The following is a 288,358-nucleotide window of genomic DNA, read 5'->3' as shown; positions in this document are numbered from 1 at the left end:
AAAAGCTGATAGGGACAGAACAAAAAAGGAAAACTACAGACCAATATCTCTGATGAACATAGATGCCAAAATATTAAACAAGATCTTGGCCAACCGGATACAGCAACACATCAAAAAGATTGTTCATCATGACCAAGTGGGATTCATCCCAGGAATGCAAGGCTGGTTCAACATCCATAAGTCAATCAATGTCATTCACCACATCAATAAAAGCAAAGCCAAAAACCACATGATTATCTAAATAGATGCAGAGAAAGTCTTTGACAAAATCCAACACCCATTCATGCTCAAAACTCTACAAAAAATGGGAATAGATGGGAAATTCCTCAAGATAGTGGAGTCTATATATAGCAAACCTACAGCCAACATCATACTCAATGGACAGAAGCTGAAAGCATTCCCCCTCAGATCAGGGACTAGACAGGGCTGTCCACTGTCACCGCTACTCTTCAACATAGTATTGGAAGTTCTTACCATAGCAATCAGGCAAGAGAAAGAAATCAAAGGAATACAGATTGGAAGGGAAGAAGTCAAGCTCTCACTATTTGCAGATGATATGAAAGTGTAGAAAGACCTAAAGAATCCAGTAGAAAATTACTGGAAGTTATTAGGCAATATAGCAAGGTATCAGGCTACAAAATCAATGTACAAAAATCAGTGGCATTTCTTTATGCAAACACTAAATCTGAAGAAGAAGACATCCAGAAATCACTCCCATTTACTGTTTCAGCAAAATCAATCAAATACCTAGGAATAAAGTTGACCAAAGAAGTGAAAGACTTGTATGCTGAAAACTATGAGTCGCTACTCAAGGAATAGAAACTGATACCAAGAAAAGGAAAGATATCCCATGCTCATGGATTGGAAGAATAAATATCATCAAAATGAATATTCTCTCCAGAGCCATATACAAATTTAATGCACTACCCATCAAAGTTCCACCAAGCTTCTTTAAGAGAATAGAACAAACACTACAATCACTTATCTGGAACCGGAAAACACCTAGAATTGCCAAAACCATCTTGAGGAAAAGAAACAGAAATGGAGGCATCACACTCCCAGACCTTAAACTATATTATAAAGCCATCATCATCAAAACAGCATGGTACTGGAACAAAAATAGGCACACAGACCAGTGGAACAGAATTGAAAGCCCAGAAGTAAATCCCAATACCTATGGGCATCTAATCTTTTATAAGGGGGCTCAAAGGATTAAATGGAAAAAGGACGCTCTCTTCAATAAATGGTGCTGGGAAAACTGGGTTGAAACATGCAGAAGAATGAAATTGAACCACTTTATCTCACCAGAAAAAAAAATCAACTCCAAATGAATTAAAGACCTAGATGTCAGACCAGAAACAATCAAATACTTATAGGAAAACATTGGTAAAACACTTTCCCACATACACCTCAAGGACATCTTTGATGAATCAAACCCAATTGCAAGGAAGACTAAAGCAGAAACAAACCAATGGGACTACATCAAATTGAAAAGCTTCTGCACAGCCAAAGACACTATTAAACAAACAGAGAGACCCCTCACAGAATGGGAGAAGATCTTCACATGCCATACATCAGACAAGAAACTAATCACCAAAATATATAAAGAGCTCAGCAAACTTAGCAACAAAAAAGCAAATGACCCCATCCAAAAATGGGCAGAGGATATGAACAAAACATGCACCTCAGAGGAGATCCAAAAGGCTAACAAACAGATGAAAAACTGCTCCAGGTCACTGATTGTCAGAGAAATGCAAATGAAGACAACACTAAGATACCACCTCACTCCTGTAAGAATGGCATACATCAAAAAGGACAGCAGCAACAAATGCTGGAGAGGATGTGGGGACAGAGGAACCCTTTTACATTGCTGGTGGGAATGTAAATTGGTACAGCCTCTGTGGAGAGTAGTCTGGAAAACTCTCAGAAGGCTAGACATGGACCTTCCATATGATCCAGTAATTCCTCTCCTGGGCTTATACCCCAAGGACTCCATAACACCCAACCAAAAAGAGGTGTGTACTCCTATGTTCATAGCAACACAATTCATAATAGCTAAAACCTGGAAGCAACCCAGGTGCCCAACACCAGATGAGTGGCTGAGAAAGCTGTGGTATATATACACAATGGAATACTATGCAGCTATCAAAAACAATGAACCCACCTTCTCTGACCCATCTTGGACAGAGCTAGAAGGAATTATGTTAAGTGAACTAAGTCAGAAAGATAAAGATGAGTATGGGATGATCCCACTCATCAACAGAAGTTGAGTAAGAAGATCTGAAAGGGAAACTAAAAGCAGGACCTGATCAAATTGTAAGTAGGGCACCAAAGTAAAAACCCTGTGGTGAGGGGTAGACATGCAGCTTCCTGGGACAGTGGGGGGTGGGAGTGGGTGGGAGGGATGGGTCACAGTCTTTTGGTGGTGGGATTGGTGTTTATGTACACTCCTAGCAAAATGTAGACATATAAATCAGTAGTTAATTAATATGAGGGGGAAAATCAATTGTATGTCTCAAAGTTTCTCAAAACACAAACTGAATCCTTTTAATATATAGGCTGTATATTTGATATGCGGACTCTCTCAAAAGCCTAGACCAAGTAGATTAGAAGCAGCCAATAGCACAGCTATATACAAGATACTGGATACTGTACAGCAAACCATAACAAAAGGACTTTTCAAAGTTAACCCAATTACCAAATAATGTGATGATAACATTAACTATCGATTGTCTTTTTGAACCCTAAGACAGCAGGAACCTCACATCTCCACTATAGAGCCCCTACTTCCCCTAGTCCTGGAACCCTTGGATAGGGCCCACTTTCCCGTATGCATCTCCCAATCCAAACCAAATAATATTGCATCTGCCGATCACAACCTAACCAACGTAACGATTGCCACCTCAACATGCTTCACCTCAGACTGTGTCCAGAGACTTCACGTGTGGAATGACAACCCTTCAGCTTCATTACTCGGGTGAGACCTTTCCTTTTATTGTACACTCTAATTTCATCTCAGGTAGTTCACTTTCTAACAAAGTCCCATAACCTAGATATACACCAGTTTCTGTGAGAGAGAGCTTATGTGCACACGTATCCATAAACTACTGCAAAATATATACCTGAAAGCAGTAGTACACTAGAGTTTGCAGTGAGTACCTCCCTAACACTTCCTCTCCACTATTCCAAGCTTGGGATCCATGATTGCTCAACAAATTGTTTGGCTTCGTATGTTAACTCTCTTTTCAATCACCAGGTTCCAGATGCCACCAGGATGCTGGTCAGGCTTCCCTGGATTGAAGACCCCACCAATGTGTCCTGGAGCTTAGCTTCCCCAGAGACACACCTTACTAGGGAAAGAGAGAGGCAGACTGGGAGTATGGACCGACCAGTCAACGCCCATGTTCAGTGGGGAAGCAATTACAGAAGCCAGACCTTCTACCTTCTGCAACCCTCAATGACCCTGGGTCCATGCTCCCAGAGGGCTAGAGAATGGGAAAGCTATCATGGGAGGGGGTGGGTTATGGAGATTGGGTGGTGGGAATTGTGTGGAGTTGTACCCCTCCTACCTTATGTTTTTGTTCATTAATCCTTTCTTAAATAAAAAAATTTTAAAAAAAGAATTAAATGAAACAAGTCTCTATCTCTTCTTATCTTAAAAGTGCAAGATATGACCAAGAAGGTCATGGCTTATTTGGATTCTCCCAGAATATCAAAATCAAGTTATAGTAGAATGGATCTAGGAAAACAGACTTACAAAGCATCACACCTGTGGTTCCCAACTGGATCCTCCATGCTTCCTGTACCAGGATGGTGATCTAGTTTCTCTCTCTCTCTCTCTCCCTCTCTGTCTGATGTGAAACTCTGTTATATAATAAGTAAATTAAATCTTCAGATGCCATAGATTGAATTTATTACTTTTGAGTTTTGCACAATTTTTAAAAGAATCCATTTCGCCACTGTTTCCATAGATTTATGTCATAATGACCTACCATTATACCTTGTGCCTTATAAATTGACCTTTTTACCTCTGAAAAAAATTGACCTCACAATTATCGGTATTTTGGTATTGACTGTCAAACCAAAGGACTAGCTCAGCTGACCAGCAGTATTTGGTAGCATAGAACTCCTGGAGTGAGTAGAAATTGCAGATCTGAACACCAGCTCTACTGAAGCCAACATTGGACACCAGACAATCAAATTCTCTGTGTCTATTTCCATTGCTCTTGGTGTGAGAAATAAATAGTATAATCCAGAGTCTATTGACTGGCAGCATATTTTGCCACTTCTGGAGTGATTTAAGAGCTCTCAGAGCTCGAAAGGGAGGTGAAATGTCAGTATTTATAAGAATGGAATTGCTCACCTTATTTTGCAGGCTATAAATATATTACAGCATTTTAAATATTATATACAGGGTGGTGGAAGCAGGGATTCCAGGAGCAATTTCCTCTACAAGTTCTTTTAGTTCTAGTCCACTCCATTCCACCTGAATACATATATAATTATTAAAACAGCTATTTGCACTTCTCTGAGGTTATATTCAAAAGATTTTTGTAGGCAAATTATGACCATAGAAGAATAACTCTAATTTATGCCACTAGAAATAAAAAGCTTCCTACATGACACATGGCACTTTCATCTTTATATGCTAGAGCTGTTATTAAATTCACAATGCTGATCAAAACTTAAAATTCTGTCTTCAATGGAAATGGCATCTCTGATTCCAAAATATCCATGATGATTGTATTAATCACCAGGATGAGTAAGTAAGGATTAATTGAATTCTGATTAGATTTAAAATCATGTCCTAGAACTGATGTCATATTTCTTGGGGAAAAATAGTCAAGACATAATTTCCATATTCAAGAATATTTCAAATAGATTCTATCTGTCCTATTTTTAAAAATGTAATTGACATATCAAATTACCCTACAAAATAGAATGCAGACCTAAGTAATGCTTTTTAATGTTCATTTCCTTTGCTAAATTGCAAAGGAGAAGCACTTTCTGTTGCAGGAACTGTTAGGTTATTTCTTGATTTTATTGAGTCACATTTAATTTAGGAAGGACATAGACATCTTTGATTCTTTAGTGGTGCTGGTGTTTGTTATATGTGAACATACATAAGATTTTGAAAGCTACCACTTGTTTATCCTCTTCAAGAGCTTGCCAAGAAAAAAAAATCAGAATAGAGATGATGGCAACTCAAAGACAACACATGGCCTGAGCTCTGCAAGGAGTCTCCTTCAAAAGTGGGAAGTTCAACTGAAGGTAAGAATTCTGGACACCAGGTTCCAGATGCTATCATGATACCAACTGGACTTCCCTGGGCAGACGACTCCACCAATGTGTCCTGGAGCCCTGTTTCCCAGAGCTCTACCCCACTAGGAAAAGAGAGAGACAGGCTAGGAGTATGGATCGACCTGCCAAGACCCATTTTCAACGGGGAAGCAATTACAGAAGCCAGACCTTCCACCTTCTGTACCCCATAGTAACCCTTGGTCCATACCCCCAGAGGGATAAAGAATAGGAAAGCTATCAGGGGAGGGGATGGGATACGGAGTTCTCGTGGTGGGAATTATACCGCTCTTATCCTATGGTTATGTCAGTGTTTCCATTTTATAAACAAAAACTAAAAAATAATTCAGTTTCACTCTCTTATGGTTAGTGAATAAACCACAGTAGCACATGCACCTCTAGGAGAAGCTTGGCTAGAGCTTTGAGATTCTATACCCAGTGTTGATTGGCACTGAGTTAATAAGCCTTCTCCCAGTAGAGCTTTTAATTTGTTTGTTTGTTTATATTTTTAACCATAAGACATCTAAACTGTCTTATGGAGTTGCTAGGGATTGATCTAGGAGGGCTTCTGAGCTTCAGGCATACAAGTCTTTGGCATAACTATCACACACTATCTCCCTGACTCCAGTGACTTCTATGTCGTATGCTTTACATTGGTTTGTTCTAGCCTTCCCCCCGCCAAGAGAATTGGATCAGTCCAATTAATTTCACGGGCCTGCTTGGCCCTGCCCCAAGGAATCCAGAGAGAGGGTTCCTGAGTCCGAGAGTTCCTGAGTTCCGGAGTTGGAGTGTTTCAGAGTTACAGAGTAAGAGAGAGTTCCACAGTGGAAGAGTTTCAGATGGCTCTCAAGTACGAGAGTTCCAGAGTGCCAGAGTTTCAGAGGGTTCCCCAGTAAGAGAGTTCCAGAGTTCCAGAGTTCGAGAGTAAGAGAGGGTGTTTGTGCCGCCGCAAAGAGGCAGCCGAGTTCTGTTTGGTGATTAGTTTGTCTTAGTTTGTGAATCGTTGTTCCTGAATAAAGAAATATAGCTTCCCTGCCCAGCCGTTGTCTCCGCGTCCCTGTTACCCGCCCGTGAAGCAAGCCAGCCCGACCAGAGCCTCCCGAAATTTTAACAACAAATGGCGCCCACGTGGACCTGACCTGCGCATCTCTCAGATAAGTAAAGACAATTTGGCTACCTATGTACTATGGCCTTCTCTTCTGCTTGTGAAGAGATCTCCAAAGGCCTCTGCTCTTTCTTCACGAGACTGTTTTGCTGTTTCTGGAACATTTATCTCTGGACCACTCTGTGGTTTCCACTCGCTCGGGCGAACTCAGAACAGCCAGCAGGAATAGCCAGCGGGCTGGAGGCGAGGCGCGGAGCTGCTGTTTCCACCTGGTTAAACAGCCAGCCAGCCGGCTGCGCCCAGACAACCCCGCGCACTGTGCCCGCAGCCCCGCAGCCCGCAGGAGGCCTATGCCAGCACACAAAAGCCCCAGGAGCCCAATGCCAACATGCTGGAGCCCTATACCAACACGCAAGAGCCCGAGGCCAACATGCAAGAGCCCGAGGCCAGCCCACAGGAGCCGGCTCTCCACCGCGTGGCGCAGAGCACTGGACGCGTGATCCCTCCACGCTGCTCGGCCACTGCGAACAGGGCAGCAGACATGGCAGGGCCATGGGGCAGGGCCGCGGTGGCCTATCATGGCCACCACCCCTGGGCACCTAGGCCCACGCCTTCTACAAAGATGGCCTGCCTGCCCTCTTTCTATGAATTCTGGAACCATCCCGGGCCTCCCGGACCCCCAGGCTCCCTGCCGAAACTGGGCACACGAGATCTCCAGCTGCCGGTCCTGTCTGAAGACAGACAAGCTGGAGTATGCAGAGATTTGTGCAGAGATCGCAACCTGCAATTCCTAAAAGTGAAGCTGCGCGGGAAGCCACCTCCAGATGGTGAACCCCCCCCAACAACTAAGACAGTACAGACTTAAATTTGTGTTTAAAATGACATGTCTTCGTAACAAAGGTTTCTCTCCTTGTGTATTAATGACCATGTTTATGTGTATGTTTAAAGTTTGGTAAACAGTAGCTTTAAGGCTAAATTCTTACTAGTCAAAGTTAAATAAAAAAGGTTATCAATGTAATTCTCATAAAGATAAAATTAACTTACATTTTAAGTCTAAGGTAAAAATTAGTTAACAATCAATATATTTTAACTAAGTTAGTCTAAACAAAAGGTTAAATAGACTTGTTGATTTGTAAAACTCTCCATTACCCTCTCTATTAGAAATGGTAGATCGCGGGAGTCGGGCTGTAGCGCAGCAGGCTAAGAGCAGGTGGCGCAAAGCACAAGGACCGGCATAAGGATCCCGGTTCGAACCCCGGCTCCCCACCTGCCGGGGAGTCGCTTCACAGGCGGTGAAGCAGGTCTGCAGGTGTCTGTCTTTCTCTCCTCCTCTCTGTCTTCCCCTCCCTCTCTCCATTTCTCTCTGTCCTATCCAACAACGACAACAACAATAATAACTCCAACAATAAAACAACAAGGGCAACAAAAGGGAAAAAATAAATTAAATAAATATAAAAAAAATTAAAAAAAAAAAAAAAAAAAAGAAATGGTAGATCGCACAATGGCTATGCTAATTATTCTCATGCCTGAGGTTTCCTCTCCGGCCCACACCTAGGGTGTGTCTCCATCTTGAATGGGTGTAACAAAAGGTTAAAAGACGTTGTTGATATGTAAAAGTCTCAAATTCCTTCTCTATTAGAAATGTTAGATCGTACAGTAGATATGCTAATAACAAGTTTTGTTTCATAGTAAGTAAGTTGCAGCCAGCTGCCTGTGGGACCCTAGGCCGTTCCCCGCCCCCATGCAATTGCCCGTCGAGGCAAGTAGCCCCCCAGAGGCAAGAAATGTTTTTTTTTTTTCAGATATGGCCCCCTCAGGCCTTCCCTTGGCAACACGCTGGTTTTTGTTATATATGTTTCTGTTCACCCCACACCCTTGATACTATAGTCATTTAGTTAAAAAGAAAAGGGGGAATTGTCGTATGCTTTACATTGGTTTGTTCTAGCCCTCCCCCCGCCAAGAGAATTGGATCAGTCCAATTAATTTTGTGGGCCTGCTTGGCCCCGCCCCAAGGAACCCAGAGAGAGGGTTCCTGAGTCCGAGAGTTCCTGAGTTCCGGAGTTGGAGTGTTTCAGAGTTACAGAGTAAGAGAGAGTTCCACAGTGGAAGAGTTTCAGGGGGCTCTCAAGTATGAGAGTTCCAGAGTGCCAGAGTTTCAGAGGGTTCCCCAGTAAGAGAGTTCCAGAGTTCCAGAGTTCGAGAGTAAGAGAGGGTGTTTGTGCCGCCGCAAAGAGGCAGCCGAGTTCTGTTTGGTGATTAGTTTGTCTTAGTTTGTGAATCGTTGTTCCTGAATAAAGAAATACAGCTTCCCTGCCCAGCCGTTGTCTCCGCGTCCCTGTTACCCGCCCGTGAAGCAAGCCAGCCCGACCAGAGCCTCCCGAAATTTTTAACAACACTTCTACAAATCTTTGACATAACATTCATGTACTTGCTACTGAGTTGGTTTGTTTTTGAGAACCATACTTATTTTCATTCTACTTATGTGATGAAAAGAACCTTTTAAAAACTGGACTAGACAATGAGCAAACTGCTAAGTAATGAAACTTCTCAGATTGGCTAGCTTACACATAAATAGTCAGGTATAGGAAGAATGGAGTCTCTCTGTCTACATTTCACCTAATAAATTTTGTTTGTCAAATAAGCTGCTCAAACATAAATGACTAGATAAAGAAATGAGGAAAACCTAAAGCAAACTTGATGAAAACTATGATAATATGAGGAAATAAGGAAGGGGTGAGGAACAGGTAAAGGGATCTTTCCGCTAGGGTAGCACTTGAACTGTGGTGGTGAGTGTGGTAAATCTTACGTGTGTTATAGAGGCATAAAACTACACACTTGAATTTTTACATTATTGTAAAGCAGTGTCAAATCATCTTTAAAAAATAAAAACAAATTAAATTTTAAAAATTGCTTTGATTCAGCTTGACTCATAGCTTATTGTCCAATACCTCAAGGTATTTAATGACTCTCACCTGTACTTTTTACCTATTATTAAATTTTATGTTAAACTACCTTCAAGAAAGAAGTCTTAGGGAGTCGGACAGTGGCCCAGTGGGTTAAGTGCACATGGTGAAACGCACAAGGACCAATGTAAGGATCCTGGTTTGAGCCCCCGGCTCCCCTCCTGCAGGGGAGTCACTTCCCAAGTGGTGAAGCAGGTCTACAGGTGTCTATCTTTCTCTCCCCCTCTCTGTCTTTCCCTCGTCTCTCCATTTCTCTCTGTCCTATCCAACAATGACGACATTAGTAACAACAACAATAAGAATTACAATAATGAAACAACAAGGGCAACAAAAGGGAATAAATAAATAATTTTTAAAAGAAAGAAGTATTTTACTCTCACATTTAACTAATCAAAAGTCTGTTTACCAAAATCTGTGACCCCATATGCAGAATAATCTCCAGAGTGGGAAGAACTTGGTATCTTTGTTACTGTTTATGGTTCTGCTTTTCCTGTTAACATCAGGATCTTCTATCACTACCTCCTCCTTCTATGTAGAATTTCTAGTACAAAAAACTTTTAAGCACACATAAACTAAGAAAAATAAGTTGGTTCTTCCAAAATAACGAGGTCAATTGCTAGGTTTCAACGTTTCTGGCATGAACCCCGGATCAAGTGAATTATTTCCAACCTCATTGGTGGTGGGAGAGGAGTTAGGAGGGGTCAGACCCTGGTATATGGCCCACTATGGGATTTCACCAAGTCCCATGTGTGCAGACCTCCCTTTATCTTTTTTTATTGACCTTATGTGCACACATCAAAGTAGCTATGTCAAGTATTGTTGTGACACAGCACTGACTTTGGGACATAATTAGCATACCCATAGTGCTGGTGAGTGTAATTAACATACAGCCTAAGAGCATAGTAGAATTTACCAAACCCACAACGGATTGTGGGTGAGTCCTGATTTATGCACTCGCGCAGGCTGGAAGTCTGGCTCTCTTTCTTTCCAGTGTGCTTTTCTTCCCCTTTGGCCCTTGGTGCCGGTTCTCCCAGGAGACTGAACATGTGTAGCCTTCTGCAGTTCTCTCTTCCTTTTCCTGTGCTCCTCCCTTCTGGTTCCCTGCTTTCCTCTCAGTGCCTGCCATGGCAGCTTCTCCTGGAACTTGTACACTTGTAGCTGAAATCTGGTAACTAATTTAGGGATTCATGGGAGGGCCCTGCCAAGTCTTATCTCTGCCAATTCTTCTTCTAGCATTTGCCCTTCTTCCGTAGCCAGTCAACAGCGTCAGGTTGAGCCTGATGTAAAGTTTCAAGACCTCCTTTGAATCTGGAGAGGTGGCAGTCGTTGACTATGTGGGTCATAGTCTGTCTGTAGCCGCAGGGGCAGTTCGGGTCGTCTCTGGCTCCCCAGCGATGGAACATAGTGGCGCACCGGACATGGCCTGTTCGATAGTGATTGAGGAGGGCCCAATCATAACGTGCTAGGTCAAAGCCGGGTTGACGCTTGCAGGGGTCTGTGATGAGGTGTTTGTTCTTTACCTCAGCTGACTGTCAACTCTGTTTCCAAGAGTCTGGAACAGAGAAGTTCAGTGTAGGCGTAGGGGACCAGATTGGGTGATGAGACGTCAAGCATTGGACAGGGTGGGCCAAGATATCCGAGTATATTGGCAGGTCCGGTCGAGGGTAGACTTGGGAAATGAACTTAGTTAGATGATGCCGCATCCCAATGAATATCTGGCGGGGTGATGTTGCTAAGAACTGGCAGCCATGGAACCGGGGTGGAATGGATGGTTCCAGAAATTATCCTCATGGAGGAATATAATTTGGAATCTCTGCCAATAATGGCCTATCTTGCCTATCTAAATAGTACCACTCAGCACTTCCATGTCATAAACCTTTGTTTTAAACCAGCTGTACCCTGTGCAGCGCCTCTTTTGTTTTTGAACTACTATAAGTTTAAACATTTAAAGGGAGTAGATACTCGAATGATTTCTCTCCTAGTAGACAAACCATTGTATATCAGACTTGTTATCTTGAATTCTAGAGACATGAAATTCTATGTTTACCCCTCAACTTCTGACTTACCCCAAGGATTTAGTAATAGTTCAGAGGTATCAGATAAGGCTCTTTTGCCTGAAGAGTCTTTTGACCCATTATATGTGTTTACCTATATGTTGGCCAAACATCCCGGGGGGGGGGGGGGGCTGGAAACAGACATAGCAAGAGGAGACAAAGAATTTCTTACATGACTAAGCGGGCATTTTATAATTCTAATACTTAGTTCTTAATAGAGAAATGAGTCAGCAGAAAAACAGTAATGTAAACACATATCCTTAAGTAGCAGACATTATAAATCACAGGGTCCCCAACAGTCAATGTCATCATTTCACCCACTTCTGACAAAACACACTCTACTTCAGTCCTTAGGGAAAAAAAATTTTTTTTTTAATCAGATCAAGAGGAAGTACACATAGAGTAGGAGGAGAAAGAGAAGGAAGAGGAGGAGGAGGAAGAAGTAATAGAGGAGGTGGAGGAGGAGACCCTACTTTTTAATGGATGGGAGGTAAAAGGACCAAAGCACTTTCTGACAACTGCTTTTAAGGAACAGTCACCAAGTACCCAGTCAGACAGAAAAGCAAGGCACTTCTTCCTGTAACTGAACATAATAATGTGATAATTTATAGGTAGTTAAAAAGATAGGGAGAGGGCCAGAGACATAGCTTCCCTGGGATGGTACATGTCTTGCCATAAACAGGGTCCATGCTCAAGTCCCAGTACCACATGGAAGATGATATCACATCAAGGGAAGCTCCAGTATAAGGTTTCTCTCCCTCTCTTTCTACCTGTCGATCTGAATAAAAAAGCAGCCAGGAATAGTGAAATCTTGGCAAGTGCAAGACCCCAGTGCCACAATAAATAAATAAAATGAAAAAAGCCCAGATAGCTTCTAAGAGCTTATTTCTTTCTAGGCCTCTGAAAAACCCCAAACTATCAGCAGTCTGCAGCATATTTTAGTTGTTTGTTTGTCTGTTTGGGGAAGAAGTGCAACACATGGCATTTTTGCTACACAAAGTTGGGCTTTTGTAACTTATACAGGGACATAGCATAAACTTGTTTGACCTGTGAGACTGCAGGTCAGAGCTGGTATCTGGAAAAATCTTTAAACGGGGGATATAGAAATGGACATTAGGGGGTGGGGGGGGCAGAGGTGTGAATATTTCCACACCCAGAAGGTAAAATTGTCTGTTTCTTTTTTATTTTTTGTTTTGATTTAGTAAAAAAAAATTCCTAGCACAAATGAGATTATGGAAATTGCCTAGCCAGGTGAGAAAAATGAAGAAGGAGTGGAAGAGAGATCCCTGTCCATAAATGATGGTGGAGAGTGAGAAAGGGTGGTAGAGAGAGCCCCAGGGGGATAAAATGAGGGTGCACACACTAAAATAGAATCAACTGATAGTAGGGGAGAAGAGAAACAGACACTCAGACACACACGCACACGCATGCACACACGCACGCACGCGCACACACACACATCCTAACAGATTAAAGTCAACTTTGTGGGTGAATTTGGTCGTTTCATTTAGAAAAGAAAATATGAATTCATTTTAAGACTTTTTAAAATTTGTTTTATATTGACTAGGGGATGAAAAAGCAGCCATGTATGTATTGTTATTGCTATGTCAAAAGTCTATGAAATCCTTGAGTCAGGATGCTGTATTTTAATATAATTATTAATATTATTACTATTCTTAGGTGTACTATTTCTTAGCAGCAAGACACATTTCAGAGTTTCCTGAACAGAGATAGGCAGCTCGGCCCTTAACAGATCTACACACCTGAATATCTAGAGCTATGGTACATACATGTGTGCAAAAACGAGAGTTATCAAGATGCATGTATACCTTGCATGAAGTAACAAATGGCTTTCCCTGTCAGTGTGTCAGAATAACCTGCAAGTAAAACATGGTAAGATTTGTATGTATTTTTTTTTTGCTTTTCATAGATTTTTCTCTTTGTCTTTAACAAAGAGAAGGCAGCTGTGGCTTTCTGTTTTTCCCTGCAGCTATAAATGTGACTTCCCTAGGAAAAGCCAAAAGGACAATTCTTTTATGAGGAGGAAGTAGAGTTTGACAGCTCCTGAAAAATAAAAGCTTGAATTCTGTTTTCCAGCAGACTGTTGTGGTCCATCTTCTGTGTGGAAACTGTATACAAACGTCAGTAAATACTCCAAAGGTCAGAATTTCAGAACTGCTGCCACAACTGTATTGACACCAAGTATTAATGACTCTCTCACTTGTTCTCTCTTTTTTTTTTTAAGAGGCCTGGTCATGTCCGGGGGAATGCCAGGTACATTTTTCTTAATGTATGAGCACAAGTTACATATAACAACCTAACAACACAATACTGCCTCTTTAATGCTAATCTATTCCTTGCAATCTACTAGATACATGTAGAGGCATTGGTGTGTATCAAGAGAGCAAAATCAGATTCTGAAAATATCTGAAAGGATGCACTAGAGTGTACATAATAATGTATTTTAATCTGCCAGGCCTTAAAATTAATCATGAATTCCCACAGAGATTTTAATAATTTTGAGATGATGTTTTTTTTTTTTTCTTTATAGAGAGTAATATTCTTGGACGGAGTTTTCTAAATGCTGCATGGGGGGGCATAGGTGGGGGAAGGGAAAGGATGACAATTTCTCACTTACCCTGGTACAGGGGATGTGTTTACTGTGGGCACATGTTTTCTTTTGCTCCTAACTAAAAGGCAAGGTGGGTGTTTCAGTGAAAGACTTTATCACTCCATAAAAACTGGCCAGTCACAGGAAGTTTATTAGAGGCGATAGCTGGAGCACGAGGCTGAAGAGAAGAGGGCCTCTCTGGTGAGGGGGTGGATGCCTTGTCAACACCAGGGAACTTGGTTGTCAGCAGTTTTCAGAGTCACACCAGAGGAAATCCTTGGTCATCAAACTGAAATAGGCTCTAGAAAGGGTGACCCTATTATTTATTATCCAAACTGGGCCTTCTGAAAGGAAAAATAAAAGTAAATAATCACACTAGGACACATGCTTAGTGGGAAGGCACACAGCAGTGGTGGACTTAAGCTTCTACTTTTAGCATCAATACCATTCTTACCTGGCTGCCCTACAGGAGCCCAGAGGGGTGGAGGGGAAAAGGGTAGGTGAGGGGAGATAGTTCTGGTAGAGAGCAGGATTTGAATGCCTGAGCCTCCTAGTTTAATTCCCAGTGCTGCATGTACTGGAGTTCTGCTTTGCTTTCTCTCTCCATTCCATCTCTGTATCATATGAAATAAATAAAAATAAGTCTTAAACTATAAAACTAAAGAGGGAAAAACAGTGAATTCACCTTCTTCACCTCATCTTGGACACACCTTGTAGGAATTGTGTGGAGTGATAGCAGCCAGAAAGAGAGGGATGAGTATGGGATGACTTCACTCATAGACAAAAGTTGAAAAAACTCTGGGGTGGGGATGAGGGTTCAGGTCCTGGAACATGATGGCAGAGGAGGACCTACTGGGGGTTGAGTTGTCATGTGGAAAACTGAGAAATGTTACACAAGTACAAACTACTGTATTTTACTATTGACTGTGAACCATTGGTGCCCCAATAAAGAAAAAAAGTAAAAAAAAAAAAAACCTACAAAAATAAAAAGAATAAAACAGTGAATTTGGGGTCAGGCGATGGTGCAGTGGGTTAAGCGCATGTGGCGCAAAGTGCAGGGATGGGTGTAAAGATCCCGGTTCGAGACCCCGGATCCCCACCTGCAGGGGAGTCGCTTCACAGGTGGTGAAGCAGGTGTCTGTCTTTCTCTCCCCCTCTCTGTCTTCCCCACCTCTCTCCATTTCTCTCTGTCCTATCCAACAACGAACAACATCAACAATGGCAACAGTAATAACCACAATGAGGCTACAACAACAAGGGCAACAAAAAGGGGGGAAAATGGCCTCCAGGAGCGGTGGATTCCTGGTGCAGGCACTGAGTCCAGCAATAACCCTGGAGGGAAAAAAAAACAGTGAATTCACCTTCTTCACCTCATCTTGGATGGAACTTGACAGAATCATGTTAAGTGAGAGAAACCAGAAAGAGAAGGGTGAATATGGAATGATCTCACTCATGAAAAAAAAAAAGAAAAACAGAAGAGAAAACACAAAGCAGAACTTGGACCGAAGTTGTAAATTAATACTAAAAAGTAATAAATAGTAATACTAAATAAATAGCAATACTAAAAAGTAAGTACTCCAAAGGCCAGAATTTCACAACTGCTGCCACAACTATATTGTCACCAAGTATTCATGACTCATTTGTTCTCTTGTATTAAGAGGCCTGGTCCTGTCTGGGGGAATGCCAGGTACATTTTTATTAATGTATGAGCACAAGTTACATATAAAACCCTAACAACACAATACTAAAAGGGCTCTGGGGCAGGTTGGGGGAGTGTTCAGATCCTGGAACATGATGCCAGAGAAAGACCTGGGGGTGGGGATTAGAGTGTTAAATGGGATACCGAGAAATGTAACACATGTACAAACTACTATATTTTACTGCTGACTGCAAACCATTAATCCCCCAATAAAGAAAAATAATAATCAATGGGGTTGGTCATCTGTGTTTCCTTCACCTCACCAACATGCAATGGCTATAAAGTGTTTAGGCTTTTCCAACTTTGTGTAGCAAAAATGCCATGTGCTGCACTTCTTCCCCAAACAGACAAACAAACAACTAAAATATGCTGCAGACTGCTGATAGTTTGGGGTTTTTCAGAGGCCTAGAAAGAAATAAGCTCTTAGAAGCTATCTGGGCTTTTGGAGATCTGACTTAGACACCTTTGTTTATTTATTTTCAAATGTCCATTTCCATGCCTGCTGGTTCTTTAGTTTTTTTCTTGCAAGGCCCCATTTCTCAAGGCATTTTGCCAATCTGGCTCATCTCATGTAAATTACATTTCATTGTTTTTTAGATGTGGTGGTTGGTAATGTCAGTTTACAGATCTAGAGACCTGTTCTCTTTACTACAAGAGAAATAACAAAAAAAAGTTATATCTGCAGGTAAGAAGGAGCAAACACTGGATAAACCCTGCTTGTCTTTTTAAATTTTTTAAATTATCTTTATTTATTGGATAGAGATAGTCAGAAATTGAGAGGAAGGAGGAAATAGAGTGGGAGAGAGATAGAGACACCTGCAGCACTGCTTTACCACTTTTGAAAATCTTCCCCTGCACGTGGTGGTTAGAGGTCTTGAACCCTGGTCCTTGCACCACATTGTAATAATAATAGATGTGCTACCACCTATCCCTCCACTGCTTGTATTATGATACTCTCATCACTGGTTTGTTGCTGTTGTTTGTTTGTTTTTCAACTTTATTGACCTTTCAAAAAGACTACAGAACAAGTGAACATATTCTAAACTATTGCAGCCTGTCATTAGCATTCTACTTCTGAATGTCTCCAATATAAGTTTACGTGTCTTCTTTACAAATGCACATACTCATTCATTAAGCCACTTTTCCCATTATTCTGTGTCCCATTTCAGGAGGTTATGTGCTCATTCTAGACTTTTGGGAAAGCTGTAGTCTGGAAGAAGATTCAGCAATGATGACAATGACCCCAGCTAACTGCCAAGTATCAAATTGTACTCTCCTTAGGACACTAGGTCACCTTCGCAAATCCACACTGTCTCCTGTGTTTTAATCCTGTTCTCTGATCTCTCATGCTCATGGAAAATCCTTCCAAATAGCATAGTAATGTAGCTTCCATGTAGGTTTCTAAATAATTTTAGCTATATTCTTCAAGGTGTTTTTTTTATTGAGATAATGTTGGTTTCCAAGGCTCTATATGCTTCTGGTGAACAACTTCATTTCTCTTCGAATTGTCTGTTATCACATCATGCCCACCACCAAGATGTCACTTTTCCTCCTCCAATAACATTGAAAGACACAACCTTAATCAGATAAATAAATGGCATCAATAGAGGGAATGGGACCATGGAAGATATATGACCAGTTTCTTTGGATAGGTGGGTCTTTAGTAGGTAACTCAATACCTTTTTTTTTGGAGTGTGGGACAGCAGACAGTTTTATTTTAAGGAAGTCAAACAGCTCAAATTTTTCTGTTGTTGATGGTCTTGCCTAGCTCCCATCCAAGGGATTTTTTTCTCATCTCCCTCAAGATCATGAAAGTTTTCTTCTAGAAGATTTATAGTTATAGGCTTTACTGTTAAGTCTCTGAACTATCTCAAATTGTGTGTGTGTGTGTGTGTGTGTGTGTGTGTGTGTGTGTGTTTTCATGGAAGGAAAGTATCAAGATTCTTCTTATATCCCCAGATAGATATCCAGTTGTTTCAGCATCATATTTTTAAAATACAGTTTATTTGTCCATTTATTTGTTTATATAACTGGGGCCTCACAATTTTATTGCCCCAGGCCACATTTTTTCACATAGATAGATAGATAGATAGATAGATAGATAGATAGATAACAGTATGACACTTTTTATGTTGCCATAGCACCTCCCACGTGCTACTTGGGTTTGAATCATGGTCTCCCACATAGCAGTGCAGGCACGCTACCTGCTGAGCTGAAACTCTAGTCCTTCTTCCACTATTTTAAAAAAGAGATTGCTTTAGAGCCATGTTGTTCCATGCTGTAGTCACTAGCTACATGTGTCTAACTTTTAATTAATTTTAAATATAAGAAAAATAAAATTTTGTTATTGGATATAGTAGCATAGAGAATTTATTTTAGGGTTGGAAATAGGAAGGTAAGTTTGGACATTGTGTTAGAAACACTGGCAACTACTCCACTAGGGAAAGACAGAAACAAGCTGGGGGTATGGATCGACCTGTCAACATCCATGTCCAGTGGAAACATAATTACAGAAGCCAGACCTTCCACCTTCTTCACCCCACAAATAACATTGAGCCATACTTCCAGAAGAATGAAAACTAGGAAAGTTTCCAATGGAGAGGATGGGAACTCTAGTGGTGGGAGCTATACGGAATAGTACCCCTGTTATCTTACAATCTTGTTAAATTATTAAATCACTAATAAAAAAATTTAAAAAAAGAAACACTGGCAAATTTTTTGTGAGCTAATAGTAATGGAAATTAAGAGCAATCAGTATCTCAATATTTAACCAATGAGAAAGTTGGCAGAAATTACCAAAATCAGGGAAGAGGACTTTAGTTTTCATCAGCTTATCTCAGTATTACAAATCAGTTGTGATTGTAGTCATCTCTCAAATCTAAAACAGGAACTCAATTGAGATGGTCCCAGGAGTGCTTGCACTGCTGAGGATGTAAATGTTCTTCCTTAACTAACCTTTTCAGGAGTATTGGTTAATGTACAACAGCTCTAGCAGCAGATAATACCCACCACCCAGTCTGGGACCCAGCCTGAACCCAGAAAGCAAATGTGAAAACAAGCCTTTGTCAAATGCTTAGAGCTGGTCACAGACTATTCCAAGACAGGAGAAAACTTCAGGCAAAGAATCACACTACATATTATATGCTACCTAGTATGCATACCTGCACACAACTGTAGATAGAAATATAGAACACAGTGTGAGTCTATGAGAGAGAACAAAGCAGAAGCACTCAGTACTTGATAGTTATCAGTCCGTTCTATTCCACTCACTTTACCTCCAGGAAAAGAGTATACAAATTACATAAAATTAAAATATAAACATCCAATTAAGATTTATGTAAGGCAGCATTCTAAAAACAATGGAACAACTTGATATAATTGAAGAAAAAGCACAGATCTTGAAAGTTAAACAGACTAAACTTTAAATATTATACTACTACTTACTGTGTGACTTTGGGCCAGTCACAACCTCTCTGAGGCAAGGTTTCCATATCTATTAACGTAAATAAAGTTTGTTTACAAGGTTAATGCCATATTCAAATGTATATAAAGTACCTGGCACAATGGGACTTCAAAAAAAATTGTGTCTTCAATGTTGATAACTTAAACATGAAAGAATGGCCTTTGAATTCAGATGGGGGAAATAGCTTGAGGAGAAAAAAGAACAGTGGCAAGACCCACTTCCTGGGCTGAAATAAAGCTCAGAGCCAGAGAGCTAATCTTGGTGTTCACAGGCAAAATAAAATAAAATAAAGAGAAACCATTTTGGAAACCAACTCTGTATTCATCCAGAGTCCCATTAGTTAGAAGAGTAGAGGTAAGAAACAGACCTGGATGAGCCCAAGAATGAACAGGCATTGTGCACTGGATATGGAGAGAGAGACAGTCAGCAGGCTGCTGATATGTATCAATATTTGGATAAGATATTATATTGAATCAAGTTGTCTCGAGAGAAAATTGAAGTATAAAGTATTTTCAACAGTGACTGAGTATCGAGAGGAATTTTTTTTATTTAATTGCTTGATGGAGTTTCTTTTCTCTTTAGTGCAAAGGAGAAGATTGGGAGGGTTAGGCTATTTAAGTACTCACAGGTGTGAAGGGGAAGTCTCAAGGACTGACGTGGCCTGAGGGTGGGAAGGATATTTAGAACTCTTAAAGGGAACTTGAGGGCAACTGTCTTCTCTGTGAGTTTTATAGTTGGAGAGTTTCTCCAGGATATTCTATGCCTTTAGGTGTGGATGTCTTCTCTCATTCCAGAGGGACCTCAGTGCTACCTGTTATATAATATGAATATTATATGTTTTCTCAGTATACTATTCTAAAGATTTTTTTTTCTTTTTTCCTCCAGTGCACTGCTTGCTCTGGTTTATGGTAGTACTGGGGATTGAACCTGACACCTTTAGTGCCTCGGGCATGAAAGTCTTTTACATAACCATTATGCCATCTCTCCAGCCCTCAGTATAATATTCTAAACTCATTAACTAAACTAAGCCTCACCACATAGCAAGGAAACAGAAGCTGCCGTCCCTTCTGTTTTATAGATGAGGAGACTGAAGCACAAAGATGCTAAACAACTTGCCCTCCTACTAAAATCCAAACCCAAGTAGCCTGGCTTCAGAATAAATGGCTTTGAGCTCTGGAATCTGACACTCCTTTATATTCAATAAAACAACAGATGAGAAAAGAGAAACATAATAAATATTTTCTTTGAAAAAGGTTTATTCTAACCAGGGAACTAATAGTCATAGTTTTTTTCTCAAGTGTCAGTTACTCGTGTGAAGCTCTAGACCCAAAATCTTTCTCAATGATTCATGTAGTCAGCAGTTGCTAAGACTGATCAATCACTTTCAGTGAGAAAATTGAAGTTATAAAGGTTGAATAACATGAGGAGTTGGGACTTCCCTGGATTGAAGACACCACCAATGTGTCCTGGAGCTCAGCTTCCCCAGAGACCCATCCTACCAGGGAAAGAGAGAGGCAGACTGGGAGTATGGACCGACCAGTCAACGCCCATGTTCAGCGAGGAAGCAATTACAGAAGCCAGACCTTCTACCTTCTGCAACCCTCAATGACCCTGGGTCCATGCTCCCAGAGGGATAGAGAATGGGAAAGCTATCGGGGGAGGGGGTGGGATATGGAGATTGGGCGGTGGGAATTGTGTGGAGTTGTACCCCTCCTACCCTATGGTTTTGTTAATTAATCCTTTCTTTAATAAAAAAAATAAAAATAAAATAAAAAGAAAAAAAAAAAAAACATGAGGAGTTGGGTGGTAGTGCAGCAGGTTAAATGTATGTGGTGTGAAGCACAACAACCGGCATAAGGATACTGGTTCGAGCCCCTGGCGCCCCACCTGCAGGGGAGTCGATTCAAAAGCAGTGAAGCAGGTCTGCAGGTGTCTATCTTTCTCTCCTCCTCTCTGTCTTCCCCTCCTCTCTCCATTTCTCTCTGTCCTATCCAACAATGATGACATCAATAACAACAACAATAATAACTACAACAATAAAAAATAGAAATAACAAGAGCAACAAAAGGGAAAATAAATATTTTAAAAAATTTAAAAAAGGTTAAATAACATCTTGTATGAATACTAAGTGACATGTATCTGTGCCTTTATAGTTCCCGATTCTGAGTTGGTTTAGCTTCTGTTTGTTTTGTTTTATATCAGAACACTGCTCAGTTCTACTTTATGGTGGTGGTGGTGGTGAGGGGGGTGTCTATCCCCACCCCATTTCAGCTTCTGGTCCAATACAAAGGATGTGCTGGGATGGGGAAGGTAGCATAGTGGTTATGTAAAATAACTCTTCTACCCAGAGGCTCCTATCTCCCAGGTTCAATTCCTCCACACCACTGTAAGACAGAATTGAGCAGTGCTCTGGTGAAAGAGAGAAAGAAAGCAAGGAAGAAAGAAAGGAAGGAAGGAAAAAAGGAAGAAAGAAAGAGTGGTAGCACAGCGGGTTAAAGTGCAGGTAGTGCACAGCACAAGGACCTGCATAAGGATCCCAGTTGGAACCCCCGGCTGGCTCCCCACCTGCAGAGGAGTCGCTTCACAGGTGGTGAAGCAGGTCTGCAGGTGTCTATCTTTCTCTCCCCCTCTCTGTCTTCCCCTCCCCTCTCCATTTCTCTCTGTCCTATCCAACAAGGATGATATCAACAACAACGATATAACTGGAACAATACAACAAGGGCAACAAAGGGCATAAATAAATATTTAAAAAGAAAGAAAGAAATAGAGGAAGAAAGACAAGAAAGAGAGAAACGAAGAAAAGGAAAGAGAGAAAGGTAAAAAACTAAAGCCCTACTAAAAAAAAATTTAAAAAGATGCAATAGTGGCAAAGCCCATTATCTAGGGAGCCAAGAGAGGGCTGGGTAGGGGATATGCAGTGACGTACACACATTACCGTGTGCAAGGACCCAGGTTCAAGCCCTGGCTTCCCACTTGCAGGGAGATAATTCAGGACTTGTGAAACAGTGTGTCTCTATTTCCTTCTTCCTCTTTATCCCCCTTTCCCTCTGTCCTATAAGGTTAAAAACCAAGGGAGTCGGGCGGTAGCGCAACGGGTTAACCACAGGTGGCGCAAAGCACAAGGACCAGCGTAAGGATCCTGGTTCAAGCCCTGGTTCCCCACCTGCAGGGGTGTCGCTTCACAGGTAGTGAAGCAGGTCTGTAGGTGTCTATCTTTCTCTCCTCCTCTCTGACTTCCCCTCCTCTTTCCATTTCTCTCTGTCCTACCCAACAATGACGACAACAGTTGTAGTTATTATTAACTACAACAATAGAACAACAAGGGCAACAAAAGGGAATAAATAAATAAGTAAATATTAAAAATAATAAAAGAAAACAAAATTAAAAAAATAAAAATCAATTAATAGACAAATTGAGGCGTGTGGGACTGGTGATACTGAGAGGGGCAGCCTCCACTGAACTGGACTCTGCCTGCACCCCAGCATCCTCTCCTCTCCTTGGCCTACAGACTTGGAAATCATCCCTTGCAAGAAAGAATTAAAAGAACCTGCAGGCCCAGGAACTGGGATTTTTCAGCTTCTACACCTGAAAAACATGATTCGTACGATGTGCTGCCCGTCTGTGGACATGGAAACCAAGCACCTGGATGATTTACATCAAGGAGCCAGCCTGTAGGGACATGCCCAGCCTCACACCTGAAAACAGTGAGAATTTATTTGCACAGGGACAGGTGCTCTATACAGGTGGCAACTGGGAGCTTGAACCAGGTCCTTGTGCACTGTAATGTGTGCACTCAGCCAGGTATGCCATGGCCCAGCCCCTAATGTATGCTTTTTTAAAAAAATCAGTTTTAGGGCTGGGGAAATAGCATAATGGTTATGAAAAAAGACTGTCATGCCTGAGGCACCAAATGTCCCAGGTTCAATCCCCTGCACTACCGTAAACCAGAGCTGAGCAGTGCTCTGGTAAATATATATATATATGCTTGAGTTCAGCAAATCCACAGCTGACAATATTTGATTCTGTTTCATTTCTTTTAGTAAATACATTCACTCACATCCCCTCAAATCTTATAATTAAGTGCTTATGAGATGGGTTAAGTCACTCGCCTAACAAAGGCATTCCAGAACCAATAGTTTTCATAATTTATGGTTTCAGTTACTCAGGGTCAACTCACCTTTAACCCTATTATAGAGAATAAAATGCTTTGAGAGAGAAGCATCACACTCATACACCTTTCACTGAGCACATAGCTATCCTGTTATTAGTTATTTTTTCATCTCACATTGTGCCTAATTTGTAAGTTAGACTTTACTATACATGTGTACTACCCTAGGTTTTATACATTAACTAGATCTTGGTATGTATCCCCCGAAGATAATAGAGGACCGCTATACTTGCTTTTACACACACACACACACACACACACACACACACACACACACACACACACACTCCCCTCAGTGTTGGGCCCTCTTGACTTAAACCTAGTTTTATAGTGTACAGCTGAAGTGGAAGATAAAAAAATCTAATGAAGCTCCGTATTTACTCTAGAGTTCCAATTTTCACAGCAGTATTAGATAATAGATCACTAAATAGGCTCTGACCATGATGTTTAAGTCCAAACATATTAAGATTTCCACCTACGATTAGGGTTAAAGCCCTGCCTTGATGGTCTAAAATATTACAGTGGAGTGGGCACTGAATTCCAAATGTCCTACAGTATTAATTCCCCCTTTGTATTTATTTGAGGCAGCTTAGCTAGCAGTTCTAGCAAACCTGTGAGTAGGAAAAAAGAAGATGCAAGAGGAAGGAGTGGGGTAATCACTGGTGCTTGACTTGAGGGAACTCAGCCATTTACAAAAGGATTTCATAGTCAACATATAAAAGGAGCTCTTTGTGAATTTTCCACTCGCTTTTTCTTCCCTTGTCACAAGATGTGTGTGTGTGTTGTGTGTGTGTGTGTTTGTGTGGTGTGATGTGTGTGTTGTGTATGTTTGTGTGGTGTGGTGTGGTGTGGTGTGGTGTATGGGGGTGTGTGTGTTTGTGAGGTGTGATGTATGTGTGTTTATGTGGCGTGGTGTGTGTGTGGTGTAGTGTGTGTGTTTGTGTGGTGTGATGTGTGTGTTGTGTATGTTTGTGTGATGTGTGTGTTTGTGTGGCGTGGTGTGTGTGTAGTGTGATGTGTGTGGTGTGTGTGTTTGTGTGGTGTGGTGTGTATGTGGTGTGGTGTGTGTGTGTGTGTGTGGTGTTGTGTTTGTGGTGTGGTGTGTGTGTGTGTGTGTGTGTGTGTATGTTGAACTGTGGGAAGCAGGTGACAAAGAATCATCAAGATCCAAAATGAAGTAAATCTGGATGAAAGCACCAAATTGGTTCATTATCTAAAAATTGTCAGTAAAGTATGTATAACGCCAATATCCTCTGTTCAAGAATGCAATAATTAATTAATTTTGCTATTAAATAAATACCAATCAGATAAAAAGTTAGGAATGGAGAGAAGAATAAACAAAGGATGTGTTTGACCTTACAAGGTTTATATGCTACTGACAGAAACTCAGAGCACATGTTCAAAAAAGCTTCTGTTCATTAATGTTTTGAAAGGAAAAGAGAGAGGTGGGAATAACAGAAATGGAAATAATACCTTGGGACTGTATTAAATCGTGTATCCGGAGTAGATAACAGATAGAAAAATATACTATAAAACAGAAATTCTCTTTCAATTAAACAGGTTTAGCTTTTGTTTTGCTGTTTTTAAAGGCATCCAACACTGTACTAGGCATGAGTGCTTTCTTGGTTTTGTCTACCACATGGTCTGGATGGATAAATAGAAGGAAAAATGGACACATCATTACAAGACCTTGAGATACTTATTCCAGTAGAGGTATCCATGTTGTAGAAGATAGGCATGTTCCATGATTATTGAGAAATGGAAATCTCTTTCCAGACGGGGGGGGGGGGGGTTTAAATCTGAGCCTTGAAGGAAGAGCAAAACTCAACAATTGGTATCGAGTCTGGAAAGAAACTGAGAATAATTTCATAACGAAGGGACTGTGTCTGCTGAAGGAAATCACATTCTACCATATGGATGGACCGCAGTGGTGACTGGTCAGCAGGGGAAAGAGTCCATCTAACTAGTGATTGAGAAGAGTACCTCTTCATCAGGAACAGAGTCTCGGAGTTGGTTTAAGAAGCAGTCGGATCACACCCAGGCAAAAGGATCTTCTGTCATGTGCTCTACTACTTGTGGCTCCGATAGAGTTATGGAAGGAAATGAGCTGGACAAGAGACCATAGTATTTTAATGCCCTTATTCAGAGGTGAGTTAACCTCTGGTCCCTTATGTTGAGCCATCTGTTGGGGAATTGGCATATGCTTTTAAGCTGGCAGGTGTGAAAACAGTGCAAAGGAGCATGAGAGGTGGGGGCAGTCCCTTCCCTGAAAGACTAAGCTTACATCCCCAAATTGCTATGTGTCTCCACCCTGTGCAAAAACAAACCCGAACAAGAAGTACTTTGATTGCAGCTCTCAATGTATTTTGGTGTTTATTGAATAAAACAAACTAAAGAGACCTCAACTTGTAATGTTTCAGAAAGACACCTACCTATCTTATTAAGAATCAAAAAAGATAATGTCCTCACACAAGAACTTAACCCTCCAAAAGCTGAATAATGACTGAAGCAAAGAATTCTGAACTGCGGATGTCTGAGTAGAAAAGTATACACGACATTGGCATATAGAACAAATTGTCTTTAGCATTATTTTGTAGCCATGATCTCAATTATAATACACTTACTTCCAATAATTATTTTTAAAGACTGTATTCAAAAGAAGTACTGTTCTTAAACCTGCAGCTGTGCTCGGTCTGGTTTGGTATCATTTCCTATTTGAAAAGTTCAGGCGGTGCTTTTAACTCTTGCTGTTCTTGTCTATCACTAACCATTTATCATACTGACATGTCAGGCAAGATCTCATAAACCAGAGACCAATTACACAAGTATCAAAGAGGAGAAAGACATTCTCTTAACATGCAAAGAATACATGGAGTATAAGACAAGGCTGTGCAAATGAAATGGTAGAATCAAACCCACATCCATTTCTTCATTGTAGTGCCAGACATTTCTGTTTATTCTAAGAGGTATTTCCTTCATAGCTCATCCTCCTGCCCCTTAATATCACTCAAGATTCAGAGTATATTAGTTCTGAGGTAGCATTTTAGTCTTATTATGCAGAGAAAAATCAAAACACATATCACAAATCCAGGAACCACAATAATCTTATTTTCTTTGGTTTTCTGAAAGGAGCTTCCTTAGAAGCTTAGGAAATGTTTTCATCATATAAAATCAGATATGCACAACCTCCTTAAAAACCCCAAAGCTAGGCATACTTCCTTGGAGTATCCTTTGCTTTGATACTTTCATACTTACCCCTGAAACATGAGTTATATTTTCCCTCATGTAATTATTTTTCTATAATAGTTTTTCTGCTTTCTAGTTCTCTTCTTGGATCCTTCCTCTACTTCATAGAAGATGCACCCAGATCGGGCTCACAGGTGTGAGAAACAGTCACCTCAGCCTCTAAACTCCACTCAGACAGAGAGGAGAGTAACTGACATGAAATGGACTTTTGTCTCTTGTTTTTGATGGAGAACTATTATTGATAGCACCAGGTTTGGGATACAATGACCCCATTCTCGCTTCTCCCGTTTACCCATTCTCAGAAGTGATCAACCCAAGGGCAAGGAAGAACAAGTAATAAGATGTTCTTGTCATGCAGCTCAAGATTTTTAAAACACATTAACTGTAATTTTTAGATAGTCAGAATTTAGTGAACCATTAAAAGTGACCCAGTTCACTGAACCAAACTGAACTGAACAGATGGAATTCCACCCTTACTATGCTTGAATGACTCCAAGAACAATGCAGAGTCCTCTTGTAAATCCCTCCTCAGAGCTGCTTACCTCATCTATGCAAACATGTGGGGGATTCTCCAGTCATTTTTACACTTGTCTATTCTCTATTGCAACTGGAAACTGGTACACAGCATGTGTCAAGTTATGGGACTGAGTATTGTGCTTTTCAGAATGTTCATAGGTTGTTTTGTTTTTTTTCCTGAATTTGACTGTGAGTCTTGACAAAGTCCCGGTTTTTCATAACATGCATCAGATCCCTCTTTCTTAATATTATTGTTCTCTTCCTCCCTTCACAGTCTCTCTTCCTTTCCATTAACGTAAAGAACACTCTGGAGGTGATCCCTCCATGTCCTTCCTCTGCTGCTCACAGCCTCACATATACAGTGATCATGGATACTTTGCAAATGAAATGGACATTCCTCCACCTCTCATGTTAGAAAGTGAAGCCCATTTAAACTTCCTCAGGTGAACTGCAGGATGGCATCTGTAGGTGTCAGAAACCTCCAGTGACAATAAAAATATATCTTCTGCTATTAAAAAAATCTACGATATTACAAAGAACAATGTCATAACAACTGTTGGAAAATGGAAATGAGAGGTCTCCCTGAGCCTCTAGGCAGTGAGGAAACAGAGAAAATATCTCACAGAAAAAGATACATAAAAGGTTAAAATTGTGGCAAAATAAGAATAAAACCCAGAGACCAAAACAGAGCCATCTGTATCGACACAGACTTTAGAAAAATAGAGATTAGAGAGGTTTCATTATACTGGCTCTCACGTGACAGAGAAGCTGTAAAACAAACTGTGTTACGGTCTCGGGATGAGGTCTCAGAAGTGGAACCAGAATGGGTGCACATTTGTTTATTTTCGTCTGTATCAGCTTTAAGTGTTAATTAACATAATGCACTGTATTATCCCTATGTCTGAGGAGCAGAGAGAGGACCCACATCGTCCCTACCCCAGTCTCCAAATAGCTTCTATAGGATGGTTTGGTTTGACTTTCTGATCCTGGGCAGAGAGATGCAAACTTCATAGGCAGATCAGAGCTCAGATCTGAATTTGGTAACAACTGGTCAATTAACTTCCCCATCTCATCTCTGTCCTTCTTCAGGGAGGAAATGTTAGCTCATTAACGTGACAGAGGCAGCTCATCGCTCAATCCTGAATAGAATCTAGGTGAGCAGCAACCAAATCAAAGGTTGGCATCTAAGCTTTCACGTCTTTTACTCAAATCTCGTGCTCTCTAGTCTCTCCAGTTATGTCCACCACTTGCCCTCCATCAGACAGATAACAATGGAAAGTGATCATGAATACCTGTCCTATCTGATTCCATCTTCCTCTGTGAGACCATTATGACAAAAGAGGTAAGAGAACCCAAGACAGTATAGCAACACTGTTGCTTATCTATGTGTTAAATACCATAGGCAAGCAATTAGTCTTACTGTTGGGAATACCCAAGTAATTTAATTCATTTATTGTACATCTATCAAGCAGAAAACAGAAAGATAAGTATGACAATCACTAATTTGAAAAAATAACATTTCTTAAAAGGGAACATATGACCATATGTTTCAGAACAATCTCAAAATAATAATATACCAGTAATGCATTGGGCATCTGGAATGACTTCCATTGTTTGATGTTACTGCAAATCAAACTTACCAAAACAGAGAGAAAAATAATACCCTTATAAACAAGTAAAGTTAAATAATTACTTTCATGTATACATTGCCTTTCTGAAAGCAGTTTGGACACCCTCAGCAAGAATTTGCCCGAGAAAGAAGAGTGGGGGTGTTCTTTTCTGCAATTCTCTTTGTGTCCTTGCCTGAAAATGGTCACAAGTGCAGCATCACTGATGTCATCTGGAATTTCTTCATCATTCTCAAGCTTCGAGATGAGAGCGAGGAGCCATAGTGTGCATTTTCCTCAGCTGATTTGAAGATTTCAGCAGGGATTCCATCAGCTCCAGATGCCTTGTTGTTTTTCATCTGCTTGATGGCTTTTCTCACCTCATAAAGAGTTGGAGAGATTTTGAGATTGCCACTGATTGGGAGTTGTGGGATGGGTTGAAAACACTCCCACTGATAAAATAATTTCCACTTAAGACCTTGAAATGCTCTTTTCAATGTGTGTTGATACTTTCTCTTTCACTGAGTGGTTTTCCAGCGCCCTTATCTTCCAGATAGCTCATATGGAACGTCAACGGCATCAAACCTAATCCATGTGGTTGCTGAATGGACTTCACTAGGGCATCTCACTATCTGCCCTGCAAGCTGGAGGGCTTCTTCATTCTCCAACTTGTCTAAGCATTAAGAACAAGAGACTCATGGTAGACTTAGTTTTGTGGTTGCTATAAAATCACAATGTGCACCTACTCATAATACTTACAGAGAGATGGGCCTGAGAGGAGGAAAACTAAAACGTGGGCCTTGGATTATGAAGACTATCTGATATTCTTCATTCATTCACAAGGAAATTTTGGATTGATTTCTCTAGGAGAGAATTGAATTCATGGTGTTCCAATATTACCGGGATTACTTTTTTGAGGAAAATATTTTTCATCGTTCTTTATTTACAGGGATTTATTTTTTATATTTTCATTTTATTAGTGATCTAATATTGATTTACAAAATTACAGGATAACAGGGGTATAATTCTGTACCGGTCCTATCACCAGAGTTCGGTATCTCCATTCCATTCATTGGAAGCTACAGCAGTTCTCCCAAGGTTGCAGATATGGGTTAACACTAATTTCTACAACTATTTGCCTATATTTGTATATATAGGCATTTTGTCCAATGGTCCCTTCCTTTCCAAGTCACACCTACACCTATGACTACTTATGAATGGCCTTCCTTTTTTTCCTGTTCTTTCTCCGGGTCCTGATGGAGTTGGCACACAACACAGCCTTCTGATCATCTTCTCCTTATCATTCTCCCCCCCACACTGAGAGTATGGGCCAAAATTCTTTTTGGGGTTCAGAAAGTGGGTGGCCTGGCTTCTGTAATTACTTCTCCTTGGGACATGGGTATTGGCAAGTTGATTCATACCCCCAACCTTTACAGGGATTTATTTGAGATCATAGTTAAAAAAAAATTTTTTTTAATATAGTGATAGAGGGAAAGTGAAAAAGACCATGGTACTAAAGATTCTCTCAGACTGGTGGGAGCCAGGCTTGAACCAGGGTCTGGGGCGTGGCAAAGAAGCACACTATTCAAGTGAGTTATTTCCTGGCCTGATGACTTTGATTTTTAATATGAGATTGAAACAACCATAGTACTGGTCTAGGACTAATATATTAGGATCATCTCTTCAAAGTATACTAGCAGGTGTAGCAACCTAATACATATTTTAAAAAATTTTTATTATCTTTATTTATTTATTTGATAGAGACAGCCAGAAATTGAGAGGGAAGAAAGTGGTAAAGTGGGAGAGAGACAGAGAAACACATGTAGCCCTGCTTCACCACTCGCAAAGCTTCCCCTCTGCAGGTGGGGCCCGGGGGCTCAAACCCAGGTCCTTGCACACTGTAATGTGTGCGCTCAACCAGGTACACCACCACCTGACCCCCTCCTAATACATATTTTTTGCACATTCATTTTTTTATGTGAGGAAAGTTTATTTATGATTCAATCTCTTCCAGAATAAATTTTTAAGTCTCTACCTGGGACAAGACTTCAACAAGCTGAGGTTGTAGCTGCAAAGAAGGGGTATTTGAGACATGCAATGGACGGAAAGTTCATTGACTATTAGTATCTGTGTCACCAAAACCTTGCGCTTCATGCCATGTGTGCTTAACCTGCTGCACTACCACTCAACCTTCACTAAAACCTAATAGCGTTTTTTGGCACATTTAACTGTTTAATACCTGTTTTGCAATTCAATTACTTCTGTCTACTAGATCAATTAAACAAAGCACTGTGTTTTGAACTATTTATATCATGATATACAATGATGACAGTGGGTTTCAAATCCTGTTGTTTGGTTCCCATAATGTACACTAAAGTATAACAAAAGTAACTAAATTAGCTTTGCTTTCATAATAAAAATCTTTTGGGCAATCTTAGTTAAGGTTTTTCAAGTTTCTCATGTTGCTTTTCTTTGTTAAAAATTCAAAGAATGGGTAGGGGAGATAGCATAATGTTCATGTAAAATGACTCTCATGCCTGAGTCTCAGAGGGCCCAGGTTCATTCCCCCACACCGAGGATAAGCCAGAGCTGAGCAGTGCTCTGGTAAACAAACAAACAAAACCAAAAAACTAAAAACTAAAGGGAAAATATTCACCTCTGACTATTTTAACAATAGCTGAAAAGCTGAATAACCATTAATTTAGATAGTGGACTCAAAGAATAACACCAATCTACCAAGATACGTGACAGCTATCATTTGCTGATTTTTAGTACAATCCTTGCTTTTTGAAGTACGTCCAAAGATTTCAGGGAAAGAAAGTTAAAAATTATGTTTCCCAGAGTCCCCTGTCAACTGGGAAGTAGAAAGAAGAGGAGAGAGGAATATTCCGTGGATGCTCCAAACAGACACTCTGTCTATTTCAGAGTTCTACACATTTACTATTATTGGTAGAAGACGGCCAAGGCTTTCAAGAATGGTTTCTCACTGCCCCGCACCTTTTTGTTTTTTTAAAGTTAGAGACAGAGAAATAGAGAGTAAAAGAGATCACAACACCAAAGCCTCCTTCAGTGTGGTAGGGGCCAGGCTCAAGAATGGTCTTTTTTTTTTAACTTTTACTTTATTTATTTATTTATTTATTTATTTATTTATTTATGGGATTAATGGTTTATAGTCAACAATAAAATACAGTAGTTTATACATGTTTAACATTTCTCAGTTTTCTACAGAACAATTCAACCCCCTCTAGGTCATCTTCTGCCACCATGTTCCAGGACCTGAACCTTCCCTCCAACCCCAGTCCTTCATTTTGATGCAATACACCAACTCCAGTTCAAGTTCTACTTTGTAATTTTTATTTTTCAACTTATTATTATTATTAGTGATTCAATAAAGATCAGCAAGATTGTGGGATCCGAGGGGTACAATTCATACAATTCCCACCACCAGCGTGTCATATCTTATCCCCTCCACTGGAAGCTTCCCTACTCTTTATCCCTCTGGGAGTATGGATCAAAGATCTCTGTGGGGTGCAGAAGGTAGGAGGTCTGACTTTTGTAATTGCTTCTCCACTGGGCATGAACACTGACAGGCCGATCAATCCCACAGCTAGCATTACCTTTCCCTAGTGGGGTAGTGGTCAGGGGAGGTGGGGTGCCAGGACACACTGATGAGATCATCTGCCCAGGGAAATCAGGTTGGCATCATGGTAGAATTTCTCAACTTTTGTCTATGAGTGAGGTCATCCCATATTCGCCCTTCTCTTTCTGGCTTATCTCACTTAACATGATTCCTTCCACTTCCATCCAAGATGAGGTGAAGAAAGTGAAATCACTATTTTTTAATAGCTCAGTGTATTCTATTGTTTATACATATCACAACTTTCTCAGCCACTCATCTGTTGTTGGACACCTGGGTTGAAGAATGGGACCTTTTAAAAATAGGACGAGAGTTACACATACTGATTTACAGCTATCTTCACAATATGTCAAAAAAAAAAAAACAACCCAAAACTGCAATTGGCTCAGTACTCTGGTTTTACTAGTGATGAAACTGAAGTCAAGAGGAATTCAGTGATAGTTATCCAGACTGAAAAACTGAATTATGATAGAAACTCTTGTAGAATCAGCTATTCTAGGTCAGAGTGCTTCAACCATTACACGATTTCTCTATTGATAGTATTCCTTGTAATAAGATATACAATCCAAATCCTTTATCATCTTTCATTTTTCTTGTAAATGATTCCCAGAGGCATGTATTAGCTATTATCAGTCTTCATATAATTTGCCAGAACTCTCAATCTGTATCATCTTAATATAATCAAACTAGGAATATTTTGTATATTTAGACACTCAGAATTATAAAACACTCTAGTCACTACATACTACAGCACTGATGTTAAAAAAAAAGATTGCAAAACCTTGAAAATCTCAATATTTGGGGTACCAGTAAAATCTAAAGACTACTTTATTTTAAAAGGAAATTGATGTTTGTTGATATTTCTCTCTAATAATGAAAAAAAGAATAAGGTTTCTGTGGCTTTAAGCCAGACCTATAAGATGAGGTCAAAGTGCAGAGAAGTTTCACATATGACAGTCTCAAAGCAGCATGGAGTTTACGAAGGGGATCTCAACTGGTGATGTTCCAAAGTGCAAGAGTTAGTTTAAGGGTGTTTACTTGGCCTTCTATGCATCAGTAATGAGCTCCGTTGCATATACTGAGTTACCAAGTCACTGAAGTAAAATTTGAAGTCTTCTAAAGAAAGTATAAACCATAAATAGTTGTCTTGAGTCACTTAGTGGATAGTAGGGGAAAGAAGATACACATGAAATGGAAGCATGTACATTAGGTTGAAATTTTTACAGTGAAGAATAACAAAATAGTTCATCTATAGGCAAAGTCTTAATCTTTATGCAAAGCATGGAGTCATCTTAGAAACCTAGCTAGTCCTGATTTCTCCCCTTCCTTCTTTCCTATCTTCCTCTCTTCCTTCCTTCTTGAATATGTTTTAAATTATGTTTTGCTAGTGAAATAATGATTAACAAGACACTTGCTGCCATGTGGATATAATTTATCTTCCTTCTGTGACAAATGTCTACACATAAATTCCACCACTGACTTGGTCCTCCAGTACCATTGTGCATTGGGTCCCCAGTACGCTCTCAGCTGCCCCACTGCCACCACCACCACCACCATGTCCTTGATTTTGTTGCAACAGATTATATCTAGACTTCATCTCATCCTCTTTTTTGCCTTTTCCTACTTGCTTTTTTTTTTTCCTACTTGCTTTTTTAAAGTTTCACCTATAAGAGAAATCATCTGTTATTCATCCTTCTGCTGGCTCATCTTACTCAACATATTTCCTTTAAGTTCCATCCATGATAAGGAAAATGAGCTGATGTGTCATTTAAAATACCTGAGTAGTATTACACTGCGCATATACTAGGTTGTCATGATGCATTTTTGCACAGAAGAACATTGAAAAATGTATCATGACTTTTCCAACAACCTGATAGAATATAACTTTCTTAAGAAGGCTCACAGCAGCATTATTAGTAATAGCCCCAAAATGGAAGCAACCCAGATGCCCAACAACAACTGATGGCTATTTCTGCTTTCTTACCTCTCATTGTTTAGAAATTTAGTAAATTTTCTCTCATTCTTTTTCTTTTATAGGTATGTTCTTTTTTTATTTATTTAAGAAAGGATAAATTAACAAAACCATAGGGTAGGAGGGGTACAGTTCCACACAATTCCCACCACCCAATCTCCATATCCCACCCCCTCCCCTGGTAGTTTTCCCATTCTCTATCCCTCTGGGAGCATGGACCCAGGGTCATTGTGGGTTGCAGAAGGTAGAAGGTCTGGCTTCTGTAATTGCTTCCCCGCTGAACATGGGCGTTGACTGGTTGGTCCATACTCCCAGTCTGCCTCTCTCTTTGCCTAGTAGGGTGGGACTCTGGGGAAGCGGAACTCCAGGACACATTGGTGAGGTCTTCAGTCCAGGGAAACTTGGCCGGCATCCTGATGACATCTGGAACCTGGTGACCGAGTAATGAAGCTGAAGGGTTGTCATTCCACACATGAAGTCTCTGGACACAGTCTGAAGTGAAGCATGTTGAGGTGGCAATCATTGTGTTGATTAGGTTGCGATCGTCAGATGCAATATTATTTGATATGGATTGGGAGAGGCATGCGGGAAAGTGGGCCCTATCCAAGGGTTCCAGGACTGGGGGAAGTAGAGGCTCTATAGTGGAGATGTGAGGTTCCTGCTGTCTTAGGGTTCAAAAAGACAATGGATAGTTAATGTTATCATCACATTAATTGGTAATTGGGTTAACTTTGAAAAGTCCTTTTGTTAGGGTTTGCTGTACAGTACCCAGTATCTTGTATATAGCTGTGCTATTGGTTGCTTCTGATCTACTTCGTCTAGGCTTTTGAGAGAGTCCGCACATCAAATACACATCCTACATATTAAAAAGACTCCGTCTGTGTTTTAAAAACTTAGAGACATACAATTAATTTCCCCCTCTCATATTAATTATCTAGTGATTTATATGACTACACTTTACTAGGAGTGTACATAAATACCATTCCCACCACCAAAAGACAATGACCCATCCCTCCCACCCACTCCCACCCCCCACTGTCCCAGGAAGCTGCATGTCTACCCCTCACCACAGGGTTTTTACTTTGGTGCCCTACTTACAATTTAGTCAGGTCCTGTTTTTAGTTTTCTTTCAGATCTTCTTACTCACCTTCTGTTGATGAGTGGGATCATCTCATACTCATCTTTATCTTTCTGACTTAGCTCACTTAACATAATTCCTTCTAGCTCTGTCCAAGATGGGTCAGAGAAGGTGGGTTCATTGTTCTTGATAGCTGCATAGTATTCCATTGTGTATATATACCACAGCTTTCTCAGCCACTCATCTGTTGTTGGGCACCTGGGTTGCTTCCAGGTTTTAGCTATTATGAATTGTGCTGCTATGAACATAGGAGTACACACCTCTTTTTGGTTGGGTGTTATGGAGTCCTTAGGGTATAAGCCCAGGAGAGGAATTACTGGATCATATGGAAGGTCCATGTCTAGCCTTCTGAGAGTTTTATAGAGGTCACTTTATGCTGCTAAACAGGATAGAAGCCAAACTTGGGCATTAGAAGTCATGGTGTTCAATCTGAAATTGTGGAATGGAAAGAATTGTACATTTGATATTTTTTGAGAAAAAATAATAGTAGTGTGGTGATAGAATAACAGAGTGAAATCAGAAGTCATATAAGAAAAAGCCTTACATGTTTAGTTTATAAGGTTATATTTGGAGAGGGAGAAATTAGGCAATGTTCCCCTTACTATTCTTCACTTCATTAAAGAGAGAGAGAGAATGAAGCTTAAAAATTCCTTTGTCCTACTGTTATCAGTTTCATTCAAGTTAACAGAAAAAATATTTCAGGCTCTGATGTTAATTTACATAGTCACATAAGCTTCCTCATCTATTAATTTCCCATACCAGCTTTGAAGATATTCAAGGACTAGCCTTCCCATTATCTTTCATTTTTTCCCTTTGCCAAATGAAACAAGATCATTCTATTGTTGAAACCCATACAGAAACAAAACTGAAGACTTAGTAGAGAAAGAATTTAGAAGTGCCATCATAAGGATGCTAAAAGAAATTAGGCAAGATAAGAAAAGGAGATCAGTTAGTGTACTGCATCAAAGTAAAAGACTCTGGGGTCAGTGGAGAGGAGGGGGTTCAGGTCCTAGAACATGACGGCAGAGGGCCTAGTGAGGAGTATATTGGTATGTGGAAAACTGGGAAATGTTATGCATGTACAAACTACTATATTTACTGTTGACTGTAAAACATTAATCCCCCAAAAAAATTATTTTAAAAAAAGGGAGATCCAGGAGTCTAAGGGTCATTTACTGAAGAAATTGAAGATTTGAAGGAAAAAAAAATTTCCAGAGATAGAGAGTGTGAAGAGCTTGTTGAACAAAGTTCAAGCTAGCTTGGAAAACTTGCAAAGTATTCTACTTCTTGTTTTATGTGTTTCTTTCCAGCAGGTGAAATAGTTCTATATTTTTATTTCTTGTGAATCCCTGTGGTATCTCTTGCAGGTCTAGTTTAGTGACTATGAATTCCCGCAATTGTTACTTATCTGGCTCATTCAAACATGACTGATAGTTTGATAGGATAAAGTATTCTTGGGTAGAGTTCATTTTTATTCAGAAATTGGATTCAATCCTACCAGTCCTTTCTAGTTTTTAGAGTTTCTGTGGAGAAGTCAGCTGGTAGTCTTATGAGATTTTCTTTACAAGTTACTCCTCATTTCTGTCTAGATCTCCTGGTCATACCACTACTTGGACACCAACTGACATGTTCTCCATGGCTTTTATATTCTTTCACCCTTCTCTTCCACTTCATGGATGAAAGAGGTGAATCACGTTATTCTCAAGTAGCTGTGCTTAAGCAATGTACAAAGACTGACATTTAACTTCTTCCTGGAAGATATCATGGCCTGAGTTCCTCTACTCTTTTTTGTTTGTTTGTTTGTTTGCAGTTACTTCAAGAAAAGAACCATGACTGGATTTATGTTTTAGAACTTCTTCTGGATTTTCTATGGAAAAAAGGCTGGAAGGGAGCATAACTAGAGAAAAGAAAAGCAGGTGAGGCCTGTGTTCATTCTCTGTTTCGTTTTGCTGAAACATATTTTATAAAACAATATAAATTTATTTTCTTAATTTTCTAAAAATTAGAAGCCTAAAAGTCTCAAAGATACATTTATTTTTGAGGTGAAGGAGCCATTGGTTTTTCTTTTCTGGCTTCTAAAGAGTTCATGGTTTGATTCACCATTACTCTTGCCTGCCTCTGCTTCTGTCATGACATCTCTTCTCTCTAATTTTACTGTCTCTCTTTTATAAAAATATAGGGTTATGTTCAACCTATCGAGATATTCTAGAATAAGCTGTTTTATAGTACTTAATTTAATCATTTGTTATCTAAGTACAGTTGCCACATAAGTTAACAAATTCATGGGTTCTAGGAATTATGTTATAGCCATCTCTCTGAGTAGGCATCATTTAGCCTCACACAAGACCTTTGAAATGTCCAGCCAAAAAAGATTAGAGAAAATGTATACAATCTAAGCAATATTTAAGAGTAAAATCAAAATTTTCTTATTGTCTAGACAAAGCTCTTCTGATATAGACAAAACTCCCATATGCAAGAGGTGAATAAGCTTACCAAGGTGCATGTTTGTTCTGCAAATTTGAAATGCCAGCACATTGTCCTCCCAGTTGAGTTTCTGAGAATCTAACGATGTCAGTTGGAGAATCTTGGGACCCAGGACACATAAGGCATGGTTGGTGCCTGTGAGTGCAGTGCCTCTGAAGCAATAAATGAGAAGACAGAATAAATTCTATTGTTTCAGTGCACACTGGAAGATCAGAAATCAGATTCAGGTCATGGCTGAGACTCACATCTAGTGTGTTGCACTGCTGTCTTTATTATATGTTCAACAACAAATCACAATTGAATCAGCAACAGGTTCCCCAAAGCACCACAGCATGAGAGGGGAAAAACAAATACTTCAGTGTTTAATCAGTAGATGTGCTCTGTCCAGACCATCTCAACAGAGATTGCTGAGCAGAGTGGAAAACTATTCATGGTAGTGACTTCTTAATGAAAACAAGTTTGGGAGCCATCAGAAAGATTTCTTTATTAAGCGAAAATTCCTTTGTGATTGTCCTTTAAATTTTCATGGTCTCTCAGTTGTCAAAATAATAAATAAATAAATAAACAGACAAACACAAAAGCAGATGCTATGCCATTTTATAGTCCAACTAAATCAGGATCCCTGGGATTTTACTGTACAGGTAGGTTGAAAACCACTTATAACCTTAAGAGCAAATTATATGGGGGCAGGCAGGTTAAGCACACATAGTGCCAAGAGAAAGGATCCCAGTTTGAGCCCCTGGCTCCCCACCTGTAGGGAGGTTGATTCACAAGCCGTGAAGCAGGTCTGCAGGTGTCTGTCTCTCCTCCTCTCTGTCTTAACCTCCTCTCTCCATTTCTCTCTGATCTATCCAACAACAACAACAACAGCAGCAACAACAATAACATTAACAACAACAATGGAAAAAAGATGACTGCCGGGAGCAGTGGATTTGTAATGCAGGCACTGAGCCCCAGTGATAACTCCGGAGGTAAAAATAAAAACAAATTGTGTGACGTAACTGCTGATGAGTGAGGCAACTCTGGAACAAACTCATGTCCACTTATGAAGCAACTGAAAATACTGGCTCCCTCTCCTCTCACCAGATGATAAACTCCAAAGAATAGCTAGGGATGCCTATTGGAATATTTGTACCTAGGCATCTATCTCCAGAGAAAGCAAAAGGCAGAGCCCCTGCAACAGAGATGTTTATATCACTCTGAAACAAAAGAATGAACATACTCCTGAAACCTAGGAATACATTTCTTAGCTCCTGTCTACCATGTACTGTCTAAATATTCTATTGTCAAGTCAGGTTTCAGATCTTGGCTTTGTCATTTACTCTGTGACTCAGCATAAAAACAACCTCTCAGAGTGGATTTCCTCTCTAAAAAGAAGTCCCGGGACATCTATTGATAGCTATTTGCAGAGGTAGCTAAGTGTCTGGCACAAATCAGGCAACATTCCCTAATTGCAATAAAGAAACAGAAAGATAAAGTGTTTGAATCAAGAAAAACTCCAATTTATGTAGATAATGATAGCAGAATTTCATGTTTGAACCTACTAAAGTAATTCTGTCAAGTTGAAAGCAGCATCTGATGATGGTTAATTGTCTAAACGGTTGCAGAAGCAAAACTTTGTGAGCTCAAACACAACATGTCACTTATTCAGGACTCATAGCAATGAGAGAGTCTTTATGAAGAAGGACTAGTTTGCTCTGAGTTTAAAATAATGGGCGGGGTTTTGATTAACTGAGGAAGGAAGGCTTAACTAACAAAGGAATCCTGAGAATCAGTACAGAAAGTTATTATTAAAGTAAAAGTGTATTTGTCCTGTTACACTGTGATATACCATTTGAGAACAGTTTCCTATTAGCCACCAAGTCCCTCTCCTCAGTGAGATCAGATGTGTTGCCATACTTCTTTTCTCTCCATCATGATTTTCACTGGGCTTACATAGGGCACTCTTAAAGGGAGGGGCCAGGCAGATGCTTTAGTGTGTGGTAGAGGTTAGTCTGGGGAATCACCCAGTCTTGTTATTCTTTGACCCTGCAATGCAGTTGAAGGCACTTCTTTGTGGGAGAGAGTGTCATGTCAATGTCTTTGGGACTCCAGACTGAGCCTTTAGCACAGAGGATTTCAGCAATTTGAGATTCCCTATGTGGTCTCAGCAGGGGAAGCATGCTGCTTCACAAAACAGTGATGCTGATCCATCTCTTGAATTTGTAATCCCTCTGTATTTTGTCACTGATTGTGAAGAGCTTTGTGATGCAAAATATACAACAAAAAATGATTTGGGGAAGAACACAGTTTCCATACTCACCTGAGGGTTTTCAAGCTTCTCTCCCGTATGATATATAGTAGATGAGAAACTGAAAACCTAGGCAGACGTTTTCTTTGTGTACTCTACCATGTCAGAAATTGGCAGACAAAATAAAACCCACCTCTTGAGCCAATCCTAGGAATACTCTTCCCAAGGTTTGGAAGGACTGGAACTCAAGGTATGCCTTGCAGAGCCTAGGGCTTTTTCTCCTTGAGCTGCCAACCCCTGTGAACAGCAAGGGAATTTTACTCCATTATATTTCTGATCCATTTACACTTAATTCATCAAGATATTGTTTTGTATGAGTTATTTGATGTCCAAAGCACCTTATGAGCCTTTTTATGTCCCTTTTATCTGAGAAGCTGGGAATTATGCTTAGCCAAGAATAAACAGTACTCAAAGAATGTTCCAACTTGGTTCAAAATGTAGAACCTCTGTATTTAATCAGAAAGAGATTCAAGAATACAAGACAAGGGGAAAAAATCAGCTGTGTTTCAAAATGCTTTACTTCAGTCCTGGAGTTGGTTAGCATTAATTAGGAGGGGGAAATACGTATCATGTTTTATATTCAGTTTATTTTTGAAGTGCGGTATAGTGATAAGCAGATTTCACTTTGTTTTTCTCTGAGCAGCAGTTTTTAATCAGATGAATGAACTTGTTTGTACTAGTTAACTTTGCTGGAGTTTAGGAGTTGTATTTAAAACAGATTTTATCCTACAGTGATATTAATTTGATAGGATCCCTGATCTGTAAACCATTGGTTATCTTGGTCTCTCCTGATAAGGAAAAAAGTGCCGAGGATTTCCAGTTGGTGAGCACATTTGGGCAGAATCTTTCACACGTCACAAATTGCAGATGGGAGGCAGTGATCTCGAACATGCAGTCACATTGCGTGACCATCTGACACCTTCCATTTAGAAAAATAATACTTTCCTCCCAGCATACGCTCCCTGCTGCAACCAGCACCAAAAATTATGCCTAGGAGAGCCGTTCCTCCTCGATCAGGGTCTTAAATATTTCTTAGGCGGCTTTTAAAAGATTCATACTGCACCAGCACCTAGCCCACACCCTAGTCACCCTTAGGAAAGCCTCCAAAAGGGGACCCCTCAAAAATGCAGCTGATAACAAAAACACCCACAAAGAACAAAAGGGATGGGGGTGGGGAAAGTGGAAGGAGATGAGAAAATTACAGCAGACACATTTGTAAGGTGATTTATTCCTGTCTTCTGTGTGATTCAAGCATATTCACGTTAAAGTCAATGGACTTCTTTGTTGGCTCATTTCTAAGCCGCTTCACAGTGGCATAGAATTTTTGCAGTCCCCAGGAGGGGGACTGGAGTCACTGGGATTGTATATAACTTGCTCATCTACCAGTGTTCTGCACTAACCCTTGCTCATTTAAGACGAGGAAGAGCATCTCTGCCTGATCTCCTTCCCTATACATTTAAGGACCCCTGCCTGGCAATAGCAACACAATGGTTTCCCACAGACATTTTCAGGCAGAAAGATTTTTAACCAGAAATCTAGAATTCTGATAGAATGTCCAAATGGCACAGCTTATTTGATGATTAACAACAGTTGTGACAAATATCTACACACCCACACACACACGCACACACGCACACATGCACACACAAGTCACCTTGCATGACTCTGTCAATATACATCCACAAAGAGTATACATGTCTGCTCCCCTTTTTGCTCCAGAATGGAAACACAATTTTACAACCAATACAAAATATTAGCTGTCCCTAATAGCCACTTTATAAAAATGAAGAGAGTTTGAATAACCACTGGCCCACAAAAAATAGGCCCCTAACTATTTTCTAAGAAGTATTTAGGGAGGTGAGATGGAGGGAAGAGATATTATTGAAGTGATCACAGAACAAAGGTGACCACAGCTATCAAACACCTGCTTTAAAAAAAAAACTACTACTCTCTTCCCATTTTCACACCGCCCTAGGTTTCGGGGGATTTCCCAGCACCAAACAGCAAATTTATGGTTTTATGTGTATGTCAGGAGCTATCAAATTGTCTTTTAAAAAAGAAAATTTTCTTTATATTAAAGTCAAAATGGTACTTTCCAGATAAATAACATGCTTTTGTAGAAAAAAAAAAAAAGCAGATAGCCTGATTATTTTGTATAATAATAACACCTTCAGTCTTATCAGAGAAAGTGCCTGAGAAGTTACTGCATCGGAGAGCTAGACAGCTAGGTGTGTCCTCAAGAAAGCTCTAGTGTCAATTACAAACGATTGGACTGTTTTTCCTACAGCTTTATAAACAAGCAAATATGGGAATAATACTCATTTGTAAAAATCAGTTCCAAGAGACAAGAATGGCAAGTGAAAAAATTTAAAAAGAAAATGAACACAAGAGCATTGCTTTAACTATGACTGCCTTAAAAAAAAAATTCATGAAGCCCTAGATATTTTGACCAGTATAATTGCCTCCAGAACTTCAGTGGAGGTAAAAATCTGTGTTGTCAGAAGCCTTTAGTGACAATACTCTGCCTTACAACATCTCATTTTCTTTCTCCTTATTCTTAAATGTACATGAATAGACAGATACATACATGTTTGCAGCCATGTAAAAAAATTGTTCAGATGCTGTGTGAGATTATATATATATATATATATATATATATATATATATATATATATATATATATAACTTCCTCTTATAATGATTTGTCCATAGGATCTATATTTATCATGGGCTGTTAATAAACTTGAGCAGTACTTGGATGCCTCATAGTTTCATTAGGTGTTACTTTAAGATCTAGCTCAAATTCTTATATCTACTAGATACCTCGCAATCTTTACACCATAGTTTTAACTTCATGACTAACTCAATGGCAATATGGCCTGCATTACCCAGGTCAAATAAACAAACACTTTATTCCTAGCTGATACAGATAATCGAAGTTAATGATTTTTACCCTAAATTGTTGTCTGTATTGTCCATATATCAGTCAGTTTTGGTGTGACTGTTGGGAGATTTATCATACCTGGGAGACAGCCAGGAGAGCTCACATCTAAAGAGTACCCACTAGATTCCTGGCATAGTTTTACATATTTTAAATATATATTTGAGTAAGGTAAATTTATCTTCCTTTACAAATAGAAAACCTGAGACACAGGAAATTATTCAAAATAACATAATTAGTAAAAAATAAATAAATAAATAAATAAAAATAAAGGGAGTCAGGCTGTAGTGCAGCGGGCTAAGCGCAGGTGGCGCAAAGCACAAGGACCGGCATAAGGATCCCGGTTCGAACCCCGGCTCCCCACCTGCAGGGGAGTCGCTTCACAGGCGGTGAAGCAGGTCTGCAGGTGTCTATCTTTCTCTCCTCCTCTCTGTCTTCCCCTCCCTCTCTCCATTTCTCTCTGTCCTATCCAACAACGACAACAACAATAATAACTACAACAATAAAACAACAAGGGCAACAAAAGGGAATAAATAAATAAAATAAAAAAATAACATAATTAGTGAGTTACAGTAGATACAGTATCTGAAGACTGACATAATAAGCCTATCTCTTATTTCCCCACTTCTCTGTAACCTGCTTTCTAAGGATACTTACCTAATATTAGCAGCTCTGTCTCTCCAGTACAACTCTCATCAAAAGCCAACTACATGAGATGAAAGAAATTTCTTACACTGGCTTAAAGGAGGAAGCGGTTAGATTTTTAAGCTGGATATGTATTTATCCTCTGAATGAGAAAATATTTTTTGTGCTGAGAATGATAAAGAAAGAAGATGCGGGGATGGCTAGGCAGGTGGTAGGTAGCACACTGGTTAAGCACACACAGTGTAAAGCTCAAGGATCCCAGTTTGAAACCCTGGCTCCCCGTGTGTGTGTGTGTGTGTGTGTGTGTGTGGCTTCACGAATGGTGAAGCAGATCTGCAGGTGTCTTTCTCTCCTCCTCTTTATTTTCTCTTCTTTTATTAATTTTTCTCTGTCCTATCCAACAATAACAATAACAAAAATGGAAAAGATGGCTGCCAAGAGCAGTGGATTCATAGTGCAGGCACTGAGCTCTAGAAATAATCCTGGAGGAAAAAAAAAAAAAGGAGGAGGAGGAGGAGGAGAAGGGAAAGGAGGAAGAGGAAGAGGAAGAAGGAGAAAGATATGGGAAAGATCTAAGTTTCAAGGATTTCATTGACACAAACCTAAAGATTCTTTCCAATCTCGGAACTCCTCTGTATGAAGTATAATCATTGCCCTTATCAATTTCTTCACATTTTGTTGTATTATACTATTAAACTTGAAGTAATATAGCCCACTGAGTACTAGAAAACCCACATTAGCACCATCAATTTGATATTTGTTAACTCTCCATAAAGGTATTTATTATTTTACCCAATATTTATTAAAACATCACAATATGAATGATAAAAATTTTAAATGCCCGAGATATGAAATATAGCAAGAAAAATTCAACATTGAGTGATTGTTAATGGGGACATCTTTTTAATTAGGAAGCTTCATGTTAGAGTGATTTTTGTCTGTAAACATATATGCACAGTGTGCAGTTGAGTACTGTATACAGTTAGATATTTTATGTGTAATGTAGTTAATGTTCTGAGTGTATCCTAAACAATAAAGATTACTTCACGTGAATTAGAATACACTAAAAATGAATGTTTCAGGAGTAGCATTTACATAATGATTATTGTTGGATGCATTTGCCAAATCCAAACATAAATGCCTTGGCCAATTTGTAATGTCTATTTCAATTTTGAAGAACAGAACTGATACAATTTTTTTAAAAAAAATGTAGACTAGTCACATCATTTTATTTTGAATTGAGATGATGGGGGGGAGCTTTTGTCAGAGTAGACTTGAGCAGTTTCAATTTCCTTAGACAACCAAATAAAAATCTCCTAGTAGTTCATTGAAAAGCTTCTAAACATAATGGGGGGGACACTTTGCACCCTCCTTTATAAGAAAAGGGGAAGGGAGGGTGGGGTGGTAGTGTGCCTGGTTGAGTGCACAAATTACCATGCAAAAGGACACTGGTTCAAGTTCCACCTGCAGGGGTGAATGAAGCTTCACAAGGGAATGGTGAAGTGGTGCTGCAAGTTTATGCCTCCCTCTCCCCCTCTCTACCTCCCCTTCTCCTAAAATTCTTGATTCCCTAACAAATAAAAGGAATAAGAAATATGGAAGAAAGGTGGTGGTTTTGTGTGTGTCTGGGGGGGAGAATAACCACCATTTATTCAAAAGTGGATATGGAAGGGCTGGGAGGTAGTGCAGCCAGTTAAGCGCACGTGGTACAAAGCATAGGGACGGGTGTAAGGATCCCAGTTCAAGCCCCCAGTTCCCCACCTGCTGGGGGGGGGTGTGCTTCACCAGTGGTGAAACAGGTCTGCAGGCATCTATCTTTCTCTCTCTCCCTCTCTGTCTTACTTTCCTCTCTTGATTTCTCTCTGTCCTATCCAACAACAACTATGACAACAATAACAATAACAACTATAACAAGGGCAACAAAATGGGGGAAATGGCCTCCAGGAGCAGTGGGTTCATAGTGCAGGCACCGAGTCCAGGCGATAACCCTGTAGATAAAACTAAACTAAACTAAAATAAAAATAGATATGAAGTATCTATTATATGACACTCACTGTTCTAGGTTCATAACACTAAGTAGAAAAGACAAATACACCTTCCCAAAAGAGACATACAATTAATAAACAAAAATAACTGAAATAAGTGATAGTAGTATAGAATATAAGAACATAAAGCAGGAAAGGAGAATGCAGATGCATCTTAGAATCTTATAATTTAAAATATGATGATGGTGGAAAATGGCATTTAGATAGTGACCTATTCATAGAAAGTGAATATGACCCTTCTTTAGAGATCCAGGAAATTAGTCTTATAAGCAAAAGAGAGCTACCAGTGCAAAGATCCTGTGGCAGTATGTATACATGGCATTTTCAAGAATCAGCATAAAAGTTACGGGAACAGAGAAAATAAGAAAGCTGGTGGATGGATGGGAGGTCCCTACAGTGAGAGGGACAAGTCAGGGAGGGAGGCTTTTGAGATGAGCTTGACTTACAGTAAACCTGAAAGAGCTGTCAAGATCACTCCTGTGGATAGTGACTTGCTTTGTCATGGGTTTGAAACCAACCCCTATATCACTAAAGCAAGCTTCAGTACTGTGGTGTCTTTTTCTCTGTTACTCCATCTCTTCTATCTATTTGAGAGAGTTGGCCTCAAGGCCAGGTGGTGGTGCCCCTGGTAGAGCACACACACCTTGCCATGACAAGGATTAGGGTTCAAGGCCATTGCCCGCACATGCAGCAAGTGAAGCTTCATGAGAGGTAGAACAAAGCTGAGGATGTCTCTCCTTTTGCATATCAAGTTTAACTTTTAATACCTGTCACATCCTAGTTTAATAGAATGAGGACAAAGAAATCAAATGAGTGTTAAATCAAAATAAGTGTTCATATTGCTGTGTGCCATAGAGTGAAACAATGGTGTCTACAGTTGTTTTCTTCTGCAATTGCATCTTTCTGGATTTTATTTTTACCTTTTTTCTTGAATAGTTAGAAGCAAATTCTCAGGGGCCCGGTGGTGGTGCACCTGAGCACACATGTTACAATGCACAAGGTCCCCACCTTCAGGGGGAAAATTTTGTGAGTAATGAAGCAATGTTCAGGTGTCTCTCTGTCTGTCTCCCTCTCTATTTCCCCCTTCCCTCTCAATTTCTGATTGTCTATATCCCATAAATAAAGATAATATTTTTATAATGAAGTTACATATTCTTGGTTTTCTTTCTTTTTAAAATGAAGTGTACTTTGATTAGTAATATTTTTGTACCTTCCAACTTTTGGGATAGTACGAATAGAAATAAAAAGATTTCTATAAACTTATGTAGCAAAAGTTCAGTTGTAGTTGCTATCTAAGTTCTTTATATCCTTCAGATTATGAAATAATCTTAACATTCCTTAAGTGGCCCCTGGCCATAGAGGATTTCAATCTTATAAATTTTGCAGAAAAGTGTGAATAGACTTTCTATGTCATTAGAAAAGATTATTGATTGGCAAACAACATCCCTGAGTCCCAAGGCTCCTCTTTTTATTCTTTTCCCTCGTCAAGAAGGCAAAGGAAATTAACTTTAATTGACAAGTAGCAGGTCTCCAGACATCTGACACTGTGAATAAGTCTCTCATCAGCCATAATTTTAAGTACTGTCTTCAACACTGTCCTGCATTAGACTAAGAGCTACAGATTTCAAGTCCCTTAGCAATTTGAGCTGTGAACCAGTTCAATTGTCTTCTACTATTCAACACAGTAAGGGCTTTAGTGTTTGTTTGTCTGTTTGTTATTTGACACCAGTACTGGGGGCTTTGGTGCCTGCACAAGGAATTATTATTACTTGCCCTTCCAATTCAGATCACCCAACCTGGCCAGAAAGGCATAAAAAGTGTTGCCTGGCAGGGATAGATAGTATAATGGTTATGCAAAGAGACACTCATTCCTGAGGCTCTGAATTCCCAGGTTCAATCCCCCAGAGCTCATTAGTAAGCTGAATGGACTGCTTTGGATGGGTTTTTTTGTCCTTCCACCCTCTCCCCTTCATTGACTTGATAGGACAGAGAGAAATTAAGTGGACAGGAAGGAGTGAGGGAGAGAGAAAAAGAGACACCTGCAGCACGGCTTCACTAATGGTGAAGCTTTCTCCCTGCAGGTGAGGACTGGGGCTTGAACTCAGTCCTGTGTGGTAACGTGTGCTCTCAATCGTAAGTGCTATCACCTGGTCTTTAAGGCTTTTAGTTCTGTATTTCACCAATGCCCATCATTCAGTCAAATGTCATTTTCTAAACTACAATGAAGTCCCTCGTCATTTACAATCGCTCTTTTTTTTTTAAATCTTTGCTTCTGAAAGTTCACTTTAATCCTTTATTGTTCTTTTTAGAGATTATATAGAAGAAATAATACGGCTATTGAATCTTCTTTGATCTATACCTGAAATTTACACATTTTCTGGTTTGTTTTTTTTCCTTAAGACTCTCACCCTGGCTAATAATATATCTGTGCATAAGTTGTTTTGATTTGGTTTCAAATTACGCAGTGCCTAACAGAGCAGTTACTCATAAACATTTATTTGCAGGTAGTGAATATAATGAAAATATTCTGTAATTTAATGATCACAATGTAAGCTAGTAATTGGCCAATTACTGAATTACAGCTAATGTGTAGCATTAGGGAAATTATTTACCTTAACTGTATGAATAAGTCTCCTTTTTGGTCTATCAGAGATGTTCTTTTTTGTTGTTGTTAATATTTATTTATTTATTTATTCCCTACTGCCCTTATTATTGTTGTAGTTATTATTGTTGATGTCGTCGTTATTGGATAGGACAGAGAGAAATGAAGAGAGGAGGGGAAGAGAGGGGGAGAGAAAGACAGACACCTGCAGACCTGCTTCACAACTTGTGAAGCGACTCCCCTGCTGGTGGGGAGCCGAGACTTGAACCAGGATCTTTATGCCGGTTCTTGCACTTTGTGCCACGTGCGCTTAACCCACTGCGCTACCACCCTACTCCCAGAGCTTTTCTTTTCTTATAACAAGATGTTTTAGTTAAATTTTAGCTTCATAAATATTATATTCTTAATTTTAAAAACTATCTAAAAGTATTTTAAATGAAAATTTTGGGAGGAGACTATTTTTAGTTACTGGATAACAAAATCTGATGAGCCAGCTGTCATTAGATTATGTAATATTGTTTAATGTCAGACATACGTGGAAACTGTATCCTATTGGGCCAGCCTCTCCAGTGTTCACTGAGCTTCAAGCTACTGATGTGCTCATGCTAAAATCTTGCCATCAAAAGAAAGTACCCCTGAATAATTATTTTCTGACCAGAGATTGTTAAAAAAACAACAACACTAATACAGAAAATTTCAATATGTCCTAGGTCTGTGATTAAACAGGAGAAGCAATAACACTGACAAGTTGCTTTGATAAATTTCAGAAGCCAAATGAAACTGTTGGCTCTTGGGAATGAATTCACTGGAGGATGTTACACTACTTTTAAGAAGTAGTCACTGTAGATTCCCCCAGGATGCCACAGACTAGTCAAAAACTCTTGGAAAAAAATAATAAGATAGGCGAATAAAAGCAAAAATAAGGAAAGGCAACCAGTGTTTTTGTTTTGTCATATTGAGGTATAATTGACATACAATTTACCTTATTAAAGAATACAATTCAGGGTCCTGGATTTGTACATGTGGGGTAATGCAGTCACCACTCTCTGATGGTAGGACTTTTTTTCATCTCAAAAACCAATCCCAGAACCATGTCTACCAATGGGTAGACATTCCATTTTCTTCTTTTTCCCAAACTCTGGTAACCATCTCTATGGATTTGCCTATTCTGGACATTACAAATGGATTCATGCAGTATTTGGTCTTTTGTGTCTGTCTCCTTTCACTTAATATTTTTCCAAATTCCATTTGTATTGTTACACAGATCAGTAAGTCTCTCCCTCCTTCCTTCCTATTGGTAAAATAATATTCCATTGTATGACTGTATCACATTTTTGTAAATATTTTTATATTATATATTTATTTTGGATCGAGACAGAAAATGTGAGGGAAGAGAGAGAGACATGCAGCGATGCTTCACCACTCATGAATACCACCTCACCACACACACACACACACACACACACACACACACACACTTAGGGGCAGGGAGGAGAGGACTGGGGGTCTGAACAAGTCCAATTGTATTAAGTGTGTTCTATCAGCAGCACCACCACCTGGCCCCAACTGCAACACATTTTTACCTATTCATCTGCTGAAGAATGTTTATACTGCCTCAACTTTGGGGCTATAACGACTTTATCAATATCCATGTACTGGTATTTGTGTAGACACAACTTTTCATCTTTTTGGAACATATTTATTCCAAAAACTGAATAAAAAAACTGCAGTTAGGAAGATTTAAATGATCAAGAAAATACAAACTGTTTTCCAGATGATTTATACTATTTTACACCAGTAATGTATGAGTCTTAATTTCTCTACATTCTTACCTACCCATTTTATTGTTTTGTTTTTAGCTATCCTGGTGACCATTAAGTTACATCTTATTATGGGTTTCTGTTGCATTTGCTTAATGAATGAAGATATTGAATCTCTTTTCTCATGCTTATTTGACATTTGTATCCTCTCTTTGAAGAAATGTACAGGGCTGGGGACATAAGCATAATGGTCATGCAAATAGACTTTCATGCCTGAGGCTCCAAAGTCCCAGGTTCAATCTCCTTTCTCTATATCTCTCATTAAAATAAATAAATAAATAATATATATATATGTGTATATATATATATATATATATGAAATGTCCACACAAATCTTGTTATAAATAGGTTTATTTCAGGGATCTAAAATCTACTCCACTGCTTTATGTGTCTGTTCACAGCCAGCACCATGTTATCTTGGTTATAATACCTAAATTTTATTAGACTAGACTAGAAAATGTGACTCATCCAAGTTTTTTTTTTCCAGACTGGTCTGGATATTTTATGCTCTTTGTGCTTTCATTTGACTCCTATCCGATCTATTTATCAAAGTATACAAAAAGGCAGTCTGGATATTGAAAAGGCTTGTCTTTAATCTGCAGGTCAGTGTGGGGAGGACTGTCATTTTTAAAGTACTACAATAATTTAACTCAGGAACGTGGGGCATTGTTTCACTTTCTTTCAAATAGTCTTTAACTTCTTTCAGCAGCATTATGCAGTTTTCAGAATATACTTCTTTTGTTAAATTAGTTCTAAAGTATTTTACTGTTTATGACATTATGTAAATTGAATAGTTTTCTTAATTTTATTTTTAGACTGTTATTACCAGTATTCAGAAATATAATTTGTTTTTGTATTGTGATATTTCATCCCATAAAATTGCTTTATTAATTCTAATATTTTTGGTATGATTTGATCAGAATTTTCTCTATAAGACTATATCACCTGTGAACTGGGGCAGTTTTACTTCTTTCATTAAAATATTCAAGTTTTTAATCCTTGTTCTTATCTAATTGCCTTTTCTAGGACTTCCAGAAAAATGTTAACTTGAAGTGGTATAGAAGGCATCTTTGTCGTGTTTTTAAGTTTTGGTGAAAACTTATTATTATTTATCGGAGATATGATAAAAATTGTGGGTTTTTATTACATGTCCAACAAACAATAGAAACATCTCTATTACTAGTAGAATAAATATTTTTATAATAAATGACTGTTAGAGTTTGTCTAATGTTTTCCTTCCATTGATTGATGCAACTGTCTTTTATTTCCCAGTCTACTAATATGTTGTATGTTACACTAATTGATTTTCAGATATAGCCAAATCTTTTTTTAATTTTATTTTATTTTTAAATTTATTTATTTATTTTCCCTTTTGTTACCCTTGTTTTTTTAATTGTTGTAGTTATTACTGTTGTTGTTATTGGTGTCATCATTGTTTGATAGGACAGAGAGAAATGTAGAGAGGAGGAGAAGACAGAGAGGGGGAGAGAAAGACAGACACGTGCAGACATGCTTCACTGCCTGTGAAGCAGCTTCCCTGAAGGTGGGGAGCTGGGGGCTCAAACCGGGATGCTTAAGCTGGTTCTTGCCCTTTGCGCCAGGAGCGCTTAACCCACTGCGCTACTGCCCAACTCCCATTAGCCCAATCTTATATTCCTGTGTCAAACCCCACATAGTCATAGTATATATGCTAAATTCATATGGTCACAGTGTATCTCCGACCTTTTCATATGTACAGATATATGACTAGCAGTTTAGATTCAATCAAATACTATGCACATTATTTAGAATGCAGTGGCAATGTGAAATACAAAGCAAAGCAATACTAATTTGCCTGTATGGCTTTGTGCTGGGAATTTTTATATGCACTGAATTATATAGCTTTTATTTAGTCCAATGAGTTAGACTCTAATACTACAGTAATTTTATAGATTATAACCCTGATTCTTAGAGAATTTATGTAATTTACCCAAAGTCACAGAACTAGTAAGTAGAGATATCAGTGTTCTAAGCAACGTGGTCTGACACAATAATTTATATATAGATATATATATATATATCTATATATATATAGAGAGAGGAGAGACCGAGAGAAAGACAGAGAGACAGAGAGAAACAGAGACAGAGAGAGACAGAAAGATAGAGAGGGAAAAAGAAAGACAGAGGAAAGACTACTGCAGCACTTCTCCAACATTTGTGAAGCTTTCTACTGCAGTTGGGGGAAAAGGGACTTGAATCCAGGCATAATCAAGTTTTTAACCACTACATTCCACGAGCATGTATTGAGGTGTGGAAACTGTGTCTTAAAAGTATCTTTTCTCTCTCTTTAAAATATCCATATCTTACATTTTATTATCTTATTTTACCAAAATACTATTCAGCTATTATTTATGGTGGAACTGGGGATTGAACCTGGGACTTTGGAGCCTCAGACATGAGAATCTCTTTGCATAATTATTATGTTGTGTACTTCCTCCCTACTTGGTATTTTTTCTTTAGCAACTATCTGTTACACTCAGGATTCAGCTCCCTATAGAAGAATAAATAATGCTAATTCACAGAGTTGGGTTTTTTAATAAAAACATAGTTTCACTTACTTTACAGTCTGCCTGGCACTCATAATATAGAGGAATGAGAGCATATGGACTAACTGAAATAAGTCATAAATATAGACTGAATTCAACTCAAAATGTACATCTTATTTTCATTAAAATATATTCATGATATCTAACTCACTGTCTTTAATATTTGTGTAATTATTTGTACTAGATGTCTAGAAAAACTTCATTAAAATTGACTTACTAGACTTGTTTGGATTCCTCAGGTAATGATTACTTTAATATTAGGAAATATGAATAAAAACAGTCTTATAGAACAGAAGGGAAAACACAAAGCTTAACTTGGACTGGATTTAGTGTATTGCACCAAAGTAAAAGACTCTGGGGCCAGGGTTAGGGGTGGTGCTGAGAGTGTTCAGGTTCTGGAACATGATGGCAGAAGAGGACCTAGAAGGGGGTTAGGTGTGGGAAACTGAGAAATGTTACACGTGTATCAACTACTGTATTTTACTGCTGACCATAAACCATTAATTCCCCCCAAAGAGAAGAAGAATAAGAAGGAGGAGGAGGAAGAGGAGGAGAAGGAGGAGGAGGAGGAGGAGGAGGAGGAGGAGGAGGAGGAGGAGGAGAAGAAGAAGAAGAAGAGGAAGAAGAAGAAGAAGAAGAAGAAGAAGAAGAAGAAGAAGAAGAAGAAGAAGAAGAAGAAGAAGAAGAAGAAGAAGAAGAAGAAGAAGGAGAAGAAGGAGAAGAAGGAGAAGAAGGAGAAGAAGGAGAAGAAGGAGAAGAAGGAGAAGAAGGAGAAGGAGAAGAAGGAGAAGAAGGAGAAGAAGAAGAAGAAGAAGGAGGAGAAGGAGGAGAAGGAGGAGAAGGAGGAGAAGGAGGAGAAGGAGGAGAAGGAGGAGAAGGAGGAGAAGGAGGAGAAGGAGGAGAAGGAGGAGAAGAAGGAGAAGAAGAAGAAGAAGAAGAAGAAGAAGAAGAAGAAGAAGAAGAAGAAGAAGAAGAAGAAGAAGAAGAAGAAACAGTCTTACAGAGGCTCTATAAAACTTGTATAATCTTACAGAAAAATAATAATGACATGACTTGTTGGTGGAACGTTTCTTCCACTATATTCTTTGATATCACTGTATTTTATAATTTAAAGGTAAAAAAACTATCAAATATGTGAATATAAGTTAATTTTTTAAGTAAAAGATATTGAGAGCGGTCTGGGAGGTGGCACAGTGATAAAGCTTTGGACTCTCAAGCATGAGCTCCTGAGTTCGATCCCCGGCAGCACATGTGCCAGAGTGATGTCTGGTTCTTTGTCTCTCCTCTTATCTTTCTCATAAATAAATAAATAAATAAATAAATAAATAAATAAATAAATAAAATATAAAAAAGAAAAGATATTGAGATTACCATTTTAATTCCTGTTTTCCAATTCCCTTTTTAGGGCCCCATACTTAATAATCTCTTGGTTTGTTTTTGTTTTTAATATTCAGAAATTTCAGCTTCCAAAGTGAAGAGAACTTTGAAAATGTCTACACCACTAAATAATGTGCTGCTGAAAATAAACATTAAATGTGAGCTAAAGTGAATTAAGATTCTTCATCGTCTCTACTCTTCACAGTAATTAATAGATCAAATCCCAGAGTGGCTAGGTCTCTATTCTATCAAAGTACCTCAGACTCTGAATTGGAACTTTTGGGACTAATATTTTGGTAGCAGCCCATCAGTTTTACTCACCTAACTGGATGATCAGAGAACTCTTTGTCTTTTTTAATAGGAAAAGTTGGAAGAAAAATGCTCAACCACCCCAACCCTAAGTTCTTGTGATTGTGTGCTCCACTTTTTCATAAAGGAACACTGTGTGAAATGTCAGTTCTGTGCTTTCCCCCGCTGCCCGTCTGTAGCACTGCATGGCTTTGCATTGCTTAAGGATAAACAGGTTGGAGTTGCATATGGTTAACATTTTTTTGTTTGAGCTGGAGCAGGGAGAGATTGTTTAGCATCTGCAGGTCTCACATGGTGTCACGGGCAGTAAAGGAATGACAGAAGTAGTTGCAGACAGCATGGAGTCTACATTCCTTTCTTTGCCTAAGAAATCATGGATAATTAAATTAACATGGATTGAATGCAAACCATAAGAGCAGAGGCATTAGAATAGCAAGCCCCATCTCCACGTGTGATCACCATATTTACCTGTATTATATGAGGCAATAAAAACCAGAGGAGAAAAGTAATAAAAAGCAAAACAGTAATAAAAACTTATATTTACATAATTTCTTTTCTACCCCAGGATTCCAAAGTATTTAATGAGAATCATATAGGAAAACCTGTCACATGTGACCTATCTGGCAGAATAGTTCATTAGCAGTTATAGGGTAGCCAAAGAAACTGGAGGGGAAAAAATGCATTTTAGGTATGCTGTGTTTAGCAGGTCCTGTGTTAGGCCTTCTGACTCATTCTGTTACCTCAACACCATGAATCATCGTGACCAGTTACAGACATACTCCCACTTGTGATTTGAGCATGGTGTCATTGAAAAGGTACACGTTTGCCAGTCATGTCAACCTGGACCTGTGAAATTCAGCTTCCCTGCAACAGGGCATCCCAGTATAGAATTAAAGACAAGGCCACCATCCTATGTGCCCAGCATATCAGGTGTCCCAGGCACCTTCCCTAAACATGAGCTGAAACAAGCAGTCTGGTTATGAATTCAGGCTGGTTTTGTTATGACTCTGAAAGATTTGTAAGGTACAGATGCTAGTTCCAGCTGTTTTATCAGTGATCTGCAGGCTAAGGTGGTCTTTTATAGGTTGTGTTCTTAGGAATGGCATTAGAAGGTGCTCTACTAACACTCACATAAGACTCCCCACGTAAGAAGATTCAAGAGATTAATAGTCCTTGAAGCTAGAAGTATTTTAAGAAAGAGAGAGTAAGAAAAAGAACACTTCCACAGAACATAATTAACTTTTATGAAAGACCTATTGTCTCTCAATTCAACAAAAGGACTTTTGTACCTATGAGGTAGATGTCATTATATTGTTACCTTAAACATAATAGCGACCATACACTTTATTTTTTAATTAACTATTCATTTATTATTGGATAGAGACAGAGAAAAATGGGGGGATAGAGATGGAGAGAGACAGAGAGACACCTGCATCCCTGCTTCACCACTTGTGAAGCTTTCCCCCTGCAGGTGGGGACCATGAGCTTGAACCTGGGTCCTTGCACACTGTAGTGTGTGCACTTAGACAGGTGTGCCACTATCTGGACCCCGTGACCATACACTTTACATTAAACACTCTACCTTAACAAATTCTCAACAGCATAGTGAGGTCGGTACCTCTTTTACTCCTATTTAAGGAAAGCAAATCCAAAATGTTGGAGTTGCTATCTGTTAATATTATAGCCATTTGCAAATTGCCATTGATTCTAAAGTGGGGTCACAATGAAATCATGCTTTAGTTTTACTGTCTTCTTAGCCTCATAGTTTTAGATAATAAGCCTAAGAAAAATATGAGAAACAGTTCTGAAATTAGTACAATTAAAGAAAAAAAAGGAAAAGAAAGGAAGAGAATTTTATGTCAGTGATAAAGAAGAAAGCACAGGGGCTGGATGGTAACACACCCACCCAGAAAAGCATGCGTGTTATAGTGCACAAAGCCACAGATTCAAGCCCCTAGTTTCCATCTGCAGGGAGGAATCTTTAGGAATGGTGAAGCAGTGCTGTAGGTGTCTCTCTCTTATCCTTCCCTCTCAGTTTGTTTCTTGTCTCTATTCAAAAGAAATAATAGGATAAAAAAGATGTTTAAAAACATTTAAAAGGAAGCAAATACAAAATTAGCACTAAACCCTAGTATTGATATATATTTCAAGTCACCCAGCAAAGACTATATTTTTATCTTTATAATATTGATCATAACTAAACTATAAAAATTACAAGTACTTTAGAAAAAGCATAGTATTGCCTCTTACAAGGGTTTTGCCATTCTATTTAACCTGAATTTATGAATTTTTCAATCCTACTACAGACTCTGAGACTCAGTTTCCAACCCCCCTCCCATTTGAATATTCAGTTCTTTTTTTAATTCTAATTCACAAAAGATTTTATAGCACATTTTTTTTCTCTTCCTCATCCTTCATCCTTCATCCTTCTCCTCCTCTTTTTTTTTTTTTTTTTGTTACCAAATTTATCTTCGGGTCTTGCTCCTTGCACAACTCCACAGTTGTGATGACTATTTATTTATAGATAGTAAAAGACAGAGAAAGGGGAAGAAGGAGAGACACAGAGACATCTGTAGCAGTGCTCCATCACTAATGAAGTTCCTTCCTTGCAGATGGGAACCAGTGACTTGAACCTGGGTCCTTAAAGATGGTTAATGTGCATATTCTACTATCATTCTTTCCTATACCTTCTTTTATACTCACTATCTTTTTTATGTCTTTCAAAATAAAAGACAATTTTGGGAGATTTCTTAAATAGTTTCATGCATATTGGGTGTACATTACTGGAATCTTAATTCCAGCAAACTTTTTTAAAAATTTTTTTATTTATAAAACCAAAGGACAGGAGGGGTTCAACTTCACACAATTTCCACCACCAGAACTCCATATCCCATCCCCTCCCCTGATAGCTTTTTCCTACTCTTTAACTCTCTGGGAGTATGGACCCAAGATCATTGTGGGATGTAGAAGTTTGAAGGTCTGGCTTAACTTTGAAAAATCCCATTGTTAGGATTTGCTATGTCATACACACCATCACCATATTTTATGTCCTTTGATATTATTTGTATATAGCTATGACACAGGTTGCTTCTGTTCTCCCTGGATTAAGCTTTTAAGAGAGTCAACATATCAAAGACTCAGTCTATGTATTAAAAAGATTCAGTTCTGCTTCCCCAGAGCCTCACCCCACTAGGGAAAGAGAGAAGCAGCCTAGGAGTATGGATTGACCAGTCAACGCCCATGTTCAGCAGGGAAGCAATTACAGAAGCCAGACCTTCCACCTTCTGCATTCCACAATCATCTTGGGTCCATACTCCCAGAGGGATAAAGAATAGGAAAGCTATCAGGGAGGGGATGGGATACAGAGTTCTGGTGGTAGGAATTGTGTGGAGTTATACCCCTCTTATCCTATGGTTTTGTAAATGTCTCCTTTTTTAAATAAATTAAATAAATAAATAAATAAAAAGACTCAGTCTGTGCTTTAAAAAGTGATGTCGGCCAGGCTCCCCTGGACCGAAGACCCCACCAATGTGTCCTGGAGCTCCGCTTCCCCAGAGACCCACCCTACTACGGAGAGTCAGACTGGGAGTATGGATCAACCAGTCAATGTCCATGTTTAGCAGGGAAGCAATTACAGAAGCCAGACCTTTCGTCTTCTGCAACCCACAATGACCCTGGGTCCATGCTCCCAGAGGGATAGAGAATGGGAAAGCTATCAGGGGAGGGATGGGATACGGAGATTAGGTGGTGAGAACTGTGTGGAGTTGTACCCCTTCTACCTTATGGTTTTGTTAATTTATCCTTTCTTAAATAAAAAATAAATAAATAAATAAATTTTAAAAAGGAAAAAGTTTGAGACATTCAATCAGTTTTTTCTTCTCATATTACTTAGTGATTTATATGACTACAAATTAATAGGAGTGTACATAAACACCATTCCCATGACCAAAAGACTGTGTACCATCCCATCCCCCTTCCCCCTTGAAAATGAACATCCACCCTCACCCTCAACCCAGTCTGTGCCTTTTAATGGGTGAGTTTAAGCCATCGATATTTATTGATATTATGGATTTAATGTATTGTGCCATTATTCAACAATTTTTTTATTTGCTCTGATATATGGCAAGTATTATGCTGATGTTTTTGTTTATAAGAGGTCTTTTAGAACCTCATTCAAGGCAGGCTTGGTGATGGTTGCCTCCTTTAACTGTTATCTGTCTGAGAAGGTTTTGATCCTTGCATCCAGTTTGAATGAAAGTCTAGCAGGATATATTATCCTTGCCTGAAACCCTTTTTCATTGAGGGCTCGATAGATATCTTGCCATTCTCTTCTGGCTTTTAGAGTTTGAGTGGAGAAGTCTTCTGATAATCTTATGGGTTTTCCGCTGTATGTGACTTTTTATTTTTCTCTTGCAGCCTTTAGGATCCTTTCTTTATCCTTACTTCTTTTCATTATAACTATGATGTGTCTTGGTGTCTTCAGGTCTGGGTTGATTCTGTTTGGGACTTTCTGAGCATCTTGACTCTTAATGTGAGCTGCTTCTGAGGAGTGGTGCAACAAAGACTGGATTACCCCCTAGGAAATGCACAGAGGAGCTGGTGGCAGATTGAGGCCATTACATGCCGATGATGCCCTTGAACTGTACCATACTTACCCTTATGTATGACAAACAAGGGCTGGGGATGAGAGGCTTGTGCTGGTGCTGGTCATGAGTGTCCCCAAACAGGCTCACAGAAACTAGGCTTTTCCCCGATTAGTTGGCTAATGGTGGTTCTGGGGGGAAACCACACCTCAGAAGGAGTTCCTGTCTCAACTTAAAACAACAGAGCTGTCTCCTGGTGAGGCCTGAGGATTGGGGGTTGGCTATGGAGGACAGTGGTGTTACAAAGCCTGGTTGTGTTGGACAGCAACTCTCAAGGTTGAAGAGTTACCAAAGCGAGAGCTGCCTGGGCAGCTGGGGATCCATATTCACTGGGAATGCAACCCAGCAGCGTTGTGGGGTCCTGACAGCAATTAAGACTCTTGATGAAGCTTGGCTGGTTTGGTTTTGCAAAGAGTTAAAATGGCCTCTTGTGTTTCCTGTAGCCCTTTGTTCTTGATATAAGGCTGTTGGAGCCTGTGTGGAAGGGATCTGTATCTTTAAGTAGTTCTTGACTCCTCCTGGGGTCTGTGGTTCTCTTCACATGGCTCTGGACCTTCTGTGCCTCATGGATTGTTTCTGTATTTGTTAGTTCACACAAGTCCTGTAGTTTTGTCTTTTGTTGCCTTAGCTTCACAGAGTGCAATCTTGGAGCTGCTTGGCAGTTGCCATCTTGGATCCCTTTCATCCTCTTTCTCCTTCTGATGGAGTCATAAATACCAGTTTTCAAGTATTTAAATGAAACTATTTCATAAGGGTGGCAACAGCCAATGGCAGTTTAATGGAAATTTTGTCTTTTATGATTTTCAGAGTCCCTGTACCAACATTGGACTGTGATAAAACCTGAATGCCACTTCTAAACTCCTTCTCCTCCTCCTTTCTTTCCCCTCACCTCCACCCCTCTTCCCCTCCCTTTCTTCTCCTCTGCCATCTTCTCCTCCTCTTTATTCTTTTTCTTCTTCTTTTTTTACCTCTGAGTTTCTTTTGTAAATTATTTTTATTATCTTTATTTATTAGATAGAGACAACCAGAAATTGAGAAGGTAAGGGAAGATAGAGAGGGAAAGAGACAGAGAGACATCTGCCTCAGTGCCTTACCACTTTTGAAGATTTCCCCTGCAGGTGGGGCCTGAGAACATGCACTGTAATGTGTGCTCAACCAAGAGCACCACCACTGAACTTCTTCTTTTTTAAAAATAAATATTTATTTATTTCCTTTTGTTGCCCTTATTGTTGTCATTTTTGTTGGATAGGACAGAGAGAAATGGAGAGAGGAGGGGAAGACAGAGAAGGGGAGAGAAAGATAGACACCTGCAGACTTGCTTCACCGCCTGTGAAGTGACTCCCCTGCAGGTGGGAATTCGGGGGCTCGAACCCGGATCCTTCTGACAGTCCTCACCACTGAAAATACAATCTCTTAGTGTGGTTTTTTTTTTAAATGTATTTCAATAAAAATCAGACTGCTTTTCCTGTCTCAGGCATGGGAGAAATAGTCATGATTAGTTCTTGTTCAGTAAAATAAGTGTAACTATGCTAAAGAGAAACTAAAAAAAAAAAAAAAAACTCACTTACCTCACTTTTGTAACCCTAAAATAGTGTACAAAGAACCACCCCAAATCTTTTATGATTCATTTAAGGATTATAGTTGCACTAGGATTTATTTATCAAGGATGATTATCACAGCCTTCTTTAAACTATCTGGAAATAATTTCAAGTCCAACAATTGGGAATTGTTTAAATAAACTGTATATTAATATTATGAGAAAATATAAAATGATTATGAATAAGGCTGAAAGATAATATTTAAGAAGATAGAAGTTTGTTCATGTTATATTATAGAATAAAATTATACAGCTTGAGTAATTATTTAAGATTTTACAAACAAGAATAATGATAGAAATAAGGAAAACTGTCTACCACAAAACAGCTATTTCTTTTACCACTTGTCTGAAATAATTTTCTAGAATGAACAAGAACTATCATTATATGAGATTACTATTTAAGATATCAAAGTCAATGCAGGTCGTCGAGTGACAAATTTTGATGCAATATAAAGATATGCGACTTGAAAACAAAAATAAGGAAAAGCTAACAGACCATTTAAATCCCGATGTGGATTGAGCAAAGCAATTGTGCAATGGAGAGAATAAAGTAAAACCAAACTACCCTGCAGAGGAATACCAACTAAGTTGTGAAATTAAGGTAGTGAAAAGACAAGATGGTTTCTGGACATTGGGTTGAGAAACAAAGTGAAGGAATAGATCCTAGTGGGTTTGAGTGATACCAATGAACTTCCTAACATACAAAATAATAACACATTTTTATTTGGTGCAAATGTGATAATGGCCAAATTACTTACCCTAAAATGCAACCATGTTAAAAGGAGCTAGTAGAGCACTAGAAGCAGTTAATTGATCTCCAGCATGACTGGGATTTTCAGGCTGGTGTTAAGTTTAACAATCTTGAAAGGTGTTTTGGAGTTCAAATGCAAAATAAGTCCCTCCCTTGGAGGGAATTCTGTGAATTAGTTAGAGACACAGGCATTCACAGCTCATAGGTTTCCTCATTTGCTGGGGGGTATCGTTATCTTTATAGTTCTATATATAAAATAGGCAAGTGTCCTAGGTCATACCAGGTACCTAGGTCTTCCCATGAAAAATTATGCTGGGGGTGAAAGGAAGCCTAGAAAACTGTCAACTGACAGTGACAGATACACAAAAGCACATTAATTTAGAAAACTTTTGCCTATTCCCAACCCATACAGATACTGTTCTTCTAAGTAGGAGATTATTATGTCTAAGGGCAACTTCTTTAGAACTTTCCTCTGTCAAAACAAACAAACAAACAAACAAAAAACCTCAGGACATGGAAATTCCCACTGCACAAGTAGTCATATTTCCCAGCACACAGAATAAACTATAAACTGGGACAAGAAGTTATATCGTCAATGAAACCAATTTGCTTTGAGAAGCAGGTATATCTTGATTTACCACTGAGATCAGTTTCCTTCTATGCAAAATTAAGACAGAAATACTTCAGTTTCAATGTTGTTTAGAAGATAAAAGTAAGTAATACATGTAAATTCCTGGCAATTAATTTATAACTGAAAAGTAGTTGGCTTTAAGACATATTTGAGAATATTTCTTCCTTCACTTTTTCTCCTTCAGCAAAATAGAATGTTCCTATAAGATAGTTTAGAGGGGGAAAAAGTTCAGATTAATAATATAAAGAAAATTCTATTTTTCATGGTTGATGAGAGATAACCAGAGTCTGATTTTAGCATACACTGTGCCAAGGATCTTGCTCACAAATCTCCCATTAAATACCACCTCCCCAGGCAGCCCAAGGCATGTCTTATGCAAGGTTGTTCGAACTTGTCTTCAATCTCTCCAATCCAGCATCTTATAACAATTACAATATGGTGACATAAATGACAATGCCATGGGCAATGAATCACTAGTATGTTAATTTTAGCTTGCAAAAAATGGAATCAAGTGTTTTACATCTTGAAAAGTTTCTAGTTCACTCCTTTCAGACAGGACAAATTGTTAGACTGTAGATGCAAAGCCACTTTATAACAGAATCTGGATTAAAAGTCAAACATACAGCTCCCAAATAAAAAGTAAAATACTGATCCTTCTGATGAAAGGGCAGGAACAAATTTTCATAGTCAGCTTTGAAATGCATGGTATAACAAAGCATACAACATATACTGTGCATTGTAAGTAGACACATCCTCTCCTCAAGTCCAAGATTATGAATAGAATAGAATAGAATAGAATAGAATAGAATAGAATAGAATAGAATAGAATAGAATAGAATAGAATAGAATAGAATTTTAAAGCAGTATGATCGGGTGAGCAAGATGACTTGCCTGGATAATGCATCTCCTTTCTTACAGGCTCAAGTCTAGTTTGAACCTCACTAGAGCAAGCTCTGGTGCTGTGTTATCTTTCCTTCTCTCCTTTGGCCTCTCTTTTTTATTTGAAAATGTCACCCCAGAGGGAATACCTAGCAATAATAAATAAATAAACAAATAAATAAATAAATTAGTATGATAAATGTCTGAATCTTTCTTATCCACTGCTCAGTAAGACCATAACTTATCAACATAAACTTCTCCATCTACAAAAACAGTAACAGTAGCACTTTTTTCCACATGGGTATTAAGAGACTAAAATGAGAGAGAAAATAAAAAACAACATCAGTTTGTGAAGTATAAACGGGTAGAAATACGAGGGAGTGATATCCTATTTGTCTTGTAGAAATGTCAGGTGCTTTATTCTGAATGAATTTGATTTTCAGATCTCATGATTTAGTCTAGCAGTGTAACTCTTTGATTTAAGATACCAGGGCTTTCCACATGGAATTTTTGCTATGCTATAAGATAATATAAGTAATTATCCAAAATAAGGCCATCTAATTATATTGGGGTTCTAGTAACAGTATAAACCATGAAAGTGGAACCTAAGTGCCTTGTTAACAGAACCATAAAACAGGAAGATAGCCTATTACTGCATTGCTGCAAATTTCTTATTTTGTAATATGGATATGAGAGTTCTTCTCAAATTGTTGTTTTTATGCTCAATATATTACTATTAATTTTTCATAGATTTTTTTTTTACCAGTGTACTGCTCAGCTCTGATTTATGGTAGTACGGGGGATTGAACCTGTGACTTTGAAGCCTCAGGCATGGAAGTCTTTTGCATTACCATTATGCTATCTATCTCTGCTCAATTTTTCATAGATCTTAAAATCATTTCATAAAATCATGCTACTTCACTAATAGACCTTTGAAAACATACTGTAGCTTATATAAGAGCAGGATGGTGTTGAGGTCTCTGTTATAGCCATTAATTCTCCTGTGTTATACATCAATTAGTCATGTATCATGTCTACAAAAATATACATCAAGCCACTTACACATCCACACCTAATGATAGCCACATAAACTAACTTCTCCCACCGAAGCACACATATGTTTAACTTTGAAATGCATTGCCAAAAGAATGCCTTGGGAAAAAAAATCCCACTGTAGATAAAGTCTCATCAATTGCTGCTTTTTTTCCTACTGTATACTTTATGAATTGCCTCATCATAATTAACTCCAACCACTGGAATTAATTACTTCAGATGGTTTGGAAATTGGTCTCCTTGATTCCTCTGAAATTCACTGAGATAATTCCACAAAAGGGTGGGGGAATCTGGTGTAGGAACTGAATAAAGTAGCTTATATATAACAGCTTGGAAAACTAAACATTTTAGGCTCTGTTTTGGGGGAAGTATAAGTGGATTACTTTAGGCACATCTCACACCCTTTCATTTTCATTTCATGATAGAAATGTAGCAATTCAGGGCTAAACAGGACTGCATTTATGAACACCAATTTAGCCTTCTGTGTGTCCACTCTGCCCCAGTCCCATTTCAAGCACTAAAGGTAAAAATATTTCTGCATTTTAGAAAACCGATACCTCTGAAGAATCCCCTTCTAATTCTGGAAAATGTCTTTTCTCTCTTGAGTATCCATAGGACATTTACTCAACCTTGATTCTTCTCATTGATTTTGTCTCCCCACAGAAAAGCAACTTCATTTTTTGTCCTGCTGATTTGTTTTAATCAAATTGCTCAGTGATATAAAACAGAAAATAAAGATGAGTTTTGCTCGTTTATTCAGGATGTGTTCTGGAACAGTTTTGATTTCTACTCCTCTCTTCCTAGGCTGGGTCTTTCTGTGTGACAGTCTTTGCTGCTGACCTGTTCAGAGTCCTCCTTACACAACCCAATAAGGGACAATGCAGAAACTGACCCCACTCCCATGGTCCAGCCTCCTAAGCACCTCAGGGTGCTTTTGGTGGTTAAAGCAAACTGACACAGAACTAAGATTTACTCCATGGTCAGAATTTAAATCCATGTTTCATGTTTTGCTGTAGTCCTGAGCTGTACTTCTCATGGTGCATCCCGTGAGTACCCATTCATTGGGGAAACTGACGATCCTTCCTAGCCGACTGAATCCACATGGATCCCAGTCACTTTCAAAGCCAGCAACAAGCAGCTCCTGACAGCTTTCAACCTGACGCTGTTGACTGGCTATGGAAGAAGGGCAAACGCTAGAAAAAGAAGAATGCAGTTTATATTCTAGCAGTGGAGAATACAATATTGTTTAATTTAATCTTGAGTCCTAACCTCTGTTCTAAAGTTTCAGAATTAGATATTCAAGTATCTGCTCAATACTTCCATTTGATGAATGAGTGATACAAGAGGCATTTCAGGCTAACACATCTAAAGCAGAACTCTCAATTGCCGACTCAAAATGTGCTCCTCCTTCAGTCTGTGTCAGCTCTGGAAATGATAAGTCTAGGCCTGGAGAGATAGCTCACCAGGGAGGGATATCTGCATTGGACTCTAGTTTTTCTGTCTTACAACATATATTTTAGTAATAATTAATCGTGAAAGTTTACAAGATGGGTAACGACTTCACTTGCAAGTGAAAATTCATTTCTTCATTTCAGATACAGTCGGATGGGTTTCAATATCATTTCTAGATCATTCTATTCTGTCACTATTAACTAAATCAGTGATAGAGGGGCTTGGACTCCAATTCAGTAGCATTAAATATTATTATTATTATTTTGCCTCCAGGGTTATTGCTGGGGCTCAGTGCCTGCACCATGAATCCACTGCTCCTGGAGGCCATTTTTTCCCCTTTTGCTGCCCTTTTTGTTGTAGTCTTGTTGCAGTTATTATTGTTATTGTTGATGTCGTTCGTTGTTGGATAGGACAGAGAGAAATGGAGAGAGGAGGGGAAGACAGAGAGGGGGAGAGAAAGAGAGACACCTGCAGACTTGCTTCACCCCCTGTGAAGCGACTCCCCTGCAGGTGGGGATCCGGTGGCTTGAACCAGGATCCTTACGCCAGTCCTTGTGCTTTGTGCCATGTGCTCTTAACCCGCTGCCACAGCCCAAGCCCCAGAGTTAAGTATTAACAGAGGGGGCTAAGTAAGTTCCCTCTACTTAGAGGGAATCTTTTTTATGAAGTAATACACACACGCACAAACTTAAAGAAGAAATACAAGTTAAGCTTGGGAATGGGGATAAATTCATGATTTGTCTGCCATTGAAGATGGAGCAAAAGCGGAAGACTGGCCTGTTTGAGTCAAGAAGCAGATAGTTGGAAATGAAAAACGGCTCATCTGATTTTATCGTTGTGTACAACTGGAAATGACTAGATCTGTCTCTTTTTTGCTAATGCCTGCTGCCCTATTTTTGGTCATTAGATTATTTGATTTGACACTCACCATACAAAAAGGTTGTTCCTTCTGCTCTATCCATCAGTTCTGATATGAGAAATACAGGAGGAAGAGAAATTGCACAGCTGGTAGTACAGTGAACCCAAAAATATACAGAAATGTACCAGAGGGAATAGTCATCAACACGAAGTGAACAAGCACTCAGACTATTGATTACATGCTGCTCACAGAACACCAGGCATTTCTGCCAACTCCTTTCTCCTCATACACTCAACTGCAGACAGCATGTTGTACCTTGCATCATCAGTTTTGATGAATAATGCACTGATAAGCACTGCAGCCAGTATTCTGGGGGAGCTAGGAAGCCAGATGTCATCTGGACCTCCGATAGTTTGAACCCTGGGTCTCTAATAAACACTGATCCAAATACAAATGAGGCAAGCTCTGCCGAGTGGGCAGTGCCACCATAAGAGTTTGACGGTATTTTATAAAATGAATTAAAATCAGTTCTGTCGCTAGCAGGAGTGAGGGGACTGTGTTTGTATCGTACACTTGCCTTGTAATAATGTTGTCTGAGTCAACATGAACGTTGTAAGAATTGTCAAGAAATCTCATGCACACACACACAAAGAAAGGGATTTTGAGGGGTGGGGGATTCATTTCTAAAGGCCATTTCAAATTCACATGGCTGCAAAGGGGCCATCATGACAAACAGATGGAAGGAGCTCCCTTCACGATAGAATACAGGGGACATCTTTGATGTAGTCTTCTGTGGCCTTCATGAGAAGGCAAATGAGCTCTGACTCTCCCACCCCCCAGCCCGATGCACTGCATGCTTGAAGCATTTCAGCAGGAGCGCTGCACAGATCATGTTTTAATTCCATCATTACAGGTAAGTGTTCAAAAGGATCAATTAGACACAAGACGTCCTCCACTTGGTAACTGCAGACCTACCCCACGTTGTTTTATGAGTGAAACCTGGAGTTGGAGCAACAATTGTCTTTGCTCTATTTAATTCTTCATCTAGAAAACAGATTTTTCTGACCCTAAATTTAACAGTGGTCTCTGGCTCCATCTCAGCTGCAATCGCCATTCTCACTCTGCCCTCTTCAGCCCTTGCTCTCTGCAATCTCGTCTTTCTTACTGCAGTCTCTCTCTTGCTCTCTGTCACATTTTAACCTGGCAGGCTGACCTCTTCCACTATGCACTCAAATCCTCCAACCCAGACATTCAGTGTTAAATACTTTCATCTGGTTTATCTACTCATTGAGCTAAAGTGATATTCAGTTTTCTAAGTGGGAAATTTAAACCACAACTTTCTTATATTTGGGGAAAAGTGAAAAAGGAAGTTACTGGGAGTCGGGCGGTGGCGCAGTGGGTTAAGCGCATGTGGCGCAAAGCGCAGGAACCGGCGTAAGGATCCCGGTTCGAGCCCCCGGCTCCCCACCTGCAGGGGAGTCGCTTCACAGGCGGTGAAGCAGGTCTGTAGGTGTCTATCTTTCTCTCCCCTTCTCTGTCTTCCCCTCGTCTCTCCATTTCTCTCTGTCCTATCCAACAACGAATTGCGTCAACAAGGGCAATAATAATAACCACAATGAAGCTACAACAAGGGCAACAAAAGGGGGAAAAAATGGCCTCCAGGAGCGGTGGATTCATGGTGCAGGCACCGAGCCCACCAATAACCCTGGAGGAGGAAAAAATAATAATAATAATAATAATAATAATAAAAAAAGAAAAAGGAAGTTACCTAACTCTTTTTCATCCACTGCATTTGATTTGGGAAGTGGCTGGACTATTTGAACCATTTGGGTCAAGAACCAGAAAACATGCTGTGTTGCCATTGTGAGGAATGTACAAACAAAACAAAAAAAATACAATTTTGAGGTCTCAGTCATTACACACTTTGGTCTCAGCTTGAATTGCATCAGTACAGACAAAATTCAGATAAGGCTACAGCTGGGTTTTTTTACTCCCTTATTTTATTGTTGTTGTTATTATTGTTGTTGTTACTGATGCCATCGTTGTTGGATAGGACAGAGAGAAGTGGAGAGGGGAGGGGAAGACAGAGGGGGGAGAGAAATATAGACACCTGCAGACCTGCTTCACCACCTGTGAAGTGACTCCCCTGCAGGTGGGGAGCTGGGGGCTCGAACCGGGACCCTTCCAGGCTACAGTTGTTTTTAAACAACTCCAGACCCAACAAAGAGCCAAATGTTTTGTATATACAAGCAGTAATACTCAGTACATGGATAAATAGTCCTAAGTGGAAGACTTCTGAGGCATGTTCAAGAAGTTGTTGTCCTTTCATATTTCTTTGACCCACACATTTACCTCACGCCTTATCTCTGCACTACTTAGATTTATTTTTTTAACTTTTTAAAAAAATATTTATTTATTTATTCTCTTTTGTGCTCTTGTTGCTTTATGTTATAGTTGTTGATGTCATTGTTGTTGGATAGGATAGAGAAATGGAGAAAGGAGAGGAAGACAGAGAGTGGGAGAGAAAGATGGACACCTGCAGACCTGCTTTACCGTCTGTGAAGCGACTCACCTGCAAGTGGAGAGCCGGGGGCTCGAACCAGGACTTATGGAGTCGAACCAGTACTTATGGAGTTCAACTTATGGAGGACTTAAGGGAGGCGAACTTATGCTAGTCCTTGCACTTTGTGCCACCTGCGCTTAACCCGTTGTTCTACCAACCGACCGACTCCCTATTTTTTTTTAACTTAAAAAAATATATTTCTTTTTTTTCTCTTATTTTTTTTCTTTATTGGGAGATTAATGTTTTACATTTGACAGTGAATACAATAGTTTGTACATGCATAACATTTCTCAGTTTTCCACATAACAATACAACCCCCACTAGGTCCTCTGTCATTCTTGTCCAGGACCTGTACTCTCCCCACCACCCACCCCAGAGTCTTTTACTTTGGTGCAATACACCAACTCCAGTTCAGGTTCTCCTTGTGTTTTCTCTTCTGATCTTGTTTTTCAACTTCTGCCTGAGAGAGTGAGATCCTCCCATATTCAGCCTTCTCTTTATGACTTAACATGATTTTTAACATGATTTTCACTTAACATGATTTCTTCAAGCTCCATCCAAGATGGTATGAAAATGGTGAAATCACTATTTTTATTTTTACTTTATTTTTTTTTATTTTTTAATTTCTTAATTGAGGAACTAATGTTTTACATTTGACAGTAAATATAATAGTTTGTACATGCATAACATTTTCTAGTTTCCCATATAACAATACAACCCTAGTGGGGGTTGTATTGAAATCACTATTTTTAATAGCTGAGTAGTAGTCCATTGTATCTATATACCACAATTTGCTCAGCCACTCATCTGTTGTTGGACACCTGGGCTGCTTCCAGGTTTTGGCTATTATAAATTTCGCTGTTCTGAACATAGGTATACACAAATCTTTTTAGATGGGTGTGTTGGGTTCCTTAGGATATATGCCCAGTAGAGGAATTGCAAGATCATAGGGTAGGTCCATTTCTAGCCTTTGGAGAATTCTCCAGACTGCTCTCCACAGAAGTTGGACCAATTTACATTCCCACCAGCAGTACAGGAGGGTTCCTTTGACCCCACAACCTCTCTAGCATTTGTTATTGCTAACTTTTCTGTTATATGACATTCTCTCAGGAGTGACGTGATATCTCATTGTTGTCTTTATTTGCATTTCTCTGACAATCAAAGACTTGGAGCATTTTTTCATGTGTTTCTCAGCCTTTTGGATCTACTTTGTGGTGAATATTCTGTGCATGTCCTCTCCTCATTTTTGGATGGGTTCATTTGTTTCCTTGTTGTTGAATTTGGCAAGTTCTTTTTATATTTTGGTTACTAGCTTCTTGTCTGATGTATGGCATGTAAAATTCTTTTCTGGTTCTGCGAGGAGTCTCTGTTTGGGTATTGTTTTATTTTGCTGTGCATAAGCTTTTTAATTTGATGTAGTCCTGTTGGTTTATTTTTGCCTTAGTCTTCTTTGAATTGAATTCATTCTATTGAAGATGTCTTTAAAATTTAGACAGAAAAGAGTTCTGCCAATATTTTCCTCTAAGTGTCTGATAGTTTCTGATCTAACATCCATGTCCTCAATCCACTATGGAAAGATAAAAATAGGCTGGGGGTATAGAATAACCTGCCAATGCCCATGCCCAGTGGAGACGCAATTACAGAAGCTAGAACTCCTACCTTCTTCACACCAAAAAGAATTTTGGTCCATATTCCAGAGGGGGAGAAATGATAGGCTAAGTTGACCAGAGGGCTCTGAACTCCAACTCTTTCAGAATACAGAGAGAGAAGAAAAAAAGAAAATACATTCAGAAGTAGTTACGGGTGTAGGTGTGACTTAGAAAGGAAGAGAAGGCAGGACCATAGAAAAAATGAACAAATACATACAAATATAGTCAGTTATAGAAATAATATTTAACCCATATCTGCAATCTTGAATGAACTACTGTATCTTTCAGTGAGGGAATGGGGACACAGACCTCAGGTGGTCAGAGTGGTGCAGACTTATACCCCTGTTATAATTTTGTAATCAATATTGAGTCACTAGTAAAACTTAAAAAATAAATAAAAAACAGCTGTAAGTGCTTAAATGAGAAAGAGATAAATTAAAACTGAGCTTTTACATATATATTATAATGCTCAAGGTCCAGGGTTCAAGCCCCTGGTCCCTACCTGCAGGGTAAAACTTTCATGAGCAGTGAAGCAGTGATGAAGATACCTCTTTCTTTCTCCATCTTTACTTCTCCCTTCCTTTGAATTACTCTTTATCTCTAACCAATAGATAAATAAAATATCTCTAAAAGAAATGGGAAACAACTGATATTTTAGAGTAATAAGAAAGAGAGGAGAAAATTTAAAACATTTAGGAGTTGAAGGCCCAGAAATAGCAACAAACAAATATGACTGGGGACTGGTTAAGAGCAGGATTAATGTGTTTTGAGAAAACATTAGAATGTACTAAAACTGCTGCTTTTCTGTATTACAGAAAGGATCTTGAAAGAGATTTATAGGAGACCATTGCTTTTTTAAGTCTGGTTTTTTTTTTTTTTAGTTGGTAAAATTATTCAGAGAAAAAATGCAAAAAAAATGTGTGTTTCTTGTTTATAAGAGCAGGTTAGGTCCCAATATGGGCTGATTCCAGCAGCTGAAGGTGTTCTCTGGAAAATCCATGTCAGCATGAAAAAAAGAGGTGGTGGAACAGACTGTGGTGTAGGGCATGGAATGGTAACATACATTTTTTTTTTTTTGTCACCAGGATTATTGACAAATCTACAATGCTTCTTTGGGCATGTTTTCCTTTCATTTATTTGACAGGACAGAAAGAATTTGAAAAAAGTTATGGGGTAGAGAGGGAAAGAGAATGAGAGACTCCTATAGTGCTGCTTCACTGCTTGTGAACCCTCTCCTGGCACAGGTGGACACCTGGGGCATGAATCTGACTCCTGTGCTTTTTATTGGCCACACCACTATTCGGCTCCAGTAACATCCATTTGAGGAGTTGTGAAACTATACTACTAAAACATACAGGCTTCTAAACCACTAATTCAGTTACCTAAGTTGTAAAAACTAAAGAGCCATTTGAAACTGGCCAGAGTTACCACTGGAAAACTTGCATAAACAGAGGTTATCAGAAACTGAAGGTCCAGTTAGATAGTTCAGCAGAAAATGCATCTGTTTTGGCAGGCACTGCCATAGGAATGAACACTGGGGGAATTTTGGTGCTGTGGCTTGAACTTGGATCCTTACATAAGGTAATATATGTACTCTATTGGGTGCTCCCACTCCGGACCCCACTCATTTCTTTTATTTCCAAGTTGATTTCTGTGTTTAGAAGACCAAGGGGGTATTGGTAAGTATTACCTTTCTGAAACTCTCCTGCAATGACCAGGGACTGTAGAACACACAAAAGGCTGGATTTGCCTGTATCTTTATTTCTCCGTCCCTCAGAACTCTTTGTCTCCTCTGTCCTACAGCCCCACAGCATTCACAGCTCCATCTGCAGTGAAGAATGTGAGCACTATTTCATCCTCAGGGACAGTCCTTCTCTGCCATCTGCATCACAGCTGCAATAATTCCAGCAGGACTTATTTAAAACATCACTATATCATCACAAGACAGGAGTTTCTCAAATGACTTTTTAGTGTTCAGAGGTTCCTCCTATGCTGCCCTTTCCACTGAGTTCTATTCTGTACTGGTTGCTTTAGATTCAAACAATATCAACTCTATATTGTCTCATTATGAAATGATTGAAGTTAGGTCTTGAGAGCTAACATCACACATATTCTGATGTTGTTCCCCCCCCCTTCTTATTACGACTTTTGCATTTATATTTTCATGGAAAAAGAAAGCTGTACATCAATTTTGGCTTGTATTACATAAACTGTATAAATCAATATGGAGAAAATGGAAAAATTAGTAATATTGAGTTTTCCAGTTCTTACCATAATGTATGCCCAATTGATTAAATTTTTTTCCATAACATTTTATAATTTCAGTGTAGACTTTTAAACTTATTCCCTTAGTTTTAACTCATGCTATGGGAATCTGCTAATGCTATGTTTATAGAATCTTTAATGTTTTATCACCACAGTTATCTCTGGGGCTTAGTGCCTGTATGACTCCACCATTCCTACTGGTCACTTTTTTGACAGAAGTTGAGAGGCAGAGAGAGGGGAAGAGAGAAAGGGAAAGACACAGAGAGAAGGAGAGGCACCTGTAGCACTGCTCAACCATGCCTGAAACTCTCCCTACAGGTGGGGACAAGGAGTTTGAACCCATATCCTTATGCATGGTCATATGTATTCTCTACCAGATGAGCTAGCTACCTAACTTCATTCATTCCTTTATTCTAATATATATTTAATTTTATCTTATCAGAGGCTATTCTATTATTTTAGCTTTGAAGTAGTCCGTATGTTTTCCATACTCACAATGTCCTGTAAGTAAAACCAGCTTTTTCTTCAGTAATTCTACTATTTTTTTTTCCACAACACACTGGCAGGTTGAAACTTCCAGGATACTGCTAAATAAGCCAGGTGATGGTGTACAGTGTTATACCACTCCTGACCTCAACAGGGAAGGTATTTGGTTCTTGATGATAATATTTGGTATAGATTTCTATAGAGAGCATTATCAAATTAAGATTTTTTTCCTTTTGTTAGTTGATTTTTTGTATGTATTTTTAATTTTATTTGTTTTTGGAGCTTGTATATGTCTTAGAATTTCAGTTTCAAAATACATCACCACACCATACCCACTACAATAGCACCAATATACACCAAAATTCACTGGAGCCCCTTGAAGCTCACTTCTCTGCTCCTGTGTCCCTTTGTAAGCTCAGTTCTGCAGTCTTCATGTAAATATTTATACAAAGAATCATTTAATAATGTCACGGCACTGGAACTTTGGTGGTAGATGTGGTAAGACATATACCTATCGAGGCATGAAGCTCTACTCATCAATTCTGATAGTATTGTAAACCAATGGTAAATAAAAAAAATAGGAATGAATTTTAAAATTCTTTAAACAAAGGAAGCAGAAGAACAAAGACATATTATAAGGGTAAAAGAGAAGCCTTAAAGCTAATAACTTGTGTGAACTCACAGGGTAATCATAGTCTGCGCTGGCAAACTACGGAGCTGCTCCTTTGGGTTTTTTGGTTTGTTTTTTTTTTTTTTTTTTGCCTCCAGCATTATCGCTGGGGCTCAATGTCTGCACTATAAATCCATTACTTGGGGGGGGGGGAACTATTTTTTCCCATTTTGTTGCCCTTGTTGTTGTTATTGTTGTTAGGACAGACAGAAATCGAGAGAGGAGGGCAAGACAGACACCTGCAGACCTGCTTTACCACTTGTGAAGTGAGCCCCCCTGCAGGTGGGGAGCCGGGGACTTGAACCGGGATCCTTAGGAAGGTCCTTGCACTTTGCACCATGTACGCTTAACCTGCTGTGCTACTGCTCAGCCCCCAAATATTTGGAAGTATTTATTTATTTGTTTATTTGTTTGTTTATTTATTTATTATTAGAGCAGAGAGAAATTGAGAAGGGAGGGGGAGATATTGGGGGAGAGAAACAGAGAGACAGCTGAAGCCCTGCTTCATCACTTATGAAGCTTCCCCTCTGCAGGAGAGGACCAGGGGCTTGAACCTGGGTCCTTGCTTACTGAAATGTGAGCAATTAGGCAGCAGGGCCACCACCTGGTCCCCGTGCTGCTCCTTTATATATGAGACTTCCTTGAATTATTGTATATTTAAAGGAATGTTTCAAAAGCTGAAGACTCATTCTCACTATTTAATATGGGCATTCTACTTCAAATTCCTTCTCTTACACTAAATGAAAAAAAAATTCTTTAAGATCTTTTTTATTCCCTTTTGTTGCCATTGTTGTAATTATTATTGTTGTTGTTTGATGTCGTTGTTGTTGGATAGGACAAAGAGAAATGGAGAGAGGAGGGGAAGACAGAGAAGGAGAGAGAAAGATAGATACCTGTAGACCTGCTTCACCGCCTGTGAAGGGAACCCCTGCAGGTGGGGAGCTGGGGGCTCGAACCGGGATCCTTACGCCAGTCCTTGTGCTTTGCACCACCTGCACTTAACCCCACTGCTCTACCACCTGACTCCCAGGAGAATTTATTTTTATTTTCTTATACTATTGGGTGGTTAATGGTTTACAGTACAGTTTTTAACACATAAACACAGCTTCTTGTTTCTTTTATGGTTGGAATCTTCCTAGACACCAGGATGGTAATATTCCTTCATCTTGTCCCTTCCTGCCTTCTCCAGAGTCCTTTGCTTTTTTTTTTTTTCATCTTTATTTACTTATTGGATAGAGACAACCAGAAATCGAGAGGGAATGGGCAGATAGGGAGGGAGAGAGACAGAGAGACAGAGAGACACCTGCAGCACTGCTTCACCATTCACAAAGCTTTCCCCCTGCAGGTGAAGACCGGGGGCTCAAACCTGGGTCCTTGTGCACTGTAATGTGCACTCAACCAGGTGCGCCACCACCTCACCGCTCCCCCCTTCTTTCCTTTCTTTTTTTTGTTTTTTAATTTTTGAAGATGATTTTTTTATTAGTGATTTAATATTGATTTACAAAATTGCAAGACAACAGGGGTACAATTCCACACTGTTCCCATCACCAGAGTCCATTGGAAACTAATGGGTTTCCCAAGGTCACAGATAAGGGTTGACTATTATTTTTATAACTATCTGTCTATCTATGTATATTTTTGCCTATTTTTTTTTCTTGGTCCTATCTTCTCTTCCTTGCTTATTCACACCTACACATATTTCTACTTCTGAATGTCTTTCTTTTTTTTTCCCACTTCTTTCTCTCTCTTGGTCCTGATGGAATTGGGTTACAGAGCTCTCTAGTCTTATCTTTCCCTAACATTTCACCCCTCTGCAGTAAGGGGGAAAATAATGAGAAAGTCTTAGAGAAAAACCATATAGCTCTCTCCTTTTTTAAAAAACTATTTCTTTATTTTTTATTATCTTTATTTATTTATTGGATAGAGACAGACAGAAATCAAGAGGTAATGGGGGAGAGACAGAGAGGGAGAGACAGAGAGATGCCTACAGCCCTGCTTCACCACTTGCAAAGCTTTCCCACTGCAGGTGGGGACGGAGGGCTTGAACCTGGGTCCTTGTGCACTGTAACATGAGTGCTCAACCAGGTGCACCACCGCCTGACCCCCAGCTCTCTTTATATGTATGAAGATGTTTGACATAGAATAAATATTGAATCAGGAACAGTTTAAAATTTTTTCCTGACCTAGTGGGCATTGTATTGTCATGTGGAAATGTTATACATGTAGAAACTATTGTATTTTACTGTCAACTGTAAACCATTAATCCCCAAATAAATAAATTTTGAAAAATTAAGAAAATTTTTTTTCTTGGAATTGGGCAGTAGTGCAGTAGGTTAAGTGCACATGGCACAAAACACGAAGACCGACCGGCATAAAGATCCGATCCTGGTTTGAGCCCCTGGATCCCCACCTGCAGGGGGGTCGCTTCACAAGTGATGAAGCAGGTCTTCACGTGTCGTGTCTATCTTTCTCTCCCTCTTCCTGTTTCCCCTCCTTTCTTGATTTCTCTCTGTCCTATCCAACAATAGCAAATTAAGTGGCAACAATAACAATAATGACAACAAGGACAACAAAATGGGGAAAATGACCTCTAGGAGCAGTGGATTCATATAGTGCATGTACCAAGCCCCAGCAATAACCTTGGAGGCAAAAAATTTTTTTAAAAAAATTCCTATATCTGAAGATTTATTACTGTTTTAAACACTGATTATTTTTAATTTTTTAATTATTTTCATTAATTGTAATAAAAACAAATCGAGGGGGTCAGGAGGCAACTCGTGCTAGAACACATACTTCACTGTACACGGACTTGTGTTTGAGTGCTCCGCACCACACAGGAGTACCATGCAAAGAAGGACTTCAGGAGCTGTGACATCTCTCCTCCTCTCTCTCTCTCTCTTCTGTCTTCCACACTCTATTAAATAAATGATAAATAAACAAAGTTTACCAGTTGCAGTAGGATCATAAAGACACAGCTGTTCAGTGAAAATAACCCCCTGGAGGCAAATTAAAATAAATAATGAAAAAAAGAACATAAAATGTGAGATTTACCCTATTTTTTTCCTAAGTGTTTGAATGTCATCTTGTCATGAACATTTCTTTGCAGAAACATGGGTTTTGTAGTTTTAATAAAGTAAACTTAGATTTTCTCTATCTTCTTTGATAAGCTTAAGTTATATTTCTTACAATATTTGTCCACTTTTTAAAATCTTCATTTATAAAATGGAAATATTGACAAGATCATTTTTATCTGACACGTCAAATTCACTGCTCTAAATTATTTCTTAACATGGTTTCATTATATTTTTCATATCTAAATTAATATCTGCATTGATCATTCTCTAATAAAAGTCAATCTTTCTCAGTCTTTGTCAATCTTACTAGACTTTCGAATATTCTAGATTTTCTTTCTTGACTTTCTCTGCTAGCACACTTATGTCTATCAACTAGCCTCTCTGCTATCATTTACACTTAGTTTTTCCAGTCTTCCTTCTTATTTCTTAAAATCGTTTCTCAGATCATTGATTTACAATCCACCTTCTATTCTATAATACACATTTAAGGTTTTTTCTTTCTATTTTAATCACATAGCTAGCTATAACTAACATGTTTTAATATAACATGTACTATTGTCAAGTGAACACTTTTCTTCTTTGAATATTTTCTTTAAAAGGGCTTCTCAACTTGTGAATAAGTGGGTGTCTTCTTTTTAATAACCATTGGTATATAAGAAGATAAATTTAATCTAAATAACAGTAAATTTGAATAAACACATATACCCATGGAACCACAGTGAAGGTTATAAACATCACCTCTAGAGTTGTTCTCCTACCTCTTTGATTAGATGCTTTGCATGATTTGAGTTTTTATGTAGAGAAAAAGATCACTTCATGGGCTCTACCTAACTAACAAACATTTAAGTGTACAATACTGAAGTGTTAACTATAGGATATTATATGCATGTTCCTAAACCTTTCAGTTTAATTGAGATTTCATTATGGTTCAACATATGTTCAATTTTGGCTAAATGTTCTGCATTCACTTAAAAGAATATACATTCTGTAGTTGAGTTGAGCAGTGGTAGATTTAATTGAATTAGGTTGAGTCTTAATTTTTGTTACTTAAACTTTCTATAGCTTCACTAAGTTTTCTCCATGCTTGTTCTCTCAGTTATCAAAAGAAACATGTTCAGATCTATCACTATGGTTATAAATATGTCAGTTTGTCCTTTTAATTCTTCCAAATTGGGTTTCTATATTTGCTATATAATATATCCACATTCAAAACTCTATTCCTGGTGAATGACTTTCTCTCTCTCATGATCATGAAGTCTCCCTTGTACTTTTACCGTAAAGTCAACCTTGTCTGATCGTAATATTGATACTCTCCAGCTTTCTGCTGGTGTCACTAGGACACTAGCACAGTAGCATGATCGCAGTTCCATTTCAGTGCTGTAGTCCTGTCATTTGACATTCACATTGTTCTCCTCTTTTATTTGCTGTTTTCTTTTAAGTTCGAGAACACTTGGTGTTTTCTCCTGGCATTTTTCTTCTTTTAATTTATTATTATATACTAGACATTGTATAAGATAGCTTGACTTTCTGAATGATATCATCCTTTTGCAGATATGGTTAATTTTGCTCCTGGAAAGCACTAAAAATAAGGATGGCTTACATAAACACAGATTTGGAGAGAGTCAAACTAAAGTTTATTTTCTGAAAACTATTTTTTATACCTCTACTATTGTTAAACTGACCTATTCCCTAGGTCCTGCTTTCTTGGTGGTCTCTAAATTTTAACTTGTTCTCCCAGGACCATAAGGGTGTAAAGGGCTTACACAGCTTCTTACTACCTTAGCTGAAGTTATCTTCTTTTTAAGAAGTATTTTTATTTACTTATTATTAGATAGAGGCAGAGATAAATTGGGAGGTGGGGGAGATAGAGAGGGAGAGAGACACCTGCAACCCCACTTCACTACTTGTGAAGCTTTCCCCCAGCAGGTGGGGACCAAGGCCTTGAACCCCAGCACTGTTAAGTGCACCATAATGTGTGTGCTTAACCAAATACACCATTGGTCCATTGAAGTTTTCTTCTTGTCTTTGGTTGCTGTTAAAAAATTGGCAAATGTCCACTTCTTTTCTGGCTCCTCAAGTTTAGTCTGCCTTTGTAGCCTTGAACTACAAATTTCATTTGACCAGGATTGTAAAACTGCCCAAAACTCTGCTCAGCTTTTCAGCTCTCAAGTTCAGCTTATAAAAAATAGTATACGGTGATCCGGGAAGTGGCGCAGTGATAAAGTTTTGGACTCTCTCAAGAGTGATGTCCCGAGTTCGATCCCTGGCAGCACATGTGCCAGAGTGATGTCTGGTTCTTTCTATCTCCTCCTATCTTTCTCATAAATAAATAAATAATCAATAAAATAAAAAACGGTATATGAATTGAGAGAAAATGTGGCACAAAACACTGCAATAACCTCATGCATTTCCTTCTCTCTGATTTCATGGACCCTCAACTATTGACAGTCTTAGTTGTTGATACTAACCTTGATCTGCTTGCTTAATATCTTCCAATTAGGGATATGTAGAGGTCCTTCTAGCTTTGTTTACTTCTTCTCAGTGGGAGGGTTGTTTTAAAATAGGGAAGACTGGGAGTCGGGCAGTAGCACAGTGGGTTAAGCGCGGGTGGAAGGTCCGGCATAAGGATCCAGGTTTGAGCCCCCCACTCCCCACCTGCAGGGGAGTCACTTCACAGGCAGTAAAGCAGGTCTGCGGGTGTCTATCTTTCTCTTCTCCTCTCTGTCTTTCCCTCCTCTCTCCATTTCTCTGTCCTATCCAACAATGATAACAACAACAACAATAACTACAACAACAATAAAAAACAACAAGGGCAGCAAAAAAAGGGAAAATAAACAAATATATATAAAAATTAAAAATAAATAAAATAGGGAAGACTGTCTTAATCAGATGGAAGTGCCACTTCTACACTTCTATAATAGCCTGCTTTTAGAAGATTCCAGTCTCAGCTGTGTTAAGCCATAGTGCTAGGGGTTGGGGGAAGCGGGGAAGGTTCAAATGAGAAAACGCTAAGTGGAAAATCTTACAGGAAAGGTAAGTGTCAACGGTGCAACCATCTAAAAAATTCCCTTTTAGGTATAACAAGTGTTGTATATCTAGTACAATCAGTGTAATAGGACACCATACATCTGACATTATAGGTACCAGTGGTGAGGACTGGAATTGGTAGAGATAGACCTCATACAGTGACAGTGAGACCCATAAACACGGCGTTATGATGATGGAACACAAAAACTGAAAGAAAGAAAGATGTATGATTCTAGTAATTCTTTTTCACTTTGTTATTTACCAGGCTTCCATTTGGAATATTCCTTTCATGTCAACACAACTACTTAGCCTATCTGTTTTATTGCAAGGCCTAGTTCAAATACAAGTGCTTCTTCAGCTTCTTGGCTTCTCTGAATACCTAATTATGGAACTTAGAACACAGCAACTTTGTCTTACAAACACCATATTTGTCAATTAGTATTTTCTCCCACTCAGAATTAAAACGAATTGGTGGCATATACTGAAGTGCTTTCATCTTTGCCTCCCACAAATAACTTGACAGATACTTTTGGCAAAATAGTGGTGTTGAAAACTTAACTGTAATGAAGCATTAAATAGCATTGCGCATAAATAAAAGTACAAGAATATTTCTTTTCACTTGTAGTTGTGGATAGTTCAAAACACTAAAATGTAAAAGATATATGACTATTTTTTAATTTTTAAAATTTTTTATTATTTTATATTTATTTATTTTTCTTTTTGTTGCTCTTGGTTTTTTTTTTATTGTTGTAGTTATTGTTGTTGTTACTGATGTCGTCGTTGTTAGATAGGACACAGAGAAATCGAGAGAGAAGGGGAAGACAGAGAAGGGGAGAGAAAGACACCTGCAGACCTGCTTCACCATTTGTGAAGCAATTCTCCTACAGGTGAGGAGTGGGGGGCTCGAACCAGGATCCTTATACGGGTCCTTGTGCTTCGCGCCATGTGCGCTTAACCTGCTGCACTATCGAGATATATGACTATTAACTGAAAAACAAACTTAGATTTTAGGTGAGAATATTAAGGAACCAAAGTGAAGACTTGAATATAGGAGTAAATTAGAGCAGGGAGTGTCCTCAGCTTGCTCTGAAACAACTGGTCCAAAGATCAGATCCTGGTGTAGATCGTGACTTTATACATCGTGTGTAGTTGATGGAAGTTAAGCAAATATTTTTAGGAATGCCACAAGGTAGTGTGAATCAGACATGTTTCCTATGCTGGTATTATTTGTGAGTTGAGGCAACCTGCAAAGTCATTAGAATTTCTTTTTCTTTTTGTTGTTTTTAATTTTTTAAATTTTTTAAATCTTTATTTATTAGATAAGGACAGCCAGAAATCAAGAAGGAAGGGGGTGATAGAGAGTGAGAGAGACAGAGAGACACCTGCATCATTGGTTCACCACTCGCAAAGCTTCCACACCCAACCACCCACACCCCGCAGGTGGGGACCAGGGCTCAAACCTGTGTCCTTGAGCATTGTAATACATGCACTCAACCAGGTGTGCCACCACCTGGTCCTTTAGAATTTGTTTTTCTTTCTACCCTGTTATCAGTTCTTCTGAGACCTGGAGGGATAGGTCTCACAGACCTGCTGCTCTTGGTGCATCTTTAGTGATTGATGAGTATCTCTCCTCAGGTCAAGGCTCCTTCACAGAATCAGAAGGTTTGGGTGAGAACTGACTTTTGACTCCCAAATAAGTCTAAGAAAAGTGGTAATTTTTTTTTTCTACAATTCAAAATCTCTGTACTATAAAAGAAGGTAATTTTTTTCCTTTAGCAAATTAAAGACTATTGTTTTATTGGCACTTAGAATGAGAATTACTAGAATGTGCTTTTAGGAGTTTGAATTTTACAATAGAGAAGGGAGGAAATACATGTATGCTGTTAACCCATTTCAAAATGTCTTTTATATCTGAGCAGCCAGAATTTCTCTGCCTACAGACCTGTAAGTCTGGCCAACTTAGATAATTTGGCCTCGAAATGTCGAATCTGATTGCTCACTTTTCTGTTTCTCATCACACTGTTCCATAAAAGAAGGTAAATTATAATGACATCAGAGTTATGTGTGTATGTGTTGGAAACATTATCGTTTCCAGTGAATTGTGGACAGCCAATTGTTTATCATTAATTCCAATAAATTCTGGGTTTATTTGCATAAAATGGTTGGAGTAAAATCAACATATTGTATGAATTTCTATAAAACTAGACATCATGGTGTGTATTTTGAAAGACACAAAGAAACACAATTAATTATCTCTACCCTCAAGAAGGAACATTCTGAGAAGCTGAAAAGGTTACAAATTAAAATTAAAATATGGATAAAAAGAATTTTTAAAGCCATAGTTGAAGAGGTGTCAGAAAAAAATGCATGGCTTGAGTTGGCAAAATAGTTCACTTAAATAATGTACAACTTTGCCACATATGAGTCCCAGGTTTGATATTTTTGGTCTATAGTTCCATTCTCAATCTCTCTCCCCCCCCTCCTTTACTATCCAAAAAAGTCATCCCAGAACAGTGATGTCCCAACAATGACAAAAAAAAACATTAAATTTAAAAAATGAAATGCATGGTTAATTACAGAGTTAATTACTGTCTTTAGAAGTCAGGATCAAAGTGAATGTTTTCAGGGGGCAGTGTACAGAGCTACCACCTGCAGAGAAACATTTGTGTGCTGTACAAAAAACCCAAGTGAAGCAGAGGGAAGGACTGAAACCCAAACCTAGCACTATTCACCAAGCACTTTGTCTTGACAGGGGTCTAATTCAGACTAGAAAAGAGAGGTATTATTATAATTCACACAAAGATATAATGTGTGCCAGGGGAGCAGGATCAAATGGCATTTTGTAGAAGGATTTACATTTGGCCAATGAATTAGTAATGTAATTCACTGTAACACTAGCAGATGTGAAGTTCTCAGGGTATCTGGGGGAACTTCTGGGGAGTGGGGGAGAAAGCAATGTTTAGAAGGCAAATATTTTGAGTCAAGTAGACATAAAAACATTGTATGAATGTATGTATTTGAATAGTCTAGTACTCTAGCTTGAGTACTGGTTTTAGTAGTAATTTAGTTATTTAGTTCCTATAATGGTTTAGCGCTATAGGTTTGATTTGATTGCTATTTTCTTACCATTTACCTAATGCAATATATTTAGTGAACAGAAGTGAGAGACAGCTTTCAGGGAAACTCCTTGAGCACTATCACTGTCAGGCATGATGTGATGAGGAAATTGTCTAAGGCAATGACAACTGTACTCAAAAGAAAAAAAAGAGGATTACAAGAAAAATTCAAGGGAAATGAAAGACTAAGAATTATGGAAACTTGGAGGAGAAAGTTTCATTGTATAACAAAGAGAACTTATTTTATAATGTCAGCACTGTGCCTTTAAATAAATTTAATATTTATTTTCTAATCTTGAGCTAATGTATTCAGTTATTTTTACCAGTCCATCAAAAAATTCATTTCTAGGATTTTGTTTAAATGTTGAAACAAATTAGCTTTCTTAGTGTTGTGAGATGGCTAAAATGATCCCTGGAACTAGATTTTCTAAGTTTTATCACAGTTAAGTCATTACTAGTTATATTACCTTGGATAAGTCTCGTGATTTCTTAGTATCTCAACTTTGTCATCTTTAAAATAGAAACAATAATATCAATAGCACCAACCAGCAGACTTGTGATGCAGAATGGAGCAGAGCTTGATACATCTATTGGTTGCTATTGTGGGATTATTTTTAATAACAATAAGTTAGAAATATAGTCAAGTGTTCATAGAACATTACCAGCATTAGACTATTCATTGAATTCTAGTCATGCTTGAAGTTTACCAATTCACTTGGTACAATTTGATCTTACTGCCTTTCAGTCTCCAAGTTGCAGATGCTACCATGATGCCATCCTGACTTTCTTGGGCAGATGACCTCACCAATGTGTCCCAAAGTTGGGAATCGACATGCCAACATCTATGTTCAGCAGAGAAACAATCATAGAAGCCAGAATTCCTTCCTTCTATATTCCCAAAATAATTTTGGTCCATACTTCCAGGGAAGGATAAAGAATAGGAAAGTTTCCAATGGAGGGGATGGGACATGGATCTCTGGTGGTGGAAAGTATGTGGATTTGTACCCCTGTTATCTTATAATCTTGTTAATAATTATTAAGTAAACGATAAAAAGTTTAGAAAACATATGTGCCATGTTTGTTGAAGTATAAGTAAATACATTGAGGTTATTAGTACTCACATCTCACATCAATTCTTTCCCTGTCTAAAAGCCTGAGACTGAAGAAAAGGTAACAAAAACTACAAAATACAAAAGGTAACAAAAACTACAAAATAAGTATGTTTCCATCACCACCAAATTTTTAGGAATTTCAACCTCACTCTTTAAACTACCAAATAACTCTGGAAATTGTCATTGGGCTGCAAGGATATTCTTTTCTCCAAGGCTTAGAAATACATTTTTCCAGGCTGATTGTTGTCTATCAGAAACCTTGTGATTGCTGATGCCTAGGTACATAACATTTTCCAATATTTCATTTCCATCTAATTTGAAGCTTATAAGATGGACACTGTGCCATTATCAGGATTTCTTTACTGTCAACTCAGCTATAGTACAATCTCCACTATTGCCTCGTCTAAGATGGTACAAACCTTTACCTGCCACTATATGGATAATGACATTATGACCATTTGACATAAATGACGTGTTCTCATCTTGTGTTCTAATTACCATTTAAAGGTGCAATAAATGCTCTAGCTATTTTTACTATGTCCTTTTTCTTTTTTATTTATTGATTTAATAATGATGGATAAGACTGTAGGATAAGAGGAGCACAACTCCACATGGTTCCCACCACCAGAGCCCTGTATCCCATCCCTTCCATTGGAAGTTTTCTTATTCTTTATCCTTCTGAGACATGGGTCTCAGTATCATGATGGGATGCAGAACATGGAAGGTCTGGCCCCTACAATTGCTTCTTCACTGGACATGAGCACTGGCAGGCTGATCTACACTCCCACCCCTTCTCCATATCTCCTCAGTAGGACAGAGCTCTGGAGAGGTGGGGTTCCAGGACACGCTGGTGAGGTTGTCTGCCAGGGAAGTCAGGATGGTGTCATGGTGGCATCTACAACTCAGTGGCTAAAAAGCATTAAGATATAAAGCAAAGTAAATGGTTTAACAATCAGGAACCTAAAGGTAAAAATGTAGCAGATAAGATTTGGGGTCTCCAATCTTGAAAAAGCTAAGAAGTCTATTTCAGGTATCTTCCAAAGGGCCTATGACTTTTTACTAATTTTTACCCAAGCCTGACAGCTAACATGCAGGTGGGCTAAAGGTATTGTCTGTGGAGATGATGTCAGAGTTAGGAATAGGACTAAAAAGCTGAACCAGGGAAGAGTGTAGCTCCCAAATAAGGGAAAAGTATATAAATACCGTTAACTGTAAACCCCATCAATCTAATCTGGTCTTCTTTTTCTAAATCCCTCATTCTAAAGACTTGGATTTATGTAATGTTAATTAGCCTACTTAACCCATCCCATGATAAGCATCATGTCATACTTAGAATCTCCCCCCTGTGGTTTAAAATTTCCCTTTTTCCTTTAACTTTCTTTAGAGGAGATATTTCCAAGGAGTTTACTTTATTCTAGATGGCAATGACCTGATTTCAGGTAGCTTTAGCTTCTTAGGTTCGTCAAAATCTTAATACAACATAGGCGTATGTTGGAATTCTTTATATACTTGTGGCATTTGTTTAGAAAGAAACCAAGCCATGTAGAAAAACAAAAACTACTTTTCTAAAATAATCAAATTCATAAAAACAAATATTAATGTGAAGAGATATTTTTTCTATAATGGAAAGCTAGGCAATGAACAGAAAAAAAAAATGTGGAGGCATTAGAGAAATAAAAGTAGTCAATGTGCTGCAATTTCAGTCCCCTGACAATGACTGATAGATCACAGGAATGGAATCAGATGGATGCTTGTCTCTGAGTGCATTGCAAAAATGTTCCCTCACACAGCTTGTGAAGCAATCAACAGGACCAGGGGCTATTCTGGACTTAGTCCAAAGAAATGAAAGTAGGTGAAATGAATACTGTAACATGGAAGCTAATAAACCCCTAGGGGAAAGTTATCATAATATCAGCAGATTGGAACACACTTCTGAGAATATTTGTGAATGGTAATAGAAGTATAAAAATATTGGAAATGTGGAATGAGTTAAAAAAATTTGATTGGAATCAACTGTTGTGCACTATAACAGAAAGGTATACAGTGCTGAGAAAGAACATGACATTTGCTATCCTGAAATTCAATTCTAATAACAGGAGTCAATGTGGTCTCATAAAAATGTAGTAATGGAAATCAAAAACAATTTCCTTATTTAAAAATACTATCAGCTTTGATATGAGATTGGATTCCAGAGATTAAAAGAAATGAGAGAAGTTATAAGCAAGCTTCAAAAAAATTATTTAAAATGTTGTTTCAGAGGAAACTATATGGATTTGCATAAAAAGCAAAGATTTTGGAGTCTGGTATGCCTAATTCTAAGCAAATCACTTCCCTTACTTTCTCCTCTACACAAAGGGTACATGAAAACCTACTATAGTGAAACTATCATTCACAGTAAGCCATATTATTAAAGAGTCTTTGCATGGTATTGAGGATATTGAGTAAGTACTCAATAAACATCACATCCACTTTCTTTTAATTCTCCTTTATTCCCATACCAGCAGTATAAGGGCTCTTCTTTCTCATTTCCTTCTTTCTTCCAACAAGAAAGTAATATCCCCATTTCCAACTGATAACTGTGGTAGAGCAAGTAAGAAAGACAAAAGAGTAGGAATGACTTTGAGAAATCTCAAGAAAATAAAACGTACAAATGAATCACATTAGAGGAAGTGTTTTCCACTAGTTGGTATACATTAGTCCAGCTTAGACTATCTGTAAAATATGAAGTAAACATGACAGATCAGTTACTGACTGATATTTCACTGTAAAATGGCAACAATGCAAGCATTAAATTGATGAAACTAAATGATTTCTAAATCTCAGCTTTTTTATTCTTATTATAGCTGGGCTTTCAGGGACCAAGGTTTATAAACAGTAGAGGCTTTCACAGCTCTGTGTTCCTTAGTATGAAGATAGAACACCCCATGGGGTGGGTATAGATAGCATAATGGTTATGCAAAGAGACTCTCATGCCTGAGGCTCCATAGTCCCAGGTTCAATCCCCCATACTACCATAAACCAGAGCTGAGCAGTGCTCTGGTAAAAATAAATAAATAGATAAAAAAAAACAATGGATAAACAGAACTGTCTCACCTCAAGTTAGAACTCAAAAACTACCAAACTATAAAATTTTAGTGTAATAACAAGTCCAAGCTTAAAAAAGAAATATGTGCAGTAAAATAAGATAGAAATATATATATATATATGCTGAATATATATATATATATATTCAGCATATAGTGCATAATTAAAATGTAATATTACCTTGGTCTCTTCAATTTCCTTCTTTAAATTGCACTGAATATGCCTAGTTCTCACTAGCATTAATATCCCCTTGAAAAGTCAGGCAGGTAACTCATTAATAAAACGTATGTCATACAAAAGCAGATTTCTGGGTTCTATTCTCATCATTCTAATAATGACAGAGCCAAGCTCCACTTTCCCTTTCAGTGGAAAAAAATTACATATATATATATAATTATGTATATGTAATTTATATATATGCAATAAATATCCCACTAATAGATTCCTTGACTTCTGTATTTACTGTTTGTCAATGAATGGGTTCAGTCTCACTCTAGGTTCAGTACAACCTCAAATCAACTGTCAGAAGCTCATTACTAGTAACTATAAAAATTCTAAACTTAGAACTAGGAAAAACAAGGAACATCACCTGTAAACTCAACAAAATACAACCAGAATCTCTTCAAAACTTCACCAAGCCACAAGTGAGTACAAACACGTGTGGTTTGTGGACAGAAAAGGGTTGAGGAAATGATTCCCGGGACTAAAATCCCCTACTCAAGGACAGCTCTCCCCAGACTAGGAGTTTGGCAGTGAAGCCTACCATTTCCAGGTCTGACTTAAAGAAACAACAGTTAAAAGAAAGAAAGAAAAAGAAAGCCATCTAGACCACAGGTAAGTATAGACATACATGGTTTGAGGACAGAAAGGGGGTGCGTGAGTGATTCCTAGGACTAAAAACCTGTGCTAGGGATAGCAGGCTCCAAATTAGATTGATTTCTGAGACACCACTTACCACTTCTGGGTTTGAGAGTTAGCAACAAAAAGACTGTTAAAAAGGAAAAAAGCCCCATAAAATCTCACCGATTTACAACTGTGACTTTTCAAGTCCCCATTGCTATTGTCTCACAGAGGCTGGAACAGCACAGGGAAACCTTATATTGACATCAAGCTCATAGAACCAGCCCAGTGACTCAGGATAAAATCTCCCCTCCCCCACCAAAATATATATAGTCGTCCCTCTCCACTCCGTGTTTCCACTTTCACAGGTTCACTCTATCATGGTTTTTTTTTTTTTTTCCAAAAATATTCATTAAAAAGTTGATCTAGACAGTGAAAATGATACGGCACATGCTTGGTTATCTGAATCAATTACACACCCTTGTATTACATTTACAATTAAAATGACTGTCCATATGGACTGTAGGCCTGCAGATTTGAGCAGCCCTGCAAATCGTTCAATGCCAGGTACAGCCACTCGACTACTCCTTGTGTGTGTTTGAAATCAGGTGTGAGGAAACCAAACTATTCAGAGCGTTTTCCTCTCATATGTGCTTCTACATAGCTAGGGGAAGCATCTTTGCTCTGTGTTTGTGATTTCAGAGAACCTTTATCTAAGCCCCACGGTGCCTCCTAAACATGCTGCTTTTTCTAAGCTTTCTGCGATGAAACTAAGCACTGGAGGAAGGTGCTTGCCATCCAGAAGAAGGTAAAGCTCTTGGATATGATCAAAGATGGCAAGAAAATCTTGGGGGTTGTCCACCATTATGACTTGAATGAGTCTACTGTTCGTTCTGTCATAAAGATAAAAAGAACATCCCTGCTATGATTACTGTCTCTTTCAACAAGGAAGCAAAGCAATTTATAAATAAAGAATCCTACTTTGCAAAAATTCACCTATTATAATTGAGTCTGAAACTGGTTAACCTTGAAGAACAAGGGATGACTGTAAACAACGAAATCAAACACCTTAGACACAGCGCCTCCTGCTGGCACAACAACAAAATCCACACTAAATGAGGAAATGAAGAACTCCATCTCCATCATCCCAAATGACCAGACAGGCATCTACAGATCTAGAAAAAGTGACAGAGATGGAGTTCAGAAAACTCATTATAAGATCAATTCAAGAACTAAACAATCAATTATAAAGTACAAAAAAATAAATAAATAACTCCAAACAGAACTGCAGCGCCTAGAGGACATTTTGAATGCAGTTCAGGTTTTGATAAGAAGCCTCAGAAGTAGACTTCACCATGTGGAGGGGAGAACAACAACACTAGAAGACATATCCACCACACACTATGAATTTAAAACTCTTGGAGAAAAAAGGTTTAGGGAAAATGAAGCACTTCTCAACAAAATAGCTGACTCCATCAGAAAGATGAACATCAGAGTTATTGGGATCCCTGAGAAAAAGAGAGAGAGAAAGAGGAGTAGAGAACATACTAAATAAATAAACAACAGAATTTTCCCTATCTGAGCAATGTTCAAAATACAGATATCCAAGAATGTGAATGAACACTTAAATTTTTGAATCCAAAATGACACACACCAAAACACATTATTGTAAAACTATCCAAAAACAGGGACAAGGAAAACATACTGCAGGCTGTCAGGGGCAAGAAGAAAAATCACATACAAAGGCAGGCCATCAGGCTTTCATTGGACTTCTCATAACAAACCCTAGGGGGAAGAAGGGAGTAGAATGGCATATTCAAGGTATTAAAAGATAAGAATTGCCAACCACAAATCCTATATCCTGCTTAATTATCCTTCAAATACAAAAGAGAAATAAAGATCTTTGCGAACATTAAGAAACTGGAGGAATTTGCTACTTCCAACCCTGCCTTGCAAGAATTTCTGAGAGGATTCCAACATGAAAAGAGGCAAATGAATCTCAACTTTCAATGTGATGATTGCTATTAAAATAGAACCAGGAATACAACAACAACTGGGAAAACCAGACAGAGGACAAGGGGGTGCAAAATACAGCAACACAGTCCAGTGTTGGTAAACAAAGTTCAACTGAAAAAGACTCTTTTAGTTATATCTACAAAAGAAGCAAAAAATAACCCAATAAAACAACTAGGCCAAAGAACTGAACAGATAGTTTTGTAAAGAAGAGATACACATGGTCCACAGACACATGAAGAAATGCTCCATGTCACTTATCATTACAGAAATTCAAATTAGAACTATTTTGAGATACCATCTCACATCTGAAAGAAGGGCTTACATCAACAAACCAGGAAAAGACAGATGTTGGAGAGACTGGAGAAAAGGGAACTCTGTTTCACTGCTGACTGGAATGCAAACTGGTTCAGCCCCTTTGGAGGACTGTATGGGCTGTCCATAAACAAATAAAAATTGAATTACCTCATGATCCAGCAATACCACTCTCAGGCTTTCATCCAATGGATACTCAAGCACTAATTAGAAGGGACATATGTACCCCTATACTCATAGTTGCATTGTTCACAATAGCCAAAGAGTGGAAGTAGCCTAAATGCCCATCAGCAGATGACTGGCTGAATAAGTTATGGGATGTATATTCCATGAAATACTACTTTGTAGTAAAAAAAAAAAAATGATGTGTCTTTGGGGACAAAATGGATGGGGCTATAAGTGATTATGTTGGCAGAATAAGTAAAGAGATGAAAGACAACTACCAGATGGTTTCACTCATATGTGAAATCTAGAGATCTGATTTACATGAACTTGCCAAAAAAATAAATAAATAAATAAAACAGAAGCAAGCACAATTTTTTATAATACTTATGAGAACTCTGGTGGTTATCTTTGTGAGTTGGGAGGATGGGGATACAGAATATTAGTGGTAGGTGTGGAACTATATGTTGTAATCTTACAATCTTGAAACAAACAATAACAAATAAAAAAAGTTTAAAAAGAGGGAGTTGCGCAGTAGCCCAGTGGGTTAAGCCCATGTGTCACAAAGAACCAGCATAAGGATCCTGGTTCGAGCCCCCGGCTCCCCACCTGCAAGGGAGTCGCTTCACAGGCAGGGAAGCAGGTCTGCAGGTGTCTATCTTTCTCTCCCCCTCTCTGTCTTCCCCTCTTCTCTCCATTTCTCTGTGCCCTATCTAACAATGACGATATCATTAGCAACACTAGTAATAACTACAACAACCAATAAGAATGCGTTTGGCAAAGGACAGCCCCTCAACATTAAGTTGGAGGACTCAAAGAGCAGGACCAACAGCTTGAAAGCTGTCAGGAGCTGCTTGTTGCTGGCTTTGAAAGTGACTGGGATCCAGGTGGACTCAGTCGGCTAGGAAGGATCATCAGTTTCCCCAATGAATGGGTACTCACGGGATGCACTACGGGAAGGTCGATCCAATGCAACCCAAGATGCTTTGAAGAGGGTTAAACCAGGAACAGCTGCTGGCTATGATAACATCACCCCAGAACTCATTCTTAACCTGGGTCCTGCGGCAAAGAAGTGGCTCGCTTCATTCCTGTCCCACATCTTGGAATCTGAGTCTATGCCCAAAGTTTGGCGTCGTGCAAAGATTATAGCGGTTTTGAAACCAAAGAAAGACCCAACTCTGGCTGCCAGCTATAGACCAATTTCTCTCCTCTCCGTGTGTTACAAACTCCTTGAGAGGCTGCTTCTGTCACGTATTTCTCCTCTTACAGAGAAATTCCTATCACCCGCCCAAGCTGGTTTCCGCCCAGGAAGATCTACCTGCGAACAAGCCCTGGCCCTCTCAACTTACATTGAAAATGGATTCCAGAAGAATTTAAAGATGGGTGCTGTCTTTGTTGATCTCACAGCAGCCTATGACACGGTCTGGCACCGTGGTCTCCTAGTCAAGATCTCAAGATGCCTGCCTCCATGGGTGGCCAACACTATATCGTTTCTTCTCCAAAACAGAAGATTCTGGGTACATCTGGGTGACAAGTCTAGCAGATGGAGACCTGTCTCAAGTGGCTTCCCCCAGGGCTCTGTTCTGGCTCCTACACTATTTAATATTTACTTCAATGACCTCCCAGAAACTTCTTCAAGGAAGTTCATCTACTCAGATAACATCTGCTGTGCAACTCAGGCATCCAGGTTCGACATCCTCGAGGAAACACGAAAGACATGTCTCTGATATCTGATTACTGTAAAAAATGGCGACTAATCCCTAGCACTGCAAAAATGGTATCATCTGTTTTCCATCTACACCATGCCTCGGCCTCGTGTGAGCTTAATGTGCAGCTTGGCGGTACGAGAATCCGGCATGAAGCCCAGCTAGTCTATCTTGGCGTTACTCTCAATCGCACTCTGTCATTTCATGAACATCTCATAAAAACTGCAGCAAAGGTGGGCGCGAGGAATAACATCATTGCAAGACTGGCCAGCTCCTCATGGGGCGCGAGCGCTTCCACACTGCGATCATCCTCTCTGGCATTATGCTATTCCACTGCAGAATACTGTGCCCCACCCAGTATAGTTCCGTAGCCCCCATGTCCACTTGGTCGATTCCAAATTATATTCCTCCATGAGGATAATTTCTGGAACCATCCATTCCACCCCAGTTCCATGGCTGCCAGTTCTTAGCAACATCGCCCCGCCAGATATTCGTCGGGATGCGGCATCATCTAAGTTCATTTCCCACGTCTACGCTCGACCGGACCTGCCAATATACGCGGATATCTTCGCCCACCCTGTCCAACGCTTGACGTCTCGTCATCCAATCTGGTCCCCTATGCCTACACTGAACTTCTCTGTTCCAGACTCTTGGAAACAGAGTTGGCAGTCAGCTGAGGTAAAGAACAAACACCTCATCACAGACCCCTGCAAGCGTCAACCCGGCTTTGACCTAGCACGTTATGATTGGGCCCTCCTCAATCGCTATCGAACAGGCCCTGGCCAGTGCGCCGCTTTGTTCCAACGCTGGGGAGCCAGAGACGACCCGAACTGCCCCTGCGGCTCCAGACAGACTATGACCCACATAGTCAACGACTGCCACCTCTCCAGATTCAAAGGAGGTCTCCAAACTTTACATCAGGCTCAACCTGACGCTGTTGACTGGCTACGGAAGAAGGGCAAACGCTAGAAGAAGAAAAACTACAACAACAGTAAACAACAAGGGCAACAAAAAAAAAAAAAAAAGGGAAAAAATGGCCTCTAGGAGCAGTGGATTCATAGTGCAGGCACCGAGCCCCAGCAATAACCCTGGAGGCAAAAGAAATAATAGGATAAAATAATATAAAATAAAATAAAATAAAATAAAATAAAATAAAATAAAATAAAATAAATAAATGAGCTTGATTCTCTCCTGTTCACCAGCTGAGTCAGGTTCAGAAGAGCTGCTTGCCACCTACTGCTCCTTCTACCCTACACAGTAGCTATGATATCTAACTCCTCCTATATTGTAACACAAGCAGGTAGAAGCAGAAAAATAGAGAGTAAATTTCCTACATTAATTTGTATTTTACAAGTGTCTTTCTAAGGTCTAGAAGATGTTTATGTTGACTCAGGCTTGGAGCTTATAGTAGCTAAATTTGGAAAATTCCAGTTGGACTATCATCTATGTCTAGGTTATGCTTTTCTTTAACTCACTTGCTTCTTTACTTGTGTTCATTCTCTAAAGGGTTTTCCTTTCCTTTAGCCCATGTCTTTTCTAGGCCAGTTTCTTTGACAGGACATAAAATGACATCTGGCCATTTCTAACTAAGATTCCTTTCTGATCTCTGAGTTTTCACCTTTCTGAAATTTTTGCAAGATCAACAAGGTACTTCCTGGATGCATCAGCAAGTCACCTTCTCTCAGGTACCAACCAGCTCTCTAATACATCTTGTCTACTCTTCAATTTCCCGAGCTGAAGATAAACTCAGCCCATTCTGGGATCAAACCCAGAGAAGTGATAACAAACTCTTCTTCAAGTAGTCTTTGAAATAATTCTACCATACTCTTAGTAAGGGCAGATATGTTTCTGGCTCTCTTCCCTCAGGAAAAGATGTCTCTCAATATCTTCTCATTCCCTAAGAAATTGTCCTCAAAATGCTCTTCACTCTCCATTCTCCTAATATTTACACATAGCACCATATTCTTAAACTTCCAAACTTCTAAAAAACAAAAATAAATAAAAATTTAAAAAAATTTTAAAAACCAAACTTGTGAAATCAGTTTTTAACTCCTTACTTTAAACTGTATGTATTTTGACTGTTAAGGAGGTGGCTCAGTTTGAGTTCTAGGTTTGATCCCCAGGAATACATTTGATGAAACAAGATCCTAAACTTACTCAGTCACACACTAAAAAAAAAAGAAAAAGAAAAAGAAAAGCTCATTTTGTTGTGCAGAATCTATTGTGACAGTGAAAAACTGCTCAGAATTTAGATTTTAGCATTCAATACCACATGCACATGTCATATCAAGAAACCTGGGCAGAGGAAAATATCCTGCATTAAGCAACTATTGTAAAAAAAAAAAAAAAAAAAAGTTGGGAGCCCAGTGGTGGCGCAGCAGGTTAAGCGCACATGGCACAAAGCACAAGGACCGCATAAGGATCCCGGTTGGAGCCCCTGGCTCCCTGCCTTCAGGGGAGTCACTTCACAGGCATTGAAACAGGTCTGCAGGTGTTTATCTTTCTCTCCCCCTCTCTGTCTTCCCCTCCTCTCTCTATTTCTCTCTGTCCTATACAACAACAATGACATCAATAACCACAACAGTGTTAAACAACAAGGGCAACAAAAGGGGAAATAAATAAATATTAAAAAATAAATAAATAATAAAAACAATTTTTAAAAAGTTAGAAAGCTATTATATCATACCTGACATATAGAGGATTTCATGTGTTTACTTATTCTTTTCAGTGGTAATTTACTTATTTACTTTTGCCACCAGTGTTATTGCTGAGGTTCAGTGTATGCACTATGATTCCACCATTCCTGGTGGCCAGTTTTCCTTCTATTTTATTTGATAGGACACAGAGATTGAGAGGGGAGGAAGAGGTGGCTGGGGTCGGGGGGTGTAGGGGAGAAAGACACCTACAGACCTGTTTCACTGCTCCCCTCTGCAGGTGGAAAGAAGGGATCTTGAACCCGGGTCCTTGCACATGGCAACATGTACAGTGGTAACTTAATATGAATCATACACAAGCATTGTTGAGATCCCAAATGGAGATCAAAAAGAATTACAACCCATGATAATGGGCTGTAAAATCTATAGCAAAACTATTTATCATTGTTTTTATTTGCCCTCCTTATTCTTTAAAGAGAGACATCATTAAACATTTTGAGTTTAACATTAGAAATAACACTTTCTTCAATATTGTCTTCTACAAGACAAGTCAATATATAATATATATATATATATATATATATATATATATATATATATATATATATATATATGATACAGCTTGTTCCTGCCAAAAAGTGACAGGAGTATATAATAGGAGATTGTTACCTAAAGTCCTTGCCAGTGTTCTATGTTATTAAAACCTGAAAGTTCACTTAATCAGAAGTACTTCTTGGTAGAGCACCATGGGTCAGTAGGTGAGGCAATGGCATGGAAAGGACTCTGGGAACATGAATTTTAATTTGATTCTGACTCTGACTTCGACCTTGATCTAAAGTACCCAGACTTATATCTCAGTTTCCCTGATATAAGATCAGGAGGGGCCTCCTAACACAATTGGTTGTCATGCTCTGTTTTCTTTGCATCTAGAGAAAAGGAATGGATACAACAGTATCTATTCTGTAGATGTTGAAACTGAGCTACAAAAAAAAAAAAAAGGTTAAAAGATATTTCTAGATTCATATAACAAAATGACAAGCCATCTAAACGTTGGAACTGAGTTTTTGTACTTCCCTATCTCTTAGCTCTTAGGCATTTTAAATATAAATTCAAGTTTGAATGGGTCATTTTCCTTTTACTTTCACCCTTCTTTCAGAGAAAGAATCTGTCCTCACACCTTCCTTCATTTTCTGCCTCAGGAGTCTTCCACTTAGCACTGTTTATCCAGTAACAATTCATGGAGAATACTTAAAGCAAAACTAAAGGGCTGGTGAAATAGCACATTGGACAGCGTGCTGCTTTGCCATGTACATGACCAAGGTTTAAGTGTCACCACACAATATTGAAGGGAGCTTCAGGACTGTGATTTCTTTCATAGTCTCAATCCACCTCTAAAAAAAATAAATAAGTAAAATCTAAATAGGACTTAAATGAAAACCTTGCAGTTAAGTGTCCATTTGTTGTAAATTTTCACCACGTGCACAAAAGAAAACCTTGTTAACTTATTTTCCTATAGGAAATCTAGAGAGTCATAATAGGAACTAATTTTTGTGTGGTTTGAGGGTAGCAGTAAAGTGAAATGACTGCCTGGTGACGCATCGTAATAAGAATGAGAGAGAGGAGTTATATGTGCTACTCCTAAAATTTCAGTGTGCATCCAGATATTTCAATCCCTTTTCTAAAACAGGTACTGCTGAGTGTGAGCCAAGAGACACGTTAGATGGGGCTTTTAGTTATACTTCCCCATAACCATGTGTTGTTGTTGTTTAATTGAACTAACTAAAGGGGGGGGGGAAAGCAAGCAAAGACTTTGAAAAGAAAAGACTCAGTTACTAGAGAAAAAAATTCAATGAATATAACAAAACCATTAACTTTATAAAATAATATTTACAGTTTCAAAAGAATAAGAGTCTTGATTAAAATTCTAGTTTGTAATAATGAAGATTATGATACTAATGTCTCAGATGAATCCCTTTTTATCTGCTATTCCTAAATGTTGAATTTTTGCAGGCTAAGATGCCACTCTTATTTTCCACTTGAAAAAAACCATGTATTTACAAGTTTAAGTACTTTACATAGTTCTTATAGCTATTGAGTAGCATAACATGATTCAGATTTGTATCTACAAGTGCTAAAGGCTGAATTTTAAAACTATTTTGCTATTAAAATTAAATAACATGTATTCCCTAAGAATTGTATAAACTTAGACCTCTAGAGATTAATGAACAGCTTCCAAATACTACATATAATTGCTTTACAAAACATCTAATGTCTTGTCCTATCCCTTATCTAATCCCAAAATTGTTCACTTGCAGACTCAGACACATCTATCCCTGTAACCTCCTCCTCAGAGCCATATGAAAAGCTGAGGCCCACAGACGCCTTAAGCATCAAATATTTGATTAATGTTTACATTCTATGCATGTTCCTCAAACCTTTAGATGACTCCTAGATTCTCACAGTTAAAGTATTTTGACATAGACCCCTCACCTCGCATAGCCAAGACTTTCCTTTTTTCATCCTGACTTTGTGTGTTCTCAAATTCTGACCTCAGTTTCTGACCCTCCCAACCACCCCTCTTGACCATCTTCCTAGGTTCTAGCATTCTTACCTGTTAATCTCCCCTTCAGAGAATCCCTCCCAAATTAATCAGTGATCTACCTGCCAGTACCTTTTGTGACTACCCAAACTCACAGTTCTTGCCCCACTGACTTTCCAAACTCTATGAGAACTTGCTTGTGAAGAAACTGACTCATTTCAAGGAAGCAGAAACAGTTTAAAGGATTACAGAACAAGAGACTGGAAGATAAACATAGCTTAAAGAATAAAATACATTTCATATAATGGCTTGTGGATAATATATCAAAAGATCACGGTTGGCATCAGTTATGAATCAAAAGAAGCAGATGAGCAATAAAGGGCACTTTATTAGAAATCAAGGAGCCACTTAAGTGGTACACATTTTCAATCTGACTCATCTCTCTTTAAAGTTACAATCTCCTTGAAAAAGAGACTTGAACTTGACTCCATTTTATGGTGGACCCAGTGTGCAGGATCATGTCTGACACTATTTAGCCCTTGTAAGTCTATGTTGAAATAGGGCTGACAAAATAGCTCACTTGGATAGTGTTCTGCTTTGCAATGTGTGTGACCCAGGTACAAGTTAAGCCCCTAAGCCCCTACTCCCCACTGCATTAAAGGAAGCTTCAGTGCTATGGTCTCGGTCTCTCTCTCTCTCTGCCTCTATCTGAAAAAAATTAATACATATTGAAATAAGTAATTAATTGACTTATGTTTAATAAATTGACAACATTCTTTTGAACCTTTGAATTTTTTTTTTTTGCTCTATTACTGGGGCTTCACTATTATGGGATGTCTTTTTTTTCTGACAGAGATAGAGAAGCAGAGAGACAATGAAAGAAATCACAGCAACTAAGCTTCCTCCAATGCCATAGCACGCCCTCATGGCAAAAATTTAAGCTGTCCAAGTGAACTATTTGACCATACCCTCTGAAACTAGTTTTAGTGCCTATGTAGACAAGTAAAAAATGCACATCTATAATAGTTTGCTTTTTATATGTCATAAAAACTTTAGAAGCCAAGAAAGGATTATAATTATTTCAAAATGCCATATGCCTCTGCAGTCACTCTGAAGAAGGGAAAACTGAATATTTACCTAGACTTATGAACACAGAAATATTTTTCTAGGTATATCTACATCTGGACAGGCAAAAAGTGGATTACAAATTGAGGCAAAATGCAAAGAAAAAGAACATCATTCTACTAACTCACACACATTTGAGAAGAAACAGAAAATTATCATGACTTTGAAAATGACAGGAGTGACCCAGAGGATTTCAAAAATGGACTGTCTTCCTGTCTGCTTGAATAAAGGCACCATACAGTCAAACAAAGCACTGAGGGGCCATGTTCTACCCAAGAACCCCCCCCCACATGTTTGCATTAGTGAGGTAAGCAACGGCAAGGAAGGGACTTAAAAGAAGACTGTGTATTGTTCGTGGGGTCTTTCAAGCATAGCAAGGGTTGAATTCCATCTGTTCAGTTCAGTCTGGTTCAGTGAGCCGGTTCACTTTTAATGGTTCACTGAGTTGTGCTAGTAGAAATTACAAGCAATGTTTAAAATAAAAAAGGAGAAAACCTTTAAAAGCTCATCTGTGACTCTCTGCAACATTTATGAAAGTTGACTTCAAAGTTTTCAGTTCCTTTTGTCTTAATCTGTTTCCAGGGCATCTCTTCTATGCTGAATATAGATAGATAGATAGATAGATAGATAGATAGATAGATAGATAGATAGATAGAGAGAAAGAGAGAGAGAGAGCATTTACAAATGCCCCTGAAATGGAGGAGCTTATTTACTGAGCTCTGTTTTGCACACTGACTTGACTTGTGCTTGATTTTAGACAAACACAGGAAGTTACAAAGCTTTCACTCAAGGTTTACATTCACCTAACCATGAGCTCTTTACACATAGAAAGAGCTAGGAATGCCTCATGGTCTCTGTAGCAGCTTAACAGATACTCTACCTTGAGGAACAGGTAGAATTCCACTCTACTCGCTTGAATGACTCACTGAACAATACCAAGTTATTAAGTTTTTCAGTAGAGAGGTGCTGGGGGAGGGTGCTCCATCTGATAGCTGCTCAGTGGCGTCTTTATAAGTCTGTGTGCCTGCATGGGCCTTTGCAGGAGGCCGAGTACTGATCAGCAGTGATTATGATCTTGGTCTGATCATCATTTTCACTTACTTAGAGAAGAAGAAGAGTGGTGCATGCTACAGTTACATAAAGTGATGCATGGTTATTTGTGGTGTAGTTTGCAAACAGTACATTGGGCATGAATAGATCCTGTGTATGAAGTTCCACAAATAACAGGAGACGTTCTCAGTACATTTGAAAAACCTCCCTCAAAGCAGACAGAACTATTTCTCACAAGGTGAAGAAAGCATGCAACCTATTGGAGATGAGAGAGGGAGGGAGGGAGGGAGAGAGAAAGAGAGGGGGGGAGAGATGTTTAAGGAGGATTTCCACTATATGCACTGGAGATATAAAAAAAAAATGAAAAGTGAGTCCCCAAAAATAGAAATCAAAGGTACAAGGAAGTACAAAAAGACTGATGACATCAGCCACTAAATCTAGTTGGATATGCCTTTATCATTGAAGACCTCTGATATTTTTTTTTGTCTCAAAGCACATCACATGCTTGTGTACAACTCATTCCCCAAAGTAGCTTCAGCATTTTCAGGTGATTATTGCACAGTAAAGGAAGAGTATCTGAGAAGAGAGGGAGAGAGAGAGGGAGAGAGAGAGAGAGAGAGAGAGAGAGAGACTATGCTTGGTTCTCAATGACAAAAAAAACCTTCCCATGGGAAATACAATTTCATCAAGTAAAATGATTCTATTTTACCAACAAGTGAAAGAAAACAATTTAAAAAGAGAGAACTGGTATCGATGCTACTTCGATCACTTTTAATTCCTATGTGTCTCTGATATCACTATCTTTATTTTGAAGCTCAGTTTATTGTATTATTGATCTCAAGGGTTTTTGCTTTGAACAGTGTTCTGGTTTTTCTCCACCATCATTTCAGATGGCACCGTCATTACCCCCATCAAAGCACAAGAACAGAGAAATACTCATCACAAAGAAGCAAGCTGATGTGAATTTTGTTTTTCTCAGGTCTACTCATTTCTGACAAAATTCGTTTCTGTTGAATGTTGTTTTCTTGGCTGTGTCCATTTGTGTTTCCCACAGACTGTACGTCTCTTAACTGTCCTCATCTTCCATCAAAGTGATGGATGGCTACATTTCAGCATGTGTTAGAATAGGTCAACAGCATAGTATCTAATAGTGTTTAGAACATTTGACATTCTTGATCCTTTAGTCTATTTTTTTCCTTTAATAATCTTCTTTCTTTCCAAAGTTTCTCATTTTGAGCTTAAACTCTATTAATTAGACTTGTTTTTGCCAAGTAAAAACTAGGCGGCCTATGAAGTAGCTAATAGATTAACTTTACATATGGTAATATACACATTAAAAAAGATTAACTTTACATATGGTAATATACACATTAAAAAATATGTTACAAAATTGCTTTGCGTGTCAATCAACTCAATGAAGAGTAGACACACAGACATAAACATAGTGCAATTACATCTGAATTTTTATTAAAATCTATAGTAAAAGATAGTATCTTCTCTAGTAATGAACATGAAAATAAGTGGAGAAAATTAACAAATATACCAGACATAATTAAGATGTGTCTTAGTACTCTCTGGAAAGTACAGAACATCTATTTGTATTTCTGTGGGTTCAATCTTTGTTTGAAACTGTTTCAGAAGCTAACCTGGGTGGCATTCCGAAAATCACAGCATGATTAAAGATTGCTGGTGTGCTTTACAAAAAGAAGAGAAAAAAGAAAAGAGGAAGGTCAGGCCTCACTAACATCTTGGAATTTCTGGAAGACACAACTGACTGTGGAGACTGGAAGAATAGAATGAACACTTTATTCTTTGAATATTTCAAAGTAAACTCTTGGCACTGACCTATGGTAGAGACTACGTAAAGTTTTGAAATAGGTAAACTCATTAGAAGACTAAGAAAAATGATTAGGAATGGGTCCAGCTATTGGAGGGGGGGTATGAAGAGGGGTGGGGGACAAATGTATTTTCTCATGCAAAAGGTAAGGAATATCTAAAGGTGTGGTAATCTTGTAAAATAAATAGAAAAACCAAAGAAAAAAAATACTGAACTGGACACCTACAGTGTTCCAGAATGTCGTACACTTGCTCTCATTGAATCTTCACTCATCCCTGTGAGGTAGATACAATTGTCCCCATTTACTACATGAGGAGATTGATGCTTCACAAGATTAAGTAGATTGCCTCAAGTCAACGAGCAGGGAAGTAAGTGGATAGGAACAGGGATTCAAACACCACATGAACTCCTGGGGGAAATCACGTCAGCATCTCCGACACTTGGACTCTTCAGCTCTCGGTCTCTCCTTCCAGATCACTATTAAACAGATCCTGGATTTCTTTCCTCAGTCAGTAAGGTACAAATGTTTTATATCACTTGGAGGTTCTTGGATTTCCCATGTGTTTTCAGAAGAAGTTTTATTCTGAGAGAAAATGCTGGCATCTGCTAGGTGTGACAAGACAAGAAACTCTCTGACTCCTTGTGACCTAATCATGGTTCTGCATAAGGTCTCTCTTGATCATGAATACCTTTAAATATGAGTGTGTGCAATGCACCATGCAGAGTTCAGCAACATCTTTTGGCTAACTAGCTGACATTTTGGTGCTTAATAAAAATGGACAGAGCCTGGGGGAGTCAATTACAATAAAGGTACTGAACTAGAACCTCTCTGAGAAGAAAGAGAAAAAACAAAAATATACAGGGGAAACAAAATAATAGCAGGTGAACTTCAACAATCACTATATTTGCACTGTACCTTTAGCTGCCAAATGTCTTTTAATACTTTTCTATCCATTCTCATTAGTTAGTAAACTTTAGAAACTATATTTAGTGCATATGCATGCATACAGATGTCCATTCATGCATACACCTATTTAAAACAAATCATAAATTTAATATTTACTAAATTTTGCAAAATCAAAATTACTTGATACTCTGTTGTTACTAATCATCCTTTGAAATCATGTTTCTTGGGGGGTTTTGGTGCCACGTAATCAAAGTGTCTCTATTCTAGTGCTAGAGATATTTTAATCTTTAGAGAATAAATGTCCAGAAGAGCTTACTGAAAGACTCATCTATAAATGGTGATTTCCTGTGGACCTCAGGAAGCCCATAAACAATCCCTACTATTTACAGGGACCCCTAACACAGACATTGAAACTTGTCCTGTCACATTAGTGTGTCATAAATATTTGGCCAAGAATTTTTTTTTTTAGGAGCCTATGTGACCTCTATATCCCTATAGATCTGTGCACATATTCTGTGGTCATGAGTAGGAACATTCTAAGCTGCCCCAATTTCAGGGCCCATCTTCCCCAAGTGGAAGATGAGTATGTTGTCCAATCTCCCTTCAGAGGATGGAACATTCTCTACTGTTGTTATCCACGTTGAGGGAAAGGTACTATGGGGGCCCACAAAGTGGTCTATTGTTTTGTTCCTCATAGAGATGACCAGTAACAATGAAGTGACAGATCTATTCAAGGTCTAGGCCCGTGATGCTGTTTGGGAATCCCAGGACTCCCTGAGTAGGACCCCAGCTGATGGGGATTGGCCAAGAATTTTTAACTCTCCCTTAATGAATATGATCGAGAAATTAAAATGCTACCAACATTTTCTTTTTTCCTTTTTATTTTTCATTAGTGATTTAATATTTATTTATACTATTTATTAGATACTATGGTATAATTCCAAAACATTCCCACCACCAGAGTTCTAAGTCCTCATCCCCCCACTGGAAACTGAATTAGTTCTCTCAGAGTCACAGATCTGTGTTGACTTTATATCTATATCTGTATCTGCATATATATAACTATATATAAATATACATATTGGTGGGGGTCAGATGGTGGTGCACCTGGTTGAGTGCACACATAATAATACACATGGACTTGGGTTCAAGTCCCTGGTCTCCACCTGCAGGGGGAAAGCTTTGCAAGTGGTAAAGTAGTGTTGTAGGTGTCTCTCTGCCTCTCTCCCTCTCTATCAGCCCCTTCCCTCTTGATTTCTGGCTATTTCTATCAAACAAAAAAGATAATAAAAATTAAAAATATATATACACATATTTATCACCAACTTTTTTCTATGGTCCTGCTTTCACTTCCTTTCTAAACCATACCTACAGCTCTTACTACTTTTTAGCGTTCTTCCTTTTTTCCTTTTTCAGATAAGAGAAATAGTATCTGGCTTCCTCTGGTGTTTTGAAGATTTGCTTCCCTTTCAGTGATAGTATAAAAACAATATTCCTGATGACAAATGTTTTGGGTCCTAGTGAAATTGGAGTTTAAAGTCCTCTGGTAATTTTCTCCTACCATTTACTTCTCTGGGAGTATGGACTAAAATTATTTTTGGCATGCAGAAGATAGAAATTCTGGTTTCTATTATTGCTTCTCTGCTAGACATGAATGTCGGCAGGTCATTTCATATCCCTGGCCTACTTCTAGCTTCACCTAGTGGGGTAGGGCTCTGGAAAAGTAAGGTTCCAGGAGGCACTGGTGAGGTCATCAGCTCGGAGGAATCAGCATCTGCAACTTGGTGGCTGAAAGGCAATAAGATATAAAGCAGGACAAAATATTTAATAAACAGGAACCAAAAAATAGGAATAGAGTAGATGAGAATAGAGACCATAGGATAGAAAGAAGCTATGGATTCTATTTTAGGTACATTTCTAGGGGCCCATAACTTTAGTAATCTTTGCTTGAGCTTGATAACTTACTTTGAAATGGACTAAAAATATTGTCTGGGAAGATAGTGTCAGAGCTGAGAATAGAATTAGAAAGCCAGATAAGGACAGAGGATAGCTCCCAAACTTAAAGAAAATATATAAATACAATTAACTATTTGCCATGTCAGTCTCACTCAAGATCCATATATAGTCATGTTTAGCATAGGAGCTTAATCTGTATAACCTCTGAATCCCTGTCAGACTGAGTTTACAGTCCATAGTCACAGCTGGGAATATCCTAGGCTGCACTCATTTCAGGACCAGTCTTCCTTGAGTGGCAGAGTAGGATGATCCAGCCTCCCTTCAGAGAATGGGCAATCCATACCATTACTTGTTTATAGTAGAGGTAAGGTTATGGAGAGATCCATGAAAAGGCTTATGATGACATTCCCAATGGAAGTGACCAGTGATGATGGTAGAAGGAGGGATCTATTAGATGTCTAGGCCCTTAGTATCTGTGGGGAGTCCAAGAACTCCCTGAATAGAAACCCAGGTGGCGAGGTGGCCTGGTCTTAGCCAAATTGGAAATCATTATGTGAGTCAGTCTCCTGCCCCTTTTCCGGCTTTTTAGTCCCCTCTTTATCTGATGAGCTTAGACTTCTTCCCATTTGTGAGAGCACTGAGTGTCATTTGTTGTATCTAAGTTTTAGTGGGTCGGGCCTCAAGTTAGAGAGGAAATAGGCCTAGAATTTTAGAGTGGTCTTAATTAACCTCGAGTTTGTCTTCATTTACTTGTTTGATGATTCTAATAATGGTTGCGACAGGACAATAATTATCCTTTATTTGATATATAGTTTTTGACAATATATCTCTTGGCCAACTGTGTACAGTGTTTCTTCTAAAGATTGTCAGTGATAATGATGATTATGACCTGTCAGAAAAGATTCAAAGATGGAAGAGTAAATCTTACTTTCTTCTTTATAATTGTGTAGGTAGAATGATTGAGGGAAGTGAAGTAGCGGTTAGTAGAGGAAAGTATCTAGGCCTAAGTAATAAATGTTTGATTAGAGACTTTATGGTGCCTTCTTTAGAGCATTCTACTAGATTGGAAAGCTTATTAGGTCTAAATCTAATCACAGAGGACTATTAATCATTTTTGCTTTGAGGTATATAATTACCCCTAACTTATGGATTCGTGAGCATATGAACACAGTACCATAGGTCCTGGCCTATATCTAGGATCTGTAACTTTATTAGAAAATGTGCCATGGTGGGGCTGGGTGGTAGTGCATCAGGTTAAACACACATGGTGCAAAGCAGAAGGACTGGCCTAAGGATCCTGGTTCGAGCCCCTGGGTCCCCACCTGCAGGGAGGTTGCTTCACAAGCGGTGAAGCAGGTCTGCAGGTGTCTTTCTCTTCCCGTCTCTTTTGATAACTTGAGAATTGAGATTATTTTCTTTCTTTCCTTCCTTCTTCCCTTCCTTCCTCCCTTCTTTTCTTCCTTCCCTCCTTTTTTTTTCTTCTTTTTATGCTATTATCACTAGGACTTTACTGCTCTTGAACAAATTTTCAGACAGAGAGACAGAAAGAGAAATGTCACAGCAACAAAATTTCTTCAATACAGTGGGAGCCTGGTGACCATGCATAGCAAAATAGACATTTTCTTGAGTGAGCTATCACACAGACTCAATTTCCTCCGATTTTTTTTTCCTCCAGGCTTATCACTGGAGCTTAATGCCTCCATTATGAATCCAGTTACCTGCAGCGTGTGTGTGTGTGTGTGTGTGTGTGTGTGTGTGTGTGTGTGTGTTTAATTTGATAGGACAGAGAGGAATTGAGAGGAGAAGGAGAGATAGAGAAAGAGAGACAGGGAGACACCTGTAGTATTAGAATCTGCTTCACTGCTCTGCTCATGAAATATTCCCTCTGCAGGTGAGGAGAAGGGCTGAAAACCTGTTCCTTGTACATGGTAATGTGTGTGTTTAACCAAGTGCAATATCACCCGGCCCCTTGATTTTTTTAATGTGACTATCTAATTGCTTTTATTGAAGGAAGTCATGTGATCAAACTCATTTAATTTGCTAATATGCATTTAGATTCATCTCCCAAGGATAATTATTTTACTATTTTTTTGAGGGGGACTAGTTTACTGTATTTTTCAACATTGTTCTTTTTAGTGCTAAGAAAAAGAAACAACCTTGTATGACATATAATATTGTCATTCCCAATTTACAGATGCAGCAACTAAAGCTTAGTGAAATAATTTGGAATTGGCACTAGTAAATTCTAGGGGTAGAACTTGAGCCAAGTTTCCTCACTCCAAATCTTGAATCTTTTTTTAATGAGTCACACTACTGAAAATTTAATTTTAAGTTGCTCTTACTGAAATACTCCAAACTCTTTATCAAAAATATGCTTTAAAATACTCTAGTTTGGGATTTGCTGCTTTTGAGAGTTTATAAAAAGATTCAGAGTTGTAGGACTGATTTTTTTTTTAATCTCTGAGATGAGAGAATATTATCAAACCCTAAAAAATCTGGTTAGGATGACAATATTACAATATTAGCAAATACATTTGGTCATTGCCTTTAATAAAATCAGTACTTAGCTAGACTGGAGTTGATGTATTGCACCAAAGTAAAAGACTCTGGGGTGGGTGGTGGGGAGAGTTCAGGTCCTGGAACAGGATGACAGAGGACCTAGTGGAGGTTGTATTGTTATGTGGAAAACTGGGAAATGTTATGCATGTACAATCTATTGTACTTAGTATCAACTGTGAAATTTTAATCCTCCAATAAAGAAATAAAAAATAAAAACAAACAAATTCAGCACTTATCTGGGATATGTTCAAGTTTCTTTGTTTTTTTTTTTACCATTTCTAGGACAAAATTTAATTTTAATTTATTTTTTAATTTTATAACAGTTATTATTTATAAATTAATAATAGCATAATATTCCAATTAATATGAAATGTGCAAGAAAATTGGACTTTAGAATCAATTAAATCAATTCCTAAGTATTGCACACAGATTCTTGAATAAGCATGTTCTCCCATTTAAATATTTAATAATAATACAAAAATAATATTATATATCCTAGTATTCTTATAAATATGACCCAATATCTATCTTGGGCTCTTTTTTCTATTATAGTAATGACAGTATATCAAACTCTACAGTGCATCTACAAGTTGTTATTTATCTTTGTCTAATGTTTTAATGTCAAATGTAGAGTAGATAAATTGACATGAAAATTTTTCATAAAACCATCTTTCTGTACAAATGGGCTTGGTCTGAATTTCCACAGATTTTTGCCCCATTGGTAAATCATATTTACATATTATTTACATAATTGTCCACCCATCATAATTATTTTACCAAGTGTAGTTTCTGACATAAGAGAACTAGAGTTAGAAAAAGTAGGATAAAGTACAATCTTCCAACAGTCTGTTCCATTATATTTTTTTCCTGAAGTTAAATTGCATATTTGAATCCATTGCATAATCAAATAAAATTTTCTCTGTGTCAGCAATTTGGAGATTGAGAAAAAATGCTAGATAGTGTTGGGGATTATTATTAGTAGTAGTGCTATCTTAACACAAATTGAATCATCCTGACTTAGTTATCTACAGGTCAAAGATAGATGAGATAAAAGTAATATAATAAATGTTCAATAGCCAACAAATATAAGATAGCTTAAGATTTCACTTGTGTGGAAACATTAGAGATTAAGCACTCATCATGGGGATTGATTTGAAGATGTGACCGGATTAACTCTGAAGCATTGGTTCTCAAAGCTGAACAAGCATCATAATTGAATAGAAAGCTTCTTAAAGGGAAGAGCACTAAATGAAAGTAGGGGACCTGATTCCCAAGTGATGAACAAGATGGTGGTTTGACTGAAGCTGAAACATACTGGGAAAATGAGAAAATTACCTTTGGGACAAAACATTTGCTCAATAAAGTGATACTGCAGCTGGGGAAAAATTGATATGTTCTATCTACAGAGTTTCCAAGTCAGTGTATCTGGGGTCTATTCTGAGAATTGGCATTTTAAAATAATTTTTAACATATTATCATCATTTGTTTTTGTTTTTATAATACTTACTTGTTACTAATAGTTTGTTACAAGATTGTAAGATTACAATGTATAGTTCCATACCACACCCACCACCAAAGCTCTGTATCCCAACCCTCTCACCTCTCAAAGATAAACACCAGAGTTCTCATAAGTATTATAAAAAGTGTGCTTACTTCTGTTTTGTTTGGATTTTTTTGGCAAGTTCCTGTAAATCAGATTTCTAGATTCCATATATGAGTGAAACCGTCTGGTAGTTGTCTTTCATCTCTTTACTTATTCTGCTAACATAATCACCTACAGTCCCATACATTTTGTCCCAGGGGGGCATAATATCATCTTTTTTTTAACTACAAAGTAGTATTTCATAGACTATATAGTCCATAAATTCTTAGCCAGTCATCTGCTGATGGGCATTTAGGCTGCTTCCACTCTTTGGCTATTATGAATAATGCAACTATGAACATAAGGGTGCATATGTTTCTCCTAATTGTGTGTCCACTGGATGAAAGCTTAATAATGGTATTGCTGGATCATAATATACCTCCATTGTTATTTGTTTAACTACTGTCCATACAGTCTTCCAAAGGAGCTATACTGTTTGCATTCCCACTGAGAGGAAAACAGAGTTGTCTTTTCCATAGTCTCTCCAACATCTATCCTTTCCTGATTTGTTGATGGAAGCCCTTCTCTCAAGTGTGAGATGGTATCAACATAGTTTTAATTTTCATTTCTATAATTATAAGTAGAGCAGTTCTTCATGTGTCTGTGGACCATGTGTATTTCTTCCTTACAAAATTATTTAGTTTTTTGCACCACTTTTTTATTATGTTATTTTTGCTTCTTTTCTAGACCTATCTACTACCTATTTTTCAAGTTGGCCTTGGTTGACCAACTGTGTCACTCACTGTATCTTTCTATCTCCTTTCCTGTGTTTGGTTTTCCCAGTTGTTGTTGTTGTGTTGCTGGTTCTATTCTATTCTATTCTACTCTATTCTTTTCTATTCTGATACTGATCATCACATTAAAAGTTGGGATTCTTCCAAAGCTAAATTTGCCATACAAAGTAAGGATTACAAAAGGATATGGACAAGAGACTGGCATACTTTAATGATGACTCTTTGGTCACTACCAGGCCACCTCATCACCTGGGTCCCTAGTCAGGGAGTAATGAGATTCACACACAGACATGATGGGCCTCTAACAGATCCCTCTTTCCAGTCACTGATCACCTCCATCAGGAACAATATAATGGACTCCTTTATGGGCCCCTGTATGACCTTGTCCTCAATGTGCATCAACAATGATAGAGACTGTTCCATCCTCTGAAGCAAGGGCAACCACTTGAATCTATCACTTGAGGAAGATGGGTCCTGAAATTAGTGCAGCCTGGAATGTTCCTAGCCATGACCACAGAATGCGAGATCAGACCGACAAGGATGCAGAGGTTACATAGGCTCCTGTGCTGAATATGAGCCCCAGACCAAATCGATGGGGCTTACAGTTAACAATATTTATATACTTTCCCCATATTTGGGAGATACTCTCTTCCCTGGTCTAGCTTTATAGTCCTTTTTCCAACTATGATACCATCTCCCCAGACAATAACTTAGGTCACTCAGGCAAAAACCAGTAAAGTCATGAGCCTCCTGGATATACCTGAAATAGACCTACTAGCTCTTTCCAAAAATGGAGACCCCAAATCTTCATCTGAAATATTTTTGCCTTTAGGTTCATGATTAGTCAAAAATTTGTTCTGCCTTATAACTTGACTCTTTTTCAGTCACCAGGTTCCAGATGCTACCATGATGTTAGCCTGACTTCCACAGACAGACAACCCCACTTGGAAACCTGTCTCCCCAGAGCCCTGTCCCACTAGGGAAAGAGAAAGACAGTCTGGGAGTATGGATCAACCTGCCAACACCCATGTTCAGCAGGGAAGCAATTACAGAAGCCAGACCTTCCACCTTCTGCACCCCATAATGATCCTGGGTCTATATTCCCAGAGGGATAAAGAATAGGAAAGCTATGGGGGGGGGGGTGGGATACAGAGTTCTGGTGGTGGGAACTTTACCTCTCTTATCCTATGGTCTTTTCAGTGTTTCCATTTTATAAATAAAAAGCAAACAAGTAAAAAAAAAAAGTTAGTATTCCTTTGCCTCTGCTTTTCCTTTTGGACTCCTTTCAGAGATTCTTGCAAGGCAGGGTTGCAAGTGGTAAATTACTTCAGTTTATGAATGTTCACAAAGATCTTTATTTTTCCTTTGTATTTGAAGGATAATTTAGTATTATGTAGGATTTTGGGCTGGCAATCATTATCTTTTAATACTTTAAACATGCCATTCTACTCCCTTCTACCTTCTAGGGTTTGTGATGAGAAGTCCAATGAAAGCCTGGTGGTCCTGCCTTTGTATGTGATTTTCTTCCTGTCTCTGACAGCCTGCAGTATTTTTTTCCTTATCCCTGGTTTTGGATAGTTTTATAGTCATGTGTTTTTGTGTGTGTCATTTTGGATTAAAAAATTTAAGTGTGCGTTCACATTCTTGGATTTCTATATTTTGAACATTGCTCAGGTAGAGAAAACTCTGTTAATTTTTTTTTTTTACTATGGTCTCTTCTCTTCTTTTTCCTACTCTTTCTGATGAAGTCTGCTATTATGTTGAGAAGTGCTTTATTTTCCCTAAACCTTTCCTATCCAAGAGTTTTAAATTCACACTGTATGGTGGCTACATCTTCTAATGTTGTTATTCTCTCCTCCACATGGTGAAGTCTACTTCTGAGGCCTCTTACTTCAACCTGAACTGCATTCTAAATGTCCTCTAGGTCCTGTAGTTCTGTCTATAGGGTTTTTCTGTGCTTTGTAATTGATTGCTTAGTTCCTGAATTGATTTCATAATGAGTTTTCTTAACTCCATCTCTGTTATTTTTTATAGATCTATAGATGCCTGTCTGATCATTTGGGTCTTCTGTCATTATTGTCTATATATTTCTTCATTTCCTCATTTAGTGTGGATTTTGTTGTTGTGCCAGCAGGACACGCTGTGGCTAAGGTGTTTGATTTCCTTGTTTATATATCTTGGTGGGGAGGGGAAATTTTATCCTGAGTCACTGGGCCACTTCTGTGATCAGATGTCAATATAGGGCTTCCCTGGGGCTATTCCAGTCTCTGTGTAACAACAACAATGAGGACTTGAGATGTCACAGTTGTAAACTGGTGAGTTTTTTAGGTGGTTTCTTCTTTCTAGCAGTCTTTTTTGTTGCTAAAACTTGGACCCTGATGTGGTGTCTTAGCCACCAATCTAATTTGGAGCCTGCTGCCTCTGAGCACAGGATTTTAACCTGGGAATAATTCACATACCCCTTTTCCACCCACAAGCCACATATGTCTGTACTCACCTGTGGCTTAGGTGACTTTCATGATAAAGCCATGTCCTTGACCTCATCTTGGACGAAACTTAAATGAATTGTATTTTGAGATAAGTCAAAAAGAGAAGGGCAAATATTGGATGATCTAACTTATTGGTAGAATTTGAAGAAAAAAAAAAAAGGACAAGAAGTAAAACTTGAACTGGGTATAATATGTTGTACCAAAGTGAATGACTCTGGAAGAGGGGAGGGAAGAAGGGAATAGAGAGGATATCTGGGGTCCTGGTGCATTAGACAGGGGCCTACAATAGGAGTGAGGGTGTTCTTCAGATATCTATCATGGCAAGATGACAGATTGTACCCATGTGTCAGCAACTATATTGTAAACCATTAATTCACCCAATAGAATTATGTTTTGAATGGATGTTGTGAAGTGATAATGATTTGTATTGTCAGATCCAAGGAAACTAAAATTCTTACTTTGCACCAAAGAAGCTTTTTATTAAAAGGATAACACACCAGCATAACTGTGGGTCTCACACTTTGGGGGACACAAGACCTCTTGGAGTACTCATTGAAGTTCTGGAGAATCTAAGCTAGCATTCTAATTTTATCCACTGTGATTCAGGAGGTATCACTGTGAAAGAATGGTCGATTTGGGATGGAGTGATATATTCTTTTGATCTATCTTTTCATTAATTGTATTGAAGAAATGCTCTGTGACAAGATCACACTTGTCTTAAGAGTACAATTTCAAATCTCCCTAAAATATGTGGTAGCATACTTCACCTGCTACCAATGTGTCATTTCCACCCAACAGAGGACACTGAGCCACCTTTCTGGCTTGCTCTCCTTTGAATAACCCCAGACTTGCAGATAAAGAATATAGTTTTAACACCATTACCATTAGTAGTCCATCTGCTGCTACCTGGAATGGGTTCTATTATAAGTAGATCTTACAAACAGGTTGAGCATGTTCCTCTAAATGTCTGTCCCATCAGAACAGCAAAGCTGGAAGAGTAATGATAGATAGGTTTTAGCAATGCAATAAAACCCTTGCCCAAGAAGAGTTAACCTGGGTTCCAGAGTGAAGCAGCAGGGCCATGTCTTTCTCAGAGTCATGGCAGGAAAACAGTCAGATCAGTCACTGCCATCAATCTAACCATTAGTGATTAATAGCCAAGCAGAATCTCTGGAGTTTTATTCCCCAGTCCCTGCTCTGCTTCCTCTTTAACACTCAGGTAAATGTCAGAAATAGACCTAGGGATTATAGCTGACAAGGGGTAAATGCCTTCATGTTGTCCTCCAAAGGTTAAGGTTTCCCAGGCTCAGTTGGAAGCCCCAGTCTTCAATAACCATTAATCCACTCTACACTGGTAGGAGTGGGCATATTTATGACTGCAGTCACTAAAGGGTGAAATAAAGATTAGTTTTTAGTTAGGAACGCAAAGCTTTTGAGATCAATACAAACTCACTGCTGAAATCAATCTAAAGTTTGGAATTTTTAAGTAAAGATTTACTGGGTTTCCTTGTACAGCTAATTTTCCAAAGGGAAAATAAACTAAAAAAATGTAACATAGTAATCAAACTGAGCAAACACTAGTCAGTGTATAAACTGACCTTGGCTATGTACATATCAAATAAGTGTATAAAGCAATAAAAATGCCAATAATGTGCATTGTAAATTTCCCAATAAATAGGTAAAACCAGAATATACATATAGATCTACCTGATAAAAACATACTTGCAGCTACATTTGCCTACTTACAAACATAAATTATCAATAAATATTAATAATGAAGCTATCCATGCGCTTCCTTATTTCTGTGCGTATTAAGTGTTTCAATTATTTTGACTTAGTTTGATAGATAAGTGTACAGTCATATTTTATGAAAGCCTCCAAGGAGGCTATAATATTGTTCTTCAAAAAAAGCTATGGTTTGGAGGAAAGGACAAGTGGTCTGGAAGAAACTGCTTATTAACTTCCTCTGGGGTTCATGTTCAATGCTTGGGAGCAATGTATTATGCAATTTCTTGAGATTTGACAAAGCAATTGTCCAGCAAACCATAGCTTTAATCACTTTAATCTGTTCCTATGAAAAGATTGTAGGTATTTTAGGAAAAGAAAAGGCTTCAATAGATCAGTATCTATAAGGACATTATATATTGTGGAGACCCAAGAATGTTTTAGCAGGAATACTATTCCAATTCACACATTCATTTTCATTCTTTAAAAAAAATTTTTATTATCTTTCTTTATTAATTGAATAGAGTCAGCCAGAAATCAAGAGGGAAGAAGGTGACAGAGAGGGAGAGAGACAGAGGAACACCTGCAATGTTACTTCACTGCTCCCAAAGCTTTCCTTCTGCAAGTAGGGACCGGGGCCTCAAACCTGGATCCCTGTGCATTGTAACATGTGTGCTCAACCAGGTGTGCCACCACCTGGCCCCTCTTATGTTCATTTTCTTCAACAGAGTCAGTTCATGAAAGATTATGGTAAACTATTATTTAGAAATCATTTAAGCTACCCTTGGATCCTTACGGGGACTCCATATTTCTCTGTAGGGCATGCAAGTGAGTGGAGGAAACCATCTCTAACCTGAACGGGGGACTAGAGGATGGGCAGGTCCTCCAGTCAGTTTCTGACTAGGCTGTTGTGATAATGGGTTGATGTCATCTGCTTTTGGTAGAGGGCAAAAATGATCTACTGGCACCTAACTAATCTGCAGCTCGACTTCACTTGCCACTATTTGCTACGTGAATGTCAAAGACATGTTCCAAAAATCTATTTTCTTACTGACATTTTTTAATTCATCCCATGTTATAGGGCAGAGTTGTACAAGCATTTGGATTCTAGGGACTGATGATTTCTGACTTCGAAATATTTAGAGGATAGAGTGAAATTATTTTAGTTGTTAAATGTTGGCATCTGCCACCTGGTGCCTCACTCTTGGGAAATACACAAAGTCACTGAACAAGTATGTGTATATATTCTTAAATAGTAGAATCAACACAATTATCCAGAGACAGGTCACTTTTCTTAAGTCACTAAAGCTATTATATAGGTCCCCAAAATATCTCCATAGATCATACCTACTGTGGATGTGTAAATTACTTCCAGTTTCTATTCCTTTAAAAACATTTACTTATTTTACTGAATATAGAAATAATCAGAATTTGATACCATACCAAGGACCAAACTCAGAACATTATGCTTTCAAGTTCTGTGCTTTTCCACAGAGCCACCACTTCAGTCACAAAATACTTAAGTTTGACAAAATGGAAAGATACAATAATTAGATATGATATATATTTAGATTATATATTTGTTAATAAAATTGCAAATATACATGTACCTTGATGTACACATGCAATGTACATAAATACATTCATGCTATGGAGCATCTATATTCAAATATATACATCTTTTCTACCTCTAGAATAAAATATTGACCATCTAAATTGCTGTTCAGATGTATTAACCAACAATACATTATTTTTTAATTTTTTATTAGTGATTGAATAATTATTAACAGAGGTATAATTGCATACAGTTCCCAACACCCAAGCTCTGTGTCTCATCCCCTCCATTGGAATCTTCCCTGTTCTTTATCCCTCTGGGAGTATGGACCAAAATTCTTTATGGGGTGCAAGAGGTGGAAGGTCTGGTTTCTGTAGTTGCTTCTCCATTGGTCATGGACATTGGCAGGTCGATCCATATCGTTAGCCTGTTTCTTTCTTTCCCTAGTGGGATAGGGCTCTGGAGACATGAGACTTTGGGACACATTGGTGAGGTTGTTGTCTGCCCAGGGACGTCAGGATGGAATCCTAGTAGCATCTGCAACTTGGTGGCTAAAAGGCAGTAAGATATAAAGCAGGACAAAATGTTTAATAAACAGGAACCCAAAGGTAGGAATAAAGCAAATGAAATTAGGGGTCTTCGGGTGTGGGGAAGCTAGGAGGAATATTATTTTTAAAACAATCTTGAAGGACTGATGAAGAGATAGTTCATCAAGTGGAGTGAGTACAGTCCCAGTTCAAACCCTGATAGCGCTTGGGATATGCTATGACATTGAAGCTCCAGTGCTATGGTATTCCTTTATCTGTATTTCTGCCTTGCTGTCTGAATGAGAAAGCAATCTGGGAGCTGCAAAAACACATATACAGGAAGCTCCTGCCCCAACAAAAATACTAGTCATTATCCCTCTGGGAGTATGGACCCAAGGTCATTGTGGGATGCAGAAGGTGGAAGGTCTGGCCTCTGTAATTGCTTCCCCGCTGAACATGGGCGTTGACTGGTTGATCCATACTTCCAGCCTGCCTCTCCCTTTCCCTAGTGGGGAAGGGCTCTGGTAAGTGGTGCTCCAACACATTGGTGGGGTTGTTTACCCAGGGAAGTCTGGTCAGCATCCTGCTAGCATCTGGAATCTGGTGGCTGAAAAGAAAGTTAACATACAAATCCAAACAAATTGTTGAACAATCATGGACCTAAATGCTGGAATAATGCAGATGAAGTGTTGGTGGGGGGTGGTCCTTCATGTTGTAGATAGCTGGTAGGCATATTTTAGTTATATTTCAAAGGGCCTGTAGCTATACTAGTTTGTTTTTTTCTCTGAGCCTGAAATCTGATATGCAGGTGGATCCAAGTTATTGTCTAGAGAGGTGATGTCATGGCTGGAAAAGGGACAAAGTAAAGGGATAAAGAATAGGAAAGATTTCAGGAGAGGGGATGGGATACGGAGATCTGGTGGTGGGAATAGTGTGGAGTTGTACCCCTCTTATCCTATGGTTGTGTTAATGTCTCCTTTTTTAAATAAATTTAAAAATTAATAAAAAATTAAAAAATACTAGTTGCTATAATACTATTATTACTACTACTAATGAAAATGATCTGACAGTTTTAATGACTTTAATAAATTAAAATTTTATTAGGAGATTACTTAATACAAATAAGTTTTAGGTTTTGATATATGGTTATTGAAGTAAAGCTGTTTGGAGTAGAGGTTCCTCATGGACCTGTATGATTTCAAGAAAAGCTAAGTTAGAGGGGTGGGTGGTGGTGCACCTGCGCATATAAGTACTAAGCTCAAGGACCCAATCAAGGATCAGGGTTCAAACCTCAAACTCCCCACCTGCAGGGGGGACACTTCACAAGCATTGAAGCAGGTCTTCAGGTATCTATGTTTCTCTCCCTTACCCCTTCCCCTCTCAATTTCTTTCTGTCCTATCCAATTAAAAAAAAATGGAAAAAAATGGCCACCAGGAGCAATGGACTCGTAGTGCAGGCATCTTGTCCCAGCAATAACCCTGGAAGAAATAAAGAGGAAGGAAGGAAGGAAGGAAGGAAGGAAGGAAGGAAGGAAGGAAGGAAGGAAAGAAGGAAGGAAGGAAGGGAAGGAAGGGAGGAAGGAAGGAAGGAAAAAGAAAAGCTAAGTTGGGAATTACGATACCAGAAGAGTTTCTAGAGATATCAGAACCAATTGTTAAGTGTGCTTAGTAACTAAATTTTCACCTGCAACCATTTCATTGCACAAACCTCAAAGTACTTGTTCTAAGAAATAACATGTTGAACACAGAAATTACCTTATATATTATTAAGTATTAAATATTTGATGAATGAGTGGTAAATGCATAGTGGAATTTATATGAATATGTATGTATACATGGATATATAGCTAAGACTAACAGTTCTAAGTCTTCTGTTCCCAGAGGTAGTGAGATAATTACCGAGGTAGCTCAAAGAAGGAAGCCAAGCTCTTCTAGGCCTGTAAGGAAAAGGGTTATGAAAACTGGAAGAAATACACAATATAATGGCCATTAAACACTGAAATATATATAAATATATATAAATATATACAAAAAGACTAAAAGGAAGTCATGTTCTGTCTTACATCTTTGTATATTAGAGAAATCTGTTTATTTTCATAGTTACTTGTTTAGAAATGGCAAGATTTTTAAACCAACAAAAATGAGGACTGGGCAATGGCTCAGCTCACCTGGTGGAACAGGCTATGGTGATCAAGGCCCCAGGTTCAGTCCCACCTTTAGGGGATAGTCTTCACAAACTGTGAAGCAGGGCTACAAGTGTCTTTCTGTCTCTTTTTCTCTTTTGAGACTCCCCTCTCAATTCCTCTCTGTTTTGTCAAATAAAAAAAGAACCTAATGGGGGCCAGGCAGTAGCACAGTGGGTTAAGCTCATATGGTATAAAGCACAAGGACCAGCGTACGGATTTTGTTCAAACCCACCTCCTCCCCAGCTTTCCACCTGCAGGGGGGTCACTTCACAAGCTGTGAAGCAGGTCTGCAGGTGTCTATCTTTCTCGCCCCTTCTGTCTTCCTTTCCTCTCTAGATTTATCTCTGTCCTATCTAACAGCAGCAACAACAACAGCAATAATAACAACAACAACAACAACAGCGATAAACAACAAGGCCAACAAAAGGGAGAAAATAGCCTCCAGGAGCAGTGGATTCATAGTGCATGCACCAAGCCCCAGCAATAACCCTGGAGTCAGAAAATAAAAAAATAAATAAAAGAACCTAGTATGGGGTACATACAAGGGCAGAAACACATTTACAGTATGTAAAATTGCAAATTTCAAAAAACTAGCAACACCACTCTTATTTCAAAATTCATGAGAATATTGTAATTCTAACTAATCAACTAATCATCTACACTACTCCTTTTCTTGAAATGTTGACTACACAATGTCAAGTCATTGTCTAAAAAACCACAACATTTTTCTAGTTTTTTTCTAAAAAGGTTAATTAAAATTTATTTATTATGGTTTTAGAAAGGCTAATTATTTTTAGCTTTCCAGTCTGAATATACTAGTAATATGACATATGTGGAAAATTCTCTATAAATTATTTTATGAGCTGCAAGATTTCAAGTTATCTGGCACATGGGGCCACCTTAAATATCTGTGTATTCTTCAAAAATAGTTAAAGTAGGGTGAGGAGATAGCATAATGGCTATGCAAAGAAACTCTCATGCCTGAGGCTCCCAAGTTCCAGGTTCAATCCCTTGCACCACTATAAGCCAGAACTGAACAGTAGAGAGAAAGAAAGAAACAAAGAAAGAAAGAAAGGAAGGAAGAAGGAAAGGAGGGAGTCAGGAGAGAAGGAAGAAAGAAAGGAAGAGAAAGAAAAAAAAAACCTGTCAAACTAGTGCATATTCGTATTACAGTCTGACCCTACCCTTCTTTATTGTATTGTATATGTGTGAAACACAAAGAGAACACTGCTTCACATTTATTGTGTTCTATTATGATGACTGATAGGGATCACACCGATGTCCTCATGCATGCAAAATATATTCTCAACCACTAAATAGTGTCCCTGGACTCCAGATATAAGTTTTTTTATATTGATGTTGTTTGTGTCAGTATAGTGAGAAGTCAGAATATTTATGGTATTCATGCCTTCATTGGGGTAGCTAGTTACTTAATTCTATGTGGAATTATTTCAGAGCACTTAAGTATATCTTATTTCAAACCAAATTAAATTTTCAAATCAATTCTCCTTTAGCCATCTCTCAAAAGTGTCCGTGACCTCTCTAATGCCATTAAAAATGAAAGTCTAAGTGGAAAACAAGAACAATCTTTTTTTTTTTTCTTTTTCTTTATGGGGGCTTTACAGTCGACAGTAAAATACAATACAATAGTTTGTATATGCATGACATTTCCACATAACAATACAACCCCCACTAGATCCTCCTCTGCCATCATGTTATGGAACCTGAATCTTCTCCCCCACCTACGCCCCCCCCCACCAGCCCAGAGTCTTTTACCCTGGTGCAATACACCAGCTCCAGTCCAAGTTCTGCTTAGTGTTTTCCCTTCTGCTTTTATTTTTCAACTTCTTGATTGACTGCAGTTAAAGTGCTTTATTTCTGTAAATTTTGAGTAATGCAAGGATTCCTCCCCAAGTCTTAAAAGGGGCCTGTTGCAAGTGTGAGGTCTTTTCAGTGATTAGCTCCTTTGACCTCTGAACTGGTCTGGGATTTATCTACGATACATCATTTAGGTCAGCAAGTCAATCAGTCCCCTTACTTACCTCAATAGACTTGTTCCTTGTATCAGAAAGTAGGAAGCCCTGTGCCATATGTCAATCAACAAACATTTCAAGGAAATGGAACTGCAAAATTTGAAATTTAAAACTAAAAAGGGACATTAGCTACACATAATTCCCCCCTCCTCATTCCGTATGATGAAACTAAAAATCAAGAGCAGTTAACGTGAAATAGATTTATTTCTCAGCTCTCTTGTGAATGTATGATTTGGGCTGAATGCTTTTGATGTGCATGGCCCTACCCCCACAGAACTCTCACACTGAGTTTATGAATTTAAAAAAAATTCATTTTCCCTGTAAGAAAATGGAGAGTTGGAGATATACTAAGCTTCTTAACTAATTTACACAAATAGCAAATTACATATTTAGGATTTTAGCTGAAATCATGTCTTTCTACAGTTCGATTTCTTGACCACCCTCCTGTATCACCTCCAACCCCCTATATATGTATAATCCTTTCCACGAAAATGTTAGCTTTTGATTGGCCTTTTGACTGATAATATACTGAACAACAACTTCAAAATATTCATCTTCTGCTCCTCTTGAAAATTATTTGAAATATAACTCCAATGAACACTAAATTGGAAAGCTGTGTCTCTAACGGATGTATTTTATTCTTCCATTAAAGTACTAGTTACCACCTATGAAAGTTTAGTGCATCCTATGAACTCAATCAAGCGCAATATAAGGATACTTCTTCCCTGTTCTTTTTTCTTATCATAGCTTCCCCTATGTATCCCATTTTAGTTAAAGTTACCTGGTAATAGATTAGAATTAGATACATCAGCACAAATTTATGTTCAGTTTAATATTGATACAGAGGATTATGTATACAGAAACATGTATAGATGTTTGCACATTCAAGATTAGCACATACATATATTTGTTGATATGTAAACTGAAAGCATCTAAAAGAAATACTTGAGTAGAATGATCACATTTAATGATCAGATTTCCATTGTCAATACTAATCATTAAAAAAAAAAGTCAATAAAATTCAAAATTCCTTGGGGAAGTGGTTGATTCAATGACTGGGACATGAAATATACTGATAGAAGAATGAAGTAACTTTCCATATTAAGCAGTGAGGAAGGAAGGAAGGAAAGAAGGAAGGAAGGAAGGAAGAAAAAAGAGAAAGAAAAAGGGACAGAAAAATGAGAACATGTCAGATATATAAGAACAACTGGAAGAGTTTCTAGCAGTCAAAACAGAACAATTAGGAAAAAAAATCCTAAAGTTGAACTATAGCACAAATTACCAAATAAATATCTTTAGTCCACACTGACATAAAGAAATTTTAAGCATGTAAACACAAGAAAGAGGAAAGTCTCTGCTGTAGGTGAATCCTAAACATTTATGTAGATAGTCTATTCTCAAGGAGGTGGAACCCAGCTCACCATTTTTAAATTTTTTTTATTTATTAACAAAACCAAAGGATAAGAGGGGTATGTATGACTTCACACAATTCCCACCACCAGAACTCTGTATCCCATCCCCTCCCCTGATAGCTTTCCCATTTCCCAGGGTCATTATGAGATGCAGAAGGTGGAAGGTCTGGCTTCTGTAATTGCTTCCCGCTGAACATGGGCGTTGACAGGTTGATCCATACTCCCAGCATGCCTCTCTCTTTGCCTAGTAGGGTGGGTCTCTGGGGAAGCGGAGCTTTAGGACAGCTCACCATTTTTAAGTGGGAATTGTGCTTAATGACTCCTTTCCAAAAAGTACAGCATAGAAAGAGAAGTGTGAAATAAAAAATACCTATACTGTGGAGAAATCTGGAAGATATATCTTAGCCATGCAGCATCAACAATGATAAGCTATGCTGATTACAGGTACCTTGGATATTATTTAATGAAAATATAAATTTTTTATTTCTTTATTGGGAGATTAATGTTTTACAGTTGACAGTGAATACAATAGTTTGTACATGCATAATATTTCTCAGTTTTCCACATAACAATACAATCCCTACTTGGTCCTCTGTCATTTATGAATTTATCTATGACTCTCTTCCCCAAAATTCATATCACAGACTAGCTAATGATGGGGAAGTAACTGGCAATATTCATTTAAAAGACATTCTTCAAAGGGGCCTGGGCAGTAGATAGAGCAGCGGGTTAAGTGCACGTGGCACAAAGCACAAGGACCAGCGTGAGGATTCCGGTTCCATCCCCTGGCTCCCCACCTGCAGGGAACCTCCTCTCTCCATTTCCCTCTGTCCTATCCAACTACAACAGCAACAATATCAACAACAAACAACAACAACAACAAGGACAACAAACACAAAAAATAGCCTCCGGGAGCAGTGAATTCATAGTGCAGGCACTGAGCCCCAGCATAACCCTGGAGACAAGACAAGGTGTGGGGGGGGGGGGGGAGAGACATTCTTCAAATAACCAAACCAGCATTCTCCAAAACAGTCAAGGTCAACAAGAGAAATGTATGAGAAACTATACAGCCGAAACTAAGAAAATAGGAGAACAAAGGGACCAGGTGATGGCACACCTGGTTGAATGCATATGACCATGTACAAGGACCAGGGTTTAAGCCCCTCTCCATATCTGCAGAGGGGAAGCTTCATGAATGGTGAAGCACATCTGCAGTTGTTTGTCTTTATCCTCCTCTCCTCTTCCCTTTCAATGTCTATCTGTCCTATCAAATAAACACACACACACACACATACACGAGAGAGAGAGAGAGAGAGAGAGAGAGAGAGAGAGAGAGAGAGAAAGAGGGAGAGAAGATGACTACCAGGAGTGGTAGATTCTTAGTTTAGGCACAGAGCCCCAGCAATAAACTTGATAGAAATAAAAATAAAGGGGGTCGGGCAGTAGTAGCGCAGCAGGTTAAGCGCACATGCCACAAAACGCAAGAACCAGCTTAAGGATCCCAGTTCAAGCCCCTGGCTCCTCACCTGCAGGGGGAGTCGCTTCACAGGCAGTGAAGCAGGTCTGCAGGCATCTATCTTTCTCTCCCCTCTCTGTCTTCCCCTCCTCTCCCCATTTCTCTCTGTCCTGTCCAACAATGAATGACATCATCAACAACAATAATAACCACGACAAGGCTACAACAACAAGGGCAACAAAAGGGGGGGAAAATGGCCTCCAGGAGCAGTGGATTCATGGTGCAGGCATTGAGCCCCCACAATAACCCTGGAGGCATAAATAAATAAATATAAAAAACAAAAAGGAAAATGTAACAACAAAATCTAAAGCTGAATCTTAGATGGGATCCTGGAAGAGAAAAAGGAGACTAGGTAAAAACTAAGGAAAAAACAAACAATGGGCACTAATTAATAAGTAGTGATATTACTTAGTAGTCCCAGTAAATAAGTCCTATAGAAAACTAATATTAGAAAGTTAGGTGCTAGGGATATGGAAGATGTCTATAGTAGTTCATTAATTTTTCAGTAAATCTAAATATTCTCTAAAATAGAATGTCTATTCTAAAAATATCTCTGCATCTTAGGAAAAAGACTAAATACAATTTTTGATTAATAGTAGCTTCAGTAGGAACTGAAAAATTAGGCTAGGGAGACAGTATAATGATTATGAAGAAGGATTCTCATGTCTGAGTCTCTGAGGACTCAGGTTCAGTACCCAGAACCACCATAAACCTGAACTAAACAGAATTCTGGCCATACTCTCTATTGCTCCCTGTTTCTCTCTCCTTCATGACAAGTAAATTAACAAAATATTTTTTTAAAAAAGTAAACTGAAAAATAAAGCTAGAAAAAGCTTATAGCAAGGGACCAGCTGGTGGCGCACTTGGTTGAGTGCACATGTTACAATGTTCAAGGACCTGGGTTCAAGTCCCTGGTCCCCACCTGCAGGGGGAAGGCTTTGTAAGTGGTGAAGCAAGGCTACAGGTCTCTCTCTCTCCCTCCCTCTCTTCTCTCTCTCCCTCTCTCTCTCCTCTCTCCTCTCTTTCTCTCTATCTCTCTCTCTCCCTCCCTCTCTCTATCTCTCTATCAGTCTCCCCTCTCCTCTCAATTTCTGGTTGTCTCTATCCAATAAATAAAGAAAGAAAATTTAAAAAAAGAAATTTATAGCCATGATGAAAATTACTAACTTCAGAGAACAGCAAATATATATACATATATATTTAAACCTTTGAAATTAAATATACCTGCTGCACATTATCATTATAGAATATTTGAGTTTTTCACCAAATCCCAGTACACATTTTCATCTGGTGAGTAAACATGCATTTTAAAACATTTAGAATGTTGGGCCGGGTAGTGGTACATCTGGTTGAACACACATGTTACAATGCGCAAGGACCCAGGTTCGGGTCCCTGGTCCCCACCTGCAGGGGAAAACTTCAGGAGCGGTGAAGCAGTGCTGCAGGTGTCTGTCTGTCTCTCTTCATCTCTGTCCCGCCTTCCTCTCGATTTCTGGCTGTCTCTATCCAGCAGATAAATAAAGATAATAAAATTTTTTTTAAATGTGGGGACCAAGCAATGGTACACACACATTACAGTGCACAAGGATGTAGGTTAAAACCCCTGGTCCCCACTGCAGGAGGGAAGCTTCACAAATGATAAAGCAGGGCTGCATGTCTCTCTCTCTCTCTCTCTCTCTCCCCTCACTTCTCAATTTCTCTGTCCCTATCCAATAATTAAAATACATAAATAAGTCAACTTTTTAAAAAATTTTATTTTATTTATTTATTCCCTTTTGTTGCCCTTGTTTTTTTTTTTTTATTGTTGTAGTTATTATTGATGTCGTTGTTGTTGGATAGGACAGAGAGAAACAGAGAGAGGAGGGGAAGACAGAGAGGGGGAGAGAAAGACAGACACCTGCAGACCTGCTTCACCGCCTGTGAAGGGACCTGCCTACAGGTGGGGAGCCGGGGGCTCGAACCGAGATCCTGACGCCGGTCCTTGAGCTTAGCGCCACCTGCGCTTAACCCGCTGCGCTACAGCCCGACTCCCATAAGTCAACTTTTAAACGACATTTAAAATGTTTAAATTTTTCTTTAAAAACATTTACAAATGTAAAGCTGAGATGCCATTGAATTTTGTCACATTGCCTATTCTTCATGTATGAAAGCAGCTAAAAGTTAAGGATGCTTTTAAATTTTTCTCCTTTAAGTACTTGTTTCCTTTGACAATTGTTGAAAAGACATGGGAATTAATACAGGCAAAACTGAACAAAATATTCTTGCAAATGGGGTTTGCATCTTGAAGTTAAAGCAATCTTCATCTTGACCTATGTTTTGTGTTATTGTCAGGCTAAATAAGAAGTGAGGAAAAGTGAGAAGTGAAAAGTAATACCAATTCATAAAATTTGAACATTTTTTTAATTTTACTGAATTTCTGGTCTATAGAACATACATAATATGAATAGAAATATGGAAGGTTTTCTAGGGTGTACTGAGGAAATAAAAATATAAAGCAACAGAAAAAGTTTATTCTCTAAGTGAAAATTAGAGAAATGTGTACTTATTTCAGAGAAGCTGAGAGCAGGAAATACGTACTCCAAAATATTTGTGGGAAACCGGGTCTTATAATAATACTAATTACATATAGGCATGTGACTAAGAAACTTAGACCATTTTTTCATTTTAAAAGTTTTTTTATTGGTAATTTATAAGGCTATAACAAAGGTATTGTTTCACATCACACCACCACCAAAGTTCTGTAACCTCTCTCTACATACCCCTGACCCCCCCAAGGATAGCCTTAAAAGTTCACCAAAGTTAGACCATTTTTCTTTTTTAACTATAAAAAAAATTATAATGGACTGATGAATATTCCCATAAAGTAATATATATGTATATCTTCATTTTTAAGAAACAGTAAGAGAAATGATATATAGATAATTGAGAGTAGAGAATGTGACCAGAGATATTTGGAAATTTGGATAATAACTTTATTACTGAGATGCAATCTCTTATAAGGAAAGCAGAACATATGTTCTTTTTTTAATATTTATTTATTTTATTTATTCCCTTTGTGTTGCCTTTGTTTTATTGTTGTAGTTATTATTGATGTCATCGTTGTTGGATAGGACAGAGAGAAATGGAGAGAGGAGGGGAAGACAGAGAGGGGGAGAGAAAGATAGACACCTGCAGACCTGCTTCACTGCCTGTGAAGTGACTCCTCTGCAGGTGGGGAGTGGGGGTTCAAACCAGGATCCTTAAGCTGGTCCTTGCACTTTGTGCCATGTATGCTTAACCCACTGCACTACTGCCCGACTCCGGGAACATAGGTCCTTTTATGTAAGTTCCAACTCTCTGAAAACTTTTGATACAGACAAAATAATTATTTTTGAATGTAGACTGTAATCTTTATCAATACACCTAAAATAACTTCAATTTTTGATTTGTTGTTTACATAGGACTACATTCACAAAGATTATTGAATAAGTATATTCCTTGAGTCAAGTCTCTGGACACTTTTGAGAGAGGGAAGAATGTTTTTTCTTGTATTGGCTAAACATTCAGTTTCTTCCACAAGTCATTATGAGTTTCCAATAGTTCTTTGGGGAATATTCACTCTAGTCAGTTCTCTTCCTTGCAGCTCCCTACAGTAGCAAAACAAACAAACTTCTCTCCAAATATGGGGAAACTGAGATCTAGAGAAGAGTGATTTTCCCAGAGTCACAAGGAATTTCAAAGATAGAAGCTGAGCTGCAACATCTATTATCCAAGAAGCACTGATATAAATATCTTCACTTCCTTAATCTCTCAGTAACCTAAAATACATGCATGAAACCCGAATATCCCCTAACATAAAAGGCTTATGGTCATTAGATATAACTTAGGCAGACTGATAGAAAGAATATCCAAAGAATAAAGTCGAAATAGCGATTCTTTTGTTCAAGTAATCAGTTTTCTCTTAACTAGTATCATTATACTTGAGAAAAATGAATTTCTTTAGTCCTTTCTGCATTCAATATTTGTTTACCATGTGACACAAAGGACAGAAAATGAAAACTAAAAAAATGAATTATTCAACTACGTATGATTCTAATTTTCTTAACAGCCATTCACAGGGGACTCACTATGTATCCAGCACTGTTCTAAGCAGCTCTGCAAATATTTCCAAACACTTACGCTGAATAAAGTCCAAGGAGATAAGTGTCACAATGATCTCCATTCTCAGATGAGGAAACTGGACAGAGAATGGATATTTGTCCAAGGTCACACAGATCTAAAAAAGCAGAACTAGTATCAGACACAGGTGGTCTGCTTCTGGAAATTCACGGTTACAATCACAATGCTATGCTACCTCCTTTTATAGTTTAACATTTTCATTAGGTAGTTATTCTCTTCAGAATTTTAGAGTACCTTACTTGGTGATGGTTACCATAAGTGAAAGATTTGAGGGAACCACTCACTAAGGTCCCATCAAGCTTTTATCCATGCACTTTGAGCAATAAATTATTGCATGATTTTTATAAAGATTTATCAGTTTTTAGACTGTAGAGCAATATAACTGAGAGACCAAGTAATACCACTTGAGTTAAATGCTCTACAGAGTTGCCGGCAGTAAAATACCTCCTTGTTCTTTCTGCTATTATCCTGATAAACTTAAAAACTAACCTACAATAGTTCAGACCTATATTCATCGAATAACTTATGGGCAACACACAGAGCTATGCATCAGGAGAGATCCAGGAGCATGACTATTTCTCTCCTAAGACCTTCTAATCTAGTTGAGATAGTAAAGGTTGCTTCCTTAAATAGTCAACAATCCCAAAACAGTAAATAGCAAATGTTAAAAGAATGTTACAGGTAAGTACTGTATAAAAGTTTGGGGGCTGCTTTATTTCTGCTCCAGTAGTCCATTATATATATAACCTTATTAAAGCAATTGTCACATTGTAATTATCCACTTGCTGTGTCTAATTTACCTGCCTATCTCCTCCTCTAGAATGCTAGCCCCTTGAGGGCAAAAATACAATTTTATTCATTATTGTATCTTCGCTGTTTAGTACATTGTCTAGTATAAAATACTTAGTGTATCCTTAAGGAAGACAAGATTGGAGGAAATAAGGATAAAAGGAAATATAAAAGGAAAAGGAACTTCACAAGATGAAAGCACTTCTATTATGACAAGAGTAGCTGAATAGTTTATCACAATAACTTTAAGATGGTCTGAATCTCGGAGCTACCTTTGATAGGATGTGTGACCCTGAAAATTTTACCCGATTACTCTGGACTTTTTTGTTCATTAGTAGGATTATAATAGAATTATAATAATAGTACTTATATTAGTGAGATGTGTTTTAAAAAAAGTTAACAAATTTTCCTGAAGAGCTGTAGTTGATCTTGGAATATTGGTTATGGTGCTGGACTTGACCCTAAGGCAGTAGTAAGCCATTGACATATTATAAAATGCTGACTGGTGGCACCCTTTTCACCTTTCATTTTCATTTCAGACGTCTTTGTTCCTCAGTGAGTTCGTTATTTACTTATAACTTTGTGACAACTCTGGAAAGATCTAAACCTATAACTTGTGTCTGATCATGCTGACACTACTTGAACCATCTATGAGGTTCTACGTACTCATTAAAAGAAAAATCTTCACCTACTTTTTTTTTCAAAGATATTTCTATTGAGGAAAATTTTTAACATATTATTGTTATTTCAGGGGCATAATTTCATCTCTTCCCAAAGTATGTACTAGTATACTAAATCCATCACCAAGTGCCATCTCCTTCAACATAGGACACTGGACTCTAATCTTCACTTAACTATTTCATCTGTCATCTGTAATATTGAAGTATTTCTTCCTTTGTCTTCCTATTCAACAATGGTGTTATTTATTTATTTATTTATTTATTTATTTATTTATTTGCCCTAGGTCTATTGCTGGGGATTCAGTACTTAATGAGGACCCCACTGCTCCTGACAAACATAGATGGAGAGAGAGAGAGAGAGAGAGAGTTGGAGCCAGATAGAGAGAGACATAGAAAAGAGTAAACACTGCCAGAGCTTGAACCATGGGCCTCTTATATGATAGCATCTGAACTCTATTGGGTGTGCCACCAAGTGGTCCCCGGTAGCATCAATCTTAAAAGTCTGAATAACAGCAGTAGTTTTTACTGCCCCAAAGAAAAGCAGGGGAGGTCAGGCTGTGCTGTTTTCACAACTCAGTGATGACTCCTAATTCTTAAGCAGAGAAGTCAAGAAGGAAGAAAATAAAATTCCAACATGACATACTTGCCCCTTAATATTAGGCAACAAAAGCAGTGTCAGAACTACTCTGAAGACAAGCTTGAGTTCTTCCAGTCCACTGAGATAGTGTTAAGCCAACCAGAATCACTCATATTCCTGGGTCCCTGCCACCCTGAAGGCTAACTCAGAGTTTGTGGCATCTCTAAGTAGACAACTCAGTAGCAGCAGTTGCAGAAATCTCTCCACACTGTACGTAGTGTAAATGCAGATTCACTGGTGAATAATTCGTATAATTCTGCCGAAGTCTGAAGACTGCCTGAATTGGATGACTACATGATCATATTTAATTTTTTTATAAGACAATTCTGGCTTTTCTTATGCCATGTGAAATCCATCCTGCTGAGTGCTCTTGACTAGTCACGTCCTTCCTGCCATTTTAAAAACAATAGTGGCAGAGATGCAAGCTGCTGATAGTGCTCAGCAGGACAGATCAAACACACAGATGCAATTTCTGTACATTGAACAGTGAAGTAGGATAAAATTCAAGTACTTACAATCGCTTAGTAGCTAGCATCTGATTGCTGCAAATTGAATCTTTCATAATGGGATTTATTGTACACAGTGTCATATCATTTGTGAGTTCTGCAATAATTTCAGCCAAAGCCAGTGTAAGATATTGGAGGTGTGAAATTTACATGATGTATCTGTTAGTATATGCAGAAATAATGAAGGAATTTTATTGTCAGTATTTTAATTGCTTACAAACTATAACAGAATTATAGCTTTTTCTCTGACAGTTGAAATATTTTCAAACAGTGTAACTTTAAAACCCAAAGGAAAATTGCCTAGCTATTTTATTTCAGAAGCTGTTTCAGACTTGTCAGCCTCCAGCCCCTTCTGCCCTTGTTGTTAAATAAGCATTAAAATTGCAGGTAGCTAAAAACTTTAAAGTATGGCTTTTATGTTGTTTGGAAGCAACAACAATTCTCACAATCACAAGCGGTGATAAACGTATTGCTATCAGTAGAACAAAATGGAATTCAAAGCTAAGATATTTTGAAGTTTATAAACCCTATTAATTTCTTTATCAAGAACTATTCCCTTTTATCATTTTGTTGGGAGGTTAATGGTTTCAGTACAGTTGTTGACACACAGGTACAATTTTTTATCTCCTTGAGATAAGTGTCTGCAAAAAGAGATGACAGCATCCCCAACTTAAGTTCTTTTCTACCATCACGCACCAAGACCTCAAAGCTCCCCCAGCCTCCTCACTGCCCTGGAAAATGGCACTAATGAAAGTGCTCAGTACTGTTAGTCACCTTTAAGTTTAGTTCCAAACACTTCTTTGGGAGCTCACAACACCAGAAGCACACTATGCAAATTACACTTTGCATATATGAGAGCTTTATGACACCTTTTATACAGAACAGTTTTAATTGATTATGGAAAAATAAATAACTAATTTTACATTCATACAATCTTCCTATTAAGATTTAAATAAAGGCAATTCAAAAGAGAAAAAAAATATCAGAACAAATAGTAAGGTCAGATGATGTAGATGATCTTTTCTTTCTTTCCTTTGCTCAAACAACAAGAAATCTTGTTATCTTCCTATGTAATTGTTGCTTTTCAAAATATACACATATAAATGTGTAAACAAGAATGTAGGAGCTCAGAAATATCTAAATAAAGAAAATAGATAATCACAGATAATCTGGAACCTTGGTAGGAAAGGTCACTTGTGGGGAGTAAATAGTTGTTTAATCCTCTTCATTAATTTAATAGTGAGTGTTGCATATGCACATTAATGTTTACCCCTCTAAATGGGGAATTCCCTGTTTCTAAACCAAAGAATTTTCCCTCCCTTAAGTAGGTGGCTTTCTATCTCCTACAAAATAAAGAGGTAAGTAAAAATACAGACTTTAAGTAGTGTCTTGATCTGTATTTTAGTAAGTTTATTAACCAGAGCAAATATAAATTAGAATGAACCATATTCACATGTTTAATAGAAAAAAATTTACCTCATGTTCATTTTATTCAAGTGCATACCTTTCTTTCCCTGCTTCTTCTTTTTTCCTTCATAGATACCTCTAGCCCCCACTGACAACCAAAATGCAGAGCTATAAATGTAAGGGCGTAATAGATTATGAGATAAGTCTAGAGAACATGTCCTCTACCAAAATACACATGAATCTCTAGTACAGCTAAAATTCCAGGATAGTGCTGGGTTTTGTTTTGCATGCTAAACAGGGTCAAAATGTCAGTTCTATAATGGTTGTCCTCATATATCAGATGAGCTCCAAAGTTGAAAGGTTGCATTTGTGCAATGACAGATTTCCCAGTATTTGATTCTAGCTTCTGTAAAGTAAAGAGTCCTAACTGAAAGCCAAATCTGACAATATGATAATCTTTCATTAAAAAGGTGACTCCTGAACTCTTATCTGAAGAGCTGACAGGGAAGTTCAGAGATGGTTGTTTAAGCAGACAGAATGACAGAGGAAATATATTTTCCCACAAGATCATAAAACTTGAATAGTGTGTGTGTGTGTGTGTGTGTGTGTGTGTGTATGTATGTGTCTACAGGGTAGTATAGGGAGTGAGTGCAGGTACTATCAAAGTGAAGGACAGCCTTATTCTTGCCTTATTCTTGTTATCAGGCTCTTTTTCCTTCTCTCCTGGTTTGTATATTCAGCCACTCATCTCTGAAGGATTAGTGTCTTCCAAGTCAGACTCAAACCTCAAATACCAAGACACTATAAAGTAGCATCCAGGCATACTTTGAGATCAGAGGGTTTCAGCATTTGATAGTGTGTGTGTGTGTGTGTGTGTGTGTGTGTGTGTGTGTGTGTTGGGGGTGGATGAAAGGGAAAAGCAGCATACCAATGAAATCTGGAAACAACAGCATATATACAGGCACAAAAAAGTTTGCATATTGCACAGAGTGCTTGAAGATCATAAATCTATGCATGAGAAAGATGTAGTGGAAATTTTTGGGGGGATTAGAGTTTATTTTTGTCATCTCTGTGAGACAGCTACTCATTCATCCAGATCACAGCTAAGAAAAAAGCTGGTCACAGAAATTAGCAGTTTCAGCTCAGCAGCGAAGTCGCCAGCCTGTGAAGGCAGAGAGAAATTGACTAATTAGCAATGCGCACTAAAACTTGACGGTTCTTTATAGAGAGAGAGAAGAGAGAGGGAGATGGAGGGAGGGGGGCTCGCTTTTTCCCCTTCTTTCTTCCAAAGATGTTTGAAATCGCAGTCATTTACGCTCGACAATTTTTACAATAGCCTTGAGCCATAATTTTGCGAGTCTCTCCAGCATCCATCCCCCTGTATGGTCTCTCTCTACTGGCCAAGCACGACCGTTTCTCTCCCCAACCGTGGATTTCCTATTACTCTCGTTACGACTCACTGAGCCCCAGGCCCAAGGATAATGATGTGTTGTTTCTTGGTAGCATAATTTGTCACACGTACATTTTTTCTTCTTCTTCTCTTGCAGAAAGCTCTGCTCCCTCTCTCTCTCTCCCTCTCTCTTTCTCTCTTTTCTCCCTCTCCTACATTTTCTTGCTGTGGCTAATTCATGGTGATCAAATGATGTACGACAAAATAAATTGTAAAGAGTGACTGCCTGGAGTTGGGAACCAGAAGGTTCCCCCCCCTCCCAAGGAGAGAGAGCAAACCTTTAAAAAGGAAGGACAATTGATTTTTTTGGGGGGGAGCTTAAGTGAGGCTTGACTTTGCAGCTGGTTGAAAGCAGGTAAGTTTCTGGCCTTGTGTCTGCCTTGTCTGTATTTTGTTCTGTCTTTTGGGATTGTTGGGGTGGGGTGAGGGTACTGGGAGGCAGTCTTTCTGAGGGGTAGGGGTAGTTGTCTGGCAAATGCTCATAAAACTCAACATTGCAAGAAATGAGCAGAGGAGGGGGAAAGGCAAAGAGAACAGGAAGAGGAACAGGAGAAGGGGGGGGGACAACGAAGCGGGGAGAGCTAGAGAGAGGTATGACTGGGTCCACTTAGGGGGAAGGGAGTCTCTGGGAGATGTTTCAGGAAAGACGGAGCTTTGGAGTGGGGGGGGGGCGTGGAGGTTGGGGGGGGGTGCAGCGGGGGGAGGGAGCTCGAGTGAGGTTAGGGTCCACCTGGAACCGGATTGTAAAGTGAGTGGAGAGCACAGTCCGGTATTAAATAGGAAGCCGGCGATCCGGGACTGGCGCCAGGCAGGGCAGAGCGAGCCGCAGTGGAAGGGGCAGGTCCGGCGGGATCCCTCTGAGCCGGGCGGCGGCGGCGGCGGCTGTGGCACCGGCCGCGCCAGCCCTCCAGGGCTGGCGCGCGGGAGCCAAGTGGGCACAGGGTCCCTTTTCGCACAACCCTAGAAGGTGCAATTACAGGTTAAGGACCTGGCTATCGATTTCACCTTACCCCCCACCCCCACCCACCCCACTCCCCATCCTGCCCTCCTCTGCTGAGATGCGGACGGCTCAGACTTTAACAGAAGTAGTTTCAAGGGCTAAAAAGAATGGGGTGGGGGGGGCTCCAAGTGGGAGACTGTTGATGGGGGGAGGGCTGTATCTAGGGACTCGGATGGAAGGTGAGCAGGGGGCGATAGTGCTGGGCAGACTGCAGAGACCCTTCTCCTGCCCGCCCCCCCCCCCGGCAAGCCCCCCACTCCTCCCCCAACACCTGCCTGTTAACTTGAACTTCTCGTAGTTATTGGAGTTAAAGGCACTGTGCCTGGTGCCCGGGAGGGTAAAACAGTCCACACGAACCCCTCCGGGCCTCCAGATCCACTCCACTATCTCCACTTCCTCCCTCCTCGTCTGCCTAGGCGCCGGCGGGTGAAGGAAGGGTAGATAAACCTCTGAACTTCCGCGCTTGGCGATGCTGGGGGGCGGGGAGAGGGCACAGGCTGGGTAGAGACGGGGAGGGAAGGAGCTGGAGGGATTCTCCAGCCAGGTTTCAAGGCGTCTCCGGAAAATTAGCAAAACTGAGCGGCGACCAGGGAAGCCAACAGTTTTTGAAGCAGGGAAGCAGGCAGGGCCCGGGTGAGGGAAATGAGGTAGAATTGATAAGGACAGCTCCCGCCTCTGCCGAGTCCACTGAGCTGGTCCTCACCGCGCTCCGCTGCACTTTGCAGGGAGAAGAAAGGGCTTTATCTGCTCCCTCATACTGTTAGCCTAGGAGTTTCTCGGGGGGCAGGACGGATAACCGGAGGGTCTCCCAGCTTTGGAGGGGCTCACAGTCGCCCACCCAGACGCTGGTCGGACACCCATTCCCCACCCTCAAAACTGGACTGAGAACAGCAAAGCTGCAGGCAGAAGTTGACCTGGCACCTCCACTGTCGTTCGCCTCTGCGCTCTCGGGGCGCCCTGGACTCCCCACTCCCCCGACCTTTCCCTTCCTCCCGCCCGGCATGGACACAAGCCCACGAGGTGTCTCGGCCTCAGCCGCCACTTTGCCGTCGCAGCTCCCACCGCTTTTGCTGCCAAAAGCCCATCTGGGCTGGTTCTAGGAAAGTGAGGTACGAAGTGTGTAGGAGGTGGAGAGAGGAGGAGCAGGGAGCAGAACAGGTGCGCGACCCCAGCCTAGGTCCTTGTGGTGGCGCTCAGGGACTTGGCGCCTTCAGACCTTCCTCTAGGGCCAGGGTCCCGGAGCGCGCAGGACAGGAGGGATCTGAGGCTGAACACTGATTGTCATTCTTCAACCTCCCCTTCCCCTCCACACCCTTTCCCACCCCGACCACACCCACCCCTTCCACTACCCTTCTCCCTCCCTCCCATCCCCCCACCCGTCTGCCAGGTTGGAGGAGGGTTTAAAGCCAGGTGCGCATAGTCAGCTCGCCATGTCCAGATCCGGGGACAGGACCTCCACCTTCGACCCCAGCCACAGCGACAACCTGCTGCACGGCCTCAACCTGCTGTGGAGGAAGCAGCTGTTTTGCGACGTGACCCTGACGGCCCAGGGCCAGCAGTTCCACTGCCACAAGGCCGTGCTGGCCTCCTGCTCGCAGTACTTCCGCTCGCTCTTCTCCAGCCACCCCCCTCTCGGGGGAGGGGTCGGCGGCCAGGACGGCCTAGGGGCTCCCAAGGACCAGCAGCAGCCGCCGCAGCCGCAGCAGCCACAGCAGCCACCGCCGCCGCAGCAGGAGGAGCCCGGGACTCCCTCCTCCTCCCCCGACGACAAGCTGCTGACCAGTCCCCGGGCCATCAACAACCTGGTGCTGCAGGGCTGTTCGTCCATCGGGCTGCGCCTGGTGCTCGAGTACCTCTACACGGCCAACGTGACCCTCTCTCTGGACACCGTGGAGGAGGTGCTGTCGGTCAGCAAGATCTTGCACATCCCTCAGGTCACCAAGCTCTGCGTGCAGTTCCTCAACGACCAGATCTCAGTGCAGAACTACAAGCAGGTGTGCAAGATCGCCGCGTTGCACGGCCTGGAGGAGACCAAGAAGCTGGCCAACAAGTACCTAGTGGAGGATGTACTGCTGCTCAACTTCGAGGAGATGCGCGCCCTGCTGGACTCGCTGCCGCCCCCCGTGGAGTCGGAGCTGGCCCTCTTCCAGATGTCCGTGCTGTGGCTGGAGCACGACCGGGAGACCCGCATGCAATACGCGCCAGACCTCATGAAGCGCCTCCGCTTCGCGCTCATCCCGGCCCCGGAGCTGGTGGAGCGGGTCCAGTCGGTGGATTTCATGCGCACCGACCCAGTCTGCCAGAAGCTGCTGCTGGACGCCATGAACTACCACCTGATGCCCTTCAGGCAGCACTGCAGGCAGAGCCTGGCCAGCAGGTAGGAGACAACAAAGGCGAGGGTGGGGTGGAGGGGAGCTGGAGAGGCCAGAGGGAGGGGGAGAGAGGGGTGGGCCGGCGCGAGTCTCTGGAAGACTAAAAACAAATGCAAACTAACCATTGAAACTGTGTGAGGAAAGTTGCTATCAGTGTCCCTGAAAGGTCAGTAGGGAGCTGGCCTAACAGTATGGCTGAGTGCCTGCAACCCAAGTATCCCCAGAGGGGGAAAGGTAGGACTTAGGGACTAAAATTGACAGGAAGGTGGGGCCAAAGGCCTGGGCAGTTAGGCGACACTGGAACCCTCATTTGTAGGCTGTCCTCTTCTTCAAAATAGGCTTGTTTGAGGAAGAGGTTTTCTTGGAGAAGTCTCCACCCTATTCCACCTCTTTTCCAGTTTGGACGAGATGAAAAATTCAAGTCTTACTCAGAGTAAAACTCAGGAGAGCTTTCATCCTTTCAATCAGGCATGCAAGTTGCTTTTTGGTTCTCTTAGAGACTGGATTCTTAGGACTGCTTTGTCTAGTTGGGTGGTAGTTGGAAATTCTGGTGTTAATTGCTCAGGCAAACTTTTCTATCTTGGGAAAAGTCAAAGGAGAGCAGAACAGGGTTTCGGAGTATCAGAAGAACTTGTGCCAACGTGCTCCCACCTCAGAGAAGTGGGCCATGGAAAATTAGGAGGTGACGAGTTTAATATATACAGGTTTGAATCATGCTTAGAATCAGAACACACACACACACACACACACACACACACACCAGAGAGTTGCTGCCCTTGTTGCTATTTGGAATGAGTCTGTGCATTGTATTGAAAATAGGATTTCATGTCAAAAGGGAGGAAAATGATTATTCTTTTTAATGCTGAGATTTCTTTTTTCAAAAAAAAGACTAGTTGTGAGCTATTGGTTCTACTTTTAAAACCCTCTTATTGGGTCTTAGCAAAGGATTCCTTTTCTTTTTAGTAAATAGAAACTATTTCTTCTCTGTTTCTTGATGAAACATGATTCTAGATGCCAGCGTAATCTTACAGAGTGCTACATTAGAAAGAATGTGGTTTCAAATTTTCCCATTCAAAGGCTGTCTAAAGTTACACATTGTGCAGCACTATGGAATTAGATGTCATTCTTTTTTCCTATCATAATTTTTTTTAACAGACCTAAGAAACCAAAGTTTTAAGAAGTGGAAGACATTCTCTACAGTGGCTTAGGCAGCAATGATAGGTGAGATCCACAGGAGGATGGGAAATAGTGAACTTAGAAGTCTCATAAATTGTTGGTTCTGATATTTGTGAAAGATGAGTTAATGAATTGTCATGTCAAAAGGTAGACAGTAGGGCACAAACACAAGAACCTAAACCTTTGTATGCTTCAGCGGTGAAGTCAGGGGTCCAAGTGTAAAAATGAGCATAGAGTATAATTTTACTTTGTAGGCATTTTAAATTCATCTAGAGATCAAAATAGTAAGCTGTGTGGTAAGCAAAATATAAACACTCCAATGGACACTGTTGATTCATATTTTATTATTCTAAAATTCATCATTTAAGAATATACTTCAAGTGTATTTAATTTGGCACCTCAAACACACTCAAGAATGCAAAGTTGTAATCGAACACACATCTATTCAGATTTTTAAAATGTATAAAAATCCAGTATACACTCAGAAATTCAAAGGGATAATGAAATTAAGATTAAACTTGCTAGAAGTATAATTTTGGAAAATGAACATTACAAATTTGATCCCATAGATAACTTCCAAAACCTTCAGAGCATTTTTATCTAAAAAGCATGTTCCAGAGTTCCATACTAGATGTTCAATATTCAAAATGCAAAGTCTATTTCTCACCTTCGCCTGGATTCAGCATACCAGATGAGGCCTGCTGGCTCTGTCCTGGTGGTTGGCCTGCCTGGCTCTGTGATTACACCTTCCAGCTTCACTGGGCCATGTCATTTGAAAGAGATGTAGAGGTGTCTGACCACTGAATGCTTACAAGTGTCATGGATGCTGCAAGAATCTGATACTTCTGCAGTAGAAAAAAGAAAGAGAGAAGGAAATAAAGAGAGAAAAAGAGAGAGAGAAAAAAACTCTATTTTCCTTTAAAAGCAGAAAGACTTCAGTTGAGTGTGAGAGTGTTTTGCAGACACGTATCACAGGGAGGTGAAAAATTGTGCTATAATCCATTAACCGTTCCATAAAGAAAAAAAATAATAAAATAGAGAAAAGTAGTTTGTATGAACCCATTGCCTATTGCTGATCTCAAAATAAAATAATTTACATTGTGTTCACTACTAGTAACTGTAGCATTTTAACTTTTAGATAGTAACTGCATCATTCTATTTTAATTCACAGAAACAATACAAGAATAACCATGACCATTTTTAATTCTACTGTAGGCAAAAATGCTGTACCTTGCAGCCATTAGGATTATGTTGACCCATGTGCTACAACATAATCATATAATACTCTCAGTTTTGTATATAGCTTAACAGAGGGATATATGTGATAGACACTTGTTTTTGCAATTACGTCACTTTTTATTGAAGATAACTGTATGGAATCTTATGGCATATTTTATCTTCTATCCACCCGTACTTTTAAAAGTCCAAATATGAAAGAGTTCCTGAAATTCAGAGAAGAAAATAAAATAAAAATTGAGAAATCTCTTGAAATAAGCACTCAACACAAGAAAATAACTTTAAAGAGAACTTTTTACAGAAAAAAAATGTTATCTATAAAAAGTAGTCTTCTTAATATACTGATAATAGCATTATCTTAAGTGTGTTTTAAAGGTCATTAATTTTTTTCACTTTAAGTCTGTAAAATCTAAAGGCTTTCTGTATGCCAGTTTTTTCTCTAGTTGCCAAGTTATTCTGAGTATGCCATTAGTACTCAGATTCATATTTTATTTGAAGCATGAAAGAGTTTATTGTATATTTATTTGAATGTGTTCATAACTAACTTAAAATAACAGTACTGGAGTAGAGAAAAATTAAAATATTTTATAGTCCTATATCTTAGTTATTTTTTTATTATTGTAATAATAAAGAAGTCCTTTTAAAAGTTTCTGGAAAAATCAATATTAAAGATTCCCAAAGCATAAAAATTTAATCTAATACAAGAACCCTGACATACAACTTTTAGTAGATTAAAAAATAAATATCAGTAGAGAGATAAGCTAAATAATTCCCCAAACTTCTTTTTATTTCTATATTCATTATATCATTTAGTTGTCCAAAATAAATCAAACTGAATTGAATTGGCTTCTCTTTTACCTTTTCATTGCAATTCACAAAGTGTAACCTTCAAATAGATGCTTACTGAAAGTTGAAGAAATTAAGATTATAAAATAAGAAAGCCTCACTGGTGCTTCTCCTCAGTGTTATTCAATTTACATTTCTATTGCATATAATAAAAGTTCATTAATTGTTCTCTAGGAAAGCAAATGTAGAAAATTATTGATGAAAATAAACATTTAACCACCACGTATTATAGTAGCATGTATAGCCCTGTGTGTACAGATCATACTTTATAGACGACAGATGTACCTTCTAAAGATTTCACTTTGTGTGAAACAGCTGATTTAAAGATTTCACATAAATTAATGTGAAAATCTATTTAAACATCAGGCATACTAATTATCTGTTTGCTAAAGTGACTTGCAATAATTAAAAGCCATTAGATTTCCTGTTACAGAGTTTTGATTCCTAACTTTGATGCTTAGAATGTGCTCCTTTAAATGTACAACAATTTCTATTGGTTCTCTTAAGAATTGAATAATAACATTAACAAAACAAACTAATCTTGTATCCGTGCATTCTCTAAATTGTTACACCCCTCTATACCAATTTGATGCCCTCAGATTAGAAGTTGTTAGGTACTTAGCTTTTGTATCAGAACTCACTCAACCATTCAGAATACAATTTGTTTATTATCTGAAACAAGACCATTGATTACAAAATTATATCACAGGTATGGGAACCAAATAGCAATATCCTACAATCAGAAGGCAATTAGAGTAGATATTAATGCTTCAAATTGACTTAGAAGACTTACTGACAAAAGTGAATATGCTCAAGCTTCACTCCATGCTTATGTTTTCCCCATATTTATAAATATGTTGATGTCTATTCACTCACCTTAGCTAACTTCCAGGCATATTCATGATCCTCTTTAAAATACAGTAAAAAAAAAAAAAAAGTTGCATTATTTACAAAAGCGACTGAATACTAGGTGATATTCTAAGTATCTTACAAGCATTTTTTATTTTTCATTTTCATTTTTTTTAGTGATTTACAAAATGATGAGATAATAGGAGTGTGTGTGTGTGTGTGTTTGTGTGTGTGTGGCCATTTCCTTATTTTTTCTTTTTTCTTTCTTTCTTTTTTTTTTTTTCCTTTGCCTCCAGAGTTATCATGGGGGCTGGGTGCCAGCACTATGAATTCACTGCTCCTGGCAGCCATTTTTTTTTTCTGTTTTATTGGATAGAACAGAGAGAAACTGAGAGGGAAGGGGAGATAGAGAGGGAGAAAGATAGACATGTGCAGACATGCTTCACTACTTATGAAGCAATCCCCACTGCAGGTGGGGAACCAGGGTTCAAACCAGGATCCTTGCACAGATCCTTGCACTTTGTCCTATGTGCGCATAACTCAGTGCACCACTGCCTGACCCCCCCCCCCCATTTGCCCTTTTTTTTCCCTATGGCCCTGCCTTCTCTTCCTTTCTAAGTCACACCTACATCTGTTACTACTTCTAAATGTTATTCTTTTTCCCTCTTCTCTCTTTGGGTCTTGATGAGCTTCAGAACCTAGCATTTCTCCCCCTCTGGGAGTATGAACCAAAATTCTTTATGGGTTGCAGAAGGTGACAGTTCTGGCTACTATAATTCTTCTCTGATAAGCATGGATGTTGGCAGGTTGATCCATACCTTCAGCCAGACTTGGCAAACATTGTAACCTATGTATTGTTCATAGCAGTTCTAAAGGGTAGGTGCATCATAAGCCTCATTTTAGAAATGGGAAACTGATACATATTTGCTAAGTGGTGGAGCCAAAATTTGAGCCCAAGCAACCAGCTCTTGAGAACAGTGTTCTTAGAATAGGTCTCTTTGTATTGGGATGCAATATAATGACTTATATACAGACTTAAAGGCATTTTAAAAAACAACGGCATGTGATTATACTGCCGAATAGTGTGTCTGACTTTATAAGAAGAGAGGCTGTGTTCAGTAGTCAGCATTGTCTAGGCCAGTTTGCAACTACTTATGGTCACATGATCTCTTGCTGCACTATTCCACTCTGCCATGAAGTGCAAAACAATCATCAACTCAAAAATAAATGAATGGCCATGACTGTGTCACCATAAACTTTCATTTATAGACCCTAAAGTGCCATATCCTCTTCATATCTCATGAAATAATACTCTTGATTTTTTAAGCATATAAAAAATATAAAAACTATTGTTAGCTTATAGGTTGTATTTGTGAAGGATTGGGTTTTATCTGTGAGTGATAATTTTCACATCTCCATCGTAGGCCTGTATTAACAAAATGAACTGGAAATTTTTCTGGTATTCTAAACTAAAGAATCTCCTTGGACTTGCTCCTTTCATCTAAAAATAATTTAAAATAATCTAAATAATTGCAACGTACTAAGTTTGAATTTCAAGCTTCCAAAATAAGACTTAAGGATTAAGCAGCAATTATAGAAAGACAAATGGTCATTCATTAAATAATGAATGAGGGGACCAGGAGATAACTTATCCAGTAGAGCACACACTTTATTATGCACAAGGGCTTAGGTTCAAGCCCCAGTACCACAGAGGAGCAAGATGCAATGCAGTTTCTTGAAGAGTGTAGCAGTGCTGTGCTCTCTTTTTCTTTGATTTTGCTCTGTCTGATATTATGAAACGTATGGCTCCGATGCCAAAGCAAAGAAAATAGAAAATATATTTTTCCTTTTTTAAAATATTTATTCCTTTTTGTTGCTCTTGTTTTTTTTTGTTTGTTTGTTTGTTGGAGTTCTTATTGTTGTGGTCGTTTGATAGGACAGAGAGAAATGGAGAGAGGAGGGGAAGACAGAGAGGGGGAGAGAAAGACACCTGCAGACCTGCTTCACTGCTTGTGGCATGACCCCCCTGCAGGTGGGGAGCCAGGAGCTGGAACTGGGATCCTTATGCTGGTCCTTGCGCTTCACGCCATGTGTGCTTAACCCACTGCGCTACCGCAGACTCCCATGCTTTTTCTTTTTCTTAATCTTTCTGGACATAGAACTAATATAGATTGGTCATTATTAAGAGAAGTCTTGAATACTGTTAGTGTAGTATTTTAATGACTGCCAATAGGGATTTGGAGTAACCTGGTACATTTAATGCACTGTTCTTTGAGATTGGCATGCATAAATTCAGCAAACTAATTCAGGCATATAAATGAACACAGAATCAACAATTATTTTCTAAATACTGTACTGTGCTTACACTTGCTTTAATCAAAGAGCATATAAGACCCTAGACTTCTGAGTGAGTCCACTGCATGGGTATTTCTCTAGAACTTTCCCACCTTCTTCAAGGCGAATAACTTCTAGAGGAACACTCATAATATAGCCTTGCTTTTTGTGTAACTATCTTACCCACTTAAAGATGACTGCTCTGAATATTTGTAATTAAAATACTAACCCAGTACCAGACCATGAGTCAACAATGTGAGTTTAGTTTGCGTTGGTATTCTCTTAAATACAATTGAGGTGAATTTTGCTCTATTTAGTATGGAGTGATAAACACTAGTGAATGCATATAGAGGTAATCTTTAAATTATACACACACATAAGTGTTGTTTGCCAGCAATAATAATATCTATCACTGAGAACTTGTCACATTGACATATTACTTATATTTTTTCTACTTATTTTTAAATACTAGAAAACTGCGACTCAGAGAAGATAAGTAATTTGTCCAATGTGTGAATAGTGTTCAGTTGTGAGTTTATCATCTGAAGAATACTATCTTATAATAAATATATAAAATGGATTAATCAACTCCTATATCTTTTGCCAAAACACAGAAATGATTAAAAGTTCCCACTTTCTTATGTTTCTTTGAGACACTCAACTAATGAAGAAGAATGGTGGAAATCATTAAAAAGTCAAAGTAGAGGTGTGATGGTGGTGTACCCAGATAACTGCAGACATTACAGTGCTTACGGACCTAGTTTCAAGCCCTTGGTCCCCCAGGGAGGGAAGCTTCATGAGTGGTGAAGTTGGGCTGTGGATATCTTTCTTTATCTCTCCCTTTCTAACTCCTCTTTCCCTCTTAATTTCCCTCTGTCTCTATCCAAAAGAAATAATATTAAAAATCTATTTTAAAATAAACAAAATAAAAAAGCCAAATTATTTTCTATTGATCTACTACACTTAGCTATTAGTCATGAGGTTAACGGGATAAGTAATGACGTCCTTGAGATTTATCACTCTGATGTTGACTTACTAAAAATGGGATGAGGCACTACACTCTAAATAAACCAATTAGAAACTTTCATTTTAACTATGAAAAAACACTCAAATAATACCTTAAATTTGAATTTGAAGCAAAAGCTGTGTTCTTTCTGTAGATTTCTGTTCACTGGAATATTAGAGTGGTATCAGCCTTGGTTCTGTAAGGAAAGCACAAAGGTCATTTGTTGTATGGATGATAATTACTGATAATAAACACAGCAAGTTGAAGCCAGAATTATAAGAATGCCTATATAATTTAATAATATAAAATTAATCTAAATGGAAGTTTATTTTATGTATATTTTGCTTTAAGAATATCACTTTAACAGTGATGCCATAACTGTTTTGTTTTGTTTTCAACTTCAATATCACTTTATTGAGGGAATTTTGATTTACAGAACTTGGTTAGGAGGTTGTTTCCCAAGATAGGTGACAGAATAGCTCATCCTCCCCCAAACTAGCTTCTTGTTTCAACACAGGATCTTAGACCCCTCAATCTTTATATATTTTCACTCATTTAGAATTTCAGAAAATACACTCATTGCCATGTCCTTTTCATTAACTCAAACATCATTCATGATACTTGAATGTTAATGACAGCTTTTTTAAAAAATATTTTTTGATTCATTCACTGGGGCTTCACTACTTGAGGCTGACTTTTTCCAGATAGAAAGACAGAGACAGAGATAAAGAGACAGAAAGAAAGATACCATAGCATTTAAGCTTCTTTCAGGGCAGTGGTGGGCAGGTTCAAACTTGGGTCACACCCATGACAAAAGAAGGGCAATAATCAAGTAAGGAATCTTTCTGGCCCATGATTGCTCCATCTATTTCTCTCTCTCTCTCTCTCTCTCTCGCTCGCTCTCGCTCTCTCTCAAATAAATATTTATTAAGGACAAAAAGATTAACCAGGAAAAGACCTCTCAGTTATAGCATAGAACATACAGTAAAATATTCATCTCATTGTAAATACCAGGAAGACTTAGGTAATCACAGATAACAGGAAAATAAGGCTAGAACTATTTGCAGCGTTATAAGTAAAGCTGAAAAAGGCTAGAGGAAGTATAGTGTAGGGAAAATAAAAAGTTACTTTCTTTTATGAAAAGAAAGAAACTAAATCATAGCAAATAATAATAAAAAAGAATAGGCAGTAAGGGGGTGCAAAGAAATACAGAGAATAAAAATCATTCATAAATAGGCCATGTGAAAAATATGGAGAAAAATAGTATAATAGAAAAGTGAGCAAAGATAGTCTATAGTTTACAGCATAGGTGCTCCATATTTGTTGGACAAAATAAATAAAAATTTAGAATTATTTAATTTATTTTGTACTCAGTTATATAATTTACAGAGTCCTTATAAGAATAAGAAAAAAAATCTTGTCTTTAAAATTAATTTTTAAAATGTTTTCATGATAAGAAAAAAAACTCCTTTGTGATACTGTGATCCCTATAATTCAGTTTGGGGTGTGGGGTGTGTATGTGTGTGTCTGTGTGTGTGTGTGTGTGTGTGTGGTGTGTAGGTGTGTGTGTGTGATCTGAATCAATCAAGACATTTTATTTAAAATACTCTTTCTTCTTTTAGTAGGTAATGCATTAGCTTTAGAAATATCAGAATTTGAAGGGCACAGTTCATTATGCCAACAGGAAGCAATGAAAATAATAGTACTTTTTTAAAAATCTAGTATAATTGAATCTGGGAGCAAATCGAAGTAGCAAGAGGACATTCAAAACCTTGAATAACTTCTTCTAGACCCATATCCCTGAGCTTGCCACATCACAATGGAAAACTTAGGGCAATACATTGTACTCCACCACTAAGACAGTCTGTTGTAGACCATCTCTCAGATTTGTATTGAACACGACAATGTACCAAACTCTATGCTAGATTGTGAGATTTAAAGATAAACACAAGGACCAGGTGGTGGCGCACCTAGTTGAGTGTGCACAAGAACTCAGGTTCAAGCCTCTGGTCCCAACCAGTAGGGCCAAAGCTTCATAAGTGGTGAAGCAGTGTGGCCACTGTCTCTCTGTCTCTCTCCCTCTCTATGTCTCCATGCCCCCTCTTGATTTCTCTCTCTCTACACAAATACATTAATTAATTAATTATAAAAAGAGATAAAAAACAAATGAATTACCTGACTTTATTTAGCCTATTTTATAAGGGAAATAGTAAAAAAAAAAAATTATACAGTTAATTAAATTCAAGACCATGTGCCAAGAGATCATATAGTAGTGTTATAAGCTGTCAGAGTGACTAGAGATTTTCCCCTACAGAAGGGTAAACACACCTTGAAAGTTAATATATGAAGAGTCTTCTTCTTCTAGCGTTTGCCCTTCTTCCATAGCCAGTCGACAGTGTCAGCTTGAAAGCTGTCAGGAGCTGCTTGTTGCTGGCTTTGAAAGTGACTGGGATCCATGTGGATTCAGTCGGCTAGGAAGGATCGTCAGTTTCCCCAATGAAAGGGTACTCACGGGATGCACCACGAGAAGGTCGATCCAATGCATCCCATATGAAGAGTAATGTGCGAGGAAGGGGGGTGGGAAGCAAGGTAGTCAATGGGGGGAGGCACAAGCAGAGAGAAGAAAATGCATATAAGCACCTAAGCAGAAAATAATTTTTTTTTTTTGCCTCCAGGATTATTGCTGGGGCTGGGGTGCCTGCACTACGAATCCACTGCTCCTGGAGGCCATTTTTTCCCTTTTTGTTGCCCTTGTTTATTGTTGTTGTTGTTGTTGTTATTGCTGTCCTTGTTGGATAGGACAGGGAGAAATCAAGAGAGGAGGGGAAGACAGAGAGAGGGAGAGAGAGACCTGCTTCACTGCCTGTGAAGCGACCCTCCCCCTCATTGCAGGAGGGGAGCCTAGGGCTCGAACCGGGATTCTTTTTTTTTTTTATTTAAGAAAGGAGACATTAACAAAACCATAGAATAAGAGGGGTACAATTCCACACAATTCCCATAACCCGATCTCCATATCCCATCCCCTCCCCTGATAGCCTTCCCATTCTCTATCTCTCTGGGAGTATGGACCCAGGGTCGGGTCGTTGTGGGTTGCAGAGGGTGGAAGGTCTGGCTTCTGTTGCTTCCCCGCTGAACATGGGCATTGACTGGTCTGTCCAAACTCCTAGTCTGCCTCTCTCTTTCCCTTGTAGGGTGGGTCTCTGGGGAAGTGGAGCTCCAGTACACATTGATGGGGTCGTCTGTCCAGGGAAGTCTGGTCAGCATCTTGCTGGCATCCAGAACCTGGTGGCTGAAAAGAGAGTTAACATACAAAGCTAAACAAATTGTTGAACAATCATGGACCTAAAGACCGGAATAGTGCAGATGAAGTGTTGGGGGGTATTCCCTGCATGCTCTTGTGTACTTCTGCTCTCAGGTTTATGGGCACGGGTGAACCTATCTCAGGGGAGCTGGACTATATCTAGGTTTGGGGGTTTTATTGGGGAGTGGAACACCAGGAATGGAATTAGAAAATACTATGAAAGGAAAGGTCTCACCCAAGTGATGAAGCTGAAGAGTTGTTGATCCTTGCTCTTTGTGGCATGTACGCTTAATCCACTGTGCTACCACCCGGCCCCTTCAGAAAAGAATTTTATAGCACACAGGAACTGAAAGAAGGTATGCATGCCTAGAGGTGGCCCAGGTAGAGTTGTCAATATCCTAGGGTAAGTTCAAAACCCATGCTGTAGACTATCTACTACACAAATGAATTCCACAGTGGGATTAAAAGCATGCTTTGTTAACTTGAGCTGAGAAAATTTTAGGTGAATCCCAAATCAGTAAAATGAGTCTATTATAGTTCTATTTCCTAGGGTTTAAGCAAGGATCAACTTAGTTTAAGAAAAGAACAAGAACAAAAAAAGAAAGAAAGAAAGAGAAAAAGAAAAAGAAATAAAACCATACACACAGAAATTGATACTCTTAATTATTTTTAAAAAACACATAGTGCATGATTTACCTGAATACATTTATCGCCTCTCAACAAAACTCTGAAACTTAATCTCATGGAGGGTACAGAATTAGTCAGAAACTTTTAAAATCAGGGGAGTGAAATTGAAGGAGCCTGAAGGTGAACACAAGGGCATTTGAAGTCTAAATGAAACTGAACATTTCTGCCTGCCCACAGCAATTTGTATTTAATTTTCGATTAATAATAATAATAATAATAATGACCTTCTTAAAAGTCATCTTCCCTTTCCAGAGGAAGTCCCTCTTCTTTTTAATTTTATAAACTCATTTTTAGAGGCTTCATTTTCTCATCTCCCACAGTCTTCGCACACACTATGCCTGGCTCTCTGCTCCCAGTGGGCTTGTAAGCGGGCTGGTAAATTGCACCTGTGCAGAGACTCTAAACTTCTTGGAGCTCAGCTGGGCCACCGTATGGAGACTGGCTTACTGGAGGTGGCAGGCAAGTGAACTGAAGAATTACAGTCAGTTTCAGTTCCCTGCCTTATGTGCCTTCAGGTGCCTCTGAAGACAGACAAGTCCTGAGAAATGGAGAGGAGAAGAAGGAAGAGAAAACACCAATATGGAGAAGAATGAGTTCTTAAAAATGTAAAGCCACTGCTGAAAAGGGTAGAGAGATATGTGTGTGCATGTGTGTGTGTGTGTGTGTGTGTATGTGTGTCTATAGGCAGAGTGCACAAAGGTAGCTGTGAGTGGTATCTGCATCTGTGTTTCATCAGGCAAACATCTGTTTTATATATGGGGCTTGGGGTGAGACAGACAACTAGTCACAGTCTGACACTAAGTGAGAAATTACTGAGTTGAGAAAGACTCCATTTTTCACCAAAAATGAAATCAGTTATATCTGTAAGTCCTGCTTAGAACAAAGAAATGGGCCACTATTTGTTCCTGATCTTTTTGAAATGCTTTAATGTATTTTATTATTTTTATAGATATGATTATACATAGGTAGTTTAATAAAACATCCCTGATTTTTAGTATCCCTAGAAATCAACCAGACCAGAACATCCTGAATAAGTGGAAACAATTCAAAGAAAGAGTGTAAATTGTGAGAGGAAACTTTAAAAACCTTTAATATTTTAAGATACCTACTGGGAGCTCAACACTTTCTACGTCATGAGCATCCAAGTTCACTCATACTATGAGGGGTTCCAGCCAATATCGGTGCACTGCAGAAACAGAAGTGTATAGCTCCTAGCATAGAAGCACTTGGTGGATTGGTTACTATGGCAACTGCACCACATCTGTCAGAGGCAACTCCTGTAATCTTCCTGTTTTAAGGTTTTCACAAATATTCACTGTAAAATGCCACTTGTATGAAAGGACTGCAATGTAATGTTATGAGAGTGTGTATAGATAAAGATATATAGATGTGTATCTTTGAAAGTTCTGTTGTACAGTTATTAAGACCTAAAAATCAGACAGATATAGGTTAAATCCCATGTTTGAGATCTGACTCTTTGGAAAATTCACTTAACCTGTGAATGCCTAGCTCTAAAGTATACTTGACAGGGCGCACTTTACTAGGACAGTTCTGAATATTGAAGGAATGTATGTCAACATTCAACATAGTGTCCGGATGCAAATACTTAATGATCGATAGTTTTTACTTTTATAGGAGTATTTCTGTATATTACTTGCTTTTCTGTTCATTTACTCAGACTCCTAGTCTCATCTAATATGTCCATTCTAGACCTGGACCTTCATAGTGTAAGACCCTAGTATAGTACTGTTTTGATAGTAATAATGTTTTTTATGACAGTTTCAGTTTTATCCATCTTTGAGTGAATTAGAGAGGTTAGACCACTCCCAGAGTCTATTCCATTCCCTCACTCTATCTATGTAGCAATCAGACAAGTTAGAAGAATCAGAGTTGATTTAAATGGAACAGTTTTATTGAGATGTAATTCACATACTATAATTCACCCTTTTAAATTATATGACCCAAAGCTTTCCAGTTTTGCATTGATCACAGCAATTCATTTTAGAACCTTTTGTCATTTCTCCCACCCCAAATAAACATGTATCTGCTAGCACTCAGCCCTCTTTCTCTTCACACCTCCACTACCCACCTCCACTCCCTCAGCCTAAGAGACCACTGATCTTTGTGTCTCCATGGATTGGCTAATGGACAGTTTACACACACAGAATTCTATAACATATGGATTTTTTCCTAGATTCCTTTGTGCAGTATATTTTCAAAGTTTAGTTATGCTGCCACATGTAAGAGTATTTCACTGCTTTTTTTTGTTTGGTGTGTGTGTGTGTGTGTGTGTTTGAGATTAATGTTCATTTGCAGTGCTGCATTATGTTTTAGGAGTGCAAGCTCACTTTTCAAATGTATGTTATCATTCCACAGTCATCAACAAAGTATCAATAGCCTTTCACCCAATTACTTTGCCCTCCCTCCACCTTTTGCTCCACCCCTCTCTCTCCCCTCCTAACCTTAATTGTGCAGTCAGAATAAAGGTTGCTCTTGATTCGTTTTGTCTGACACTTCACTCTTTTTATGGCTAAGTAGTGTTCCATTTTATAACCATCTCACATTTTAGTTATCGTGGGCACTCTTTGTTACAAATAATGCATCCATGAAAATTCATGTACAAGGCTTTATATGAACTTTTCTTTCTTTTTTTTTTTCAAATTTCAATATGACCTTATTGAGAAAAATGTCAGTTTACAGGACTTTTGTTGATTTAAATGTTTTCACATTTTCCCAAGCCACCAAGTATTATCACTTTCCCTTTCTTCCTTCCTTCCTTCCTTCCTTCCTTCCTTCCTTCCTTCCTTCCTTCCTTCTTCCCTCCCTTCCTTCTTTCCTTTCTTTCTTTCTTTCTTTCTTTCTTTCTTTCTTTCTTTCTTTTTTTCTTTCTTTTTTCCTTTCTTTTCCAGAGGACTGCTTGGCTATGACTTATAATGGGATTAGCTACTGAACTTGGGGCCTTTGGTGCCTCAGGAATTAAAGTCTTTTTACATAATCATTACACTATCTACTTTGTCCTCAAACCATCTTATTCCACCATAGGGACTTAGGACACCAGCCTCCTTCTCCTGCTCTGCTCTTCCCACTTCTGACTCCTCAGATCTACTGTGATAGACTACTGTTCCTTAAGAATCCATTCTCTATTGTCTCTGGCTGTGCTTCTCGGAGCCCATCTGTGATTAAGATCATCTAGTATTTGTCCTTTATTGCCTCTCCCTCTCCCTCCATCAAGTCAGTGTTGTAGCAAAAGAAAATACATTGCCATCTCATACAGCTGTATAGTGTTCTATTATGTATATACGCCATTTTTTTTAATCACTTCTCTGTTATTGGATACATAGGTTGTTTCCAAATGTTGGATGTTACAAATAGTACTGCCAGGAACATGGGTGTGAATAGATTTTTTTTTCAGATAGGAGTTTGTATGTTCTTTGGATATATGTCTCTGGTAGGTTATGGTAGGTTGATTTTTAAAAATTCTTTATTGGGGTATTAATGATTTATAGTTGGCAGTAAAATAGAATAATTTGTACATTCCCCAGTTTTCCACATAACTATACAACCCCCACTAGGTCCTCCTCTGCCATCATGCTCCAGGACCTGAACCTACCCTTGCCCCCCTACCCTCTACCCCAGGATCTTTTACTTTGGTGCAATACACCAACTGGTAGGTTGATCTTTAATGTTTTTAGGAATCTCCAAACTATTTCCACAATGGCTTCACAAATGTGCATTCCCACCAACAGTGTAGAAGTGTTCCCTTCTCTTCACATTCTCATCAACTTTATTATTTTTAATGTTGGCCATTCTCACAGGAATGAGGTAGTATCTCACTGTTGTCTTGATTTGTGTTTGTCTGATAATCAATGATTTTGAGCATTTTCATATGATTGTTGGGCTGCTAAATGTCTGCTTTGGAGAACATATATTATCATCAACCTTGGATATACCTAGAAACAAATCTACTGGGTCAAATGGTAATTTTTACTGTAGTCATATTAGAGAGAGTATATGAAGTGCTAATTCATTGTGGTTTGCATTTCACTAGTGGCAAATGATGTTAACATCTTTTCATATGCATTTTGGTTATTTGAATTTTTTAAAGGAATGTCTATTCAAATTCTTGGATCATTTGGTTTTAGTTGGGTTACTTTATTCTTATTGGGTGTTAAGAGTCCTCTATGCATTTTTAGTAGTGTTGGTATGTTTCCTAAGTCACACTGGGGTCACTTTCTGCAGACTGGCTTTTCTAGTTGACCAAAAAAAAAAAAAAAAAAGGAAAAGAAGAAAAAAGAGTATACATATATATATGCATACTGAAAATTTTCTAGATATTGTCATGTGATACTTCTGCCAGTCATTTAAAACCTTGGAGTTTGACATGACAGAAAAGAACATTTTGTTTGTTGTTTGTTTGCTTGTTTTATGTGGTTCACTTGGCTTTATGTTGATTTGGGCATTCTATTTCTCAAGATTGCCTTGGATGGGCAAGTCTTTTATTATCTAAAGAAAAATATCTAAATTTACTTAAATTTTCTGGAGGTGCATAAGAAATATTATAATTCAATTTTTTAATTTAATTTTTGTTTTGGCAAGAGTTATTTTAAGAGAATGAAGTGAAGTCTTTGACTACCAACAGTGATGACTCTTCAGAACTGCTGCAGATGACCTGGGGTCCATACTACCAGAGGGATAAAGAAGAGGAAAGCTATCAGGGGAGGGGATGGGATACAGAGTTCTGGTGGTGGGAAATGTGTGGAGTTGTATCCCTCTTATCCTATGGTTTAGTCAATGTTTCCTTTTTATAAATAAAAAATTAAATAGAAAGAAAGAGAGGAAAGACAGGACCATAGGAAAAAAGGGCAAATATACATAAATATAGACAGCTACAGAACTAGTAGTCAACCCATATCGGTGAACTTCGGGGAAAACTGCAGGTTCCAATGCAAGGGACACAGAACTCTGATAGTGGGGATGGTGTGGAATTATACCCTTGTTATCTCATAATTTTGTAAATCGATATTAAATCACTAATAAAAAGTTTAACAATAAAAAAGAACTACTGCAGAAGAAGAAATATATCAAAATAAAGCAAACCAAAAACCAGAAGCCCTAAGTTAAGAGTGGGGTACAAACCATTCCTTAGTGGGATCAGCATGAAACAATGCAGCCCAGTATTCTCAGTCCTGGTTGAGATCCAGCTGAAGGCTTCACTACTTATATCACCAAGGCAATTTCTCACATGGAAATTATAAATTCATCATGAGAATAACTGTCCAGTTTCATCTTCCTTTGTTGACAAAATTCTTTGAAATTTTCTTTTGGGACAAAAGAAAACACCTGCCACTTTGAGCAAGAAATTACTTTTGCCATTCTTAGAATGCTAGGTGTTATTATTCCACACACTGTTATCTTGAGTGTGTAGAAATGGCAGAATATTAAGCAAATTGTTTACTAAGCTTAATTTTACATATCTGGATGGAACAGTTTTTATTTTTTTATTAAGATTCTTCTTGAACAATATTTGACTGTTAAAACACAATCAAATTCTCTGCTGAGAAAGTTATATCAATTACATACCAATGGAGACTTCAGGCAACCACTGAGAGCAAAGTGCTAGATCTTTTAACCTAGTTTATTTTTTCATTTGCACAATTAAGGAGATAATATATTATCAAAAGTATCTGACAGATTTGTAGTTTGACGGTTTAAGAATGCACTGCAATAGATTCCAAGAAAGTAGATGACTTCTTGTGTGTGTGTGTGTGTGTGTGTGTGTGTGTGTGTGTGTGCGTATGTGTGTAAGAAACACAGGTGTCTTCTTCCTAAGCATGAGCCTTAGTCACATGGAAAAGGTATTTAATTCTAGTCACTTTAAAAAACAGCAAAGCTTCAAAACTATGACTCAGACATTCTTTTACTCGTGTATTGGAAAGGAAGAAGGCAAACAAAGCAAAATCAAAAATAATTAAATACCACTTCAATGCACTCAAATAAATTCACGGTTTGTAATTTCTCCAGAGTTAGGCAGCAGCAAACTAAAACAGCAGCAAATAATCTAAGTCAAAATTCACTCAGAAAAAGGGAGCACCCACTTTAGGAATAAGCCCTCCAGTTTTCCAACATTTTAGTTAAAGTGAGAATATAATTTCCTGAAAACAGTATTTTTTCTGAGCTGGAAAGAATAACCCCAATCACAAATAGAAACTTTTTTTTCCTGGAGAATGCTTTACATTTTTCTTTTTTTCTTCTTCTTTTTCTTTTTCTAAAATTCTTTATTGGGGAGTCTTACATTCAACAGTAAATACAACAGTAAATACAATAGTAAATTGTAATAAATACAATAAATACATTCAACAGTAAATACAATAGTTTGTACATGTATAACATTTCTCAGTTTTCCATATAACAATACAACCCCCAGTAAGTCCTCTGTAATCATTCTTGGACCAGTATTCTCCCCCACCTAACCACCCCAGAGTCTTTTACTTTAGTGAAATATACCAATTCCAGTTCAGGTTCTACTTGTGTTTTCTTTTCTGATCTTGTTTTTCAACATCTGCCTGAGAGTGAGGTCAAACCATATTCATCCTTCTGTTTCTGACTTATTTCACTCAACATGATTTTTTCAAGGTCCATCCGATCGGCTGAAAACAGTGAAGTCGCCATTTTTTATAGCTGAGTAGTATTCCATTGTGTATACATACCACTACTTGCTCAGCCACTCATCTGTTGTTGGACACCTGGGTTGCTTCCAGGTTTTGGCTATTACAAATTGTACTGCCAAAAACATATGTGTACACAGATCTTTTTGAATGGGTATGTTGGGTTCCTTAGGATATATCCCATCTTTTAGTAGATGTCTGATGTATTTATATGGCTTCTCACTGGGTGCATAGATGTTAATAATTGTTAAGTCCTCTTGATTTACTAATTCAATGAGCATTAAGTAGTGTCCATCCCTATCTTTTTAAATTTTATGTATTTTAAAGTTTATTATGTCAGATATGAGAATAGCTCTTCCCGCCCTTTTTTTGTGGGCCATTGGCTTGTATGATAGTTTTCCATACTTTCACTTTGAGTCTGTGTTTGTCTTGTTGAGTTAGGTGGGTTTCCTGTAGACAGCATATTGTTGGGTTGTGTTTTCTGATCCATCTTCCTAGTCTGTGCCTTTTAATAGGTGAATTCAGTTCATTGACATTTATTGATATCAAAGATTGAAGACATTTTAATGCCATTATTGTAGTTTTTAGAGTGTTCTGATAGATGGCATATTTATGGTGGTCTGACTATTTATAGGAGACCTTTAAGAACTTCTTTCATAGCTGGCCTGGTGATAGTTGATTCTTTCAACTGTCGCTTGTCTGAGGTTTTTATGCCTCCATCTAGTCTGAATGACAGTCTAGCAGGATACAGTAGTCTTGGTTGTAAACCCTTCTCATTGACTACTTGATAAATACCTTGCCATTCTCATCTGGCCTGTAGTATTTTTGTGGAGAAGGCTGCTGATAACCTTATGGGTTTTCCTCTGTAGGTGACTCTTTGTTTTTATCTTGATGTCTTCAGGGTCCTTTCTTTAGCTTTATTCCTTTCCATTAGAAATATAATGTGACTTGGTGTCTTTAAGTGTGGGTTAATTCTCTTTGAGAACCTTTGGGATTCTTGAACCTTTATGTCTTTGATGTCAAGACTAGAGAAATTCTCAGCTAGTATGTCCTCAAGAATGCTTTCTTCCCCTCCCTCTCTTTCTTCCTCTGGTAAGCCAATAATGTAAATACTATTTCTTTTGAAGTCATCCAATAGGTCTCTGTAGTTGTTTTCAGTATCTCTTAATCTCTTTTTTAGATCTCTTACTTCTTTTTTTAGTTGTCTCTAATTGGTTCTCAATCTTGCTAATTCTGTCTTCAGCCTCATTTATTCTATTTTCTCTCCCCTCTACTGTTTTATGGAGTTCATCTATTTTGTTACCCTGTTCTGATACTGTTTTAGCTTGTTCAGCTAGTTGTGTTCTTAGCTTAGCTATTTCAACTTTGAGCTCTCTAATAACCTTGAGATAATTAGTGTTTTCTTCCGGTGTCTTGTTTGTTGTGTCTGCATTTCTGATGACAATTCTTTAAAACTCTTTATTCACTCCTGTGATTATTTCCTTAACTAGTGTTTGGATGTTGACCTTATTATTTTGTGCTTCAACCTTTGGGGGGCTTTTAGCTGGACTCTTGTCCTAGTTCACTTTTCAAATATTTCTTCTTGTTGGTTTAACCATTTTATACACTATGTTACGAGGTCCCTCTCTCAGTACTTTTCAAATTACTGATCACTCTTGTCTGGATTGACTTGTGTCTAAGTAACGTAATTAAAGGGTTCGCAGTTGTGGAAATTGACAGTTGTTTCAATAGTATTTTAATCCCTGAGTTGGAGCTCAGTGGCTTAAAAGCCTCTTTTGCTTTCCCTAGTAGGGTGTGGCTCTGAGGAAGTGGAGCTCCAGTACACATTGATGGGGTCATCTGTCCAGGGAAGTCTGGTCAGCACCTTGCTGGCATCCAGAACCTGGTGGCTGAAAAGAGAGTTAGCATACAAGGCCAAACAAATTGTTGAACAATCATGGACCCAAATACTGGAATAGTGCAGATGAAGTGTTGGGGGGGTATTCCCTGCATGCTCTTGTGTACTTCTGCTTTCAGGTATATATTTTTCCCCTAGTTTATGGGCACGGGTGAACCTATGCTCTATCTCAGGGGACCTGGACTATACCTAGGTTTGGGGACTTTATTGGGAAGTGGAACACCTGGAATGGAATTAGAGAATACTATAAAAGGAAAGGTCTCACCCGAGTGATGAAGCTGAAGGGTTGTCATTCCACACCTGAAGTCTCTGGTCACAGTCTGAAGGGAAGCATGCTGGGGTAGCACTCGTTGTGTTGATTAGGTTGCGATCCACGGATGCAATACTATTTGATTTGAATTGAGAGCAGCATGCAGAAAAGTGGGCCCCACCCTAAGGTTCCAGGACTGGGGGAAATATAGGCTCTATAGTGGAAATGTGAGGTTCCTGTTGTCTTAGGGTTCAAGAAGACAATGGATAGTTATTGTTATTGTCACATTATTTGGTGATAGGGTTAACTTTGGAAAGTCCCTTTGATAGGGTTTGGGGTACAATACCCAGCATCTTGTATATAGCTGTTCTAACCGTTGCTTCTGTTCTCCCTGGTCTAGGCTTTTGGGAGAGACAACATATCAAAGATAGCCTACGTATTAAAAAGAGTCTGTGTTTTAAGAAGTTCTAGACATATCACCAGTTTTTTGCCTCTCATATTAATTAAATAGTGGTTTATATGTTTACACTTTAATAGGATTGTACATAAACACCACTCCCACTACCAAAAGACTGTGTCCCATCCCCACCACCCACTCCCGCCCCCCACCCCCTGCCATGCCAGGAAGCCCAATGGTCACCCTCCCCTTCACCACAGGGTTTTTACACTAGTGCTCTTCTCTCAATTTAATCAGATCCTGCTTTTAGTTTCCTTTTCTGTTCTTCTTTCTGTTATTCTTTACTAGGGAAAGAGAGAGACAGGCTGGGAGTATGGATTGACCAGTCAACACCCATGTTCAGCGGGGAAGCAATTACAGAAGCCAGACCTTCTACCTTCTGCAACCCACAATGACCCTGGATCCATACTCCCAGAGAGATAGAGAATGGGAAGGCTATCAGGGGAGGGGAGGGGATATGGAGATCGGGTTATGGGAATTGTGTGGAATTGTACCCCTCTTATTCTATGGTTTTGTTAATGTCTCCTTTGTTAAATTAAAAAAAAAATACAGATAGCAAAAAAAAAAAGAAGCCTTTTTTGTTCTTTTTCTTCCCTGTAAGCTATGGGAGCCTGAGGGCTTTTAAACTATAAGTAGGCTTCTTAGCTTAATCACTGACTCCTGACCAAGAGATAAAGCAGAGTGGGGCAGAGATAATCCAGTGGTTATGCAAAGAGACTCTCACAGCCCCACTGCTAGGCCACTGAGGTATAGATCTTCTCCTGAGTTTCCTAGTTAGTTCTCTGTCCCCTGCGTCAGCACAGGACCTCCCTGCCACTTCTCCAGATTCTGAGGGAAGTAGCAATGGATATTCACAGTTGCATTTGGTGAGTTTCAGGGGAGTCCTCTTCTCCCTTCAGCTCTCTTTTTGTTGGTGAAACAGACTGGAGGTGTTGTTTCAACTGGTAAATTGTCGGACTGTCACCTGCCATTTAATCTCTCCCTAGGCTCCTCTCTGTCCAAGAGCCACACCTGTTTGTACTCACAAGTGATCTGGTGGGTTCCTGAAGTTGTTTTAGTCCTGTCTTGTTGCTGTCCCAGGCTGTCTCCTTTGGTATTCCTAGTCGACCCAGGAGAGGAAATGCTTTATATTTTTCATGGCAAAGAGACTTGATAATCTAAGAGCACAACATGCTTTCAAATTTTCTTAATGCATAAAGTTTATGTCAGAAGCTATATAGATTCTAGTTATAGTCTCTCACAAAAACTTGTTTCCTCCGAATAATTCTCTCTATTCACACAGCTCCTAATCACATTTCTTCCATTGGAATGTTGTTATCCACTTACTGCTACTGCATGTGTAAAGTAGCTAAGCACGGGACAGGGGCAAAGATTAGAAGCCTGTCTCCCCACATTCCAAAATCTCCATGCAAAGTGCATTTGGTCGACTGCAGCAACATGCAGCAGTTGTGTGATAAAATTAGGATGATCCTTTCTCAAGACAGTCATGCCAGATGGAACATAGAAGGAACCTTCTCATATGCCAATTCCCAAACCTAAGGATGAGACACATTGATCACTCTCGGTCCTGTGTTCCTGTTCACTGGACAGTTCTGTTAAAGAGGGCTCTATTTATCTTCAGAAGGTTCCATAAAATAATAACACAGATTGGGTGCCTTGAAAAACAGAATGGCTTTCTTCAAAATTCTGGAGACTGGAAGACCAAGATCAAGGTTTCATCATTGTTCATTTCCACTGAGTTCTATTCCTGTAGCTCGGATCCACCTTCTCGTGGTGCATCCCGTGAGTACCCATTTATTGGGGAAACTGACGATCCTTCCTAGCCGACTGAATCCACATGGATCCCAGTCACTTTCAAAACCAGAAACAAGCAGACATCAGGCTCAACCTGATGCTGTTGACTGGCTACGGAAGAAGGGCAAACGCTAGAAGAAGAGATAGCTACTTGATCTCCCTGTACCTTCACAAAACCTGTCTCTCATGTGTGTGAATAGATGGAAAAAGATTGTAATGTGACATCTCTTCCTTTTCTTATCTGAGCACCAGTTTTATGAGATTAGAATCCTCCCTTTATGATCTCTTTTAACCTTAATTACCACTTTAAAGACCCCCATCTCCAAATACTATCACATTGGAAATTAAGGCTTGTAGGTAAATTGGGGTGACATAATTCAGTCCAAAATCAGAGTAGAAAGGGCATAGGGGTTTAACAAACAAATTAGGAGACTGAGTAAAATGTTACTTTTCAACTAGATCTGTAAGACAGGTATATATATATATATATATGTGTGTGTGTGTGTGTGTGTGTGTGTGTGTGTGTGTGTGTGTGTATATATATATTATCAGTTGAGCAATTACTCAAGTCATCAATATATTGTAAGAGCTCCCAGTAGCACAAATTGAGAAAAACAAATGCATACTCTCTCCTGGGTCCTAGAAATTCTTGCCAAAATCAGTAGTTTACTTAGGAGTCAGATTCTTATTTCTCTCTCTCTCCCCCGCCAAGAGAATTGGATCAGTCCAGTTAATTTTGCGCCCGCTTGGCCCCGCCCCAAGGAATCCCGAGAGAGGGTTCCTGAGTTCCAGAGTTCCTGAGTTAGAGAGTAAGAGAGAGTTCTTGTGCCGCCGCAAAGAGACAGCAGAGTTCTGTTTGGTGATTAGTTTGTCTTAGTTTATGAATCGTTGTTCCTGAATAAAGAAATACAGCTTACCTGCCCAGCCGTTGTCTCCACGTCTCTGTTACCCGCCCATGAAACTAACCCCACGGGCAAGAGACTCCGAATTTTAACAACATGCTCCGGTGTGGTGGACAGGGCCTCAAACTCAGGTCCTTGTGCTTGGCAGCATGTGATTTCTGACAAGGTAAATTATCTCCTGAACCTGCCACCAAGAGGACTTTCTTTTTTCTTTTTTCTTTTTCTTTTTTTCCTTAAAGATGTATCTCCCCCTGCTCTATCCTAGATATTCTAATTCAATAAATTCAATAAATTGATCTGGAACGGGGCCCTAAGAGCCAGCACGTTTAACAACACCTTGGTGCTTTGGCTGCCTGTACCTTTTGCACCATCCTCTGAAAGTCATGGAATTCCAGTACAGTTGCCTCTGCTTTCTAATTTACTACATATCTGTAGAAGGTGGAAGAGAATACTGGTAGCAGTAGAAATCTGCTTAACTGGCATAAGGAAAAGGGAGATGGGTCATAAGGGAAGTCATTGGAGATACTAGACTCTAGAGGATTTGTTTTCTGAAACTGAGATCGGGGTAACTAGCATCACTTGAGGTTTTTAAGCCACACCACATAATATGTATGATTCAGCCTCAGAGAATGTGGCAGACTTTTGCAGAATAACTTGTTCGTGCGTGTCAATGTTCTGATGACTAAAGGCTATCATGGATTAACTGATAGGGGGATATTGACTCCAAGATACTGCAAAAATAAAAATAAATAAATAAATAAATAAATAAAAACCCTCCTGCTCAGGTTGACTTTAGCATTTAGCCCCTGCAACCCCCTCAACCCCTCCAGGGTTGGTGAAGCAGCGACAAAGAACAGAAAGAACTGGCTCCCCACGGAGAGGGAGAGGAAAAAAGGAAGAGGATGAGATTCCTATTTCACCCACAACAGCAGGGTGTCCCTAAGCTGGATCCCACAAGCCACACCTCATTGTCTCCACAGCACACACACCCCAGGCCTCAGTCCCTTGCTGCCTATCTACCCCCAGATAAGAATAACCTGCTTTATTTATCTCAAGTCAGGATGATTTCATAGAGTTATCCCTTTCCTAAAAGTCAATTCTGGGCCCATTTTGAAAGTATCAACTGAAACACTCTTATCTTCACGCTGGACCCCAATATGTTACTGTGAATATTCCAAGAGAAGCCTGAAGTAATATATTCAGTTGCTAACTAACTTTTCTCACTGTCTCCCTGCATGGCCACTCCTGCAGTGACTCTCCAACTGGAAACAGCCTGCTTGGCAGGAGGCTGGCTCCAGTTCCTCAGAAGAAGCTTCCAGCTTCAGAGTTTCCCCATGAGAAATCTCTCCCTGGAGTTAAGGATAATGGATAATATTGGGCTCTGGATCACGAAGTGGAATCCAGCCATTGTTTCCCTCTGCATCCATCCTATCTGGCTGAATTTCTTCTTTAAAAATGTTCCTTTTTACTATTATGTCTTGGACTCTCAGACACAATTAATTGTAGTGAGGTAGGGTGTATCATAAACTTGAATTTCCAACATGATTCTGTAATGTTTGTATACAGCAAATATGAAAGGTTCCCCAGGTCGGTCTGGAAGACTCCCTTATTCTGCAGATAAAGTTGTCCAGATTGGGGGGTGGGGAGAAAATTCTCAGTAATGAGACTGGTTCTCTGGAGGACCAGTAATTGGGATTTGTTAGGAGTTAAGTGCAAGCATTGCTTATGAGTCCATCACTGGCTTGAGAGTGATGCTCTAGGTCCTCTTGTCACTAGAGTACACAGAGCTTGAAAAGTGTCTTTCTGACTAACTGCAATAGAACAAGAAGACCTTTCTCCCACCATACAAACAGTGGTTGATCCTACCAGCTTAATCCGTAGCACGTGTCTGTGCCAGTAGCATGAGACTCTGTGTCCCACTTGAAGGCAGGAGGATCAGTCTGAGAAGTTAATATTTGCCACACAACTTCCATACAAGGGTGTGGGAGGATTAATGGGATGTTATTTCTACTGCGACTTAGACTTTTCAGAAGGAAGGTTCTAAGTACTAGGTATTAGAATTAGGGATTATATAGGTAACCAACCAAAAAAAAAAAAAAAGATATGAAACTGCTTTAATCTGGGAGGTGGAGAGGGAGGGGAAATGGAGTGAATATGAAGTTGGCTTAAAGCCATTGCCACTCATGAAATAAACGCTCTACCCTAGACTGTGAAGTGCTGTGTAAAATATAAAGACAGACCCATTCTCAACCCTGGGGCATAGACTCTAAACTAGGGGGATCGAAATGATGACTTCATGGATTTTTTTAAAAATTATTTACTAACACAGAGAGAGAGAAGAGAAAGAGAGAGGAAAGCATCACTCTGGCACCTATGATGCCAGGGATCAAACCTGGGACTGCTAATCATATTTATCTCTACCACCATTAGTCAGTGTGGAAGTCTAGTGTCCAGGAGAATGTGGTAAAAGCATAGAAACAACTCCATTTTTTATACAAGAGGGCACAGCAGCATTCTGGAGATAGTATGTGTAAGAGAAAAACTCAGTGATCTACAGAGGATAAGGTAAGAAGAGGTAAGATATGGAGTTACAGTTGCACTGTGTAAAGCCAGTCATTAAAAACTACCAAATATACAGAAAGTGACAGTCAAAATATAACTTGACTTTCCAAGAGTCATAGTTTCAATTATTAGAGGGTTTGTATTTTCAAGTCAATCCTCAACTAGGATTAACTCATCACTGATGAGATAGAAGACAATTGTAGATAGTACAGAGAAAACCATGTTTTTTCAGAGGAAACCCTTTTTTAACAAAATTAATTTTATTTACTTTTGATAGAGACAGTGAGGAATTGAGAGGGGAGGAGGAAATAGAGAAGGAAAAAGAAAGGGAGACCGCTGCAGACCTGCTTCACTGCTCTCATGAAACTACCCCCTGCAGGTGGAGATAGGGGCTTGAACCAGAGACCTTGCACATTGTAATATGTGTTCTCTACCAGTTGCGCTACCACCCAGCCCCAGAGGAAGCCATTTTTAACGGAAAGTAATAATTCAGATAAATATTACTGCTTTTAAATACGTATTAAAAATAAAACACAATTAGCCCATGAAGTTTGTGGATGATAAATATAGTTACTTAAAACAATAGTTCTCAATACTAATTTGGTGTTAGAATGACACAGAAAGGTTTTTTTTAAAGGTGCCACTGCTGGGTCTTATATAAACCTAGATTATTAAACTAGAACCCTAAATATTCTATCAAGCTTCGTTTCATTTAATTCTAAGGAGCAGCTGGCATTTAGATCCACTATCCACTAGGATTGACTGGGATTAATAATTTTATGGGAACTGCATAAAATGAAACATTAAATAATTCCACACTATGTGGTGTGGTAGATATGAAAGTTTTATAGTGTGTCAATAACTAAAGATTAGCAAACTTTGTGCACTATCATGGTGACTCCCATGCTAAGAGGCATCACAGATCATCATCATCATAATAATAATAATAAAATAGTAGGAAGTGCAAGGACCCGCAATGATCCCAGTTTGAGCCCCTGGCTCCCCACCTGCTGCAAGGGATCTGTTTTACCAGCAGTGGAGCAGGTCTGCAGGTGTCTTTCTTTCTTTCTCCTTTTCTATCTTCCCTTTCTCTCTGTCCTATCCTATAAAAGAAAATGGAAAGAAATGGCCTCCAGGAGCTGTGAATTCATATGCAGGCACTGAGCCTCAGCAATAACCCTGGAGGCAAAGAAAAAAGAAAAAAGAAAAGAAGACAAAGAAAAGAAAAATCTATTTTAAAAAATAGTGAATGTTTTGGTTTGACAACAGTGAGGCTATTTATTGGGGTATGGTCAGCTAACTATAAAACACAGAGGGGTTTGGTTCATGCTAAAGGTAGCAAGGGTAGATTTGAAGGTTAGACAAAGAATATGCTTTTACTTATATATCACCCTCTGACTGTCAATTATGGTTAAAACATGATGCTTATTTCTTCCCCCCTTGTCTTCAGAACCCACCCAACTACCCATTATCATTGCACCTACCAACTGGAGTTTTAAACAACAAACAAAGAAGTAATAAAGAATGGATAATGACGTGTTTCTGGACAGTGGGATTACAAATCACATTGACTCTTCACCTTCCTGTTATTTTGTTTGTCATTTATACAGCAGATAATTATTGAGCTCTTATAATAGTTTGTTTGACTATAGTCAGCACTTTTCAAAATAAACATCTTATTTTTTATTTTATGACCAAACCAATCTTAAAACTACTTGCATTTTAAGAAAATGAATATGCATTGTTGACCATTCTCTTGTTACCAAATAACCTGACTCTTAGTAGAAAGAGGAAGGGCGATTTCCGTGTCAGAATATGAGAAGAAAAGCCACACTGTTCAGTCACACCTGAGAATCACAGAAGGGTTGTGCAAGAAAGCCCTAGAGATAGTTCCTCAGTAAGATGGAGGAAATAAAACCCATCCTCAGGCACTGGAAAAGGTGCCCAAGTCCTTTCTCCTCTATTCTTTCATCTGTTAAATGGGGATAATGATACTTTGTGTTTACCTACCTCAGAGAGGCATTATCAGGTCTATTTAAAGGCTCTTCCAATGAAAACTGCTGTGTAATTACCAAGAACAGCTATGATAAAGAAACCTAAATACAACATCAAATCAGCTGGAACCAATTCTCAAGGGAGTAAAAGTTCTCTGGAAAATTTTAAGAAAAGGGTAGAGTTCTCCTCTGGGGACTTGTGGGTACCTTTCTAGCTAGCAGTTTAGGAGGGAAGGCTAGCTGACTTTCAAAAGTCTCAACCTGTCCAATGGCTTAGAATCTTCCTCTGCTTGCTTTTTTTCCCCAAGGTCTAAGCAGTTTCCACATGAAATTCTTCTTTCAGGCTTTTTCAGATTTTAACACAGAACAACACACATACACACACACACACACACACACACACACACACACACACACACACACACACACCGCCACCACCAAAGACTCTTAAGCAAAGCACTTACATATGAGTGAGAAAGAGAGGGAAACAGAAAGAGGTACAGAAGAGAAAGGTTCTAGGGTGGAGAAGCATACATTTCGTGGATGATAGGTAGCCAGGAGTTCTTTGATGATTTATAAACAAAGGATTGAGGGACCTGGTGGTGGTGTACCTGGCTGAGCACACATGTTAAAGGATTGAAATAATTGATCATTAATTGCAGGCTTTGTTAAAATTCACTGGATGAGATATATAGAACAGGTTATTAAGGGAACAGAAGATTAGATTGCAAGGGTACCACTATTATGACAACTCAAGCTGATGTTAGTTTGACTAGAATAAGGAGACAGAATGAGAAATTTGGCAAAGCATTGACTATAACAACAAAAAAATGATGATCACCAATATTGCCATAAAACTGGGTAACTCAAATATCATCAAGTTTGGTGACTCTCTTAGCAAAGAGTAAATGGCAGCCAAGGGAGAGTAAGTTAACTTTATGACTAGGATATAGATCAGTGTGATTGTAGGAAGCCCAAAATGCCTTCTTACATAGGCAGTATATTCAGGATGTTTGCAGACAGTGGAATCTATTGTATCTGAAAGGATTCTAAGCAATAAAAGAAAATGTCAAAATTTTACATACTGTTTTTTCAAAGGAGTGACTTGTAAGGATAACATTTACATATGACTTATCAATTGCTTACTATGAAAACTACATAAACATTTTCCATATGCAATCAAGATGTCAGCAGGTGACTTCCAAGATCTGGTAAAACTGTTACAAACCCTCTCAGTTTTGTCATTTGTAAAAATCCAAAACTCATCCCTGTTGTGAATTCCTTGGGGCCTGTGTCTTCCTGACATTTCCTGCCTCCCAGATCTCTACCATATATCTCTGCTGTGCCACCAGATGGGAAATTGCCCATTCACTCACTGCTCGTATAAAATACTGAGCTATCATAGGTTTAATAAAGTTCATTAAAATTGGAAAGAGTCACAATTTCTTTCAATCATCTCAGCCTTCTCCCAGTGGATTATGGTGGAAATATCCTTTCCTTCCTCCCTCTCCAGCCCTCCTTCCTCCTTCACTCCCACTCACCCTCCCTCAGTCCTTCTATCTGTTTGCAGACACATTCATCTTTCAGGGAATTGGCAGTATAATGTTCCTGTTGTTTGTTGCAGGAACAGGCTCTGGAAGGTGATTGTATTTACAAGCAGCAACTATTTGTCTTCCCGTTATACTTAGTTGATTTCACATAACCCTCAAAACAGTCCCATTTTACAGGTGATGCAATTGAGATTGATCACTAATCCAAGGAGGATGAACATGAAATGGTAGAAGGAAGTTTAATTTCAGATCTAATTGACTCTTGACTTAAAGTTAATGTGATATTTGAGGGGTGGGATTATGATGGTTATCTATGCCATAATTAAAAGGGATAATGATAGTCCAGAATGCACTGAAATGAAATGAGCAGAATAGTAGGAAAATGGATACCTTTTCAGAAATAAATGGACACGTAAAAAAAGACACCTATAAGGGTCGAGTGGTGGTGCACCTGGTTAAGCACTTGGCAGGACCCATTCAAGGACCTGGGTTTGAGCTCTGCACTTACAGTGGGAACACTTCAGAAGTGGTGAAACAGATCTGCAGGTATCTATCTTTCTCTCCCTTTCTATCTACCCCTCTCCTTTCAATTTCTTTCTCACCTATGGAATAAAATATAAACAAGAAAGTAAGAACGAGCGAGAGAAAGAGAGAGAGAGAGAGAGAGAAAGAAAGAAAGAAAGAAAGAAAGAAAGAAAGAAAGAAAGAAGAAAGGAGAACAAAGTGGCTGCCAGGAGTGAAAGATTGTTAGTGCCCTCACCAAGCCCCAATAATAAATCTGGAGGTAAAAGAAAGAAAGAAAGAGAAAGAAAGAAAGGAAGAAAGAAATGACATATATAGGAATTATCTTTCAATATTTGATTGCTGTTCAAAGATGAGCACTTTCACATTATTCCTAGAAAACAAGTAGATTTTCATCTCATAATGGAAAGAAAAAAAAACTATCTAACAAAACTGACCAGTAACTTTCTTTTTTAAATGTATTTATTTATATATTTTTAGTATCTTTATTGGATGGACACGGGCAGAAACTGAGAGGGTAGGGGGAGATAGAGTGGGAGAAAGACAGAGAGACACCTGCAGCACTGCTTCACCATTCACGAAGCTTTCCCACTGCAGGTGGGGGAAGGGGGCTTGAACCTGGGTCCTTATGCATTGTTACACATGCACTTAACCTGGTGCACCACCACACAGCTCCTGACCAACAATTTTCCACAATAGAGTGAATGTGAAAAGCAGAGGTCTGGGAGACCAGGTGAGCACACATCTTGCCATGTATGAAGTCTTGGACTTGAACCTTGTCACATTGAACGCCATGAATAGCACCAGGGGAGCTCCAGGGATAGTGGAGAGGTGTGTGGTTTTACTCCTCTCTTTCTGTGTCTATCTCTTTTCCTCCCCACAAGTTAAAAAAAGGGAAAAAATGTGCCTGAGTGTTCATTCAATAGTAGTATGCATGAGTAAGGCCCTGAGACAATTCCTAGCTGCCTCATTGGGTATGGGGGGGGGGGGAATGAGAAGAACAAAGGTCCATTTTATTATGGATTTCTAAATTAATAAAAGTAATATAGATGAAACGTGATTTAAAAGATCTCTGTATTATGTGCTTTTAAGTTTGATAGTGTGTCAGAATCAATGAGAAAACTAAGAAACATTTTAATAGGCTGTACCGCCACTAAATCGTAAGCTTTGAGAGTTGTAAACTGAGAATCTGAACCCAAAAAACTGTAAATTTAATTTTTTTAAAGTGAACATTGGTTTAAAACTCTATATCTTAAGAGTACAGTTACACATCTACTCAAGTATATGCTGCCTCCACCACAGCACCCATATCCTTCCGTCAAAGCCCATTGAATCTCTACATCTTTCTTTCACCTTTCTGAAAACCTCTTCTCTGCAGTCAGAATCCAAGGATTGGGGTTTTTATTTGCTTGGTTTTCATTTTTGTTTATTTTTTATAGGGACAGAGAAATTGAGAGGTAAGAAGGGGGGGCTTGCAGCACTGCTTCACCACTTGTGAAGCTGTCCTCCCACAAGTGGGGACCAAGACTTGAACTGATGTCCTTGTGCATTGTAGTATGTGCACACGCTCATTCAGATGTGTCACCAAATCTAAATCTTTGTTTTGATTTTCTTGGAATATATTTTTAAAGTTCTCTTCTCACTCTAGATTAATGATTATCAGACCATTATAAAATAATTTCTTTAACAAATAAATTATAGGGACCAGGACTGTTACTCACTTGAGCACACATGTTAGCATAAAGACCCAGGTTCAGTCCCCAGCTCCCCACCTGCAACCAAATGCTTCACTAGTGGTGAAGCAGTGCTGCAGGTATCTCTCTATTTCCCCTTCTCCTCTCAATTTCTCTCTGTCCTATCAAAGAAATAAATACATTTTAAAACAAAATGCGTAAATAAATAATAAATTACAACTGGGCTAGGAGAGGGCTAGTCCAGTAGAGCTCACACTTCATCATAATCAAGGCCCAAGTTCAAGGAGCACCAGCTACAAGGGGAAGCTTCACCAGCTGTGGGATGGAACTGTGGAGTTGTTGTTGTTGGTTTTTTTTTTGTCTCTCTTCCGGTTTCTTTCCTTTTTTTTATGTTTATTTATTTATTTATTTATTTATTTATTCCCTTTTGTTGCCCTTGTTCTTTTGTTGTAGTTATTACTGTTGTTGTTATTGTTGCCATTGTCATTGTTGGATAGACAGAGAGAAATGGAGAGAGGAGGGGAAGACAGAGAGGGGGAGAGAAAGACACCTGCAGACCTGCTTCACCGCTCTAACTGGGATCCTTACGCCGGTCCTTGTGCTTTGTGCCACCTGTGCTTAACCCACTGTGCTACCACCCTACTCCCTCTCTCCCAGTTTCTATCTGTGCCTGAAAGGGGAATGAGGGAAATTCATTGGGAGTAGTGAAATTGTGCCTGTGTGAAACCCTGGTGATTTAAAAATATATTTTTATAATCTGTAATATGAATTTAATCTAAATGTACCTTAGTAGCTATGAAGTGTTAATAGACTAGTTTCTTGGTTTCCCCTTCCTTCTTTCCTTTCTTCCTTCCTTTCTCCCTCCCTTCATTGCCCTTTCTTTCTTTGTCTTTCTTTCTTTCTTTCTTTCTTTCTTTCTTTCTTTCTTTCTTCCTTCCTTCCTTCTTTCCTTCCTTCCTTCCTTCCTCTTTCTTTCTTTCTTTCTTTTTCTTTCTTTCTTTCTTTCTTTCTTTCTTTCTTTCTTTCTTTCTTTCTTTCTTTCTTTCTTTCTTTCTTTACTTCCTTCTTTTTGTTATCACTGGGGCTTCAGCACTGTAAACTGACTTTTTTCAGATAGAGGCAGAGAGACTGGAGAGAAGCAAAAACACCAAGACACTATAGCAGCAAATTTCCCTCTAGAGCTGAGCTCAAATTTGGATCATGGACATGGGCAAAGCAGGCACACCACTCAGGTGATCTATCTTGCCAGTCACCGGCAAATTTCTTAAAAAGGTTCAAAATTCTCTTGCAACCTAGTTCATGAAAACTTTCTTTTTTTCCCCATGTATCATGGAAAGTAAATATTTATCTGACCTGCTTCCTAATTCTTAAAGCTCCAAATCACTGAAATATAAAAAATGAGACTTTACAGTATTTAAAACACCAGTATGATGAAAAATCTGTTTATTCCTGGAGGCTTGGGGTCATCCTTCAATCATTCATCCTGGGAAACCAAAGTACATAGGAGCTCACACCCGCATACACACACACATGCAAGCATGGCTGTGACACATAGTAAATGTTGGGTGGTTACCGAGACAGAACGGAGGAGACCCTCAGATTCTGTTGCCTTTTTCGTCACATATTTTTCTAGGCAAAAATCTAGGAATTCAAATTAAAGCCAACTCATATTATTAATCTTGGCATTTCCAGTACTTGGTTTAAATTTGTCTAATTCCTTATTTTTGAAATACATGACACTGATCTAAATGGTTCTAACATAAGAGGTGAAAAAGAGACTTTAAAAAACAGTAACAGATCTGGGGGCAGCAAAATAGTTTATCTGAATAGTATGCCTCTTTGTCACTTGTTTAGCCCAGGTTCAAGTCCCACTCCCTACCCCTTTCCAGTTTGTGGTCAATTTGTTGTGCTGAAGCCCCAGCAATAGGTGAAAGAAAGAAAGAGAGAGAGAGAGAGAGAAAGGGAGAAATAAGGAAGGAAGGAAAGAAGGAAGGAAGGAAGGAAAGAAAGAGAGAGAGAGAGAGAAAGAAAGAAAGAAAGAAAGAAAGAAAGAAAGAAAGAAAGAAAGAAAGAAAGAAAGAGAAAGGCTGGAAAGAGGAAGTTTCAGTGTCATGGTTATTCCTCTCTTTCTCTCTCTGCCACTGTCTTCAAAGAGGGGGAAAATAGTCAGCCTGGAACAACAAAGCTTCCTAAGAGAAGAGCAAGAAAAAAATATTAACAGATATAATGATAACATTTTAAATTTGATTATTTATGGTTTGGTTTTTTTTTATGTAGAGTCTCTAAAAGGTATACCATATGAAGGAACTTTTAATTATTGCAAGAAGGATACATTTGTAGATTTTTGCCTAATCCCAAATTAAACCCGTAAGGCTCTGCTGCAATGATTTGGAAAAGAGTAATTGAAACTCCCTTCCTTAGTTAATTCAGATTCCTCTCTTTACTTAGCTACTTCACATGGCGTCTTTTTACATAGTACTTTCTTTTCTTCCTTCCTCCCTTTCTTTCCTTGTCTTTCTTTCTTTTCTATATCGGAGAGATTAATGGTTTATATTCAACAGTAAAATATAGTAGCTGGTACATGTATAAGGTTTCGCAGTTCTTCATATAACACTCTAACTCCCCACCTAGGTCCTCCTCTGACAGCATGTTCCAGGACCTGAACACACCCCCTGTCCCAGAGTCCTTTACTTTGGTGCAGTACACCAAATTCAGCCCAACATCTGCTTTGTTTTTTACGGTATTTTCAAGTTGAAGTTCACACAGATAAATAGTATGATAACTAGAATTGTCAATATCTAATCCATGTCCCCTATTATCTGTCATTATTGCCATTGTTACTATCCTAATTGCACATTATAAAAAGAATGGAAAGTCTGGAGTTAATCATGAGTATTTCTTTCTAGGAGTAACTGAAAAGTTGGCAATGCATTTATATCAAAGTAAAATATTTTATTTTTTTTCTATTTGTTTCATTCTTAAGAAGTAAGAAATTAGAATAATCTCTACTAGATACCTCAAGATAGGTTAACTTTGTAATTTCCAAATGTAAAATTTCTTATAAAAATATTTAAAATATAGCCACTTGAAATAAATTTTCTAAGAACATATAATCAAGATAGCAATGGGGTAGTACAGTCTTTTTAATTAGCTGCCATTTATATATATGGACTCACCAAGAATCTGTGCACAGTTCTGGCGTAAGGTGGAGCTGGGGATGGCACATGGGAACTTAGAGCCTCAGGCATGAAAATCATTTTGCATAACCACTATGCTGTCTCCCAAGTCCTCTTTTTTAACTTTTTAAAATTTTTAAAAAATATTTATTTATCTATTTATTCCCTTTTGTTGCCCTCGTTGTTTTATTGTTGTTGTACTTATTGTTGTTGTTACTGATGTCATTGTTACATAGAACAGAGGGAAATGGAGAAAGGAGGGGAAAGACAGAGAGGGGGCAAGAAAGACAGACACCTGCAGACCTGCTTCACCACCTGTGAAGCGACTCCCCTGCAGGTGGGGAGTCAGGAGCTCGAACTGGGATCCTTAGGCTGGTCCTTGTGCTTTGCGCCATGTGCACTTAACCCGCTGCCTGACTCCCCTCTTTTAACTTTTTAACCAGGTTTGACATGTTGAAACAAAACCCACATTGTCTAAAGGTTGGTGGTTGGCTAATAATAATTTACCTTGAAGCTGCATAGAACTTTTTTCTAATCCTTGTTTTGTATAATACTTATGACAGTCCTTTTAAAAGGTGGGCCAGATGTTATCTGTTTTTTTTTTTAATTTTTTTTAATATTTATTTTATATTTTATTTATTCCCTTTTGTTGCCCTTGTTTTTTTTTTTTTTATTGTTGTAGTTCTTATTGTTGTTGTCGTTGTTGGATAGGACAGAGAGAAATGGAGAGAGGAGGGGAAGACAGAGAGGAGGAGAGAAAGATAGACACCTGCAGACCTGCTTCACCGCCTGTGAAGCAAATCCCCTGGAGGTGGGGAGCCGGGGTTCGAACCGGGATCCTTATGCCGGTCCTTGTGCTTTGCGCCACCTGCGCTTAACCCGCTGCGCTACAGCCGGACTCCCCAGATGTTCTCTGTTTTAAGAAAAGAAAATATTGCCTCCCTTGTACCACCAGTGCAACCCAAGTTGCTGTCTGGCCTACATTTCAGTGAAAGAAGCTTCAATGCTGTGATCTCTTTCCCTTTCTCTCTGACATCTGCCTCTCTGTCTCTGTCTAGGAAAATAAACCTGGACCAGTGAGGCCTAGAGATGGCCAAAATAAAATAATAAACAAATAAACAAAAACAGTCTCCAAAAAGCCAAACAATTACTACAAAGTCATTCTGTCAAAGAGTAAAATTAACACTATACTCTGGGTCACCTGGGACTAATATAATAAAAAAGTTAAAAAGTATACTGTTAACTGTAAACCATTAATCCCCCAATAAAGATAAAAATATTATTTAAAAATCAAATTAAATTACATTTATAAAATGCTATGTACCCAGTACAGTTAGAAGGCTTATGTCTGAATGCTTTTTCTGCCACTTTGAGAACTTACTCACTTTTGTAGTACTGGCTTATGTGTTTTTTTTTTCTTTTTTTTCATGGAGATAGATAGACTGATTGATAGATAGGCAGATAGGTAGATAGGTAGATAGATAGATAGATAGATAGATAGATAAATAGATAGATAGATAGGTAGATAAAGAGACCACAGCATCCAAACTTCCTTCAGTACAGTGGGGGGTGATCTTGAGTCTGGCTTTCACACATGGCAAAGCAATATACTATCCAGGTATATTGCTTTTTTTTTTTAAGAGTTTTGAAAGAGCCATTCAGTGGAGAAAGTCACTCAAAGTGTATTTTGCTATTGAATGTGTTCTGTGTTCTGTGACCTACTTTTGGATTCTATGTAGTTCAACCTTCACAAGGTAAAATTTTGAACTTTATTTGGAATTCAAATTAAATACTCTAGATCTTGGAAAATTGAGTAACACAAGCTAACTACAAACATATTAGAAATTTATTATGCAAAAAGTTATAATAAATTAAATAAATGACAATATAAATTTAACTTCAATAAATTTATAATGTGAGTGGCACTGTGGTCATACCTAATTAATTCAAAACAGTGCTTCCTTCACAGAAAACACCAAGCCAATGAGGGTTGGTAGGATCCTTTATTTTCATTTAATTCCCCCCCCTTTTTTTTTAGCTTTATTGCTGGGGGTTGGTGCCAGCATATGAATCTACTGCTCCTGACAGCCATTTTTCTCCCATTTTATGGATAGAACAGAAAGAAATTGAGAAGGGAGGGGGAGATAGAGAGTGAGAGAGACAGATAGACACCTGCAGACCTCCTTTACCATTTGTGCAGGGATCCCCACCTAACCCCCTGCAGGTAGGGAGCCGGGGACTCGAGCCGGGGACTCGAACCGGGGTGCTTGTGTGGGTTCTTTGTATTGTGTGCACTTAACCAGGTGCGCCACCTCCGGACCCCATTTTCATATAATTCTTCATCACATTTTCTGAGGCTGTCAGAATAGTTCAGAGCGTTGTCTTTATAGTCTTGTTGGTATTGTGGAATTGTTATTATTTAATTCTTCTAGTGGCTTATGAGTTGGTAGTTTTAGTCCAGTTCTCAGAAGAGAGTTTACAGTGACTGATTCTTTGAACAGAGGCCAAATATTCTAGACCCCCTCCTCATCTGCAGAGATGGTCCCTGAAAGCCCATGTTGAAATTTATCAGTAGAACAGAGAAAAGTTGTCCTTATCCATGAGATGATCTTACATACATAGTCATGTCTTGTTTAAGACAGCATAGTTATTTGATGAATAAGATGAGGTTTGATGGGGGCCAGGAAGTGGTGCACCCAGTTAAGTACAAATATTACCAAGTGTAAGCACCTGGGTTCAACCCCCCCGCGCCTCACCCGCAGAGGATCTGCATCACAAGCGGTGAAACAGGTCTGTCTTTCTCTTCTCTATCCCTCCATCTCCTCTCAGTTTCTCTCTATCCGATCTAATAAGGAAAGCAATGATAAAAGTAAAAATAAAGGGAAAAAATGGCCACCTGGAATGGTGGATCCTCCATGTAGGCACCGAACCCCAGCAATAACCCTGATGGCAATAAAATCAGTAAATAAATAAACAAAGAAATAAATAAAATTTAAAGATGAGACCTGATTATATTGCTCTATTCTCACTACTACTTCAACTAGTCTTCTACTCTATGTCTAATTGGTAGATATTGACCTCCCTGGCAGCATGTAGGTGTAGATAGTCTCCACAGTCATATGACTGTTACTTCGAACTGAACTGGTCTATCTATACATGGAAAGTGATCACAGCAATCTAAAAGGAACAGTTGTGTCACCATGGAGGTATCTCAGAGAGTATAGAACAAGATAGGCATGTGTGAAGCTCAAAGTTCAAGCCCACTGAACTGCATGTCCGAAACTATGTTCTGAACTTCTCTCTTTCTATAAATTAATTACTAATTAATTAATTAATTAAGAAAGAAAATGAAGTATGAAAACTATTTTCTCTTGGGAAGGCAAGATACTTTCCTGTATAGTACATTTGTTTTGCTCTGCATGGCCTAGGTTCAAGTTCAGACCCCAGTACATTGGAGGGAGCTTGGGTGCTGTGGCTTTTTTCCCCTCTCCTCTCAATCTCTGTCTCATTTTATCTGAAAAAAAGTCAGCCCAGAGTGACAAAACACTGGAAATTACAAGGTCCCTACCCCTTCCTAAAACAAACAACAAACAAACAAAACTACTATTTATCCTCATCATAATTTCTTTTATATTCAGGCTGACTATTTGGAATGAAATTACAAAACTACAATATATATAATATAGTCTTGCATTCAGTCACTATGGATTACCAAAATTATTTGTCAAAAATTTTTGACTATCTTATCCAAAAAGAGAAATATTTACTACAGTAAGTTTTCTTTCTTTTTCATTGTGAGGGTTCATGCCTTAAAATGCAATCATTGATATATGAGTACGATTTCATTATGCACCAGGACCCCACAGTTCTTTTCCTTCTCCTTCCCCAGAATCCTTTGCTTTGAATCAATACACCATTCCCAGCCCACATTTCATTCTGTGCTCTCCCTCCTGGTCCCTATTTAGTAAATCCCACTTTTGAGTAAGATTATTTGATATTTATTTTTCTCCTGTTTTTTGTTTGTTTTTCTTACCTCACTTAACATGATGTCTTCTAGTTCCATCCAAGATGATGTATAGATGACTTCATTTTTAACAGCTGAGTAGTATTCCATCACGTATATATACCATACATTTTCTAGCCACTCATCTGTCATTGGACACCTGGGTTGATTCCAGGTTTTGGCAATTAAAAATTGTGCTGCTATGAACACATGTTTACATAGACCACTTCCGACAGGTGCTTTTGTTTCCTTTGAGTAAAACAATGTCTTCTAAGCCCCATTCAACAAACTATGCCAAATGATTGAAATTCTTGAAGTCTGGAGTTCTTTGCTGTTCACTTTTTGTTTCCCAGATCCTAGTCTATAAGGCATATAGGTACAGCTTCGAAATTGTTTACATTTTATAGAAATTGAATTTTTGTGACAAAAATTAATATTGGAAGCTGCTACCACACCAGACACTCCTCTAGAAGTATGGCTACCCTACCAGTGAGTCCCTGACAGGAGTTCCTTCAGAAGGCATTTCCTACTGAGGCGTATACAATACATTCAATGGCACCAGAGTTCCAGTAAAAGAATTTTCTCATTCCCTTCCTTCACATGGGAATGTCATTAACTGTATTAACTTGACTCTGAATGTTAGGTTCTTAACCAACAAACAAAGCTTCTCCACAAGGGCATACTTTGCCAAGCGTCCAAACATCATTGAGTCAGAACGAAGTGCTGAATGTGTACTAATGGATTCAGAGCCACACTGTGGGTTGTGATCATACTTTAGAGGTAGAGGAACCTTTTTTGTGTTTATTGAATTTTTCTTTTAGTCATGGTTGTTCCACCATCACCTTCAGCCTCTCAGGTAAATGAAAAGTTCAATTATATGTAAAGTGACCGTTAAATCAGCAGGCCCCTTGTGGGGGTCTGGGCCTCCATTCCCTGCTCCAATCGCAAGTATGCTCAATCCATTACTGTTCCTGAGGATCTTACATCTGTCTGGTCGAGTGTGCCGGCCAGGGTGCATCTTATGGCTTTTACTGCATATGAGATGTTGCAGACCTGTTTTCGGGAGCTGCCAGGCAGACTGGGAATCACAGTCACGGTTAATAGCAGCGAATTGCCAGCTTTCGATGGGTGGATAGTCACTCCTTTCAGTGGTTGCCCCCTGGGGGAGAAGGTAGAAAAACAGAGGGAGGGAATTACAGTGACTTTGCACAGTTGAGCAGGTTCATGCCGCTGGATCAGTGGCAAGCATTGGCAGGGCTCCACTCTGGGGAGACTCAAAACAACCTCACAGTCTCATTTTTACCAATCGGTGCTGCTGTGTTGCCAGTGGTACCCAGAGGTGGGAGTGGGGATGGGTATAAGGGAGGAGGAGCTTTGACTTTTTGGGGAAGGGATGGAGACCGAAGTCTCAACTCCTTTAAACAAACATTAAGTCATGAGTGTACTGGTTAACCCATCCGAGTTAGTCTGGTGCTACTAATTTTACCAAGCCACTATCTGCAGTTCCCTGGGTGATTAAAGAGTTGGCTCACAAACTCTCTGCATAACCTTAATTTTTTCAAGGTTCTTTGAGTGGAGAATGGCTTATAATAATGATTTTGACTAATACGATTTTTGACATGCAACTTTAATGCTTAACCTTAGTACAACTCCACAGCATTTCATGTGTACTCAGCTGTAAAGAGTGATGATTTAAAGGGATAATATAAGAAAGAGGTCGTTCTAGAATGAACCTTTAACAAATTGCATAAAGGGAGCTTATTATTCCATGAGGATGGGGATATGCTGTTCTTCTGATCATTACTCTGCTTGGTTCAAAAAAAAAATTGTTGAGACATGAATGGGAGAAGAAACAGGGAAAAATGAAATAGAAATCTGCAAGCAAAGAATATTCTTTTGATGGTTATGATTTTGTTGCCACTAAAAAGGCTCTACAGTAATGTGGTTATTCATCTCCTCTTTTGTTTTGGGTGAAGAATTCGCTCTAATAAGAAAATGCTGTTATTGGTTGGAGGATTGCCTCCCGGGCCAGACCGGCTCCCCAGCAATTTGGTTCAGTACTATGATGATGAAAAGAAGACATGGAAAATACTCACAAGTGAGTACCTTTCTTTACTTGTTTACCCATCTATTTATTTCAGGTTAGATCTGTCTTGATGAATTTGAAAACATGGTTAATCAAATTAGACATTTTATTGATTTGTTATCCTTTGGAGGTCCGTCTATGTAACACAGGGGATTTAGAGTCAAAGACTAAATTAACACTGCAGAGGTGGCTAATTTGGTAGGTGAACAGGCCTAAATTAAAACTGGCCTGAAATCACAGCAAAAGTCTGTTTCTGTGCATGCTGAGACAGGGGCTGAAGGGTGACTGAGATCTTTAAGAGATGGGGAAAGGAAAGGGAGGACAAGAAAAGAAAAGAAAAGAAAAGAAAAGAAAAGAAAAGAAAAGAAAAGAAAAGAAAAGAAAAGAAAAGAAAAGGAAAAAGAAAAGACAAAAAAAAAAAAAGAAGAGACGAAAAGGAAAGAGAGGAGAGGAAAGAAGAGGAAAACAAAATCTTCAAAAAAAAAAAAAAATTCTTTGACCATTGAAAAAAGAGAGGCTGGTTAACAACACTAGTAAATATCCTTAGTGAAATGATTATTTAGTTCATTGTCTTTGGAACTAACACGAGTTCTGTCTTTTAGGCATTTTTGCTCATTGATCTTTAGTCTGTAGAATAAGGTCTTCAGAGAAACAGTCCCCCCACTCCCATCTATTGCTGCATGGTTGGGATGGACAGATCTATTAGGAGCCCATAGCAGCCGTATTAAGCTGTGCTTGCAAACTTCTACTCTGGATTCTCCTCCACCCCTCCTTAAAGCATGGTTGTGTTTCACAGCAAACCTCTTGCCTTGGGCACTGAGATTTGGAACTTATTGTTATATAGCTTATGATACCCAATCTGACTCAGTCATGGAATCAAAATCATCACTTCTTGAGTGCAGCAGGCTGTGTGCACCAGTCCCCTTGTGGGCACAGTGGCTGCACTGGTCAATAAAACTAAATTTTAACTGTCAAAATTGCCCAGAGCTGTATAGATAAAATAATAAATGAGCAATTTTGATCCATAAATCAAAGGCATACATGTAAGACTGGCAAAAGTTGAAGTTAGATGTTCTCACTGAGTGTGGTTTGTAAGAAGTTATCTATTTTATCAAAATGTTTTTAAAAACTCATGTTCTTTCCAGAAAGCCCTTTATGATAATAAAAATAGAACAACAGCTTACCTATAAGAGCAGAGGAGATGCAAAGACATGGGAGGTGGTGCTTGAAATAATACATTTTAGAGCTGACTTACCCAGTGAAACCTACAGTAGCATTGTCCAGGAACTGCAGCACGAAAGCTTCCTGGACACCTATCCACGACGGTGGTAGTAAAGAAGTGGTAGAATCGTAGCAATGAGATTAATAAAGGAGAAGGAAGAAGGAAAAATAAGTTAGGAGATGCTTCAAAATGATTTTTATCCTTTTCTTGACAAAAGATATCCTTTAACAGTGATTTAAACATTTAAATGAAGACCTGAGCTAGATTTTAAGATGCATCAGAAAATAAGGCAAAATAAAACCAAAGACTCAATTTTTCGACGCTTGACCAACACAGAAAACCCACACAGACACCAGGAGGAGGAGAGAGAGAAGAACAATAGGTTCTTTAAGAGAGATAACAAGAAAGTAAGAAACAGAGAGTGTTAAACCTGACCAACAAATGATATTCCAAGCACATATGTTTTCCCAAATATATCAGCCACGGTCTAATGTTCTGTTTGTTTGAAGTCCTTTAAATATAAAGAAGACTTCTGAGTGGTAACACAGCAGGTTAAGTGCATATGCTACAAAATGCATGAGGATCTGAGTTCGAGCCCTGGGCTCCCTACCTGCAGGGGGTTCACTCGCAAGCGGTGAAGCAGGTCTGCAGGTATCTGTCTTTCTCTCCTCCTCTGTCTTCCCCTCCTCTCTCGATTTCTCTCCTATCTAACAACAACAACAGCTATGACAACCATAACACCTACAACAAGGGCAGTAAAATGAGGAAGATGGCCTCCAGGAGCAGTGGATTTTGTAGTGCAGACACGGAACAAAGTGATAACTCTGGAGGCAAAAAAAAAAAAAAAAAGGTAAAGAAGATTTAAAGCAGGACAAGTTGTTTAATAATCAAGAACCTAAAGGGGAGTCGGGCTGTAGTGCAGCGGGTTAAGTGCAGGTGGCGCAAAGCACAAGGACCGGCATAAGGATCCCGGTTCGAACCCCGGCTCCCCACCTGCAGGGGAGTCGCTTCACAGGTGGTGAAGCAGGTCTGCAGGTGTCTATCTTTCTCTCCTCCTCTCTGTCTTCCCCTCCTCTCTCCATTTCTTTCTGTCCTATCCAACAATGACAACAACAATAATAACTACAACAAGGGCAACAAAGGGAATAAATAAATAAATAAATAAATAAAAATTTTAAAAAAAGAACTTAAAGGTAACAATAGGGCAGATGACATCTGGATTCTTCATATTGGAAGAATCTACTAAGTCTATTTTAGATCTATTTCAAGGGCCCATGATTTTGCTAATGTTTTATTTTATTTATTTATTTATTTATTATTGGATAGAGACAGAGAGAAATTGTGAAGGGGGAGATAGAGAGGGAGAAAGACAGAGAGAGACCTGCAGCCCTGCTTCACCTCTTGCAAAGCTTTCCTTCTGTGGGTAGGGATCAGGGGCTTGAACCTGGGTCCTTATGCACTGTAATGTGTGTGCTTAACCAGGTCCACCACTGCCTGGCTCTGACTTTATTAATTTTTGACTCAGCCCGATAGCTAACATGCAGGTGGGCTGAAAGTATTGTCTAGGAAGATGGTGTCAGAGTTGGGAATAGGACTAGGAAGCTGGATCAGGGTAGAAAGAAGCTCCCAAATACGGGAAAAGTATATAAATACTATTAACTGTAAAACCCCCTGATCTGACCTAAAGCCCATGTCTATTCATATTCAGCATAGGAGCCTATGTAACTTCAGTATCCCTGTCAGTCTGAACTAGCATTCTGTGATCACAGCCAAGAACATTCTAGGCTGCACTCATTTGGGGGCCAGTCTTCCTCGAGTAGCAAAGTATGTTGATCCAGTCTCCCTTCAGAGAGTGAGACATTCCCTGCCATTGTTGGTCTACATTGAGGACAAGGTCCTGGAGAGGCCCACAACAGGGTTTATGATGATGCTCCTGATGGAGATGACCAGTGATAATGGAGAGCGGGATCTATTCGTGGTCTAGGTCCATCATGACTATGTGGAAATCCCAAGATTCCCTGATGAGGGCACCAGATAACGGGTTGTCTGGTTGTGACCAAAAGGACAATCATTAAAGTGTGCCAGTCTCTTGTCCTTTCCCAGCTTTTGTAGTCCTTACTTTATCTGACATGGTGAGGTTTACAGTGATTGAGGGAAGTGAAATAGGAAGTAGGTGAGGAGGGTATCTAGGTCTAAGTAGAAGCTACATGATTAAGTATTTCATGGTGTCTTTTTTTAGTTCTTTCTACTTACTTGCTACACTTACTGAGTCACTGTAGACTATTGCACACTTTTACTTTAAGGTGTATATTTCCCCCCTAGCTTATGGATACATGTGCACATGTGCTCTATCTCCTAGGCCCTGATCTATATGCTTTTCAGCCACCAAGTTGCAGATGTTACCATGATGCCAAACTGACTTCTCTGGGCAGATGACCTCACCAATGAGTCCTGGAACCCCACCTACCCAGAGCCCTACCTTACTAGGGAAAGATAGGAATAGACCAAGGATATGGATCGACCTACCAATGCCCATATACAGCTGAGAAGCAATTGCAAAAGCCAGAACTCCCACTTTCTATGCCCCATAAATATCTTTGGTCCATAATTCCAGAAAGATAAAGGATAGAGAATCTTCCAGTGAAGGGAATGGAATATGGGACTCTTGTGGTGGGAGCTGTATGGAATTATAACCCTCTTACCCCACAGTCTTGTCGATAATTATTAAATCACTAATAGAAAAAAAAAAAAGATAAAGAAGACTCATTAAATTAGTGTGAACAATTACCACTAACAGAATTCTGTGTCCCAATCCTCTCCATTGTAAACTGTAGTAGTTCTCCCAAGGTCATAAGGACATATGGACTGATAACTAGCTAGCTGTCTATCTGTGTATGTATACACATATACATACCTATTTTTTTTATTTCTTTTATTTATTTCCCCTTTTTTTGTCCTTGTTTTTTTATTGTTGTTGTATTTATTATTGTTGTTGTTATTGATGTCATCATTGTTAGATAGGACAGACAGAAATGGAGATAGGAAGGGAAGACAGAAAGGGGGAGAGAAAGACAGACACCTGCAGACCTGCTTCACCACTTGTGAAGCGACTCCCCCTGCAGGTGGGGAGCTGGGGGCTCAAACCGGGATCCTTATGCTGGTCCTTGTGCTTCATACCACGTGCACTTAACCTGCTGTGCTATCACCTGACTCCCCACATACATACATTTTTCCTTCCTTTCTAAGTCAACCCTACAGCTATTACTACTTCTAGGTGTTTTCACTTTCTCTTCTTTTCTGTCAAATAAAAACAGTGCCTGGCTTCCTCTGGTATTTTCCAGATTCACTTCCCTTTCGTTGCTGGTAGAAAAACAAGATCCCTGGTAACAAACACTTTGGATCCTGTGGAGTGGGGTACAGAGCCCTCTAGTTTACTTCCTCTGCCATTTACCCCTCTGGGAGAAGGGACCAAAATTCTTTTAGGGGTGCAGAAGGTGGGAATTCTGCCTTCTGTAATGCTTCTTTACTGGACATGGACATTAGCGTGTCAATTTAAACCTCAAGCATGTGTGTCTATCTTTCCCTAGTGAGGTCGGGCTCTGGAGAGGTGAGGTTCTAAGAAGCAATGGTGAAGTCATGTGCCCAGGGAAGTTATAATGGAATTAGTGTAGCATCTGAAACTTGGTGACTGAAAGGCAATAAAATGGAAAGCAGGACAAAAAAAAAAAATTAGTAAACAGAAACCATAAAGTAGGAATAGAGCAGATGAAAGTAGACACCTTAGGGTGCAAGTAAGCTAGGAAGCCTATTTTAAGTATGTTCCTATGAGAGTGCATTTTAGTAATCTTTGATAGCTAACATGGTGTGGACTAGAAATATTGTCTAAAAAGATGGCATCAGAGTTGAGAATAGAACTAGGAAGGAGGATTAGGGAAGGGCGTTGCTCACAAACTTGAAGAAAATGTCTAAATGCAATTAACTGTCTACCACATCAAGCTAACACAGGGCCCATATCTATTCATATTTTGCACAGGAGCCTGAACAACATCTGAGTTCCTATGATACTGAGCTCACAGTCCATGGTCACAACTGGGAACATTCTAGGCTGCCCTTATTTGAGGACCAGTCTTCCTCTTCAAGTGGCAGAGTAGGATGACCCAGCCTCTCTTCAGAAAGTGGGGCTATTAGTGCTGGTTCATAGTGACAGTACAGTCCTGAAGAAGCCCACAAAAGGGCTTATAATGATGTTCCCAATGGATGTGACCAGTGATGGTAGAGAGAGGGATCTATTAGGGGTTTAAGACCAATATTATCTATGGGGAAATCCAAGGATTCCCTGTCCCAGGTGATGGGATGGCCTGATAGTGGCCTAAAAGGCCATTGTTAAGCAAGCCAATCTCTTGCCCTTTTCCAGTTTTTCTAGTCCTTTCTTTATCTGATGAGCTTAGATTTTTCTCCCAGTTGTTAAAGCATTAAATGTCATTTGCTGTAACCAAACTGGTATTAAGTTTATTAACCAGGCCTCAAGTAGAAACTAACTTTTAAAATAATTTTCATATGTTCTTAGTCATCTCAGGCTAAGAAGTGAAAACAAATGGCTATCTCTTAATTCCATTCACTTGATCTGAGATTGAAGGAAAAAAAATACCTTCATATACAGAAAAATACTTATAATGTGAATATGTTCAAGTACCTTGAACTTCTTTTTTATTTAAGAGATTGCCAGGGTTTAAAGCTGAGTCTTCATGCATGCAAGTCCTGTGCTCTGTAAGTGAGCCATCTCCATGGTTGCTATAAACTTGTTTTCCAGATTCAAGTATGCTCATAACTTTGAACCAAATGTCTTCTCTACTTAAACTCTTCATTTCACTAGAACTTGCACTCAAAAATTAGATTGATACCTGTTATGTTATTATTATACTGCCTCAGGTGAAATCATATTTTTCAGGTTTATTGAAAAAATATAGACAATTTATCTTGATGGTTTCTTCTGTTTGGTTTGTAGTTTATAACCAAGGAATTTTATTTGGGTAAATTGAATAAGTCAAACAGCTGACAGATTTCTTCTCTATGTGGGCCATCTAATAGTAAAAGTGAAAGTGTAATGATTCTCACTTGCATAAAAGACATCCAAATTTTCCCCAAGTTAAATGAAATGTTAGGATTACAGACTTCTCCACCATCATTTCATTTGACCAGGAAGAACTGCTGAGCTAATTGGCAGGGAGGTGAGGGTGACAATTAATGTGAGGAGACAGCTCCTCGCTTAGGGCCTGCATACTTATTGACTATCTTCACACAGACTAACAGATAAGCTAGCAAACAAAACCTCAAAGTTAAGATCATCTAGACTCTCTGAATCTGACCATCCTTGCCCTCCTGACTCAAAAAAAATTTTTCTCTGTCTGCTTCACAGAACTGTTCCTTTGAAAAAGATGCCTTTCCACAGGCAGGGAACATAGTCATCCACTTATGGAAAACACTATTTTCACACACGAGATAAGGAAGAATCCAGAGGAAAGTCAGTCATAATTTTCTTGTCCTTAGCTCCTACTTGTTTGTTATTTGTATTTTAGAGACACTAGACAAGGGTTATATCTAAAAAATAGTAAAATGAATGAGACGAGTGGATCTTTATAACATAATTGAACACAAAATTCAACAGTCATTCTCTGCTTTGGTCTCCTCAAACACCAAAGGAAACAGTGATTGTCACAGAAAGGATTATTTTGATAACATGTGAACATATACTGTGTTTTAAACCCTCCTCTTTGTGGGAAAAAAAAAGAAAAAGAAAAGAAAACATTTAATGTAGCATTTTATAATTGATGTTAGTAATAGCAATGGCACTCCTCAGTCTTCATCAAAAACATATTGAGAAATAATAAGCAAAGATGACAGTGAAATCCATTTGTAAATGTGAAGTCTTAACTAATAGCAATAAAATTGGCATTGTTGTTCTTTTGACTGTTAATAAGAAAAGGGAAGTGAAAATGCACTTTCACCCATTTTTATTTTACAGTACTGTGCTTGCATTTCTCACTCCTGCATGCAGTCTCCCGTTTCATTCTTGACTTATTAGAAAGCAGTACGGGAGACATGAATACTAAAATGGTCAATGAAAAAACATGCTCCTTGCACTCTGCAGTTCCTAAATCCTTGGTGCAAAGATCAGACAAAAGAATCCCCATGGCTGTCATGTCCTTGCCAAAGTTTTTAGGAAGTCCATTTGTTGAAGCACCTTACATTCCATTGAAGAGCCACTGCTGAAAAACTGTCTACTCTGTTTGTATTCCCCACTGACCAGTTTCTTTGCTGGTAGTAAATGTGTTTTCCAAGAATTGATGTCATTTATCCAACATTTCAGATGAGAGAGTCTGCTTACTGGATGCTTTTTATTATTATTAGTGATTTAATAATTGTTAATAAGACTGTAAAATAACAGGGGTATAATTCCATACTGTTCACACCACCAAAGTTCTGTGTCTCATCCCCTCCATTAGAAACTTCCCTCTTCTTCTATTCCCTCTGGGAATATGGACCAAAATTCTTTATGGGGCACAGAAGGTGGGAGTTTTGGCTTCTGTAATTGCCTCTCCTCTGAACATGGACAATGGTAGGTCAATCCATACTCCCAACCGGTTTCTATATTTCCCTAGTGGAGTAGGACTTTGGAACATATTGGTGAGGTTGTCTGCCCAGAGAAATCAGGATAGAATCATGGTAGCAACCAGATGTTTCTTATTGCTTTCTATGCACAATAACAGGGGAAAGGGATTGTGTGCTAATGATAGCCGTCCTTTAATAACAGAATCAAAATTGGGGAAGTGAACAAAGAAAAGCTTTCTCATTCTTCATATTTATCCTGCTTACTTTTGTTGGGAAGGAAGGAAATGCCATCTCCCGCCTCCTCTCAGTGTGCAACTTTGCCTTTTGCTTGGTGCAAGGACTTGAACCTCTATTTTTTTTTTTCAGCTACACATTTTAAAAAAAAATGTACAGAGATTTCCTAGTTTTCTTTCCCCTCCCCCAATCCTTGGAGGCTTGATCTCATCTAGGCAGGAAGGATTTAAAGACTGGAATTAAGGTATTAAACTTCAGTTCCAAAACATAAGCATAGATTAGAGCATAGCTAATATCTGAGCGATGGCAGACGGGTATAATAGCTTATATATGCACTGTTTTGCCATGCACGTGACTCAGGGTTAAGCTCAGCCCCACTGAATTAAAGGAAGTTTGGGTGCTGTGGCCTCTTTCACTTTCTCTCTCTGCCACTTTGCCCCTCTGTCTTTATCATAAAACAAACAAAAATAAAACAATAGCTCATTGCCCATTTTGAAGGAATCAAAAACCAAGTTCAACTGAAGGTTTTGCACCTATGGATTTTATTTATGCTATCTTTTTTATTATTAAGAATCAAAACCTACAAATAATTTAATTTCTAAATAAGTCAGTAGTATCTGTTCTTACCACAAAAGAAACTTGGAAAAAAATGAGATGTTTTCACAATGGCTCTGGAAATGCTTTGGAAGAATTTAAATATTTTCACAAACCTCATTTTTCATGTTGCAAACTATTACTGAAGACCCACTCCATGTGGGTAGAAGGTAAGACAGAATTTTTCGACACTCAATAAACCAAGGAGGCAGTCATAGAATGAACCAAGAGATGGATAGGGGAAGATCACAGTACAATGGGCTCATAACAAAGGGCCCTTTACTCTAAACCTTGGAGACTAGGAAAGCTTTCTAGAAGTGATCTTCATAACAATAAAAAAATGGAAGGGGGGCAGGCAGTGGTGCACCGGATTAAATTCACATACTACGAAGCGCAAGGACCTGCTCAAGGATCCCAGTTCAAGCCCTGCTCCCCACCTACAGGGAGAAAACTTCAGGAGCAGCAAAGCAGGTCTGCAGGTGTCTGTCTCTATCTCCCCCTCCACTCTCAATTTCTCTTTGTCCTGCCAAATAAAATGGAAAAAAAAATGGCCACCAGAAGCAGTGCAGTTGCACGAAGACTCAGAGATAAACCTAGAGGGGAAAAAAGGGGAAGGGGGAAGAATTATCAAGACAAATAAGTATTTAAGAGTACTGCAGTCACAAGGACCAGTATAAGAGAATGTCAAAAGATAAAAGTGAGTCGGTGCCTTTTAAAAGCTGAAATAAATGTTTGTATCTATCTGTGGGAGAGTCTGCAGATTAGGGAAGATTGTGTGAGTAAGAGAGTGAACCAAGAACCAGTGGAACTATTTTAAAGATTTGTTAAAAGTAAATTAAAGTATTATGGCTTGAAAGTAGAAATTCCCCTCCATATCTTGTTTTTGGTGTTAGTGAAAACACAATTTTTGCTACAGTTGCCTGGCAGTTGCTCTCTTAGCTTAAAACTGGTCATTTTAGTTCATGGAATAATTGTTCCCATGTCTTTGAACAAAGAAAGAAAGGGAATTGTGCTTGGACTTTTAAAATATGTTAGCATCTAATTTTACCTTCAATGAGCTCAATTCTAATTTGAGATACATGGATGCACATTGCTATATATCTTGAATTATTTGCTACTGTGTACTCACGCACCAGTGCGTTAGTGGATTTTTCATAGATTTTTAAAAAATATGTGTGGTGGTCACTCCAAATACTGTATCTCAGGCAACTTGGCGCCTAGTAAAACCAGCTGGCTTTATTTTTGGTTTGCATCCTCCTTGAATAAAGCAATTGCTTTTTCTCCAGAGCAGCATGTGTACATAAAATTCTGATACCTTCTTTACAGACCAGCTCTGGTATTTTCTACTGGCACAAACACTGTGAGTCATATGGACTGATTAACTTTGCTATGTGACATTCCTAGGCATAGTACAGACAAAGTTTGGAAAACCATCAAACGTACATATTGAAAGGTTAAACAACCTCCTTGCTAAACCCTCTCGGCTTTCCACATTCATCTTGCTTATTCAATAAACATGCTCTAAATACAGAAGGTACAATACTGAGTCAAAGCAAATATCATCATTCCTTGATCAAGCTTAAAGTTTAGTGAGTGAACCAGCAATAATAGATAATTCCTTACAGAACTACTTAATAATAAAACTTAATAAGTCTCTGAAGGAAAAGTCTAAAACATATAAGATCTTACTATGGAGAGACATGATCTAGGAGTCATTGGAAATATCAACAAAGAAGTACCCAGTGGAGCTGAGAACTGTAGGATGAAGTTGAGTTTATTAACCAGGTGCCCAGATGAAAATATGAGAGAAGGTTGCTCTGGGGTAGTTAATGTGAAATGCTCTAAGACCCTGCAGAAAAGCAGTGCGTGATGGAACTCAAAGAATGAAGAGGAGTAGCATATGACAAGTGGGTAACGACGTTGGCAAAAGTCAGAACACTTGGGCACCTCTGTGGCATGTTCACAATATGAAGTTGTGTATGAACTACCTGAAAGAAAGGAGGTGTCATTTGGCCTGACTTGAGAGAAGCATGCAGGGAAGTGAGCCCCGCCAGAGGTTCCAGGATTGGGAGAAACATAGGCTCTAGAGAGGCGTCCGCCGATTCCAACATAAACAATGCAACGAGTATCATCTATCTCAGCATGCTTCACCTCAGGCTGTGTCCAGAGACGTCAGGTATGAACTGCCAACCCTTCACCCTAACCTCATCACTCGGGTGATACCTTTTCTTTCATGGTATTCTTTAATTCCATTCCAGGAGGTTCACTTCCTAACAAAGTCCCAATTTTTTAATAAATAAAATTTAAAAATAAGAAAAAAAGAAAGGAGGTGTCATACCCATTGCCACCTGGAAATTTTGTGACAAAATGAGGAATACAACATTGGTCTCTGTATTCCTGTCAAACAGTGCTAACTTATATCGCACCAAGTAATCTCATGAACAAGAACCACTAGTCAAAAGTCCAGAGAAATAGAATTTAATCTATATTGACCCATTTTCTCTATGAAAATTAAAATGGATCCGGTACACATTACATAATACCACTGTCATACGGGGAAAAAAAAAAACTAGCATAGGTTTAATAGAATGAATATCCTTCTCCTAGAAGTCAAGAATATAATCTTGGTTTATGAACTAAACTGCAAATTATGATGTACACATTATAAAATTTGCATTTATGATTACTGACAAGCCATAATTCAGTGCAAATTTCTTCCTAGTTTTACTCTGTCTTTGAGGCAGTGTCAAAAAAGGAGACAATGCACACATGCTTCTAGACAGAGAATATCTTTCAGTAAGAATAGATCTAAATTGACATACACCCCAGATATTTATTGACTGTGTGAGTTTTGAAAAGCTGTTTTTCTCTCTGACCCTGTTTTTCTTTTCTTTTTCTTTGTCTTTTATTATTTATTATCGGATGGAGATAGAGAAATTGAGTGGGGAAGGGGAAATAGTGAGGAAAAAAGACAGAGAAGACACCTGTGGGGACCAGGTGGGGGACCAGGGGCTTGAATATGGATCCTGCGCACTGTAATGTGTGCGCTTAACAGGTACACTACCTCCTGGCCCTCTCTCGGACCTTGTTTTCTCACTCGCTAATAGAGTATAGCTATTCTCACCTTTTAGAGTTACTGTGAAAACTAAATAAGGTGATGCATATTGGATTATAGGCTCAGTGTCTGGAAGATAGTTGTTCCTCCCTGAGTCTTTTTTTGACACCTGCAGACTTGCTTTACCGCTCATGGGGCGACCCCGTGCAGGTGGGGAGCTGAGGTCTCGAACCCAGACCCTTATGCCAATCCTTGCGCTTTGCGCCATGTTCGTTTAACCCGCTGCGCTACCGCCTAGCCCCCCCCCCCCGCAACTAAGTCTTTATTCTACTTTAGTCTCCTCTGTATCCACGCATAATCAGAGACAACAAAAAAGACCTGAATCTTGACTTTTGCTCTTATTTTCAAATGTTTAAGAAGACATACCTTCAATTTAAAATGAAATCTTATTTCTGCATGAAACTTAAGTATATCAGCCGACAAATGTACTAGGTTATGCTATAGAACAACTCCAAAATCTTGGCAGTTTAATTCTGATGAAGTGGCTCACTGGATAATGTGCTTGCAGTGCCATGTGTGTAGCTCAGGAACTGCACTGGAGGGAGATTCAGTGCTGTAGTAGTTCTCTCTATCCCTCCGACTCTCTCTAACTCTGTCTCTCCCAATTTTTCTAACTAGAAAAAAGGATCTCCTGGAGCAGCGAAACTCCAGTGATAGTTGAATAAATCTTTCTTAGGAATTTAACCAATGAAAAATGTATTCCTCACTCCATCTACATGTCCAGCACTGACTGACAGAGCATAGTTGTTTATAAGAGTCATTCAGAGATCCAGGTATAAGAGCTCTCTGATCTTGGCGTGTCTCTTAACATGTACAATTACCATCAGTGCAGCAGGGAGGAAAAAGTACTGTAATCACTGCTCTTATAACTGAAAGTTGTCTGATAGGGTACATACCTTAAGGTCTATGAACATCATGGACAGCACTGGGTTGGGGGTGGGGGGCACACTCTCTGCATGGTGGAGGCCTGCTGTGGTTTCCCTCCTGTCTTTATGCCTCCCTCTCTTTAGCCTCTTTTTCCCAGAAGGAAGAGAGGGAATAAGGAAGAAAAGAAGGAAAGAAAGAAAGTAGGAATGAAGGGAGGAAGGAAAGGAGAGAGGGAGGGAGGTGGGTGAATGGGGAAGGGGAAGCTAAGTGGGAGGGGAAAGGGAAGGAGAAAGGGAGATAGAGAGGGAGGGATAAAGGAAGAAAGAGAGGGGCTAGGAAAGCTTACTCAGCAGTGGAGACATGCACTCATCAAGACCTGAGTTCATTCTCTGAAAAGGTAAATAAGAATAAAAGGGGGTAGCCAGACAGCAGGAAAGCACATATTGCCATGCACAAGTATCTGTGTTTAAGCCCCCATTCCCCACTTGTAGGGAGGATGCTTCACAAATGGTGAAGCAGTGCTGCAGGTGTCTGTCTTCTCTTTCCCCCTCCACCTCCCCCTTTTCTCTCAATTTTTCTCTGTTCTATCCAATATAAATAGAAAAAAAATGGCCACTGGGAGAAGTGGGTTCATAGTGCCAGCACCAAGCATATAACCCTAGTGGCAATAAAAAAATTATTTTTAAAAAGATATTTATCCAAGTTGGGGGTATGGATTGACCTGCCAATGTCCATGTCCAGCATAGAAGCAATTACATAAGTCAAAACACCCATCATTTCCACCCTAAAAAGAATTTTTTCCATACTTCCAGAGGGGTAAAAGATGAACAAAGGGCACTAAACCTCAATTCTATCAGGATCGAAAGCATTGTCACCAGGATTCTTGATTTTATACCAGATGCGCCAGTGATCTGGCTGCAACATCTGTCACCCCATTGATTTCCAGGGTGGATTCAGTTGATCTGGCTGGCTAGAAGCGTGCCCCCTTCCTCCCTTACCACTCCATGTGCATCCCTTCTGAAGCTGCACACTAAGTCGAAAGGTAAGACCTTCCCCCAATAGAGACAGACAGTCTCTATTGGTCAGTGTGTAAGGGCAGCTACACTCCCCTGCTAGAACCTCCAAACAAGCTATCTTGTTTTATGCCATCACTGAAAGGCAAATCTAGAAAACACCAGGAGAAGTCAGGCACTGTTTCTCTTATTAAGAGAAGAGAGGGGTCTAGGCGGTAGCGCAGCAGGTTAAGTGAAGCACAAGGACCGGCACAAGGATCACAGTTCGAGCCCCCATCTCCCCACCTGCAGGGGGTCGCTTCACAAGTAGTGAAGCAGGTCTGCGGGTGTCTGTATTTCTCTCCCCCTCTCTGTCTTCCCCTCCTTTCTCGATTTCTCTCCGTCCTATCCAACAACAATAATAATAACAACAACAATGATAACAAGGACAACAAAAGAGGAAAATAACTAAAAAAATTAAAAAAGATTTAAAAAAAAAGAAATAGAAGAGGAAAAAAGAAAGGACCCTTAGAAGTAATAATAGGTGTGGATGTGACTTAGAAAGGAAGAGAAAGGGGCTTGGGCAGTAGCGCAGCAGCTAAGTGCTCATGGACCTGTAAGGATCCTGATTCAAGTCCCTGGCTCCCCACCTGCAGGGGAAGCAGGTCTGCAGGTATCTTTCTCTCCCCTCTCTGTCTTCCCCTTCTCTCTATTTCTCTCTGTCCAATCCAACAACAGCAATAACAACAAGGGCAACAAAATGGTACTTGTATGGCTATGAATTTCCCTCTAAGTCATGCCCTAGCTGTGTCCCAAATATTTTGATAGCTTGTGTCTTCATTTTCATTGAACTCTCAAAACATTTTGATTTCTTCCTTAATTTCCTTTTGAGCCAGTAGTTGTTAAGTAGTTTACAATTGAGTTTCCACATTTGGAGACTTTTGCTAATTTTTTGTTTATTGTTAAGTGTTATTTTAATTCCACTGTGGTCTGAGAAGATGCTTGTGATGACTTCAATGCTCTTAAATTTGCTGATGCTGTCGTTATGGCCTAACATATGTTCTATCCTTGAGAATGATCTATATGGACTTGAATAGAATGTGTATTCCAGTTTCTTGGGATGAATGACTAAAATGTCCAATAGTTCTAGTTTATCTATCTCCTCATTTAGCTCCCTTATTTCTTTATTGATTTTCTGCCTGGATGATCTGTCAAGTTGAAAGAGTGTGGTGTTGAAATTCCCTATTACTACTGTGTTGTTGTTAATATATTGCTGTAGCTTTTTCAGTAGATGTTTGGTGTATTTAGATGACCTTTCTTTCTTAAAATTTTTTATTATCTTTCTTTATTTGATAGAGACAGTCAGAAATCGAGAGGGAAGGTGGTGATAGAGAAGGAGAGAGATGGAGAGACACCTGTGGTCCTGCTTCACCACTCACAAAGCTTTCCCCTTACAAATGGGGACCGGGGGCTCAAACTGGGGTCCTTGTGCATTGTTAGCATGTGTGCTCAGCCAGGCACACCACCACCCAGCCCCTTATTTAGATGACCTCTTATTGGGTGCATAGATGTTAATAATCGTTAAGTCAACTTGATTGACTGATCCTCTGAGCATTAAATAGTGTCCATCCCTAACTTATTTTGTTTTATTTATTTTAAGGTCTATTGTGACAGATATGAGAATAGCTGTTCTTATCCTTTTTTGTGGGCCATTGGCTTGTATGATAGTTTTCTTTCCTTTCACTTTGAGTCTATGTTTGTTTTATGGAGTTAGGTGGGATTCCTATAGACAACATATGGTTGGGTTGTATTTTTTTTTCTTTTTATTTATTTACTGGATAGTGACAGAGAGAAATTCAGAGGGGAGTGGGGAGATAGAGAGGGAAAGACAGAGAGACACTTGCAGCCCTGCATCACCACTCGTGAAGCTTTCCCCCTGCAGGTGGGGACTGGGGGCTTGAACCTGGGTCCTTGTGTACTGTAATATGTATGCTCAACCAGGTGCGCCACCACCTGGCCCCAGGTTGTATTTCTGATCCGTTTTCCGATTCTGTGCCTTTTAATAGGTGAATGCAGGCCATTGACATTTATTTATATCAAAGATTGAAGATATTTTAATGCCATTCTTGTAGAGTTTTAGAGTGTTCTGATAGATGGCCTATTTATGGTGGACTGATTTTATAGGAGACCTTTCAGAACTTCTTTCAGGGCAGTCCTGGTGATAGTTAATTTTTTCAACTGTTGCTTGTCTGAGAAGGTTTTTATGCCTCCATCTAGTCTGAATGACAGTCTAGCAGGATACAGTAGTCTTGGTTGAAAGCCCTTCTCATTGACACTCGATAGATATCTTGCCATTCTCTTCTGGCCTGTCATGTTTGTGTGGGTAAGTCTGCTGTTAACCTTATGGGTTTTCCTCTGTAGGTGACTCTCTGTTTTTCTCTTGCAGCCTTCAGGGTCCTTTCTTTAGCCTTATTCCTTTCCATTCTAAATATGATGCGACTTGGTGTATTTAAGTCTGGATCAATTCTGTTTGGGACCCTCTGAGCTTCTTGTACCTTTATGTCTTTGATGTTGTCTAGACTAGAGAAGTTCTTAGCTATTATGTCCTGAAGAACACCCCTCTCTGTCCATGCACATGCTGTCACTCATGGTGACTTGGTGGTTTCCTAAAGCAGACCTAGTCTCATCTTGTTGCAGTCTCAGGTGATCTTCTTTGATGTTCCTAGTTGACCAGGCCATAGTACTTTTCTGATATACTTCTTAAACTGTTCTCTTGTTTTTTATCTCTATCACTTTTACACACACACACACACACACACACACACACACACACACACACACACACACACACCTGAAGTACCTAAGAGGTTTCACTAGAAAGGTTGCTTTTTTCCTGAGTTAGAAGACATTCTGATGTTTCACCCTTCCTGCAAATTTTTGTCTGAGATACTCTACTACATTAAAATCATTATGAAAACATATTTTAGTTATTTTTTTGTCAGTAAACTGAGCTTTAGTTTACCTTTTAGCTTAAAACTTCTAAATTTATATATGATACTCAAAGCCAAATTATTCAACCAGACAAGACTGAAAAGCATTGCTTCTTTCAATTCTCTCTATAAATGGTCAATTTGTTTATATCACTTCTCTTCTATAGATCTTGCCAAGTGCAGCCAGCAGCAGCCAGTGCACCTTACTCTCTTTTTCCTACCTCTTCCCTTAGTAGCTGGTGATTCCTTACATAGCAAATTGCCTGTCTCATAGCAAACAACAATTTAACCAATTGGTTCCCATGCCACAATATATATTTCCATCTTTCTACCCTCCAGTATTAATTTCCTTCTCATCAGTCACCAAACCACCCATGTGAGACTAATACCTGCATCAATACATTATAGTGGAAAGGACCCTTAGAAGTAATAATAGGTGTAGATGTGACATAGAAAGGAAGTGAAGGCAAGCTCATAGGGAAAAAAAAAAAAATATATATATATATATATATATAGAGAGAGAGAGAGAGAGAGAGACAGATAGTGATATATATAAAGTCAATCCATATTGTGACCTTGGGAGAACTACTATAGCTTTTAGCAGGTTAAATTTGGAGATCATAACAACCATCTAAAACTCTTAAGAGATTTACTCTAAGTCATGCACTTATCTATGATAAGGTAGCTGGGGTCTCCACTCCACATAATCTCATTCCAACAATCAGGTGGATGGAAACCCGACTGTTTGGCATGTCTCTTTTGCAGTGGCAGGGAAGAATGAAAGTTCCTAATGACTCTAATTCCTGCTCTAAACTAATGCATTTTATGACAGAAAACAGGTCACATGACCACAATTAACTTAAAGGAGGCAGAGAAGCACAATCTTAGCCGATATAATTAGAAGAGACAGCTGCTCTATACATCTTTCCTTCTTTTTTTTTTTTCTCTCCTTGCATTGGGTAGCTCCACGATTAGGACAGAAACTTGTTAAACAGATGATAAGATGTCTCTTTTTAGAAGGAAAGTTTTTTTATTAAAAAATATATTCAAATGCAGACCTACTGGTAGGGGGTTGTAGTCTTTTTTTTAATATTTATTTATTTCTTTTTTGTTGGTCATGTTGTTTTTATTGTTATTGATGTCATCATTGTTGGATAGGACAGACAGAAATGGAGAGAGGAGGGGGAGGTAGAGAAGGAGAGAGAAAGACAGACACCTGCAGACCTGCTTCACCGCCTGTAAAGCGACTCCCCTGCAGATGGGAAGCCAGGGCTCAAACCTGGATCCTTCCACCGGTCCTTGTACTTTGAGCCACATGTGCTTAAGGAGCTGTGCTACCGTCCGATTCCCCGAGGGTTGTATTCTTATGTGGAAATGTTATGCATGCATAAACTATTGTATTTCACTATTGACTGTAAACCATTAATCCCCCAATAAAGAAATTTTTTAAATAATTTATATATACATATTTAAATATTATTACTTGGATTTGGAACAGAACTTTCTCAGATAGTTAAATATATCTAAGTTTATAAAGTTTTTATTATAGGTAGGGATAGACAGCATAAAAGTTATGCAAAGAGACACTCTTGCCTGAGGCTCCAAAGTTTCAGGTTCAGTCCCCTGCACTACCGTAAACCAGAGCTGTGATACTCTGGTTAAAATAAAATAAAAACAAATTGTTGAACAATCATAGACCTAAAGACTGGAATAGTGCAGATGAAGGATTGGGGGGTATTCCCTGCATGCTCTTGTGTACTTCTGCTTTCAGGTATATATTTTTCCCTAGTTTATGGGCACATGTGAACCTGTGCTCTATCTCAGGGGACCTGGACTATATCTAGGTTTGGAGACTTTATTGGGGATTGGACCACCTGGAATGGAATTAGAGACTACTATGAAAGGAAAGGTCTCACCCAAGTGATGAAGCTGAAGGGCTGTCATTCCACACCTGAAGTCTCTGGTCACAGTCTGAAGTGAAGCATGTTGGGGTGGCACTTGTTGCATTGATTAGGTTGCGATCCGCAAATACAATATTATTTTATTTGAATTGAGAGCAGCATGCAGAAAAGTGGGTCCCACCCTAAGGTTCCAGGACTGGGGGAAATATAGGCTCTATAGTGGAAATGTGAGGTTCTTATTGTCTTAGGGTTCAAGAAGACAGTGGATAGTTACTGTTATCGTCACATTATTTGGTGATAGGGTTAACTTTGGAAGTCCCTTTGTTAGGGTTTGGGGTATAGAGAATGGGAAGGCTATCAGGGGAGGGGATGGGATATGGAGATCGGGTTATGGGAATTGTGTGGAATTGTACCCCTTTTATTCTATGGTTTTGTTAATGTCTCCCTTCTTAAATAAAAAGGGAAAAAATAAATTAATTAATTAAAAAATAATAATAATAAATAAAATAAACTGGAATACCTATAGTTTTTATTATAGATACTACTTTTTAAATTATTATACATCTACAATGTGTGCAAATGTGCCTATAGATATAAATTATATAGATGACATAATTCTCACAGAACAAAATGTTTTTTTAACAGAGAGAACTCATTTAAAAGTAATTGAGATTACTTACAAAATTATAATAAAAAAGAAAAGATAACTGGGGTGACTGATTATTATGTGTAAGTATCTCCATCTAGACAAAGAAATAATTAAGGTAAAGTGCAAACAAGCAAACTATTTCTTTTCAGATGCATAGAAATCCCTATGGTGGCCACAAGGAACTAAATTTACATTTCATGGATCTCTGGTCTCTTAGACTGTTTGATCCTGTGCACTATGCACAGAATGGCTCAATTGCTGAAGACTACTTACTATATATTTATACTTCTCTGTGTATTAGTTATATTGCTTTTGATGGAATAAACATCACAGAATATGCTTGAGAAGTGTTTCAAAATTGACACCTTGAGCTGATCAGACATAAGCTTGTATTGGAGGTGGTTTTCTGAAGGGGGAATGCTGAGCAGACATTTTCACTTTGGTGAATAGATGTCAAAGCAAACTACTGTTCCTTACAGTGTAATCTAGTGATTAATCCTAGTGACAGGCCTTGTTTGGTCATTAAGTCTTAATTTCTTTAAAAAGTAGATTGAATTTCAATTATTTAGCTAGAACAATAATCATTGTGAATTTAAAAGACCAAAATCTTTCCACATCTTTATGTTGAGATTCACAAAGCGCTTTCAGAAAATCCTACTGCTAAGGCAATGATGTATCACTTTCACTTTCATTATATGTTTTTAATCAGAGCGTGACTTCACACTAGACAAAGGGATGCTTTATGCATGGTCTCACTTGTTTTTGCTAAAATCTTTTGACATGATTAATTTTACTTTAATGCTTTTGTCTTGTTGTAATGGTAAGGATGATGGGTATAAACCAGGCAAAAATACATGCTTTTCTATTATAATGCCTCTGAGCATTAAAAATATCTTAGATGAAAGGGGGAAAAAAATCACAGGAGACTGGTCCGACTGGAATTAAATTTTTTGCTACCTGAACACAGAGTACATGAGATTAAAAAAATGATGCAGTCATTGTTTTTAGTTTCACTTTTGGTATTTTATAGCAATTTATTCATCTGTATGATTAGATCTGAAGAGGGAGAGATTGCAGCACACAGATTCCTTGATCTCATTTGTCACTTTGTAGCATTTACAGTATTAAGGGACCTAAATATTAACCAATTCCATATGAGCTATAGCTCAGACTGATCAAGACAAAGCAGGCCATATTTCTCAGTGAAGATTCCTGCCATTGGATGTAGGTTAGTATTTGGCTACAGTCATTTGAATTAGAAAAGAATTAAATGTAATATCCTTTGTCTGATTCACTGAAAAGCAATGAAGAAGATATAATAGACCATTCATTCAACAAGTGAGTACTGCCTTGTGATCAGTTGTCCAAGTATGGATTCAACCATAGCTTCTTTTGGTTTCCTTCATAGGTGATAAAATTGCTTACCCTGGGAGTCGGGTGGTAGAGCAGTGGGTTAAGCGCATGTGGCGCAAAGTGCAAGGACCAGTGGAAGGATCCCGGTTCGAGCCCCCGGCTCCCCACCTGCAGGGGAGTCGCTTCACAGGTGGTGAAGCAGGTCTGTAGGTGTCTCTCTTTCTCTCCCCCTCTCTGTCTTTCTCTCCTCTCTCCATTTCTTTCTGTCCTATCCAACAACAACGACATCAATAATAACTACAACAATAAAACAACAAGGGCAACAAAAGGGAATAAATAAAAAAAAAAAAAGAAATTGCTTTCCCCTGTTAATACTAGCACACGTTTCTGCACTATCTTGCCCTGAGAATGAACCCTGCTGTAATGCAAATACCAACTACCACTATCCAGCAGAAATTTATTTCAAGAGGGAAATGTTCTACATATGCACAATTCAATACAGTAGCCACTAGCCACGTGTGGCATTAGAGCCTTTAAGTATGACTAGTACAACTGAGGAAATACATTTCTCTCTTTTTCCATTTTAGTGAGTTTCAATTTAAATAACGCCCTGTGACAAGTGACTTGTGTGTCAACGGCCCATCTGTAGATAGTTGGTAGTGTGATATCTCCACGATGACACATAGGCTTTACGTGTCATGCTACCCTATAGTTGCAGCCTTGTTCTCTTACATATAAAGTCACCCCATGAAATTGCCAATATGATTAGCCACAACATTGTTTCCTGTTCCAGGCAGAAGTTCTGGGGACTATGAGTCACGAGAACCACAGTCTCTCCAATGGTTTTAGGGGAAAATGCTTGCTTACTCCTTCCTAGCTTCTAGTAGCCCCTGGAAATCCTTGGTCTTATAAGGCTTGTAGATTCATTGCTCCAGTTTCTGTCTTGTATTCTCATGGCCTTCTTCCTTGTATCACTTCTTGTGTCTCTGTATCTAAATCTCCCTCTCCTATTTCTTAGAAAGACTTACTCATTAGGCCCCTCTCTAATTCAATTACTTCACCTTGAAAGACCCTATTTCCAAATAAGGATGTATTTATGTATTGGTAGGTAGAATTTATAGAATATCTTCTGAAAAACAAATAGTAAACATCTATTAGAAACTTATGTATACGATTCACATTATAAGCACTTAACTTGCATTTATTAACTTAATTTTCACATAATTCTATTGCAGAAGGCACTATTGCTACTTCAGATAGTGAAGACGAGGCACAGAGACAATAAGTAATTTGCTCGCTCAAGGTCACACAGATGTTAAATGGCAGAACAAAAATGTGTGCCTAAATAAAGCTCCAGAGGTGGCACTCTTCTAGTAGCAAGAGAAAGACAGAGAGACAGACAGAGAGAATCTTGTGAACAACTTAAAAGCTAGACAGTACTAAACAGGAGACTTCAGCATCCTATGCAAAACAAAAGTGAGCATTCTGTGCATGAACAGTATATAATAAATCCTAAATATGCATGCTTACTTACTGAACCTTCCACCAGTGCCAGATACTAATTGAAGATTGAAGACATACTGTTGTCCTCAGTTGTTTCTAGGTGAACTTATTTCAGAATCTGGTGATCATTACATCTGTGGACTTTGCTGCTTTGGGCACTTCTTTCTGTGTATGTCTGCTCTTCTTGAAGAAATAACAGCTGTGGGCAGAAGAGACAGCATAGTGGTTTTGCAAAGGAACTCTCATGCCTGAAGCTCCAAAGTCCCAGACTCAGTCCTCTTCAGCACAATAAGCCAGAGCTGAACAGAACTCTGGTATAAATGAATAAACAAACAAACAAATAAATAAATACCATCTGAGTCTTGTGTGACAACACAGGATTTTTCTGAAAAAGGAAAATTTATGCATTTATGTTCTGTCAATTGTCTTTTCTCATGTACTAGTGATACCCAAATACTCTTCAACTTGTGGTATACTTCTAATCTCAGCTCTTCATTTCTTGTTAATTCATGAATTTGCTTGAAGTCTTTCATTACAGTAATGATTAACTCTAGGCAAACATCAGTAGCTTCTCTTGGTGTGCATAAACATTTGCTAAAATTAAAATTATTTCTTCCACGTTAGAGATTTCAGATTTTAAAAAATGATAGAGCACTCCTTTTAGTTATGATTCTTGTCAAAAACCCCAAGTCATTTTTCTTACCTGAGTGATAATCAAAAGATGTATGTGCATATAAATTAAGAAGAAATATAATGGTTATTTGCTTTCTATTTTATTATTAAATCTTCAAGGTTTGATGTCCTTTATTACGTTTGTTACAAATATATGTAAGTAGGCTTCTAGATTTAGTTCAGAAAAAATCCACAATGGGTTTCAGATAGCCATAGACTATACAAAATTTATATGTATTTCTAATGTCCAGATCACTTGCAATGAAGTTTCAACTTCCATGATTTATTCCAGTTGAACTGGAAAAGATAGAGTATATATGGTTACAAGATTAAATCATAAAAGTAATTCTACCAAGCAGTCTCACTAGATAGAATTATCTGCCTTGACACTCAGAGTATTTTTGGTAAGAACCTAGCAGTGGTCTACTAAGTTGAGTGTACACCTTAACACAGCTAGGGACCAAATTCAAGGCCCCCTCTTCCCACCCTCCACCCTGCTTCCCATCTGCAAGGATTGAGCTTCACAATGGTGAAGCAGGTCTAAAAATATTTCTCTTCCTTACTCCCTTTTTTTTTTTGCCTCCAGGGTTATCGCTGAATCTTGGTGCCAGCACTATGAATCCACTGCTCCTAGAGGCCACTTTTTCCCCAGACAGAAAGAAATTGATTGAGATGGGGCAGATAGAAAGGGGTAGAGAAAAAAAAAAAAAAAACACCTGCAAACCTGCTTCACCACTCATCAAGTGTCCCCTTGCAGGTGGGGAATGTTGGGCTAGTGTGGGGGTGCCTCTTCCTGGGTGTGTACTCTCTGGGTTGGAGAAAACTTGATCAACCAGAGCCAGCCTGGGCTGCTACTCACTCAGCAATGCAAGGGAGATGACTCAGGAACCAAACATGTGGCAGCAAAACAATGCAATTCTTTATTGATCACAGAGTCAAGGCTTTTAAAAGGCATACCTGGAAGTGGCAAGTCAGAAATAGAAATGGCTAGGAAAGGGGCGGAGAAAGGCTGGAAAGGTAGGAACTTTCTTAGCAACTGTTGCAAGGGTTTTAACTGATGGGATTAATACTACCCTGGAGGCAGGGATGGTCTTGAGGGTAGAAAGAAGATAGATCAAAGGAATGGAATGGGTGGGGATCTTTCAGGAAAAACAATGATTATGTAGATAGGCCATAGTATCAGGAATGCAGGGTGCTTTGTGAGGCTTCTCACAATTTCCCCAACAGGGGAGTGAGGAGGACTCAATCCCAGATCCTTGCGCAGGTCCTTGCTCTTAGTACTATGTGCGCTTAACCAGGTGCACCACCACCCGGCCCTCTCTTTATATCCCCTGCCCCTCTCAATTTCTTTATGTCCTATAAGAATAAGATGGAAGGAAGAAAAGAAGGAAGGAAGGAAGGAACAAAGGAAAGAAAGAAAGAAAGAAAGAAAGAAAGAAAGAAAGAAAGAAAGAAAGAAAGAAAGAAGGCAGGCAGACCACGAGGAGTGATGGATCCTTTGTGCAGGCATCAAGTTCCAGCTATAACCATGGTGGTGATGATGATAATAATAATAATAATAATAATAAATATAAGGGTCCAGGTCATGGCACACCTGATTAAGTCCACAGGTTACAATGTGCAAGGTCCAAGGGTTTGAGCCATCAGTCCCCATTTGTAGAAAGAAAACTTCACCAGCATTGAAGCAGGGCTGCAAGTCTCTCTCCTCTTTTCTTCTCTGTCTTCCCCTTCCATCTTGATCTCTCTGTTTCTATCAAATACATAGATAACTATTTAAATAATAAAAATAGAAATCTTCTAAAAAAGAATATCTTTGTTTCTTATACTTTAAAAACACATAAAATATTTTTTCTCTAAAAACAACAGCTTTGTTCTGTTTACCAAATAAAGTTCAACTATTTACCAATATTATAAGTAATGCCTAGTTCCATCATAGCCAGAGGAAAGCCAAAGATGAACCCTCAATTTCCTTTCCAGCTCAACTGACTTTAAGAGAACCAAGCAACAGCTTGTACCACAACTGGCTATATCTAAGTATATGTGACTGTTGATAATGAAAGCTCCTGGGGTGGCGGGGGGAGTGGATGGGACACTCCATCCATTAGCAGTACAGAATAATAACAAGACATCTATTCTGCAGAGAATACTTCAGCAACCACATCCCCATGCACATTGCTTCCTTAAGCAGAACTGATGTGGACATGGAGAGCACGAGCAGTACCTCCCAAGGTCTTGAAGGATTCACTTGTTCACAGTGTATAGGATGTCACCTAACAGAGTGCAAATGCATGAATGTAAATATATTTCCTAGAATAAAGAACTTGTTTGCCAACTTCTCCTTGCGAATAAATGTTAGCAGTATTTGTCTCTCCAGGACTCTGTAAATGTTTTCTATAAGGGACCTCATTAAAAAAAATTTTTTTTATTATCTTTATTTGTTGGATAGAGACAACCAGAAATCGAGAGGGAAGGGAGAGTTAGGGAAAGAGAGAGACAGAGAGGCACCTGCAGCCCTGCTTCACCACTAGCAAATCCTTCCCCCTGCAGGTAGGGACTGGGAGCTCAAACCTGGGTCCTTGCACATTATAACTTGTGCACTCAACCAGGTGCGCTACCACCCAGCTCCTATAAAGAACCTCAGAAGGAATACCTGAAGCTCTGCAGTTTTAAGGTCTCTGTCACAAGTACTGAGATCTGCCCTTGTCACGTGAAAATAGTCATAGACAGGGCTGGAAAAATGGTATAATGATTATGCAATAAAACTTTCCTGTCTTAGGCTCTGATATCTCAGTCATTCTGCAACACCACCAGTTGCCAGAATTAAACTGTGCTCTTGTCTCTCTCTTTCCCTGTACCTCTCTCATTAAATTAACATTTTGAAAGAAAGAAAAGCTATAGACAATATATAAATGAATAAGCATTGCTGTGTTCCAATAAAACTTTATTTTTAAAATAGGCAGATGGCTGAATTTGACCCCCAGACCATAGATTGCCAACTTTTGCCCTCGAATCTATTTTACTCACAGATCACACTACTTGGGAGTAAAGCTGTATTATCTTAGCAATTATAACTAACATTTGCTAGACTGACAGAACTCTTTATGCGAATAGTTCTTTTAATCTTCACAGCAATCCTATGATCCCAGCTCTGCTGGAACTTCATTTTATAGAGAAGGGATCAAGACATAAATAGGGAAAATAATTTGTCTGATGCCATGAGTAAATAGCAAAGTTACGATTTGTACTCGAGGTTGTCTCACTCCAAAGATCATGCTCTTAATTCACAAGCTATACTAATTCTCAAGGAATATTTTTGTGACCTTCATCATTAACTCTAGACACAGACTCAGTTTTAAACATAAATGAAACAATTTCTCTGCCAGCAGCAAGGGAGAAGACATTATATCTACCTTGTTGACTAACTCCTGCCTGGCTCACAGAACATACCCCACAGACAATGGACAAATGTTGAATCAGAGGATTAATTCTCTCCCTTGTAAAGGCCACAGGCAAGCACTGAAAGGAGCTAAACATTGGCTCATTAGCCATGTGGGCTTCCAGGAGGTCATACACTGTTGTGCTAAGTGAATGTTAGCCTTGCATAGATGTGTCCATGCCTTAAGTATGTATGGTTAGATTTTTGTGCTTACCTTAATTCTATCTTTGAACTTGCAAACAGTCTTTATGTAAATCATCCTCTTGGCAATAAATGCAGAAAAAGGGATTTGAAGATAAGGAGGGAAGTTTTGACTTCGGCAATACTGAAGTAGTACTCAATATTTTAATTGAGCACAAACTATGTGTCCAGCATTGTGTCAAACACATTGCATACATCTTATTTCATGCTTACAAGATACCACTGCAAGACAGATACAGCTACTCTAAAGAGAATGAAAGGAATGAAGTCTTGGAAAGGCTAACTAACATATTCAAACTTAATGACCATGTCAGCTAATATCCCAATGCATGAGTGTTTTTATTTCTAAAGCTATAAGCTTAATAGTTGCATGACAGTGACATCATTGAGATCAGGACAGGTGGATAGTTCTATGTGCACGTGTCCCATATTCTATATGAATTATCTCATTCCATGAATTACCTCCAAGTATTTAGAGATGCAATGGAAGGCTGAGCCAATTATTAATCCCACATTATTGATGAGGGATCAAGGAGTATATCTAAGCTAGTTCATGATGGGGGCAGATGGTAGACCTCAGGCAATTAGCTGACTTGAGAGCTTGCCTCTTAAAATCAACATTGCACTGACTTTTAAAATCTTGTCTGTGACTTTAAGGATAAAAGGGGACTAGACTGGGGAGATAGCATGCTGGTTATGCAAAAGACTTTCATGCCTGAGGCTCCAAGGTGGCAGATTCAATCCCCAGCACCACCATAAACCAGAGGCAAGCAGTATTCTAGACTGACTCTCTCTCTCTCTCTCTCTCTCTCTTTCTCTCTCTCTCTCTCTCTCTCTCGTTTGTTAAAGTAAAATAAAATAATTTGAAATGTTTAATTTTTTTGAAGAGTGGACATCTACTGAAGGCTACCTAGGATTATGGAAAAATTACATGTCTATTTATTTCATAAATTTCATTCTCAGAACCACCTAATAATATCCCTGTCTAGTCCTTGCAACCAGAAAGGATCTCCATGTCTATCATGCACTGGGCTCCCTGTGGGATAAACAGGTCAGACATTATCAGTTTTTGACTTATGAGGAGGTTAAAGCTCAGAACAGTTAAGTAACTTGTCAAGGTCATGCAATAATTGATGAATTTGTGAGTCGAACCCATGGCTTCTGACCTAATTTAGTTCAGTGTTCTTTCTATTATACCATGTTCTATGAAACCTTATTAGGAGTTCTTTGACCTGTGACTGACACTACTTGATCTCTTTCTAACATGACATATTTTTTCCAACTGAATTATTTAGAAAAGTATATATCAAAGCGTCTAATTCACTTGAGCCATTTTGAATGGAAAATAATTAACTCCTCATCTGCAGATAATGCAAATGTGAGAACTCACAAGGTGCCATATTAACATAGAAGCAAATCTGTTGACTAACATGAGCTCATAACAGGAAACAGCTGATATTCCTTACTGATGAGAGAGCTACTTAGAGAAATGTGGACAAGCCAAGAAGCACCCCACGGTTAGTCCAGAAATGCACGAAAAGAAGAATTTTACTCTTGACAGAGACTGAAATTATTGTGTGTAGAAAATTACCTAATAAGAATCTTTTTCATGGTGGGTAGTAGAGCATGTGCACCTGGTTGAGTGCATATATTATGATGTACCAGGACCCAGGTTCAAGCCCCTGGTCCCCGTCTGCAGCAGGAAAGTTTCAAAGTGGTGAAGCTACGCTACAAATATCTCCCTGTCTCTCTTCCTCTCTATCTCTCCATTCGTTTTTTTTTTCAATTTCTCTCTGTCTCAATCCTAAATAAATAGTTTTAAGAAATGTTTTTTGAAAAAGAATTTCATTCAAATAACAAAAGTGGCCTACACTGACCCAGTATATAAAATCCAAAGAAAATACCCTGATGTCCTCTCTTGTTTTCTTCTGAAAATACCTCTAGTGAGAAGTCAGAGGAAAAGGGTCTCCTAAATGTGATCAATATTATAACCTGAATCTGAAGAAATGAATAGGGTCATCCTGGATATGGAATAGATGAGAATAAAATTTGATGTCTAAAGAGACTTTCATACCTAAGGTACCAAAGGTCCCACATTCAATCCCTGGCATCACCATAAACCAGAATTGAGTAGTGTTCTGCTTTAAAAATAATAATAATTAGAAAGAAAGAAATTCCAACATTCACTGCTCTTTTATTAGACCAGATGCAATGACTGTAAGTGTGAAAATACAGGTAGACTTTTCAATTCTTTGAAACTGTATTTAGCTTATCTATAATTTAGCTTATCAGACCTCCTTAAAATTCACACTGTTTCTGTTTTCTAATTGGTCCATTACCAAGTAAATAAACTGGAGTGGAGATGTTGTAAACAACACCTGGATCCATTTAAGGTTAAACAAAAAGGTTTATTCATAAAAAAAAAAAAAAAAAAATCACTGTGAAAGTGAGAAGTCTAAGAAAATAGGCAAAAGTCCAAAGTCCGAAACTAAGCTACCCAAGGCCACCATGTGAAGAGATCAGGGTCAGTCAGCAGCTACACCAACAGGAAAGTGCCCTTATGAAGGTCATCCAGTCAAGACCCCCTGCAAGTCCCTACACCCACATTCCCTTGTGGGCTTGCTCTGTCTCAGGCAGCCATCATTCATATGCTAATTATCCCAAATTCCTGTTGCGGTCACAACATGGAAGCAGGTAGCAATGGGACAAATAACATGATATCACAACAACAGTTTACCACATACAGATCAGTCCAGTAGCCAGCTTTTATGCTAGGCCCTTCACCCTTGGTAGGAATGAGCATGAATACTTACGTAACTTTGGAGGACAGATTATATTTCTTATTCTTATGATTTTCTTCACCAGTTAAAGATGGTCTTCATGGGAAAGCTTCAAGCTTTGCACACATTAGTTATTTAAAGTGGAAGATATTGACTATACTCTCCTATATTATACAAAACAATTGGCATTAGTTGTGAGAACTGAGACAAATGTTTTCTCTTGAATAGATTTTGAATAGACAAGTGTTTTCTCTTGCATAGATTCTGCTAGTTTTTCAGTAAAACAGAGCATAGCTCTGTTATTGTTTTGTTTCTTTCCTTTCTCCCTTTCTCTCTCTCCCTCCCTCCCTTTCTTTCTTTGCTTATACCAAATTAGATGTAAAATCCTGTTTCTGGAAAAAAAAAAAAAAAAAAAAAAAGGACAGTGTATCTGAGAAAAACCATAGGTTTGAGCTGGAATCTTTTTTTTTTCCCCTCCAAGGTTATTGCTGGGGATCAGTGCCGGCACTAGAATCCACTCCTTCTGGAGGCTATTTTTCCCCTTTTGTTGCCCTTGTTGTTTATCATTGTTGTTATTATTGTTGTTGCTACTGCTGTCCTTGTTGTTGGGTAGGACAAAGAGAAGAGGGGAAGACAGAGAGGAGATAGAAAGATAAACACCTGCAAACCTGCTTCACCACTTGCCAAGCAGGGGGAAAAGGGGGCTGGAACCTGGATTCTTACTCCTGTCATTGTGCTTTGTGCCCTGTGTGCTTAACCCGCTGCGCCACTGCCCGCCCTGAACTGGAGTCTTTTAATTGTCACTAAATGCCGAAGGAAATCAGATTGCTGAGATGATCCTATGGGAAGGCCACATTGTCTGTTACTTAAAATCTTTGTATTTGCAGATTAAAATGGGAGAGTCAGGCAAGTGGGTTGTTTTGTGAGCTGAAAACACAGAGTAGATTAGCAAGTAAATGCTTCCCCATGGATAATTCAATGTTTTCACCACAAAACAATTTTCTGATTTGTAGCTGAAGAAGGCCAGTGGTGTGGAAAAAAAAAAAAAAGAGGAGTCTGATTACTTAGCCATTTTATTATTTTTTTATTAGTGATTTAATAATGATCAACAAGATTGTGGGATAAGAGTGGTACAATTCCCACCACCAGAGTTCCATATCTCTTCCCCTCCATTGGAAGGGTCCCTAGTCTTGACCCCTCTGGGAGTATGGACCAAAGATTTTTATGAGATGCAGAAGGTGGGAGTTCTGGCTTCTTTAATTGTTTCTCCATTGGTAGGTCAATCCATACCCCCAGCCTGCTTCTATCTTTCCCAACTAGGGCAGGGCTCTGGTGAGGTGGGGTTGTAGAATACATTGGTGAGGTCTTCTGCCCAGGGAATTCAGGTTGGCATCATGGTAGCATCTGCAACTTAGTGGCTGAAAAGCATGAAGATATAAAGGAGAACAAATTGTTTAATAATCAGGAACCTTAAGGTAATTATAGAGCAGATGAGATTTGGGGTCTTCATGTTGAAAGAAGGTAGGAAGTTTATTTTAGGTCTATTCCAAGGGTCCCATGACTTTACTAATTTAGAAGAATTGCTTCCCCTGGAGAAATGCACCTCCCCTTCTTTCTAGTGAACAAGAAACCAGTGGAAATGTAAGTTTCATAGGAATTGAGTCTGAACATATCTTAGTGTGTCTAGATGTTGATAATTGACTGTTTTTAGCCTGGGGTTATGAATCAACCTGCCAACACCCATGTCTACTGGAGAAGTAATTACACAAACCAGCCTTCCCACTTCCCGCACCCCATAAAGAAGTCTGATCCATACTCCAAGAGGGATAAAAAATAGGGGAGATTCCAATGAAGAAGATGGGACACACAACTCTAGTGGTGGGAACTATGTGGAATCATACCCCTATTATCTTACAATCTTGTTAATCATTATTAAATCATTAATAAAAAATTTAAAATAATAATTAGTTGTTTTAATGAGCATGACTAACTTTAATAAATATCTCATTTGAAAGTCATTTTTTCCCCTCCAACATATGGTTCCATGAAGAAAAGCTTATCACTGACCTCTTATATCCACACATTCTTGGAAGCATGGCTCCCAGGCAGTAGGGCTGACAGATTATGACTATACCTTAAACTTAAACACTTCCCAAAAGTGTATCTCTCACTAACTATTATGATTTGGTTTCTTCTCAGTAAGATTTTAAATATCTATTTATTTACTTTTTGTTGCCCTTGTTGTTTTATTGTTATAGTTATTGTTGTTGTTGGATAGGACAGAGAGAAATGGAGAGAGGAGGGGAAGACAGAGAGGGGGAGAGAAAGATAGACACCTGCAGACCTGCTTCACCGCCTGTGAAGCGACTCCCCTGAAGGTGGGGAGCCTGGGTCTCAAACCAGGATCCTATGCCAGTCCTTGTGCTTTTGTGCCACCTGCACTTAACCTGCTGCGCTACTGCCCAACTCCCCGGTAAGATTTTTTTTTTAACTTTATTTATTCCCTTTTGTTGCCCTTGCTGTTTATCATCATTGTTGTTGTTGTTATTATTGTTGTTGTTGTCCTTGGATAGGACAGAGAGAAATGGAGAAAGGAAGGGAAGACAGAGAGGGGGAGAGAAACAAAGACACCTGCAGACCTGTTTCACCACCTGTGAAGCAATTCCCCTTCAGGTTGGGAGCGGGGACTCAAACCTGGATCCATACACCGGTTCTTGTGCTTTGCGCCACCTGTGCTTAACCCACTGTACCACCACCCAGCTCCCCCCAGTAAGATTGTAAATGTAGACTAAGCCTCTTTCTCTGTCTCTTGCCCATTAATGTCATCTAGGTGTCCAAAGGCATGGAATTGAGAATATAATTGTTAGAGCAATTAAAAAATTGTTAATCTCAGGACCACTAGAAGACTTCTGACTTCTACTCTCCTTAGATAACTCCCTTTACTCTGTAGCTGCACTGTTTTACTTTGCACTTACACTCACTGTCTCCTCATATTTGATTTGATAAGACCAAGATGAAGAGGAAAACCATAAAAGCTTGTGCTTCCAAGGGAGGAGAAGAAGAACTTGAATAATGATAATGATTATTATATGTTGGGAATCTTGATAAACCCGAAATAGAAATCAAAAAGAAAACAGCATTTCATTAGACAATGACTTCTGGTCCAGAGAGAATCCATTCTGTATGTCTAATACTTCTCTGAAATACCCTCCATCTCAGTGATAGACATAACCATTGGTTCAATCATCTTCTTACTCCAAGAAGTATAGCTGTCTGATTTTTTTTTTAAGTGTCTTTTCAGGTTCTTTCCTGGATGCCTCTTTTCCTATTGACTCTTTAAGAACTGGTATAAACTAGTACATTGATGCCAGCAAAATGTTATCCCAAGCTCTCTTCTCATCCCTCTAGCCCCTGGTATCCATGACAGTGGATGATGGATAGCCCAAATTTGGGTTTCCCTCCCAGAAGTCTCTCTTGAAACCCACTGTTGGCTCTATTTCCAAATGCCTTTTGAACTTCTCCACATGACCCTAAAATTGATATCTTGCTTTTAAATCCATTCTGTCTTGGTTCTCCACTGCAATAAATGATTCTTTCACCTCTCCAAACGAACAGCATATCATCTCTGATTCATCCCTTTCCTTTAATTCCTTTATTATCGTGTCAACCACGTTGCCATTACCAGCCTCCATATCTACTTAAAACAATTTCTTTCATTTCTGATTATATTGTCAATACCCAAAACGTCAGCCAACCCCCCCCCAAGTCCACAGATGATCTCTAACTTCCCCCTCATGACATCTAAAGCCTGCCTCCCCAGGTTCACATTCATGCTGACTCTTCCATCCCATAATTCCATCCCATACACTTCAGTTTTTGCAATTTGCTTACAGAGCCCTGAAGTGTGGGCCTTTTGACTTGTTATTCAAATTATTCATCCTCTTAATTCTGCATGGAATATTGAGATATCGGTTCAATCTAATCTCACACATGATGATCCATGCTTTATTTCTAAACTTTGTTCTACGAATACAAAGGCATGACCCATATTAAGGTCTCTGCAATTTTCTCAAGAAACAATTGAATCACTCTCATCTGCTGTGATAAGCCAATATAAACAGTAGGTACAGGGTGCTAAGGGAGCATGTAACATTGCATACACTTGACCATGCATGTCTTCTGACGAACCACAGTAACTCTTAAGCCATCTTTAACAAATCATTGCCATCTCTTTGCTGTCACAGTGCTTTGCTCATAACTATCTTGGAAATCCAGTTTTTTTTTTTCTAGTTGCTCAGATGTCCATCTTCATATGCTGGAAACAAGAACAGTAATCCTTAATTATCTTTATTGCCACTGCATTAGGCACTTCTAATAATTATTGAAGAAATGAGCAATAATAGTTTAAGCAAGTCTGGTAATCTTCAGTTCACCTTCTTATTATATCTTGTATATTGTCCATATCTTATATACTTCTGGCAATACATACTCAACTGTAGCCTCACTGTATAACCTATAAGGTAGTAGCTTCTATAGTGAAGCACAAAAGTTCTTATATTTTGTTGTTAATGAGAAAAATATGTAGTTCATCCTCATCTTTATGTAATCAATTTGTGTGATACAGATACAACTTATTTATAGCTCAAGTTAGGGAATAATGAAGAAGCTGTTGCAATGTACTGGAATACAATGTATCCTAAGGGACAGGTTATTTTCTAAATTTTCTGTGACATTTTATTAGTGATTTAACAGTGTTCTGATTTCAAGGGTATTTTCACACCCATCTGTGTTGCCTCTAAGCCTCCACACTTTTCACCTACATCCTGCATTCCTCATTCATGAGCACATTACTTCTTTGGAAACACAGTTGCTTTTTTTTTTTTAACCATTTTACCATTTTTTGCAAGTTCATTTACTTCAGGCATCCATATAACCTATCACCTCTTTACTTATTTCACTTAGCATAGTCACCTTTAATCTTACTAATGAACTAATTACTAAATTAACCAGATTTTCACAGAACAGTTACTAGCTAAAACTATCTCTTGAAATGCTATCTCTTAGTAAAGGGGCCAGGCAGTGGTGCATCTGGTTAAGTACACGCATTATAGTCTGCAAGGACCCGGGTTTAAGCCCCTGATCCCTCACCTGCAGGGTTAAAGCTTCACAAGTGGTGAAACAGGGCTGCAGGTGTCTCTCTGTCTCCCTCTATATCTCCCCCTCCTCTCCCAATTTCTGTCTGTATCCAATAATAAGTAGAAATATACTTAAATATAATTTTAAAAAAGAAATTTAAAGAGGCCAAGTGGTGATACACCTGGTTGAGCGCTAATGTCACTATGCACAAGGACCCAGGTTTGAGCCCCCGGCCCCCACCTGCAGGGGGAAGGTTTCACAAGATGTGAAGCAGTGTTGCAGGAGTCTCTTTGCCTCTCTCCCTTTCTATCTCCCCCTACCCTCTCAATTTCTGGCTATCTCTAACCAATAAATAAATAAATAAAGATAATAAAAAATTTAAAAACAGAGTATATTGCAAACTTTGATGAAGCTACATGCCTGAGGTTCTGCGGTTCGATCCCCAGCACCAGAGCACACTGAAGTACTCACATGTACCAGTCTGCTTTGGCTTCTTCCTCTCCCTCTCTCTATCTGTCATGTGAAACTCTTTCTCATACGTAATTAGTAAAATAAATACTTTAAAGAATTATCTTCAATCACAGAAGCTAGAACAACCACCTTCTGTACCCCCCCCCCCAAAAGAATTTTGGTCCAAGGCTGGGAGTATGGATCGACCTGTCAACACCCATGTTCAGCCAGGAAGCAATTACAAAAGCCAGACCTTCCACCTTCTGCATCCCACAATGGGTCCATACTCTCAGAGGGTTAAAGAATAGGAAAGCTATCAGGGGAGGGGATAGGATACAGAGTTCTGGTGGTGGGAATTTTGCGAAGTTGTACCCCTCTTATCCTATGGTTTTGTCAATGTTTCCTTTTTATAAATAAAAAATTTAAAAAAAAAGAAATTTGGTCCATACTCCCAGAGGGGTAAATGATAGGGGAAGATGACTAGAGGGCTCACCAGGAATCCTGTTTTTATTTATTTATTGAGGGGGTTGACGCTTTACATTTCAGTCATCGGCATGTGTACAGTTTCATGATACATCAAGCCCTTGAAATTTTCTTCCTTCTCTCCCTCACCTCCCCAGAAGTGAGGTGAATCTATAAAACAACAGAGAAATTCAGGCACTGTTTCTCTTATCTGAGAGAGAAGAGGAAAAAAGGAAGGATGCTCAGAAGTAATAAGAGATACATATGTGACTTAGAAAGGAAATGAAGTCAGGGCCATAGGAAAAAATGGGCAAAAATATAGATAATATTGATTAGATAGTGATCAATATAAAGTCAACCCTCATCTGTGATCTTGGGAGAACTACTGCAGTTTCCAATGGGGAGGATGGGGACACAGAACTCTGGTGGTGGGAAAGGTGTGGAATTACGCCCTTGCTATCTTTTTTTCTTTTAATATTTATTTATTTATTTTCCCCTTTTGTTGCCCTTGTGGTTTTTTTTTATTGTAGTTATTATTGTTATTGATGTCGTCATTGTTGGATAGGACAGAGAGAAATGGAGAGAGGAGGGGAAGACAGAGGGGGAGAGAAAGATAGACATCTGCAGACCTGCTTCACTGCCCTGCAGGTGGGAAGTTGGGGGCTTAAACAGGGATCCTTAAGCCAGTCCTTGTGCTTTATGCACATTCACCTAACCCACTGCGCCACTGCCCGACACCCCCACCCCTGCCCTGCTATATTATAATCTTGTATATCAATATTAAGTCACCAGTAAAAATCATAGCTTTCTGTGAAAAAGAAGCTGGTAGATAAAATTTATTACAGCAAATTATAAGGGAAACCTATCTTCTAAGTAAAGTTTATTCAATGAGGTGCCACACCTACAGTGATTTCTTTAATGCTAGTGTACACTGAAGTTTAGAATCTGGACTTTCTTGCTGGTCTAAGATTCTCAGTAAATCCTTTACATCTTCATCTTTACATCTCTTAACTTTCAATTCTGGAAAATAATCTCTGACTCTCATGATTATCATGGAAAAGTCCTTGTAATTTGGAAAGTGGCATACAAATGTGGTGTGTCCTTATTATTCCAGACAGAGAGAGGATAATGTGCACAAAATTAGAGAGTGGTGTTGCATTTTCAGTTTAGGATATGGCAGAGTTGGGAACTGCTGAAAGGTGTAAAGAAAGAGCAAAGTGAAAAACATTTAGAAATTACCTTATAGTCAGTGGGTAGTCACCAAAAATCTTTGAGCAGGCAAATAACACAATTAAATTTGTGTTTTTAAAAGCAAAATTGGGATGAACTGGAAAGGAAGAAATTGGACAAAGGGTAACCACTTATGACATAACCCAGGCAGGGAGTAACTAGGGCCTGGTTTACAGCAGTGACTATGCAAACAATGAAAGAATGAGAGGAAAACTCGTTTCATAAGTAGAGTGAAATATCATTTGGTTGTACTGTACGCTAGGAAGTAAGAGACAGTCTAACAACATTGGCCAAATTGAGCTGATACTTTTGATCAAAAGAGAAAACCAGGTAGAGGAAGATGAAATAAATATAGTCTTGGGAGTCGGGCGGTAGCGCAGTGGGTTAAGCTCACGTGGCGCGAAGCGCAAGGACTGGCGGAAGGATCCCGGTTTGATCCCCTGGCTCCTCACCTGCAGGGGAGTCACTTCACAAGCAGTGAAGCAGGTGTGTAGGTGTCTGTCTTTCTCCCCCCTTCTGTCTTCCCCTCCTCTCTGTCCTATCTAATGACAACATCAATAACAACAACAATAATAACTACAACAACAATGAAAAACAAGGGCAACAAAAGGGAAAATAAATTTAAAAAAAGAAAGAAATATAGTCTTAAACATGATGGGCTGAGCTGTGTATATTCACCAGTTTTGTGCCTGGAATATGGAAATCTCCCAATAGATACTTGCTAAATATGTCAATGAGAGACAGAAGAATTAAAGATGACAAGAGATTCAGGGGAAATTATCCAGATAGGACTTAAAAATATATGACAGAGGGCAGGGTGGGAGGGAAACTAGAAATGCAAATTCAGAAGTCAGTGTGTCTGCAAATAGTGTCATTCAGACCTATACAAGAGAAGAGATAGCATGAAAAGAGAACGAGTCACCCCTGGGAAAAATGGGATTGTGTGTGTCACATGCCTGGAACAGAGGTGTGTTCACCGAGTAGCCATTTGTTGAAAACATGAATGTGGAGTAAAAGAACAAGTTTCCAGGATTAGTTATAGCAAGAACACTTGGGGTTGCTCAAAAGCACCCCCCCTTTTTTCCTGGATAATTGACAAATTCTACAATACAGTTTATTATCTAGATCCCCTGAGGAAGCATCGATCACACACCTAGTCCAGACAAGCATGAGGTATTTCTTCTCCTTGTCCTTCTCACTTCTACATGCTTTGTTTTCCAGTTCAACTTATTTATTTAAATCTGTCATTCAAATGGCAATTGTAACAGATCTTTCCTCAAAAAAAAAAAAAACTTTATTTATTTTGATAGGACAGAGAGAAATCAAGAAGGAAGGGGGAGAGAGAGGGAGAGAGACAGAGAAACACTTACTGTACTGCTTCACTGTTAGTAAAGTTTTTCCTCTGCGGGTGGGGACTGGGGGCTTGAGCTCAGTTTCTGTGTACTGTAATATGTGCACTTAATCAGGTGTTTGGGGCTCTTGGCTATTGGTTTAATTCGCCCATCATCGAGGAAGACTCTGAAATTTGTAGTCATCATTAATTAACTAATAGCCATCTTAGCTGGCCTTGTCCTTACTGGCCTAGTGTAGACTGATGATGAAGACCACCACAGAATGAATACGAATATGTAAGTAAGAAATTAAACCACGTGCGAGCTCATATAGGAAAGTACCTATGGATTTTTTGTATTATTATAATCTTTGCCTATTTCTTTTCTTAAATATTTATTTATTTTATTTAGATAGAGAGATTGAGAGAAGAGGAAATGGGAGAAATGGGAGAAAGGAAGGCAACTTCAACATTGCTTCACCACTTGTGAATCTTTCTCCTTGCAAGGGGGTGCTGGGGGCTTGAACCGGGGTCCTAGTGCCTAGTAATATGGGTGCTCAATCAGGTGCACCACCACCTAACCTCAAGAATACTTGTTTTGCCATACGTGAGAAGCAGGGTCAAGTCCAGTCCCAACTACACTAGGGAAGTTTGGTTTCTTTGGTGTCTTTCTCACTCTCCTTCTGTTTCACTCTTTCTATCTGGAAAAGAATTAGGCTGAAGAGATAAGTCCCAACCAAAAAAAAAAAAAAAAGAAAAAAGAAAGAAAGAAAAATAAAAGGAGGAAGAGAAGCAGGAACAAGAGGAGGAGGAAGAGGATAAATGTAATGTGAAATAGTTCCCGCCTTAAAAAGGTTTTTTGTTGTTGGTTTTTTTTTTTTTAGAAATCTTAAAATGTAGAAGATATTAGGCAATCTGATGGAAACAGCTAAAATTTAAACATTATTTATATGAAACTAAAGGGTAAAATTTCTTGTTAAGATGCAAGCAAGCTAAAAGTCTCACAATTTCTAACTTCTCATCCCATTGTCTACACACACAAGCACACATACACACATACACATCAAAATTTTCTCAGAGCTCATGTGTGTCCGTCTTATTTTTATTTCCCTTTTAACCTAGCCTACTCTTAGCAGAAGTAGTCAGTGAACAGACTGAAAGGAGGTAACAGAAGAAATAATCACACCAGGATAATTTATGAACCAGACAATTGATCATTGAATGATCATGAGTTTACTATCTTTTTAAAATGTGGTCCTCATTTATCATGCTGATCCAAGAAATTTTTTTTCTCATTTAATAAAAGATTTTCTCTTGTAAATGTCAGATGAATATGATTCAAAATTGAGAACATAAAATTAATGTCTGTTTTTAGAAGCACCACGAAGGTCTTTTTTTCGCAATTTCATTGACTTTTTAGATTTTCTAACTGAAGATCTGTCTATAGACTTTTTTTTTCCTGTCTCATTATTGTGTAGTAGAGATGAACTCTGAACAGTTCTTGTCAACCTGGAGACCCTTATTGCTCTACTTTCCCCTACGAAGGATTGATTTTCTGCAGTCATATTTGACTGTTAAGGATTCACAAAGTTAACTGCTACTTGAGATGAGGAGCTATAACTCATAAAGAACTTAGCCTGACATGACAAGAAAGAATAGAAGACAGATTGAAACTACTTAATCAAAAAAGGGTCATCTGTAGTTTAAGTGCATATGTTATTTGCAAAAATAGAAGGATATTTTAGAGAAAGGAAGAGGCCATTTTTATTGTCAAATTCTTTTTTTTAAGATTTTTAAAATATTTATTCCCTTTTTTGTTGCCCTTGTTGTCTTATTGTTGTACTTATTATTGTTGTTGTTATTGATGTCGTTGTTGTTGGATAGGACAGAGAGAAATGGCGAAAAGAGGGGAAGACAGTGGGGGAGAGAAAGACACCTGCAGACCTGCTTCATTGCTTGTGAAGCGACCCCCCACCCCCCGCAGGTGAGGAGTCGGGAGCTTGAACAGGATTCTCCTTTTCTACCTCCCCCTCCTCTCTCAATTTCTCTCTGTCTTATACAACAGAAATAGAAAAAATGGCTGCCAGGAGCAGTGGATTCATAGTTCAGGAACTGAGCGCTAGCAATAACCTTGGAGGCAAAAAAAAAAAAAAAGTAAATTCCTTATAGATGTAAGAGAAGCAGCAAATTCTAGTTCATTACATCTTTGTCATATAATATACATATAATTGCATTTTTACCTTCAGGTCTTTCAAGTTACTGAACTCTCTGACCTATTTTTAAAAAAACTGTCTTTAGCAATATTAGCATAGAATATCCCTGCTGCTGGGTAGTGGCGTACCTCGTTGGGCACATTTTTCGCAATGCACAAGAACCTGGATTTGAGCCCCCCAGTTCCCACCTGCAGGGTGAAAGCTTTGCAAATGGTGAAGCAGTGTGGCAGGTGTGTCTCTCTGTCTCCCTTATTTACCACCCCCTTCCTTCTCAATTTCTGGCTGCCACTATTCAATCAATCAATCAATCAATATAATTAAATTTAAAAAAAACTGCTTGTGATGGTCCCAGAGGTGGTGCAGTGGATAAAGCATTGGACTCTCAAACATGAGGTCCTGAGCTCAATCTCCACTAGCACATGCACCTCATTGAAGTTTGATTCTTTCTCTCTCTCTCCTATCTTCCTCATGAACAAATAAATAAATTCTTTTTTTAAAAAATGCCTGTGTTCAAAGCAAACCTTCGGACTGTGTTTGGTATATTGCACCAAAGTAAAGGACTCTGGGGGTGGGGGTTCAGGTCCTGGTACATGATGGAGGAGGAGGACTTGGGTGGAGGTTTTAGAGTATTTTGCAAAAAACTGAGAAATTTTACATTTGTATCAACAACTGTATTTATTGTTGACTATAAATCATTAATCACAGCAATAAAAAATAATTCAAATGAGAAAAAAAATATCCCACTTGTTCATTTTTTTCGTTGCTGGGGCTCAGTGCCAGCACTATGAATCCACAGCTCCTGGTGGCTGTTACTCCCCACCTCTCTTTTTTTGCCCTTTATTTTTTTAATTTTTTTTCTTTTAAGAATTTAATTTTAATTTTATTTATTTATTGCCTCCAGGGTTATTGCTGGGGCTCATGCCTGCACTACTGCAATTCTTATGCTCGTCCTTGTGCTTGGTGCCATGTGCGCTTAATCTGCTGCGCTACCGCCTGGCCCCCCCTTTCCCCCTTTAGTTCCTTTCTAATTTTATTAGATAGGACAGAGAGAAATTGAGAGAGGAAGGGGAGAAAGGAAAAGAGAAAAATAGACACCTGCAGACCTGCTTCACCACTCAGCTCATGAAGCAAAATGAAGCAGACCCTCTCCAGGTGGGGAGCAGGGATTCGAACCCAGGTCCTTGAGTTTGGTAATCTGTGAGCTCAACTGGTGGGAACTCCATCCAGCCCTTCCCCATGTTAATTTTTTAAACTGGAAACAATTATATAACTTTCAGCACTGAAGTTTGAAGTTTCAAAAGCAGGCTAGCCTAAGTTCTTCAGTAGATAGCATAATGGCTATGTAAAAACACTTTCATGCCTGAGGCACTAAAGGTCTCAGGTTCTAATCCCCAGCACCAGGACAAACCTGAGCTCAGCAGTGCTCTAGCTAAAAAAAAGAAGGAAAAAAGTAGCAGTTATTATGAATAGCTAGCTTTTAATTCAGCTTAAACATCTGAAATTACATAGGAAGAATAAGGTTAAAAATTGATGTTGCTACTGTTCTCCAACTCAGTATGATCTGCATCAAGAAAAAAATGGACAGAAAAAATTTTAAATAATTCCATCTTTTTTTTTTCTTTGTCTTACTATTGTAGTTTTCCCCCTTTGTTTTTGTTGGCCTTACTTAGAGCCTCTAAGCATATTCTTTATGCTTTTTCGGGGGGGGGGGGGGGGGGTGTAAGAAAAGAACAGTGTACACCATCTAGTGGCTGAACTCAGAATTGCAGCAGTTAAAGAAAGGCAAATTAAGCTTGATGTAGCAATGGGTGTCTGCAGCCCTGGCAATTAACTGACTTCGTTCTTCTTTCAGCATTTCTTCAAGTGTCTAAGGAATGCTAAAGTGGTTGCCATGAATTCCAGAGGGAAGACCTCGCAGCACATAAAAGGATTCAATCTGGGAAGTTAATTTAAATAGCCTACAGTTAAAATCCTACTTTATTCCAGCTATGTATCTACAATCGCTCTGCTTTAATGAGAACTTTTTACTTGCCTGCTTAGTAGCAGAATTAATATTACTACTGTAATACTTTGTTATATCATGAAGTGCAAGACTTGGATAAAAGACGGTAGAGGCTCCATTTGTGATTATATGCTCAGAGAATTACCTCTCTAAATCATCACCTGACGCCGGGGTTGTAAGACTAGAGATCCATGCAGCTGCCCCTGGTCCTTGAATCTATAGTAAAAGGGTGTGTTCTCTATAAATCAAATATATAATGTCTCCTACATACACTGAGATCATGCCTGCAGTCAGATTATTGATAATTCGCTGTGTAATTCTCACCAGTAAACGTGTATTGAAATCATTTAGGAAACTGAAAATGGGGGGAAGTGTTACTCACTGATATGTAAATTAAAGAAATGATGTATTTTTTTTAAGCAACATAGTGGTCTTAGGACTAGCAAATACTTCAGCAAGGTCCTGGGCTTAGGCTTCAACACATCATGGGAGAACTGAGGAAACCCCATGGATGGAGATATGTTGCGAAGTTGTCTCTCCTCTCTGTCTGTCTCTCTCTCCCTCCTTCTGGTCTTACTGTCTTTTTCACTCTCTAAATTGAAAAAAAAAATTGCCTAGAGAGGTCACTAATCAATAGCACCTCACATGCTACTTTTAAAAAGAAGAAATAGGGGAGTCGGGTGGTAGCACAGCAGATTAAGAACACATGGCGCAAAGCCGCAAGGACCGGCATAAGAATCCTGGTTCGAGCCCCTGGCTCCCCAACTGCAAGGAGATCGCTCCACAGGTGGTGAAGCAGGTCTGCGGGTATCTACCTTTCTCTCCCCCTCTCTGTCTTCCCCTCCTCTCTTCATTTCTCTCTGTCCTTTCCAATAACGACGACATCAATAACAACAGCAATGAAAAAACAACAAGAGCAGCAAAAGGGAAAGTAAATATAAAAAGAAGAAGAAGAAGAAATATGGGGGCCGGACAGTGGCTTATTGGGTTAAGCGCACATAGTACAAAGCGCAAGAAGCAGCAAGGATCCTGGTTCAAGTCACTGGCTCCCCATAGGGGAGTAGGGGGTTGGTTTACTTCACAAGCTGTGAAGCAGGTCTGCAAGTGTCTCTTTGTCTCTCTCCTTACCTCCCTCTCCTCTCTTAATTTCTCTCTGTTCTATCCAGTAAAAATGAAAAATGGTCTTCAGGATTTCTTAGGAACATTCATTCATCTGTTGAATGATATTCACATTTGTGTCATTTATAGTGGAGATCAATTGGAACAAAACTTGTATTTGACAACTAGGGGCTCTTGAATGTTTACGTTTGTTCATATGACCTCCCCCAAATAATAGTGCAGCACTATCAAAACAAATAAAAAGGTTATATGTGTTGAAATGAAAATAACTTGCCATATATATATATATATATACAGGTGAAAATAGCTTGATATATATTGACAGGTGAGAAGAACAGATTAAAAAAACATACACAGTAATAAATTTTTATCTACTCACAAAGGCACAAAGAAAACGTCTAAAAGGATATATTTTATCCCAAGAGATATTAATTTCTTAGCAAGCAGGATAGAGAGAGAAAGGAGTCAAGGATACCCCTAAGGCTTCCTTCCTGAGCAAGTGGAAGGAGAGAGTTAATATTGACTTTGATAGAAAAGACAATATTTGCCAGGAAAACTTGGAGTTAGTTTTTTCTTTTTTTTGGGGGGGGGGCGTTGGGTGAGTTAAAAGAGTTCATTTGATGCCCAGGTGATGCTGCATTGATGCTTTCAAAGGCATGTGGCAGATTTTTTTTTTTTTTACAACAAATAAAACATCAGAAGTGGTGGAGCAGTTTCTCTTTTTAATCATGCAGGCAGATAGGCAGACATAATCAGAAATAGTTTAAGAAAATAAGAGGAGTAAAGCTAGAAACTTTGAGTGAAGACTATTCTTTGAAAGATTGTTTATAGAATAGGAAAGAGAGGGAGTCGGGGCAGTAGCGCAGCAGGTTAAGCACACGTGGTACAAAGCGCAAGGACAGACTTAAGGATCCCGTTTTGAGCCCCCGACTCCCCACCTGCAGGGGGGTCACTTCACAAATGGTAAGGCAGGTCTGCAAGTGTCTATCTTTCTCTCTCTCCGTCTCTCTGTCTTCCCCTCCTCTCTCCATTTCTCTCTGTCCTATCCAACAATGACAACTTCAACAACAACTACAATAACCATAAAAAAACAAGGGCAACAAAAGGGAAAATAAATATAAAACATTAAAAAAAAAAAAAAAGAATCCACCAACTTTCCACTGAAAAAAAAAAGAATAGGAAAGAGAATGAGGGCTAGCAAACAGAGAACAAGACTTGTATGCTTGAGGACGTAGAGACTCTAGGTTCAAGGCCCAGAACCGCCATATACTCACTCTTGCTTTTCTCTCATAAAAATAAAGATCATCAAAAGGAGGGAGGGCAGCTTTTTAAAAAATGTTTATTTATATTAGAGAGACCAGATGACTGCTCAACTCTCGTTTACGGTGGTGTTGGGGATTGGATCCAGGGTCTTCGGGCCTCAGGAATACTAACATTGTGCTCTAACACATCGTGCTATTCCCTCACCTATTAAGTTGTGTTATTTGTTTGTGTGCTGGCTGGCTTGCTTGCTTGCTTCCTATTTGCTTTTAGAGACAGAGGCAGAGCAGCAGAGATGAGTGAAATACACACTCAACCAAACTTCCTTCAGTGCACGGGGTTGGGGGCGGGCAGACTGGGTCACATGCACAGCAAAATAACACGATAAACAAGTGAGCTATATTTCTAACCCTAAAACATTATAAGTGAGTTCCACGTAAAACCTATGTGCTAGCATTTTTACACTTTCGTTGTTAATGTCACAAATGAAGGGGTTTTACTTGCTTGGAGATGTTGTGTCCTTACAGAATTAAACAATGTAAGGAAATTTGGTGGAAGAATGAAGGAAAGAAGACAATGACAGAACTAACTTCTGTAATTTGTCTGTAAAGAGCCTCGTGTTTTCTCTAAGTTATCTGATTTAGTTGAATTCTCACAATAATATGATGAGGTGCATATTATCATCTATATTCATCTTATTGATGAAGAAAATCAAGATTCCTAAACTCATGTAGTTAAATAGTAACAAATTTAGATCTATATGATCTGTTCTGTCTTGTTTTAAAAAGTGAATCATACATAAGATTCCAATATTAAGCTAAATAGAAAAAACTACATTATTAACTACAATTTCACCTTAACCAAATGGCTTTACCATCTCCACCTGAAATTTAAAAAGCATCATGCAAGTTACAGAAATCCAATTCAATGTAACTTATACTATCTTCCCATTGATTCAGCAGGTATTTATAGAGCACCAACTGTGTACAGAGTGCTAGTCTAGATGCTAGAGAGTTGATGATGAACAAGACAGTTGCCAGCCTGTGCAGCTAACATCTAACTTAGAAATAATTACAAGAAACACTGTATAATGATCAGCATTGTACACACACACACACACACACACACACACACACACACACGGGAGTGGTGAAGGACAGGGAAAGCTTTTTTTAAGTGGAATTGTCAGAGAAGGTCTCCCTTTCTAGCTAAAACCCAAATGAATTGATGAGGTAGCCATGAAAATACATGAAGAAAATCATGTCAGCAAGAGAGATTAGCACCTGAAAGTCCCTAAGATTGGAATGTGTTTGGGAATTGGATTGGGGGAGCAGTTGGAGTAGGGCTAAGGAAGTCAGTCTGGAGCACCATTGGAAAGGGGAGCATAGAAAGAATTCAGGCTCAGGGGTAAAAAAACAAAAAAGAAAAAAAAAAACTAGTATAGCCATAGGCCCTTTGGAATATAACTAAAATATGCCTACTAGCTATCTACAAAATGGAGACCCCCCCCCAACCCTTCATCTGCACCATTCCAGCTTTTAGGTTCATTATTAGTCAACAATTTGTTTGGCTTTATATGTTAACTCTCTTTTCAGCCACCAGGTTACAGATGCTAAGTTTTAGCCTATAGCCAGCACATAGAAACAGTGACACTGGGGGAGTTTCACAAATAGTGAAGCAATGCTGTGGTATCTCTCCTCTCCTTTTCTTGATTCTTCTCTCTCTCTCTCTTTGTATCTCTCTATCCCTACCATCTCTCACTATTTGTCTAAAAACAAAGCCACCAGATTGGTAGAATTATGCAGAATCCCAGTGATAACCCTCTGTGTGTGCAAGGGACGGGTAGGGGGAACCATTCTCTTCTCAGAGTAATGAGAAGTAAGGGACTGAATATCCTCTGTGAATGTCAACATCTGGCTTAGGTGTTAGAAGACATATTTGAGTGATTTGTGAAGATTTAGCTCAAAAGGACCAAAAAAGGAAGGGGGTTGTTGGAAAGCTATTTATCATCAAGGAACGGGGGGAAATGAAGGCTATAGGGTCACATAGCCAGGAAGACAGGAAGCACTGACTCAGAATTACAAAATCTTGTCAGGATGCCATTTAAAAGTACTATTATTTATTTTATTATTGTATACAGACAGAGAAGTTGTGAGGAGGGGAGATAGCAAGGGGAAAAGACGGAGAGAAACCTACAGCTACTTCATCACTTAAGAAGATTTCCCCTTGCAGGCTGGGGACTAGGGATTTGAACCTGGGTCCTTGTGAATTGTAATGTAAGCACTTAACCAGGTGTACCACCACCTGCCCACCTCAGGGGTCTTTTTCAATAGGTTTGATTCTCCTCACTACATGATCTTTTCTTCACTCAAACATGTTTCTCCATTGTCACAAACTAAAGTTCCTGCACTCAGAAACATTTCTGCTTATCAGCTCCAATATGAAAACCCTTTTGAAGAGTCTGACTGGGCCATAAGACCATTTCCAAACCAACTACTACTGTGTCCACGACGGTGATTATGGACCCTTGGCCCAGAGGGTAGGCTACTCTAATGATAGCTGAAGGGGCCATAGAATGAAAGAAGTTTTCCCTGGACAGACAACCCCACCAATGTGTCCTGGAGCTCTGCTTCCCCAGAGCCCTTCCCTACCAGGGAAAGAGAGAGACAGGCTGGAGTATGGACCTGCCTGTCAACACCCATGTTCAGCGGGGAAGCAATTACGGAACCTTCTGCATCCCACAATGACCGTGGGTACATACTCCCAGAGGGTTAAAGAATAGGAAAGCTATCAGGGAAGGGGACGGTATACAGAGTTCTGGTGGTGGAAATTGTGTGAAGTTGTACCCCTACTATCCTATAGTTTTTTCAGTGTTTCCTTTTTATAAATAAAAAAAAAAATTTAAAGAAAAAGAAAAAGGACCTGGGTTCAAGCCCCTACTTCCCACCTACAGGGGAGTCCATTTCATGAGTGGTGAAGTGGGTCTGCAGGTGTCTTATCTTTCTTTCCCTCTCTGTCTTCCCATCTTTTCTCAATTTTTCTCTGTTCTTTCTAATAGAAATTAGAAAAAAATTGTACTAAGAACCATTATCCACCCCTCCAATGAAATGAAAAGAAAATTTGCAACTTGTGAATGAATGGTAGAGAATTCTAAAAAGAAAAAAAAAATGAAAGAAGTTTGCATTTCCTGGTTTGTTTAAGAAAAGGCAAAGCTTCTGGTGAAAAACAGAAGGATGAAGGGACTGACTGAGAAGAGACAACACATTACTACCTAACTAAGCCAAGCCCCAGTGACTTCTTCCATCTCTAGGTCTCTGTAACACAGAGCTCTCATGTCACTCTATAACTCCTTCCAAATGATCTGTGAAATGTTTTCTCTCAGTATCCAGCGTATTTGGGGGGGGGGGGGCTGATGAAGTAGACATTTGTCTACCATGGAGCAAAATTCCATATTTCTAGAAGAAATGCAATTGTTCAGCATAAGCCATATTGTTTTCACAGAGAGGGCAAGGTTACTCCAGACTAAGATCATGAGGATGTTCCAGAAATGGAAGTTCCCAGATGCTAGCCAAAAGCCAACTTCACAGGCTGATCTCTCTCATTCTCTCTCTCTCTCTCTCTCTACCATAAGATAAGAGAGGTACGACTCCACACAATTCCCACCACCAGAACTCCGTATCCCATCCCCTCTCCTGATAGCTTTCCTATTCTTTAACCCTCTGGGATTATGGACCCAAGGTCACTGTGGAATGCAGAAGGTGGAAGGTCTGGTTTCTGTAATTGCTTCCTGGCTGGACATGGGCATTGACAGTTTGATCCATACTCCCACAGGCTGACCTTTCTAAGGTTAGCAGGCTCGGGCCTTCTGTGTTAACCCTTTCCTAAACACAGGCGTTGACACAGGTTACAAGGGTAGACTCACCCTGGGGAAAATGAAACATTATAAGTTGTTTGACTATATGAGAGCCAAACCTAGTGGCAGGGAAGAAAAAGCTCTTATTCCTGTGGTGTTTTTAGAACCTTGCTTTCCTGCTGTTCAAGATGCAAATGTTGTAAAACTGACTGTGTTTTGTAATGAACTGCTCTTATGGGTTCTATTGTGAACCTCTTTCTGAAGGCTTTCCACTCTGGCTATATGTTTACCGCATAGCTTCAGTTGTGGTAGCCTTAACCTGGCAATTAATCTTCTTAGGGGATGGCAGGGTTCCTATCCAGAAAATCTTATGCAAGTAAGCTTGTTGTGCACCAATTCAGTCCTCAGGGAAACACTGGATACCATTGCCCAACCACATCTAGAGGCTCGGGGTATTTCTGACCTCAACATGCACTGTTTCACAATCCCCACAAAGAGGGCTCTGCCAGCTGCTCGCTTTCAGACTTTTCTCTGTGTCTGCTAAGCCTCAAGAAGTATGGCAACATCTGACTTAAGAATTATCTCAACAGTCTTTGCTTTGTCTTTGGGTTATAAGGAGAAGGAGGAGTGTTCTCTCTCTTTACTGTGAATAGAAAATGCTTATTGCTCCCACAACCTCCCCTAACCATCTTATTAAAAAAAAAAAAGTAAAAGAAATAGAGAGGGAGAAGTGGAGTAGAGAGGGAGAGTGAATGACAGACAGCTGCAGCACTCATGAAGTTTTACCCAGCATTTGGGGACTGGGAGCTTGAACTTTGGTCCTCGTGCACCATAATGTGTGTGCTGTGTCAGCTGCATCACTTCCGCCCCCAAACACTGTCTTGAGAAAAACATTATTATTCATTGGTTTCTGTATCTTTGTACAGGGTAAGTGTGTGTGTGTGTGTGTGTGCGCGCGCACATTCACACAACCAGTCAATCAGCTTGGTGATCACTTTTTAGCAAATTCTAAACCAACATCCTGATACATTTTCTTAGATTCACTTCAGTATTAAGGTCACAGCCTGAATTCTAAGACAGGAACAGTGCCAAATATTCATGCAAGTTCAAAAATATATTCATAAGTGAATGGCACTTAACATTCAGTGGTTGTCTAGTTTTGTGAGTAAAAAAATGGTGCCAATAAAAGGGAAAAGGACTTCACAATTTATGGCATTATCTTACATGTTTCTTCAGATATGTACAGCTCCAGATCTTTACTTTTTTTTTTCTTTTATTTTTTCTCAAGTATATTTCTCTTTTCTTGCCTCCAGGGTTACCTCTGGGGCTCTGTGCCTGCACCACGAATCCACTGCTCCTGGAAGCCATTTTTTCCAATTTTTTTGCCCTTGTTGTTTTTGTTATTATTGTTGCCATTGCTGTTGCTGTGGTTGGATAGGACAAAGAAAAACTGAAAGAGGAAGGGAAGACAGAGAGGAGAGAAAGATAGACACCTGCGGACCAGCTTCACCACTTGTGAAGTGACCCCCCCACATCCCCCCCAGGTGGGGAGCCAGGGGCTCAAACCAGGATCCTTAAACCAGTCCTTGTGCTTCATGCCATGTACGCCTAGCCCCTCTGCACTACCGCCTGCCCCCCTCCCCACTTTCCTTTTTCTAATACAAACTTCAGAACTTTCTTTAAAGGTGGTTCTACATTCCATTATGTGGCCAACACCACCCATTTCTTAAAATTACCAACTTTAATTTTTTGTGTCTGTTGTAAGATATTGACTCAGTATAGTCTTAATTGTCCATCCTGAATTCCCTGGCATTTCCCAGATCTAACATACACACAGGGGCTCATGCAAATGTTCGTGTGTGCACATGATGAAGTCATGGGAAGAGTGTGCAACAAATCCTTCAGAAGCCCTGCAGTGAAATATCCTTCAGAAGTCCAACAAATGCAGTAGCAAAACAACATGTTGAAGCTGCAAGTTCGCTAGAGCAAACCTGGTGATAAGTAGTGGTAAAGGAACAGAAGTGTTGCTCATTGTTCTGATGATTTACTGGCGCTTTGGAACTGTGTGGTGGCTCTAAAAGTCAGGGGGAGATTTAATTATTGCAGAGATGTCCTCAGTGGAGATGGTACTTTGGTAGTGGGCCAGGCGTGCTAAGTTACTTAGAGAAAAGAAACTTCTAAACTATGTCTTGAGTTTAAAAAATGAGTAAAAATGTTTAAAAGATTACATTATGAAAATAGAATAACTATAGCAGAAGCTATTGTTGCTGGATTGTTTAAGGATGAAGTGGCCCAGAGGGGGTTTGAGTTGAGGAGTAGACCAGACTCCTAAAAAATAGCTTGGCTAATGGCCCCCCTCCTTTCATTTGCTTTCTCACTCCTCAAGCACATTTTTCTCCAGCCTCAACAAAATAGCTGATGTGATCATATGTTTCTAACAGTAAGCTAAGTCTGGGCATTAATCTGATTTTATACTACAATGTAATTAAAATCAAGTGGATATCTTTAGGGTCTAGTGCAAGGTCTAGCACACAGTAGGGATACAGTAACTACGAATTTGTGATCATTTTATTCATAATGATTTTTGCTGCTGGAAAAATCTCTTTGCAGTCTGGAAAATCCATCTTAACGTCCTGATTTAGCTTAAGTCTCTCTTTCTCCCTGAAATTTTTGTAATTTCCTTCCTGAGCTTCCATTACTTATCTCCATGAGTATTATGTATCCCACTTCACTTTATATGTTCTCTTTCTCTCTACACTACGAGTATAGAAATGGTATCCCAGGGTTTAGTGCATGAGCTAATTGTTTCTCAGTACAGGTTTTTGAATGAAATGAATAAGTGAATGGACAGCGAGAAAATGACAAGTAATTCTTAAAAGTAGCCTTTGTACGTCCTTGACTTTAAAGTGAAACACTGGAGCTCACTTTCCAATACTGAATGTGTGTTGACTATATCAGAAAACACTTCTTTTTTTTTTTTTTGGCCCCCAGGGTTATTGCTGGGGCTCGGTGCCTACATTATGAATCCACTGCTCCTGTTATTATTATTGTTGTCATCGATGTCATTTTTATTGGATAGGACAGAAAGAAATCGAAAGAGCAGGGGAAGACAGAGAGGGGAAGAGAAAGATAGACACCTACAAAGCTGCTTCACCACTTATGAAGCAACCATCCTGCAGGTGGGGAGCCAGGGGCTCAAACCGGTATCCCTACGCGAATCCTTGAGCTTTGCACCTTGAGCGCTTAACCTGCTGCACTATGACCTGGCCCCCCAGAAAATACTTCTTCATCAATCCTCGTTATAGACCATACACATTTCCTCACTCTTAACCTTAACAATTTGGAATAATTATGGAATCATAGTTACAGAGAATTTCAATTGTTTAATTATCAAGTTTTCTATTGTTGCTGTATCATCCACAATAGTCACTGATATAGATAGATGTACATATAGATGATAGGGATAGAGAGAGAGAGAGAGAGAGAGAGAGAGAGAGAGAATTAGACCACTGCTCAGCTCGAGCTTATGGTGGTGCAGGAACCTGGCACCTCAGAGTCCCAAGAATGAAAGTCTTTTGCATAACCACTATGCTATCTCCCTAGCCTGCTCCCTTGACTTTTATCAAAGAGCTTTTTTTTACAACTTTACATAATATATATACTTTAATTCAATACTTTACTATTTTAATGAACTTCTTAAAGCTTAGAACAAAGTACAGTGCACTTTCCTCCTTAGCTATAAAAATACAATCAGGGACACATTGTGTTGTACTTGGAAAAGGGCAAACATCAAAGCACTTGCATATTTTGACCTCTGGAAATATAACACTTAAAGAAAGAAAAACTAATCTTGGAATGAGATTCCATCATTTGCTTCCAAAGATGTTTCTTTACATTCCAAATGTAAAACAAGACTATATTTGTTTGGATTAACATGTCAGGAAATATGCAAAATGAATTAGGTAATATGTCATAGTTTAGGAACATTGTAAACTATCATAATTAAAATAAAAATAAGACTCTAAACATCAAATTTTACCTAAGTAGCTAATAGAAGTCCTATTTAAATCACTTTAGCCTTGCTAGTTATTAGCATTTCTGCCAAGTTAAATGCTGAGAGCTGGAACTGTAAATCAACAAGAATTTATGGAAAAACTTTGGCTTTGGCATAACTAAATCTGTGATAGTTCTTGAAGAAATTGGCCATCTTCTTGCAAATTTTACTTAAAATCGTTAATTGCATTGCATATAGGGACATATAGGAACATCTATCCTAGAAGCCATAGAGTCCTGAGCTAGAGATCTAAGGCACATTTTCCTTTCTTTCTTCTTTTATTTTTTTACATCATTTATTCAGAAGAAGCAAACATCACAGTCTTTTCAGCTAGCTTCTACTCCCTCATGCTACTAATATTTATTGGTTCATTATTAGTTCTAATTGCCTATGACTAGTATAAAGTCCTAACAATATTTGAGACTGGCCTAGCATACGTACCGGGCATAAAACTATAGAGATGACAAAGTCTGGCCTCAAGAAGTTTATAGACCCTTTAGAGTGAGAGTTTCAATACACTGCATCATGACTTGGCATGTGAACAGTAAAGGCATCACTTACTACAGTAGGTGCATAGAGAAAGGAGTGATGAAGCAGTATTCATTCTCAAGAAAGCTATAAATACAGCTTTGAACTGTGAGGGAGAAACTTGCTCCCTTGGTGTTCACGCAGTCTTCAAACTTCAAGGCATGTGCCTTAATTTTCAGATTTAGATATTCTGAACCATTAGCTCCATCCTGTGTGACTCTGGAGCCCCAGTTCTGTGTGTACAGGACAAGTTGGCAACCTCTGGGTTAATTCAGAGCCTCAACCTGGAATCTTCTATCTCAGGAATCAAACCACATAAATTTTGAACAGGGCTTAATTTTTCATGCTAACTGTTCATGATGATCAAATCATTTTCAAATGTACAGTGCATTTCCACTTACTTATAGTTTACAGATATGGAATAGAATAAATATAATTTACTTAACTGAAATTAAAGTCATTTCTGTGGGTTATTTATTCAATTAGATCTATGAGAATTTGCTTCATGTAAGATGTTTTACAATGTGTTTTTTCTGTCTGCAGAGAAGGAAGCACTTACGGTTAAGTTGTCAGAACTTTACAGAAAAGTAGACACTAGAATAAAGTAACTAGTAATTTTCTTTAGTATTTATGTTTCTCATTTACACTTAACTATAAAGAAGGAATCATTAAAAAACACTCTACTAATCTATGACAAGGAATACTCATTCAACATTATTAAAGGGAGATAACTTTCAGATTGTATTTATTTTCAACAACATGTAATTATTATTTGAATTTGCTTCATTGAGCAAATATTTTGCAAATATACCTTCTGGCAGCACTAACATTCCAAAATAGCACTGATTTTTCCAGTTTAGATAACTGAATAAAAGATAAAAGGTAAAAGAATTCTTTAAAACAGAAATCGCATAATCATAGGTAACAAATTACGAAATAAATCAAATCCAATGGAAAAATGTTTGTATGCAAACTGGCTTTAAATATATAAAGATGCTCAATGTCTATTATAATTTTAAAAGATTTTAACTAGATACCAATTATATCAATTGTTTGTCACCATACTGGCAAAGATACACATATACAAAGGAGTAATGGGTGGAACAACATCCTTAGAAACACAAAATGCACTTTTCCTTTGGCCCCGAAATTTCTGTTGGAGGAATTAATTTTACAGGTAACCTCTTGTGTATGCAAGCTGTCTACTCACAAGGACACTTGTTAGAACACTTCTTTGTAATAAAGTCAGCCTTTAACACATGTCCCCTTCTCACTATTCTTTGTGACCTTTCCTCATCAAGCCTCTGTCATCTCCTGTCTAGACCTCAGAAGGAGCAACCTATGTGATCTCTATTTTAATTTTTTCTGTTACTCCCATAGCCTTCTTAGCAGTCATGGTATCTTCAAAACATGAATCAGATTATGTCCTTTTGCTGCCTAAAACCCCTCCAGTGTCTTACCATCTTATTCTGGTCTATAAAGACGAAGCCAACCTGCCTTGTGATTTCATCATATGCTCTTTGGTCCTTACCCTCTGTGCTCCAGACTCCAAGCCTTTCTCTCAACTTCTCAGATGAATCCAGCTCACTCACACTTCAGGGTCTCTGCACCGATTCCTCCCCTTATTTTCTAAAGATGGCCCCTTCAGCTTTTCAACTGCTATCATAAATGCCATTCCTCACTGAGGTCTTTTTCTGACCACCTCAGCAAAAGAAATAATCAGGGGCTCATGGTCCTGGTTGTATTTGTAACACAACAGCCTTCCGTTTTATTTCTCTTTATACCATCTGCCATCACCTGGCTATGTTCCTATACATTATGCATTTGTTTACATTCTTCTTTCCCCTTTAGTGCAAACCAGGTGAGAGCAGCGATAGTATCAACTTAGTTGCCAGCTGTATTATCAGCAACCAGAAAAGTATCTGCACATAATTAGTGCTTAGTAAATGTTTGCTGAATAAGTTGATAGATGGCTATCAGAAGGGAACGGAATACATTACAGAACACCCATCAGATGGAACACTGCAACTGTTGACAAGAAGGCAGTGGTAAAGAATCCGCAACCTGTCTCCTAACCTAGTCTGCAACATGGCACCTGCTCTGCCCTTGGTATTTCCCTGACTTCATCTCAGAGATGGCTGTGGTCTTCTTGCTTTAGACTCTATGCCTGTGCCTCAAAGCCTCTGCACTTCCAGATAGCTCCTTCATCACCTGTGTCAATTTTCTACTCTGAAAGTCCTTTTCTGACCTCTGTCAAAACTCCTCACTCTGTTCCTACCTCATCTCCAGACCGCTTTCTTTTTCTTTATTGCACTCATCATTTGAAACAAACCTGCTGTCTTCTTTACCTATGCATTTAGTATGTTCTTCCCCTGATTAAAACCTTTTATTTTAATACTGTTTATTGTGACCTCCCAGTAGGTAGGAGAACATTGCCTGAAGCTCTGTAGCAGATAAACAAATATTTGATTGATAGAGAGTGACTATATCCTTGAATGGAAAACAAAACAAAACAAAAAGGTTACTAAATTGTATACCCAATGTTTGTTGTTGTCACTTATATTAAAGAAAGTGGCATTTGCATGTTCCAAGAACATATAAATAGAACCAGTGATAGCATTATAGTAAGAAAGTGGTGTTGGGGGGGTGCCAGCAGTGGTGCACCTAGTTAAGCATATGCATTGCAGTGCGCAAGGACCCAGGTTCAAGACTCTGGTCCCCACCTGAAGCGTGAAATCTTCATAAGTGGTAAATCAGGGCTGCATGTGTCTCTTTCTCTCCCTTTCTATTTTCCCCACCCCTCTCAATTTCTCTCTGTCTCTATCCAATAATAAGTAAATAATTTTTTAAAAAAGTTATCAAAAAAAAAAGAAAAGAAACCAATGACTCAGGTGTCAGGGATAGGAGGAGAACTTATTGGTAATATATAGCTTTCATTTTATGAGCTTGTTTTTACCAAGGACACTAGTGACCTTTAAAAATATATATATATATTACATCATAATTGACAATTTTGCAAGTTTATGTTTTTTTATTTCTTTATTGGGGAATTAATGTTTTATATTTGACAGTAAATACAGTATTTTGTACATATATCACATTTCCCAGTTTTACATATAACAATACAACCCCCACTAGGTCCTCTGTCAGCCTTCTCAAGTTTATGTTTTTGAGGCTAAAAGGAATTCAAAGTCCTCATAGACATTTTATCAAAGTGATAAACACCCAACAACCTTTTATTTAGCTGTCCTCTAAACTTACCCTGGTACTATTTAATCTTGTTTGAATGCTCATGAAAATATGTAGTTGTTAAGGATACGTATCTTTTCTGTTGAAAAAAAAAGTATACATTCTTTAGATATAAAATATAGAAACATAATAGTGAAGCTCACCAGTAGAGTAAGATCTTCATAAATGCAACACCCCTCCATGCTTATGTGCCAGGAAAAGGACCTCTGTGCCCAAAATAATTTGAATTTGCTCTCAAGGGTACAATGTCTTCATTGTTTAAAAATGAAATACAAACCCTTTGCCAATAGACTCTACCTATTCTTAAATGGATGATTTGCTCAATGTTTTTCTCACTCTGTCAAACAAATGCAATCGACTTAAAAAAAAAAAAGTCAACTACCTGAATATCTGGATTTATTGGCAAAAAATTAAAAGAGCATCCCACTCACTTTCATTAAAGATTCCTTAAAATTTTTAAATAATTTGTATTGTAATTCAATACAAAATATATATACAGAAATTTCAGGAACACCATCATTGAGCACACAGGTACTCAGTAATTACTTGCTGGTTGGATGAACATACCTATTGAAAATCAGTAGAGTGAAATGGATGAGAACGTGGGTTGGGATCCAGATATCCTCATGTTTGGATTCTGTCTCTGTCATTCATTAGCTGAGTATGACCTTCAACAAGTGACTTAACCTCTCAAGGCCTCAGTATTTCTTATAGAAATAAAATTAATGAACACTGTCTCCCTTAGAGATAGTGCCCTAATTGAAAAATACAGGTAAATAGAATATAGATGTATTCTATCATGTATTCTAATATCCTGTACTGTTTCCTTCATTTAGTTTTTAATTATCTGAATAGGGTCAAATGAACAACAGAAACAAAGCCTGTATTCTATTTTCAGAAATGTAATATAGGTAACCACATAGAAATATAATTACATGTTTGATTCACACAGCTACAGATATAAAAGACCTGCCTAGTGCCTGGTACAGAGTAAAAACACTGGCAAGTGGTGATGACTTTTGTGAAGAGTAGCACACACAACATTCAGAGGGATTGGCTTTATTTTTTCATAGACACAAAGACCAATGATTCTGCGCATAGCAATTTAGGGCATTTTATTGGACTTGTACCTGGAGGAGCAAAAGACTGCAACTGAAGTTTTTATGGTCTTAAAAATTATGGGAGAACAGCAGATATGTGGGTGAATTGTGGCAGAAATTCAACACTCAACAACTGTTAACATCGATCTCAGATGTGATTGGTCATTCTGCAAAGTAAACACTAAGACTCAGAATAAGTCTCTAAGTTCATTGGATACAAGTGTCAGCTGTCTTCTTTCTTAAGTAAAATATTAAGTGGAAATATTTTATCTAATTTCCCAGACTTTTGAGGATAGAACTGCAGATGTTTAGAGTGCAAACTGCTACAAAACTAGAGGCTTAAATGAATGCATTCCCTTAAATGATCAGAAGTTTCCTTTTCAATTTTCTGCTGCTGCTTCTTTTTTTTTTTTTTTGCCTTTCCTTTTAGTACTGCTAGTTTGTTTAATCAAGTTGATAATTTTCACAGACTGTCTCATAAACACGTGTTATTAGATTTTAAACCTGATTTGAAAGTGCCTCTCTCTCCTACTCCTTCTGAGTAAAGTGACCTTTTTAAATGGAGGGAAGTGGGTTTAGATGACAGTCATGATAAATGCGGTCATGTTCACTCAATAAAATAAGGCCCAGTGCATTTGAGGATAAATCAGTGAAATGTACAGCCCCACCTGTCTGTCTCCATCATTCATTTCCACTGTCACTTTCACAGTGGCTGATGGATCACAGTTGCTGTAAAATTAGACAGCCTTTAATCTCATTTCATCCTGATTAGCTTCTCTTTACCCTTTCCCTCTAACTCACTGACTGACACGCTAAAAGCTCACACCGGGCTGGATATGAGTGTGTAGTGCAAACTCCCCCTCCAGTGTCTGCTTATAAGGGTGAGACTGGTGTCCACCTCTAGCGAATTCTAGGCAAAGACAGACTTGCATCCATGCTATCTGAGAGATTACCAACAAGCTCAGTGCCCAATGTCATTTAACACAGATGTTTGCTCTTGCACACTATCCTATTTATTTTGTTTTCCTTTCAGCTTCATCAAAAGTCAAAGAAATTAGATACTTTGGAAAACTTCAATTGACTTAATGTGAATTTTTTTCTAATAAATTTGGAACATTTTTATCCAGAATAATTTCAAAGAGCTACTTGTGCATAGCCTCTCCATTCAGAGTAATAATTCAAAGAATGACAATTTTTCAAGAATGAAAATATCTACATACCAGGCAACAGCTCTCACATACAAGACTATAAGAAGAGTGAATATATGTAGATAAATGAGATTACCTCCAAGTAGCCTCTACAAAATATTTCAAAGACTTCTCTTATGTTGAAGGTTTCAGTAGTCAGTCTTGTGCAATTGTCTCATTTGTTTGCGGAAAGTACAACAATAGGAGTAATCAAATGAGAAAGAAGCTTAAGAATAAATCATGTATTATTTCCTTCACTTAATTCCTGCTTGCCTGAATGGAAACAAATGAAAGGCAAGAACAAAATGCAAATGTTACTGTATTTTCTGTTACTATAGAGATTGTGCCTTATAAAGTTGGACATGCAGTTAAAAAGAAGATGATGCTTTTTGTCTTCATCATAAGATTTGAAGACTGAACTGATCCAAAATTTAAATATAAATAGACTGACAGTCGTAAAGTAAGTTACATATTAGCGCACTCCTGGCTCACGTAAACAGGTGCAAACAAGCAAATACCTATCAATGCTGGAAGTTTATATTGACCTGATGGCATTATAATGAATTGGGGTAGCACTGGGCTGTTCTCAAAAGTCACAGTAGGTATAATATACAGTATACTGCTGGTTTTGCCATTTTGGTGCCCTCACCATTTTCTAAAGAATGAAAAGTAAATTTTAGAAAAAGATATTTAAAATATAATATCCAGCCTTAGTTGTTCACTGAACCTAACATATACTCTACCCCTGCAGAGTCTGAAAACTCACACTTGCATGATCTGTATAGTTATGTGTTTTTCAAAACAATAACAGGACCAAGGGGGTAAAAAGGACATTCCCAGTAGGAATCCCGTAATCAATTAACCTAATTGGAGACCACAAAATATATTTCTACACCAACCCCAGAATTCAAGGGGCTATATACTAATACCTTACCCCTTAGGGATATCAATTCAAAAACAACTATTTCTAGTAAAAGTAAATACACGATGACAAAAATAATCAAAATGCTAATAATTTAGCAAGAAACTTAAATGATTTGCTTTACTCTTTCAGAAGCTATTAAGATGTTCCTAAGTTAAGTTGTTTCTATTTTCTTATTTCTATATCCTAGCTAGCATAGGAATCTCCTAAGAAAAACAAAAGATTAGGGGCCAGATGGTGGCGCACATGTTACAGTGTACAAGGACCTGGGTTCAAACCCCCAGTCCCTACCTGCAGGGGAAAAGCTTCACAAGTGGTGAATCATTACTGTAGTGTCTCTCTGTCTCTCGCCCTCTCTATATCTCTCCCGCAATTTCTGGCTGGCTCTATAGAATTAATAAATAAAGATAATTTTAAAGCTTAAAAAAAGAAAAACAAAAGATTATAAAAAACAAAGTTGGGGGGCAGGGCTATGGCGCAGTGGGTTAAGCGTACATGGATCAAACTGCAAGGACCAGAGTAATGATTTGGGTTTGAGTCCCTGGCTCCCTACCTGCAGGGGGGTTGCGTCAAGTGGTGAAGCAAGTCTGCAGGTGTCTATCTTTCTTGCTCCTTTTCTGTCTTCCCCTCCTCTCTCGACTTCTCTCTATCCTATCCAACAACAACAATGATAAACAAGGGCAACAAAAGGGAAAAAAATAGCCTCCAGGAGCAGTGGATTCGTAGTACAGGCACTGAGCCCTAGCAATAACCCTGGAGGCAAAAAAAAGTCAACTGAGAGATAGAGATCACCCAAAAATAAGTAAGGTCTGAGGTAGGCACTCCTCTCTCTTTTTCTGTCCCTCTCTCAGCATTGGCAAAAGAGTACAAAGTAAGAGCTGGCCCTGACTTATATTGATTTCTCACTGCACTGGTTTCTTAAGTGCTCTGTTGATCCGTGTCAGGCAATAAGTTCCCTGCCTGAACATGCACATCACCTCCCCATTTGTCCTCACCTAGATTTAAGGTGCCCATATGATGAGCTGAACAAGGACATCATTTTTCCTACTGGTGTCAGTGGGCCCAAACCACTGTATGTGATATGATAACTAATGCCATTTACCATGTGATATTAAAATAGCAGGGATGGCCACTGCTCTGTGTACAGGCTCACAGAGGTATCTTTCTCTAGCTGCCTGAGGGGAGGCTCCCAAAAGAAAATGAGGGCAAATGCGCAGGACCCTGGCTTTGGTGAGCTGAAAAGCACTCCTTCCTCACAGTCACTACACTGGGGCAGAAAGAAGGGTGAGATGAGGGGATTGGGTGTTTGTGATGTTCCTGACAGTTTTATCATAGTTACAGAAGAGCTCCTAAGCAGAGAGATAGAAATTGTGCGATTGTGCTGCTAATGACACTGTACAGGAAATTAAGCTTATACATTTGGAGAAGGCATTAAATCAGCAGGACCTTAATTTAAAAACTTAAAACTGTATGGAAATTCAGCTTGCTCATTGTTGTGGAATAGGAAGCTACAAAGCACCCTGAGTCTGTTTCTGGAAAGACTGCCAGCAAACCAAGTTTGAGCAGAGCATCTTAACGGCTCCATGTGTGTGGAGGGTGATTTCTTCCATAAAGTAATCCCCCAACCCTAACCATTTGGAAGTGTCAGTCATTGTTTTAGGACAGCTCACTATCATCAGGCAGGTGAGGAGAACTTAAGAATCAAAATCAGTATGGCTGGCTGTTCTTGACTAATTTGTGGAATATCATTATGTAAAATTCATCAAAAGGGGTTGGGTTTGAAATCACTGTGAACACCCTGCCGGAACCACCATGCACTGGCGGGTACCCCGTTCTGCTATCTGTTCTTCCCTTTCCCTTCTGACTTTGTTTATCATTTTACACACTTGGGTGAAGAGCCATTAACAAGTGAGTCAAGGTATCAGATCCAAAGATAAAAATTTTCATACGTCTCTTTATTTTTTTTTTCATTCCAGTTATGCCATATAACAGTGCCCACCACTGCGTTGTGGAGGTAGAGAATTTCTTGTTCGTGTTGGGTGGAGAGGACCAATGGAACCCTAATGGTAATTATTGAACAACTTAATTATTGCTCAACATGGTGTGTGTGTGTGTGTGTGTGTGTGTGTGTGTGTGTGTGTGTGTGTGTGTGTGTGTGATGAAAGGCAACAGTGAAAGACCATTTTGTGATTGTTGTGGGAAATATATTTCTGTGCAGCAGGGACAAATGAAATAGTCAGCAAATGGGCTGACAATTGGAGGGAGGGTCAATCATGAGCTGGCAGAGGACTTAGGCAGCAGAGCGTTCACTCATGGACTGTCTGGGGATTTGAATTCACAGTGACGCCTCAGCCCCTCTCCTTATCCATCCCCAGAGGAATGCCACAAGCATAAGCACAGACTCCCTAGAGGCAGGTAGCAAGCTGCAGCTATTAAAAATTCTCACCACTGTCTCCACCACTTCCCCCCACCATTTTATCAGTCTAATAATGCAGTTTTAATAAATAAGCATTATCTGCAGTCATGCTGTACATAACCTTCGCTGGAGTTCTTCTGCAGAATTGATTACTAGAGACCCATTTTTAGTTGCTGCACCTCTTCCAAATACTTTCTTCACAGATCATCCGCCACCTTCCCTGTTGCTGTGCTTACATTATAAATTTATTACAAAAAGAAATTACACATTTCAACATAAGGCCCAAGCCAAATACAGGGAAAATGTTGTGCTTTGCAGAATACACAAAAATATTGAGATATTTTGGAAAGCTTGCACAGGAAAAGGGAGATGCAGTTGTAGCCTTCTGTGTAACAGAGATCATTATGACTGAGAAGCCATAAAACAGCTTTCAGGTACACATTTTTACTTTAAAACCCCAGAACATCCTACTGAAAGTACATATACTGCATATATTTTATTGTGAACGCTCGCTTTCAGCATCTGCACCAAAGCAAATTATAGAAAATTGTTACATCTGTTCACTTGAGAAACTCTTAAGGGGAAACGATCCAGGCCACTCTACAAATGTTTTTTTGTTTGTTTGTTTGTTTGTTTTGAAGGGGGGGGACATTTGTCACCAAGATTTGCAGCTATGTTGTTTGATACTTTTCCTCATTGGAAAGACGACAGCTCCTCAGCTTTATGACATTTGGAACCAGAATAAAAGTGATATCAAATATCTCTCCTCTAACTCCTCTTTGCAGTGGCACACTTGATATGTTACCGAAGAACATTGGCATGTATACAGCTCACACTAAACTCGTTATTTATGGATTAATCTGTCCTTTCTTGGGAGTAACTGGATCTGAATGGAGCACTTGTGAGGGCACACAGTGCACAACCATCACATTTATCTAAGCTAAGAATTCAAAAGAACCGGGAATCGGGCGGTAGTGCACCAGGTTAAGCACACGTGGCACAAAGCAAAAGGACCTGCATAAGGATCCCGGTTTGAGCCCCCAGCTCCGCACCTGCAGGGGAGTCGCTTCACAAGCGGTGAAGCAGGTCTGCAGGTGCCTGTCTTTTGCTCCCTCTCTCTGCCTTCCCCTCCTCTCTCCATTTCTCTCTGTCTTATCCAACAATGACGACATCAACAACAACAATAAAACAACAAGGGCAACAAAAGGGAATAAATCAATAAAATATTTAAAAAAAGAATTCGAAGAACCATCTTTTGTGGAGGCCAGGTTTTTAAAAAGGCTGGAAAGTTCTGATTCTCCTAACAACTATCTCTTGCCTCTCTTCTCTGCCCAGGCAGAAGAGGCGACTTTTAAAATACCATTTTTTTGTGTAATGATTCAGTTTCCACAAGACACAATGAATCTTCCACTCATATGATCAGACCTCATTACAACACAGAAAACCTACTTCCTATGTTAGTGTCTCAAAAATAACGTGCAAATTACAGAAGCCAGAGCTCCTACCTTCTATACCCCATAAAAATTTTTGGTTCATCCCCCCAGAGGGGAAGAAATGTTAGAGGAAGATGACCAGAGGGCTTTGAACTCCAATTTTGTAAGGATCATGAGAGGGAAAAGGAAAAAAAGAAGGACATTTGGAAGTAATAACAGGTGTAGGGGTGGCTTAGAAATGAAGAGCAGACAAGACCATGAAAAAAATGGGCAAAAATATATAAATATAGATAAATGGTTATAGAAATAATAGTCAATCCATATCTGTGACTTTGCGAGATACTGAAATTTCCAATGGAGGGAATGGGGATACAGAACTCTGGTATTGGGAATGGTGTGGAATTATACCCCTATATCTCATTATCTTGTAAAGCAATAGTAAGTCACTAATACAAAGACTAAATTACCTGAGAGTACTTGCTACTTTACTTTCATGAAACACACAACTGAGAGTATGAGCAGGAGAACTACCGGGAGTATAGGGTTTTTTTCTTTTTTCTTTTTCTTTTTTGTTTTTTTTTTTTAGGTTTTTAGTGATTTAGTATTGATTTACAAAATTATAAGATAACAGGTATAATTCCTCACCTTTCTGACCACCAGAGTTCTGTGTCCCCACTCCCTCCACTGGAAACTGCAGTAGTTCTCCCAAGATCATTGATGCGTTGACTATTATTTCTATAACTGTCTATAGTGAAGGTTTTAGAGTAAGTTTAAGAGTATATGGTTTTACCTTTGAAATAATATAAACTCCCATAAAAATATGACACTGAACCTGAGGAGTTGACTTGTTCCATCCCTGAGGATAACTTTAATTCTTCGTAAAGCCCTCCATGCTACATATGCTGGAAGACAAGAAGAAAAGGCAGCACCACCTTCACTGGGGGATGTCTTTTGTGATCACTACTTCCTGTTCACCATGGGAAGGTCTACGTGACGAATTCTTTATCAGATAGAAGTACTGAGGCACTTTTGAAGATCTTTGCTAATGCTATGCGTGTAATGTAAGGTGTCTCTGTCTTTGTTGTAGTAACTAGGAGGTTCAGAACTGAACTTTGTAAACTTTAGTTACTATATTTTAATTTTGCTTTCAGTCACAACAGAAGAAAACTGATAATACCATGAGGCAAACAGATCAGTCTTGTACTTCCCTGTGAATCAAGCAGTCATTAATTAAAGTCTTTTCCTAGATGAGGTGGGGTTGGGAGTTGGTGGGGATAGGGAACAACCAACGAGGCAACAATGTTCAGCAGAGGACAGTTATCCACAGAGTAGTCACCAGTCTGGTAAAAGAATCTAAGCAAGGAGCCAAAACATACCTACACCACAGTCCCTCCTCCTCCTCCTCCTCCTCCTCCTCCTTCTTCTTTTTTTTTTTCCATAGCACTGTTCAACTCTTATTTACTGTAAAGCCAAGAACAGAATCTGAAAACTCCTCAAACATTAAAATCTTTTGCATAACCACAAGCTGTCTCCTCAGCGCTTCAGTATTTCCTATGTAGCTTCATATTCCATCTTTATTGATGTTTTTTCACTTCATAGGAATATTTACAGAGGTTTTACTAAGTATTCACCACCTGCATCATTTCACTTGATTCCTAAAGCCATCTGTGAGGCCAGTTCTATGATTGCTCCGGGTTTTTTTCTTTGTTTGTTTGTTTTGTTTTGTTTTGTTTTCCCCACTTGGACTCCACTAGGGCACAACCCTAAGTACTCTTCACCCCCAGCCCCAAGATATAAGAGAAGGTGAAAGAAACAAAGGGAGAGAGGAAGACAGGCCACAGCATGGCTTCACTGCTCTTGAATCCTTTCCTTTGCACAGCAATGCCATATGGTGGCCAAGGGCTTGAGCCTGCATCCTTTGCTCATGGCAAAGTTTGCGCTCTACCAGGTGAGTTATGTCCCGCTCCACCCCCCTGATTACTCTGGTTTACTTTAAGGAAACTAGGTCTGAAGAGGTTAGATAACTTGCCAGGATATACAGTTTATATAAAATTGGGTTGTTTTTAAGGTAGGTCTGTCAGTCTGCAGAACTTTAGTCTTTAACTACTATATTTCATTGCCTCCTCAAGTAAACTATATATATATATATATATATATATATATATATATATATATATATATATATATGGTTAATTGTTCAACAACATATAAGTCATTGTCACTGACCTTATTAATCAGATCAAATTGTAAGGTTCACAATGGGAAGTTCCTGTTCCTTGTGCAAGAGCTCCTCACTGTTCCCTAATCAGAAGACTATTCAGGGACTCAACTCAAAAGTATGGGATTTTCATATCACAATACCTAATGTAGTTAGATAGTATTCAGTTAACATCAAAGCTCATAAAGAATGATGATCCTATAATAAAATATGTACTCTGCTTTTACATCATTGCTAGCAGGGAGAAAAAAATTAAAAATCCAATAGGGCTGGGCAATGGTACACTGGGTTAAGTGCACATAGTACAAAGCACAAGGATCATGATTCAAGCCCCCTGCTTCCCACCTGCAGGGAGGTCACTTCACAAGCAGTGAAGCAGGTCTGCAAGTGTCTATCTTTCTCTCTCCCTACCTACTCCTCCCCTCTCAATTTCTCTTTGTCCTATCAAAAAAAAAAAAAAAAAAATGGCCACAGGAGCAACGGCTTCATAGTGCAGGCTCTGAACCTCAGCAATAACCCTGGAGTCAAAAAAAAAAAAAATCCAGTCAGAATTCAAAATGTATGTCTAGGTCAGTTCCAAAGATGAAGTCCTGAGCTTAACTTTAGTTCTTCTGAAAATGCTGCCTGACATGCATGTCCTTGATGAAACACAAAAATGTAAATTTCGGGAGTCGGGCTGTAGCTCAGCGGGTTAAGTGCAGGTGGCACAAAGCACAAGGACCAGCATAAGGATCCCGGTTCGAGCCCTGGCTCCCCACCTGCAGGGGAGTCGCTTGACAGGCGGTGAAGCAGGTCTGCAGGTGTCTATCTTTCTCTCCCCCTCTCTGTCTTACCCTCATCTCTCCATTTCTCTCTGTCCTATCCAACAACGATGACATCAATAACTACAACAATAAAACAACAAGGGCAACAAAAGGGAATAAATAAATATAAAATAAAAAAGAGGAAAAAAATGTAAATTTCAATGCATGCACATTACATACAAACAGAAGCTTCTAAAACACTAATATGGTATTATTTATTGTCTTTATTACAAGACCAAACTTTGAAATTACATCATTATCAGTTACTAGAAACATAAGCAAAAAAATATTGTTTTCTCCTCAGCTACAAATATTAGCTCCTATTAACTGCAGTGATATCATTAGTGACACATTTTGCCAGTGCCCCAACTTCCGTTTATATTTGTCACTTTCTGATGGTACGATGCTAAAACAACTACACACTGGAGGAACTTCCTTTTCTTCCTACTTCCTTCTCCTCCACCCCTGGCTGAAAATGGCCACATTTGTTCCATTTCAAACATCACTCAATAGTCAGCAATCATGTCTAGTGATAAGTCATCACCACAAAGCGAGGAAGGTGCTGGGAGAGAGACAGAAATGAAAAAGATAAGCTGAAATTAAAGGAGAAAATACTAACTCCACAACTCCTTTACATATGACTGTTATTCTCAGGTTCCTGGTAAAGTCTGAACTGAAGCCACAAGCAAGGAGAAAATGATTTGATTTTATTTCACCCTCCTTACGCCACTGTATCCATTTCTCCTGCGGTTCATCGTCCCCAAGCATGCCCTTTGTCAGCTTCAGACTGCTTTCCTTTATTCCTTTTGTTTCCTTCCCCCTCCCCTTTTAAAATCATTTTTTATTGAGGGAAGGTAATGGTTCACAGTGCAGTCATTGACAAAAGGCTACAGTTCCTCCTCTCTTGATGAGAAGTGTCTACAAATCACTCTCAGCCCCAACTTAGGTCCTTTTCTACCATCATGCACCACAGCCCCAACGCATCCCCAGATTTTATCTCATTAGCCTTTCACTCTTGGCCCTTTTGCTCCTGCCTGTGACAATGCTTCATGTCATATCCATGACACAGGCTTTTCTCTGAGAGAAGGTCACTTACCAAGTTTCTTTCACCACAGCTCAGCCCATGAAGGCGCTGTTGCCAAGTGGAGCCCCAGGCATCTTCTTCCAACTGGAAATTCTAACTTTGTTTTTCTTTTTTTGAGTTCATATTTCAGTTCCATATATATGATTAAATCATCCCCTGGATGGCCTCTACTTCCTGACTTACTTCACTAAGCATAAGCACTGCTAGTTCCATCCATGTTGTTCCAAAGAACACAATATAGTCTTTTTAAACTGCTGAATAAGTATCTGTCTGTCCCATGACTTCCTCTATTTTATTGATAAGATTCAAATAAGTGATTTTTATTCAATTCTTATGGGCTCCCCCCCAACTCTATTACTTACAGGGGTTTTTTTCCCCCGATAATTTAAACTTGGAAAATGAAAAGGTATAACCAGAGAAGCTCACGGACCATTTGGGCAAAGATGGCTGACCCCACCTGGAAACTGACATTCAATATTACTTTTTTCTAGGTGTCTGCCTTCATTTCCCTTCTCTAAGCCACACCTATTACAACTTCTAGGTGTGCTTCCTTTTCCCTCTTCCCTCTCAGGTAATGGAAACAAGATCTGACTACCTCAGGTGTTTTATGAATTCCCTTCCCTCTCAATGATGGGACAAAAACAAAGGTTCCTAATCACAAATTTTCCAGGTCCTGGTGGAGCTGTGGTTGAGGATGCTATCATTTTTTCCCCTACCCACCATTCCCTTATTTTCCTTCTTATCTGGGTTAAATTCATTACCCAGTAGTTAGACTAGTACATACACCTGAAGCCTTCATGTCCATCTCTTCATCTACTGCATTTGTCTGGTAGAGTCCCAGTTCTGATTAATCCCACTTCTCTTCCATCTTTCTCTAACTCCTGAGTAACTAAATGTGAGTATGGAAAAACACACAGTTACATCATAAGCCAAGCTTCCTGCTGACCAACCCCACAACATTTTCTGGATCAAATCACTCTACCATCCTCCCAGTTAACTATTTCATACCTTCCGTCTTCTCAAATATCTTTCTTCAAAAATTCCATCCTCACTCTTATCTGGTAGTGTGACTTCTTACTTCAGTGAGAGCAGAACCAATCAAAAATAAAGTCTTGGGGCCAGCGGTGGCACATCTAGCTGAGTGCACATGTAACAGTGCACAAGACACAGGTTCATGCCCCCAGTTCCAACCTGCAGGGGGAAAGCTTTGCGAGTGGTAAAGCAAGGTTGAAAGGTATCTCTCTATCTCTCTCCCTCTCTACTGCCCCCTTCCCTCTCTATATCTGGCTGTCTATCAAGTAAGTAAAGATAATTTTTAAAAAATAAAGTCTTCATTTTTTACATTTATTTATTTATTTTCCCTTTTGTTGCCCTTTTTTATTGTTGTAGTAGTTATTGTTGTTGTTATTGATGTCCTTGTTGTTAGATAGGACAGAGAGGTTTAGTGATTACATTTGGTAATATAAAAAACGAAGACTGCTGCACTACACCCGACTCCCAAGTCTTCATTTTTTATATTACCAAAACTAATCACTAAACCTCCGTCCCTACCCATCTATTCCTTGAGAGCTTGAATTCAAACCCCCGTCCTCACTTACCTGCGAGGGAGAAGCCTTATGAGCAGTGGAGCAGCGCTACAGGACTTGGCCCTTCATTCCTTCTTTCTTTCTCTCTGTTTCTACCAAAGGAAGAGGAGGAGTAGGAGAAGGAGGAAGGGGAGAAGAGGTGGGGGGGGGGGAGAAAAAAAGTTGACTTAACTTCCCACTAGTTTGGTATTATTTATATATATATATATATATGTATTGGAAAAACTTTCTTAATGTTGATTCTTTAACCATAGTCCTTTTCTATGACAACATATATCTTAGACTTTTTAAATCTTAATATTTTGTATCTTTTTTTTATATCTTAGATTTTTTCCTAAGAATTCCCCTCTCAGGATTTCATCCCCACCCAGTTGTGAAGCAGTTTATTCAGGCTGGCATCAGTCTCCATGCTGCTAGGTCCTGTGGTAACTTCTCAGTTGTTCATGCCTCTTTGTCTACCATATGACTTCTAAAATACATTTTCACTTTTTCTCCTATCTCTGACAATGTCTTTCCTTTGTTATTATTTTTTTTCTAACCCAGGACTCATTCTCAGAAATCATAAGCTTCTATTTCTATGCTCTCTACTTTGAGGATTTCACTCTGCTATATTGTTTTTAAAAAGTGTATCTGGACTAATAACTCCAAAATGTAACTTTCAGCCTCATTAAACCAGTGGCCTCCCAGACACTTCTACTTTGAAATCCTTTGGCCTTTCAAGGTTAAGTCCAAAAATGACCTCATGATTTCTCTTCCTCATCCCTAAACCACTGCAGTCTTTTTTCCCCCCTTATCTCATAAAAGTGCCTAAGTTTTCATTCAAATGCTAAAGCTATGACCCCCAGTAACTTTACTTTTTCTCATACTAACACTCAACCCATCAGCAAATGTTATTGGCTCATCCCATACAAGCAGTAACTAAAACTGACCACCCCTTCCTGCCTCCTCATTCAAACCACCACCAGCTGTTGTTTTGTAAGGAATGAATTAAGACCAGGCAGAGGTGGTTATGCAAACAGATTCTCATGCCTGAGGCTCCAACATCCCAGGTTCAATCCCCCACACCACCATAAGCCAGAACTGAACAGTGTTAGGGTAAGAAAGAAAGAAAAAAAGAAAGAAAGAAAGAAAGAAAGAAAGAAAGAAAGAAAGAAAGAAAGAAAGAAATTAAGACCTCAAGGTAGTATAATGGTCATTCAAAAAGATTTCGATGCCTGAGGATCTGAGGTCCCAGGTTTATCACTGGCACCACTATCATAATAAGCCAGAGCTGAACAGTGGAGAGAGGTGGGGGAAGGGAGGGAGGAGGGGAACAGAGTGGAAAGAAAGAAGGAGGGAGGGGAGGAGGAGGAGGGTGGAAGGACGGGAGAGGAAGGTGAATTAGGCCTGGATGCTCATTTTCTCAGTACCGTCCAGTGGCATCCTATTCTTTTTTTTTTAATTTTTATTTTTTATTTAAGAAAGGATTAATTAACAAAACCATAGGGTAGGAGGGGTACAATTCCACACAATTCCCACCACCCATTCTCCATTTCCCACCCCCTCCCCTGATAGCTTTCCCATTCTCTATCCCTCTGGGAGCATGGACCCAGGGTCATTGTGGGTTGCAGAAGGTAGAAGGTCTGGCTTCTGTAATTGCTTCCCCGCTGAACATGGGCGTTGACTGGTCGGTCCATACTCCCAGTGTGCCTCTCTCTTTCCCTAGTAGGGTGGGTCTCAGGGGAAGCTGAGCTCCAGGACACATTGGTGGGGTCTTCAGTCTAGGGAAGCCTGGCCAGCATCCTGATGACATCTGGAACCTGGTGACTGAAAAGAGAGTTAACATACGAAGCCAAACAATTTGTTGAGCAATCATGGACCCAAATCTTGGAATAGTGGAGAGGAAGTGTTGGGGGGGGTACTCACTGCAAACTCTAGTGTACTTCTGCTTTCAGGTATATATTTTGTAGTAGTTTATGGATACGTGTGAACATATGCTCTCTCTCACAGAAACTGGTGTATATCTAGGTTTTGGGACTTTGTTAGAAAGTGAACCACCTGAGATGAAATTAGAGTATACTATGAAAGGAAAGGTCTCACCCGAGTAATGAAGCTGAAGGGTTGTCATTACACACGTGAAGTCTCTGGACACAGTCTGAAGTGAAGCATGTTGAGGTGGCAATCGTTGCGTTGGTTAGGTTGTGATCGGCAGATGCAATATAATTTGATATGGATTGGGAGAGGCATATGGGAAAGTGGGCCCTATCCAAGGGTTCCAGGACTGGGGGAAGTTGAGGCTCTATAGTGGAGATGTGAGGTTCCTGCTGTCTTAGGGTTCAAAAAGACAATCGATAGTTAATGTTATCATCACATTTTATATTCTTTTAATTGACATAAGCACATTATCCTCTTGAATTATACATTTTAATAATTTTAGGAGATCTGTAATTATCTTCTCTCTGCATAATTCTTTTTTAAAAATATTTATTTTTGAGAAAGAGAGGGGGGAGAGAGAGAGACACCAAAGCACTGCTCAACTCTGGCTTACTATGTTGCAGGGGACTGAACCTGGAACTTTTGGAGCTTTAGGCATGAAAGTCTGTTTGCATAAACATTATGCTATCCCCTTGCCATTTACATTCTTTATTAGTATGGGTACTAACTGTTTCCTGAAATTTTTGTAGAATTCATTTGTGAAGCCATCTGGTCCAGGACTTTTGTTGTTGGGAAGGTTCTTAATAACGGTTCCAATTTCTTTGTCTGCGATTGGTGCATTTAGATTTTGTAGTTCTTCTTGGTTCAGTTTTGGAAGGGCATATGCTTCTAGAAATTGTTCCATTTCTTCCAGATTCTCTAGCTTGGTGGCGTATAGTTCTTTATAGAAGTTTTGCAGGATTCTCTGGATTTCTGTGGTGTCAGTTGTGATATCTTCTGCATCGTTTACAATTCTATTAATTTGAGTCTTCTCTCTTTTTTGTTTGGTGAGTCTGGCTAGGGGTTTGTCAATTTTGTTCAATCTTTCAAAGAACCAACATTTGGATTTATTGATCTTTTGTATGGTTCTTTAATTTTCGATGTTGTTTATTTCTGCTCTAACTTTAGTGATTTCTGTCCTTCTGGATGCTTTAGGGTTCCCTTGTTCCTCTTCCTCTAAGTCCTTGAGGTGTGCAGTAAGGTCGTTCATTTGAGCTTCTTCTTGGTGTTTAATATGTGATTGTATGGATATAAGTTTCCCTCTCAGTACTGCTTTAGCTGTGTCCCAAATATTTTGATAGGTTGTGTCTTCATTTTCATTTATTTCCAGGAACATTTGAATTTCCTGATTGAGTGAATCTCTGACCCAGTGGTTCTTAAGGAGTATGTTGTTTAGTTTCCAAATTCTGTGACTTTTAATAATTGTCTGTTTGTTGTTAAATGTTAGTTTTACTCCACTGTGCTCTGAGAAGATACTTGGGATGATTTCAATGTTCTTGAATTTATTGATGTGGTCTATCCTTGAGTATGTGTGATGTGGATTTGAAAAGAAGGTGTATTCCAGTTTTTTGGGAAGGACTCTGAAAATGTCCAAGAGGTCTAGTCTGTCAATCTCTTCATTCAATTTTCTTGTATCTTTGTTGGTTCTCTGCTTTGTTGATCTGTCTAAGTGTGAGAGTGGGGTATTGAAGTCTCCCACTATTATTGTATTACTATTGATGTATTTTTGAAATTCTTTCAGTAAGTGCTTGACGTATTTAGATAGTCCCTCATTGGGTGCATAGACGTTAATGACTGTTAAGTCTTCTTGGATGATTGATCCTCTAATCATTATGTAATGTCCTTGCCTATCTTTTATTACTTTATTTAATTTAAAATCTATCGTGTCTGAGATGAGAATGGCTGTTCCTGCCCTTTTTTCTGGTCCGTTAGCCTGTATGATAGTTTTCCATCCTTTCACTTTAAGTCTGTGTTTATCTTGTTGTGACAGATGGGATTCTTGCAAGCAGCATATGGTTGGATTATGTTTTCTAATCCATCCCCCAACTCTGTGCCTTTTGATGGGTGAGTTTAAGCCATTGACATTTATTGATATTATGGATTTAATGTATTGTAGTGCCATTGTTCAAAAAAAAATTTTTTTTTGTTTGCTCTGATATATTGCAAGTATTATAGTGATGTTCTTATTTATAAGAGGTCTTTTAGAACCTCTTTCAGGGCCAGTTTGGTGATGGTTGCTTCCTTTAACTGTTGTTTGTCTAAGAAGGTTTTGATCCCTCCATCTAGTTTGAATGAAAGTCTAGCAGGATATATTATCCTTGGTTGAAACCCTTTTTCATTCAGGGCTCGATAGATATCTTGCCATTCTCTTCTGGCTTTTAGAGTTTGAGTGGAGAAGTCTGCAGATAATCTTATGGGTTTTCCCTTGTATGTGACTTTTTGTTTCTCTCTTGCAGCCTTTAGGATCCTTTCTTTATCCTTACTTCTTCTCATTGTGACTATGATGTGTCTTGGTGTCTTCAGGTCTGGGTTGATTCTGTTTGGTACTCTCTGGGCCTCTTGAATCTTGATGTCCTTTCTGTTATTCAGGTCTGGGAAGTTTTCTTCTATTATTTCCTCTAGAATGTTTGCTTCTCCTTCCTCTCTTTCTTCCTCTGGCAGACCAATTATACGAATGTTACTTCTTTTGAGATCATCCCATATGTCTCTGTTGTTGTTTTCCATGTCTCTCAATATCTTTTTGAGCTCTTTCACCTCTTTCTTAGTTTCCTCTAACTCATCCTCTGTCTGACTAATTCTGTTTTCTGCTTCTGTTAGTCTGCTTTCTCTTCCCTCAGCTTCTTTCTTCATTACAGCTATTTCAGCTTTCAGTTCTCTAATTGCCTCAAGATAATCAGTATTTTCCTTGGGGCTCTCAACTGCTGTTTCCCTAATACTGCCATTCCTTTCCTCCAATGTTGTTTTCATTTCTGTGATTAATAAGTTTATTATTGCTTGCATACTTTTCTTATCTATGGTTACTTCTGGCTGATTTGTAGTTTCTTCTGGGCTCTTGTCTTCATTCATTGGAGTAGCAGTTTTATTTGTTTTTGATCTACCCATTTTTTTTATTTATATGTTTCTTTCTTTTTTTATGCTCTGTTGTTCCTCAGTTGTTGTGTCTTGAGTACAAGCAACACTGTACTAAATACCTTTATGACAAATGCACTCACCAACCTCAGGAATTACAGTAGCAACTGAAGCAAGTGTTGAAGCAGTTTAATCACTACCAGTTAGCCAAACAATTTCTCCAGTCCATGAAAAAATAGTAACCAAATCCCAGTGAAGAAGAAAGAGAAAAGAAAGAAGGGATAGCAAGAATAGACAGTTATGCAAATGTACTATCCACTGTATATTCTAGGGGTAACAAGCGGGGAAAGGGAACTAGAGCAGAGATACACACATAGAGACTCCACTCTGAGTCAGATTTCTTCCCCCAAATAATTCACAAATTCAGAAAGGCAAAGAAGAAGGAAGGAAGAAGTGTATGACAAGATAAAAAAAAAAAAGAAAAAAAGAGACAAGTGAGAGAAAAGGGAAAAGATAAGAAAAAGAGCTGTAATTAAAGAGCAGTGAAAGGAAAGGGTTTTTTATTACTTTATTTTTAATTTTATTTATTTTTTTTTAATTAACTAGGAGGAGAAGGGAGGGGATAGTCTGTAAAGGAGGTAGGAGTAAGAAGACAAGTTCCTCCCACAATAGATAAGATGCCCACTACCCTAGCAATGAAAGATACCCTAAGAGTTAATTCTGATCAACCTAAAGGGGGGGAAAGATATATGCCTTTATATAATATTAATAATAAAATAGAGCAGGGTTAAAAAAAAAAAACCCTGTCCCAGATTACCTCAAACCTCGTGATCAGAGGCAGCTGATTGTTAAGAATGAGAAAAAAAAAAAACAAAAACAAAAAACTCAGGACTAGATAAGGATAGCTGAAATAGACAGTTATGTAAATCTACTCTCCACTCTATATTCTAGGGGTGGCTAAAGGAGGAAGGGAAGTTGAGCAGAGACACTCACAGTGAGAGTCCACACTGAGTCAGAATTCTTCCCCAAAATAATTCCCAAATGTGTATCAGTGAACTCAAAAAAGCACTCTGTTTGGTGGTGTAGGGGCTGGGGCCTGTGGCTTTGGAAGCTGTAGGATTAAGGAAGAAAGGGTGACAAGAATGAGAAAAGAAAAAAAAAAAGAAAGAGAGAGAGAAAAGATAAGAAAAAGAACAGTCATAAAAAAGAGGTGAAAGGAAAGAGTTTTTTAATTTATTTTTTATTTTTAATTATTTAATTAGCTATGCGGGGTGAGGTGGGGGGGTTTGGCTACTTAGAAAGAAAAAAGGCCAGAGGTTTCAGAAGGGTATAGACTTAGAATGAATGATACTCCCTGGTGGGACTGGAATTTGGTAAAGACAGAAGCTCAGCAGGGGAGCCTGCTAGGAGCTGGTCCCCAGGGACTGGTTATTTGGGGGGGGGAAGGGGAGGGGGTGTGCTTAATAATTAAAAGGAAAGAATTTTTCCCCCTTTTTTTCTACTCTATTTCTTAACCCAAATTAAGTTATATTCACCTCCTTGGTGTCACCACTAGGACCCCTTATTGACTGGCCTATTAAAGGCAGAAAATCCTACCGTTTCCAGATGTGGTCAGAGCTCAAGCCACTAGCAGCTTCTCAGTCCGCCATCTTCCGGGAACCTCCCTATTCTTTTTTTAAATTTATTATTATTAGATAGATAAAAAAGAAATTGAGAGGGGAAGGGGGAGATAGAAATGGAAGGAAACAGAAAGATATCTGCAGTACTATTTGAGCCCTTGCAAAGATTCCCCCCTCCAAGTGGGGACCAGGGGCTTGAACCTGGGTCCTTGCACACTGTAATGTGTGCACTTAACCAAATGCACCACTTGCCTGGCCCCACATCCTATTGTTCTTTAGTAAAATGTACAACATTACACTAGTTCACAGTGACACTGTATTCTGGACCTTGATACCCTTCCTATTTTTAACATAGTCACTGCAGAATTCTTGCTGGGTTTGAACTCATAGTCAGAGAAGGAACTTCACATTCACCTGGTCCACTGCATGGGTAGCTCATTCAGCAAGTATGTGCATGGCTTGCAGAAGATAAATGTCAATGGGTGACAGTCCTTCTTCAGCTGGCCTCTTCTTTTACAACCTATTTGGTAGAGGGGTTTCTTTATAGTATTTATCTGCTTTTGATATGTTTACTTATTGATGAAGATAGGAGTGTAACTTTCTTGTTTACCAAGATATTCCTAAAAGCTTAGAATACAGAAGATACAGATGTCTTCAACATACATGTGTACAATTAATGGTTATGTTCTGTATGTATGCTTGTGTGTCAGTATAAGAATACCCACATGCATATATACACACATACTTGTTTTATTCCTATGATGAAGTTTGGTGCCTGTATCCCAATGTTTAGTTATAAATATAAACAAAACATACTGAGTTAAGACCTCAGATGCTTTATCTAAAAAGATGAATGAGTATTGTCAACTCAGTTGCCCCACATGAATGGAATGCATTCCTTTGCATTCCCTATTCCTTTCTTGCTCTGGTGTCAGTCTGTATGTAACATCTTGGAGACACTTCTGTGTCTCTTAATATTCAACAAAATTTAGTTAACCAGCTCTAAGAACTCTTGTTTCTCATTTCAGTAAATGAATATACCACCTAGGATATACTACAGCAAATATGCCCCCCGCCCCAAAATAACACACAGAACTTCAAGATATGTATAGACTAAAACTGATTTCCTAATGCCACATAGCTCAAGAGATAGAGTGTATGCCTTGCCTTCTTTGCATCCCACTTTCAAACCTTGACACTGCGTGAGAAATGTTAAGGCATAGAGGAAGCCTCAGTGCTATGATATCTCTCCCTATTTCTCTATCTCTCACTCTCTATCTTTCTGCCTCTTTATATGAATGAGAAAGTAGCCCAGAGTAGGGAAATCACATATGCTTGAAACCTCAACTCTGCACAAGAAGAGATTCTAAACAGAAATGTCACACAAGGTGTGATCTGATTTTTATAGATAATAACTTGATGTTTTGACAACAACAAAAAAAAGACAAGCCCCAGAAATTTTTACCCTAGTATTTTGTTATAAAGTTAACTTGATAAACATGTCTATTACTGTGGATGGTTGATATGTTTTTTTCTTTTCTTTTTTTTTTTTTTTACCAGAATACTGCTTAGCTCTGGCTAAGGGTGGTGCTGGGGGTTGAACCTGAAACTTTCGATGCCTCAGGCATGGAAGTCTTGTTGCATAACCATATGGTGTATCCTTAGCCTGATTACTTTATTTTTGTTCCAAATCATTCACAAAAACTAAAAGAGAGGTAGAAACACATCTGAAGAGTACATTTTCTACTGACTTATTGTTTTTATATCATTTTAAGATAGTACCTCTAATTAATTCATATGTTCTTTCAACTTGAAAACAGGAACAGCTTTACTAAGACTTAAATTAGCAAAACAATAAAGGAATCTAAGTTCTAAGTGTCTCAAATATATATATATGTATTTACAGGAAAACACAGTACAAATTTTGTCAGCCGATATGATCCCCGTTTTAACAGTTGGATACAACTCCCACCCATGCAAGAAAGGTAAGTGTAAATTTCCTGCGTCCTAAATGTTCATGACTGCTTTATAGGAAGCACGCAGGCTGAATCATTTCACAATAAAATATTCTTAGATGAGTCAATGAAATATATGGGATACAAAATGTAAAAGTTAACCTACCCAATTTAGATGAACTGCCTTGTTGACTCAATGGAGAAAAATAATCAAGTAGGTCAATAATTTGTCCTACTGGAGGAAGAAAACTTGATCTGACCTGTCTTGAATTGCATTAGGTGTGTGGCAAGGAGAGATAAATCGAACTGCCTCTTCCACTCTTCTTAGAGATAATTTATTTGAGTCTTATAGTTGAAAAATAAAGTAACATCTTCATGAGGATATATATTTTAGATGCAGAAATTTCCATAATAAAGTTTTCAAGTCTCACTGAAATCATGTATTGATTGATGACTGATTGATTTATATGTTCAGTTTTCTTTGCAGGATATTGTCTCCTTTGCAATCCTTTTTTTTTTTATTTGTGATTTAATTGACAAGATTGTAAGATAACAAGGTACAATTCCATACAGTTCTCACCACCAGAGTTCTGTATCCCTTCCCCTCCATTGGAAGGTTCCCTATTCTTTATCCCTATGGGAGTATGGACCAGAATTTTTTATGGGGTGCAGAAGGTTTTCCCATCATATATGAAAACATTCATTTATTGAAAAAAATAATTTTTCAAAAGTCTTCTCATTGTCTACATATAAAGTGTTTATCCGATTCACTTCTCTAGAGCCTAATGGACAACATGACTACTATATTTATATATATTTTGTCTCTTAAGCATAAGGTCATATCTTAAAATGCATATACTAAGATATATACTATACCTTAAAATTCATATGCTATTCATATAGTATATATTAAAATTCATATGCTAAGGTTTGGACGCAGATTTTCTTAAATATTAGTATTGTTTATTTTATGAGAAAGAGGAGAGAGAGAGAGAGAGAGAGAGACCAGAGCACTGCTCTTTTCTGGCTTATTTGGTGGTTCAGCCTGAACATGGAGCTCATGCCTGCAATCCCTGTGCTTGTTTGCTAAGCCACCTCCTGATAGCAGCCTCGCTCTTTGTGAGTAACTCTAATTCCCTTTGAGATTAATCTTCAATATAACAGGAAAAATAATAATAATAAGTTGCAACCTATTCCCTCTTTTCAACTAATCTATGTATGAGTTTTCTTATTTTCTTCATTACCTTTTACCGTTTATTTCAACATCTCTTAAAAAAAAAAGAAATGAGGGGCCAAGCTGTGGTACAACCAGTAAAGCATACCAGTTAAAAGAGCAAAGACCCAGGACCCAGCCCCACCCCCCATCTTTGGAAGGAAGCTTCACAATGACAAATTAGTCTGCAGATGTCTCTCTGCCTTTATCTCCCCTTCTCTCACTCTATGTCTCTCAGTCAGCAGCATAATGTAAAAACATATATATGCTTCAGTTACACTAAGTAAAGTTAGATTATTATCGTACAATCCAAATTTTAAAAAATTATTTATTTTTTTAATGTATTTATTTTTATGAGAGTGGTAGAGACCAGAACACCACTCAGATCTCCTCTGTGGTGGTGTCTGGGGTTAAACTCAGGACCTTTGGAAACTCAGACATATAAATCCTATGCCTTGGCATATTGGTCCTAAAAGAAAAAAAATTTTTTTTTCAAATATTTATTTATTCCCTTTTGTTGCCCTTGTTTTATTGTTGTAGTTATGATTGATGTCTTTGTTGTTGGATAGGACAGAGAGAAATCAAGAGGAGGGGAAAACAGAGAAGGGGAGAGAAAGATAGACACCTGCAGACCTGCTTCACCGCTTGTGAAGCGACTTCCCTGCAGATGGGGAGCCAGGGGCCTGATCCTTATGCGGGTCCTTGTGCTTTGCGCCACGTGGGCTTAACCCGCTGAGCTACTGCCCCAACTCCCAAGAAAAATTTATTTTAAGTTTTTTTTAATTATCTTTATTTATTGGCTAGAAACAGCCAAAAATCTAGAGGCAAGAGGGTAATAGAGGAGGGGAGAGAGACAGACACCTGAAAAACAGCTTCACCACTCACAAAGATTTCCCCCTGCTGGTGGGGGACCAGGGGCTCAAACCTGGGTCCTTGTGCTTGTAACATGTGCGCTCAACCAGGTGCATCACCACCCAGCCCCCTAAAAGAAAATTTTTAAATCATGTCAGTCACTTGAAAATCTGCATTTTTGATACTTAGGTTAAGGTCAAAGTGTGGCAACATTTTTGCTTTGCATTTTGATCTATTTCATTTTTATCCGTGATTTAACAGTGTCTTATACATTGTAAGATATCAGGGGTATGATTTCACATGCACACACAATGTGTATAAGTCACTATACCCTCCATCCAAGTTAATATCTATCACACCCTGATGACTGCCATAGCCCTCACAAAACCCAAAACTGCTTGGCTGGTTGTCTTTGGGGGCATTTTTGTTTCTATTTTTTATATGTCCATTTGCTTTAGTCATCTATATTCCACCTATGAGTGAAACTATCAGTTAGCCTTCACCTTTTTGAATATTTTATTAGTGATTTCCTTCACCTCTTCGACTATTTCACTTCATGTAATCATCTCTAGTTCTACCCATCTTATTACAAAGGTGATATATATTTTTTTGAAGAGGTGTCAATTTTGCCCCTAAAAAATGTATACAGTTTTGTGACTCAACATGGACTAAATGTAGCGACAGTACACTGTAGGGCTTAGAAGGTCGATCAGCAGTAGAGAGTATGCCTTGGATGCATGAGGTCTTGGGTTCGATCCCCAGAAACACATAACAAACAAACATGTTAAATGGAAAAACAATGGTGTTCTTACTCTCTGGCTCTTGCATTCTCATATTAAGTGTATTATAACACCAATGCCATATGAATCTATGTGAAGAAGAAACCCAATAACTAAATTTCTATTACATATATATAAAGCCCTCAGGAGGCTAAAAAGTTATATCAAATGTGATGGGGCATCACATTTTAAGAACCACCGACATGGTTAGCAGTGTCTTAGTCAAAGGTATCTCTAGAAAGTATTCAAAGTCAATTTAATCACTTGACTAACCTCTAAGTTCTTCTGTTGTATACCCATGCAAACGTGCTTGCCCGTGTCTCTACACACACAGATATTCTGGTTTCTTCTTTCTTGTACCCTGTCTCTCTCCATTTTGGAATTATTTTCTGGCTGCTATTAAATAGCTACATCACTTTCCCTTTTAATCAAAACTATTCAAAAAGTTTTATTTAAAAAAAACATTTTACAAAATAAATATCAGCAACATGTTTGAAATGTTGGCCTCTCATCACCATGGTCCCCTTTGCTGGGGGCTGTACACCACGATAATTAACCTTCACGCCTTCAGTTTGGGAGTCATAACTCATGTCGCGGTCAATTATCTCACTTTAGAGCCCCTAAGGATGAGAAGTAGTGCTGCAAAACCTAATTAGTAATTTTTTTAAATGTGTATTGTTTACTTGATATTCTGTAATGACTTCCTCTGAGGCACTATGGCCTATCATGGCAGGGTCCTACTTAGACAATTTTTAGCAGCTCATTGACCTGATAAAAAGACCTGCCATGGTCTGTCGGCGCCCGGCAGCCACCGTTGACAGGATGGACTGTTTAACGTTTCTTTCTAAGTCATTATGGTATATCATGTCAGGTCCCTAGTAAAAGAAGGTTTTTTTTAGATTTAGAACAATCAACTCGATAGACCAAATAAAGAGCTCCTTACAGAACTGAATGGGAAAAGGCAGATCTCACAAATGCCCAGTCAATCTTCTAGCTCCATAGCTGCTGTGGGCTGGTTCACCCAGTCAGAAATCCATCTCTTAAAATGAATTTTTTTTTGTCATTGCCAAGTTTCCATTCCAAATAGCAAGTCTGATCAGTTACCAGCCTGGTTTAATTGGTGAGTAAATAAGGAAGAAGAAGAAGAAGAAGAAGAAAAAAAGAAGCCCTAAAATATATGAGATGCTTCAAATCAGATAAGAATTTTCTTGATGTGTTTAATTAATTCTGCATTGTATAGATCATGAATCAAGCTCACCAGACATTTCCTACTTCCACCCTTCTATTAACTGCTACCAAAATGCTGAGATGTTATTATGCTGAGAACTTAGCAAACCTATTGAGAATAAAACATGGTGTAAGCCTTGCAGAGATAATCCACTCTTACAGAACTATCTGGCCAGTTTATAGGCTATCTTACCTAAGCAGAGATGCCAAAAAGAACCAGGAAGGTTCAGAATACCCTCTAGTTCCACAGGGTTATGAGCACAAACCTCTAAGCTTATTCAGCCATGGGCCAGCTCATGAATAGCTTGTTTGCAACCTATGAATTTACTGGCAGAAATAATTATAGGAACATTTGTAATTAAACATAATGATGATGAGTTTGTTTTTGATCTCAGATTTAGGATCTGATTCTTCAAAGAGAAGAGAGCAAAAAAATGAAGATTTAGAGCAACAGATTTTTTGGTGATCTTGATTTTTTTTTTTTTTTGGTCACATATAGACATCTCAGATAAGACTTTATTAGTGTTCCATTACTGATCTATAGAGTGATAATGAGATGTTGCTTTATAGAGATCTTATCCTCTACCACTCTGGAGGGGGAGAGAGACAGAAAGACAGGGAGTGGGGGAGAAACAGTATGAAGATAATAGCATCTATGCTTATGTTTTACAGAGTATGTCAAAAGCTAGAAGCAAATGCAACAGATCTGTTTCCAAATTCAGATATTTTATTTCTAACAGTCTCAAATAAAGGATGCCAGACATTATTTTATATTTGATGTCTGTTGTAAAAATATTTTGTTTTTAACTGCAGTGGAGGGGTTGGGGATCCAGAAATCTGGTGGTGGGAACAGTGTGGAGTTGTATCCCTATTATTTTGTAATTTTTGTGAATCAATGTTAAATCACTGACAAAAAAAAAAAAGTCAAAAATTCCATCTGAGGTAAACTTACAATGCTTGAACGTCATGCTTTTAGGGTATTGACAGACTTCTCCAAGATTCAAAGGAAATTGCAAAGGCCTGTACAGTATTCATAGTAGTAAGTATGTAGACATCACTGGCAGCCTTTTTAAAACATCTCAATGCAAATGAGTGAGTGAATGAATGAATGAATGAATAAATGAAATAACTTAAAGTAGGTGTGGTCTTCTTTTGGTTGGGGAAAGGCATCCTTTCCGGAGTGACTTACTACAGTAAAATGTTAAATTCCAGCAAATATTCACCGTTTCAACAAGCCCTTAACTATCTGTGTTTCTCTAAGATGCATTCCATGGTTTCCCACTTTGGGTCTACAAGGCAAATTGCTCAAAATTCTCACTCCTGGAATTTGTACATTTTCTTGTCAGGATGTGAAATTTACTGATTATTTCCCCTGTTTAAATCCTAACAGTGACACTGTGTGGATAAAGCTAGGAGTACACATGGAACAGCAAATCAAGAACACTTTAGCTATCAAAAAGAAGATTTTATGACAGGCTGACTCAGTGTCACATGTGGAAAGAAGGAGCCAGATTGAAAAACATGAGAAATTGAAATTGAGGCTAGAAAAAGCCTATGCTTCTTTTTTCTTCCCTGTCTAAACTTATTATTGTCATACTTGTCATGTTAAACAAGGATTTTCTCTTCTAAAACAGCATGTAGCATGTAGGATGACTGCCTTTCTTACAAGTCACAAAATCCAAATTATTTAAATATGACTTAGTAGTAAAACTGGTAAATTATTTCAGAGGTTCCAAGACCTGTCATAGACTAATGTAGAACAGAGATATTGACATTGTGTCAGTGGAACAAATAAATATCTATATTCCTTTAATAAATATTTTGCAAACATATGCCAATCTTTTCAATGAAACATTTTAACTGAGAGCATGTATCAGTCTTTTCAATGAAACATTTTTATTTTTTTTAATATTTATTTATTTTTCCATTTGCTGCCCTTGTTGTGGTTATTGATGTCGTTGTTGTTGGATAGGACAGAGAGAAATGGAGAGAGGAGGGGAAGACAGAGAAGGGGAGAAAAAGACACCTACAGACCTGCTTCACCCCCTGAGAAGTGACCTGCAGGTGGGGAGCTGAGGGGCCGAACTGGGATCCTTACACGGGTCCTTGAGCTTTGCGCCACCATGCACTTAACCAGCTGTGCCACCGGCCTACTCCGTGGATCCTTATGCTGGTCCTTGCGCTTTGGGCCAAGTGCGCTTAACCCGCTGCGCCCCCGCCCTAGTCCCTCAATGAAACATTTTAACTGAGAGGGGCCAGGTGGTTGAGCGCACCTTACAATGTACAAGGACCCGGGTTCTAGCTCAGGAGGAAAGCTATGCGAGTAGTCAAGTAGTGCTGTAGGCGTTTCTGTCTTTCCCTTCTTCCAGTTTCCTGGCTGTCTGTATGCAATAAATGAATAAAATATTAAAACTCATTTAAAAATTTTGAAAGCATTTTAACAGAAAATAAAAGACTGTTTAAAATAACTTTGTTATCTCATATTCACTTATACCCATTAAAATATCTACAGAAGTTAGGGAAACTTGTATTCCATCTCTAGCACTTAATTTTTCAATTCTTTTTAAACCCAGTTTTCTCATTTGGTTGACTCACCCAAGGAACTGTCAAAATTTTAAGTTAGTGATTATTCTGGTAACCCTACAAGTGAGGATCAGGGCTTGAATCAGGATCCTTGCTCAGTGCTTAACCCATTATGCTACTGCTGACCCCTCACAGTGATTGATTTTTAATACTTTCTTTGTTTTGTCTGGGTAATATTACTTGCTGGTGCATGGGGAATCAACAAAATACGGGCTACTGTGACAGGAACTTGACATGTACATTTGCAAATAATCCTGTGAGGATGTAACCATAGCTATCTCCACCTTCCAGACAATTAATCTAACATTCAAGGAAACTTAATATCCCAGCAAAATATATAGCCAGGTAGTCTAATTCTAGAGACCGAAATCATGATGCTAAGTACTTCCCAGAGGTTTCTAGTCTTTATAAACTCAACTTAGAAAAATCTCCAAACTTGAAATTAAAAAAAAAAAATTTCTAGGACTCCTTATTATGTCGTTCACATTACCTAAGAGTACTAGTTTCAGGTTTTATAAAATCCATTAATTGATATTTAAATTCCTATTTTAAAACAACTAAATAGTAATTATATTCTCTCACATAGAAATTGTACTTTACATCATGTCTACAGTAGCGACAGAAGAAAAGTTAGTGAAGTGTTAAGGACTTGCCTAAAATTTTAGCCTGGTCACCCCAACTCCAAATTTTTAGCCCTCTTCAAATTTTCATTCATCTTCACCTCACATTTTATTAGTTACTATGTTTGAAACCTATCTCTTAAGATATCTTTTGTATGACCCTTTCTACACCCTCTACTTAGCCATTCATTTAACATTTTGATTTTTTTGCACCTACATTATAGACTACCTTAAAATCAGTTTCTTCCTTATAAGACAGCTTGAAGCATTTGCTTTTGATAGTGTAGTCATTTAATGAATAGCCTCTCTTGAAAAGACACTAAAATATTAAATACAAGAATTAACTGCCTAAACTTTGTAGGTGAAATTCCTACAGTCTCAATACATTTAGTCCACAAAAATTTCTCTATTTGAAGTAGTACTGGGTCAGAAGAGAAAAAAGGATAATTGAAGAAAATTTCTGATGATTTAGTTCTCTTATAAATTGGAAACAATGACCCTTGAAGGACCATAAAGAAAATGAATGTCAAGATAATTTATTATTGTTACATTATCTGCCTCATTTTTCATTTTGTCTTACTGAGCTGTGATATTCTTTCGATGTACCAAATATCCCCAAACACTACTGAATACTATAGCAGTATATAAAAAAGCAAAATTTAAAAGAAATGAACTAACTGGTGAATTTCTCCTCTACTGTAACTTCGAGTTAACTAAAATCGGTAAAGCACTTGATTACAGTATAGAGTCTCAGATTTAGAAGACAGCTGTAGGCATGATTTCCAAAGTCTGCAACACTTCCTGAAATAGGATGCACTTCTCCCTGATTGACTGAGCCTCTTTAGTAATCTCCTATGGGTTACTTTCATTATAGAAGAGCCAGTTTCTATGCATGTCGGCTGGACAAACATTTATACGTTATTGGTGGAAGGAATGAAACCGGCTATTTGTCTAGTGTGGAATGCTACAACCTAGAAACCAACGAATGGCGTTATGTGTCATCGTTGCCACAACCTCTGGCAGCTCATGCAGGCGCAGTGCACAATGGGAAGATATACATTTCAGGCAAGTCATTCCTCCATTTTCTACCACAAAGTTTGGTGCTAAGACACTTGCTTGACTTGTATGTATACTTTGATTTTCAGGGGGTGTACACAATGGAGAATATGTCCCTTGGCTATACTGCTATGACCCTGTCATGGATGTCTGGGCTAGGAAACAAGACATGAACACAAAACGTGCAATCCATACTTTGGCTGTAATGAGTGATCGCTTGTATGCAATTGGAGGAAATCATTTGAAAGGTCTTTTTTTTTAAATTACAATTAACAGTTGTATCTCATGCTTCTTGCTAAGAGGTTTCTTATTAGATAATCATAGTTAATCAAGTTAAAAAAAAAAAGCACATTGACCAAATAAAATCTACTCTGTGTAAATTAGCAGTACCCTTGGGCAAGCATTTATTTTGACTCTTCTGCAGATAGGATTATTTCTATGTTACCACACACATTAAAGGAATGAATAATGATATCGACAGAAAATAAAAAACAAGAACATTAATAACCGAAAAGCACAATTTGTTGTAGCAATGAATTCAGTCAAATAAATTATTGCTTATCACCAAAGTTATAGTAATGGATTTTTTCCCAGAAAAGTGTTTTTCTTGTAATCACTTTAGTCAAAGCTGCATAAGACAGCAAATACATAATTTTTCTTAAAGAAAACAGTAGAATTTCATGTATAAATTTAATTACTTACATAGGAATCATGATCCTCAAGTTCTCTCTACTTGCTTTTGGTGATAAAAATATGTAGGTAGGTCTAGGAGGTGGTTCAACAGCTGGAGTCCATGCATGCATTAGGCTCTGGGTTCCATCTCCAGCACCACATGGGAGCACCACAAATGGCAACAAGAGAACTCCAAAAATTATAAAGTAAAAAACTACGGTCATGAGGAAGCTCAGCAGTATCTTATGTACATGAGTCCTTGAGATCAGTGTCCTGTACCATATAAAAAAATTACTTGGTACATAATGTTTTTACAATTGTATTTTGACTCTTGTAATTCTCATATTCTCTCTCTCTCCATACACACACACACACACACACACACACACACACACACACACACATACACATATATAATCACTGCTTTTGGTTAGAAAGAAGAGAGACTTGTGGTATTTAACGTGTTATTGAACTGTGTTGGGCTTCACTTTCCTTATATAAAAATAAAGACACTAGTCTAGCTGAGCTGCGAATATTCCTCCAGCTCTGATCTTCCATGATTTTTTAATATTTTGGTTTATATTAATGAAAGAGAGAAAGATACAGACAGATATCTGAGTATTGGTGATTGAACTTGGGACCTCAGAGCCTCAGGCATGAAAGTCTTTTGCATAACCTTTCTGCTGTCTCCCCAGCCCTCATTTTTAAAATAGAACTCAATGAGGCAAAGGTTATCTTGGTTATAGTAGATAAGATCCATTTGTGCTTTTCTTTGACAAACAGAACTTTTGTCTGCTTGTCCTAATACATTTTAATCCCTACATGTAATAAAGACTGCACTGTCATCATTTTTATGAAACCTTCCACGTCCACATTCAATCAGTAATATCAGTATCTAGTCAGAAGCTAGCTGCTCACCTTAATGCAATCCCCAGTGAGAAAAGATTATCTTTTCTCCTGAAACTTCTCCCCCCCTCCTTTTTTTTCCCTCCAGAGTTATTACCGGGACTCTGTGCCTGCACTATGAATCCACTGCTCCTGGAGGCTATTTTTGTTGGCCTTGTTTTTGTTATTATTGTTGTTATTGCCATCATTGTTGTTGGACAGGACAGAGAGAAATGGAGAGAGGAGGGGAAGACAGAGAGGGGGAGAGAAAGACAGACATCTGCAGACCTGCTTCACTGTTTGTGAAGCGACCCCCCTGCAGGGGGGGAGCCAGGGGCTCAAACAGGGATCCATATGCCAGTCCTTTTGCTTCATGCCACATGCAGTTAACCTGCTGCACTACTGCCCAGGCCCCATTTTTTCGTTTTGATTCTTTCTCTTTCACTGGTGCTTTCGTTTCAGTCCATAGATACCCCTTTATATCAACATATTTTATGTAAAATTTCTATATTAAAATATGAGTCTTACTAAATACTTTTACATAAGAATGCATTAGTAGTTTTAGAAGCTTAGAGTTTAAGGTTATACTTGCACCAAAAGACTTGGGTAATAAAAAGTAAAATGAGAAAGTAGTACACATACATCAGAATTAGGTTGGCTGAGAAAGGCACCATGGCTTAGGGAAAAGGTATGGGTTTGACTCTAAGACTGGGTTTGAATCCCAGTTATGAACTTACATTTTTATGGTTTTACTTAAGATGTTTACTTTCTATCTGGGAAAGAGGGATAACTATCCTTTTCCTGGTAATTGTGAGAATTATAATCAATATGTTTGCTATATGTATCTGACACAGAAGGAGGCACCCTTAGCGTCCGTCACCAAGTGACACTAGAATTTAGAACTGATGATTTGCCTAAATTTTCATTCCAAGTATACATGCTTCAAAAATTATCAGTAGTCTTAATGACAAAGGAAAGGAATATATCTCAGAATTTCAGTTAATCACATTACTTTATTGTTCGTAATCAATGTGATTTATTTATTTTTAATATTCTTTTTAAATTTAATTATCTTTATTTATTTATTGGGTAGAGACTGCCAGAAATCAAGACAGAAAGGGAAGAAAGAGAGGGAGAGAAACAGAGAGACACCTGCAGTCATGCTTCACCACTCATGAAGCTTTCCTCCTGCAGGTGGGGACCAGGGCACTGTAATGTGAACACTTAACCAGGTGCACCACTGCCTGGCCCCTGTGATTTATTTTCTCTAAGAAGTTAGTGGACTGAACTAATCTGTCCCACTCTTTAATAGTGGAATTTTTTTTAACTTTTTTAAAAATCCATATCTCAATCACTCTGAAAAGCCAGTGTATTGGTCAGTTGAATATCTGCATTGTATTTGCCAACTAGCAAATACCATAGTTTGCATGTGGTGAAGGGAAAAGTCACTATATAGAGTTGATCTGCTCAGTGACCGCAAAATTCCCACTAGGATTTTCAACTCTCTAAATAAAAGGCAGGACTTCAGTAGAGTGTCAACACAATTTGCTCTTCACTGTCTACTTCTTATTTCCCTGTCCCGTCCACTCAGAGACTACTAGGTCAAAGGAACCCTTCAGTGGAAGTTAATCTCCTACTCTAGAGCGTGAGCCTTGGTAGATTTGAAAGCCATTCACATTATCATAGCCAATTATAAATATAAGATATATTATAAGTTGGTTGGTTACTTGGTTTTTTGCTGTTGCTGTTTGTTTTATCCTTTAACTCTTTGTGACATAACTCCCCAATTCACTAGTAAATATATGTATTTGTGTTCAAAGATACAATTATATAGTTCCTGATGTTAGACTTTAGATCAATGAAGCCCCTCACCTTAAGTTGGAACCCTGAAAGTTGATTATTTTGTGGTTCAATTTTGCTATATCCCTTAGGCTTCTCCCACCTTGATGTAATGCTTGTGGAGTGCTATGACCCCAAAGGTGATCAGTGGAACATTCTTCAAACTCCCATTTTGGAAGGTCGAAGTGGCCCTGGGTGTGCTGTGCTTGATGACAGCATTTACCTTGTGGGAGGCTACAGCTGGAGTATGGTATGTGAGAAAGAAATCCTTTATCCTCCTCCTTTATCCTCCTCCTTTTGACTTGTGTTTCCGTATTTTTTGAAATGTACTACTCCACACACATCTCAAGAGTATTATGCCAGTATACGAACAGCAAAGTGTATGACGTAGCAAGTGGTTGCTATAAAACTGACTTGCTAGGGGGGCGGTCGGTAGCGCAGCGGGTTAAGCACACATGGCGCCAAGCACAAGGACTGGTTTAAAACTCCAGGTTCGAGCCCCCAGCCCCCCACCTGGGGTGGGGGAGAGGGATCACTTCACAAGTGGTGAAGCAGGTCTGCAGGTGTCTATTTTTCTCTCCCCCTCTCTGTCTTCCCTTCCTCTCTCGATTTCTCTCTGTCCTATCCAACAACAACGACAGCAATAACAACAACGATAAATAACAAGGGCAACAAAAGGGAAAAAATAGCCTCCAGAAGCCGTGGATTCGTGGTGCAGGCATAGAGCCCCAGCAATAACCTGGAGGCAAAAAAAAAAAAAAAAAAACTGATTTGCTGTATGATCAATTGTCTCAAGAAGGCCATAGTCCTGCAATTCTCTTATCCATCATGCTTTTATGATCCTAATCTTCCACAAAGTCAGACTCAAGTGGCCTTACAAATGTTCTGTTGAAACTGTTTGAGTAGACAAGTGAAAAGTTTTTGGCCAGCAAAGTATAATGAATGGAAAGTAAATTTTCTTTTGGATACAAAACTTGCCATTAATTTGCACTTCCCTCCTTCTTTTATGAAAAGTCCCAAATATACATTGAAAATTGAGAGAACAGTAGGCTGGCTTTAATATCCATCAACATTTTTCAAAACTTACTTCATCTTTCTTCTCTTTCAAAAGAAATTTGACTCAAGCAATTTGAAGTAAATTATAGTCATCATAGCTTAAACTCTTCAGGAGTTGTGTAAAAACAATTAACTTGCTTATGTAAACACATTGTCAAAGCATGTACAACCAATTTAATAACTGTACTATAGCCAATTCATATTCAAATTTCACCTAGTGACTTGAGAAAACAAATGTGTTTTCAAATTAATATGTTAAAATAAGCAAGTCTCCCTTGTGTTTGATCATTATATCTCTTACATTTCTTATAATCTAAACTAAAATTACTCCTACCTCACATGTTACTAGCTTATTAAAAAACAGGTTCATTTATCTTATGTAACACAAAACATTCTACAATTGGCGCATGATTCACTGTCATTTAATATAGTCAGCTGTCTCCATATTTCCAAGTGATTGAGAGTTAGAGATAAGGGCTTAAGTTCAAAATTTTATTTTAATTTTTGATATTTAGGTTTTTTTCTTTGCAACAATACCTAAGAAAGTTGCTGTATAGTTAAAATCACATGCCACACCAAGAAAAACATAGGATCCAGTGGCCTACATACTCACTGGAAATGATGACTGGATATATAAGTATATGTATGTATGTATATATATAATATATATATGGTTTTATTTATCTATTGTTATTAAGGTTTGGGGATACTTAAAAGTTGTTAGTGGCCTGGAGACAAATATAATGTCACATATATAACTGTGTATTTGTACATGTGTTTATTTTCTAATATAAATTGTTAGTTATGAGATTATATATGTTTGGAATATGATAACAGGAGTAACTTTCAGAACATGATTATTAGATTGATTTGGAATTTTTGTTTTTATCTCTGATAAAGACAAAGCAAAGCTTCACTGGTTTGGAAAAGAAAGTGATAAGCATTAGTCCAAGAGACTGAGATAAGCAGCAAAACTTAAGACATGTATTATTAAAGAAATTTTTCATATTAACTTAAAAAAACTTTTTCAAGCTCAGTATGTGAGAGGGTAAGATATCTTTTCTGTTTATTATTTTAAGCTGCTTTTCAATCCTATCTCCGGTTTTCTGCAATAGTAAAGTAAACATGAAATAATGAAGTGTCAATCTAAAATACAATTTACTTCAAATGTTGGATATTTAAGATCATTTTTCCTCTTTTTTTAATTTAAACTAACTGGATAATTTCCAGCTTTAGTTGTATTATCTTAAAGGATCTGGTGATTATGTAGGATATTCTAGGTACTTCACTTTTGTTGTGAGTTACATACATACACACACACACACACACACACACACAGATTTTGAAATCTGGTCAATCTCTGATTCTCCCTAGAAATAAAATAGTTTAAGAGCTACTTCTTTTATTTAGAATATTTTTTAGCAAGAGCAGACAATAACGTTCTCTCTCTTCATTGTAAATGTGATAAGTAAGATTACTAGTATACTTTTTGAAAGCTCTTTCTCTAAACATTCCCTGCTCTGCCATTCTAGGGAGCCTACAAATCATCTACAATATGCTACTGTCCAGAAAAAGGCACCTGGACAGAACTTGAAGGAGATGTCGCAGAGCCACTGGCAGGTCCAGCCTGTGCAACGGTCATTCTCCCCGCTTGTGTACCGTATAACAAATAACACCAGGAGACTGCAGAATGAACAGTCTCACATTCTAGGAAATAGTGGCAGGTGATGTCACCATTACAATCGGAGTAACACATTCTAATGGTACAACTGCTGAAACCCACCTGTGGTTTCTGATGATTTATAAGTAACTTCAAAAGAAAAAAACTAAAAAACTAAATAAAAAAAAAAAACCTGTTCTTAAACAGAAACTGTGTCTGTAACTCAGATTACACCAAACTTCCCGTGGTGACAGACTCTTCCATGTCAGACTGGTTTTAACGTGTCCCAGCTTTCCAAAAACTCCTTACATGGATCTTAACCTTCAAAAGGAGGAAAACAAAATACAGAAGCGTGCCCCCCCCCCCCAGAGAGACCTAAGATCAGTATTGTGCATTGTAGTCTACCTGCATGTGATCTATGTTAAGTTTTGGGGATATTGTGTTCATGAATGATTGAAAAATTTGACCCACCAAAATACTCACATTGCATTAAGAAATTACTACTTGATTCTATACTCCTAATCAGTGGCAACTTCACAAGACTCTGTAGACAACACAGTTATAGCAAATCATATAAAATTAAAGAGGAACACTTTTCTTTCTATCAAATTTCATAGCATATATCTGCTGCCCTTAACACCTCATGGAATCAGAGAAGGGAAGATAGTAGCTTTTGTCAGGATTGCTTTCTTCCCTGTAGATCTTAGGCTAACCAGAATCATAATCACACTATCCTTCATTTTATTGGAAAAAAGAAAGTAAAATACACTATGTGTCACTATTTGGTTCATACAAGCTCATTCTCTCTCTCTCTCTCTCTCTCTCTCCTCTCTCCTCTCTCTCTGTAAACACATCTGTCATTTGCTTTAAAAGGCAGAACTGGTAGAGCCAGAATACAATATTAGAGAAATATTAGAGGTGAGGGAGATAGTATAATGGTTATGCAAAGAGACTTTCATGCCTGAGGTTCCAAAGTCCCAGGTTTAATGCCCAGAACAACTATAAGCCAGAGTTGAGCAGTGCTCTGCTAAGAAGGAAGGAAGGAAGCAAGGGAGAGAGGGAAGGAGGAAGGAAGGAAGGAAGGAAGGAAGGAAGGAAGGAAGGAAGGAAGGAAGGAAGGAAGGAAGGAAGGATAATACATCGGACCCAAATTTAACCCATATTAACTCATAATGAAAACTTGGGGATTGTTTTTAAGAATTCAGAGGAAAATGCTGTTAAACATATATATTTCATTTAAGTATAGCCCTCATTGTCTCTTTCCCTAGCACACAACTCTTAAAAGCAATTGGAACAAGTCACAGCATCTAACAAAATATATTTGCTTCTTTTCACCTCTGGCTCTAGAAGTCACTTAGATGTCTCTGGAATCATACATGGCTTACCTGCATTGTTCCCCAAATCATCGTATTTGTTTGTTATCACCAGAGATACCTGAACTCAGTTCAGTGAGTAATTGCTAATTGTCTTTAGAAGCATAAGGAACTTAACAGCAGAGGTCAGGAAAGCATGAGTCAGTCTCAGTGTGCCAATTGCCAATCATAGAGCAAAACTGACAGGAACGCGGATTTGATTTTTAAACTCTCCAGAGACGAAACAACAGTTAGGAGTAAGTAAAGGCCTAACATAGAGCCCAGAGATAATGTTGAATCCCTAAAAAAAAAATGTAAAAATGTTTCCTTCACAACAGCATGGGAAAACCACAGATTAAAAATGCCTTGGTAATGAGCTTTCACTGTGGAATGTGTCACGATGAATGGGTGTGCTGGAATCCAATGCCGTTTCTACAGTCAAGTGCAATCTTCATTGTCTTTTTGTATTTATTTGTATGTTCAGATCCAAAGGATCCGTTGTAAAAATATAGATATAGATATATATATATAGATTCACATACACCCAGTGCAATCAACTTTCATTTCCTTTTCCTTGGAGACATATGAATATATAGAAAAGAAAGTCATTGTACTTTGTGGGAAATTTCCTGCTGACACCATGAAGAGCACAAGGTCAGCTTCAGAATCTTAAAAAAAAAAAAAAAATCATCTACTGTTACCGTTTCTCCTGACAGTCACAGTTTATACAAGAATATTTGCTTTCTTTTAGACTTGTTCTTCATTTATTTTTTATTTCTAGTCAAAATAAATAAAAGCATTTACAATAACTATAAGTAAAGCTTTCTGTATTTCAGAAAGACACAAACTATTAGAAAGTGAAAAGTGAATAAATAAGTCACAGAAAATGTAAATTTTGTACAGTATTAGAATGTGTAAATGAAGCTTGCTTGAAGGGGAAAACTTTAAATAAAACTTTATGTACTAATTCAACTGTCTCTTATATTCTTCTATATAAAGCCTGTGTATAAATCTCAACATTGAATTGTCTGGATTTTAGTAACTTGAAAATACCTCAAGACTTTTAATCTATACATACACTTTACAAGCCTACTTAGCTTCCTGGCCATAGGTAAAGCTAAAAGATAAAAATTACTTAGTGCTTCTGGTAAAAAAAAAATTGTGTTAAAAATTGAGTTGATTTTTTAAAATACTTATTTATTCCCTTTTATTGCCCTTGTTGCTTTATTGTTGTAGTTACTGATGTTGTTGTTGTTGAAGAGGACAGAGAGAAATGGAGAGAGGAGGGGAAGACAGAGAGGGAGAGAGAAAGATAGACACCTGCAGACCTGCTTCACCACTTGTGAAGTGACCCCCCCTGCAGGTGGGGAGCCGGGAGCTTGAACCGGGATCCTTACACAGGTCCTTGCACTTTGCGCCACATGGGTTTAACTAGCTGTGGTGAGTTAAATTTTATTCCTCCACTGGAAGGATGTTACAATAAGGTATAAATTATCCAAGATCTAATAGTGAAGTATTTATAGAAACACTTACACACCATATGCATTTATACTTGCATATTTTCGGTAGAGTGAGTGAAATATGTGTTTAGTTAGATATATTATCTAAACACATGGTATTTAATTGTATTTTCCATTTGAAAAATCAAAAGATAAAAATTAAGTAAGACAATAGTGGAAGCTCAAGCTTATAGCTGACTGTAGCAGCTGAGAAGCTCTAGGCAAAGAGCCTGAAGGTAAAGGTACCACATATTTAACACTTAATAGCTTACTCTACCACATTATTGGTGACAAAACTCACCATCTTTTTTTTCAGAGTCAGGGCCTCACACATGTACTGTTCAGCCCTCCACAACTGTTTTCATTTAGACAGAGAGACAGAGAAGGAGAGATACCACAGTGCAAGAGCTTCCCCCAGTGCTGTGACACTTCTCATGTAGTTCCCAGCCTCCAACTTGTGTATATGGCAAGGCATAAGCCCTACCCATTGAGTTATTCCTCCAGCCCTACACTCAGAATTAAGGCCTAGCTGACCCTTCAGCTACTACATAAAAGAAAGTCATGAGGTTCTGTTTTCTCACGAATCTTTACCTCTCAATGCTAGTGATATATCCCCACACTCTTCTACCACTTGTGAAGGGACCCATTGCAGGTGCTCCCATGTGGTAACCCAAGGCTCAAGCCCAGTTCCCTTGAATTTTTTAATTTGTGTGCTCTACTGAGTGAGCCATCTACCAGCCCCAGCATAAGTACAGATCAAATATATTCCAAAAGGCATCACTAAAATATTAGACTTCTGATTAACCTTACATGTTTAGGTCATTTTTTGTTTTTAATTATCTTGGTTCTGGGAGATAACTTAGCAGGTTGAGTGCAAACCTTTCATGTTTGAGGCCCTGGATTTCTCTGTGCAACTCAAGATCACTAGAATTGTATCACTTATTAGGTCACTTCTGTTTAAGTGATTTTTTATTGTAATACCCCCTTCTATCTTTATTCCATGACCTGTTCACATTCACTCACTACAACAAAATGACGTAAGGTACAAGCAAAGAAGATAAGCATTTGGCTGCAAAGTCACCCTGCATTTAGAGACCTGACAGCTCCTAACTTCTGATAATATTGCTCAAGTCTGGGACATTTGGGAACTGACTGAACCAAATAAGGGGAAAATAATCAAATAAATGAGACTTGGATGTTAATTCAAAGATATTATGTCAACAATACTATAACCGCCACAAAACACTTCAATTCTTACTATGAGTGAGGCACTATGTGGAGGACTTTTTTTTCAAGTCAAATCACTTATTGAAGAAATGTTCAACTACATGACTGCTGTTACAGTCATCCAATTTCACATCTCATAAGGATAGCCAGCAAAATACCCTAACCAAATTGTCTTCTCTCTTCACATTACAGCACTGGCCCTCCACAACCTTTTCAATCTCCTTTTACCTCCCCCTCTTGAGGTCTTGAATCTTTGATAACAGACCACACTTCACTAGCGTTTCACCCTGTATTTCCCTTTGCTTTGTTTCATAAGTCCCACATGAGTGTGATTATGTTGTATTTGTCTTCCTCCCAGTTTATTTTACTTAGCATGAGTCCCTCCAGTCCCATCCATGTTGTAGCAAAAGAGAAACCTCATATTTTTCCTACAGCTGAGTAATATTCCATTCTGTATAAACCACAACTTCCTAATGCACTTATCTATTTATGGGCCCCTGGGCTGTTTCACTGTCTTGACTAATGCATGTGTGTGCTGGGGACTGACCTTTTCTCATCGATTCTGCTAAATAGTTATGTAAGGTTCTATATGCCTTTCGTACATGAAAGACAGGGACACAAACTCAGATAGTGTAAACTATTTGATAAGGTCAAATAGCTGATTTGGTAGCAGTACTGGGATTCAAACCAAGGCTTTACCATCATCTTCATACTCTCCTTCCCATAGATAATTTCTCTTAATCATTTGAATTCATGCAGGAATTTCTAGTAGTTTGACTGTTTTGTCTATAAATAAATAGCATGAGCTTGAGGAAAGACTGAGCAATTAAGGATACGTTATGGCAACTGCTATATTGGTATAAATGGTCTGTTAGGAAGCACAAAACTGATCAGGAAAAGAGGAAAGAAGCTTTATGACTTTGAAAGATCATTTAGTTTCTTCAGCTTTCATTCTGTCACTGTAAGCAGAGTAATTTCTTCAAAACATCATTATCATTATGGGGTGGGTGGGGGGCAGGCAGTGGTACATCTGGTAGACCACACATGTTACCATGCACAAAGGCTTGAGTTCAAGCCCCCAGTCCCCACCCGCAAGAGGAAAGTTTTATAAGTGGTAAAGCAGTGCTGCAGAGGTATCTCTCCTCTCTCCCCCCTAGCTCCCCCTCCCATCGCAATTTCCCTTTGTCTGTATCCAATAAATAATTTATATATATATATGTTTTAATTTTATTGTTGTTTATTTTGTACTTTGGAAGATCCTGTCAAAATTATCTTTTAACACGTTTTTCCCAATTTATTTTTTATTTATAAAAAGGACATATTGACAATATGGATAAGAGATAGGATGAGAGGGGTACAGTTTCACACAGTGCCCACCCCCAGAGCTCCATATCCCATCCCCTCCCTTTATATCCCACCTATTCTTTATCCCTCTAGGAGCATGGACCCAGGATCATTGTGGGGTGCAAAAACATTACTGTGGGGCCGGCAAAATAGTTGGGTAGTGTGCTGCTTTACCATATCCATGACCCAGGTTTGAATCCAGCCTGCACTCCACTAAGGAAACTTCAGTGCTGTGGTCTCTTTTGCTCTCTGCCTTCCTGTATCTATATAAATTGCATTTTTATGAAAATCATACAATAAGAATGTAAGAAACCTTGTGTGTTTTTAAGCTCTGAAGTAAAATAGGCACACATCAGTTATTGGTTTCCCATAACTAAAATCCAGCTTTTAGCCAGGCATCAATCTGGCCTTGTTCTCACTTCCAGGTCACCTTTTTCTTTTACTGTTCTGTTGACTGAATGGTGTAAATCACTACTTTTTCACAAATATAGTTATGCTGTTCCATCCTTGCCATTTTGCTTATGCACTTTTCTCCACAAAGAATGCCATTTCATGCACAGCACTATCTATTAAAACCCTGTTCTCAAGGTCATGTTCAAACTTCACTGACTTCATTAAGCCTTCATGACCACAACAGTTTTGTGTGATTTTTTTCATCTGACTACTTATGACTTTCCCACTTTAACTGTCCATACTGTTTGTAAGAATTTATATCTTAGCCTTTTACTAGACTCAGGATTCCTTAAGGGTAGAGACAAGATGCAATATGTTTCTGAATGGTTTTATAATTCAGATAGATGTCTCTTGAATATAAGTACTATTTTATTCATATAATTAAGTTATGGATATTTGGGGAAGTGTTACAGAAAAAGATTCCTTTTACTTCACCACATAGTTCAATAATTTTACATCTTTTAGGTTAACTCTTCCAAGTAATTTTCATTTGTACTCTGAACATTCTGTACAATGTCTAACATTTCACAAGCAGGCTTCCATGTGACTAGGTGGCCTTGATAATGATTTTTTAATACTTCCACAGTATTTTGAATGAACAGTCAAAACCTGGAAAATTGATTTATGTACTAGTGTTTTATAAATCCTTCAAAGAACATTCTTATGTGTTCTTCTGATTCTTTCCTAATGATTTCACTTCTTAGTTCATGTTCTACTTAACTACTGTTATTGTTTCCTCATAGTGAACATTTTGAAATACATAAAAGCTTCTGGCTCTCCAGAGGTATTGCTGGTTCTTTTCCTCATTTAACTTTTCTGGTGAGAAGTGCTGCAATTTCTCCCACCTCCAGGCTTTTCCAAAGTAGTTGTGGCAAACTGTATTTTTCTTGTGAATGCACTCAGACCACTAAGATCCCACTTCAGACCAGATGGCATTCATAGAGTTTGGTAGTTTCTTTAAAGTATTTCAGACTATTAAAACCCACTATAATGAGATGCCACAGTAAAGATATTAATTAATGTTCCAAAATGCCTGACCATGTTAACCCAACTCAAAGTAAAAAAAATAAATAAATAAAAAACACTTTAAAGTCAAAGACCCTTGGGGCCACATGTCTGATGGGAAATTCTCTAACTAGATCATCACTAGGCTGGTCATCACCTCCTCTGAGTCCTTAGGATATTTGTCATCTATATTGTTCACATAGTACCACAAATCTTATTATGTTGATGGTGTTCAAGATATATTTATGACTTCTCTTAACAAATCCTTTAGTATGGGATGCGTGATACCTTAGATGTTTTTTCCCCACAATGCTTTGCCCATAACGGTGTTCAACAGTGGTTCATTTTAGACATATTAAAATCCGTGGAGTGACAGAATCCTTTCTGACTCAGAAATTTCATGTTCATAATTGTAAAATTGTGAGTTGTACATGAGTTTTCTCAAAAGCAGTTCTGACTGTTGCCAATATGACAAGCTCTATATAACTGTTGTCTGTGTGTCCAAGCTAGTTGCCTTTTGTCATGCCAACAGTGTTTTCATAATTTGATTTTTGTGGGAGTCAGAATTATTATGAAAAACCCTTGTTCAGTTGCATAAAGCCTATTAGATGAAACACTTTCCCCCAGTATTCAAATAGAATAATATTGATAGAACTCTGACCTTCAGATTAGGAAACACCCAAAAGTATTACCTCATAAGTGATATCTACACAAAAGATACTCCCAGAAAGTATTGCTGATATCATGTTGTCTGTCTTCTGTTTACACACTCCTATCATTGTGGATAAAGTTCTATGACAATTCCTGTTAATAATATAAGTATATATAAATAACTATAATGCAAAGTATATGCACAATAAGGCGTAAAAATAAGGTACTGTGGGAGTTCCAGAAAAGAAATGTTTACATACAATTAAGAGAAGCATTTAAGACAGGAAACAATACAGGGAGTATAAGAAAATAAATGGGGGGGCAGCAGCACAGCAGCGCAGCAGCGCAGCAGCGCAGTGGGTTAAGCGCACATGGCACAAAGCTCAAGGACCGGCAGAGGGATCCCAGTTTGAGCCCCTGGCTCCCCACCTGCAGAAAAGTCACTTCACAGGAAGTGAAGCAGGTCCACAGGTGTTTGTCTTTCTCTTCCCCCTCTGTCTTCCCCTCATCTCTCCATTTCTCTCTGTCCTATCCAACAATGATGACATCAATAACAACGATAATATTGACCACAAGAATGGTAAAACAACCAGGGTAACAAAAGGGAAAAAGTGGCCTCCAGGAGCAGTGGATTCTTGGTGCAGGCACCAAGCCCTGGCAATAACCCTGGAGACAGAAAGAAAGAAAGAAAGAAAGAAAGAAAGAAAGAAAGAAAGAAAGGAGAAATGGAATTTTTTCATCAATTAATGTTTGTAATGTAGTACCTTGAAATATAAGGAAGGTGGGGGAGACAATATAATGTTTATGCAAACAGACTCTCATGCCTGAGACTCTGACGTCCCAGGTTCAGTCACCCACATCACCATAAGCCAGAACTGAGCAGTGCTCTGGTAGAAATTAAAAAATAATAATAATGACTAACATGGAAAGCTGCTAGATATAAAATTTTAAAGTCATTTCCAAATTAGTATTAAATGGTGACATAATGGATGAAGAAAATAAAAAAGTGTGAGGGCAAAGACCTTTCCCATTCAAATAAAATAAAGTAATTCATAGCAAGCTAAGACATCAACTGGTACAATCAACAAAGTATTGATGTTATTATAAGTTTTTAAAATTTTTAAGCAGCTTGGATTAAATGAGCACAGGTTCCAAAGAAGAGAACAGCTTTTTGAAATGAGCTGATAGTGACAAATAATTTTCACTCCCTGGGGACATTTTCAAACCTTGGATACAAATTGATCAACCTGAACCCATACAGGGGACTTAAAGCTGCTGGGGAGAGATCCTACCAACTTTTAGTTGAGTCATCCTTAATACACAGTCATTCAAAAGACCATTTGGGGCAAACAAAATACACTAAGTTCCCAATAACAAAAGTCTGCAGAAATGGACACCACTTAGAAATTTCTCTCCTGGGGATTTATCCAGAGGAATCAAAAACATCCATCCAAAGAAGATTCATAGCAGCATAATTTGTAATAGCCCAAATTTGGAAGTAGCCCACATATCCAACAACAGATAAGTAGTTGAGAAAGTTTTGGTATCAATGACTCAATTATTTGCTCAATTATCAAAATTAATGAAGACATCTCTTGTCATGTTGGATGGAACTTTAGAGAATTATGTTAAGATAAACCAAAAGGAGAAGGGTAAATGCCAGATGCTCTGACTTATAGGTGGAACTCAAAAAAAGTGGGACAGAAAAGGAAAACACAAAGTGGTATTTGGACTGTGGGTGGTGTATCGCAGCAAAGCAAAGGACTCTGGGGAGAGCAGTAGAGGGGTAGAGTGGGCACTGTAGTCTGGGCACACAATTGTATAAATAAATGGACCTAAGCTGGAGGTAAGAGTGTTTTTCAGATACCTATCACAGAGAAATGAGAGATGATACCATATGTCAACAACTATATTGTAAACAATTAAGCTCCCAATAAAATGATTTTTTTAAAGAAATAGTAAAGGGAGATCTTCAGATACAAGGAAAATTATCACAATCAGGAACACAGAGGAAACAAGAATGAATGGAGAATGAAGAATTATAACAACATTTATCATAAAAAATGTTAATTCATGAAATTAAAATATATACACACACATATGGGTGGCAAGTTATCTCAACTAGATAGTGTGATGACCTTTCTGCCATACATAGGGTCTAGGTTCAAGTCCAGCTCCCACTACACTAGAAGAGACTTAGTGCTGTGGTGTCTTTCCTTTTCTCCCTCTGCCTCTGTCTATCTGGCAAAAAAAAAAAATCAATTTAGAGTAGGGGAGCCCCAGCAACAACGAAATCATAGAATGATTGCTATGATATGATATACAATATGTGATATGGTATGATACAGCCTGAGAGATTGTTCACCAGATAAGGCTCCTGTCTTGCCATGTTCTTGACCCAAGTTTGAACCCCAAGACCACATGGGAGATATCAGGGCACTGGAAGAAGTTTCAGTGCTGTAGTGTCTCTCTGTTTCTTCTCTCTCTGGGACAATCAAAATGGAACTGGAGGTGGTTATGTTTAGCAAAATAAGTAACAAGATAAAAGACCAACTACCAAATCATTTCGCTTATATGTAGTATCTGGAGAACTAAAATATATGAACTTCCAGAGAGGAAGGAAGGAAGGAAGGAAGGAAGGAAGGAAGGAAGGAAGGAAGGAAGGAAGGAAGGAAGGAAGGGGGGGGGGAAGTGGTAATGCACTGGGTTAAGCACACATGGTTTGAAGTGCAAGAACTAAGGCAAGAATCCTGGTTCCAGCCCCAAGTTCAAGCCCCCAGCTCTCCACCTGCAGGGAAGTCACTTCTCCAGTGGTAAAGCATATCTGCAGGTGTCTATCTTTCTCTCCCTCCTCTGTCTTCCACTCCTCTCTTAACCTCTCTCTGTCCTACCCAACAAAAGAACAGAAAAAGAATGGCCTCCAGGACCAGTGAATTCATAGTGCAGGCACCCAGCCCCAGTGATAACCCTTGTGGGAAAAAAAAGAAAGAAAGAAAGAAAGAAAGAAAGAAAGAAAGAAAGAAAGAAAGAAAGAAAGAAAGAAAGAAAGAAAGAAAGAAAGAAAGAGGAAGAAAGGAAGGAAGGAAGGAAGGAAGGAAGGAAGGAAGGAAGGAAGGAAGGAAAAGATAAAGGAGCTGCTTCTAAGACTTTGTGAGAACTATGATGGTTATTTGGAGGTGGGAGGGCGGGGATGCAGAACCTTGATGGTGGGTGGAGTGTGGAACTATACCCAGTAATCTTAAAATCTTGTAAACCCACCATTAACCATAAGTAAAAAAAAGAAGAAGTATCTCAAGAGCAGTGAAATCATGCATGTGTGTATGAGGTCCCAGCCTTGCAAAGTTAATTAATTTAAATGTATAAGAATTTAAACAACAAGAAAAAATACTAAAATTCAAATATACTAAGTTTCTAGCAATATTAGGGAAGATGATGAAGTCATGATTTTATTAACACTAAGTGGATGTGATTGTCAGACTGACATTAAAAAAATTGTGAAATGCTTACAGAAGTCAGAATTTAGCTATAAACATAAACCCAAGTTGGTGGGGGCAAGTGACAATGCACCTGGTTAAGCACTCACATTACAGTGCACAAGGACTCAGGTTCAAGCCCCTGGTCCCCACCTACAGGAGGGAAGTTTCATCAATGGTGAAGCAGGGCTGCATGTGTCTCTCTGCCTCTTTCCTTTTCTATATCCCCCTGCCCCGGTCTCAGTTTCTCTCTATCTCTATCCAATAGTAAATTCAATAAGATATTTTTTAAAAGAAAATAACATATACTGGAAGAAAGTTAATGTGGCTTTAATATCATGTAATAAAGTATAAAGGTAAAATAAATAAAATTCATCAAAATAATGTAGCTTCTGTCTACATTAAAGACCTAGTATCTCTAGACTGGTAATAGTTGTCATATAATAAATTATAAATCATCTATACCTAGCCAACATTTAAGAAATGATAATGAATAAAAATATTTAACATAGAAGGAAAAGAAGAATGAGAAAAATATAGATGACAGATAAATAGGTAAATAGAGATAGCAGGTAACATACATGCATACATAACCATGGGTTTTTACTGAAATTCTGTCTTGGGATTTCTATCTGTGGCTTGAATTTCTGATGCGATTCTTAGATCTTCAGTTATCCCCAGTTTTGTCTCTTTAAACACAGTTTGTAGTGTTTTGGAGATTTGTGTTCCATTTCCCCCATATTTACTTCCATACAAGCATACTGAAATTGAACAAAACCCTCTTTCTCTGTTGAGTGTCACAAAAAAATCAAACTCTGTCATTTCAACTTTTACTGGTATTCTTTACACAAATCCAACACCTCAAGTCCCTATCATCTCTTCCCATCACCACTATTCCCTTGGCTACTTTTCTTATATCCCTGGAGCTAAAAGGAGGATCTAAAAGACCTATATTTCTTGCCAAAGGAAGGTAGAAGGTTTCTCCTCCACCTTCATTCTTCCCAAGAGAGAACCCTGTCTCCTTCCAAAGAAAGTTAGTCTTTTCTGCTTCATTTCAACAGAAAACTTTCCACAAACTGAGAAGCATTACAAACTAAAATAAAAAATAAAAAAAAAAATCCTAGAAATTGGGGTCGGGGGGGGCTAAAATTTTTTTTAATTTCTTTATTAGGGGATTAATGGTTTACAGTCAACAGTAAAATATAATAGTTTGCATATGCATAAAATTTCCCATTGTTCCACATAACAATTCATCGCCCACTAGGTCTTCCTCTGCCATCATGTTCTAGGACCTGAAACCCCCTTCCACACCCAGAATTTTTACTTTGGTGCAATACACCAGCTCCAGTCCAAGTTCTGCTTAATGTTTTCCCTTCTGATCTTGTTTTTATCTTCTGCTTATGAGTGAGATCATCCCATATTCATCCTTCTGTTTCTGACTTATCTCACTTAACATGATTCCTTCCAGAGGGAGCTAAAACTTAATATAGAAAGCAGGATGGCATGTTCTGAGAATAAAAAATAGTAGAAGTTTTTTTTTTTTTCTGTAGAAAGGAATATGAAAGGTATCATGCTCATTCTTTCCACAGGTTTTTTAAAGCTCTGTTCAGAAGTGAAAAAGTCAAAGATGTCTGCATTTGTTATCTCAGATACCAGTTAGACTCTCAGATGCAGGTTTGCCTCTAATATGCCAACAAAGGCAGTCTGTATGACTGAACAAGAAGTAAGTAGTTAATGCTAGAAGCAGGTAGTATTAATAAATTCCAGAGGGCTTGTTCCATCAGGAAATATTCCACTAATCTGCAAGAAGTCTAACTCGCAAGACCTCATAAGACACATTCTGTTAGTGTCAGTGTTCCACATCAATTACAGATTTCTGAAGGGTCATCAGAGCACAACTATGCCCTTAATATGTAAGCCGACACTACTGTAACTAAGACTGCAATTGGACTGGGACAAATCTCTGTGATCTTGACATATGAAAATCCAAATAGAGGGTTTCCATAGAAATGAATAAAAAACATTTCCAAATTACTTATTCAGGATTAATCCACTGCAGCTCTGCAAAGCAAATACATTTGATGAGACTCAGTAAAGCAGCCAATAGAAAATAAACTAAAATTGCCTAGTAAGGTAGTTCCTTCACTCACAGAAAGCCCACGTGCACTTAAAATATGGATTCAGACTGGGCTACATTTTAATTCAAGTGGATAAGCCCATAAAATGATAACTGGACACACCTTAAAGATCACTGGATTCCATTTTAAATAGTAAAGTCTACAGTCATTGACCTTTCTACCAAATCTTCATCTTGTTGTATCCTAGCAAAATTAAATTAGTCAAGTTAAATTCTCCCTCAGTTTCATTATCTACAAAATGAGAAATAAGTACTGGTGGAAGAAACTAATTTTACAGTTTTCAGATGGAAGACATGCAGTGCAGAGAGATGAAGGGTTGTATTCAAGATCTTCACTAGTAAAAGAGAGAACTTCAGGGGTCAGGTGGTAGCACAGTGGGTTAAGTGCATGTGGTGCCAAGTGCAAGGACTGGCATAAGGATCCTAGTTGGAGCCACCGGCTGCCCACCTGCAGGGGAGTCACTTCACAGGAGGTGAAGCAGGTCTGCAAATGTCTGTCTTTCTCTTCCCCTCTCTATCTTCCCCCCCTCTCTCCATTTCTCTCTGTCCTATCCAACAAGGAATGACATCAACAAAAACAATAATAACCACAAGGCTACAACAACAAGGGCAACAAAAGGGGGGGTGGGAAATGGCCTCTAGGAGCAGTGGGTTCATGGTGCAGGCACTGAGCCCAGCAATAATCATGGAGGCAAAAGAAAGACAGAGGGGGGGGGGTTGGTGGGGGAGAGGGAGAACTTTAGAAGGCCCTCATCACATAACAATCCTCTTCTTTTTCTGTCCTGTTTCTTTTATGGTTAAATTACCATTTATACAAGTTTATTGACTTGGAAGCCAAGGAATTATACCAGAAATTTAGACTAAAATAAGTTTTCATCAACTATTGTGTTCATTAAAGTCTGCTTCCTCTTCCTCCCCTAAAAAAAATGTTTTTACTTCAGATGTCTGGCATCAAATGAACTACTATAAAATTTGACCAGTGGCACATATAGAAAAATATTAAGTATAATGTTTCTTACTGACGCAAATTAGAACTTTGGCTAAATCCTCAAATGAAGTATGTGATATATTTTATTTGTTTATCTAAGGGTCTCTAAGAAATGAACACCAAGACAGGTATAAATGTGCAGAAGATAAGTTGTATGTGTGGGGAGAGGGGGTTTGGGCTGCAAGTTGGGAAAGAGGAGCGTGAAGACAGAAAGAGCCTCAGGTATACAATTTAAGAGGTCTGGCCAAGGTGAGAAAGGAAGACTGAGCAAAGACAATTTTCCAACTACAGAAAAGCACTAAGGTTTGATGAAGATCAATGAGAAATTCTGGAGCCAAAATTATTTCTCCAGAAACACTCTTCACCTGGTAGCAACAGATTTGTTTTGATGTCCTTACACATTCAGTCATGGGCTGAAGCTGTCTGTGAGGAACATGGCTTTGACAAAAGCGCAGTGATAGATTCAGAGCATACCAGTTGTAGCTGTCTTGTGTATACTTCCTGCAGCAAGGGATTGAAGTGACACATTTTCATGGCTGCCACATCACATTTTCTTTTCTTTCTTTCTTTCTTTTCCCTTTTGTTGCCCTTGTTGTTTTTTTATTGTTGTTGTAGTCATCATTGTTGTTGTTGTTGATGTCGTCGTTGTTAGATAGGATAGAGAGAAATGGAGAGAGGAGAGGAAGACAGAGGAGGGGAGAGAAAGACACCTTCACTGCCTGTGAAGTGACTCCCCTGCTGGTGGGAAGCCTGGGGCTCCAACCGGGATCCTTACTCGGGTCTTTGTGCTTCGCGCTATGTGCGTTTAATCAGCTGTGCTACCACCGCATTCCCTCCATATCACATTTTCTATATTTACGAGTTATAACCCCTAAGGAGGAGGTGGATAATTCTGAGGCTAGAACCTTCAACCATTTCTGAAAGCAAAGACTGTAAATTAGAGGGCAGTGTTCATAGACATTTGTAGGACAGGAAGGGGCTTAGTGCTTTACTCCTCCCTCAAACACCCACAGAAATTTGAGTCATCTGACAGACTGGAAAATGAAATCTTAACGGTCTTTCACAAGACATCCATCAGTCATAGAGCACTGACCTAGCCATTTCTGTTTCCACAACAGAAAACAAGGGCATCCTTGGAAGAATCTAGAACACTTCACTTTTGAGTGAGGGACCATAGAAAGCCATGCAGTTCCTTATCTGGAGACACCTAGAGGTGGGAGTCTGGTTAAAGATTCATTGACATACACATAATTAGATATATTCTTCTCACATCAGATTTATCTGTTACTTGGAAGGGGCAAAGATAGTGCCACTATCTTTGATAGCCCCGTGACTTGTCTCTTATGTGTAACATAAGTATATTGTTTTACTCTCCTGTGCCTCAATTTATCTATAAATGAGAATAGTAATTTCTACTATCCCAAAGACACAATATTATTTTCTTTATTTATGAGTATTACTCCACTGAATATCGATGTCCCATAACTTCTTCATCTACTCATCTGTTGAAGGGCATTCTGGTTGCTTTCAAATTTTGACTATGGTGAATAATATCGCTATGAACATGGGTGGTCATATATCCCTTCACATCAGTGTTACTATATCTTTTTAGTAAATGCCTTGGAGTAGAATTGCTGGGTCCTAAGATATTTCCATTTGCATTTGTTTAAGGATTCCCTATACAGTTCTCCATAGTGGTTGCACCAGTTTGTACTCCTGCCAGCAGTGTAGTGATGCTCCTTTCTCTCCACATCCTCCCCAACACTAATTTTTGCTTGTTTTATTGATGGAGCCCATTCCTACAAGTGTGAAGTTGAATTTCAGTGTAGTTTCAATTTTTATTCTCTAATGATGAGTGAATTCAAATATCTCTACATATGTCTATGGACCCTCTGTATCTCTTCTTTAGAGAACTGTCTATTCAGTCTATTCATATCTTCTGCCCACTATTTTAAATTAAATTTATTTATAAAATAAAATATAGAAAATATTGACAAAACCATAGGATAAGAGGGATAAAATTTCACACACTTCCTACCACCAGATTTCTGTATCCCATCCCCTCCTTTGGAAGCTTTCCTATTCTTTATCCCTCTGGGAGTATGGACCTAGGATCATTATGGGGTGCAGAAGGTGGAAGGTCTGGCTTCTGTAATTGCTTCTCCACTGAACATGGGTTTTGGCAGATCAATCCATACTCCTAGCCTGTTTCTATCTTTCCCTAGCAGGGCAGGGGTCTGGAGAGGTGGGTTTCCGGGTACATAGGTCAGGTCATCTGCCCAGGAGAGTCAGGTATTCTGCCCACTTTTTCATTGGGTTAATTTTTTTTTATTTTTGCTAAGCTATATGAATTACTTATGGATGTTTGATATCAGCCATTTGATGTGTGATGTGCAAATATCTCTTCCCATTTTCTGGGTTTTCTGTTTATCTTTGTGGAGTTTTCTTTTGATGTGTAAAAGCTTTTCAGTTTAATGTAGTCCCATCTGTTCAATCTTATGAACTAGGCATGCTTTTGTTAATTAAACATGAAATTAAATAAAAATGTACATATATAGTTATATGTAGTCATCCTGAATATTTTAATTTAATATGTTCTATATTTCTATCATTATAGTTATTTTATTTTGAATAGAGACAAAGAAAGATTAAGATGAAAGGAAAGAGAGAAAGGGAGAGAGAGGGGGAGAAATGTGCTGTACTATTTTACTGCTTGTGAAGCTTGGTGTTGACCAGGGCTGGAACCCAGTTTCTTGGGCATTGCAATGTGCATACTCAACCAGGTGCACCACTGCTCAGCTCCCTGAACATGTACTTAAATATCTACTTTTCTCATTTACTGACTGCCACTTGAAATTAAAATGGTTGCACATGTCCAGTATGTGGTGTCTACTATTTCTAATTTGCATCTAAAAGAGTTTCCTCATTATGATCAGAAGAGGAGTCCTCAGATGTGTCATCTTGGCGCATGGACTATTTCAGCCTAAGGTCATTTAAGGCTCTATAGCTTCACTAGAAATATTTACCTAAGTAGGGCACCAAAGTAAAAACCCAGTGGTGAGGGGTAGACATGCAGCTTCCTGGGCCAGTGGGGGGTGGAAGTGGGTGGGAGGGATGGGTCACAGTCTTTTGGTGGTGGGAATGGTGTTTATGTACACTCCTAGCAAAATGTAGACATATAAATCACTAGTTAATTAATATGAGAGGGGGAAAATCAATTGTATGTCTTAAAGTTTTTCAAAACACAAACTGAATCTTTTTAATATATAGGCTGTGTATTTGATATGCGGACTCTCTCAAAAGCCTAGACCAAGTAGATCAGAAGCATCCAATAGCACATCTATATACAAGATACTGGGTACTGTACAGCAAACCATAACAAAAGGACTTTTCAAAGTTAACCCAACTACCAAATAATGTGATGACAACATTAACTATCCATTGTCTTTTTGAACCCTAAGACAGCAGGAACCTCACATCTCCACTATAGAGCCTCTACTTCCCCCAGTCCTGGAACCCTTGGATAGGGCCCACTTTCCTATATGCCTCTCCCAATCCATATCAAATAATATTGCATCTGCCGATCACAACCTAACCAACGCAACAATGGCCACCTCAACATGCTTCACCTCAGACTGTGTCCAGAGACTTCACGTGTGGAATGACAACCCTTCAGCTTCATTACTTGGGTGAGACCTTTCCTTTCATAGTATACTCTAATTCCATCTCAAGTGATTCACTTTCTAACAAAGTCCCAAAACCTAGATATACACCAGTTTCTGTGAGAGAGAGCTTATGTGCACACGTATCCATAAACTACTGCAAAATATATACCTGAAAGCAGAAGTACACTAGAGTTTGCAGTGAGTACCCCCCCTAACACTTCCTCTCCACTATTCCAAGATTTGGGTCCATGATTGCTTAACAATTTGTTTGGCTTCGTATGTTAACTCTCTTTTCAGTCACTAGGTTCCAGATGCTATCAGGATGCTGGCCAGGCTTCCCTGGATTGAAGACCCCACCAATGTGTCCTGGAGCTCAGCTTCCCCAGAGACCCACCCTACTAGGGAAAGAGAGAGGCAGACTGGGAGTATGGACAGACCAGTCAACGCCCATGTTCAGCGGGGAAGCAATTACAGAAGCCAGACCTTCTACCTTCTGCAACCCTCAATGACCCTGGGTCCATGCTCCCAGAGGGATAGAGAATGGGAAAGCTATCAGGGGAGGGGGTGGGATATGGAGATTGGGTGGTGGGAATTGTGTGGAGTTGTACCCCTTCTACCCTATGGTTTTGTTAATTAATCCTTTCTTAAATAAAAAAAGAAGAAGAAGAAGAAAAAAAAAAATATTTACCATACCCATAACTATCTAAAAGAATGAAAATTTGGTTTTTCACCAGAAATAAATTTTCTGCCAAATCTGACAGGGTAAACTGCTGATTGCAGAGGATCCAGTTTTCATTCTACAAGTCACCCTTTTCTGTCATGTAGGCTCTCCTCTTCTCTCCTTGAAGCTGCAGGCCTTTCCTAATTCTCAGCCCTGGATAGATACCATTTTGCCTCACTGGCTTAAGAATTTACATTTATGGAAATTCCAATATGTATGAAATTATATTTGTTCTTTTTGCATACTAATCTGTCTGTTGTTCATTTGATTGCTCAACCAGCCAGTAATGAGCCCAGAGAGGTGTGGAAGTTGTCTTCATCTTAGAACATCTACAAAAAGAAAAAACTTAAATAACTTGCAACATGGTCAGAGTACTCCATTTTTACATTTTCCTAGGACATTTTTTTGGCTATTCTTCTTTTCCAAATATTTTACAGTTATGTCCCACACAGGTCTAATTCAACTGAAAATTTTAAAGCAACTCTCTCCTTCTCTCCAAAGGTACCATAAAAATGAAATTACTGTACTAACAATCCCTCCCAAAGGTAACTACTCTTACTATATGGTATAGATCCTTAGGGCTGATTGATGCATTTTTAAATTGAGGTGAATTTTTTTATATGTTCTTTTCATTTTCTCATAAAATTTTTTTTCCTGTTGCTTTTATAACAAAAAAATAAGTTGTTGAAAAATAAGTTATGGGTCCAGGTTGTGGTGCACTTGGTTGAGAACACATGTTACAATGTTCAAGGAGCCAGGTTCAAGCCCCCCAGTCCTCACCTACAGGGGGAAAGCTTTGCAAGTGGTGAAGCAATGCCACGTGTCTGTCTCTCTCACCCTCTATCACCCCCTAACTCTGGACTTCTGGATGTCTCTATCCAATAAACAGGTAAAGATTAAGAAAAGAAGAAAAATAAGTTACTAATGTTCCTACAATTAAAAATCAAGTGAATGAGTTAGTTCATGATTTGTAGTAAAAGAAAAAAGTTACTAATAATCCCACCCTTTCCTTATTCCCACAACATAAAAAGAAAATTATTGTCCATGGCAAAATTCACTCACCTAATTTTTCTGTTGTGCTCAATACAGTCTGGGACC

The 288,358-nt window shown here is 38.7% G+C and overlaps 1 protein-coding gene across 1 annotated transcript; it reads left to right on the top strand.

Annotated features, from left to right (window-relative positions):
- Positions 1 to 134,988: 134,988 nt before the first annotated feature.
- Positions 134,989 to 271,064, top strand: KLHL14 (kelch like family member 14). The gene is made up of 8 exons (XM_016187204.2): positions 134,989 to 135,972; positions 176,845 to 176,966; positions 238,144 to 238,233; positions 254,255 to 254,333; positions 262,452 to 262,642; positions 262,723 to 262,881; positions 266,122 to 266,279; positions 268,618 to 271,064. Exons 1-8 carry the CDS (start codon positions 135,026 to 135,028, stop codon positions 268,756 to 268,758), a joined length of 1,887 nt encoding a protein of 628 aa, XP_016042690.1. The 5' UTR covers positions 134,989 to 135,025; the 3' UTR covers positions 268,759 to 271,064.
- The last annotated feature ends 17,294 nt before the right edge of the window (positions 271,065 to 288,358 follow it).

The sequence above is a fragment of the Erinaceus europaeus genome, chromosome 15 (genome assembly GCF_950295315.1).
Source record: "Erinaceus europaeus chromosome 15, mEriEur2.1, whole genome shotgun sequence".
NCBI classification, from domain to species: domain Eukaryota; kingdom Metazoa; phylum Chordata; class Mammalia; order Eulipotyphla; family Erinaceidae; genus Erinaceus; species Erinaceus europaeus.
This window is presented reverse-complemented; position numbering and strand designations above follow the sequence as displayed.

Bases quoted from the DNA above. Each gene is read 5' to 3' on its own strand.
- KLHL14 (XM_016187204.2), top strand. From the start codon at position 135,026: ATGTCCAGATCCGGGGACAGGACCTCCACCTTCGACCCCAGCCACAGC. The intron at 176,967-238,143 runs GTGAGTACCTTT...TTTTCATTCCAG, and splicing joins GACATGGAAAATACTCACAA to TTATGCCATATAACAGTGCC. The intron at 262,882-266,121 runs GTCTTTTTTTTT...TATATCCCTTAG, and splicing joins TGGAGGAAATCATTTGAAAG to GCTTCTCCCACCTTGATGTA.